The sequence below is a fragment of the Polyodon spathula genome, chromosome 2, assembly GCF_017654505.1.
Source record: "Polyodon spathula isolate WHYD16114869_AA chromosome 2, ASM1765450v1, whole genome shotgun sequence".
In the NCBI taxonomy this organism is placed as follows: Eukaryota; Metazoa; Chordata; class Actinopteri; order Acipenseriformes; family Polyodontidae; genus Polyodon; species Polyodon spathula.
Window position 1 is genome coordinate 71,157,674 of NC_054535.1, and position 260,044 is coordinate 71,417,717.

Here is a 260,044-nt window from a genome sequence, read left to right on the forward strand (position 1 = left end):
AAATGGATATTGAAATCACCTAACATGACAGTTGGGGTAGACAGAAAGGGGAGGGAGGAGAGGAGATAGTCGAGTACATCAAGAAAGTGAGTGAGAGGTCCAGGGAGACGGTACAGTACATTTAGCAGGAGTTGACAGGGAGAGGTTAGTTGGACAAAGGTGTTAACAAAGAGTGAGGAGAAGTCAAGAGGGGACAGAAAAGAGTAAATATTGGGAGAGAGGAGAAGACCAGTCCCACCTCCCTGTCCAGTGAGACGCAGAGTATGGGACAGGACATAGAGAGAGGACAGGGCAGCAGGAGTTACAGTGTTATGAGGCGAGAGGCAGGTTTCAGTGAGAGCAAGGAAATCAATTGACAGAGAGGTGGGAGGCAAAGGCAGAGATGAAATCAGCTTTATTAACAGAATAGTGACAGTTCCAGAGACACCAGAGAGAGCGTGGGAGGGGAGAGAGTGGGAGGGGGGGAGAGCTGGTGCATTGGGTATTCTTTAAGATGTCTGTTTTTATAAGCGTTCCGTAGGAAAGTTCTACCACGTGACATGACTCTGACTGCAAACTGCTGACTGTTTCCTCTCCTACTGGCTTCTCTCCAGAGCTTTGATTTTCACAGATAGCAGTAAAGTGCTTTTGCAAGCCATCATAATGCAGACCCCAGTGGTTTTAGTCATTGCCATCTGTAAGTAGGTTTTTTGTGCACTATGTGGAGTATGCCTTATTACATGTGTTTGAAAATTCTCAAGTCCTTACTTTTCAATAATGTACAGATGTTGGGAAATTTGTGGTCCACACGATTGTAGAAGAAACCACTACTCAGCATAATCTGTACACTATGAATGTCTACTAATTCTGTTCTCTCATAGAAAAACACTGAATTTTATAACCTTGAGGAGGCTTTTCATTAAATAGATTGCAGTCAAGGACGTGTGTGTGTATATAATATATATATACACACACACACACACACACACACACACACACACACACACACACACACATACACTTTACATTGTGTCTTGAATTACTGTGTATTTATAGTAGTTAATAAGTAAATGCATGTGTAATTTCACATATTTACAATGTTATTATGCATAGTTACAATCTACTTACTGCGTAAATGTTTTTGTAATGTGTAAATATATGTACACACTTGTGTCAGAAAAGGGTTAAGGTTAGGATTATATCGCGCAAAAAGATGTACGCATTAAGTAACACTAACACTACTTTGTAAATGCACAGTAATTACAGACAATGTAAAGGTTAAATATGTTACTATATATATATATATATATATATATATATCTATATATATATATATATATATATATTATATATATATATATATATAATGACAAATTCATAGAAATCCTAAAAACAGATTTTCAAAGCTTGGGCCCCTAAGCACAGTTAATCGATTACTGTTAAGTGTTAGTATTTGAACCCTAATTATACTAATTAAACATCCCTGTATTGCACCAGTGATCTGTTTGAAAGGAGACAAAGGAACTTGCATCAGATCAACAAACCCACCTCTTCTGTGTATATTACTGCAAATTGCAAGCTAGTCTGAAAGTCTGCTGTTGAAACAATGCTCCTTGTCTGATGAATGCAGACCACACGGGTGTCATTTGCTATGGCATGGCTTGTTACAGAACATGTACTGGAGCTTTAGAGGCCACACTTTATTTCCATAAAGCTGGGTTTTTATAGAGCTGTCTGTCAGCTTGGCTGAGTAACAACACCCGACTCAGCACGCTCTCTGATGTCTGTCAGTCACTCTGTGTTGCTTGGTTACACTGTCAGTCACTCTGCGTTGCTTGGTTACACTGTCAGTCACTCTGTGTTGCTTGATTATACTGACAGTCAGCTGACCAGCAAGATCACTGCAGATTCACAGACATTTATATATATAGACTATTGTACACTGTCATCTTTGTGCTGTAATTTACAAAACAATATGCCATTGTTTTTTGTATTGTTTTGCTTTTTTAAATAAACAAAATAAAACACAGTTTAATGAACACCATTCATTTAAATGTTACAATTAAAAAATCCCCAAACAAACTTGATAGGCTCTTAACCTTACCAGCTTGTCAGGCTACATTCTGTCACGATTCATCAGCCACGTCCGAACAGCATGGATTTATCTCTGCGGCTCCAGAAATTTCACGCCTGCTGATATCATAGCAGGTGACGAATCCATTAAAGGGTTATAATGTGTTGAAATGTCTGTTGTAAAGTCTGTGGTTGCTCTCCAAAGATTCCGATGACATCCTTCCTACTTGCTTAGTATTGCTGTAGAGTTGAACTGCATTTTCTTTTTCCATGGAAAGTGGTCAGGACAGTCGATACAGAGCCACCAACCACTTCATAGTGTCTCAGCTCCACCAAATAGAGGATGCTATATATATATATACATATATATATATATATATATATATAATATATATATATATATATATATATATATATATATATATGTGTGTGTGTGTGTGTGTGTACACACAGTGCCTATAGAAAGTCTTCATCCCCTTGAACTTTTTTCACATTTTGTTGTGTCAGTGCCTCAGAGTTTCATGCATTTAAATGAGGATTTTTTCCACTTATCTACACACCATACTCCACACTGTTAAGGGGAAAAAAGTTTTTATTGAGAAAAAAATTATATATTAAAAATACAAAACTGAAAGATCATAATTGGATAAGTCTCCATCCCCCTGAGTTAATACTTGGTGGAAGCACCTTTGGCAGCAATTACAGCTGTGAGTCTGTTGGGATAGGTTTCTACCAACTTTGCACACCTAGATTTGGCAATATTTGACCATTCGTCTCTACGAAACTGTTCAAGCTCTGTCAAGTTCCTTGGGGAGCGTTGATACAGCAATCTTCAAGTCATGCTACAAATGTTTGATTGGATTTAGGTCGGGGCTCTGACTGGGCCACTCAAGGACATTTACCTTTTTGTTCCTTAGCCACTCCAGTGTAGCTTTGGCTGTGTGCTTTGGTTCGTTGTCATGCTGAAAGGTGAACTTCCGTCCCAGTTTCAGCTTTCTTGCAGAGGGCAGCAGGTTTTCCTCAAGGACTTCTCTGTCCTTTGCTCCATTCATTTTCCCTTCTATCCTGACAAGTGCCCCAGTCCCTGTCGATGAGAAATATCCCCATAACATGATGCTGCCACCACCATGCTTCACAGTAGGGATGATGTTCTTTGGGTGATGCACTGTGTTGGGTTTGTGCCAAACATAACGCTTAGGCCAAAAAATTTCTATTTTAGTTTCATCAGACCACAAAACTTTTTTGCCACATGGCTACAGAATCTCCTGAGAGTTTTTTTTTTTGCATACTTAAAATGGGATTCAAGGTGGGCTTTCTTGAGTAATGGCTTCCTTTTTGCCACCCTACCATACAGACCAGATTTGTCAAGTGCTTGGGATATTGTTATCACATACACATTTTGACCAGTCTTGGCCGTAAAAGCCTGTAGCGCTTGCAAAGTTGCCATTGGCCTCTTGGTAGCCTCTCTGATCAGTCTCCTTCTTGCCCAGTCATCCAGTTTGGAGGGAAGGCCTGATATAGGCAGGGTCTTGGTGGTGCCATACACCTTCCACTTCTTAATAATTGTCTTGACTGTGCTCCAAGGGATATTCAAGGGCTTTGATTTTTTTTATACCCATCCCCTGATCTGTGCCTTTCAACAACTTTGTCCCAGAGTTCTTTTGAAAGCGCTTTGGTGCTCATGGTTAAGTCTTTGCTTTGAAATGCACTACCCAGCAACCTACAACTGCTGAATTTATCCTGAAATCATGTGAATCACTACAATTTAACACAGGTGGAGGACACTTGGTGTGTGATTTTGAAGGTGATTGGTTACACCTGAGCTAATTTATAGCATTGCTATTACAAGGGGGGTGGACACTTATCCAGCCAAGCTATTTCAGTTTTTATTTGTAATTAATTTTCTGCAAATTTCTAGAATATTTTTTGAAAACCCTGGAGGAGAGATCTTCGATGCTCTCCCATCTATCTGTTTCCTCAGAAGCAAAATAACCAGGAAAGAACCCTCACCTCCACTGGAACCCAGTCCGTGATTCTTATTTCAAATTCAAATGTGACTTCAACGGGAAAAACTGTCTGTCTGTATGTGTGAGTGTGTGTGTGTGTGTGTCTGTGCGTGTGCGTCAGCTGCCCTTCATCCTCCAATAGACACGGCTTTACAACATTATAACCTGGTTAAAAAAAAAAAAAAAACTGTGCGTGTGTGTGTGTCATCTGCTCCTCATCCTCCAATAGACACAGCTTTTCAACATTATAAACTGCTAAAAAAAAAAAAAAACTCTTGTGTGTGTCAGCTACCCAAGTGATTAATAAAGCCAGGCTTTCTCTCAACAAGCACAGATTACAAGTGATTAATAATACCAGATGGTTCAACACGTTAGAACTATATATTACAATATATTGCATGTAGAAATGGAGACAAATAATATGAATTGTTTAATTCTCCAATTGACCATTTGCCCAAGCAAATTAAGATAATCACTCACATGGTTGCCAAGCCAATTTATATAACTAGATTAGATATTATCTAATAATATTCACTAAAGATTAGTGCATATCCAGACTCTTAACATCATTCACATGCAGTTCTGCATTGAGTGATCTCTGCATATCCAGACTCTTAACATCATTCATATGCAGTTCTGCATTGAGTGATCTCTGCATATCCAGACTCTTAACATCACTCACATGCAGTTCTGCATTGAGTGATCTCTGCATATCCAGACTCTTAACATCATTCACATGCAGTTCTGCATTGAGTGATCTCTGCATATCCAGACTCTTAACATCATTCACATGCAGTTCTGCATTGAGTGATCTCTGCATATCCAGACTCTTAACATCATTCACATGCAGCTCTATATTTAGTTCACTGCAGCTCATTTAGCTCAATGTGATGTTTATTGTTATTCACATAGACATATTCAAAGCAAAGCAGAGGCCAATATCATAGTGAGAATGAAATCATGATTAAGATCTCGGGACCAAACACAGTGTTTATTAGCTTCTGTGTGGAATAAAAAAAAAGCTTTATTTGCACACACTGGATTCATGCTAATGGTATAATTATTTAGTTAATAACACTGGATTCATGCTAATGGCATAATTCAACCAGTCTTTCCCCATGAGATGAGAGACACTCAAGGCTTGTGTGTGACTCACAGATGTGAACGTGTTAGGTGTACATGTGCAACTATTTAAAAGATCCTCAAGCTTTATAAATAACAACAGCGGGTCTCAAAGTGTGAAAAAGACAGCACAGCTCTGCAGTCCATTGTGTTTCTTATTACTGGTAGAATAAGCAAGTGCCATTGTACACAGCTTTCAAATGAGGAAATCAGCATGTGCCAGCAGTCAGGCACTTGGCTGCGTTATTATTGATTTCACATTTGTGAGATACGTCATAAGCACCAGGATATAAAAAGATGAGAACCACCCGGGAGACAGAACACAAGAAAGACAGAAGCAAGATAAAAAGATGAAGAACCCAAGAGGACCATTGGGGTTAAATGCCCTGGAGCCAAGTGAAGCTGTGGACACATGTGCTAACAGAGCTGTAGCGCTCACATGATGAGCATGTCATGATAACCTTCCTCATGTCTGATTATGAGAACTGAGAAATGTGCTTGAAGCAGCGTGCACTCAAAGTATGAAGTGAGGAACATCATCTGCAGGGTCTCCCAGGTGCTTCTGTGAGGACTCACGTAGGAGGTGATGGTTTAGAGCATGCCTGCTCAAGTGTGAAAGGGGTTTACTGTCACGTATTAATAGCAGAAATAAGGTCATATTTTCCAGATAATATGGTTCGTTAATTGAGGTGCTGTACTGTAATTTAACCCATTAAATAATCAGTCATTGGGAATAAGCTAACACAGAGTACATACACTGCTATAGGGGTGCAGTATAAACTGGTCTGTTCTGCTAGTGTAGGCACTGCTATAGTTTCCTTTAAAAATAATAAACCCAGTTTGTGCTCTGTGTAGGATTTCCTGTAATAAACCCAGTTTGTGCTCTGTGTTGTTTCCTTTAATAAACCCAGCTTGTTCTCTGTGTAGTTTCCTTTAATAAACTCAGTTTGTGCTCTGTGACGGGGTTCCCACCCTTTGTGTGTATTTTATTTATGTGATGTTGTTATTATTATTATTATTATTATTATTATTATTATTAGTATTAGTAGTAGTAGCTAGCACTAGCTCTAACATAAAGCAGTTCACTTGTGCTCAGATATGACCCAGTGTTTCTCAGTAAACATTAGACCCTGCCTTCCTTCCCTGTGTAACAGAGCAGGGGGTTTGGTGTGAAACAGCAACCTCACACACCACGTCTTAACCACTATGCAAAAGAGCCAAGCTAATCTGCATTCAGACTTATACACCTTGTAACCTAATCACACTGCCAGTTGCACCTGTATATACCATGTATCACACACACACTGCCCACACTGCCTGTGATGTATTGGAGGGCGCTTGTTATCTGGTCTTGTCTGTGATGTACTGGAGGGCGCTTGTTATCTGGTCTTGTCTGTGATGTACTGGAGGGCGCTTGTTATCTGGTCTTGTCTGTGATGTACTGGAGGGGACTTGTTATCTGGTCTTGTCTTTGATGTACTGGAGGGCACTTGTTATCTGGTCTTGTCTGTGATGTACTGGATTGCGCTTGTTATCTGGTCTTGTCTGTGATGTACTGGAGGGTGCTTGTTATCTGGTCTTGTCTGTGATGTACTGGATTGCGCTTGTTATCTGGTCTTGTCTGTGATGTACTGGAGGGTGCTTGTTATCTGGTCTTGTCTGTGATGTACTGGAGGGCGCTTGTTATCTGGTCTTGTCTGTGATGTACTGGAGGGCGCTTGTTATCTGGTCTTGTCTGTGATGTACTGGAGGGGGCTTGTTATCTGGTCTTGTCTTTGATGTACTGGAGGGCGCTTGTTATCTGGTCTTGTCTGTGATGTACTGGATTGCGCTTGTTATCTGGTCTTGTCTGTGATGTACTGGAGGGCGCTTGTTATCTGGTCTTGTCTGTGATGTACTGGATTGCGCTTGTTATCTGGTCTTGTCTGTGATGTACTGGAGGGTGATTGTTATCTGGTCTTGTTTGTGATGTACTGGTTTGCGCTTGTTATCTGGTCTTGTCTGTGATGTACTGGAGGGCGCTTGTTATCTGGTCTTGTCTGTGATGTACTGGAGGGCGCTTGTTATCTGGTCTGGTCTGTCCCCTCTGATCGTTCTGATGACATTTTCATTTGATTCAGTTAGCAGTGTATCCAGAACTCCCCATCTCCAGAATGTGATCTTCAGATGACTGCACTTCAGAGCAAACACTGTCTCTCCAAATGCATGGCAGTCTTTAACACTGAAAACTGTATTGCCTACGTAATAATAATCTGTTCAACCGCATCTGGGTTTTCATTTATTATTATCTACCTAAAAGAACCCAATATGCTGTAGCTGTATTATTGATGAAATGCTGACAAGTCTTTTTTTTACCTTCCACAGAGAGCTGCTCTCTGATCAGTGTTACATTGTACTGTCCTGTAAGTGCACGGTCACATTGATTATGAACTGATGATTACTTCACTGGAATCCAATGGGTATTATATGCCTCTGAACCTTCTCACTGCATGGATCAAATAGTGAACTCTAAGTCCAATACAGAGTGATAATGAACCTGAAGTTACGTGCAGTTATTACAGAGATGTGCACTATTACAGAGATGCAGTTATTACAGAGAGAGAGGTGTATTATTACAGAGATGCAGTTATTAGAGATGTGCACTATTACAGAGATGCAGTTATTACAGAGAGAGAGGTGCATTATTACAGAGATGCAGTTATTAGAGAGGTGCATTATTACAGAGATGCAGTTATTATAGAGAGGTGCATTATTACAGAGAGAGGTGAATTATTAAAGAGGTGCAGTTATTACAGAGTGAGGTGCATTATTACAGAGAGATGCATTATTACAGAGATAGGTTCAGTTATTACAGAGAGAGGTGCATTATCAGAGCTGTAGTTATTACAGAGAGATGCATTATTACAAAGGTGTAGCTATTACAGAGTTACAGTAGTTATTACAGAGATGCATTATTACAGAGAGAGAGAGATGCATTATTACAAAGGTGTAGCTATTACAGAGAGAGAGGTGCATTATTACAGAGGTGTAGTTATTGCAGAGAGAGATGTGCATTATTACAAAGGTGTAGTTATTGCAGAGAGAGATGTGCATTATTACAGAGGTGTAGTTATTGCAGAGAGAGATGTGCATTATTACAGAGGTGTAGTTATTGCAGAGAGAGATGTGCATTATTACAGAGGTGTAGTTATTGCAGAGAGAGATGTGCATTATTACAGAGGTGTAGTTATTGCAGTGAGAGATGTGCATTATTACAAAGGTGTAGCTATTACAGAGAGAGAGGTGCATTATTACAGAGGTGTAGTTATTACAGAGAGAGGTGCATTATTACAGAGCTGTAGTTATTACAGAGTTGTAGTTATTACAGAGAGATGCATTATTACAGAGAGAGAGAGAGATGCATTATTACAAAGGTGTAGCTATTACAGAGAGAGAGGTGCATTATTACAGAGGTGTAGTTATTGCAGAGAGAGATGTGCATTATTACAGAGGTGTAGTTATTGCAGAGAGAGATGTGCATTATTACAGAGGTGTAGTTATTGCAGAGAGAGATGTGCATTATTACAGAGGTGTAGTTATTGCAGAGAGAGATGTGCATTATTACAGAGGTGTAGTTATTGCAGAGAGAGATGTGCATTATTAGAGAGGCTAGGTTAGGGTTAGTTATTCATTCTCTTTAGTCTACGCAATAGTTCTGTGTCTGTCTTTACTCATATAATCAAAGTTTTAAATTGACACATTTTTATAAAGCATTTGTGTTAACATTTCTAATCAATTCATTGAATTTTTAAAAATAATGACATGACATTTTTGAGGGAGCTTGCAGATGTGTATTTCACTCAGACATTATCATAAGGATGCGAGTCACATGCTCCACTAGTCTGGAAGCAGCTGCAGTAACTCACTCTGTCTTCTTTATCTGGGAGATTTATGGTAAAGTTGTATGATGTTAACCACAAAAACATGCCAGACATGCCTTTGTTTAGACAAGTACCTGTTAATTTGTCACCAGCAATGTACATGAAGGGTGGACACAGTAATTGTTACTACAGAGCATAAATCCCAGCAGTCAGGGGTAATCAATGCTTAATGCAGAACCCTGACCTGATTGCATTTTATTAACAATAGGGTTCTCAGTGTATTCTTTAATATGATCCATGCAAGAGTAAGATTATATTGCTTAACCCTGTACCAACAATGCTGTCTTGAATCACTCTGAATACGAGAATATACATTTTAACTAGTTGATTTTATGTTCAGTCATAGCTAATATAATCAACATGTCAGCCATGGTTCATAGAAACAGGCACAAATACTGCTAAGAGAACCTCAGACAGTGAAACGCACACAGCAAGCACTGATCAAGCACACACATACAGCAATCACTGATTAAACACACATACACACACACGTAGCAACCATCAATCAAACACATACACGTAGCAACCATCAGTCAAACACACACACACACACAGACAGAGCAATCATCGCTCAAACACACATACGAAGTAACCATCGATCAAACACACAAACCTAGCAATAACTGATGTCAATACATGCCTTCTACTGCCGTGGAGTCACAGCCTCCTTTGAGTTCCAGTAATCTGCCCCTGCTCCATTCTTAGGACTGCAACGCCATTGTCAGTCTGCTTGTAAAGTGTTCTCTTGCAGCTGCTACACCCAGCATTGACAACTTTAACCCTTTACTGTCTGAGGCATGTTCTCAGCCTGCAAACTAGACAGGAGAAGAAAACGTGTGTCAAAATGAGAATCCCATTGCCCACTGCATCGTGTTTATCATGTTGAGCTGGTCTCTTGTTCTTTGATGATGTCTTTGGAGATTATATCCCATTGCCCACTGCATCGTGTTTATCATGTTGAGCTGGTCTCTGGAGTCTGTTGTTCTTTGATGATGTCTTTGGAGATTATATCCCATTGCCCATTGCATCGTGTTTATCATGTTGAGCTGGTCTCTGGAGTCTCTTGTTCTTTGATGATGTCTTTGGAGATTATATCCCATTGCCCATTGCATCGTGTTTATCATGTTGAGCTGGAGTCTGGAGTCTCTTGTTCTTTGATTAAGTCTTTGGAGATTATATCCCATTGCCCATTGCATCGTGTTTATCATGTTGAGCTGGTCTCTTGTTCTTTGATGATGTCTTTGGAGATTATTAAAACAAACGTATCCCCTAAATCACTCATACATGGGCTGATGATAAATTTATGAGCATGATGATGTGTGGTAAGGGACAGGTACTTCACACCTTGTTGTGTTCAGGGGAAGCAGTGAAGACTACACTGGATACATGAGTGTCAACAGGTACCAATAGGGGCAGAGCTTAATTAATAATAGACATATGAGCATGATGACGTGTGGTAAGGAGTTAAAAAAAAAAGTCTGAAATTAAGCCTGCTCTTAACCATTATTACCAATTGAAATAACTTTGCAGCGCAATATTGCATTTTATTTGGGATTTAATAAACCCATGATACTGTGTGAAAATGAAATCCAATACTGCTCTGTATACACTCTTAGCTCCCTCACTGTCAGTGAGCAGCCCATTGGCCCACACTGAGCAGACCATGTGGGTGGTTAAAGCGCAGTGACCACCAGTGTGCTGCAGAAAGACGGAAAGCTGACTAATAGCATTACTGTGACAAAAACAAAAGTATCATACGACAGACTATAAACTGAAGATGGAAATGAGTGCACCCATCAGCTGGAAAGTTTTATTCTGTATGATGTATGTGTGTGGAAACATTTAATTGAACTTTTAAAGCAGAATGTCTCATTTCCTTATTTTGAATAAATTCCCAGAATTGACCACAACACAATTGAATGAAAACACAACCTTCTAGCTTAAACATCACAACACAACTGAATGAAAACACAGCCTTCTAGCTTAAACATCACAACACAACTGAATGAAAACACAACCTTCTAGCTTAAACATCACAACACAACTGAATGAAAACACAGCCTTCTAGCTTAAACACACATCCTGTTCACATCACAATGCTCATTCAGTCTATCCAGTAAGAGTAGCCTAATAAATATACAAAGCAACATCTTCTATACAGTAAAAGGCAACCAATGAAAACACACACAGTACACCGTTTGGTCAAAACTGTTATTAAACTCCATTATATTGTGTTTGCTAACACTCCGGTATCCTGTTTCCAGGAGGGGCCCGGATTAAGCCAAGATGAAATCAGCCCCATAGCCATTATAAAGGAGAGCTATGGCAGCACCATAAACTTCCATTTCACTTGATTTAGTAATACGGCAATTGTTTTATTGAATCTGACAGCACTGACATTCACTGATAAAGACTGAACAATAAATAGCTTTAGAAATGGATTGAGCAGTTGGTGCTGGCAAAATGGTTAGTGTGGTGTTTTTTTACAATGAAATAATATGCATTATTTTATTACAGAAAGTTAATTTCCCCTAACACTCTTTTAAGAAAGTAATTCTCTACAGCTGGAAGTAGAGTACTGGGGCTGGGCACGTTTGTGACCTGTACAGTACGGGCCACATCTACAGACAGAAACCAAACTATCATAAAACTGAAACAAATAAAACTTTTGAAATGATCCTGCCATGTTAACAGTGTCTATAGGCATGCTTCACATTGTCATGTTAGTGTCTATAGGCATGCTTCACATTGTCATGTTAGTGTCTATAGGCATGCTTCACATTGTCATGCTAGTGTCTATAGGCATGCTTCACATTGGCATGTTAGTGTCTATAGGCATGCTTCACATTGCTTCACATTGTCATGCTAGTGTCTATAGGCATGCTTCACATTGTCTATAGGCATGCTTCACATTGTCATGCTAGTGTCTATAGGCATGCTTCACATTGTCATGCTAGTGTCTATAGGCATGCTTCACATTGTCATGCTAGTGTCTATAGGCATGCTTCACATTGTCATGCTAGTGTCTATAGGCATGCTTCACATTGTCATGCTAGTGTCTATAGGCATGCTTCACATTGCCATGTTAGTGTCTATTGCCATGCTAGTGTCTATAGGCATGCTTCACATTGTCATGTTAGTGTCTATAGGCATGCTTCACATTGCCATGTTAGTGTCTATAGGCATGCTTCACATTGCCATGTTAGTGTCTATAGGCATGCTTCACATTGTCATGTTAGTGTCTATAGGCATGCTTCACATTGTCTTGTTACAGTGTCTATAGGCATGCTTCACATTGTCTTGTTACAGTGTCTATAGGCATGCTTCACATTGTCTTGTTAGTGTCTATAGGCATGCTTCACATTGTCTATAGGCATGTTAGTGTCTATAGGCATGCTTCACATTGTCATGTTAGTGTCTATAGGCATGCTTCACATTGTCTATAGGCATGTTAGTGTCTATAGGCATGCTTCACATTGTCTTGTTACAGTGTCTATAGGCATGCTTCACACTGTCTTGTTACAGTGTCTATAGGCATGCTTCACATTGTCATGTTAGTGTCTATAGGCATGCTTCACATTGTCATGCTAGTGTCTATAGGCATGCTTCACATTGTCTTGTTACAGTGTCTATAGGTATGCTTTACATTGCCATTCTGGCACATTTTGTTTGAAATTCTGAAACCAGAACTCAGTATTACCAGACATGTCTTTCTTTTGGCCAATCAGCAGATTTCTGTTGGCTAGTCTTCTTTAAAACAGCTGTTTTGGGTCATATTCCTCCTCTCTGGATCACTATTTGAAACACTAATACAAGCTCTATAAGATTAGTAAAACTCTACTTTTTTTTCCATATGTGAAGCAGACGTGTGAGAAAAGACAATGTGGTCAAGGCACCCACATTATCTGTTCATCTCAAAATGTGTCAAAACATTCCCACTTCCACAATTTCAAGTGAAAACAAACAGAATGAACCTCCATTGTGTAAAAAATCATAGATAAAAAAAGAATTGTATAAATAGCATGAAGCCGTATGACCTTAAAAAAAACATAAATAAAAAAACCCACAGAAAAGTTACTCAACCAGATCCTTCTTGTTTCTATGTAGATATTATCAGTTCTGCATTTCCAATGTACAGGCGTGCTGGCAGCAATGCAGATGAAGACAAGTGGAACAGCAGTGTTTGCACTGGTAGGGTGTGCAGCACAGTGTTTGCACATGTTTTGTGTGCTGTTATAAGCAGTAATGTAGCAGTAGAATTTGCTAACACATAAAGCATTCCCCCTACAAGGATTCTTCAATGGTGCCACTTCCCATCAAAGCAAGGAAACAGGTGCGCTCTCAAGGGCAGTTCCTGTGTGGATGTGTATTCGTTTAATACTGGCCGTCTTTCATGGGTTCAGATAGGAGGGTTTTACTCTTGTTGCTTAAAGGGTCTGCATTCATTCAGACAGTTCTGTGGCAATTTCCCTTTGACTTACTGTTCAGACAAGGGTGCAGACTCTTATAATAGGTCACTGATCTGTTAAGAGACACTAAATTGAATGTGTATGTTCAGGCACCAGAAACTGAAAGATACATGAACAATACACATTTTATTAAAAACCAATCTAAACAATACAATATATGGCACTTCTGGCACGATCACATGTAATCATAAAGCATGTTTTCAGTGTTTGGACATACATTCAGTAACAATTGACAAAGCAATTTGCATGATATTGCTTCTATTTCAAAGTTTCACAATCCACAATCACAAACTCGGATTTAAAGAATGGTCTACAGTGGCTCTCAAAAGTATTCACGCCTTTTCCACATTTTACTGTGTTACAACATGGACTCAAAATGGATTTAATTAGGAGTTTTTGCCATTGATCAACACAAAAAAAGTCCATAATGTCAAAGTAAAAAATAAAATCTACAAATTGTTCTAAATTAATTGTAAATACAAACCAGAAAATAATTGTATAAAATAAAAGTATTCACCCCCTTGAGTCAATATTTGGTAGAGGCACCTTTGGCAGCAATTATAGCCATGAGTCTATCTGGATAAGTCTCTACCAGCTTTGCACATCTGGACACTGCAATTTTTCCCCATTCTTCTTTGCAAAATTACTCAATCTCCGTCAAGTTGGATGGGGACCTTTGGTGAACAGCAATTTTCAACTCTTTCCACATATTTTCAATTGGATTGAGGTCCAGGCTTTGACTGGGACACTCCAGGACATTGACCTTGACTCTAGCTGAGATTTGATGTGAGTTTTTTTCAACAATGCTTTGTTTTTGCCACTCTCCCATAAAGGCCAGTTTTGTGAAATACCCAGGCTGTTGTTGCCGTATGCACAGTGGCTCCCAGCTCAGCCGTGGAAGACTGTAACTCTTTTAGAGTTGCCATAGGCCTCTTGGTGGCCTCCCTGACTAGTGCCCTTGTCGCCTGGATACTCAGTTTTTGAGGACGGCCTGTTCTAGACAGATTCACAGTTGTGCAATAGTCTCTCAATTTCTTAATTATGGACTTTACTGTGCGCCGGGGGATATTCAATGCCTTGAAAATGTTCTTATATCCTATATATGGTGCTTTTGAAGAACCTTATTCCGTATTTGCTTTGAATGTTCCTTCGTCATCATTATGTAGTTTTTGTTAGGAAATGTACTAACCAATTGTGGGACCTCAAAGAGACAGGTGTATTTAACCTGAAATCATGTGAAACACCTTAATTGCACACAGATGGACTCCATTCAACTAATTATGTGACTTCTAAAGACAATTGGTTGCACCAGAGCTTATTTAGGTGTGTCATAGCAATGGGGATAAATACTTATGCAATCAATTATTTTCTGTTTTATATTTGCAATTAATTTAGAACAATTTGTAGATTTTATTTTTCACTTTGACATTATGAATTGTTTTATGTTGATCAGTGACAAAAATATATATATATACATTTTGATTCCATGTTGTAACACAATAAAATGTGGAAAAGTCCAAGGGGGGTGAATACTTTTGAGAGCCACTATATACTGCTGTCCCCAGCAATTCATTTTACCACCTTCTGCAAACAAACTTAATAAAACAAACTTTTCCAAAGCTACCTCCTTATTCAGGATTTTGTTATGAGAGACCAACTAAGTATGCTAGTGCTATATAGTAATCAACAAGACCCAAAACAGAGGGCATTACCAGGCATTATAAGACCGTTTAGGTCAGCGGTTCTCAATCTTTTTTTTTGGAGACCCATTTCTGTACTTTTCTACTGAGGCTACAACCCACCAAGTAAAAATAAATTAATTAATAAATAAAATGTATTCACTTTAAGTAGATTTATATTATGTAAGTGCTACATTAATAAATAATAATATAGCTTCACTCACCTAATGTGCAATCTGCGCCTGTTTGCCCTAGTTTTTTCCAACGAGGTGTTATGGGTGAGATGCTAACTCTGAGGTCATCCCCGACGTGAAGTGTGTTCCTGTATTTGGTTTTTAACGCCGCCATGACAGAAAACCCCCTTTCAACCAAGTATGTTGTAGTAAACGACAGCAAATGCTTAATGGCTTTCTGCGCAATACTTCGATATTCACTTTTAACCAGGATCCAGAATTTCCACAGAGAAACCTCCGTAAATTTCTTCTTCAAATACCCATCACTCGAAAGTTCTATGAGCTCGTTTTCAGTCATTAGGCAGGTCAAGGCTCCCGGTTTCTGTTGAAAAAGGGTGTCGAATCCACTCAATGTTAGAAGTAGGATCGCCAGGGAAATACCGGTCAAACTGAGCTGCAAGAGCACAGACGTGACTCACAACCTCTGTTCGTACCTGACTGAAATCTTGGGCCTCGTTATCATCAAAAGTGTCAGTCATTAGAGGAGACATATCAGTAGGTCCCTCGGAAACCGGCTTCCCCCACTTTCAGCTTTTTTTTTAAAACAATCTGTGATTTTGTCGTTGTGCTCAAAAATTTTACCTCCGTGTCCTTGTAGCGATACATTTAGTTGATTGAGCTGACTGAAGATGTCTGCCAGGTAGCAAGTTTTGTAAGCCACTGTGTCAACAATACACTGCTAAATCTGGCTTTTAATCCATGAAAAATGAATGCACCTCAGAACGGAGTTCATAAAGACGATGCAGCACTTTACCGCTTGATAACCAACGAACTTCGGTGTGCCATAAAAGGTGGACGTGTTCGCTTCCCATTTCCCTGCACAGCACTTCAAAACAACATTTAGAGGGCGTGATTTTATAAAGTTAACAGATTTTGTGGCCATCTTAGCTCTGGGCTTAGTTTTTTTGATGCTAAGGCCTCTTTATGCAGAAAACAATGGTGCCAAGTACAGCCTTTTTGTGCTTGTATCTGCTCCAATTTCCTTTCAAAATAAGCCAAAGGTTTACCTTTGTCGCCCGGGTGGTGAGTTTGCAGATGTCATAATCAAACTGACTGGCTTTCCAAAGTGCCACTCAGAGGGCGTGCAAATAAATAAATAAATAAATAAATAAATAAGCAGATAACTGCTCACTCCGCGTGCCAACAAATACGACTCTGCGTGCCACTCTGGGCACGCGTGCCATAGGTTCGCCATCGCAGGCCTACAGTATCACTTGGATCTAGAATAATTAAAACAATGGAAAGCCCAAGTCAGAGCATATCAACTTCTTGAATACACCATTAACAGTTAGAAATGTTTGTAGTTGAACTCTGTCTAGAACCTTATCTAAGAATGATAGGTTTGGGATTAGCCTGCAGTAATTGAGGGCTTTAGGGTCCAAATTGTGTTTCTTAAGCACAGGCTTTACCACAGCGACCGTAACTGCTGAGGGGACTGTACCAGAGGAAAGTGAACCATTTCTAATGTTTTAAATGTGGGTATTAATAACAACAAGAACATCTTTAATAGTTTTGTAGGAATATGATCAAGAGAGCATGTAGTAGCTCTCATGTGTTTAACTAGCTCTGTCAGTTCCTGTAAGGTAATCAAAGAAAAAGCTCCCATAGTAGCCTTAATAGGTGTAGTTGGTAAAATTGTGCAGGAATCCTCCTTAATAGAAGGTGTCTGTGGAATCTCATTTCTGATGTCTAGTATTTTATTTTTAAAGAAATGTAAGAAGCCATTGCAGCTGTGAGAAGAGCCAATGTCAAAGTAGGACTATTAGGGGAAGGATTAATTAACGTATCTAAGTCATGAAAAAGAAATTTAGGATTATTTTTATTTGTTTCAATTAAATTAGAATAATATGATCATCTAGCCAATGCCAGAGCCTTATTATATTTAACCAGGTGGCCCTTCCATGCGTTGTAATGAACGTGCAGTTCAGATTCCCTCCACCTTTGTTCTATTTTGCGACCCTCTATTTCATCATTAAACCATATTCTTTGTTTGACAGGAATTAAGCATGTTTTATAATCTGTCCAAACTCTACAAAATAAGGTTTTCATTGAGAGGGTGCACAGACCCTTTTTTTTTTTTTTTTTTTTTTAAATGTCTCTGGTTTCCTGTATGACCAATGGTGCAGTTGCAGTCTGCTTTCAGTTTTCTTCTTCTGAGAAATCAGTTTAAAAAAAAAAATGTTAAGGCAATGCAAGTTGCGATACAGCATGGAATTGCTGTGACAAAGTATCTCGGTATATAAAACAGAACATTGCAGTTCACCCTGAAACACACACGCACACACACTGAAGCGCACATAGCCCAGCAACAAGGAAGGGGTAATGAAACTAACACAGCCAGTACTGAATGGTGAGTACCCTGACACACACACACACACACACACACACACACACACACACACACACACACACAGACTCACATACTCACATACCACAGCCTAGCAATTTGAAGCAACAGCAATGGTCAGAATGCAGTTTCCACATCAAACTGCAAATACAATAAACAAACTACAGAAAACAACAACAACGGGAATCTCACAAAATAAACATTCAAACTGCAATAACCTGCACTAAACTGGATATAACCCGATACACTCTTGGATTTGTAGAAATATCCTATAATAAACAGTCAAAAATAATATCTATAAGATATTCAAAGTTAAGATTGTGGGTCACATTAGACTGTCTGTTTATAAACAGCAAACAAAGAAGAACCAAGGTCTCTCTTTTCTTCTTAAAGTCCAGAAAAGAGAACCAAGACTATAGCTGAGGTCTACCAGATCTATAAAAAGACAGAAGCAGGGGCTCAGGAAGAGCTACTGATCACACTGTGCTGAGTAAAGAGACCTGGAAACAAGCTTTACTATGCTAACATTAACCACCAAGGAGAGGCAAAGGGAATTCCATTAGGAATTACTACAAGATTCAGACACGCTCCCACCGTGAGGCAGGAGCATCTACAAACGTACCTACATCAGGTATTTAGGTAATCTGGTGAAACAAAAACCTAAAAACAATATAACATCTTTAGTGGTCAAAACTGGGGTCAGTAATTACAAACGCTTCACTAATTGTAAGCCATCTCCAAAGCTGACCATTCTGTATGATATTGGAATTGTAATTGTTTCCATTTATCTGGCAACACATTGCATATAACGTGAGAGCCACCTTGTGGACAAACATGGTACGTTTTAATAAAGTAGGATTTTGAAAATACACATTTTGCCCTATTTTTAAGGAATGAATAAAAATTCACCAAATGAAAATAAAGAACCAAACTTTCCCCCCACACTTCAGGTAACCTGTAACTCCCCAATTCAGCAACAAGTAAACCCTAACCCAGATATGGACTTGCAGTTTGTTCTGAAATATTCTGAAAATGACTGCAGCAACATTGTTCCACACAGGTTTGATTCCCTGTATCTAAGGTAACAGAATGTTCACATTTATGTAAATCCGCTTCACGGAAATCTCCACAAAATGTTTTAATGTTGAATTCAGACAAAACAGAGGTTATGCTTGTGGGCTGTCAGAACCAAATAAAAAGCATTGACTTACAGGAGTTAGGGTTCATCAAATCTAAAACTGGAAACAAGGAATTCTGGGGTCACTTTAGATCTGAATTTATCATTTTAGTCTCATATTAAAAAAAATATATATATTTAAAGTATCTTTTTAACATTTGAGGAATACAAACAAATGTAGACCCCTTCTCTCTGTACCTGACTGTGAAATACTAATGCATGGCTTTGTTTCATCCAGAATAGATTGTTGTAATGCTCTGTGATGCTCTTTCTGGTGTCTTACCATTATCTTCATGAGACAAGGAACACTTGAATGCCAGTCCTCTAGATATGAATGCACACGTAACTGCCCGTTAGCTATAACAACACTTGTGGGAAGGCTAGTGCTTTTAGTTAAGTTAGACAAAACAAGATGCCTCCGAGTAGATCTTTAGAAAGACAAATACACTGAAGCAATGCAATGGGATGGTAACAGATCCAGTATTAAACTGCCCTAGTGTTATTTATAAATACACTGAAGCAATGCAACGGGATGGTGTGGCAAAGTGGCGAGTGGAGGGGAACAGGTATAGCGGTGATGTGATGTAGGAGTGACAGGCAGACAACAGTTTCCAGTGAAAAGGTGCTTTTATTTATAATCCAGGTCTGGTGACCGTAAAATAATAAATCCCCGGCGATACACAACCATGTGTAAAGTGCGGAGACCAAAGCGCGGACAACCATGTGTAAATACAGTATAATTGTAAATCTCGAAAAACTACTCACTTCTAAATCTTTTGTAGTCATCTTTGTATTACTTTAGTATAAATACATGTTAATTTGGATTCATATGTTGTTTTTTTCTGACTTTATGTGAACGAAAAGACACACATTTGCCCATTTTCCCATTGGAAATAGTGATATTTTATAATATCACTGTCCTGGTCACAAAAGCAAAGTTTGTGAGGAATAATAGCCATTTTCTAAACTTTTGAGGCATAAGCAATTAGGAAATAACACTTACTACCCAGGAACAAAAATTGTGTTACATAGTGCAATCATTGCAAGATCTGTTCTTCGCCACTCTGTTCCCATATGCAATCTGAATAAGAATATCCAAGGGCTCCAGGCACTCGACCCTGTTTTAGCTACGCCCATCTATGACATTTTTGTTCTATGCCTTTTACGATCATTGGTTTGATCCAATAGGAATCCGACTCCCACAAATACAGACGGACTTCCTGTACGGCCTACACAGACTGTCTCCGCCTCACTCTGCAAAGGTAAATGTTGACGTTTTTGGATCACAGCCGGAAAAAAATTAAATGGTACCGGTAACCTGTTAAATATATGTATTTGTATGAAATTGAATATTATTCACAGAGTCTGTGTGCGTAGGATGTTAATAATATAATTAAGCTATGCTCTTGTATATCCCCCGCCCCCACCCCCTGTGATTTTAAAGAAAGAGGCTGACATGGAAGTACAATTCGAATAACCAAAAACAACTACAATTGCACAAACAAACAGAAAATAAAAGAATCCAGTGAACTCCTGTGATCTGTTGCTTTAGCGCTCTTGTTTAGTTTCCACAGCACAAATAATGCTGTAATGACACATCATAATAAAATACTGTATTGCCAAAGGAATTAAAAGGGAGAATACTGCCTAAATCCGCTGGGGGTCAGCCTTATCCTTTCACTTGCGGCAAGTACAGTGATGAAAGTGGCCTGTTACAAAGGCATTTCCTGTCTAGTTTTATCTGTATTCGTGTACTAATGCACTTAGTTGCATCATGTGCTTGTCCTTTATACAAAATAAAATAATTCATGAGCATTATTATTTTTATAAATTAACACTCTAAGTAGGTATCGCCTTGAGCCCTTGATCAAGGTCATCTAGTAATTGGCCCATTCCAATCAGTATTGTTATATTGACAGCAGGGCTATATTGTTTTTATTCATCCTGTTCAATGCAGGGCTGTTGTTCTTATTTGTCCTGTGCAGGACTGTATTGTTCTTATTCGTCCTGTTCAGTGCAGGGCTGTATTGTTCTTATTTGTCCTGTGCAGGACTGTATTGTTCTTAATTGTCCTGTTCAGTGCAGGTCTGGATTGTTCTTATTTGTCCTGTGCAGGACTGTATTGTTCTTAATTGTCATGTTCACCGCATGGCTGGATTGTTCTTATTTGTCATGTGCAGTGCAGGGCTGTGTTGTTCTTATTTGTCCTGTGCAGGACTGTATTGTTCTCAATTGTCCTGTTCAGTACAGGGCTGTATTGTTCTTATTTGTCCTGTGCAGGACTGTATTGTTCTTAATTGTCCTGTTGAGTGCAGGGCTGTATTGCAGTGCAGCAGGATATTTGAAATGCTCTGAGCCAGCTCTTCATTCTGGTCCAAAGAAAGGGAAATGCAGTAAAGGAAAAGTAAGAGCAATTCTGTGAAATCTGTTATGTGTGTGTGTACCCCATATATACTGCTTATCACTAACTATATAGGTTATCACATGGAAAGTTAAATAACACTTAACACAGTGCTGTATTTTTCTTATTTGTCCTGTGCAGTGCTGTATTGTTCTTATTTGTCATGTGCATTGCAGGGCTGTATTGTTCTTATTTCATGTTGTTGTTTTCACAGGTGCAGCAGGATATCTGAACTGCTCTGTGCCAGCTCTTCATTCTGGTTCAAAAAAAGGGAAATGCAGTAAAGGAAAAGTAAAAGCAATTCTATGAAATCTACCATATATATATATATATATATATGAGTACTGTGCCGAAGTTTTAGGCAGGTGTGAAAAAATGCTGTAAAGTAAGACTGCTTTCAAAAATAGACATGTTAATAGATTATATTTATCAATTAACTAAATGCAAAGTGAGTGAACAGAAGAAAAATCTAAATCAAATCCGTATTTGGTGTGACCACCCTTTGCCTTCAAAACAGCATCAGTTCTTCTAGGTACACTTGCACAAAGTCAGGGATTTTGTAGGCATATAGTCAGGTGTATGATTAAACAATTATACCAAACAGGTGCTAATGATCATCAATTCAATATGTAGGTTGAAACACAATCATTAACTGAAACAGTAGGAGGAATAAAACTGGATGAGGAACAGCCAAACTCAGCTAACAAGGGGAGGTTGCTGAAAACAGTTTACTGTCAAAATTCATACACCATGGCAAGACTGAGCACAGCAACAAGACACAAGGTAGTTATACTGCATCAGCAAGGTCTCTCCCAGGCAGAAATTTCAAGGCAGACAAAGGTTTCCAGATGTGCTGTCCAAGCTCTTTTGAAGAAGCACAAAGAAACAGGCAACGTTGAGAACCGTAGACGCAGTGGTCGTCCAACGAAACTTACTGCAGCAGATGAAAAACACATCATGTTTACTTCCTTCGCAATTGGAAGATGTCCAGCAGTGACATCAGCTCAGAATTGGCAGAAAACAGTGGGACTCTGGTACACCCATCTACTGTCCGAAGAAGTCTGGTCAGAATTGGCCTTCATGGAAGACTTGTGGCCAAAAAGCCATACCTCCGATGTGGAAACAAGGCCAAGCGACTCAACTATGCACGAAAACAAAAGAACAGGGGTTCAAAAAAATGGCAGCAGGTGCTCTGGACTGGTGAGTCAAAATTTGAAATATTTGGCTGTAACAGAAGGCAGTTTGTTCGCCGAAGAGCTGGAGAGCGGTACACGAATGAGCGTCTGCAGGCAACAGTGAAGCATGGTGAAGGTTCCTTTTAAGTTTGGGGCTGCATTTCTGCAAATGAAGTTGGGGATTTGGTCAGAATTAATGATCTCAATGCTGAGAAGTACAGGCAGATACTTATCCATTATGCAATACCATCAGGGAGGCATCTGATTGGCCCTAAATTTATTCTGCAGCATGACCATGACCCCAAACATACAGTGAAAGTCATTAAGAACTATCTTCAGCGTAAAGAAGAACAAGGAGTCCTGGAAGTGATGGTATGGCCCCTACAGAGCCCTGATCTCAACATCATCGAGTCTGTCTGGGATTACATGAAGGGAGAGAAGCAACAGAGGCTGCTTAAATCAACAGAAGAACTGGTTAGTTCTCCAAGATGTTTGGGCCAACCTACCTGCCGAGTTCCTTCAAAAACTGTGTGCAAGTGTACCTAGAAGAATTGATGCTGTTTTGAAGGCAAAGGGTGGTCACACCAAATATTGATTTGATGTAGATTTTTCTTCTGTTCACTCACTTTGCATTTTGTTAATTGATAAATATAAACTATTAACATGTCTATTTTTGAAAGCATTCTTACTTTACAGCATATATATAGTAAAAATAGTAAAAGATCCTTTGGAACTCACACCGTTCGTTGCCCCTTTAAAATAGACCCAGGACTCAAAAATTGATTTTTTTTAGCGCTTGCGCGCACTTTTTAATAAACACCAAACAAAAACAGAAAGAAAACACGTAGCTCTCCTTTGGAGCTCTGGCTAAACATCAATAGTTTCCTGACTACCCACAGGACGGCTAAGCCATTTACCTGTCACACCAAAACTTACACAAGTTTCACACAATACCTTTCCCTGGTACGACTGCTCTCACTCACACAGTTGGGCTCTTCTCAGCAGCCTTGAGCAAACTGTCTGCCTCTCAAATACCCTGCACCTGGCTCTAATTTACAATTAGCACCAGGTGCAGGGGATTAACTAAACAGTAAAAACAATTAACAATTCATAAACCCTTAGCCCATTCACCAACAGTGCATTTTCACATGTTTAGCAGGGAGGAATTTTAACCCCCTCCCTGCTATCTTACTATATATATATATATATATATATATATATATATATATATATATATATATATATATACACACACACACACACACACACACACACACACACACACACACACACACACACACACACACACACACACAGTGGCTTGCAAAAGTATTCAGACCCCTGACCAATTCTCTCATATTACCGAATTACAAATGGTACATTGAAATTTTGTTCTGTTTGATATTTTATTTTTAAACACTGAAACTCAGAATCAATTATTGTAAGGTGACATTGGTTTTATGTTGGGAAATATTTTTAAGAAAAATAAAAAACTGAAATATCTTGCTTGCATAAGTATTCAACCCCTGTGCTGTGGAAGCTCCCAGTTTGCACCGATGAAAGAAATTGCCCTAACGAGGACACAATTACCTTACCATTGGCCTCCACCTGTGAACCATTAAAGTTGCTGTCACATTTTCTGGTTAAGGCTGTGAATCTGAAGGAAAATGAAGACCAAAGAGCATTCTACAGAAGTTAGAGATAAAGTAATACAAATGCATAGATTAGGGAAAAGGTACAAAATAATATCCAAGTGTTTGGATATCCCAGTGAGCACAGTTGGATCAATAATCAGGAAGTGGAAGCTGCATCACACCACCCAGGCACTGCCAAGAAAAGGCTGTCCCTCAAAACTCAGTGCTCAAACAAGAAGGAGACTTGTGAGAGAAGCCAAAGAGAGGCCAACAATCACTTTGAAGGAGCTACAGAGTTCAGTGGCTGGGAGTGGAGTAATGGTGCACCAGTCAACCATATCAAGAACTCTGCATAACATTGGCCTGTATGGGAGGGTGGCAAGAAAGAAGCCGTTACTCAAAAAGTACCATCTGAAAGCACGTCTGGAGTTTGCCAGAAAGCATGAGAGTGACCCAGCTGCGATGTGGGAAAAGGTTTTGTGGTCAGATGAGACCAAGATAGAGCTTTTTGGCCAAAACTCAAAGCGCTATGTGTGGTGCAAACCTAACACTGCCCATGCCTCAAGGCACACCATCCCTACAGTGAAGTATGGTGGTGGCAGCATCATGCTGTGGGGATGCTTGTCATCATCAGGGACTGGGCATCTTGTTATAATTGAAGGAAGAATGGATGGAGCAAAATACAGGAAAATACTGCAAGAGAATCTGCTTCAGTCCGCTAAAAAACTGAAGCTTGGGAGGAAATTCACCTTTCAGCAGGACAATGATCCCAAGCACAAGGCCAAAGCAACATTGGAGTGGCTCAAGAACAAAAAGGTGAATGTCCTACAGTGGCCCAGTCAAAGTCCTGATCTCAATCCCATTGAGAATCTGTGGCACTATTTGAAAATTGCAGTCCACAAGCGTCGTCCAACCAACCTGAACAACCTGGAGCAAATCTGCCAAGAAGAATGGGCCAAAATCACTCCGACACTGTGTGCAAAGCTGGTACATACTTACCCCAAAAGACTTAAAGCTGTTATTGCAGCGAAAGGTGGCTCTACCAAATATTAATGTGTGGGGGTTGAATACTTATGCAAGCAAGATATTTCAGTTTTTTATTTTTCTTAAAAAATATTTCCCAACATAAAACCAATGTCACCTTACAATAATTGATTCTGAGTTTAAGTGTTTTAAAATAAAATATCGAACAGAACGAAATTTCAATGTACCATTTGTAATTCAGTAATATGAGAGAATTGGTCAGGGGTCTGAATACTTTTGCAAGGCACTGTATATGTGTGTGTGTGTATGTAGCATATATATTATGTTTATCTATCTATATATGTTATCACACAGAAAGTTAAATAGCACTTAACAACTTTGTTTGTATGCCCTTTTTTGCAGGATGCTGCTCAAATATCATGTCTGCATTCCCATTGCAGCAGGGGCACTACTTTTTGGAGTTCCTTATAGCATTTCACTGTTAGCGCAGTGGCTATATGGCTGGCCCAATAAGCCTGGCTTTAGAAAGTATACAGAAGCATTAAAACCCAGGTACTGTATGTTTTAATATGACGCCAAGATGAGACTTATTACAGCCTGTACCCCCTTCTAAATAAAGCATGTGACTTCAGAGCAGGCTTAGCAAGAACCTTATGTAGCTCATCATTTTAGTAAACAGGCAGTCCTGAAACCAGGACTGGGTACAGCACAAGATCAACACCCTTACTTCGACCGGGTTCTCGCACAACAGGTCACATATTATAGTATAGTGTTGTACAGGCTCACAGTGAAATAGGGAACGTTAACAGATTGGAAGAGAGACAGTTACTGTACTATAAGATTTCAATCTCATATAAAGATTGTTTTTGTCAGCTATACTAAGAAGTCTTTATGTTTCCCAGTTTTGTTTCATTTCATAGGTTCTACTGTGTTTAATTTGAAAACCTTATTCTTTCCTTAGACGTATATACTGTTTAACTGTCGCTGTCCTGGAAATGGTGAAATACCTGCAGTACGGTAAACTGTATATTCAGTGGAAGACCTGGTATATGAATAGTGCCAATTCTAAATATTGTGTAAAGGTATGTGTGAGTGAGGCTGAACAGTTATCTGCTTGATGGTCGCTTCATATTCAGATCAAATCATTCTAGAACGGTCCAGTATCGTTAGAACAAAATGAAGAACATCTGTCATAAGAGGTTTTAAATCATTCTAGATCAGTCTAGTATCGTTAGAATGAAACTGATAACATCTGTGTGACAGGACGGCCGTGAGTGGTGAGGTCAGGCCAGATGCAGGAAGAATAACAAAGGCAAGGTACTGCAGTCCAAAAGACATGCCGTTTAATAAAGCCTAAAATAAATAAAATGTTTAAAACAGAAAACACTGCTCACAGAGCGAAAATAAAGGTTAAACAAAACAAATCTCGCACAATCCTCTGTATTATTTTGAAACTCCTGTCTCGCTCCTCCTCTGAACACCCCACCCAGAGCAGGGAGAACTGCAGGTTTATATACCGTGGCCGGGGGGTTTAAATAGCTCATAATGGGGCTAGTTCACCTCTTCATGCTCCAATAGCCAGTTCTTGTCCGCTGCCAGGCAGAGACTGCACTTCATTGCTCAGGTTCCCCAGGTGCAAATAGTACAATACTGCCAGTAAAAAGAGAGCTCTGCTTTGGAGGGTTTTCATTCCAGTCACGAAATAGTAATTGAATGTTTTTTAACAGGACATACATTTTGGCCGGCATGGTAATAAACTGGATTTGTATTACTGCCCCCATGTGGAAGGCCGTGGTTCTGCATTGTCTCCAGCTGTGATCTTCATATATGGTGGGGCTTGGGGCTCCGGAGAGAGATCTACATATTGCCTCTTGGCAATGCAAATGGCAAAAGAGTTAAACAAGTCTGTCATCTGTCCAGATTATTCCATTTATCCAAAGGTAGGAGTGCAACATTTGGTAAGGATGTATTATTTGAGAATATGGTGAAATTTGATAAAGTAGTCTGATATTACTGTGGCACTTCTAATAATAGATAAGGAGGAAAGCATTCAAATGAGATACAGTAAAACCTAGAGGCTCCCGAGTGCCGCATCTGATAAGCTCTCTGTGTGGAGTGCAGGATGCGCCCTATAGCCTGTAGGTCGCCGGTTTGAGTCCAGGCTATTCCATTGCCGACCGTGGACGGGAGCTCCCAAAGGCGGCGCACAGTTGGCTGAGCGCCGCCCGGGGAGGGAGGGGTGGGCTTAGTGACCCCTATAGACTGGTTGGACGCCTAAAGGCTTGCCTGTAACCTGTCCAGAGCTGCGTTGTCCTCTGACGCTATAGCTCTGGGTTGGCTGCATGGCAGGCCTGCAGAGTGAAAAGAAGTGGTCGGCTGACAGCATGTGTTCGTCTTTGCCGCTCCCGAGTCAGCGCAGGGGTGGTAGCGGTGAGCTGAGCCTAAAATACAATTGGACATTTCAAATTGGAACAAAAATGAGGTAAAATCAATTAGGACTACTAAATTTATTTAAAAAAAAAAAAAAAAAAAAGAAATACAGTCGAACCTGCCCTGTCCAATCCTGTAAGATACGGTTTCCTCTGTTAACAGATGGACCTCTGGCATGTTATTTACACAGGCTGCTACCAACTCAAAGCACATTTTACTATGGATCTAAAACAGTAAATTCAGCTCAGCAGGACAGAATGGATTTAGATCCTTTTTTCGCAAACCTCCAAAGCCAGTTGGTTTGTGTGCTTTCTTGTTGTTATTTCTGTCTTGGATTAACATGCAAAGTGCAACAACAAACCCTGTCGGAGTACTTTGGCATTGACTGAGAGAGCACGATGAATGCTGTTTGGAATTCTATTTTGTAAACTGACAAATACTGTTTTCCACTGCTTTGTTTTGCTGTCATTCCTACTCCTTTGTTCAGTATACGTGTAGTAGCATGCTTTGGTGTTTTAGACATTGTTTTCCTCACATTGTTCATTTATAATGCCCCAATATTAATAAAGTGGCTACAATGTAGTATTACTGCTTCCTCTGAGACAGCTTCTACTGTAGCAGTTTCTTTTTGTTCAGCACATTTCTGTATTCAACAGTATGTTGACTGAAGCCCAAGGGAAGGCCTCATGTCTGCTGTGCCCTTGTGTTACATTTTACTTCTGTCAGATAGATTGAAGTCTGTACATTAAACAAAAAGAATGGAAGCAAGTGGAATTATCACCACAGTGCATTCGAATGACATTGCTGTTTGGAAAGGCACAGGCATGCTGCATTACTTGGCAATCAGATCAATAGATATTTGGCTTCTCTTTCAGGGCAATGTGATGGAAATGGTCCAAGATATTGCTGACTGTATCTTATGGAGCAGAGAAACTGGGCACACATTTAACATTGACAAGGCAAGTTTGTAAAGGCTGTTTTGTTACGTTCCTTACTGGCATGTTCAGGCTTTGTTTGTATAATCAGTGTGCTTCCTATGGAATGTACAGCAGCTAATTCTACTTGTATTACTTATATTAATCATCATTTTAGGAACGAGATATATAAAATTGCAATGTGTCTACATATTAATTGATAGCCTTATCAGAACAAAAGCAATATGTCTCCGTTGTGGACGCCCTGCTGCAGTGTGGATGGTGTTTGTGTCTCCGTTGTGGACGCCCTGCTGCGGTGTAGATGGTGTTTGTGTCTCTGTTGTGGACGCCCTGCTGCAGTGTAGATGGTATTTGTGTTTCACTGGAACGCAATGCTCTGACCCCTTGTTCTTGAGCTGACAGTGTATTCCTGGACACAGCTTACCAGGAGTGACACTCTTAAGTAGATGGAATAGTTCTCATAGTGTTTGAGCTGACAATGTATTCCTGTACACAGCTCACCAGGAGTGACAGATCTGGAGTAGATGGAATAATTCTCATTGTCTTTGAGCTGACAATGTATTCCTGTACACAGCTCACCAGGATTGTACCATTCTTTACCACAATTCTGTGTGTTGTAACTTGTTTATCCATAATGTAATACACTTGCTGTGCTGTTACCATGGTCAGCTATAATAAAGCATTGACCACGTAGGTGGTCGCTCCTGTGGTAATACGTGTATTTCCTCCCATTGTTTGCAGCGAAACATTGTATTAATTGGACACTCGGCCGGCGCTCACCTGTGCGCACTGACTGCACTCTTTCTGGCAGCTGAGAGCGAGGAGATGGGAATTGAGCTCTCCAAACAGAGGGATATTTTAACATCTGTCAAAGGAGTTGTAGGTAGATATGCAAGAGGCTTCAGTTCCATGTGATGATCCCGAGGTGTAAATGAAATAGCAGGATAAGAATGGCTTTGAAACCCAAGGGTTTGATTTATTCACTTTCCTGCCAGTATGGATCTTGAAACAAATGGTGTTAAATTAACCAAATTTCCAAACTTTCAACCAAACTGCTGATTGAATAATACTGGGACAGAACATAATACATTAAATAATATATAAATAATTTGTATTCCCTAGTTAATGTAACTTTCAAAATTATTACCAGCATATCCAGTTATGTAAGTTGCATATCCTGAAGACCCCCTGTTTAGACTGCACTTGTAGATCTCTTGATCTGCCCCTCCTCCTGTGTACTGGACTTCCCTGATCTATGCACCATGTTACTGGATCCTTAGCTAATGCACTGTCCTTGCACTATTGCATTGATAATATGTTGTTAATATAACTTATTGTAATCCTGACTTGCTACATCCTTGTTCATATTGTATTTTAGAGGTTTTATTTGCACTTACTGTAAACTATACTGTATTATGAAGCTTGTATTGTCCTGTAACACTTGGAAATCGGCTTGGATAAAGGTGCCAAATAAATAAATAATGAAGCAATACGGCCCAGTAATTTTAAACCTTGAACACAACAACATTGCTATTTTTTCTTTCTAGCTGTTAAAAACTGCCTGTTTTGTCTCTAAGGGCTGAGTGGAGTTTATCATATCATGAACCATTACCAGTATGAGGCATGGAGAGGAGTGGAATATGTTTCCACAATGCACAAAGCAATGGGAGGAATTGAACACTTTGAGCATTATTCCCCAACCCTATTTGTGGAGACGTTGACAGAAGACAAACTAGCCAAGTAAGAGATTATTATTGCATTTATTATACAGTTCTATACACTGTGGTAGAAATGCTTATACCAGTATAATTCAGCTTGTATTATTAAAAAACAAAAATATATAATTTATTAAAAACGTAAATGAAGCAAACAGGGGTCCTCCGGTTTAGATATGCCAAACAACAATCTCACTGCTTTAATGAATGCTGCGCCTGCCATTTAATGAGTGCTGGCTCTGCCATTTAATGAGTGCTGGTTCTCTGCCATTTAATGAGTGCTGGTTCTCTGCTATTTAATTAGTGCTTGCTCTGCTATTTAATGAGTGCTGTCTCTGCTATTTAAGGAGTGCTGATTCTCTGCTATTTAATGAGTGCTGGCTCTGCTATTTAACAAGTGCTGCCTCACTATTTAATGAGTGCTGGCTATGCTATGTAATGAGTGCTGTCTCTCTGCTATTTAGTGAGTGCTGGCTCTGCTATTCAATGAAAGTCATTTTCCTGGCTGCTGTATGCACCCTTACTAGATGCAAAGGACATCTAGTAAGTTTGTAGCTGATAAAATCTTCATGTTCTTTTGTTTCTGTAGATTGCCTCCCTTCACTTTAATCCATGGAACAAAGGATACCATTGTACCTGTGGAGTCAACCCTCCAGTTTTCAGAGGCCCTGACTGCAGCTGAAGTGAAGGCTTCACTGTTCCTCCTGCCACACGTGGGCCATACAGAAATAGTGACAGATCTCATGTGCTGCAATAGGAGATACTACCACACAATCCTGGGCTGCATAAAACAAGGCATTAGTAGCAAGCATGTAACAGGAACCCATTTGTAACCCTTTTTTTTCCCCGAACGCTGTAGATCTGTATGGTGATTTACTGTCTATTTTTAATGCTTTTTAATTCATATATTAACATGTGTTAGAAATGATAGGCTTTATAACTAATGTACATTTAAATGTATTTGATGGAATGTATTGTTGTAACAAAAAATTGTTTTTTTGAATGCACTGGAGTGACATTTTACTCTGAGCAGTGTGCATTTGTTTCAGCTCCCACTCTGTTAACTAGCGGGAGTGCTGTGTTCTATGCAGAGCTGTTTGGAAAGATTGCACTGCAGTTGGTTGTGCTGCGTGTGCTCTGAGGGCCGCACGTCCAAGGACAGTCAGTGCGAGGACAGGTAGAGCAAGGACCTTTTCCAACTCTTTTCCAGTGGCTACTAGAGGCCTCACTCCAACTCTTAACATTAGCTGTATATAAGTAATATTATAAAGGTGGTGTTGTTTTAATCAGGTGATCTACTGTTTGTGATTATAACCTGGTGAGTGTGGTCCAATTGAATACAGGTTGATTTGCAATTTGATTGGTTTCCACACAGCGTTTTGTAGTTGTGTGATCCCATTGAAGTGCGTTGAAACTATTGTATTGCTTAAGTATTATCTTTAGCGCAGTTTAATATACTAGGCAGCTAGCCTATTTGTGCACCAGCACGAAGCGGCAGCCAACCGAACAGCCTCTCTACCAAACAGCCGGGAGTCTAGCTGTGGGAGTCCAGCGAAGAGAGACCTGCGAGGAGATGCTGTTGGAGAAAATCTGAACCTAGCAGCGCTCTGGAAGACGCCAACTACTAGACAGGTCTGTACCCTCCCCCCACCGCTCTTGCTCCCACTAATACTGTACATATCTGTCTCACGTGTCCTGCTATGACTGTCTCTCACGTCCCTGTTATTCTGTCCTCTCACTGCCGTCCGTGATCCTCTCTCTGCTGCTGCTCCCCTAACCCTCTAACATCATCTCTCTGCCCCTCCCCTTCTCCCACTCTCTCCCCTCCCACACTCTCTGGTGCCCTCGGGAACTGTCACTTCTGCTAAAAAAGATGATTTCATCTCTGCCTTTGCCTCCCACCTCTCTCTCTCAATTTCCTTGCTCTCACTGAAACATGGCTCTCTCCTGATAACATTGTAACTCCTGCTGCCCTGTCCTCTCTCTGCATCCTGTCCCATACTCCGCGTCTCACTGGATGGGGAGGTGGGACTGCTCTTCTCCTCTCTCCCTCCTTACCCTTTTCTGTCCCCTCTGACCTCTCCTCATTCTCTGTTAACACCTGTGAATTTCACACTGTCCAGCTAACCTCTCCCTGTCAACTCCTGCTAATTGTACTGTACCGTCCCCCTGGACCTCTCACTCACTTTCTCGATGAACTTGACTTTCTCCTCTCCTCGCTCCCCTCTCTGTCTACCCCAACTGTCCTTCCTCTCCTTCACTCCTTCAACTTCTTTTTCTCCATCCTCTCCTACCCACAAAGCTGGCCGTCAGCGGGACCTCGCCTTCTCCAGGGCCTGCTGCAGGCCCTCCACCCTCTCTGTCACCCCTCTGGACCTCTCTGATCACTATTTCATCTCTTTTTCTCTGTCTCTCCCCTTTCTGTACTCCACATATACCCCACTGTCACCTCCTGCCGTAACTGCTCTCTCTCCCCCTCTGTCCTTCTCTCCACCTATCTCTATCACTTCCCTCTTATCGACTCCTCCCAACTCTCTGTAAACTCTGCTACCTCCACCCTCTTCTCCTACCTCACCTCCTCCCTTGACTCCCTCTGTCCCTTCACCTCCCAACTCAACCATCCCCCCCCTCCCCAACCCTGGCTCTCAGCAAGAACCAAACTACCTCTACCGCTCCATCCTCTCCTCCTTCTCTCCTCCCTCCTCCAGGGCCACAAATCCACCACGCGCACCCTAGACCTCTTTCAAGCTGCTGCTCCTGCTCTACTCCCCTTCATCTCTTTACTTCTGAACACCTCTACCATCTCTGGACTCTTTCTCTCTGTCTTCAAACAAGTCTCTATCACCCCCCTCCTCAAAAAAAACTACCCTCGACCCCACCTCCCTCCAGAACTACCGTCTTGTCTCCCTCTTACCCTTCCTCTCTAAAACCCTTGAGCGGGCAATACACTGCCAGCTCTCTGGTTTTCTGTCTAACCACTTTCTACTCGATCCTCTCCAATCTAGTCTCTGCTCTGCTCACTCCACTCAAACTGCACTCATTTCTGTCACTAACTCGCTAAACTCTGCCTGTGCTGCCTCTTTTTCCTGTCCTAATTCTTTCTAATCTCTCTGCTGCTTTTGAAATTGTCGAATACTCTATTCTCTCTCGTTGACCTGGGAATCTCTGGCACTGCTCTGGCCTGGTTTTCCTCCAACCTCTCCGACTGCACCTACCAGGTAACCTGGCGCGGTTCAACCTCCACACCTCATGTCCAAGGATCATTCTTGGGTCTACTGTTCTCTCTCTACACCCGCTCCCTTGGTCCCCTCATCGAATCCTATGGTTTCTCATACCATTTCTATGCTGACGATGCTCAGATCTTTCTCTCCTTCCCCCCTCTGACCCTACCATCCCCTCCTGTATCCCTACCTGTCTGTCTGCAATCTCCTGGATGCACTTGCATCACCTCAAACTTAGTCTCTATAAATCTGACCTCCTTTTCTTCCCCTCCTCTTCTTCCCCCTCCTCTGATCTCTCTATCTCCATTCCTCTGGAATCTACCACGCTCTCTCTCCTCCTCAGCCAAGAACCTTGGAGTAACCCTGGACCCCTGCCTCTCCTACTCCCACCACATCTCCAATCTAGCACACACCTGACGATTCTTCCTGAGCAACATATGAAGAATCTGACCCTTCCTCACCAACTACTCCACGCAACTCCTCGTCCAGAGCCCTGGTACTCTCCCGCCTAGACTACTGCAATTCCCTCCTGGCCGGCCTCCTTGCATCCGCCACCCGTCCATTCCAGCTCATCCAGAACTCCGCTGCTCGCCTGCCTCTCTTCTCCCACGCTACTCCACTGGCTCCCGATCACCGCTCGCATCCAGTTCAAGACTCTTGTACTCACCTACCGATGCCTTGACCAGACTGCACCCAGCTACCTCCAGACCCTCATCTCTCCCTACACCCCACTCTGCCTCTAGAGCCCACTCCTTCTCCATCCTCGCCCCGCAGTGGTGGAACGACCTTCCTATGGATGTCAGGACTGCCCAGTCCCTGACCACCTTCCGGTGTCCCCTCAAGACACACCTCTTCCGACAACACCTGTAAAACTCAACTCTTTCCTTCTGTACAATATAGCACTCTGCCTTTAATGCACTTTAACTTGCACTTATCTGCTCCCTTTTTTACTGTATTTAATCCCTCCCAATCTGTAGTATTTTGTATTTCACTTGCACTCATATCTAACCTTGATGTAACTATCAACACTGTTATCTGCTCTTGAACTGCCCCAATATCGTACTTGTTTGTATTTGCATTTATTAGGACTGAAGTCATTGTATTTTGTATCTTGCAGTTAATTGTACTTTAATTCTTGATATATATTTTTTGTATACAACTGTAAGTCACCCTGGGTAAAAAAAATAAATAATAATAAAATAATAATAATAATAATAATAATAATAATAATAATAATAATAATGGACCGTGTACTGGAGCTATTCTTATACTGAGTGTTTAACACAATTGCACTGTTAGAGTGTAAGTACAAGAGATATGAGTAAAGGATCATGAACTGGAAGTGTAACGAACAGCAGCCATGGAGCTTCATTTTCATTTATATTAATCCTCTTTTATTGTTGATCTAACATGTTTACGTTGTATCTGATTATAATTCATTCTACTGAGCTTTTTCTATCTGTGCTTGTAACACACTATACTGTAAATCTCTATTTTCAGAGAGAAAGCACCAAGTAAATTTGTTTCAGTGTTAAAAAAAAAAAAACTTCTGTTGTATTTAACATATTTTTTCTTGAGAAACAAACACATTTCATCACAAGAATTCCTGCCTTAATGAGTGAAGCTGATCACTGTCTTTGTAACTTCACAGTATTTTCTAGAATTGTGGCAATGTGCCCTGCCCTTGTGTATTTTTGTTTTATATGTTGCATGTTTGTGTTAATGTTGGTGTATTGTAGAGTGCACGGGGTATAAAGGAGGTTATGAGCACAAGTGTTATAAAGTGTAATTTGTGTTTAGGCACAGAAGTGCACAGATTAGTTCATGTACTGGGATTCAAGTGAATAATTAAATGGTAATTGAATCCCAGCACAGTTGTGTACAGGCAGCTCCAAAATTATTGGCACCCTTGATAAAGATGAGCAAAAAAGGCTGTAAAAAATAAACAACACAGGTAATGAGCTATATTGTAATTTTCCAACATGTGGAATATATTGTACTTTATTAATGATTCAAGGGAATCAACCAAAATTACATTTCTCAAATTCTAAATTTATTTCCAAAAAAGTTGTGTCACAATTATTGGAACCCTTGTTTTCAGTACTTTGTGCACTCTCCCCTTGCAAGGATAACAGCACTGAGCCTTTTTCTATAATTTTTTATGAGATTGGCGAACACATTGGAAGGGATCTTAGACCATTCCTTCATACAGAATCTTTCCAGATCCTTGATATCCTTCGGTCTTCCCTTACGGACTGCCCTCTTCAATTCAAACCACAGGTTTTCAATGGGATTCAAGTCCGGAGACTGAGATGGCCATTGCAAAATGTTGATTTTGTTTTCATTTCTTTGTGGATTTTGATGTGTGCTTGGGGTCATTGTCTTGCTGGAAGATCCACTTGCGGCCAAGTTTCAGCCTCCTGGCTAAAATGTCCTGGTACTTGGTAGAGTTCATGCCTTTGACCTTAACAAGGGCCCCAGGACCAGTGGAAGCAAAACAGCCCCATAACATCAAAGATCCACCACCATATTTTACAGTAGGTATGAGGTTCTTTTCTGCATATGCATCCTTCTTTCGATGTCAAACCCATAGCTGGTGTGCATGGCCAAAGAGCTCTATTTTCGTCTCATCTGACCATAGCACCCGGTTCCAATCCAAGCACCAATGCCATTTAACAAACTCCAGGCGCTTACATTTGTTGGTTGCTCTCAATAAAGGCTTTTTCTGGCAACTCTTCCAAATAGGTTATTGGCATGGAGGTGGCATCTAATTGTAGATTTGGAGACTTGGTGACCCCAAGATGCAACCAAGTTCTGTAATTCTTCAACTGTGGCCCTTGGATTTTTCTTTGCCTCCCGAACCATCTTCCTCACTGTGTGTGGGGGCAAGATGCACTTGCGTCCTCTACTATGCAGATTTACCACTGTTCCACTGGTTTTGAACTTCTTAATTATTGCCCTAATAATGGTGGTATTGTATATTTAGGTTTTTAGCTATTTTTTTGTACCCATTGCCTGATTTATGAAGGTTAACAACCATTTGTCTCTTCATTTGTGAGTTCTTTGCTTTTCCCCATGGTGATGGATGACAAATGGATTTTACATGCGTATTACCTAATTTTTATACCCCAGTGAAATAGGAAGCCATGGAAGGCCACAATACAGTTCCTTAAGACTGAGATGTACTTAAACAAGTAGAATGTTAATGCAGATTTAATTTTGTTTGTTTTTATAAGAATCTTTAGGGGTCCCAATAATTTTGACACCTATCTTTTTGAGAAAAAAAATATTATTACCTGTTAAAAATAAACGTTTTCTCTATGCAATTGTATTAGTATAAAAGAATATAGTCTTCCAATATTTTTGAGCATAAAATATAGGTCATTACCTGTGGTGTTTATTTTATACAGACTTTTTTGCTCATTTTTATCAAGGGTGCCAATAATTTTGGAAGTGCCTGTATATAGATGCACAAAGCACTCAGTCTGGGTTGTGTGTTCGGTGAGTGGAGAACGGGTGTGGAGAAGGTGAAATAAAAAGTAAAGTAAATTAAATTAAAGCATACAATAGCTATTTCGTGCCGGAAGGACCAGCACGATACTTGTATGTTTGTTCGGACACACAGTGTTAGTTTGTCTGTTCGTCCGCTGTTTGTTTAGTGTCTGTTTTGTTTGTCTATTTATTTTGGCCTCAAGTGCCGTGTCCTGTTTTTTTTGTTTATATCTATTATTTGTTTCACTCAATAAATGCACTGAGTGCCACAGGGTCTCAGTTTCCAGCCCAGTACAGCTTGTCTCTGTGTACTCCTTTCTGGCCTGATGTCAAAAGCCAGCCATTAAATGAACACCACAATACAGCAGCTCAATCAGCTCTCAAACAGAGCAACACAAATGAAATGAACACAACAAAGCAGCTAGATTAGCTGTCAAACAGAGCAACACAAATGAACACAACACAGCAGCTAGATCAGCCTCCAAACAGCATGATGTTTTACTACATGTTTTGATATGTTTGAATTCCCATTTGAACCAGAAACATTCTTACATATCATTACACACAGTAAAAGTGTCAAGAGCCCCTTTGTTATCCAGCGGATCTGCTGTTTTTTTTTCAGTTTTGGGCATGCCAAATGCTACTCTATCGACTGTATGTTTTGAGAGAAAGAGTAGCAGCTTTATTACATTATTCCAGCACCTGTAGAAGCAGCCACCTCTTCTGCTGCCTTTGAGTTTTTACATTTCAAGATCAAAGCTGAAAGCTGAAATCCAGACCCCTCCGATATGTTGGCTTGTATTCCAGGGGGTTGAATGTGGAAGCTGTTCCCTATCATCTGTTTGCTATTTCCTTCATGAGCCATAGTCTGGACTCCCTACTGTATGTCTAGACTGCATCATGGGATCTGGAATAGCTTGTCAGGCTGTTGGTGCAAAAGCAACTATACTTCAGTTGCCTATCTATGTTAGAAAGCTGATGAAGGTTTTGCATTCAGAATTATTATAATCAGTACATTTCAGATGATCAAATCCCAATGACATTATGGGAAGACAATACACTAAAACCTATTTGGATTGTGTGTACCTCTTTGCTGTAGCTGGCTGAGTTGAGTAATATAGTAAATGTGCGGTTTTAATTTTATATCTGGCTCCATACTAGGTACTCTAACACTTCCTAGGTGTTTTCACACCAGTTGGGTTATCAGGTTCAAAACATGTCACTGGCTACAAAGCACAAGTCACAAAACAAACCACTGCTGTGATGTAGGTTTTGTTCTCTGCAGAGTGGGAGTACACAATTGCACACATCCCAGCAATAGAACAGTTTGTTATTTGGTTGTTCTTTAAGTTGTTCTAAAGATACCAGCATTAAAATCAATTATTTCAGTATTTCCCGTGCTTTAAATGGTAGAACCTCCCACCTTTAACACTATTACAATCCTATAGTGTTCGACTGTATTGAATATTCTAAGTGTTGCTATTCTTGTATTTAGTATCTTGAAGACCCTCGTTTTGATAAGTACAAACCTAGAACTGCACAAATTTGCCTGCTGAGGGAAAGTGGAAGATCTGACAGCTGTCCAATCATTCGTGAGCAGAGGCGTGGTGTTAATATGCTGGGTAAGCACTGAATTTCACCGACATTACTGAGAAAAATAATGCATTTCCGTATGCAGAATTTAATTTTCTATCTCTATTTTTTATTTCACCAGACAAGGGAAATACCGTAGTATATTTAGGTACGAATCCACTTTCTCTGAATAAATGTACTGGAGATGAGCGATCTTTAAAACAGAGTAGTGTTGACAAATTTGTCAAATTGAAATAAAGCGAGACTCTATCTATCCTCGTTTATTTTAGTTTATTCATGATTATCTGTGTAAACATGCTATTTAAAAATATTTGCATTGCGCATTTTATATAAATTATTTAACGAATAACCGCAGCACGCACAATTACTGCCTGAGACTTGGCTTTATCAGTGAGCCAAGAATAACTCCCCCGATACCTCCCGGCTCAAGAAGAAAAGATATATCTATCTATCTATCTATCTATCTATCTATCTATCTATATATATATATATATATATATATATATATATATATATATATAGATACATACATATACATACATACATACATACACACACACACACACACACACACACACACACACACACACACACACACACACACACACACACACACTCTCTCTATGTCGCGAGAAGGCAGTGTTTAAGATAAGAACCTATGCAATAGTCAGCGTGCCCGTGCCAAAATTACTTTGAGGACCATTGTTGTAGAGGAACAGTCTATACTGAGATATACGCCGCTCGCTGTTGCGAGTTTAAGTGCTGGTTAAATGAGTCACAGATATGTGAATGCATGTGTGCTTGCCTTGCCATTGTGATGGATATCTGCTTGTGATGTAACAGCGGGTCTGATATACGAGTGTAAACTACATGCAGTTGAATAAGATCCAAAAGGTAGATTGTTTATCACACAGCTATCTAAACCCCTACAGGGTTTACCAGGTCTCACACAAATCTGTTTTATCCATTTAAGCTGCTTTACTGTTTCCTTGTAAACATTTACAGCTTCTGATCAGCACCAGACCTGCCTATTAAAGTAGCGCTGACAGGAGAAACTTCTCAGGCAGTTGTTTGTGAGAGACTTGGGTCCCTGATCAGGCTAAGTATGCTGTTGTATTACTCCAGCTGGAGTTCAAGGTGCCAGATGAAGACAAAGGATTGGAACAATGTGTTTCTCAGTATTGAAATGCACCGACCCAATTGAACCCCTGAAAACAGGATGAGTGCAGTGAAATGGGATTGGAAAAAATACATCATTGGTAATGCACAATGTGGCTTAGTTCACAGTAAGATACAAAAACACACCTCATCTTCAATGGAGTGCCTTGCAGATAGGTGTTGTGAATTAAAGTTAAAATAGTCCTTTAAAACAGCAGTAACCTCTCTCGCTGCTTACTAGTACAGTAGCATGTTCAAGGGAGTCATCTGTTCAGGATAAAAAAAAACATCTGACAAGGATGTGGTGCTTTGATCAACAGCTAACAGTGGAGCAGCTTCAGTAATAAAAGCATGATGTATTGTTACATCACTTTAGCTTTACCTTGCTGTAGGGAAATATAATACAAATATATTTTGCGACATGTGTGCATTTTTATCAGTCTTGCAGAAACCCATCTTGCTGTTCTCCTGCTTGTGTTTCAGGTTTGGTAATAATGGAGTTTCGCTCTTGCCAGTGAAAAAGTTCCTAGCTGTGCACATGGAAAAAGAAGAAACAAGGTGTTTTAATGAGGGGAGTATGCACACGGTCACAAGCTATGTGGCTACAACCCACCACAAGGTCATTCTGGTCTTTGGCCAGTCAATGCACTTCTATAATTGTGTTGTAGGGTAACTGATGCTACCTAAGTTGTCATCCATGTGTATAGATATCCAAGATACACAGTACTACTAATGACAACATAGCTTAAGTATACTTCCCATCTAGTAACTAACCACTACCTTCAAAACATCCTTAGCCTGGACAATATTCTGAAATGTGTTTCTGTTTCTACAATGCTTGCAGATATAGCACCCCTCAAAACTGACTACTGCAGGGAAACTACCCCTCATACCTGCAGATGCAGCACCTCCTCAAAACTGACTACTGCAGGGAAACTACCCCATACCTGCAGATACAACAACACCTCAAAACTGACGACTGCAGGGAAACCACCCTCCATACCTGCAAATACAGCACCTCCTCAAAACTGACTAGTGCAGGGAAACCACAGTTCATACCTGCAGATACAGCAACTCCTCAAAACTGACTAGTGCAGGGAAACCACTCTCCATACCTGCAGATACAGCGCCTCCTCAAAACTGACTACTGCAGATACAGCACCTCCTCAAAACTGACTGCTGCAGAGAAACCATTTCCCATACCTGCAGATGCAGCACCTCCTCAAAACTGACTACTGCAGGGAAACCATTCACCATACCTGCAGATACAGCACCTCCTCAAAACTGAATACTGCAGTGAAACCATTCACCATACCTGCAGATACAGCACCTCCTCAAAACTGTCTACTGCAGGGAAACCACCCCCACACCTGCAGATATAGCACCTGCTCCCTCTCCCACATTGAGTCCATCACCTTCAAAAAGAACCTTTCAGCTTGGGGCTCCAGCAGTGGCAGAGAAAGGAAAATGATTTTCCAGAACAAGCTTCCAGGATGACGGTGTTAAATATGAGTTTTTCTTTAAATGTCCTTCTTCCTTAGCTTTCATAACATGTGTATCCATCCCTGATTACTTACAGTTGAAATTAACTTTTCACACATGTATTGTAATTAGAACGCACATCACAACTTATTTCCTAAATGACATTTTAAACTTAACGCACAGTGACACCCTGTGTGTGAATTCTGCAGTCAGCAAGGCTTGCAGCTCAACTATTAGTTCACATGATATAGTGTGAGCAGAAAGACCAAGTCCAGTCTCTCGTTCATCAGAGGCCTCTATACATGCTGTCTCCATTCTCTTGTATGCAATTCATAATACAGCAGCTACAAATGTGTTTGCTGCGGGAGGACTTTCTGTCTTGCCGGACATTTCTTGTTTTTATATTTTGGGAGCAAAGTCATTTGTAGAACTTAAAGCAAACACATCATCTTACTACAAATCAAACTGCTGTTTGAGCAGCGCACAGTATGGATGATTAAAGATGCTACCAATCAAACTGCTGTTTGAGCAGCATGCAGTATGGATGATTAAAGATGCTACCAATCAAACTGCTGTTTCAGCCGCTCACAGTATCAATTAACAATTACAGAAAACATGAGTACAAATATCTGTAAGAGTAAAATCAAATACAAGATATAGTAAATAGTTATAGGTAGGAAAAGTAGCTGAATACAGCAAGGTATGGAGCTGTTCAATGCAAGTACAAGCTGATGCAAGTACTGGTACAACTGGGTGACATAATAGTTCAGCATGGTCAAGAGTTGTAGTGTTTACAGATGCTGTCTAAACAGGTGTGTCAGGTTGAGGAGGCGCTGGAACGTGGTCAGGGACTGAGCATTCCTGATATCCTTGGACATTCCACCGGCACTGTTCAGTATCCGGTTCTTTGTTTACTCTTCATCTTGACTGATAGTCTTCATCTTGTTTTTTACACTATTGAACATAAGAACATACGAAAGTTTACAAATGAGAGGAGGCCATTCAGCCTATCTTGCTCATTTGATTGTTAGTAGCTTACTGATCCCAGAATCTCATCAAGCAGTTTCTTGAAGGATCCCAGGGTGTCAGCTTCAACAACATTACTGGGGAGTTGATTCCAGACCCTCACGATTCTCTATGTAAAAAAGTGCCTCCTATTTTCTGTTCTGAATGCCCCTTTACCTAATCTCCATTTGTAACCCCATGTCCTGTTTTTTTCAGGCCGAAAAAGTCCCTTGGGTCGACATTTTAATACCTTTTAGAATTATGAATGCTTGAATCAGATCACAGCGTAGTCTTCTTTGTTCAAAACTGAATAGATTCAATTCTTTAAGCCTGTCTACATATGACATGCCTTTTAAACCCAGAACAATGACGTCGCTCTTCTTTGCACTCTTTTCGAGCAGCAATATCCTTTTTGTAGCAAGGTGGCCAGAACTGAACACAATATTCTAGATAAGGTCTTACTAATGCTTTGTAAAGTTTTAACATTACTTCCCTTTATTTAAATTGAACACGTTTCACTATATATATATAGTTGGCCTTTTCTATAGCTTCCCCACATTGTCTAGATGATGGCATTTCTGACTCACCATAAACTCCTAGGTCTTTTTCATAGATTCCTTCTTCAATTTCAGTATCTCCCATATATTTATAGTGCACATTTGTATTGCCTGCGTGCAGTACCTTACACTTTTCTCTATTAAATGTCATTTGCCATGTGTCTGCCCAGTTCTGAATCTTGTCTAGATCATTTTGAATGACCTTTGCTGCTGCAACAGTGTTTGCCACTCCTCCTACTTTTGTGTCGTCTGCAAATTTAACAAGTTTGCTTACTATACCAGAATCTAAGTCATTAATGTAGATTAGGAATAGCAGAGGACCTAATACTGATCCCTGTGGTACACCGCTGGTTACCACACTCCATTCTGAGGTTTTTCCTCTAATCAGTACTTTCTGTTTTCTACATGTTAACCACTCCATAATCCATGTGCATGCATTCCCCTGAGTCCTTACTGCGTTCAGTTTGAGAATTAATCTTTTATGCAGGACTTTGTCAAAAGCTTTCTGGAAATCTAAATAAACCATGGTATGTGCTTTGCAGTTATCCATTGTCGATGCTGCATCCTCAAAAAAGTCAAGCAGGTTAGTTACACAAGCATCTTTCTGCTTGGATGCATTGTTTTCTGTTTTTGTGTATAATACTCGCCTGTACCTGGTTGGAAATACTGCTTTTAACGTGGGATGTCTCGAGTTTTTGTCCGTCTCTATGCTGTAGATGTCAGTGTTCTCCCACTGTCTATATGTGCGATTTCTATTCCCTGAACTGCAATCAATGCATCTGGAACGAAGGGGGCTGTGTTTTGTTACCCAGAATGCAGCGAAGCAGTGTTGGAGCAAGCTGTGTTGTTGGGATATTCAGGATTAAAGATGGCCACCGGCAGAAGGAGAAGGGACACTAGCCACTCCAGCATTGCAGCGTTATTCCTCATTGATGGATAAAATGAAAACAGAAAGCCGTCATTAACAAACCTTCATTCTCCCTAACCCTGATCCCTGTGGATTAAAAAAAAAAAAACAACAAATCAAAACCAAACCACCGACTACCTGGTGAGTTGATAATACGTAAATATTTTCACTGGTATCACGGTAGGAAAGGGGCACTGCCATTACATTATGCCAACATCCTTTACCAAAATATGGCAGTTTTTTTTTTTTCTCATTCCTGCACGAGAACGATCTTGTTATTGTTATTCTGGTTGTGTCAATCATAGGTTAAAATCCTCTTTGATGTGGAACTGCCAGTTTGACCGTGTTCCTTGCTGCCAGATCTGTTGTGTGTTTTTGTTGTTCTTGTTGTTTTTTTTTGTTTGTTTTACCTCTTTCTGGGGGGTTTACATGCCGCTGTTGTCAAGAGAGGTAAAAACGTCGATGCTGTTTGAAGCTATTGCAACGATTCTTGTTTTCGATCATGGCTAGTTCTTTCCCGACGTCCTTTATGTTGTACATGTATTGTCTGACTGACTGTACACATACTGCACAGAGGCGCCGGAATTAGATGTGTGAATATTATTATACAGTCATCTGCGACTGTCTGTATTTTATCAGGGTGGAAATTGTATCAGTATGAAACAGTGTGTATCCAATGAACAATATTGATAAGTCGAATTGCTGTGAAATGTTTGTGCCATCGTCTGTTAATGCTGGGCTCTGATCGCCAAGGCGGTTTTGTCTGTGCTGCGTACTACAGTGGGACTGCTGCTGTTATAGTTTGTGAGACAGCCTTTCCACTAGCACTGCACAATGTTAGTTAGACTAGTCATTTTGAGTTAATGCCTTACCAGTGTACGTTGATGAATGCGTATTTGTAGTATTTTGGTATAGAGCATTTTCGCGACTGGTGGTATGAGCAATATTAGAACACTGATTTTGAAGAACGGCACTTCATTTAATGTAAAATACATTTAAACAACGAGTAGAACATTGGCCGCTTTTTGAAGATTTACGTAACGCTAATCTGGTGCCTCGAGTTCATTGTAATAGTAATCATCAGTATGTAACTATACTGCAACGCGGATAAAGCAAGCCGGTTTAATACTGTACTAAATATGCTGTCTGACAGTGCATGCGAATGTATCAGTTATTACAGGCGAATTGTTCGATCTGTGCATGCGCAAAATGTATTTTCGATAAAAGGCCTTTACTTATTATTATTATTATTATTATTATTATTATTATTATTATTATTATTATTATTATGATGCTGCATTTTACATTTATTGAAATCAATATGCTGACTGAGGAGGTTGTTGTCCTTGTGGTTTCTCTAGGTATACTATACTGCCTCCACTAACTCGAATGTATTTATTGATTTGACTTCTGAATTTCAGTCATCAGGCAGATTCTTAAACTACAGTACATAATAATGAAAAAATACGTCAAAAACCAATTTCAGTAATTTACAGACTTCATTACAATTCAGCTGCAGAGTTTGGGAAAACAAAAATATAAAAGTTTTAAACCACAAACCTATGTTAATAAACCAGCCCTTGATTGCCAGTATTTTTGACTTTCATTTCAAAACCATTCTGTTTCATTTGAACCGCCTGTCAACTACAAAAAGAATGCATGCCTGTTATTTTGTTCAGGCTTGACACAATAAACAGTAGCAGCCCTCTTTGTACATGTAATTGTTGACTAAAGGAATGTGTTTGCATTGTAATGCCTGTTAGAAAGAAAGCATTTGTAAATGTTGCATTGCAGGCTGCTCACAGCCCACCCATTTGGATATAGTTCTAGCTACAAACAATCTACAAACTAGAAACAATCTTTTATTGTGGGATTCCACTATACAATAGTCTGTTGCGTATCCGTCACATAACCGGCATGATCATCCTCTTCAGCAACATTATTATTTATTATTATTGAACCGAGAAGATTAGTTCAGATATTGTAGATCTCACGAAAGTTCTCGTACACTGTGTTGTAGGTGCACACAGCAAGCAACTCTCACAGCACACTAGTGCTGCATGAAACGATTATTAATGTAATCGATTAATCTATCGATTATTGCTTCTATTACTTGATTATTCCGATAAATACCAACACATCACTTAGTAGCTGGCAAGTTGAACCATTTTTACAGATTTTTATGTACCAAGTGTAATAAAGGTCTCGAGATGATTGCACTTCCTTTGCTTTTCTATTTCAGCTACAAACTATTTCTAAAGTATCTAAAATAAAATATTAAATAAGGAATACTCTGCGTAGTATCCTTCTAATAACAACTGCCAAGGTCAAATGATGACAGCTAACTAATGCATTGAGACCATTAAAACATACCACAAAACTTTATAATTTATTTATTTAAGTTGACCACTTAATAAGACAAAAAGCAACTATGTGTTAATTATTGATTTTTTTTTTATAACTGTTTTTCTAACAATGGAATGGCATAAAAAAAAGTTATTTTCTTTACTTGTAGAACAAAAACAAATCTAACTTTTCTAGTACATTTCACAGTGGGGTATACTTTAAGCAAACCTGTTTTGTTTTTAAGTCTTAATAGCCCTTTTAATAATTATTTGTTGAGGAAACTAAAGAAATTATATTTGGTATCTTCAAGTCATTCACATGGCAATACAAAGTAAAATTTTTGCTAGTCCACAGTATTTGAGTGCAAGAACACCAGCATGTCAGCATGTTCTGGGGTTAGGCTTGCCCTCTTCCTTGAGTCTATAGAGCCTGCTACTGAAAACAAACGCTCAGAGGGAGTTGATGTTGCTTGTATTGCAAGATAAGCTCTTGCCAATTTTGACAGGTAAGGGAGACTTTCCCGATTTGCCTTCCAGCATGTTAAAGGGTCAGTGTCTATGCTGCTAGACTTTTCTGAAAGATATTGCATCACTTCTTTCTGCACACATGACATTTGCTCTCCATCAGAATCGTCACTGCTGCTGCCTTCAAAAGAAAACATTTTGCCTATCATTGTCTGCGTAATGGATTGTGGACTCCCCTGTTGACCACTCTGACCACTCTTCCTGGGGGTGGCTGAGCTGGCAGCCTCTTTTCGGCCCTGCTTGAAGCAGACGTTGTTGAATCTGTATTAATTAAGGTTGTGAGTCCAACTTTCATGCAACACATCATCTGGGTTCAGAAATTTTAGCTTCTGAAATCATGGGTCAAGAGTTCCTGCCACAACAATGGCATTAGTTTCAATGGAAGGGTTGTCCAGAAACTTCCAGTGATTTATTTATCTGTTTAAGGGTAACTGTCTTGAAATTCCTCATGGATGGTGAATCATCAGCATCAGGCTGTATGTCCTTTATCAAAGCATGAATGAGCAAAGGTACAGTTGACAGTGGCACAACCTTCACCCCACAGAGGAAGGTGGTTGCAGCCTCAAAAGCCTCTATTAGCTGTAATTTCTTCAAGTACATAAAACTGGTGTGACTGCAGGCCCGGGTAACGCTGACGTTTTGCAATCATCGATGAATCAGAAAGCGCAGCAGTCACTGGCCATTTTTGCTCTAGCAGTTGTGTGACCATGTGTTGGTTTCTGTTTCATCTCGTGGAAACGTCTTGTTTCTGGGAATGTTTTGGCACAGCCATCTGCTGTTGCTTGTTTTTTAGAGCACTGCTGCCTCACTTATGTGAAAATGTTCCACCAAACATCTTGCTGCTCCCACAGCTTGGTCAATAGTTGTAAATTTCAGATCATTGTTCACTACTAATTGGATTGTGTGCCCTGCACAGCTAATATTTGCCCAGCTGAACTTGTCATTCATTTTTCTGGCAGCAGCTGCCATGTTGGCACCATTGTCACAAACGAATGCACAAATACAAGATGCTTCTAATTTCAAATTTGTTAAGCTATTCTTCAGTTCAGATCACAGTGGTTTCACCTGTGTGTCTTTCTGCAAGAGGTTTTGTGGTAAGATTTATGGTTTTTAATTGCCGGTCATTAGTAATGAAATGTGCTGTCACTGACATGTATACATCAATTGCTAGGCTGGTCCAGATGTCAGAGGTTAACGCAGTCTTTTCAGCTCCGTTTTAATATTTTCCATAGTGTCAATCATTTGGGTAAAAAATGTTCTCGAAGGCAGCTGATATCTAGGCTCCAAAAGCTGAGGAAATTTTCAGAATCCTTCTCCCTCCACTATAGATGTTGGACGGAGGTCTTTCATGATCATATTCACAATGCTGTTGTTCACTGCTTTGGCACCTTCAACACTGCAAGAAGGCTTGCAGGAAATAAAGATATCAAGTCTCCGATCTTTTGTTTTGTAGAAGAGCTACCATATAAACAAAGAGAGAAATGTACAGTTTATAAAATATCAAAACGATACCATTCAACAGTGAATGCTAAACACTAAATAATAATTTAGAAATACACAAAATATCGTCCTTACATTATTATAATTATTATTCAACGTAGGGGTTTTGTTGCAGAAACACAAATCGGTAAAGTTGCGAGTCACCATAGTTATATAAATATTTCAAAGTAGCAAGGCATGTAACACACGTGGGGAGCCTGATAAGTAAGAAGTGTATTTTATATTTTCGTAATATTAGGCCTTTAACTGACACAATGTTAGCTGAACTGACACAACTTAATGTATTAATTACATAATTGGCCTTCCTTTCATCTGGTCATTTTACTTTCTTATATTTAGTGATGCAGATTCAAAGTCCGATTTAAAAAAAAATAAATAAATAAATAAATAAATAAATAAATAAAAATAAGTGACCAGATGAACATAAATCATAAATTAAAATGTTTTATTTTCGTAAGAAAGTATTATGTACGTTTTGGCTTCTGTTTCATTATTAATGCGAAGGGGTGCTTTATTTTTAGATATTCAAGCAGAACGGTCATGCTGTTATGATAAATCATTGACTGTTTGCATAAAGGGCAAGTCACCATGCCAGTGTTTCCATCTGGAGGAAGAAAAACATCCCATGTCTTTGAATTTTTGCTTCACTGCTTTTGGATGAAACTGACCTGGTCCACTGGAACAGCTGGATGTAGACCTGGAGTCTCAGTCTTTGTTTTTTGCGTTCAAGGGTGAAGACCTAATGTCTGCCATTTCAATATTTATCTGTGTGGATGGCCTATTCAGATTGGATGTGGCACAAAATGCTGTCACAGGAAGGAAGAGATTTTGATCCCAGTGTAAAAAGCTGGAGAAAGTGTGCACATGAAATAAAACAAAGAAAAAGACGTGGGGAGTCTCTGCATTCATCTTCTAGATCTTTTAGTTCTGGGCATGTCTAGACACTTCAGTAATCCACTTCTCCACATTTACTGTCGCTTAAAAAACAACAAACTGCCTGTGTGTGTTAGGGGGAGGGGTTTATATCACTGCTTGCTTCTGAGTACTCACTGTTTGTTAAATATTCTCCCCCTGCTGTGTGAACCAGGCTTAACCTTTTGTGCTCCTATGTCTGACCAGGTCTGACATTACAATTTTCCCTTTCCGGTCCGATGTCAGACCCTATCAAACATCATCAAAAAAAACGTCAAGCACAGGTAGTCATTTTTTCTCTGGAAAAAGCAGAGAAAACCTTTCAATAGCTGAGTGAGACTGATAGGAGCCGAGAGAAGATGAAAAAAAAGGGGGCGGATCTGAGCAATACACACAGCCCCTTTACTACAGAGATAACATGGACATAAACAAAGAAGATAGCTGCTTCCACATCCAGCGCTCAAAGAATATCTCTGACATTTGCAGAGCCTTTTGAGATGTTAGTGATAAAACAAGAACTTGGATCGCATTATTGAGGAGTTTGGTGATAAGACGAATGATCAGGAGATGATTTATCAGTATCCACGACTATAAAGAGGTATGTGATAAATACAGGGAACAAGGGGTAGGGCTTGGCTGGAGATGCAGTACTGAGTGTCCCGTTGATATGCAGGGCCTTTTAAACCAGTTTTACTGTAAAAAAAAAAAAAAAAAAAAAAAAAAAAAAAAAAACTTTTAAACAGCGTGTGTGAAAATAAATTGGACCCGACATGCCTGACAGGCAGTGAATAAATGGACCGCTGAGGGTTAAGCACCCTCTATCTGGGGGAGGGGGTCTCTGAATCGATGATAATAGCATTGACGGCAAAATTTCCGAGTATGAAGATGAACACTTTGAAAGATCTGACCTCTCAAACATGGCCCCTGTTCAGTGCTCGTTTTCATGTGTCACAGGCACCCCCATTACAGGCCCATAACTTAAAAAATATGGAGAATTAAGATTTTGGCATTCTTCCTTCAACACTTCCAGTTACATCCATATATGACGTGGTGAGGTGTCAAGCCTAAACAAAGCAGATAAACCTGAAACTCGCAAAAAACGGTTGACCAAAAATCTATTTTGAAATGAGCCTGTGAAGAGTGTGCTGCTTGGGCTGTATGTGTGACACGTTCCCCTGCCCATTAGTCACGTACAGTTGTGTAGTCGCATGTCAGGAGTTTTCTATCGCTGTAATTCAGGAAGTGGAATGTGGAAAGTTGAAGTTGAGAAATGAAGAAGTTTCAGTGAGGATTGTGAAATAAGAGAATGTTTTAGAGATGTTTCACTCCAGACTGTTGAGAGATTGCACACATGCAGCAGTCTGGGCTCTTCTACAGTACAAACCTGTGCTGCTGCTTTGTGGAAGATCAGATGTGACTGCTGTATTGCATCTAATACAGTAAGCAGAGGATCATGACTTGCAGGGATGGACACAGGACCACAGTAATGTTGCATAGCAGTTTCATCTGTGTTAACTCACAGTGTATAACACATAGGACTACCGCGTAATGCTTCATTTAAATTGTTTTCTTTATGTTAAGTTTCCAGGGCATTTTGTTTTTCGCTGTTCTACATTTTTTTAAAGCAACTGTTCGTTTTGCCATTTTTTTTTTTTTTTTTTTTTTCTTTTTTACACAACAGTACTCACAAACGTTTGGTCACCATCATAACTGTTGCATGAAACCAGAGTGTAATAATCCAGCACCTCTGCTCTTAAGCATTTGTATATCAGTTGTCAAGTGTTCTACTGATGTCCCATCACACCTTTCTTCTTAAAGGCGTACAGCCTGTATACATGCATCCCCAATATCTCTCACAAGCAGCTGGGTACATATTTTTTATGCTAGGGGGTTTAGGGAGACAGGAGGGTTAGGGTGGAGTGGAGAGAGGGAGACACGAGAGAATCTCTCTCTCTCTCTCTCTCTCTCTGTATATATATATATATATATATATATATATATATATATATATATATATATATATATATAGTATATGTATAACAAATATCACAAACAGTAAATGACAAATGTAACTAGTACAGTAGTAGTACATCTGCACCATCTAGATTATTTCACAAAAATAATGCAATTAGCATAGGAATGGCTTGATATGGCTTTGGGTAAAATTAAATGCTGCGGGTGCATATAGTGCAACACTGTGCATTAAACCCCAGAAAGATCAACAGCTTAAGAAACAAGTCAAGTTTAACCATACAGAACCCCTCGGGGCCTCCTGATTTCCAACTGGAGATGAGGTTGGATGTCAGTGGCTTGCTACTGTAAACCATTGACCAACTGCCATAACACTTCACTGACCCTGATTAACCATGTTTGTTTTAACCATGTTTATGTCTTTGTGGTGTTATTTGTGACGGCACCATTCCCTCCATTTATAGATCCATTTTCCCTACACTATATAACATTTGTGTTTGTAACTCTTTACCTTCTTGACATTCCTGTTTGTTTACAGTCCTTCAGGCAGAGTTGTAATGACTCGTCATTGTCATCAAATGACTCGACTCATCCCTGCAAGAAAAGACTCGACTTGAGTCCCGGGACAAAAGTCTCCATCTGACTCGGGTCATAGTCTTTATGATAAAATAAATGACACGGTCAGTTTCGTTTTCAATAACCGCAGCTCTTCTTCTGATGTGTACAAACCCTGCCTCTGAGTGAGAGGAACATGTTACAACATAGAGAGAGAGAAGAGCGTCAGCACCATGAAAGCATAGAGAGAGAAGAGCGTCAGCAGCATAGAGACAGAGAGAAGAGTGGCAGCAGCATGGAAGCATAGAGACAGAGGGAAGAGTGTCAGCGACAGAGAGAAGAGCATAAGCAGTATGGAAGCATAGAGACAGAGAAGAGCGTCAGCACCATGGAAGCATCGAGACAGAGAAGAGCGTTAGCAGCATGGAAGCATAGAGACAGAGGGAAGAGCGTCAGCACCATGGAAGCATCGAGACAGAGAAGAGCGTTAGCAGCATGGAAGCATAGAGACAGAGGGAAGAGCGTCAGCAGCACGGAAGCGTAGAGTCAGAGGGAAGAGTGTCAGCCGGCATGGAAGCATAGAGACAGAGGGAAGAGCGTCAGCAGCATGGAAGCATAGAGTCAGAGGGAAGAGCGTCAGCAACATGGAACCATAGAGACGGAGGGAAGAGCATCAGCAGCATGGAAGCATAGAGACAGAGAGAAGAGTGGCAGCAGCATGGAAGCATAGAGACAGGGAAGAGCGTCAGCAGCATGGAAGCATAAAGACGGAGGGAAGAGCATCAGCAGCATGGAAGCATAGAGACAGAGAGAAGAGTGGCAGCAGCATGGAAGCATAGAGACAGGGAAGAGAGTCAGTAGCATGGAAGCATAGAGCAGGGAAGAGCGTCAGCAGCATAGAGACAGAGGGAAGAGTCAGCAGCATGAAAGCATAGAGGCAGAGGGAAGAGCATCAGCAGCATGGAAGCACAGAAACAAAGAAAAAAGCGTCAGCAGCATAGAGACAGAGACAGAGGGAAGATCGTCAGCAGCGTGGAAGCACAGAGACAGAGGGAAGTGTGTCAGCGCCATGGAAGCATGGAGACAGAGAGAAGAGCGTCAGCAGCATAGAGACAGAGAAGAGAGTCAGTAGCATGGAAGGTAAATCTAGAGTACCTGAGCTCGTCGATTTCACAAAAACTATGGAGTAGACAGGAGGACAAAAAAGCAGTCTGCATCTTGCCAGCACTGAAATGCCAAACTAAAATAAACTGTGTCTAAAATAACTTAAGTCATTTGTGGACTTTTTTATTTTATCAAGTATCAATAAGAAATTACTTATTTGATGGGTCAGTCAATAGATTTTTATTTACGTAAGCTTAACTTAAATGCGGTAGAAAAAATAGGGGTTTAGTGTTTGTCTGGTTTAATGTCTATTGATCTAACATTATACTATGTTTAATAAAAAATCATTGTTTTAGAAAACAAAAGAGAACTGGCAAAATAATCCAAATTACCACTTGCAAATACAAACTCATGTACAAGCTTCTGGGGTATTTTGTATTTGTTTATGAACCAGCCAGTCTTTTACGTTATGTGGGTTATTCAAAATACAGTTACACAGATGGTATCTTCCTCCCCTGGTATGATTGACCCCCATGTTTGCAGTGCAGATGGTACCTCCCTCCCCTGGTATGACTGACCCCCATGTTTGCAGTGCAGATGGTACCTCCCTTCCCCGGCCTGACTGACCCCCATGTCTGCCGTGACTGACTCCCCCTGACTGGTGGCGGATGGCTCAGCTGTGCCAGTGCCTCGAGGCCAGCCACCAGTCTGTAGGTGGTAAAATAGCTTATTTGGGGGCTCTGCATGCTCTGCCTACAGGATGTTTGCTTAATTACGGACTGGGGCCGACTCAGCTGACAGGCCTTTGTACTGCACTGTGCAAAGCAGGGTGGGATCTGTTGTTCATAACATTGGACAAAGCTGTATATTCCAGGGAATGCCTGCAGGGCATCGAGAGAACAGCAGGAATGCAATACTGTGCACAAGTCAGAGCATTGTTGCAATGAATATTGTAGGGTCTGCTTTGAAGGGACAGGTATACTGGGATCTGTTCTCCAGTCCATCTAGAAAATGGTACACAGAGCAGCATGCACAGGTTGAAAATATTGGCAAAAAGTTGGTAAATACTTGGAAAAAACTCCGTTAGTTGGTGTCTAAACCTGGAGACCAGGGTTTGGCACTCTGTCATTACTCTCTAAAATAACCACGTTTCTGCCCTATTGCAGCTTTCCAGGGGTTTGCTACAATTGCGCTTGCTCTTGGAAATCTTTACAAACAGTAATACTGAACTCCATGTGCAGTTACTGTTTCCTTTTTCACTGCCCAGGCAAGTGAAGTGGCAAGAATGAATTCAAGCTGTGCTTTGTGTTTCAAAGATGATGCTCTTTGTACTGATTCCACCCTTACAAATTTCCTAGGCTGAATGCACTGGAAATTATCTTGTTGCGCACTTGCACGTTATAATACCTTTACTTATTACTAAAAAGTAGCAATTATATTACTCGTTATATTTCTTTCTCTTGTCTTGTCCAGCGAAACACTTGTTGTTGACTGTTGTTTACTATTTAACTATGTCTGGTAATTCATGTATTAAATGTGTCAAACTGGTTTTTAAAATGTCTGTAGTAAAACAAACAAACAACTGTTAATAGCGTACTGGATATAGCAAATAGTCAATTGCAATTGTTTCAATACATGTGACTGTGTGGAAATCATAAGGAGTGAGAATAAAAAAAAAAAAAAGAAATAGACTTTAGTTTTTTATATGAGAATAGCATGGAAAAACGGACATAATGTAAATAAAACATTGTTAGATAAATGACTTCACCTCATACACACACGTGTTGTGTAGATACTGGCGCCCGGCCAGTCTACAGGGGTTAATGGTGCACAGCGAGCCTGAGGACACCCTGGCTGTCCTCCACCCGGGGTGGCACTCGGCCAATTGTCTGCCACCCCTGTGAGCTCCCATCCACGGTCGGCAGTGGAATAGCCTGGCCTCGAACCGCCGACCTCCAGACTATAGGGCACATCCTGCACTCCACGCGGAGCGCATTTACCAGGCGCGCCTCTCGGGAGCCACTAGTTATTAGTACTTGATTATTAGTTTTAAAATTCTCTTCATGGTAATAGAAATGTGATATAAATAGCTTGGAAAATGTAGCCCACAGTGTTACAGTGTGGACACACTGTAAAGTAGTACAGCACCCAAAACTGTAACCTAATGTCACTGCTGCTTCTGTGAGATATTCATTCCATTTAGTACAGTGTGTGTGCTGTTGTGTAGCATGGATGTTTAGCTGGTACAGTCCCAATGGAATCTGCAGTACAGAAGGTACAGTCTGCAGTATGTTTAGCTGGTACAGTCCCAGTGGAATCTGCAGTACAGAAGGTACAGTCCCAATGGAATCTGCAGTACAGAAGGTACAGTCTGCAGTATGTTTAGCTGGTACAGTCCCAGTGGAATCTAGTACAGAAGGTACAGTCTGCAGTATGTTTAGCTGGTACAGTCCCAATGGAATCTGCAGTACAGAAGGTACAGTCTGCAGTATGTTTAGCTGGTACAGTCCCAGTGGAATCTGCAGTACAGAAGGTACTGATTTCAGTGTCTTTACATGTAAGCAGCCCTGATTTCTCATTCCTATTATTATGAGTCTGCAGTAAGTGCTTTATTGATTTCACTATGCTTTCTGTTCATTTCTTTGTTTTCTTTAATTATTTATATTATATGCTTTCAAGGGCAGTCAGGGTTCTCCCCAGGAATTCTGTACAGCTGGGAGGCAGAACATTATAGCCGGGAGCACTTCTAACGGAAAAATAAACTTGCTTACCTTAAATATATAGTAAGACAAATAATTTGAATAATGTGTTGTCTTTCGTTGACTGTATCTGGTTGTGCTTTTTTATGTTCTACGTTTTCTTTTTCATTACTGTTTTATATGATGGTAAATTACCGTGTTTATTTAGGTACTGTACGATTTGACAGGGCGAAAATAACGTTGGGTTATTGGAGTTCACAAATAAAGTAACATTTTCACTTCCTTTTTAGCTTAATTATGGAGCTTATTGCTTTATTTAAATTGTTTTCTTTTATGTTAAGTTTTCAGGGCATTTTTTTTTAATGCACGTCTATTTTAGTTTTTCGCTGTTCTACATTTTTTGTATGCAACTGTTAATTTTAACACAACAGTAGTCACACACATTTCATCACCATCTTAACTGTTGCATGAAACCGCAGTGTGATAATCCAGCACCTCTGTACTTAAACATTTGTATGTCAGCTGACCAGTGTTCAGCTGATATTCCATCATGGCTTTCTTTTTTAAAGGTGTACAGCCTCTGAACACGAGCCCTCTATCTCTCAGAAGCAGCTGGATATATATTTTTACGATATCACAACAAAAGGAATATGCTTTTTTTTGGTATTTATAGGTATTATGTACTATATCACCCAACAGTACAATAATACAACAAAAAATAGACAATGATAATACCGGAAAGTAATCTTAATATTTTTTAATAAATTAGCTGGCGCAAATATAGTATTACGTGATGGATTGTGCCAATCGCCAGCTTATTTTGACCCACTGCATTGATTGTCACTGTTTTTGCTTTGAAAATAATTGGTTCTTTTTTTTAGCAATTATTTTTAACGTTTTAGTCTCTCGAAGTGCTTAACACAGAAAACCCGCCCCTTCAACTCTCTGATTGGTTAAATGTTGTATCAAGAAGTAACACAGCTGTCATGTGGTTACAAGATTTTTTTTTTTTTTCACCCAACAATGCGCAACTGATCTAGTCTGCTAGAAGTGCAATCAGTCGTTACTGTTAAATGCACAGTACCATCTGCAAGACTGGTGGATTGGGTTTTTTCAGCCGGGCGGCGACAGACACTTTGCCAGGCATCTCTCCCGGCTGAAAAGGCCTGGGGAGAACCCAGGCAATTTTTGGTTTTGTTTTCCTTACTGGCAGTGCGGACTCTGTAGCGTGTTCATTTGAGGCACATTTTTATGTTGCTTTGCAGTGATGACATTTGATGATTTTATTTTGAAAAATGGCCCTTTTGCAGTTCCAAAAAGCTGATCAGTGCTCTGATTTGAAGTAAAGGAGAAAGAGAGTGTGTGTTGCACTGTGAGCACCAGTGTATTGAGCTCATGCTTACCTGTACTGCTGCAGTAAAGCTGATCAGTGCTCAGATTGTGGGAACAGAAAACAAGCCTGACTTGGATACACAACCATTGTTACAAGATAATTTATTTTCCTACTGCTTAACGCTCCTGAGTAAAAGCAGAGAAATATAATTGGCAGATAAATATCACAACAGTCCGGTTTATGAATTATGTTTAGAATCTATTTCTTGGAATATGTGGCTTGAAGGCCCATCTCCTGGAAGGATAACTTTAGTGTTATCTGATTCTGCATGGAGCCATCCTGAAAGTGTGCCTGTAAAGTGTTCACATTGTCACTTTATTCTGGTGTTATTGTAAAGGATTGTTAGCCACTAAATAGTTTGTTGTTTTTCATGTAAATATTTCCAGTGCTGGGGAATTTTCTTCTATATGGAGCTACCCTCAGATACTGTAGCATTGCGAAGACATGGTTTTTTTTGCTTCACAGAGAGTGATTCTGTACAGTACACTGTCCCTGTCCTATACAGAGAGCATTGTCTTTTGTTTTAACCCATTTCATTTCTAAGTGGCTTTGCCTGCTGTACTCTCACTGTTCAAGTGATTGTTTTGTGTTTTCAATATCTGTGTCAGGTTAATCTTTGTGCTGTCAGTGAGGCTGTGGGGTTTTCGCTGTCACTGTTTCTCTGACTTCGTTGCTCAGTATTTCCTAGAGCATCCCATTAGGAGTTAGTTTTAAAGCAGTAAACCTGATGGTAGTCAGTGATTCAAAGCACATTTTTGGGGCCTCTTGTTGATCTGAAAACACACACATAATAAGAAGAAATACGTTTTCACTTAACAAACAAATATAGTAGTAATCTCAGCTGTCAGTGTTTGTCGAAAGACAGTATACCAAATCCAGTGAAATGTTCATATGAAATATGGCACTTCTATACAATAGTGAAGCAGGGCATTCTGCTTACTGTAGATGCATGACTACACTGTCATCCATGGCTTTGCTTTGTTTTGTATTAATATTATCTTAGAACACAGAAATGAGGTAATAAGACCCCATTGGACACCAAGTGCTATTGATTCATTCATACAGTACACTGAAGCATGGGATTAAAAGCTCAGGTGGGGTTCTGCATTAATACTGTGCTGTACCTGACAATCAAACATGGGAAATGAACAGCACAACCTTTGGGACTTGTTGTCATGCTACAAAGAGCTGTTTTTAAAAGGTGGGATCTGCTGCCATTTAAGATGCTGAATAGATTTCAGATTGTGTGTTGTTGTTGTTGTTGTTATTGTAGTCATTAAAGACATGGGTTGTCCTGTTTCAATCCACAGCACAAACAAAGCAAGCTTGTTGCCAGAAAGAAGGGTTGATATCTCCAGAGCTGGTGTTCTGCATTAACTGAAAAAGGAGAACACTATTTTTGCAGTTACAGTACAGATAAGGGCTTTGATAACGTTTTGAAAATGAACTAATGTCTGAACGAATGTCTCCACATGAAAATTCCATATTTGTCCCGGCGCTAGTTTACACTGCGTCAAGGTACTAGAAATGAAACCTTAGGTGGAAAAAAATTGAAGCGCCTCATAAAACAGGACATTTCCGATTCAGTGTTTCGTGCTTTCAAGGTACTACACTGTGCAGTTTGCCTGAGTGCTGCTGTTCTGTTCCTCAGTGCTTGCTTGCTTCTCAAGATGAACATGGTGAAGAGGATCATGGGGCGGCCCCGGCTGGAGGAGTGCAGCCCGCAGGACAACGCGCTGGGCCTCATGCACCTGCGCCGCCTCTTCACAGAGCTCTGCCACCCGCCGCGTCACATGAGCCAGAAGGAGCAGGAGGAGAAGCTGTACATGATGCTGCCTGTCTTCAACAGGGTGAGAGAGGCAACCTGCTACCTGTCTTCTGACACAGGCCGTGTGTGTGCGTGCGCGCGTGTGTCTGCGTGTGCGTGTCTGTGTGTACGTGCGTGTGTGTGTCTGCGTGCGTGTGTGTCTGCATGCCTGCATCTGTTTGTGCTTTACAGCACTGTTTAACAAGTGCACTGTACTAACCGGTCTCCGAGGACAGGGGACTTGAAAAGGACCACTAGAGGCGTAAAGCTGTAGTGTAGCAGTGAGTTATGATAGAATAGAGATTTTCTATTTACTAACTACTAAATGCACAGGGACAGACGGTACTATTGCACTCCCCTATGGGACATGTCTAATTGCCATTCTTTGCCAGCCATACCTGGTAAATAATGATGTACAGTATTCACAAACAGCAATATTTATAGTGAGTGATAGCAAACATACACACAGGATATAACAGGTAAGTAAATATGAAGCAGAGATTGAAAGAAGCAGAAAAACTGTTTAATTGTCTCGACCAGAACAGATGCTGATGTGAAAAATCTGAACGACTGTTTAGCCATTTCTACATGTATTTATAAATTATTTCCTTAAACCTCAGAGGAACCTGTTACAGAGTTAAAACCCATGGCTGCATAAAAGATCTGTGTTACAGAGTTAAACCCCATGGTTACATGAAAAATCTGTGTTACAGTTAAACCCCATGGATACGTGAATGTCAACTCGCCTAGGAGGCAGGGCACAGAAAGCACTGGTTATTTCTACAACTGGTAGTGCCATGCCATGCGTGCCATTGTCAAGACCACTGTCTCTCCTCAGGCGTCTATTCTTTTACTTTGCTTTCTGTTCTACTGCAGCCCACTCTAACACGACGCACACACATGACACAAGATGCGCACCTACACAGAGATGCACACACACTGCAGACACACGTGCACATACTGACACACACACGGCACAGAGACATATACTGACGCACACACAACACAGGCACATGCACACTACACATGCACAGACACACGCACACAGAGACACAGACATGCAAATAGACAAAGGAACACTCATGCTCACTACACACACACCACACCAGACTGCAAATAAAATTGATGTTGCCTAAGCAACCAAATGCTGCTAATATTTGACCTCTGCTATGTGCTTCAGCTAACAAGCTGACATTTTAAAGTATAACCTTAATTAAGATGCAACCAGCACATCTATTCAGTTTAAGGGTTGACATCAGAAAGGGAATAATATTGACAAATATTATTTTTGGATTGCTTAATAGTGAATTAATTCAATTTCTATTAACAGAAACAAAACCATTATTTGGTATTATGCATGTACAGTAGTTATGGGAATCTTAATAAAGTACTGTAGTCAGTAATGGGTCCAAGTGAAACCTAATGGCATTTGCTTTGCAGGATCAGGAAGGACTAAAACTGACTTGTTTTCTCTTTTAATGAAGGTGTTTGGCAATGCGCCCTCAAGTACAATGACAGAGAAGTTCTCTGACCTCCTCCAGTTTACAACACAAGTATCACGATTAATGGTCGCTGAGATCAGAAGGCGGGCACCTAACAAATCAACAGGTACGAGCTTCTGAAACTATATGGGGCGCTGTAGCAGCAAGTCCTTGATGGCGTTATCTAATGAAACCTGCCCTCGCTGGCTGTGCTGGGCTTGTCTCTGTCCCTCTGTAGAGGCTGCCAGTCGGGCCATCGTTCAGTTTCTGGAGGTGAATCAGAGTGAGGAGGCTAGTCGAGGCTGGATGCTGCTCACTACCATCAACCTGCTGGCGTCGTCGGGGCAGGTTTGTGTGGCTAAAACACGCCCGGACACTGGGGGACTGCACCATCCCAGTGCATTACAACATTACAAAATACACTGAACACAGGAGACTGCACCATCCCAGTGCATTACAACATTACAAAATACACTGAACACAGGAGACTGCACCATCCCAGTGCATTACAACATTACAAAATACACTGAACACAGGAGACTGCACCATCCCAGTGCATTACAACATTACAAAATACACTGAACACGGGAGACTGCACCATCCCAGTGCATTACAACATTACAAAATACACTGAACACGGGAGACTGCACCATCCCAGTGCATTACAACATTACAAAATACACTGAACACGGGAGACTGCACCATCCCAGTGCATTACAACATTACAAAATACACTGAACACAGGAGACTGCACCATCCCAGTGCATTACAACATTACAAAATACACTGAACACGGGAGACTGCACCATCCCAGTGCATTACAACATTACAAAATACACTGAACACGGGAGACTGCACCATCCCAGTGCATTACAACATTACAAAATACACTGAACACGGGAGACTGCACCATCCCAGTGCATTACAACATTACAAAATACACTGAACACGTGAGACTGCACCATCCCAGTGCATTACAACATTACAAAATACACTGAACACGGGAGACTGCACCATCCCAGTGCATTACAACATTACAAAATACACTGAACACGGGAGACTGCACCATCCCAGTGCATTACAACATTACAAAATACACTGAACACAGGAGACTGCACCATCCCAGTGCATTACAACATTACAAAATACACTGAACACAGGAGACTGCACCATCCCAGTGCATTACAACATTACAAAATACACTGAACACAGGAGACTGCACCATCCCAGTGCATTACAACATTACAAAATACACTGAACACAGGAGACTGCACCATCCCAGTGCATTACAACATTACAAAATACACTGAACACAGGAGACTGCACCATCCCAGTGCATTACAACATTACAAAATACACTGAACACAGGAGACTGCACCATCCCAGTGCATTACAACATTACAAAATACACTGAACACAGGAGACTGCACCATCCCAGTGCATTACAACATTACAAAATACACTGAACACAGGAGACTGCACCATCCCAGTGCATTACAGCATTACAAAATACACTGAACACGGGAGACTGCACCATCCCAGTGCATTACAGCATTACAAAATACACTGAACACGGGAGACTGCACCATCCCAGTGCATCACAACATTACAAAATACACTGAACACGTGAGACTGCACCATCCCAGTGCATTACAACATTACAAAATACACTGAACATAGGATACTCCAATTCCATCCCAGTCCATTACAACAATACACTGAACACAGGAGACTCCACCATCCCAGTCCATTACAAAATACACTGAACACAGGAGACTCCACCATCCCAGTGCATTACAAAATACACTGAACACAGGAGACTCCACCATCCCAGTCCATTGCAAAATACACTGAACACAGGAGACTCCAATTCCATCCCAGTCCACACACTGTCACTGAATAAAGGATTTACTGTCCTGCCCGAGCTAGATATGACCAGATTGTTTTATTTTATATATACCTAAAAACAGTAAGTACCTAAGACAATAGCCTGGAGCAGTAAAACGATCACAGCTTTCCAAACTGACTTTGTAGGCCAAGTTAAGATGAAATGTATTCAACTGCATAACAGCATTTTATGTTGTCTGTGCCGTATATAAAACCTGCTGGAGTAGTGTGAAAAGCCAGTGGCTTAGAGACGAGAAACCAGTTTACTAGTGATGGGATCTGCCTCTGTGCCTGTCCACCAGCTTCACACTGCAGTGGAGACAGGTGTGACAGGCCTAGTGTTCCCAGCATTCACAGCACAGATGTGCAGGTCAGGAGAGTGCTCTGGAGGGGTCACAGGATCTATACACCAGGTCTCAGAGGGTTGAAAGGATGCTCACAATGCTAGGATCTGTTACACAACTTTGAAACATTCATTCTTTCATAATATGAAAGGCAAAAATTTTTTTTTTTTTTTTTTTAAATTAACAGTACCGTCAATTTAAAGTCTTTCATTGTTGTTTAAAGAAGTGACGTTGTGGTTTTTGCTAAGCGACCTGAACAGAAACCGATGAAGGGTCTGGTGCTGTGTTTCTTTCTCAGAAAGCGGTGGATTGCATGACCACAATGTCGGTGCCGTCCACACTGGTCAAGTGCTTGTACCTGTTCTTTGACCTCCCTCACGTGCCGGAGGTTCCCGGAGCTGCCCAGACTGAGCTGCCCCTTGCGGAACGCAGGGCTCTGCTGCAGAAAGTCTTTGTGCAGGTCAGCGAGCCACAAAAGCAGCCTGCATGATGTCACACAAGAGCAGCTTGTATGATGTCAGCGTATTACACACAAGAGCAGCCTGCATGATGTCAGTGTGTTACACACAAGAGCAGCCTGCATGATGTATGATGTCAATGTATTACACACAAGAGCAGCCTGCATGATGTATGATGTCAATGTATTACACACAAGAGCAGCTTGTATGATGTCAGTGTATTACACACAAGAGCAGCTTGTATGATGTCAGTGTATTACAAACAAGAGCAGCCTGCATGATGTCAGTGTATTACACACAAGAGCAGTCTGCATGATATCAGTGTGTTACACACAAGAGCAGTCTGAACACAGTATGTCACAATTTTGTTTATATGTAAGACAGCTGGTGAAAATAGAGGTAGTGCTGCACTGAAATATTGTGAATGAACAGCTGATAACCGAGTAGCCTCTCTGCTAGCCTGTCAACACCCATTTGTAAATTGTCCCCTTCAGCAGAACTATAGTATATGCATGTATTGGGAAATGGGACTTTACAGATTATTTAAAACAGTTGACCATGACATCTTCCTTGATTTAGTGTCAGCTCTGTTTTTATATTATTATTATTTTTGTAAGAGAGACTTTCTGTAAAGCCTATTTCAGGATTAAATCCCTTTTTAATAATTAAACTTTTTTTTTTTCATTAGATATACAGAAAGCTTTTGGAGACTCAGTGATATTGGTGTTTAGAGTAAGCCTTTTTTAACTTATTTTGGAGAAAATAAGTTAAATAGGGTTACAATTTTCTTGATTTTTAAAATGTTTTTGTTAGTGTAATCTTGGCATAGATTCGTTTTCATGGTCTGAAATAAAAAAAAAAAAAAAAAGATAGTCATTTTACCCTGCCAGCACCAAACCCTTTTACCCTAAGTTAGATTTGTTTGTTCTCCTGTTTCAGATCCTGGTGAAGTTGTGCAGTTTCGTGTCCCCAGCAGAAGAGCTTGCACAGAAAGATGACCTGCAGCTGTTATTCAGTGCAATAACATCATGGTGTCCTCCCCACAACCTGCCTTGGAGGAAGAGCGCAGGGGAAGTGCTGATGACAATATCACGACATGGCCTCAGTGTCAATGTAGTCAAGTACATTCACGGTGCGTGTGCTGGCCCTGATTAGTGTTAGTACTGAAGCTGCATGGCCTCACTGTCAATGTAGTTAAGTACATTCACGGTGAATGTTCTGGCTCTGGTTAATGTTAGTACTGAAGCTGTTTTCTTGGAGTGGTCTTGTTTATTATTTAATAATAAAATATGACCTCTGTAGAGGTCATAAGTTCAGTTGTGACAGATTTAAAGATCAACTGTCTGAAACACCTATGCAATCAAAGTCTTATTTCAGTCCCAATGTATCTCTGTCTCTTTGCTTACAACGTTGCATACACCTGTGCCAGAAGGAGAATGTTATTTCTCACTGCAATGCAAGGTAGATTCATAAATCAAAAGAGATATTGGCTGACATTTGTCTGCTTCCATATAGTGGTTATCTGAGCAGGTGAGAGAGGGTTATTCTCAAACATGCCACACTCCCACAATGCCTTGCAGTAATTCAGTAATTGCCCTACTGGGAATAGTACTGTATGCATGTTCCAATTAATTGGAGACGCATGCAAAGGTTTTCCCCAACCCGGTGGGTAGAAACGGAGCTCGTTTTACTTCCTCTTATTAATGACTTGTTGGAATATCGACCACTAATAATACTGGTTTTGACAGCCTTCAGCTCAGCCCAGACCTGCTGTTTGTGAAAGCTATGAGCAGACATTGCTTCAAGCAGCTCCATACTGTGTCACCGCTGCGAACAGCTGCTATTTTTAATGGGTCTCATTCCACACTTTCAGGGTACAGACTGGCTAGATTAACTCAACACGATTTATAACCCAGCAAATTATTGTAGATTCTCAGCAAAGAGCCAACACTGAGCAGCGTGTTGCATTATTCATTTCATTATTTTCAGTGGATGTTTCCCACAGTTTGAAAAACATTCTTTTTTTTTTTTTTTTTTTTTTTTTTTTTGCTGAAGCTTACCTGCACCCAGCTGTATTTGCATCAGTTCACTTTGATGTGACAGATTTATATGCGGCCGAGAGAAAGGGTTACGAGCATAGGGTAAAAAAACCTGTTCTAAACAAAACCCTTTCCATTTATTCTAAAAGATTTTAAAATAGTATTTACTGTAAATATTGTTAATTTCGATATTGTTAATATAAAGTTTTGTTTGTGTACTTTTATGACATCAAACAATTACAGGGTGTATTACCAGTAATAAACTCTGCCAAAATTATTGACAGTTCCCTTGTTTTATTAAATATCCTACAGGGCTTCAAACAAATAAGAGACACTCTGAGAAGGGCTTATTGTGTATACAGAGAATGCCTGACACTGATTTCCAGTATGTTTAATTGATGCCAGGTCAATATTGAAGTCAGTGGTGATAATACCCCATGTTGACATGTGGAGGGGAGACCCCTTTCCCAGCATGGACTGTACTATCTGATATCTGTATATTATCGTCACCAGACACCTTACCTCACAGCTGCTTTGCATTAAAATGACTAAAGGAGTTTTGGACAGCATTTCATTACATAATTTTGGAATGTATAACACTTAATATACACATTTTATTGAATACCTTAATTTTATAAGAGGGGTTCATCTAGGTATGCTTTAGTTTATTCATTTTATCGATGTATTTATTTTGCAGAGAAAGACTGTTTGGCCACATGCATTCAGAACATGCAGCAGTCAGATGACCTTTCTTCCCTGGAGATTGTGGAAATGTTTGCTGGGCTGTCTTGCTTTCTGAAAGACTCCAGCGTTGTATCACAGACATTGCTGGATGATTTCAGGATCTGTCAGGGATACACTTTCCTTTGTGATCTAATGCTGAGGTAAATCAATTCATATCCTTATCAAAGGAGGCCATCATATTTTGTAAGTCCATTACAAACTAATAATCATTTTGTTTAAAGCAGAGGTTCCCAACCAGACTCAAACCTCGAGTCCGAAGTCCAGAGTCCAGACTCCCAGTCATCAGGGTTTGAGTCCAAGTGTCGAGTCCCGAGTCCTCAGGGTCCCAGTGTCGAGTTCGGGTCGTCAGGGTCCGAGTGTTGAGTCCGGGTCATCAGGGTCCAAGTGTCGAGTCCGGGTCGTCGGGGTCCGGCTCAAAAGGGTCCGGGTCATCAGGGTCCGAGTCACTATCATATGAGTCCGAGTCAGAGTCCGTGTCCTTGAAACAAACTGAAATCAATTTTCATTAAACTAGTGGTAGTAATGGGGGAACAGTTTATCTAATGGACATTGTCTGATATTCCTCAGGAAAAATGCACAAATAATAAAAAAATATATATATATATATATATATATATATATATATATATATATATATATATATATATATATATATATATATATATATTTTTTTTTTTTTTTTCTATAGCTAGATTATTCTACACTGAACAAAAATATAAGTGCAACATACAATAATTTCAAAGATTTTACTGAGTTACAGTCCATATAAGGAAATCAGTCAATTGAAATAAATTCATTAGGCCCTAATCTATGGATTATTCAATTCTCTGGCAACCGCTCTGGTGGACATTCCTCCAGTCAGCATGCCAATTGCACGCTCCCTCAAAACCTGAGACATCTGTGGCATTGTCTTTTATTTCAGCTCATGAAACATGGGACCAACACTTTACATGTTGCGTTTATATTTTTGTTCAGTGTAATTTGCATGCCTTTTTCAGCTCTTCTGTCACTATCTTCTTTTCTTTTGGAATTTGAATTGGAGTTCTGTTTGAATGTACCTGAAGTTTATAGATAAGCTTCAAGGTGAAGTTTGTGGATGTTGTTTTTCATGTTGGTAGAAGCCGTGACCTGGACTGTAGAGTCAGTGTAGTGTTAGAAAATGGTACAGCTTCAGAATGTGGTACATGTACCAAAACTTGACCTGTGTAATAACGGAAAGTGGTACCCTGTCAGATTTTGGTACATGTGCAATCAGTTGTGATCTGATGGGTGTTTTCCTGTTGTCAAAAAGAGGTACATTTACCATTAATGATTTTTTTGCAAACTTAAACTGGCAACAGACAATCAATTTCTCTAAAAGAAAAAAAAGAAAAACAAGACCCATTGTATTGCATATGATAAATATATGCATGCTATTTTCATAATGATGGAAAAATATGATAAATAACATTAAAAACAACATAAAATACTGGAAAATATGATAAATCCAATTAATAAAGATGTAAAAGATCGAAAACAGCATAACATACCAGATTTGAATGGGCACTTCCCTGCTTTCTTAGTGGAAGTTATTTAGACATGCACTGAGTACCACTTTTTAATGCTTACCTGAAAATAACACTACACCGGTAAGAAATTAAAGTTACTTTGACTTCAATTTGGGTAAAATCTGCCAATCTGATTTAAACATTGCCAGAACTGTATATAAACTGTACTCTTAAATAGTGCATTTTGTATTAATGATACAACTTTGATAAATGAAGTGATATGTTTGACGGTAGGCAATTTTCGATTTGAGACTTTAGTGCCTAGTTTTACGCTGAATTTGCCTGGTGAATTCACTGACGTTGCTTGCAAACTGGTGGTGTGTGCTGGGAACGAGTGGAGATAAGCAAAGCGCAGAATATTTAATCACACAGCGACTTTCTGATATGAATTAAGAAGCTCTAAAAGTAGGATTATAACATATGATTATAATTTTTTCATTCATTTTTGTTTTCAGTAAACTCAAAATTATTAAGGTGACCAATGTTCTACAGTGCTTAAAAAACTTAGAACACGGTTTAAAGTAGTAAAGAGAAAGGCTTGTTAAAAGCCAAATAATTACTTCCTTGTTTACCATGCTGACATTATTTATTCCTTATAAAATTTAATTAAAAAAACTTGGTCTGTGATGGTTGCAGTTGGATTTGTGGGCGTGTGTTTAAGCTACAACCTAACCCACTTCCAATTTCTTATTCTTATTATGGTTGGGTGGGTTTTTACAGTTTCCTAGTAACTGTAATAGTACTTGTGTAATATAAAATAAAAAATGACTTGTTAATATAGCCAAGTCATGGAGCCTGAATGTTAGAGTCCAAGTCACACAGGGTCGAATCACGAAAAATGTGTCTTAAGTACAAGTTCCGGACTCGTCCTACAAGTCTGCTCGACTCTGAAGGTCCATTCCAGTCCAGAGATCATATTTAACAACCAGCTCTTAAATGAGATCATTCAACAGGCTGAGCTTCAATTATCCAATGTAGGAGTTGAGTGGAACAAAGTCCTGGACCAGCTGGGAGCCGTGTTGTTGGGATCCACTGCTGTAAAGCTATGTGTATTGTGTGCTGTTTCTCAATTATGTGAATAGGGTACTAGACACACACACACCAGGGCTCAAGAGCTCATCGTAGTAGAACATGGGTAGTAGAACGTTTCTTGCTTTTGATTTCCGAGTGACATTATTATAGGAGACACTCCGTCCTAATTGTTTGTCCTTCATGATTTCAGCCCCCAGAGAATCACAAATAAGGCGTGCAAGCAGAAAATATTTTTTCATAAGTAGAGGCTGATTTTTTTAATAACTTCAACTTCACCAATAACATTGTGTTCCTTATCTGTTTGTAGGTTGGAGCAAGCAAAAGAGGATGATTCCAAAGATGCTCTGAAAGACTTGGTTAATGTGGTCACTTCACTGACAGTGTATGGAGTGACTGAGCTCAAGCCTGCTGGCATCACCACTGGGGTGCCCTTTCTCTTGCCAGGGTTTGCTGTGCCACAGCCCACAGGAAAAGGTTTGTTTTGTTTTGCTTTTGACTAATCCTACTGTTACTCCTGGAAATGGCTGAATTAGTGCAATGTTAAGGACTTGATCATACTGCGACTCCTGCCGTAGGGGATTTATTACTTTCATATCTATCTTTTTAATATTTTAAAATAATATAAAATACTGTGTTACATAAAAATTTAATGAAAGGGGTTATTGCTAATTAAATAATTCCATAAATCTTACTTTTTATGCACTACCATGCTCTGTCTAAGTATCATATGTACAGTTTTGAAGGAAGCTGATATTAATCGGGTGAAATGACCTTGGAAGTGCAAGCATACCTTGAAAACAGAACATGCAAACTGAGATCTTTTTTTAACAGAGTGGTACCGGATGTCAAGAAATCCTTGATTGCTATAATGTACATATCTTCTTAAGCAGTATTTAAGAGGGGGATGAATCAAGGTTTATAAAAAGTCCAGCCTGTACTGTACTTAGTTCTATCTTGTTTGATTTAGGCCACACCGTGCGGAACATCCAAGCCTTCTCTGTGCTTCAGAACGCCTTTCTTAAAGCGAAAACCTGTCGCCTCACCGGAATCATCCTGGATGCAATTTCAAACATTTACATGGCAGACAGCGCCAATTACTTCATCCTGGAGTCCCAGCACACTTTGTCGCAGTTTGCAGAAAAGATGTTGAAGATGTCGGAGGTGCAGACCAAATATTTTGAGCTGTTGGAGTTTGTGGTTTTCAGTTTGAACTACATCCCCTGTAAAGAGTTGTTCAGCGTGAGCATGCTGCTGAAGTCCAGCTCCTCTTACCAGTGCAGTATGGCAGCGACGCAGACCCTACTGAAGTTCAGCCGCCACGACCCCCTCTTCAGAGACGTGTTCAGAGAGGTGGGGCTGATGGAGGTCCTGGTGAACATGCTGCACAAGTACGCTGCGCTGCTGAAGGACCCCACACAGGGGTTGAACGAGCAAGGTGTGTGAGCTAGGAAAGAAAGCATGTACAAATAGGCACAATTGTTTTAAATGTTAGAAAGGCATGATGTATCCACTCAGTTTACTGTGTTGTTTGAAATGTTGGAACCCTCTTGTATTGCAGGAGAGTCTAATAATAGCTTAATGGAGGACCAAAAGCAATTGGCGTGGCTGGTGATGGAGACCTTAACAGTGCTTCTGCAAGGGTCCAACACAAATGCAGGTAAACGGTAAAAACGTAAGAAAGATTACAAACGAGAGGAGGCCATCTTGCTCGTTTGGTTGTTAGTAGCTTAATAATAATAATAGTAATAATAATAATAATAATAATACTTTTATTTTGTAAAGCGCCTTTCATAAATAAATATCGCAAAGCACTTAACAAAAGTGAAAACAGAAAAAATAAATAAAATAAATAAAACATACAAAATATATTAAAACAGTTGGAATTAAAAATGCAATGACAGTTAGTCATAAGAATGCTAATTTAAACAATTGAGTTTTGAGGCGGGATTTAAAAATAGACAGATACTCAGAATCACGGATCTCAGAAGTTAAGTGTTCCCTTTCCACAGCTTAAGAGCATAGGAGGAGAAAGCCATGTCACCCACTGTGCGCATTTTAGTCAGGGGAACAACCATCGGAGACATCGGAGGACTGCAAAGCACGACTAGGAGTGTAGGTGGTAACTAACTCAGAAATGTAAGAGGGAGAAGTACCTCTATTGGCTTTAAAAGTTAGCAGCAGTACTTTGTAGTCAATGCGGTATTTGACCGGTAACCAGTGTAATGATTTCAGTATGGGGGTTATGTGACCACCAGAGCGAGACCTCGTCAGCACCTTAGCTGCAGAATTCTGAACATACTGGAGCTTTTGAAGGGTTTTCTTTGACACCTCAGTAAGTAAGGCATTACAATAGTCAAGCCTGGAGGATACAAACGCATGGACAAGCTTTTCTGCAGCAGACAGTGACAAGACAGGGCTCAGCCGAGCAATGTTCTTTAGATGGAAAAAGGACAACTTGGTAATATTCATAACATGCGGCTCAAAGGTTAAGCTAGGGTCAAAAAGGATCCCCAAGTTTCTCATTTTAGAACAAAACTCCATTATTACCCCGTCAATGGTCATGTTTTGACAACTGGATTTCCACAGTTGATGTGGGGTTCCTAATGGCATCACTTCAGTCTTGTCGCTGTTGAGCTGCAGAAAATTCTGTTTAATCCAGAGCTTAATGTCAGCAAAACAGTTGATGAGCACAGAAACAGCCAAGTCAATATCAGGTGTGGTTTGCAAATAAATCTGAGTATCATCAGCATAAATATGGAAATTTACACCGTGATTTCTAACAGTTTGGCTGATTGGAAGCATATATATATATGCTAAATAAAACTGGACCCAGTATGGAGCCCTGAGGAACCCTGGAAGAAACCAACCCAGTAGTAGATCTGAAACCACCCAAAGAGACAAAATGCTTTTTCTCCAGGAGATACGAGTTAAACCAACCAAGGGCAGTACCAGATATGCCGAGCATGTTCTCCAGCCGGGCAAGAAGGATATTATGGTTCACAGTGTCAAGAGCAGCACTAAGATCCAATAATACCAAGATGGAGAGGGCCCCTGTGTCTGAAGACAACAAATCGTTAACAACCTTGACTAGAGCTGTTTCAGTGCTGTGCAACTGTCGAAAGCCTGACTGTTCATAAAGTTTATTTACCAGAAGATGATTATTTAATTGTTGTGCTACGACACGTTCCAGGACTTTAGATAGGAAAGGGAGGTTTGAAATAGGCCTATAGCTGCCCATATTATCAGTGGGAAGATTATATTTTTTTAATACTGGTTTGATAGCAGCAGTTTTAAATGCAGAGGGTACAATTCCAGAACTCAAGGACTCGTTAATGATTACAGTCACAAACAGACCGAGAGTCTGGAAACAGGAACGAATGAGGAACGTAGGAAATGGGTCTAGCAAGCAGGTAGTCTGCTTCATTGTAAAAACTAATTTGGTAAGTGTGGAGTGCCGGTAAAGACATGTTGATGATAAAGTGAGGCTGGTGGTGCAAGGTCTTGGAATTGGCGTCTAATATTGTCAATCTTGGTAGTAAAAAATTCCAAGAAATTATTGTCAAGACCTTGAGAGGCAGATAATGCAGAGGAGCTACTTGGCTCTAGCATTCTGCTAATTGTAGAAAATAAAAGCCTAGGATTGCCATGGCCACTCCCAATAAGATTGGAGAAATAAGTAGATCTAGCAGAAGTGATAGCATCCCTATGCTCCAACAGTTGTTGTTGCCAGGCCTTTGGATAAACAATTAGCCCAGATTCTCTCCACTTTCGCTCAAGTTTCCAGCAAACAGCCTTCATAGAGCGCAGTTGATCAGTATACCAGGGTGAACAGCGAGTATAGGAGACAGTACGAGTTATTACAGGGGCAAAATTATTGAGAATGATAGATAAATTGCTATTATATAGTTGAACCTTGTCATCCAAGGCCACCCCTAACTCTGGAGTCCCGACAGTAGCCACTAGGGGGATACCAGGGAGTGAAACCGCTATTGTTTCTGACAGCCTAGTCAATAGATCATGGTCAATGATCTCAAGTTGCGAAAAGTCACTAATCGTTTTGGATTTACTGCAGAATGTGGCATTTCTAGATCAAATTTAATGGCCATATGATCTGAGATACCTAAATCTTGGATCAACAGGTCTAACACTGGGGCATTTCTGATGATTACTAAGTCTAAAATATGACCCCAATTATGCATGGAGGCATTTACTAATTCAGAGAGGCAGAAACAGTCCAGGAGTGCTAGGAATTCACTTACCAGAGGAGACTTTAGAGAATCAATACGGATATTAAAGTTTCCCACAATTAAAACCTGCTAAATTTCAGAGATAACTGACAGTAATTCAGCAAATTCAGACAAAAATAAGTTGTTATGTTTGGGGTATCGGCAAATAAAAACCATAACCAGAGGTAGAGACACAGGCATTTTAAGAAACCAAGTACTCAAATAACTAAAAATCAGGAACAGGAAATAAACACAGGTTAAACACAGAGTTTTACACGACTTCCGAACCACCGCCACGTCCCATGGTACGGGGTTTATCAATAAAGCCAAAACCAGAGATGGCAACCTGGTTCAACAGGAGACAGTCATTTTGTTGGTGCCAAGTTTCAGTCAGACAAAGAAAGTCAAGATTATTGTCAGTGATAAACTCACTCAGTAACAACTCTTTGTTGTTTAAAGAACGGGTGTTACATAAAGCCAATTTGAGGGTTCTGCAAGGAAGTGGATTAGCAATATTAGAAAACGTCTTGTTTTTCTATATATGGCGAAGACAGCTCGCGTCAATACCACCACGAGAGGCAGAGACATTTCGCCAATGAAATCATATAGTAAGGACATTTGTAGTTAATGAAAATCGTCGCCCCGATCTACGATGCAGATATCTTGGTCTGCGTAGAAGTCCAAAGTCACGGCAAGTGTTCAGAACAGAGATTGACAGAGAACGCTGGTGGTTGAATTGTTGCAGCTGTAAATCAGAATACTCTGGTCCATCCAGGGTGGGAGACCGCTGTGCAGTCCTCAAGCCGAGTAAACACCTGATCTGAAGTAGACAGGCAGCCCTCTCTCGGGCAGGAGTAGCAGTGGTTCACAGCAGCAGCGGCAGACCGGTACAGAGGAGGGGGAGTCAGCGGCTCAGTCCTCAAGCCGAGTAAGCACCCGGTCAGAAAATCAGGTAGCCCTCTTTCCAGGCGAAGCAGCGGCAGATCTTGTCAAGGACAGCTGCCGCGGATGATGGACAAAGGGAAGCAAGACAGGCAGTCAAGGAATATGAAATAGCTTTCAGGTCGAAAGAGCAGCCTTCACTCAGATTGTTCTCAGATCCGAGGTAAGCGATAAACAGAATTATCTGAAGCAGCCAAACGGAATCTAGATATATAATTAAAAGAGCGCCACAAAACTCAAAAGGCAAATAAAAAGAATTAAAAAAAAAAATGCGTAAAACAAAAGCATTAAGAGAATACGAGTTATAATATAATATAACTATTAATAAAAACACTCGGATAGGCGGCAGCTAAACGTGCCAGTTTCCTCTCCAAAGAGTCTAGTATGTGTTTGTATTGATCCCAGAATATCATCAAGCAGCTTCCTCAAGGATCCCAGGGTTTCAGCTTCAACAACATTATTGGGGAGCTGGTTCCAGACTCCCACAATTCTCTGTGTAAAAAAGTGCTTCCTATTTTTTGTTTGGAATGCCCCTTTTTCTTATATCCATTTGTGACCCTTGTTTCTTTTTTGAGGTTGAAAATGTCTCTTGGGTAGACATTGTCAATACCTTTTATAATTTTGAACGCTTGAATCAGATCACAGCATAATCTTTGTTCAAGACTGGATAGATTCAATTATTTTAGCCTTTCTGCATATGATGTGCCTTTTTTTTAAATTTAGTAGTTGGCAATTCATTTTTACTCCGTTTTCTCCCAATTTGAAATGCCCAGTTGTATTCAGGCTTAGCCCACGGCGACCACTCCTGTGCTGACTCGGGAGAAACGAAGACAAACATAAGCTGACCTCTGAAACATGTGCCGTCAGCCGGCCGCTTCTTTTCGCTCTGCTGGCCCGCCATGCAGCCAACCCAGAGCTACAGTGTCGAAGGACAACGCAGCTCTGGGCAGCTTATAGGCAAGCCCGCAGGCAAGCCCGCAGGCGCCTGGCCAGTCTACAGGGGTCGCTGGTGCGCTGTGAGCTGAGGACACACTGGCCGACCTAATGCTGATCCCTGTGGTACTCCATGTTCTGAGTTTTCTCCTCTAATCAGTATTTTCTGTTTTCAACATGTTAACCCTCCCTAATCCATGTGCATGCATTTCCTTGAATCCCTACTGCGTTCAGTTTGAGAATTAATCTTTTATGCAGGACTTAAAAAATCTAATCCTACTGCTTATGACATGTGCATTTCAAACTGTACATGAGAACAGAGATCTAATCCTACTGCTTCCTCTTCTACTTAATAACAGTAGACAGTACTAATAAAAGAAAACAACTTTCTATTGTAACAGATTGGATTGTGAGTTTTTAAAGCTCTGAAAAGACAGATGGCACCCTAGAGAGCACTGTGCTATACTCGTCAAGTATGTAGGGTTTATTTGAACTGTACATGTCTAGTATATATAGTTTATTTGAACTGTACACATCTAGTATGCAGGGTTTATTTGAAATGTAAACATCTAGTATATAGGGTTTAGTTGAACTGTACATGACAAGTATACAGGGTTTAGTTGAAACTTTTCATTGAAACTTATATAGGAGTGACATTAGTAGATTTATCCAAATATGTTTTTCTCAGACATTTTGGGATTAACAAATACATTAAATCACAGGCTTTCACATAGGAAACAGCTTCACGTGTTGAAGTACACTGTGGAACTGATGAAACAGGCTTTCACATAGGAAACAGTTTCACGTGTTGAGCTTCGGTGAGCAGCGGCTCAACATGGCTATTCTACCGAGGTGATTACTAGAAAAATTGATGGGGACCATTTTTATTGGCCAAAGAGCCTGCTGGAAAATGTTTTTTGAGTTCTCTGTAAATTGGATTCCACATATTTCAGATTATTTTTGAAAGTCAGGATTACGACATACTTTCATTTCCCATCCTGCCTGGGAGGGGGTTTTAAACCACCCACACATCACAGGAACAGAAAGCCCCTTAGAGCTTGGTAGAAAACAGCTGAAGTTCACAGAAATAATCAAGTCAAACAAGGGTAGAAACCAGAGCCTCTTGACAGTGTTCAGCACTCTATATGTACTTCATGTACATCCATGTCTGTGAATAAGAGGAGGCTCTCAACCCCTCTGTGAAACTGGTGACCCCTATTAAAGGGGCAACAATATATTGAGTTTTACACTAAAGTGGAGTTCCTTAGTGAGCATGTACTGCATTCCTCTGCAGCTTATCTCTCTTATCTGAGCCTGGAGCTAGTTTTAATGAGTCCACAGACTTCCCTGCCCCTTTAAATCAGGCTGCCGATTACGTCCCTCAGGTCTTTTTATCAAACAATCAAGAACAGGGAGTGTTTTATGTCAGTGTTTTTGTTTACTAGAAACACCAGAAAAGCTTCACTGTGATAATTAAACAGCATTGTCAGTAAATATGTGAACCCTCATTAAAGTGCAAGGTGAATTTGTGTTTGCTTGTTTTTCAGGTATTTTCCGGGAGTTTGGCGGTGCCAGGTGTGTCCATAACATTGTGAAGTACCCCCAGTGCAGGGAGCATGCTCTGCTGATTATCCAGCAGCTGCTGCTGTCCCCCAGTGGAGATGATGACATGGGCACTCTGCTAGGGTTAATGCACTCGGCACCACCCACAGAACTGCAGCTCAAAACACATATACTCAAGGTAGGTACACTGAGGGTTCCTTCAACAGAGCTCCAGACAGTATGCTAGCTTGTTTAGTCACTGACTGAGCACCTAATCGTGTCTGGTATTGTATTGAAGAAACTTATCCATATCACATGAGAGGTCCCCGCTGGCTCACCTAGTAAAAGCACTGGAGTCCAGGGGGTTCAGGTCTTGTTGGTTCCTGACTCTACCCTTGGCCACACTGTGCTGCATGTAGGAGTCAGCAATGACAAGTAAGTTCAGTATTTTTATTGAATCATCTCATCCTGGAAGTGTCAGAGCCAGAGTCAGGGGAGGTATATGATTGGGTGTTGTGCTTTCTGCAGGTGATATGTGCTCTTGGTATCATCAGCTTGACTCCACTGGATTAGACAGCCATATATTCTATTACTGTCCATTCATATTCCAGCTGTGTACTGACTGCTTCCTCCCACAACTCCTCCAAACAAGTGGCATTGTGGTTGGTATTGGTATCAGAACATCTGACTCCCTTTCACTCCCTGCTGTTTGTTTGAAGCAGGTTCCCTCTCCTCATTAGCTATGACCTCAAACATTTCCGCAGCACTTCCTGTGATAGAGCGTTCACCCTTTCAGAAATATTGGAAATGTTTTTGGTTGCTCTACATGTGTTGCACATTGCACGAGATCTGCATTGCACTATCTGTGGCTATCAGTGCTCGAATGCTGAAACGACCCTGAGCGTTTCCATAGATGATTCATATTATGCTTCTGTTGGGGAAGTGAAGAACTGAAATCAAATCTAAAAGAAGTTTTCCTGGACAGCGGTGTCTGAGTTTCATGGGGAGAGTGCAGTTTTTATATTGTTACAATAAAAACAAGTCTGAAGTTATCTGCTTGATTGCATTGCGGTTGAGAGAGGAGATGGGCACCCTTGTCATCCACAGTTGAGAGGCCAGTGTGCAGCCAAGCAGAATAGAGATTGCACTGCTCATATAGACCTGTCTGTGTCTAGAGCACTTACTGTAACCTAGCTTTGCTTAATAAAAGGGATACAAAGAAAGAGGATTGTTCTGTATTCAAACAGTACATAATAACACGAAGAAAGTTTATTGTAAATGCTCTGCAAAAGTTTTTTCTGTTTTTGTCAGTAGTTCAATTCCTTTCAGTAGCAAAACATCCATACAAATGAAATAGAGTTTTACAGCAGGGATATTGTTGAGATACCTGTCCACTGTTTGTGTTAGGTGGTGTGTTAACTGTGTTACACTTTGGTTAGAGTCCTACCTGTATTCAGAGAAGGTCATACTCAATTGTGATAAAGATACTGATGACATTCTTTATCACAAGTTGAGTGTGTCTGGAATCTGGAGATGCACTGTATTTAGCAACCTGTATGACTGGAAGTATGGCACACTGACAATAATTGAAAATGCAGCTAATCCTACTTCCACATTTGTCCCTTTCACAATGAATTGAACTTGCTAAACAAACATGATGAAACAGGAGGTAGGCGAGGAGTATTTTAGCCAGGATGGTATTTTGTATTACAGCAGCGACAGGCGACTCCTATAATTGTAATTGAATATCTCATTGTAATAATATTAATAATAACATTAATGTGTATTGTGATACCCACAGGCCCTTCTCGCTGTCTTGAGAGAGAGTCACCGCACCAGGACAGTGTTCAGAAAGGTCGGAGGATTTGTTTATGTCACCTCTCTGCTGGTTGCCATGGAGAGGTCCTTGTGTTCTCCCCCTAGAAACGGCTGGGAGACAGTCAGCCAGAAGCAGTTGTTTGAACTGCTGCACACAGTGTTCTGCACACTGACTGCTGCCATGCGCTATGAGCCTGCCAACTCCCACTTCTTCAGCACAGAGATCCAGTACGAGAAGCTGGCGGACGCAGTGAGGCTGCTGGGCTGCTTCTCTGACTCCAAGAAACTCTCCCCGGCAACAGTCTTCCCATCAAACTCTCAACCCTTCCAGAGGCTGCTTGAAGAGGAGCTCCTCCCAGGGGACAGTGTGTCTCCCAGTCTGAGGCACTGCAGCAAGCTCTTCATCTACCTGTACAAGATGGCCACAGATTCCTTTGACAGGTGTGCACCTAGTGCTACGTTGCCAGTTTTTAGGGCCTACCTGGCAGTAGAAAAAGATTGGTGATAGAATACATGTGCTTTCAACCTCAAGGCTTTGTTGTGCCTGCTCATTACAATTGTAATTCTCTTTGTAGGTGGAATTTAATTGGACAGGATTTTTGGATTCCTCTCTAAAAGACACAAGTAAAACACAAAGCGGGCAACTTACAAGCCCCAGTATCAGCTCATTTGCATTTTAATTAAACATATGTGATTTCTGCAAACTGACTGATAAAGACTCAACGCTTCCAGATATTGGCACAGTGTTCTGTGAATATCTAACTCAGTTCGATCGTGGTGTCACGCTAGAATGAGTCTCTTGCTAGTTTTGGTTGGGGTGTCACACTAGAATGAGTCTCTCCTAGTTTTGATCGGGTTGTCACACTAGAATGAGTCTCTCCTGCTAGTTTTGATCAGGGTGTCACAATAGAACAAGTTTCTCCTGCTAGTTTCTTTGCAAAGCTATCTTCTTTCTCAGAGTTGATTTCATGTTGATTTCAGGGTTTTAATAAACCTTCATGCTAAATGTGTTGCTCACTATGGAATTGATCTCTCATCTGATATGGAGCCATATTGAGGTTTTGTGACTTTTGTGTATCAATGATACAATCCTTTTCACATTTCTATTTGACTTTGTTTACAAACCATTTGATTTAACAGAGCCCTGATATTCGTACAGGGGTTTCTCTTCACAAAAGCTCCTGTTTGTAGTTTACATGTGAATTATGGTAAAATAACCTTGGCAAAATGGATGTCTGATTGGGTTTATATTTTTGCACCAAATGGTTCAGGCTCTCATCGCTAATATGAAGTGTGAAGGAGTCAAGCCTCTGGTTGGGAAGGGCTTTCTCTTTCTGACAGCCCTTCACTCTACTTGGAGTCTGCAGAGTCCAGTAGGCATGGCATTGCCTGCCATTTTTGAAAAACAGCCATCCCTTTTTTATGAATGTTTTCTCTGTTTTACTCCAATCTACTTCTGTTAGGCTAGGTTTCATTCCTTTGTAATTTGCTTTTTTTAAATTGTAAACCTTAGCTTTAGTCGTTACTTTTTGCCTCAACTCTGTGTGTCTGTCATGTCTATTGCATGCCCTGCTACGATGTTCTGTCTTTTGTGTATTCTTGCTCTTCTCTGATACTAACGAGCTTCCTGCCTCTTGTTTTCTCTCCTAACTTCCTAATGTTGATTGGCTGTGATCTGCTGTCTTGTGTCTGTAGTCGTGCTGAGCAGGTGCCTCCTTGCCTGACACGCGAGACCTCCCTCCCCTCCCCGTGGGGGACCCCAGCTCTGCCAAGGAAAAGGTACTCCCCCGGGCTCCCAGCTTTCTTTCTGTTCACGCTGAGCCCGTTTCTTTAAGCCTTTTTACTGTGTCATCTCGTTTCTGAATCCTTCTGCTTTCTTATACTTTGTGTTATAAAGTAAGACTGCTTTTGTATGAAATGTCTGTTTAAAATGGCTTTGCTGTGCTTTCCAGTGCTTGCCACGGCTTGCATTGCATTGCTGGATGTGTTTTTTAACACCCAGTCACAGCCCTGCAATGGAAAAGACATTCCAGTAACTGTACATGTTGCGCATGGTTTATCATTCTGGATTTTGCTTTAGGAAGTTTGCATTGCAGGTGTCACCTTCTGTTAGAAGAAAAACTGTCTAGAAAAGGAGTCATTCATATCCATTTTAAAGACTCTTTGCTGTCTTGTTTAAGTTTGTGAGTTCTTCTGGTTTAGTAATAACGTGTTTTGTTCAGTTTAAGACATTAAGAAAGCTGAATGTGTTTCAGTGAAGTAAAATGCATAATGTAGATCTCATGTAGAAACAGCATCCCATCGTTTTGACAGAGTGAAATTCCCAAAGTGTTACTTGAAGTGTGGTGTGTGAAGTACAGCCCTGGTTATGCTCCAGTGTTCCTCTGTGCTCCTGCAGACACGGCTATCACTTAGTGTCGGCCCCGGGGCCCGTCCTTCCTCTGAAGCAAGTCACTGAGCTGAAGCTGCACTCTGGAGATGCTCCCCTGCACTCCCCCGATGCAGTCGTCATCCACCCTGGAGCGGTGCTGGCCATGCTGGACCTCCTGCCCTCTGTCAGCTGTGACACCCACCCTGAGGTATGAGTCGAGTGCACACATCCACCTGAGTTTACTTTAGAATGAGTTTTGCTTTAGAATAAGAACACAACTGATAAAACCCCTATTCTGGAAAGGCTCCTGTCTTCTCAGCCACAGTGGCTGGTCTGAAACCTGGTTTCTCTTGATGAGTAAACTTCATTTATCAACCCAATATTATTGAGTTCTTGCTTGAAGTGGATGTGCTCATTATAAAGTGCATGCTGTCTTTCTCTTGTATATTCTCAGATGTGTTCGTTATAAAGTGCATACTGTCTCTGTCTCTTGTATATTCTCAGCACGCCTTAGACCTCCAGCTGGCGGTGGCTAACATCTTGCAGCTGCTGGTTCACACAGAGAGAAATCAGCAGATGCTGTGTGAGGCAGCCCTTCACTCCAGACTGCTCCAGCGGTGCAGCTCTGCCCTGGCTGACGAGGACCACCCCCTCCACCCCCCACTGCAGAGGATGTTTGAAAGGCTGGCCTCTCAGGCCTTACAGCCCATGGTCCTGAGGTACTGCTCCCCTGCAGGTTACACAGGCTCAGGAACGGCTGAGCCCCACTGAAAGTTAAACAATGTGCTGTATTAAACTATTCATTGATTGCGCACTGTAGAAGCTGCCAGCTTTATGTCTTATAAACTGAGAAATTCTTTGTAAAATACCACAACAGGTTTTTGCACTATAGTACCTACTTTAAGAAATATATATAATAGCACTGTGAAGGCATCTCCAGAGTAACTTTCACATCATCAGCTTCTCAGTGTCAGGCTGGCTTGGCTTTTTAGCTGTAAACCGTGCTTAGAAAGAGAAGCTGCTGCACGATCTATTGAACTCTTCAGTATGTAAAGAACACTATTTGTAAGAGATGTGAGTTTAGATGAGATGCTTGGTTTTAAACAGCTCATTTTATTAATATCAGTGTATTGAGGGTCCTATAGGTGTTGGTTATAAAATCTGCTTTGACATTTTTGGAGACCTTTATTACTGTTTTAAACAATGCAAATGAAATCATCACTACAAATACTGTGGGATTGTCATTCTGGAATCAGTGACCTGTCTGTGTAACTAACAACCCATTACCACAGAGTACAATGAATCTCAATTGTTTTGTGTTAACACAGTGAGTCTTTGTGTTGTGTTTTAACAAGGGAATTTCTCCGCCTGGCAAATCCGTTGAATTGCGGTGCTTGGGACAAGAAGCTATTGAAACAGTACAGAGTCCACAAGCCCAGTTCTGTATGGTTTGAAGCTGAAATGAGAAGTAAGTTGTGTACTCTTGGACTATTTTGTTATCCTGTGTGTACTGGAATGGTTACAAATCTAGCTCTTGCTTCCACATGAACAAAATGCAGTGATAGGCCTGATGTTTGGGTCCAGTGTCTGTTCTGAAGTGTATTTATTAATGACATCCAATTGTAGCTGTTCCTACTGGATACTTTTCTGGAATAGATAAGTAGTTGATCAAACAGTGATGTCACATTCTTCAAAGAGCAACATGGAAATGTGTTGAACCCCCTATTAAAAAGATCCATAGTTCAGTTTAAATGTAAAGATTACTGTCAGTATTTCAATGAATTTTATAAGAAGTTAGTAATTTAAACACATAGTTAGAAGGTGTTTGTGAAGGACTTGCTGTCTGTAGTGCAGCGTGGGGAAGCTTGTCCAGTGACAGTGTTTCTGAAGGACATGTTGACTGTAGAGCAGCGTAGGGAAGCTTGTCCAGTGACAGTGTTTCTGAAGGAGATGCTGTCTGTAGTGCAGCATGGGGAAGCTTGTCCAGTGACAGGCCTTCATGTACCTACACTGCAGCTCTCTCTGGTGTAGCCAAGTCAGCTCCTTGTGCAGATAATACCTCAAGTGAGCATACTGAAGCTGTAAATCCATGAGGTGCCTATAGACCAAACAATATTATGAAATGATAGCCTTGTTTTGAACAATTGTGTGAAAAAAATAGTGATTGTATTTTAAGTATTTACTTACGTATGGAAGCTGGTGTTGGGGGACTGTGCTGTGTTTTTTTTTTTTTTTTTTTTTTTTTTTTACAGTTTATGCTTTATTGTATTCTGTTTAGTACAGACGTCAAGTAACATTTTTTAAACTGTTCCATCAGTGTTAGAAATAAAAACAAACTGGATGTAATAATATTCAGAGGCACATTCTTGAAATATGGGTAAATGAAAACGTTTGAAAGAAAATCTGTATCTATGCACAGAATCCAAAGATGTACCTGCTTGAAAAATAAATCAAACTGCTTCTGTGTAGCAAAGGAAGTTAGCTGGGCCATCGTGCAAGAGATTTCTCTGCTAGAAAGAGTGCAAAGAAGAGCGACCAGAATTATTCCGATCTTAAAAGGCATGTCATATGCAGACAGGCTAAAAGAATTGAATCTGTTCAGTCTTGAACAAAGAAGACTACGTGGCGACCTAATTCAAGCATTCAAAATTCTAAAAGGTATTGACCGTGTCGACCCAAGGGACTTTTTCAGCCTGAAAAAAGAAACAAGGACCAGGGGTCACAAATGGAGATTAGGCAAAGGGGCATTCAGAACAGAAAATAGGAGACACTTTTTTACACAGAGAATTGTGAGGGTCTGGAATCAACTCCCCAGTAATGTTGTTGAAGCTGACACCCTGGGATCCTTCAAGAAGCTGGTTGATGAGATTCTGGGATCAATAAGCTACCACCAAACGAGCAAGATGGGCCGAATGGCCTCCTCTCATTTGTAAACTTTCTTACGTTCTTATATTCTTATGTTCTTATAGTCTGTACGTCGCTGGTTGGAGTCCAGGCTATTCCTTTGCCGACCAAGGACAGGAGCTCCCAGGGGGCGGCGCACAACTGGCTGAGCGCCACCTGGGGGGAAGAGAGGGTTAGGTCGGCCAGAGTGTCCGTGACTCACTGCGCACCGGCGACCCCTGTGGTCTGGCCGGCACCTGCAGGCTTGTCTGTAAACTGCCCAGGGCTACATTGCCTTCAGACGCTGTAGCTCAGGGTGGCTGCATGGGGAGTCTGCAGTGTGTAACAAAACGGACGGCTAACGGCACACAATTCGGAGGACAGGTTGTGTTCGTCTTTGCCCCTACAGATTCAGCGCAAGGGTGATAGCGGTGAGCTGAGCTAAAAAAAATAATTGGACACTAAAATTACAAAAAATGAATTGGCAAGTACTAAATTAAAAAAAAAAAAGAAGGAAGTTAGCTGAGCCATCGTACAAGAGAATCCACTTGTTCAGAACTGCTTGTGTAGGGCAAAGGAAGTTAACTGAGCCATTCTAAAAGAGAAAACAACTTGTTTGGTTCTCAGTCCCTTTATTCATGGTAATATGCATCTGCTTGGCCTCTTGTATATTCTGTTACAGTATGTGCTTTTGCTTGTTGTCTTGAATCACTGTTGTTTCTATTTCTCCAGACAGTATGACCATGTCGATGGAGGGTCCGGACAGCGTGTTCGCTGTGAATGAAGATAATAACCAGTACAGGATAAGCAGGAGTCTGGTGAGGTCAGCAGAAGGAAGCACAGTGCCTCTAACCAGAGTGAAGTGCCTGGTCTCCATGACAACCCCACATGATATCAGGCTTCATGGCTCAGCAGTCACCCCAGCCTTTGTGGAGTTTGACACATCTCTGGAAGGGTTTGGGTGAGCGGCTGTTCTCTGCTTCTGCATGTACACGTGTGAGAAAAGGAGATGCATGTTGTAATACAAGAAGCTTCTGAATGCCGTGCAGAACATTCAAAATAGAGGCACACATGCATAATATTCACAGCATTCATAATAGAGGCATACATGCATAATATTCATAATAGAGGCTGTGGAAGGGGTGTGGGTAATTCACTGACTAGGAGACAGACAGGTGTACTTGAAAACACCACACAGGTGCCCAGTTTTATTTTCAAAGTTCTTGCTTTTTCCGGCAGAGGGCACTGTTGACCGTGGGCTGCCTTTCAACGATGATAGACAGCACCACGGAAATACCACAGCTGGTACGTGAACAGCAAATGCACTCGCAGGTGCTCAAAGAAATAATAAAGAAAACAGAAGGCGAAAAGAACAATGGAAAATAAAACAGTAATAAAACTACAAATAAAAGGTGCTGCACTCGGCAGCGTTATCCCGGTCGCCGCTACCCGCACGACCCGGATCACCGTCCTACTCTGTAGGCTAACTAGCCTTCTCTTTTACAATACGCAGGGGTCTGCCCAAGGGTTCCCCGCTCTCTCTGTCTCACTGTGAAACTCTCTTTGTTTCGCCTGATTCCCAGTTCTGGATCAGAGCTTCCGCAGTCTCGGTGCGTCTAAGTGGGCAGACCTGAGGAAACAACGGAGCGTTAATTTATAGGGCTAACAATCTCCCAAGACGCGCCTCTCAGCCATTCAGAGAGGGGGAAAGTCTACACACCCACTTTCCCACCTCCCCGTGTCACTGCCATGACTTACAGGCGGTTGTTGGACGACTGCCGCCCTCTTCCTGCAGCCCGTGAACACGCCAGCAGGGTCAGCACAGATCTCTCCCTGTTACAGAGGCACACATTCATAATAGAGGCACACATGCATAAAATTCACAATATTTATGTGGTCCAAAGATAATGAACCTCTTATCTTAATTCCAAGATCCAATAGAAATGGAACGTAGGTGGGGCTGGCAGAGTTATGTTGTCAAATAATTTCAATGCAATGAGGAAGGCAGCACAGTCCCGGCAGTTAGGATTCTCCAGATGGGCAAAAGAAGCTTGCGGCCAGGTAAATAGATTCAGAGAAAATTATCACTCAGTATTGGAACAACAGAACCCAGAACCACTCTGAACCATTGAAAACAATGCAAGCTACAGTACTGGAGCAGAACCACTCTGAACCATTGAAAACAATGCAAGTAACAGTACTGGAACAGAGCCACTCTGAAACACTGAAAACAATGCAAGTTACAGTACTGGAACAGAACCACTCTGAAACACTGAAAACAATGCAAGTTACAGTACTGGAACAGAACCACTCTGAAACACTGAAAACAATGCAAGTTACAGTACTGGAACAGAACCACTCTGAAACACTGAAAACAATACAAGTTACATTTGTAGCCTTACTAAATTCCACCCACAACCCGTAAGAGGTATTTGAGACTTTGTATCTGCACACAATAAATACTGTACCATTTACATTTTCTTATATTTATAAAATCCTCATTAGCCAATAAAGTATTGCCTCAAACTGCTTGCATATGAATACTCTGAGAGACCAGTAACATGATTGACAGAGGCATGTCTTTTACTAAGACATTGAGCTCACATCATAAGATGACATACTGCATCTCTGCAGCACAGAGCATGTATGGGGCACAGTGTGCATTCTTATAGTGTATGTTTTGTGTTACGTCTCAGGACCTGCCTTCCTCATTCACAGCCAGTTTCAGTCGTTTGTTCATGCGAGCGGAGGAGACTAAAGGAAGTATAGCTAACAGCTCCACTCTGAGAGTTAGGGCTCCACAGCCCTAACAGGTTATGAGACTGGAAATCAATGGGCCCTTCTTTTACTTCCATTTGTACTGTTACAATATTAGAAAGCGCAAGTGTTGCTGTAAACTTTGGTTTGTGCCTTTTAAATGCTCAAACAGACACATAGACATTTGTTATCGTTTTTATTTTTTGCAGGGCCTTTACAGTATTTTTAGTTTTTAATTGATACAAATCAAATGTTGCCAGTGTGAACGTCTGCTATTGATCTTACAGAATTACTTGAAAGCGTTGCATACAGTAGGCATTTGTGTACCGTTTGTTGAAGGAAACATCAGTTAAACATTTCTTTCTCAATGTTCTGAACAAGCCTCTATTTTGGGATGTCACTGTCTGTAAACACCCTGTGATTGCCTAAAAGATGGAACTATCAGCTCACCACCTCCCCGATGCCAGCTTGCAGCAGCTCATGTGGGGGACAGCGCCCCCTATTGTATTTGGGTTCTGTTACTGCGTCAGTGTGTTCTCTAGGGCTTATTCTGTGTCTGTATCAGAACTCATTACTGTGCATGTGTGGATACACCGCAAGCGACTGCATGCCAGTCTGATAACTCATTTCTTACCTGTTTAATATCTTGCTCTGTGTTCACTGTTGCTCATCCTGCTTAGTTACTTGTTTAACAGGCCTACCTGTTGTTGTTGTTGTTGTTATTATTATTATTATTATTATTATTATTATTAGTAGTAGTAGTAGTAGTAGTAGTAGTAGCAGTAGTCGTAGTAGTTGTTTTTGTCTCACTTCAGAAATTCATTTTGGTTAAAAAAAGCAGAGAACAATCAGAATCACTGGGAACATGCACAGTGAGCAGAGAACAATCAGAATCATTGGGAACACACGCTGAGCAGAGAACAATCAATCATTGGGAACACACGCTGAGCAGAGAACAATTAGAATCATTGGGAACACACACACTGAGCAGAGAACAATCAGAATCATTGGGAACACACGCTGAGCAGAGAACAATCAGAATCATTGGGAACACACGCTGAGCAGAGAACAATCAATCATTGGGAACACACGCTGAGCAGAGAACAATTAGAATCATTGGGAACACACACACTGAGCAGAGAACAATCAGAATCATTGGGAACACACACACTGAGCAGAGAACAATCAGAATCATTGGGAACACACACACTGAGCAGAGAACAATCTGAATCACTGGGAACACGCACAGTGAGCGGAGAACAATCCGAATCATTGGGAACACACACTGAGCAGAGAACAATCAGAATCATTGGGAACACACACACTGAGCAGAGAACAATCAGAATCATTGGGAACACACACACTGAGCAGAGAACAATCAGAATCATTGGGAACACACACACTGAGCAGAGAACAATCAGAGTCATTGGGAACACACACTGAGCAGAGAACAATCAGAATCATTGGGAACACACACACTGAGCAGAGAACAATCAGAGTCATTGGGAACACACGCTGAGCAGAGAACAATCAGAATCATTGGGAACACACACACTGAGCAGAGAACAATCAGAATCATTGGGAACACACACTGAGCAGAGAACAATCAGAATCATTGGGAACACACACACTGAGCAGAGAACAATCAGAATCATTGGGAACACACACACTGAGCAGAGAACAATCAGAATCATTGGGAACACACAGTGAGCAGAGAACAATCAGAATCATTGGGAACACACACACTGAGCAGAGAACAATCAGAATCATTGGGAACACACACTGAGCAGAGAACAATCTGAATCATTGGGAACACACACACTGAGCAGAGAACAATCCGAATCATTGGGAACACACACTGAGCAGAGGAATCATTGGGAACACACACACTGAGCAGAGAACAATCAGAATCATTGGGAACACACACACTGAGCAGAGAACAATCTGAATCATTGGGAACACACACTGAGCAGAGAACAATCAGAATCATTGGGAACACACAGTGAGCAGAGAACAATCAGAATCATTGGGAACACACACTGAGCAGAGAACAATCAGAATCATTGGGAACACACACTGAGCAGAGAACAATCAGAATCATTGGGAACACACAGTGAGCAGAGAACAATCAGAATCATTGGGAACACACACACTGAGCAGAGAACAATCAGAATCATTGGGAACACACACTGAGCAGAGAACAATCAGAATCATTGGGAACACACACACTGAGCAGAGAACAATCAGAATCATTGGGAACACACACTGAGCAGAGAACAATCAGAATCATTGGGAACACACACACTGAGCAGAGAACAATCAGAATCATTGGGACACACACACTGAGCAGAGAACAATCAGAATCATTGGGAACACACACACTGAGCAGAGAACAATCTGAATCATTGGGAACACACACACTGAGCAGAGAACAATCATAATCATTGGGAACACACAGTGAGCAGAGAACAATCAGAATCATTGGGAACACACACACTGAGCAGAGAACAATCAGAATCATTGGGAACACACACTGAGCAGAGAACAATCTGAATCATTGGGAACACACACACTGAGCAGAGAACAATCAGAATCATTGGGAACACACACTGAGCAGAGAACAATCAGAATCATTGGGAACACACACACTGAGCAGAGAACAATCAGAATCATTGGGAACACACACACTGAGCAGAGAACAATCTGAATCATTGGGAACACACACTGAGCAGAGAACAATCAGAATCACTGGGAACACGCACAGTGAGCAGAGAACAATCAGAATCATTAGGAACACACACACTGAGCAGAGAACAATCTGAATCACTGGGAACACACACACTGAGCAGAGAACAATCATAATCATTGGGAACACACAGTGAGCAGAGAACAATCAGAATTATTGGGAACACACACACTGAGCAGAGAACAATCATAATCGTTGGGAACACACACTGAGCAGAGAACAATCTGAATCATTGGGAACTCACAGTGAGCCAATAAACAAGCAAGAAGAGCAATGACGTTCGGTCTTTTACCTGCAGTTATTCTGCCTGCCTCTATATTTCAATTTCTCCTTTTCCCCTCAGCTGCCTCTTCATGCCAAGTTTGGCTCCACATAATGCTCCTTCGAATAATGTCCCTGCATCTGGAGTCAGTGATGGGGCTGTTGTCAGTGGAATAGGAAATGGTATGTTTGATTATGCTGTTGATATTCCATGCACAATGATGCACTCCTTGGGTAGAATGTGCTTGATGTTTTGAATGCTGATGGCTTTTTAAAATTATTGTTCATTTATTGTACCTTACTAATATTATCAAGTATAATGCTGCTGGACGAATAATAAGTAGATTTTCCACACAAATAACTGGTTTTAAATGTTGGTTCTACTGGTTCTATCATGTTACTTAGACTCAGTATCTTCAGATCAGATGGGTAACATAGGGTTAATGTTAAGACCTCTGCATGATGTCATCAGTAGTTTCTGAACTGATGCCAGCCTATGTTCTTAGTAGTGCGACATGAAAGAGTTAATTGAAGGTTTTCAGCTGACAAAATCCTCTTGAAATGTCTAAGTGGAGATTTATATATAGACTGCAGCTTGAGACTGTTTGGCCTCTATTTAGAGGTCACATGGTTGAAAATGTACAATTTCATTTTTATGAATATACTTGATATACTGTAGAGGTGTTTTTGTGTTACATAAAATAGCTCATAACTAGTAGGGGTGTACTTTTGAATGCATTACCAACAAAATTTAAAATAGTAATAGTAAGTATTAATGTTCTGTTTCCTATGCATCCTGTCCTTAAATATTTTTTAAACTTCCTGGCTCTGCTCCCAAACAAGGTAAAAAAATAGAAAAAGTGTACATGTTGATATAACATATTTTATTAAAGAAGCATGAGAATGGTCTCCATGTTGTTGTTTCTTTTTTATTCCTCTGCATTTTGTTCTTCTTTCTTGTGTTTGTAGGTGAAAGGCTGTTCCCACCTCCGTCTGGCCTAACCTACTCCTCATGGTTTTGCATTGAGCGCTTCAGCACCCCTCCTAATCACCACCCTGTGCGGCTCCTCACTGTGGTGCGAAGGGCCTCCTCCTCAGAGCAGCACTATGTGTGCCTGGCCATCGTCCTCTCCGCAAAGGACAGGTCCCTCACCGTGTCCACCAAAGAGGAGCTGCTGCACAGTTATGGCAAGTGCTGACGAATTGTAAAGGACTGGAAGGAACGTTCTTGTCAAATTTGAAACCTTATCTGACAGTATTTCTTCCTTCAATTTACAAGCACGTTAAGCAATTTATATGATTTGTTCTGGCAGTTTTTTCATGCCTCAAAAATGTTGCCTTAGATTTTCAGAATACTATGTGACTGCTAACTGGTTGATGATAGATTTCAAGTTAGTTGCTACTCGACATTGTGCAGTCATTGTGTTACTGTGTCCTCTAACACTCTGATTGAGGTGCTCGGATATCTCCTGTCCTAACACTGATAGACGGTCTCGGGTTTGTCTGATATGTTCTTGTTTTGTTTTCTTCTCTTCTTAGTGGATGACTTCAGCGAGGAATCCTCTTTCTACGAGATCCTCCCCTGCTGTGCTCGTTTCCGCTGTGGTGACCTCATTAGTGAGGCGCAGTGGCATCACCTAGTGTTGGTGATGAGTAAGGGCATGCTGAAGAACAGCACAGCCACACTCTACATTGATGGGCAGCTGGTAAACACTGTCAAGGTATGTCTGAGGAACTGGGGATAGGAGTTTTGAAGGGTTTATATTTATAACTTCTTTAACCTTTTCAGCACTGGGATCACATATACTGTCAATCCCTCCCCCACCCCCAATAAATTAGCTAAATAGTGGCATTCGAATAAAAGCTGCCCCTTGCTGGCTTTAAAACCCCGTTACAAAAGGGATGTGGTAAAGCATTTCATATTTACGAAAATGGGTGTACATGAAGGCATTTATGAGTTGGAGGAAGAAAATCTGCAGAGTAGCGCAATAGAGCAGTCATTGCAGCAAAACTGAAGAGGGTCATCTTCTGTGCACAGGAAACATTTAAAACAAATGAGTTCCCAATTAAAACAAAACGACACTTATTGGATTGTATACGTTCCTCTTTAGTTGTGACTTTTGTATTCCTCTAGAGAAACGCTGATTCAGTCCTGATGGGAAGGACATTCTGTAGCTAGTTATTAGCAGTGTGAATCATGTGCTCTTTGGAGTATCTATTCCATCTGTCTGTTCCTGTCCCTCTGCCAGTGCGTCACACTTACATTTTCACATATACGGGCGATAGATGCAGGACATGTGGATCTGCATTAAAAGACAATTGTATTTACAGTTATGGCTGGGAAGTATGTTACTAACATGTGTTTTCAATGCATTCTCCTGTGTGTGTGTGTCCAGCTCCACTATGTCCACAGCAGCCCTGGTGGCTCTGGCTCCACAAACCCCCCGGTGGTCAGCACGGTGTACTGCTATGTGGGCTCTCCCCCTGCCCAGCGCCAGCTCTCCACACTGGTGTGGCGCCTCGGGCCCACACACTTCCTGGAGGACGTCCTCCCTGCTTCCAGTGTCTCCACCATTTATGAACTCGGACCAAACTACGCTGGCAGCTTCCAAGCAGTTTACCTTCCAGGTAACTTCAACTTCTGTTTCTTCATTTATTTTAACAAAACCGTTTGTAATGGAAACATCTAAAACCTGCATTAGCCTTGGGTTTCATCCCTTCAATACTGCAGACCTCATATTTACTGCAGAGGAATTCTCCTCACATTCATATAGGGGTTGGAATTCTTAAATTACACCGAATAACTGTTTGATTGTACAATTTTGACAAACCTAACCTTTGTAATTTTTAAAGTTAGTCATAAAAATGATTTTCTCTTATGGGGAATTAGTTAAGTAATACATTCCTTGTTTTGAAGGGAACGATTGTTCCCCCTTTTGTAATCATTACATCATGATCGGTGGACTACCACCATGGGCTATAGAAGGCGATCTAGCTCCATTACCTCCCTGTATGTCACAACCACACAATTTCTGTTATTTGTTTCTGTAAAAACTCCTGTTAGTTTCAGGGAGGTTTTATGGAAAGTAACAGACACGCTCACACTCTCAGAAGCAGAAGTGAAACAGTTCTTGGACTCACTGTTAAACAGAAAGATGAGGAAATACAATAATGAAAATTTAAAACCACCGAACACACTCCATTGAAAACTGTAACATACACCACACCGAGCTTTGCTGGTACAGCCCTCCACAGCAAGGCACGAGTCTTCACTAACTGCCCCACTCAACAGCATGGCACAAGTCTTCACTAACTGCCTCACTCCACAGCATAGCATGAGTCTTCACTAGCTGCCTCACTCAACAACTAGCTTAACAAAGTACTTTTTTCCCATTGCTTTGTACTCCATTGCTTTGTGTTCCAGGAGAACAAAAGGCATCCTCCGATGTAGGCTATCAATGGTTGTGAAGGTCCACATAGATCCATGTATCTATCTATATATATATATATATATATATATATATATATATATATATATATATATATATATATATATATACTTAGTGAAAGTTTGATTTGCATGAATACTGTAAACTGTTCAGAGTCTCAATGTTATTTTTAATCAACATGCAATTTCCTGCTGTCATTGATTAAACTATGTAGCGGTTATGATGGTAATGAGGCATGCTTATGTAAGCCGTAGAATGGAACCTTTCCAATTACTGTAGAACAGCACGTGTGTAATAATATGCCCATCCCCAAAGTAAAGCGCACAGCCGCTGCACTGATCCAATGTGGCATGAAGCATCACAGGATGTGTGTTTGGGATAATGCACCTCCTTATGAAAGGGTTTTCCCCCTGTCAGCATGTCCACACACCGTGGATTTCAACACCAGTGCTTCACACCTCTCATTGGGGAGCATGGCTGGTTCTACGAATAGCTAACTGAGTGGAGATTATACAAGTGCTGTATAGTATGAAAGGTGATTTTGACTGGAGAGGTGATTTGACATTTCATTTTGTAGTACAATGAAGTAATGGGTATTGCTGGAAAGTTGACTGTTCAGAATAGTGCATGATCAATTCTAAATCTCACAATCAGGTAGCTGTCCTCTAAAAGGCAACAGGACTTTTATTTTTAGAATCTTGAAACTTGCTGTAAAGAATCCATGATACCATAATAATAATAATAATAATAATAATAATAATAATAATACGTGTAAGATCCTCTGCAGAGCTCATCAGCTGTATATAGTTGAGTTTGTATATTAATTGACAGTAATGCTTCACTAATTCCACAGCAGTTTATTGTATTAATGCTGCATTATTAGTGTGTAATGTGTGTTGAGACCTTGTGACACGTTCCTCTTTGCAGGTAAAGACTCCAAGGCTGAAGCCGCTGGCTCCTGTCCTGTGGCCCTGGTGCCTGAGGAGAAGGTTTCCTTTGGGCTCTCTGCACTCTCTGTGTCTGCGCTCACTGTGGCCAAGATCAGGAAAGTGTACAACAAGCTGGACGGCAAAGCCATCGCTAAACAGGTGAGCACTCATTTGCACTGTAGAGCCACTTGCTTCATTCTTAGGAAATGTTTTGTTTCGATCTGCTTTATTTCACCATTTTTTTCAAATTAAATTGATCTTAGCTTCTTATGCATATGCTTTAGAGAAGTCTTAAATGCAACTGTGAACTGATGCATATTTGATTTCAGTTTTAAAGGCAGTTTGTGAACTGGACCAACACAGCATTCTGAATGATGTTGAATCTACATCAGTTCAATGTACTGTCCATGCCTGGATTAAACCTGCATCATAGGCAAGGATATTACAGTTCCAGGCTTTTCATTCTGCTTACAAACTACCATTGCTGCCGTAATGCATTTTACATACTGGTATCATTTGGACTGAGACTAGTTTCAGTTAGGTGCTTTTTGTATATTTATGTACATTTTAATATATGGTTAGATAGACTGGAGTAACGATTCATAGATCTATCATGTTGATCAAAGCCTTGTTGGTATAATTGAATGTTAAACCTACTAGATCTGTACAGAAATCATTATTGTTTTTATTGTTGTTTTTAATCTAATAATTTTGTAATTAACTTCCCCAGCTGACCGTTTCCTCCCATGAAAATGCTACCCCAGTCAAGCTATTGCACAACTCTGCAGGACATCTAAATGGACCAGCGCGCACTATTGGGGCTGCTGTCATTGGGTACCTAGGTATGTAACCAAGAGTGATTCACTGGGCTGCACTGACAGCTCAGTGCACAGCCTGTATTAATATAAGAGTGACACACTGGGCTGCATTGACAGCTCAATGCACAGCCTGTATTAATATAAGAGTGACACACTGGCTGCACTGACAGCTGCTCAAGGCACTTATGATTTGACATCAGTGTCTGAGCTGTGAGTTCCTATCCCAGCTGTATTGAAAGGTTAGACATTTGCTTTATTTAAGACGGTGCTTTATTTTGTACTTAATTGGTTTCTTCCAAGTAAAAAAGAAAACTTATTGATTTGTCTTCTGGGCAGGCTATGACTCAGATACAAGGATGTTTCCAGCTATGTCAGCAGTACCACAGGCTATATATATATATATATATATATATATATATATATATATATATATATATATATATATATATATATATATTATACAGTAAGCTGATGCAAAGAGATATATTGTAGTAGCACAAAACATTTTTGTTTTATCTTATTAGGAGTGAGAGAATTTGTTCCTAAACCAGTTGCAACGAACCTGCAGTATATCGGGGGAGCTGCAGCCACCCTTGGCCTGGTTGCCATGGCATCAGATGTTGAGGGACTGTATGCTGCAGTAAAAGCTCTGGTGTGTGTAGTGAAGAGCAACTCTCTAGCCAGCAAGGAGATGGAAAGAATCAAAGGCTATCAGGTACCAGCATGCAGGACCCACATGGAAATATGTGACACACGGCTTGCAGGGTATTCAAATGGAAATGTATATTCAGTGGAAATCATATCTGTAAAAAACATTTTTAAGGTACAGTTGTGACATTAGTGATCAGACAGGTATGGATATTCATCTTTGATCTTCCTAGAACATGATAATCTTCATTACCAAAGCCCTTGGCACAATATTGTCTCTGTTTCACTGTGACTTTGATATGTTTACACACTCTTTAGCCCCAGACTGACATAGCAGATCAGGGTAGAATTTAACATTGGAGTGAGCATACGACTGGTGATAAAAAAAAAACATCTCCAGTCAGTGTTTAGATTACTTATCATATATCATTTAGTCATTTATCAGAGGCTTTTATCCAGAATGACTTGCAAAGACCTGGGGGTGAACTGTGCACCACAACTGCTGCTGCAGAGTCACTTACAATAGGACCTCGGTTTTTACATCTCATCCGAAGGACGGAACACAAGGAGGTTAAGTGACTTGCTCAGGGTCCCACCCAGTGAGTCAGTGGCTGATCTAGGATTGAACCGGGAACCTCCTGGTAACAAACCCCTTTCTTTAACCACTTGATCACCAAGCCTCCTGACTGTGTTTGATTTTACCAAGAGTCTTCCCTGAGCCTGCCTGTCCTTCTACACAAACTGGGGGATGTGTGATTTGTACTGAATAGCTTTTGTCCCTGTTGTTTCAGGTCCTCATTTAAATGGTGTTTCTTTGTTTATTTGTACGTGCAATTCCAGTTACTTGCAATGCTGCTGAAGAAGAAACGCTCCCTTCTCAACAGCCATATTCTTCATCTCACCTTCTCCCTGGTGGGTACAGTGGACAGCGGCCATGAAACCTCCATCATTCCCAATTCCACTGCCTTCCAAGACCTGCTTTGTGATTTTGAGGTAAGTTCTGTGTCCTTCAGTCTGCACAGACAGCGTGCTCACTGCTTCTTACCAGTACCATACAGAACTGCAGTATTTACAGAACCGCGCTGCTTGAGATGCATGTAGGCCACAGTCAAGAAAGGCTCCTATTGAGCAGCACAGTGTCCTGTAGCACCTGCCATTCCTTGAGGTCCTGACCAGGGCAGTCTGGCAAGTGAGATCTGCAGGGATCACAATGCAGGATGCTGGGCCAGCAGAGTGAAACTCGCACTGTCAGTTTCTGTGTGATTTATGACCCAAAGAAGCTTCCATTTCCATCTGTGGAAGACTGCTTCGTTGAACTCTTGACTTGTTCATACTCTACTGAATCAGAAGCAGATTTTTAAAGTGTAGTTTTAGTCTGGGTAGCACGATTGCAGCTGAGAGGAATTATGTGAGCCCTTGCCCCACTTGAAATGAACTGTTTGTTCTTGCTGTACTATACTGTAGAGTAACCCCCCCTATTTGATTGTGAGTGTGATGACTGGGATGTGCAACTCTGTGTGTAGTGATGGTGGCTCCCTGTGTTGCCTGTATAACGATTGCGCTCTGCTGCTTGCAGGTCTGGCTTCATGCTCCATATGAACTGCACCTGTCCCTGTTTGAGCACTTCACTGAACTTCTTACAGAATCAAGGTAAAATTCCAGCATTTATTATTCAGGTTATATTATTTAAAAGGGGCAACATGTTTAATATATTGGTAAAAGCTACCAGTAAAGCACACTCTGATATTGTGACACACAGCATGTGATTGAAGAAAGAATGAATAAAAGACACAGATCTGAATTGTATCTGTAGCCTTACAGAGAGCAGACACGTTTGTGTCGTATGAATTCTGTTAATTATGTATACAAATGTATTTATGTTTTTTTTAAAGAAAATACTTTCTTGAGAGCATATTTACTGGGGTCAAAAGGAATGGAAGAAATTCTCCAATTCATTTTTTTTTTGGAGTGTATCTGTGCTTTGAAAGGCTGTGTAATACATGTATTTTACCTTCACAGTGAGGCAGATAAAAATGCCAAGTTACTGAGAGAGTTCCAGCTGATCCCCAAGTTGCTGCTCACGCTAAGAGATACCTCCCTGTCCCAGCCCACCATTGCAGCCATCAGTAATGTGCTCAGTCTTCTGCTCCAGGGCTTCCCGAACAGCAATGATGTACTCAGGTACTCCCAATCACCTCCCATAATGAATGTGCCCCAGGGTACCTAATAACAGCAGTGGTGAGCAATACCCTGTAATATCTCTGATATCCAGCGTTTCAAACACAGCACAGTACTATAATACTATTACTAGTATATGTGAATCAGGCAAGGGCATGTGATAATACATGCTGTACACCTGTTATCCTTATCCTCAATTCTGAGGGCGTCCTTAGAGTGCACTTTATAGATCAGATATAAAGAATCCATTTGGGATCTGGTAGAGACAGCACGTGCTGATCCTCAATCATGCATGATCCCACAGATTCAGGGGTATGAGGAAGGCTTGGATAAACAGCCTCCAGTAAGCCATGAGGTCAGTAAAAAGCTATTGGTGTCATAATAGCTATAACCCTGCTTGATCTGTTTTCGTGCTCCATGTTGTCATGTTGACAGACATGTTTCATGTCTTTTGTGATGCAGATTTATTTTTGTTGTATTCCTACAGCCTCCATGTTTTTGTTTCCCACTACATAACTGCACCAAACTCCTGGGTACTGAAATATCCATTATAGACTTTGACATGGGTTAGGAGTGAATCATTCATGTGATCTGTGAAAGTGTCTTTGCATCACGCTGTGGGTCAAAAGACTATGAAACAGGTTGCACAATTACAACCGTCGATTACAGAACTTTTATCGCAGTCCTTACCTTGGAAATGCTTTAAAACAATGTGATCATTACTTGCGAATTGAATATAAACTATGTTGCTGCTTCTTTGTGAATCTAGAGGTTTGGTCAATTCATTTCCTCAACACTCCCATTAATTACAGAGCTTTTATCACAGTTGTTACCTTAGAAGTGCTTTAACCCTTAGCGGTCCATTTATTCAGCGCCTGTCAGTCGCGTAAGGTCCAATTTATTTTCACATGCGCTGTTTTAAAAGTATTTTTTTCACAGTAAAACAGGTTTAAAAGGCACTGCATTTATTGTTCGCTGTATTTATCACATACCTCTTCATAGTAGTGCATACTGATAAATCCTCTCCTTATCACTCGTTTTATCACCAAACTCATCAACAATGCAATCCAGCTCATTATTTTATTACTATAACATCTGAAAAAGTTCTGTAAATGTGTGTGATATTCTTTGACTGGTGGATGCGTAACCAGCTATCTTGTTGTTTTATGTTCATGTTAGGTCAGTGGTGCACAGCCTCTGTGTATTGCTCAGATCCGCCCTTTTTTTTTCGGGTCCTTTTGGTTTTTTCATTTTTTTCCAGAGAAAAAGACTAGAGACCTGTGCTTGACATTGTTTTGATGATGTCGGACAGGTTCTGACATCGGACCGGAAAGGGAAAATTGTAATATCGGACCTGGTCCAACATAGGACCACAAAGGGTTAAAACAATGTGATCATTACTTGCGAATTGAATATAAACTATGTTCCTGCTTCTTTATGAATCTACAGGTTTGGTCAGTTCATCTCCTCAACACTGCCTACCTTTGCAGTCTGTGAAAAGTTTGTGGTAATGGAGGTTAACAATGATGAAATGATAGATGGAGGTAAGTGCTTGAATTACTGCAGAACTGCAAAGAACTAATCTTAACAGATAGATGGAGGTAAACTCTTCAGTGTTAGTACAGAACTGGACTGAACAATCTTAACACTAACGCTGCAGGCAGAACATGCTTTTCCTATATCACAGATTGTTATTCCTATATCACAGATTGCTCTACTTGCGTTGTGAACTGCATTATCTCATTTATTAAACTCTGTATTCAAGTGATCATCATAACTTATCTAGAAAGCCACTGAGAAGCTTTGGCTAGTGGCATGAGTTTACCGTTTGTATATTCTGAAGCTGTACCTTGCTGTTGATGTGATTTCTAAAAGGAAGTTTTATCATTAACATGAAATATGCTTTATATCATGAATGGGCTGTTTCTCCACAGGAAATGAAGATGATTTTGGGGGGCTTCTTTCTGCTAACCTCATCTTGTTAAGGAACTGTCTGCTGGACATCTTACTGAAACTGCTGTTCACCTCGAAGGAGAAGATCACTGTTAATGCACAGTAAGTGAGACCCGAGGTCTTGGGCTTCACCCATCTGCTATACAGAATTAACTAAACAAACCTTTTGAAATCATTTCACACACACACTCACTGACACACGTTTACGCGCACACACACACACGCTCTCACACGCACACACATGCACGTACACACACAAAGACACAGTCTCACGCTGACACGAGCTCGCATGCATGTACGCACGCACGCATGCACACACACACACACACACACACACACAGGTTTTCATTAACAACGTGAATGCTGTGCAGTAGCACATTTTTGGTAGAAACCAGATTGTTGCATGCACAGCCTCAGCCTCAGCCTCAGTGTTTTACCCGTTGACGTTACTGTTAAAATGCACTTGATCTCACCCTGCTTGCCTTGGCAGTGCATGAAAGAACACAGAAGAAACTGAACAATAAGTCTGTTACTGGTCCATGTTAAAGACTGTATTGTTATAAGATGTGGGACAGAAAAGGGTACCGTAAGCAATATATTCAATGTGAATTAGGTTAATACAAATACATTGGCATGCACTTGACTTGCTGCCTATAACCCTGCATACTCTAGTTCCTAGAGCTCCTTGTAACAGACCAGGAACACACATTGCTAGCCTGTTTGTCCTGTGCAGAGCCTGTGAGGACCTGGTGAAGATCCTGGGTTTTGATTGGCTCCTGATGTTCATGGAGGAGCACCTTCACTCCAGCACAGTCACTGCTGCCATGAGGATCCTCATAGTCCTGCTCAGCAACCAGCCCAATCTCACCCGCTTCAAGGAAGGGCTCACAGGGGGAGGCTGGCTGGACCACACTGACTCTGTGCTTACCAACAAGATCGGCACTGTACTGGGTAGGGATGCACAAACACAATACAAACTTACTGTCGTGGCTTATTCCTGTTACACTCTTTAATTGAGTGGGTTGGAACTTAGCATGCAGTGGCATCTGTAACAGAAGGCCACTTCGTTTCTTAAGAAATTAAGATTGAAAGGTTGATTTGATTGATCTGCAGACAAATGTTGGAGGCATGTCGTATGTATCCACATGGCTAGCTTACAGAGACCATACTCTTCAAAGCAGAGGGAACAGTTTATGCCCTTTTTAAACCTCTGTGCCAACTGTGATGTGAGTTACTGTTCACTGAGGAGTCAAGGTTACTGTTATTGCTTTGCTGTATACTGATGAAAGTCTTGACTTCTCACCACAGAATTCCATTGTACAGTGTATAAAGCAGAACAACACTGAGTTCATTGCTGTATTTTCATCTGCCTTGTGTTGCGTTCTTGGTAAAGTGAATGTCCGTGGTGTTTTACATGTTATTATTTTTGGTTTGTTTTTCAAACCCAGGTTTCAATGTTGGTAGAAGTGCAGGTGGTAGATCCACAGTGCGGGAGATTAACCGTGATGCTTGTCACTTCCCGGGCTTCCCTGTTCTTCAGACCTTCTTACCCAAACATACCAACGTCCCCGAGCTCTACTTCCTGCTGATGGCCCTGTTCCTGCAGCAGCCAGTCACTGAGCTGCCTGGGAACCTACAGGTAACTGTTAGGACAGTCCGGTTTATATCACTCTGCTGCTTTGTCTCTTGTTGTGCATTGCATTGATACACATACAATATATTCTCGTGATCAATAATCCCTTTCTTCAGTCTTTGTTAATACCTGCCTTATCTTTCATCTTTCTTTGTGTTCATCAATACCTGCCTTATCTTTCATCTCTCTCTGTGCATCAGTACCTGCCTTATCTTTCATCTCTCTCTGCATCAATACCTGCCTTATCTTTCATCTCTTTCTGTGTTCATCAATACCTGCCTTATCTTTCATCTCTTTCTGCATCAGTACCTGCCTTATCTTTCATCTCTCTGTGTTCATCAATACCTGCCTTATCTTTCATCTCTCTTTGTTTATTAATACCTGCCTTATCTGTCATCTCTCTCTGTGCATCAATACCTGCCTTATCTTTCATCTATCTCTGTGTGCGTGCATTTTAAGGGTGGTCCTGGATACAATATGTGGTAGAGTGTTAATAAAACTTGGTTTGAAGATTTGAAGTCCATTTCTATTCTCTTTTGCTCAGTAAAAATGATTTTGCTTTCATTGTTCTAAACCTTTAATCTCAGAGAATCAGGCAGTGTCTGTGAATAAGACCCTTGGTGCTGCCTCATTGCAGGGGATATCAGATACTCATATTGGGGCTGATTTATAAAGCATTTCAGCGCCAAGAAATGTATTGCCGTCCTATGCATTTACTGACAAGCTAATGCTTCATAAATATGGCCACTGCTGAGTTACACCAATCAGATTTCATTAATTAGCATTTTATTTGTAGTTTGATCTAGACTCCATCTGGACATTTATTTTTGGAGTTCCTGCTTCCAGTGGACCTGCGGTGGGATCGATTCATAATGTTTGCACTGAGGCTGCCTTCTTACTGCTTGGGATGCTCAGGAGCATGCTCAATCTAGTAAGTGTGCTGATTGCAGGGGTGTGCAGAGTACAGATGGGAAACACTATTTAACAATAGTCAGTCTAGAATCATAGTTAAAAAATATATTTGATAACAAAATATTTTTTACTATCTGCACATGTATAAGTCCACCTAAAATCAAGGCTTGTGATTACTAGACAAGCCCCTTTTTAACAGCGGGAATGTTTATTTAGCATCTCTATCCATTAGATTTAAATGTTCAGTGTTGGCGGCACAGTTCTGTTTGCGATCCTGCTTGTGTGTGTTTTCCAGCCCTGGCAGTCTGAGGAGGAGGGGTCCTGGCTGCGGGAATACCCAGTCACTCTCATGCAGTTCTTCCGGTATCTGTATCACAATGTTCCAGATCTAGCTCCAATGTGGATCAGCCCCGAATTCCTCTGTGCGCTGGCAGCCACAGTCTTTCCTTTCAACATCCGGCCCTATTCAGAGATGGTACACAATTTAACTTGAAATGTCTTTTAAATTATTTGTGTATTGTTAAAAGTACTATCTGCTCATTATCCAGCCTGTTAGTATTAACAGTCATGTTGGTATTTTGGGTGCGTGTGGCAGGGTGGAGGGATGCTTTTATTAACACATCAATGGTGATTCAAACTAAAAGATTGCTCCACTTTTGCTCTGATTATTACTTCGATTTATTTTATTTTTTTGGAGTGCATTTCCTCAGCTTGAAGCTAATTCAAGTCTCGTTATTGATCAGTGATACCTTCATTCTGGGGGTCCCGAGTGGGTCATCCAGTTAAAGCCCCGCCGCTAGGACCGCAGGATGAGTCACACAGCTTGGACAGTGCCAGTTCATGTCCAGGCTGTGAAAAGCAATTCTGGCTTTAGGCTTGTGAAATTGGAGGACGCTCACACACCCTCAGAACGTCTATGCTGTGTGAAGACTCGCTGTGGTGGGGGGAAATAAATATAAATAATAATTGGTCACTCTGAATTGTTATAAAAAAAAAATAAATACTGATAGTACCTTCATTTTGAGAGCACAGTAAAACTCCTGGTTGAAGTAACAAAGCTAATTCAAGTCTAGTTATTGAAAGTTATTGATCAATAATGCCTTCCTTTTGAGAGCACAATAAAACCCCTGGTTGAACTAACAAAGCCAATTAGTTATGCTTCAAATATACACTGACTAGCCATTGAATGAGAGAATGGATTTAATACGACCCTTGGAGACAGGTGTCTACATCCTTCATGACCTACTTTCAACCATAGTTGTGCTTTTCATTGGCAGCTTTCTGCAAATGTTCCCATTCTATGATGTCTTGATGGGCACAATGGTGAGTACAGCAGCTACATTGAGGGGAAAGATGTGCTTCCAGTATCATGCAGCTTCTGAAGGCACAGAAATCTCTAAAGATGTTCTCCCAGTACCATGCAGCTTCTGAATGCACAGAAACCTCTAACGATGTGCTCCCAGTGTCATGCAGCTTCTGAAGGCACTGGAATCTCTAAAGATGTGCTCCCAGTGACATGCAGTTTCTGAAGGCACTGGAATCTCTAAAAATGTGCTTCCAGTGTCATGCAGCTTCTGAAGGCACTGGAATCTCTAAAGATGTGTGCCCAGTATCATGCAGCTTCTGAAGGCAAGCTGTCTGCTTACACATGAGGCTTTCTCAACTCCTGTATAAGTAGGTCAAGTGGATTCAATAATGTGACCACGTGCATGATTAGAGGATTTTCAGTTTGCACGTGCATGCTCTGCTCTTAGACAGATGGAGCTTCCTAAGGGTTAAATTATTTCTTGTTGTTTGTCTCTCCTCAGGTCAGTGATCTAGATGATGAAGTTGGCTCTCCTGCAGAAGAGTTTAAAACCTTCACTGCCGACACTGGCATGAACCGCAGCCAGTCTGAATACTGCAATGTGGGGTTAAAGACCTATCTGACCAACCACCCGGCCAAGAAGTATGTGTTTGACTTCATGAGGGTCCTCATCATGGACAACCTCTGCCTGACACCAGCCAGCAAGCAGACTCCCATCATTGACCTTCTGCTGGAGGTGAGGAGCTATTTCAGCCTTCTACATTTTTTTTTTCTGGATCATAGCCTTTTAAGGATCCCCGTTTTCTTCTGCAACTCGTGGGAATAAACTCCTTTGGAAATGACTGAGCTGTTTCAGAGGCTTTGTTGAATTTGAACAATTTATTTGAAAGAAAACAGAATGCTTTTTACTTATCTTGACACCTAGAAAGGAATGTGTGAACACGGGGATGTGAAGTATAATGTGTGTCACACTTTTTACAGAGATTTACACATCTTTAGAGAGCCACTGGTCCAGTTGTGGTTTAACTTGTGGTGGAGGCTCTTTGGAAGTTTTTGATAGTATCAGGATCGAGATGTCTGTATTGAGTGTCTGACTCTGAATGTCTGTTTCACTTCTATTTTGGCATATATGTGTGTGTATATGTATGTGTGTGTGTGTGTGTGTGTGTGTGTGTGTGTGTGTGTATATATATATATATATATATATATATACACACACACATACACACACACACACACACAACATATACACAATACACACACACACACACACACACATTATATATATTATATATATCTATTATATGATATATAATTATATATATACTCGCGAAGGACTTCCTTTAGCAATAGCAAGTTTATCAGAATCCTAGGATATATTTAAACAGTGGTGGGTATGTATGTATGTATTATTTTTGGATTGTTATTTTTAATAAATTTGTTATTTTTTGGAAGGCTTCACCAGAAAGGTCAACTAGAACCCAACAGAAAGAGTTTCAGACTTCCATCGTGGACAGTGTAATGGAGCACCTGCTTGCTGCTGAGGTCCTTCTGGGTAAGAATTCAGTGTGATCTCTGGTGCACTCAAAGGATATACTGCAATATATTAAGAATTCACTGTGATCTCTGGTGCACTCACAGGATATACTCAATATATTAAGGATTCAGTGTGATCCCTGGCATAGTGCACTTGCAGGATGTACTCAATATATTCGTGTTCTCTTCTTGTTTAACCATAGCCAGGAAAGTAATCATTGACTCCAGCTGCATGGTACAGTTTTTTTTTTTTTTTTTTAATCCGTTCAGATACAGTAAATTGTTCCGACCATACAGATTCATCTTGTGACTCTACACATACAGTAAATTGTCCCGACTACACGGATTATCAGTCCAGTGTGCTTATTTCAATTAAAAATATGTTTTCAAATACTTTTGTCATATTTTACAGTCCCTCCTATTGTTTTGAGGGGCTATTTTGACGCACAAAGTGTTCAGCCCACTACGAACTGCAGTGTACTGCATTGTAAATATGGCACGGTGATACGAAAGCGTTGATTTCCACAATTTTCGCCTATAGCTACACACAAAACAAAGTCGTTTGCATGCAGGGACCAGTGTTCCAAAAGTGGGACTGTCCTGTCCAAAACGGGACATCTGGTCACCTTGATCTTTCCCATCCGCTTTCAGGGGAAGATGCCTCCCTGCCCATCACGAGTGGAGGAAGTTACCAGGTCCTGGTGAACAATGTGTTTTATTTCACTCAGCGAGTCGTGGACAAGCTCTGGCAGGGAATGTTCAACAGGGAGTCCAAGATGGTCGTGGACTTCATCATTCAGCTCATTGGACAGGTACAAAGCTTCTTCTGCTGGGTTTGAGGGAATGCATTCAGCTCATTGGACAGCTGGGAAGCATCTTGCCGACCAGCTGGATTTAAGAAATGCTTTTGCATTCGTTGATGACAGCATGCTCATGGCTGGATTTAAGAAAGATTTTTGCATTGGTTGATGACATCATGCTCATGGCTGTATTTAAGAAGTGCTTTTGCATTCATCTGACCCGAATGCAGCCAGTGAAGCTAGTCCTGTTCCTTTGTAATTTTATTTTCTTACAGTAATAGTTAATTACTGTAAATAAACTGCAGTTCCTACAGCATGAATATTTTATTATGTTTTCTTTTTTAAGAGAGCATTTAATGTACAATTTTGGGATAAATTATTTAAAGTTAATATTAGAAGATTCACAGATAATAGTCTTTACAAAGTTCTACAGACACCTCTTTACACTCTCCCTGTGACACATTTAAGAAAAGGCTAATTTCACAAAATCTGGCACATTAACCACATACCTGTCCATTTACAAACTGGACTTTGAGTTTAGAAGTTGACTTAAATGGGAATGCTATTCTGAAATGCTGCAGTTTTTTTCATGTTGGGGGGTGAGATGCTGTATTCAGGACACACTACAATATTATTGGCTTCCCAGTGTCCAATCGTGCTTTGAGGACGGGGCATATCTTTCAATGCCCGGTCTGACTGTGGAAAGTAATCAGCAACAACAGTCCCCAGAAATACCTGGAGAATTTGTGCTGCCCTGTCCTTCTGTCTCAGTCATTGGGAAAAGCAAATGCAGTGTACTCCAATAACCTGACTCCACGTGAAAGCATGCTGAGTAAGAATACGCTGACTCCACGTGAAAGCATGGTGAGAATATCCTGACTCCACGTGAAAGCATGCCGAGTATATCCTGACTCCACGTGAAAGCATGCCGAGTAAGAGTATCCTGAGTCCATGTGAAAGCATGCTGAGTAAGAATACCCTGACTCCTCGTGAAAGCATGATGAGAATATCCTGACTCCATGTGAAAGCATGCAGAGTAAGAATATCCTGACTCCACGTGAAAGCATGCCGAGTAAGAATACCCTGACTCCACGTGAAAGCATGCCGAGTAAGAATACCCTGACTCCACGTGAAAGCATGCCGAGTAAGAATATCCTGACTCCATGTGACAGCATGCAGAGTAAGAATACCCTGACTCCTCATGAAAGCATGCCGAGTAAGAATATCCTGACTCCACGTGAAAGCATGCCGAGTAAGAATATCCTGACTCCTCGTGAAAGCATGCCAAGGAAGAATATCCTGACTCCACGTGAAAGCATGCCGAGTAAGAATATCCTGACTCCACGTGACAGCATGCTGAGTAAGAATATCCTGACTCCTCGTGAAAGCATGATGAGAATATCCTGACTCCACGTGACAGCATGCAGAGTAAGAATATCCTGACTCCTCGTGAAAGCATGATGAGAATATCCTGAGTCCACGTGAAAGCATGCAGAGTAAGAATATCCTGACTCCACATGAAAGTATGCTGAGTAAGAACATCCTGACTCCTCGTGAAAGCATGATGAGAATACCCTGACTCCACATGAAAGTATCCTGAGTAAGAACATCCTGACTCCTCGTGAAAGCATGATGAGAATACCCTGACTCCACGTGAAAGCATGCCGAGTAAGAATATCCTGACTCCACTAACATGCCAGACTCCAACAGGATTGCAGATAATAGCCTGCAATCATTTTTGATGTATTATTTTACATGGCCCTGTTGCAGATGGGGAAAAAAAAATGTCTATAATGTTTCTAGCAGAATAATCCCATTTGATAATTTAGTACAAGGTATATTTCTTATGTTCATCTCATACATTCAGCACCTGCCTATGGGCGTTTGTTTCTGTATCTCCATGCAGACAGTAGCCATAACTACCATTTCCTCAGTTACTGCAATAAATACTGTAGTTGACCAAAGATTTCTTAAAGTAGGTGCCATTTGTGCACGAATGTTTAGGCATCAGATGAGCAGCTTGTTAAAGGAACAGCAGTTGGAAGCAGCTCAGGAGCGTGTTGTTTCATCATTCTATACAGAATGCAGGAGAACCACCGAAGCTCACCCTGCCACCCCGTCTTCACTGTATTCAGAACCAAAGCTCACCCTGCCACCCCGTCTTCACTGTATTCAGAACCAAAGCTCACCCTGCCACCCCGTCTTCACTGTATTCAGAACCAAAGCTCACCCTGCCACCCCGTCTTCACTGTATTCAGAACCAAAGCTCACCCTGCCACCCCGTCTTCACTGTATTCAGAACCAAAGCTCACCCTGCCACCCCGTCTTCACTGTATTCAGAACCAAAGCTCACCCTGCCACCCCGTCTTCACTGTATTCAGAACCAAAACTCACCCTGCCACCCCGTCTTCACTGTATTCAGAACCAAAGCTCACCCTGCCACCCCGTCTTCACTGTATTCAGAACCAAAGCTCACCCTGCCACCCCGTCTTCACTGTATTCAGAACCAAAACTCACCCTGCCACCCCGTCTTCACTGTATTCAGAACCAAAGCTCACCCTGCCACCCCGTCTTCACTGTATTCAGAACCAAAGCTCACCCTGCCACCCCGTCTTCACTGTATTCAGAACCAAAGCTCACCCTGCCACCCCGTCTTCACTGTATTCAGAACCAAAGCTCACCCTGCCACCCCGTCTTCACTGTATTCAGAACCAAAGCTCACCCTGCCACCCCGTCTTCACTGTATTCAGAACCAAAGCTCACCCTGCCACCCCGTCTTCACTGTATTCAGAACCAAAGCTCACCCTGCCACCCCGTCTTCGCTGTATTCAGGTGAAATTGACCTTTATGCTTTAAAAAAAAAAACAACTTTTTATGCCATTGAGAAACGTCTTATATTCAACATGCAACAAGACCATGGTTAGCAACACTCTAATTGAAATAACGTTTGGTCACAGCGGAACAACTATACCTTGTGAAGATGAAGTTCCTACACACATTTAAAAATGGTCTCAAATAAACCGTAGAAAACGCAGCATGCAAAAGTCTATTACACAGACTTTTGTAGCATAAATTTATAAGTAAAAATAATATGCACAGAACTAAACATTAGATAGTTGAACAGAACTAACTTGCACATATCAGTCTGATCTCCCCCTCCTGCTTTAGTCACTGGAGGCAAGGCAGACAAGCTCCACTTCGTCCTGCCGTGGAGACTTCAGCCGTCAGTCAGGGGAGTGTGCACAATATTCATTAAGTGCTTTCCTCTTGCGCCCCATTTTCAAGTCAAGCTAGTAACTGTCACTATATACCTATAGCAAAAGCTACCTACATCTTAACCCCTAATTTCAAAGTAGGCGCGTTGAATGACAGGTGCTGTAGCTGGCAAATGAAAGTGCGCAGTCGGTGTAGGTCTTGATGATTGTCAGTCATTTAAATGAATGAGAGCATTCTAGCACTGCTTCAGTCAATGAGATCTGTCAGAACAGGGTGAAATGACTGACAGGGAAACTAGAGTAGCCTGCTGGTTGACAGCGACCCCTAGTCATTCACACTGGAATGGAGATGGGACAGAAATAAACAAAATGTCTTTGCAGTAAATATTGTATGCATTTTGGTAGAAAAATAGTGAAAAACAGAAAATGCAGAGAAACTTATAGGTTATATACAAGTCCTTTAAAAATCTGGGGTTCAGCAGTTACAAAACTTAATGTCAGAAAACATCAGAATTCCACAAAGCAGCAGTAATAGTTGGCAATGATTTCGTATCTGCGATGCAACTAACTCGAACACCTGAACATCAGGAGTTGGATTCCGCTTATAGAGAAAGTGGGGAAAAAAACAGGCAGAAGCTATTTTTTTTTTTTTTTTTTTTTTGGAATAACTCCAAAGTATTGCTTATTGTAGTTGTACTCTTAGTATGTTTACTTAAATTTACTAGCAAATGCATTCCAAACTACTCTGAAAGGAAGATTTCCTTAAAGTATGTTATAAATTTGTTGAGGTGAGGTGGGATCACAGGGAACCTTTTGTGTATCTTGAAGAATTTAGTGAACCAGTCCACTACAAGGCTAGATCCGCCCCCGTTAATCACTAATTGAGTGATTGTGTTCCCAGTTAAATAAAACCAAAATCCTACAAGTTATATTGGATTTTTTTGTATATGTTTTGTGCGACGGGGAGTAGATTTTTAAGAAGGACAGGTAGATTTTTCTAGCATTTTGTCCCTTGGACAACTTTTTTTTTTTTTTTTTTAAATTGCACACCTCTGATCAGTGGCTGATGGATGCAAGAGAAACCTGTCCTATATGTACCAGCCTTTGGCTAACATGCTGGATGGAGCTTAGACAGGATGTATGATATAAAATCACAGAGTGGTTTTTCCCTTCTAAAGTCTAAGAGAAGATCTCAAGGCCTGTCGCTGGACTCCATCTACCACGGCCTGAACAGGACCATCCTCTATCAACTCTCCAGACCCCACAAAACTGTCCCGCAGCAGGTGGCTCTCCTGGACTCGCTCCGGGTCCTCACCGTCAACAGGAACCTCCTTCTGGGCCCCGGGAACCACGATCCGGAGTTCCTTGGCTGTCTGGCACATTGTTTCATCAGCCTCCATGCAGGGAGGTGAGGATTGCTGGGCTGGTTCAGCTGTTTCAGGAGGGGTCAGACTTATATAGTGGAGGAATAGTTAGTTGTTGGGCTGCCTGGCACACTGCTTCATCAGCCTCCACACAGGGAAGTGAGGATCGCTGGGCTGTTTCAGCTGTTTCAGGACGGTCAGGTTTATACAGTTAAGGAATAGTTATTAGGGAAACCTCATTGGAAATGTTAAGGATATATTTTGAATATTTAGACACCAGCCATTGAACAGGTAATATGATGGCAGCATAAACAATAGTAGTTGTTAGTAATAAGTGTGTCTGAAGTATACTGAAGGGAATACCAGTGTGAGTAGTATCTATAGCCTGCACATGCAAATGTGTGTAGAATTCACTACAATCCCTACAAATGTAGCTTGCACCATTTCTAACCTTGGGAAATTCTGTTCTGAGCAGCCTTCACTTTAAACGCCGAAAACATTTTTCTACATGGTGTGGTATCTGATGGTTTGACCATTTAAGATGTATAGTGTAGGCTCCCAAGTAGCGCATGTGGCAAAGGTGCTCCGTTTGGAGCGCAAGATGCGCCCTATAGCCTGGAGGTCGCCGGTTCGAGTCCAGGCTATTCCACTGCCATCCATGGACGAGAGATCTCAAGGGGCGGCACACAATTAGCCGAGCGTTGTTCCGGGTAGGGAGGGCTTAGGTCAGCCAGGGTGTCCTCGGCTCACTGCACACCAGTGCTCCAAGGAAGTTGTCCAATGAACTGTGTTCATTTTCATTGAACTCGCTCTATGTTTGCCTTTACTAGCAGTGCGGATGGATTTGGCTTGGAGGCAGAAGCTAGAATGACAACGTGGCACATCATGATGCCCTCTGACATTGAACCAGATGTCCTTCACAGTCAAGATGTTAGTGAAGGTAAATATCTTCTCAGTTAAGTAATGAATCCAAGTGTAACTTTAATATTTGATGATGATACCATGATTTCAAAGAAGTTGTACATTGAGTAGTGCAAGTTCATGTATGCTTGTAAAAAATATATATATTTAATGTAATTTTGTTTTTTTAACAAAAGAGAATATCAATGTTCTTTTTAAAATGTGACCCTAACGGGCTTTGTTTCCAGTCATCAGAAGTGAAGAGATTTGTATTCTAGTCAGTTGATCTATAAGTTCTTATTGGTTTCTAGGACCGATGATCTCAGGAAATGTTGCTTTATGTATTTCAAAGATGTAGTGCTGTTTGTTTAAACGGCTGATGTTTTCTCTTTTGTTTGTTCTTCACTAGGACGGCAGCTTCTGCTGAAAGCAGTGAACAGAGTGTGGACGGAGCTCATTCTCAGTAAGAAGCAGGCACTGGAGGATATATTTAAAGTGCCTCTGCCTACAAACGATCGCGGGCACATTGACATTGCCACGGCCCGAGCACACATTGAGGAGGCTGCTCTGAAGAGCTGGCAGAACTACCTGGGTGAGGCAACACACCACACTGCCTCCTGTAGGCCAACATAGCTGCTTCAACAGCTGATACATTTACTGTAGCAGGCCTGACTGCTGTCTTTCATTACAAAATAATACATGTGTCCTTTATGGCCTGTCAGCAATCTGAGTCATACAATCCTTGAGAAAGTTTCCTGTAATTACTTTACATAATACAGACATTGGAATGAAGAATTGCTTCAATGATTAGAACTTGGGTGCTCGGCTCGGCTGACATTTAGGTAGGTATCTAAACTAGTTTAATTCTGGCAAGGGGATTTGAACCTAACATTTCAGTCTAACGTATAGTGCATTGGAATGCTAGTGATGTTTCCTTGCTTTGAAATGCTTGAGCTGTAGTCCCTGCTGAGGGTGCCATGTATTTGACTGTGCTCTTTACCTGCACAGCCCATGAGAAGAAGTGCATTAGCAGAGGCGAGGCTATCGCTCCAGTCACACAGTCCAAGCTGTCCAGAGTCAGCAGTGGCTTTGGTCTTTCCAAACTCACTGGATCCAGGCGCAACAGGAAGGAGAGTGCAATAAACAAGAATAACCTCTCTGCACAGGTATGGGCTGCTGTGCATTATATATCGTACTCCCCACAGCCACACTTCCCCCTGTCTGGCTTTAGGTACACTACAGTGTAAAACCATGTCGCTTACTCCAAGTATAAAGTGTATTGCGCATATCAGTAATAAAAAGCAGTTTAGTTATCGCCCAGTGGCAACTCATAACCCTGACAACAGGCATGTAGTAAAGACTTTGGCACATGTGTATGTCACACAACTGAGAAACATTTATCTTGAGAACCACTTGTGCAACCACAACTTCTTGAGTATATGGGAGTGTAGGATTAATGTGGGACTTCATGTATGTATGTTATATTCTTACATGTATTTAAAGAACCTCTTGGATAAGGGATATATGGAAGATCCTGCCCATTCATGTGTAAGTAATTGTGTCACAAGTACATACCATGAATGCAGGTCATGGTCTCTCTTCATGATAGTAATAACTATTTAAACTTGATCTAATGTAGATTTAAGAATTGAGCACCGGGACGTTAAAAGCAGTCCAATACTAACCCTTCTAGGGTGTGTTGTATTTCCTGCTCATTGCTGTAATTGACTTTCTGTTTAACTGGAACACACCTGCAGATTTGTAGTGAATCTTCTATGTCTAAAATCCCAATGATATTTGACCCCAGGAGACGTTTCAGTGGATGTTCACCCATATTGCTGTTGTGCGGGATTTGGTGGCCATGCAGTATAAAGAATATCAGGAGGTATGCTACATAATCTACTGTATTATATCTATATCAACTTATTCAATCCAGTCTAGAGCTTGAATACTTTCTTAGATTAACCTGCACTGTATTACATTTATATCAGCTGCATCAATCCCGTCTACAGCTTACGCTGTATGACAGCTGTATACTCCATGCTTCAATGGTTTCTAATGAGTGAATATTACTATCATAATAATAATAATATGTGTCCTGCTCTTTCCCCACTCAGCGACAGCAGAATGCTCTGAAGTACGTCTCTGAGGAGTGGGCTCAGATTGAGTACGAGCTCCTAAGGGAGAGGGGCCTGTGGGGGCCGCCCATCGGGTCCCACCTGGACAAGTTTCTGCTGGAGATGACTGAAGGGCCTTGCCGCATGAGGAAGAAGATGGTTCGCAATGACATGTTTTACGTCCACTACCCCTGCGTTCCAGACAGCGATCAGGAAACCAGCAATCTGGTAAGCATCAATAGGACTTATTCTAAACTTGGCCCTTACTGTATTGTTAGGTTGCTGTATTTTATGTCCAGTTACTGTATTGAAGTCCATCCCTGGTGAATGAGTCAGCACTGCAGGGTTGTGCACATCGGGTGTATCTCTGTGTAAGGGTTCAAGACTCATCTTACTAAAGACACTGAACAGACTTCTTTCATTCGCGTATGCCACCTGTGTTTTCTAATATCCTGTCCAGTTTATCACAAGAGGTGATCAGCCTGAAATGCCTCTGTATGCCGATTGCACTGTGGTTCATCAACAGGTAAAAGTGCTGCTTGACCAGACCAGAGGCAGTGATTTATCAAGCTGCATGGTGGCTTTAAAATAATACATGGTGCGGCTGGTGATTGATTTTGGCATGTGTCACACTTTAGAGTTTATATGAATCTAGAGGACCACTTCTCCAGTTGTGATGTATGGGTTAGGGTAGACTTTATAAGAATCTAGAGGACCACTTCTCCAGCTGTGATATATGGATTAGGGTTACAGTTTATATGAATCTAGGGGACCACTTATCCAGTTTTGTTGTATGGGTTAGAGTTTATATGACTCTAGAGAACCGCTTCTCCAGTTTGTTGTATGGGTTAGGGTTAGAGTTTATATAAATATAGAGAACCACTTCTCCAGTTGTGATTGATGGCTAACTTACATTTTTACATGGGCATATAGGGGATGTAAGTCATGGTAATTAACTTTAACATTATACTCTCTGAATTTACATTTCAGCTGTGTTGGGGGATCCTGTCACTGATTTAACTTGTTTGTTCATTTATATGGCTGCCTAGTCGGAGTTTGTCATGTATTTCCTCACCTGGAGGACAGTCTCTAGTGATTTGTAGTTGCAGTGACTGGTGTTGCTGTCCCCTGTGTAGGTCTCATAGTCAGGAAGACCAGCCCTTGGGTTCTTGGAGCGCTGCACTGCAGTGATGGGCAGCTCCTTTCTGTGCACTGCAATGGTCTGTTACTCTCACTAGAAATTACTTGTTGTGTTGGCATGAATACCTGAGGGTAGAGAGTGGAGACATGTAATGGGCATGGAGCAGTAAATGAGATTCCATTAGCCAAGTCAAATAAACTGCCCTGTGGGAGATGTATAAGGAAGCAACAAAATTACTGTTATAAGAAAGAGTTCTAATGCAAATACATATTATCAGCACAATTGCTTACTAATGACCTGTATGGATTGTGGGCCTCTCAGAAGTATTATCAGCTGTTTGTTGCAATTTGGAAATGCCTGTGTGTTACTGTCCTGCTTCCTTAGTACAGTATCATGATATCAGTGCTACTTTGTTTCAGTGGAAAAGTAAAAAAGATGCAAAAACATCTCATCTTCTCATCTTGTATCCTCAGAAACCGACCCGCTACCGAAGAGCAGTAAGTTACGACAGTAAAGAGTACTTCATGCGGCTGCTCTCTGGAAACCCTGGCATGTATCAGCACTCCATGGAGCAGACTTCAGTGAGGGAGACCACTCAGCAAGAGCACGAGCATGGGGAGGATACCATTGCCAAGGTCAAAGGTAACTGCTGACAGATCAGCTTGTCTAGTCAAATAGCAGGCAGGTTCCTAACCTGCAGGAGTCTTTATCATCTTCAGAACAGCTTATCTAGTCAAAGAACAGGCGGATTCCTAACCTGCAGGAATCTGTCACCGCTTTCCATTTAAAATCGTGAACCATTCTGAACCATTGTCTTAGGCCACTGTTAAGGATGTGACATTAATTTAAAATGATCTGCCATTTCCTGAACCCGTCCAGTAGCAAACAATACCTGTAAGATTGTAACACATTGTCAGGGTTCGAGATGGGCTCGAATGCTTGTTAATTTGGTCTGGGACAGGTACATTGCACACATTAACATGCCCCCGTTGGCACATCTGTTTTTACTGCATTTTTTATTTTTTTTGTGCCCAAGGATGTGGGAAGTAGGAGTGCTGGTTGTGCGACTGCACCCCGAGTTAACCTTAGTTTATGTATGACCGTGGCAGATCTGCACTGCCTCAAGTAGGATGGCCCTGCGATGGTAGTGTTTATTGTTTCAACCTATCAGCATCAAGTATTGCCCTTTGAGGGCGTTTACTGTCCAGTCGTCTTGTAGCAGCTGGTTATGCTGTCTGATTTACATATCATGAAAAATATTCTCTATAGCATCCAGCACTCCATTTAATACAACCCAGAGTAGAGAATATTTGAATTGTGAACACGTCAACAGCTGTCAATAAACCAGCCATATTATAACATTGCCATGCTCCTTTTCACTTTGACGCACCAAGCCTTGTGCCATTTATGTTATTTTAATTTCATTTAACCAAAGTTGTGGAAAGTAATCTGTATTTTCAGTGCTGCTTTCTTCTCTGTCATGTACTATTTATTAAGTACTTTGTAAGCCTTTTTTATAACTTACTGTTGTATTACAAGTGTTTTAATCAACACACACATGTGAAAAGTGAACGAATCAATGTTAATGTGTAGCTGAAACATGGTTTAGTTTTGTATTTTTATAACTTCTTCAATGGTCACAATTAATGTAATGCCTCAGGGCTTGTGGTTCTGTGTTTGAGCTGTTTCTCTGTCTCAGGGCTTGTGGATTGTGGTTCTGTGTTTGATGTGCTGTCACTCTGCCTCAGGGATTGTGGTTCTGTGTTTGATGTGCTGTCCCTCTATCTCAGGGCTTGTGAAGCCCCCTCTGAGACGTTCCCGCTCCACTGCTGAGGGGCCGGACGAGGACAGCCAGGACCAGATGCAGGAGCAGCTCCTGGAGGCCGGCGCAATGGATGAAGAGGAGAAGACCAACAACAGCACCCTGCTACGGCTGCTGGAGGAGGGGGAGAAGGTAATGCACAGCGCCAGGGACTCAAACATGTTGGTATGGAGCAAGAAACAGAACCTGTTTGAAGTCTAGAATTCCACAGAATGTATCTGAAGCAACATCAGGTCCCTCTCACTGCCATTCATGCTCTCTCTATATGAGATCTTTCTCACTGTCATTCATGCTCTGTATCAGATCCTTCTCACAGTCATTCATGCTGTCTTTATCAGATCCTTCTCACAGTCATTCATGCCCTCTGTTTTCCCCGATGGAACCAAACCCATTTTTTTTGTTTATATAGGAAATTCCAAGTCAGTGTTCTTTCTTATCCTGTGCAATGAAATGTACATAACACCCCAAAAAACATGTCTGAAATACAGGCTTTTTGTATCCCTGGAACAGACAGCGAGAGAACATGTATTTTCTTGGGAGTCAATACTGGCACCCTATTCACTTGTGTGCTGACCTTATGGAATGTCATGAGTTCACATCCCAGTGAAAAGGCCTCTCTGTGTGCGTGCGTGCTTGCGTGCATGCTTGTGTGTGCACCTGCATGTGTTTTACAGAGTAGTTTGAAATATGCCTGGTAGTGCCCTTTGACAAGAAGCACCATGCGTTAAAATTAGAGAACAAAGAAGTTTTATTAGGAGAGAGCTGAAAACCACAGCTTACAGTGTATGTGGAATTGTAATATATATTTTTTAAAAAAAGCAAATGTTTGTGCATTTAGATTCAGCATATGTACAGATGTGCGCGAGTTCAAGGGCTTGACACCAGCGAGGGCCTCCTGTTGTTTGGAAAAGAGCATTTCTATGTGATTGACGGCTTCACAATGACAGTCACCAGAGAAATCAGGGACATTGAGACGCTGCCACCAGAGTAAGTGCATTTCACTTCCATACTGAAATGGTTTCAAACAGATTAGTATCAAACAATCCTTCTGTCAGCTGTACTGCTCCACAGATGAAACAGGAAATGTTGAAGTTGATGTCTTTTATTGAGCAACGTACACAATATACAAGATCTCAAGACCACTGTTAATTCATACAGTTCTGCATACAGGCAGTGTTTGTAGAAATGGGCTCTCTATATTTTCTTTATACATTGCATTCATTATTATGTTCAGTATTTAAAATGTTGGCTGTAAGGCATCAGTTACAAAGTTGCCCTAGATCTTGTTGCGTCATAGTAACTAGAATAACCACTGTGCTGTGTGTGCTTTTGTTCTTGTTTTTATAAGCATGCATGAAGCTATTATTCCCAGAGGGGCCAGGCAAGGTCAAAGCCAGCTCAAGAGAACCTGCAGTATTTTTGCTTATGAAGACATCAAAGAAGTGCACAAACGAAGGTACCTCCTGCAGGTAAGATGAGTGATGCAGTGGAAGGGAACTCCTTATGTTACATTTCTAGCTCCCGCTCCTGCAATGTGTGTAATTGATGGTCATGCTCTCCTCATATATGTATTGTGTTGCATTTGGAGGAAGAGCAGACTTCGTGCTGTATATAGTTGAGCTGTTCGTTTGGCTTTGTGTTGCATTGTCCATCATACACTCTGCTGTTGATACTGATATTCTTTTCCTTTTCTTTTTCTCAGCCCATTGCAGTCGAAGTATTTTCCGGTGATGGTCGAAATTACCTTTTGGCATTCCAGAAAGGGATTAGAAATAAAGTGTACCAGAGGTAACTGTTAAGCTTATGTTTTTGATATTTTTTCAGTTTTTTTCACCCAGCTCTTTGAATAATTCCTTGTTTTGTTTCTTTTCTCCCAGGTTTCTGGCTGTTGTGCCTTCACTGGCTGACAGTTCAGAGTCGGTTTCTGGTCAGCGCCCGAACACCAGTGTGGAGCAGGGGTATGTATTCCTAGTATAAAAGAGTAACACTGGGAAGCCTTTATATAACCACTTCTGTTTCTTAAACTTTTTTTCTTTGTTAAAGTTATTGCCATGATCTAGACATCACTGGCAGTCATCCTGTAGTTCAAGGCTACAATATCTTCCCCCCCACCCCCTTCTCTTTCATTACATTTCTTATAAACATGGTGTTGCCTGGTGCAATGCGAGTTCAGAAGTGTGAGCTCATCTGCATGGGAAGTCTAATTCACTCACACAGCCGCTGTTCCCATGAGTCCAATAGTCTAATTCACACACACAGCCGCTGATTTGTTTTAACCAGGGTAATTAAATATTTTTAAAACATATTTTAATGTATCTTCATGCAGACTATCTGAATACATGCAGATTATCTGAATACATGCTGGCTTGCTGACTATCTGAATACATGCAGACTTGCGAACTATCTCAATACATGCAGATTATCTGAATACATGCAGACTAGATACAGATAGTTACCTGAACCCTAACACTGCAGCGACTCTTATTGCAGTGATGTCACTGTTTAATAGATAGTTAACTGGACCCTAACACTGAAGCTACTCTTATTGAAGTGATGATCACTGTTTAATAGATAGTTACCTGAACCCTGACACTGCAGCGACTCTTATTGCAGTGATGAGCACTGTTTAATAGTTACCTGAACCCTGACACTGAAGCGACTCTTATATCCAGTAGGGAAATAGCTGGCAGAGCTGACTCGAATGCAGTTTTCTGGATTATGAAGCATTCCTAAAGTTTATATTCCTGTCAAGTAAAATGTGAATCATTTCAATGTATATACTTTGTTATCCTTAGCTCTGGTCTGTTGAGTACATTGGTTGGAGAGAGGTCTGTGACACAGAGATGGGAGGTAAGTTCATGGTTTTACTTCAGGCTCTTAAGATTTGATGTATTTTATATCACAAAAGATGCAGGGACAGACTGGATGAATTAGTATCCCCAGCACTGGGAGAGACCTTTTCCTTTGTCTCCTACAGAGAGGAGAGATCAGCAATTTCCAGTACCTGATGCATCTGAATACATTGGCTGGCAGGTCCTACAATGATCTCATGCAGTACCCAGTCTTCCCATGGATCCTTGCGGACTATGATTCAGAGGTAATAAAAGAAACGGCTGCATTATTCATTGGGAGATTCTGGACAAGACATTTAAGGGACCATTTGAGTTTAACCAATGTATAGTTCTGAGGGATGCGTTGTTCAAAACACAGAAGGTGAATTGTATATTAATGTTGACTCCAGTTTCAGTCTTCTTTCTACTGAATTCTGATTGTATATTAATCTTGACTCCAGTTTCACGCTTCTTTCTACTGAATTCTGATAGTATGTTAATGTTGATTCCAGTTTCACCCTTTCTACTGAATTCTTATTGTATATTAATGTTGACTCCAGTATCACCCTTCTTTCTACTGAATTCAGAACCTTCGTTGTAGTGGAATGTGATCTTTAGGCCTAGCTGAGCTTTAGAAAATGCCTCTGCTGAAGATGAAGCGTGAAGTGTGTGCATGCTAGCTTCAGGCACTGTTTTTAATCCTGCAAAATGCAGACTGTGTAAAGAACTCTTTTCAAAACATCTTCTAGGAACTTGATCTCACCAATCCCAATACGTTCCGAAACCTAGCTAAGCCAATGGGAGCACAGACTGATGACAGGCTGGCCCAGTATAAGAAGAGATTCAAAGACTGGGAGGACCCTACTGGTACTGATTGTATTTCATAACCCTTTGCTACATTGCTATGGTGTTGAAGTGTTCATTCAAATGAATGTCCATTAAAACTCACAGATAATGCGATTTCGAGCATTCCAGTGGTGCTGGCAGCAGATTAAACTGTAAGACATATTCTTTATATTGAAAAACAAGGCAATCGTCTAACTAACTCAAAAATGCACACTTGGAATAGCACTGTGAAAATGAATAATACTGTACTCCTAAAGCCTGCGATATTTTGTTGTAATACAATGTAATAAGTGTCATAGGATCTAATTTGATTTGTAGAGAAGACAAAAAAACATTAAAGCCAGAAGAATGCAGGTTTTTAATGTGATGCATTGTGTTTCCATGCTGTTAAATAGTCATTGAGGCTGCTTTATTGATGTATTTTACACATGTAATTCCCAGGTGAAACTCCAGCCTATCATTATGGGACACACTACTCCTCTGCCATGATTGTGGCTTCCTATCTGCTTAGAATGGAGCCTTTCACCCAGATCTTCTTAAGACTGCAGGTCATTGTCTGGAATTGTTGGATCTGCTTTTAATGTCATTGCTAATCTGTGTTTGGGATGAAACTTGAGTGTTGGTAGATATGAGTGTGTATTTCTTAATGATCATTACATTCAAGCCATGTGTGCTTTTATTTATTTTTTACTTGTATAGTTAATGAAGGCATTCAACTGTACTGTTCAGTGCTAATACACTAGATTAACGCATTATAAAAGCAGGTACAGAAAGTGGAGTTCTTTCTAGTTCAATAAGGAAGCTTGTCTAATTGCCTTCCTGTAGTCTATAAAATGCCCATTTTTCATGACTGGTGGGGAGGAGGGAGAATATGAAGCTTCTTGTGCTTCACATGCCAGGCAGCTCTGCTTTCATATATGCTGTGGGTCTAGAATGTTTGCCAGACAGTTTTTTTTTTTTTTTTTTTTTTTTTGGTTAAATATATATAAAAGAAGTTTAGTTTCTTAACATTTCAGCACAACTTGGTCAACATTGAATTAAACCCCAGCATCAGTTCATTTCTTACAGGAATTTTTGGAGCATAACGATCACCGTTATTGCAAGTTTTAGGATATGTTTTGGTGTGACATGGTGTCTTGTGTTCAATGTGTGCTGGGGTCATAGTATTCTAAATATACCACGGCATTGAACAAAAGGGTCAGGTTGTTCAAGAGGGGCAGACTGTATAAGAGGGGCAGGTACCTTTGAGTTATTGCTTAGGTATCCTTGCTGTTGACTTCCTGTAAAGATTCAAGTACAAATATTGTGAAAAACAAGTGATTTTTACTACACTAACAAAAATCATCAAATGAAAATACCCATTTGTAGTTTGAAAGTACCACATAAATACAAAAAGAACCCAAACTCAGCATCCTTGTTTTTGCAGGGTGGGCACTTTGACCTTGCTGACAGAATGTTTCACAGTGTGCGAGAGGCCTGGTATTCTGCAGCAAAACACAACATGGCCGATGTCAAGGAACTCCTCCCCGAATTCTTCTACCTTCCCGAGTTCCTCCTCAACTCCAACAACTTTGACCTAGGTGAGAGCAAAGCTCTACGAGGGTTATGAACAGCTCTTTCTTGTGAAAGAGCTAGCTACATCAACAAGGTACAATAAAAAAATCACTGTTCAAAAGTAGGAATTGGACTGTATTTGTATGGTGACTGATGTTCTCTCTATCTGTGTTTAATGGTAATAGGTGCTAAACAGAATGGCACCAAGCTGGGGGATGTGATACTGCCCCCATGGGCTAAAGGGGACCCAAGAGAGTTCATCCGTGTGCATCGAGAGGTAATGAAGGGCTTTCTCCAGCACAATTACTGGATTACTGTTTGGGTTATGATGGTTTTTCAAATACAAGTGCAATAGCAATTTTATTATCTTTTATTGACCGATTTGAAGCTCCCTGAACAAGTACGGTAAGTGGTTCCGAAATGTAGTAGTGTATTAGTCTCCTGCAGTATGGTGGAAACATTAGAAAGGATGAGGGCTCTGCAGCTATGGTTTAGGAGTGGGATTGTAGGCAGGACCTGTTAAATGTTAGTACTGTACCTGTAAAATGTTTTTTTCTTATAGAAATCGTGTCAAATCAATGTTCATTTGAAGGTGTAACTCACGTGTGATGGACACTGTATAAAGATTGTGTGCAAATGTGTAATGTGTGATCTCCAATTCCAGGCACTGGAGTGTGACTATGTCAGTGCACACCTGCATGAATGGATAGACCTGATCTTCGGTTACAAACAGCAGGGCCCTCCGGCAGTGGAGTCTGTGAATGTCTTTCATCACCTCTTCTACGAGGGCCAGGTGGACATCTACAACATCAATGATCCGCTCAAAGAGACGGCTACAATAGGATTCATTAATAACTTTGGGCAGATACCCAAGCAGGTAGCCTTTTTGACAGCTGCTTGCACCAATTCCTAATTTCACCACTGACATTATTCCCTATCCAGTGCTCTTTATAGAGGGCAGTGCCTGGCTCCTGTGCTCTCGATACAGTGCAGTGCCTGGCTCAGGTGCTCTCGATGCAGGGCAGTGCCTGGCTCAGGTGCTCTCGATGCAGGGCAGTGCCTGGCTCCGGTGCTCTCGATGCAGGGCAGTGCCTGGCTCCGGTGCTCTCGATGCAGGGCAGTGCCTGGCTCCGGTGCTCTCGATGCAGGGCAGTGCCTGGCTCCGGTGCTCTCGATGCAGGGCAGTGCCTGGCTCCGGTGCTCTCGATGCAGGGCAGTGCCTGGCTCCGGTGCTCTCGATGCAGGGCAGTGCCTGGCTCAGGTGCTCTCGATGCAGGGCAGTGCCTGGCTCCGGTGCTCTCGATGCAGGGCAGTGCCTGGCTCCGGTGCTCTCGATGCAGGGCAGTGCCTGGCTCCGGTGCTCTCGATGCAGGGCAGTGCCTGGCTCGATTGCACCTGTGGAGAGCATGTCAGCCTGCTGGTATCTGTTTGAGTTGTAGTTTTCTAGAGGGAGAGATTAAAGCTTGTCTTGTTTGGTTCCAGTTGTTTAAGAAGCCTCATCCACCCAAGCGAGTTCGGAGCAGGTCCAATGGAGATGTCCCAGGGATACCGGCATCTGTGGGTTCTGCTGGGGACAAGATCTTCTTCCATCACTTAGACAACCTGAGGCCTTCACTGGCCCCTGTGAAAGGTGAGGCGCCCCTGAAGATATTATTATATAATATATTATATATATTTTACAAGCCACTGTCTTTTTTGTGTTCAGATGATATTATCCAAAGCTGTCAACAAAGAATGAGTAATTTTATATTATTATTATTATTATTATTATTATTATTATTATTATTCTTGAAGTGTCTAAGAGGTTTTCCCAAAGTGAAAGTTGGTATCTGTAGGGTGTTCCTAGCCAGTTCCGTAATAAAGTTCTTCAGCATACATTTAGTTTAATTTAACATGTAAACTGACACACTGCCTCAGATAAAGCATTCACTCAGGTTTGGAAGTATGTGTCCCATCTCTTTCTGAAGCGTTTTGGGTTCTCTTGTTCCTAGAACTCAAGGAGCCAGTGGGACAGATCGTGTGCACAGACAAAGGCATCATGGCCGTGGAACAGAACAAGCTTCTCACTCCGCCAGCCTGGAACAAGACCTTCGCTTGGGGCTACGCAGACCTCAGCTGCAGGCTGGCACATTACGAGTCTGACAAGGTTGGGATGAGTCAGTCCAGCACCGTTCTGTTGCCTGTTACACTGGCTTGGAATAGCTGCTCCACTGCTTTTTAAAGCTGGGTTTGCTGTGGTCTATGTGGGCATGTGTAGAATTCACAAGCCTCTGAAGGCTTGCAGACATTGGATTCTTAGCAAGCAGATTGTCACTTACTCAGCTCCCTTTGTTGTGCTTCTGTGTTGAGTGTACTCGTTTAATAATGTTCCCTTTAATACAATACTTTCCTTTATTGCCATAAAATAAGTAAGAGCTGTTTCGAGATGAGAGAACGATGGTGATGCATTGAGCTTCTGTTGGAATTTAGTGTGAAGATATTTGTAGGATGGCGGGCATTAAATAAAACTGATGTCACATTAAATATCATCTCTTCTTCAATATACAGCATTTCAAATCTCCTGTTTAGGCATGCTTTTATCTAATTCTATATCCAGGAAGCATTTCTCCTGTGATGCTCAGCTATAAGAGGGGTATATTCTGCCCTCTGCTGGACACCCCTGCTATACAGATGGAATAGCAATTAATACAGTCCGCACTCGGATATCCATTGGTTAATACAGGTATGTGTGGTCAGCGCGTTTGGAACCTTAACACAATTCTTAATTCAGTTAGGGATATATATATATATATATATATATATATTATATAGATATATATATATATATTATATATATATATATGGGGATTAACTTAATTTTTAACACATGGACAAATTAATGCACTTACCCGCCACACATGATTTCCAACTCCGTCACTATTTGTCTGATACAAAGCCCATCTCTTCAATGTTAAAATTTAACCGTTACAGTCCGCATTTTTATTTGATTTATTTTCTGGCATGGCAAATCAGTTTTTATTGTGCACTGCAGTTACGCAGCGTTTCCTTCAAAAACAAAGCAAAGCTTTAGTTGTTTTTGTGCATTTTCAAGTGAACTGTGACATTAGGGCCTTGTCGAGCATTATATTCTGCAATTTTGAACACTGACCACGGATACTGTTTTAATTCAGGAAACCTGGTGTTTATTTTTTCTTGTTTTTTTTTTTAATCTTTTGTTAAATTGCATTACCTTTTACGTTGTACGCAGTTCTGTGCATGGGTAACATTTTGATTTCATTTTGTTGTTGGGTCGTTAACAGGGAATTTTACATACTGCTACAATACATACCGGATTTAAAAGTATGTACTATATTACAGTCCATGTGTAGTCTCTTTTGGCAAGTGACATTTTCAGAATCATATCGTTCAAAAAATACATTAAATTACAACTTCTGTTGAAAATATATTACTGTACCAACAAAAACTACAGTTCATCTAAATGGAAGCATGCTTATTTTAAAACAGTCCTTTCAGCTAAGTATTTTTGACATTGTATCTGTGTTCCGTGAAAAAAACGGACAAGTTTTTATCTTTTACTGCTGCGTTCTTCCCCCAAGTCGTGCGCAAACAAATTTCAATGAAAGAATCAACTTCTGTTTGTACAATTCCTCAAACCAAAGTCATATTTTTTTATTACAAAATGTGTCTGTGTGTGTGTGTGTGCAGGGCAGGGGGTTGTTTGGGTGGTAGGGGGCAGGTTACAACGTGCTCACCTACATACATGTCAACTCAGGTGAAATAATCAGATATGCATCACACTCGTTTAACTGTCCCTGAAGTCAAAGTTTTATAAGGTTGGATATGTGAGTGTTGACTGTAGTGTACAGAATTGTCAGGAATGTGCTTTGATTTGATCTTTCTTAATACGTTAATCTCCCTTTAAGGCAGGCCGATTTACGATTGAGATAAATCACTGACAACGCATATCAAAGACAAAATAATGTAATCAATACAGTACAAGTGCCTGATGAAGTTCTATTGAATTGATTTCCTCTTGCAGGCTGTTACCGTGTACGAGTGCCTGTCTGAATGGGGTCAGATCCTCTGCGCCATTTGTCCAAACCCAAAGCTGGTCATTACAGGAGGAACAAGCACTGCAATCTGTGTGTGGGAGATGGGAACTTCAAAAGAGAGGGCAAAAACACTCACACTGAAACAGGTGAACTGGTTCAACATTGACTGTCTTCTCTCATTACATTAGAGTTGTGAGCACTGGTGTTTGAACAAGAGAAAATCTGTATTTACTGCAAAATCTCCTCCTAGTGTTCTTGAGCATTGTAGTCTGAATGTGTCATGCTGTATTTGCTCAAGTGTCCAGTCTCTGTTATCTCAGTTTGCAAGATCAACTTAAGCTTGGGAAATGTGGTCAGCGTTCCTGCAGTGGGCTGTACTTTACCCCTGAATTCCCAGTAATTCTACTCGGTGAACAGGTGCGAATCGCACAGCCCAGGGCTGAAAAGAAATTGAATGTTGTGCAGAGATTTGTGAGATTTTTCCTTCAAATTGGAAACAGATCTAAAATATCTTGCATTTTGTGACTGTAAGAAGCTACATTTATTTAAAGAATTATTTGGTAGTTGGAAGCATATATGTCTGAGTGTGTATCCTGGGTTAATGCTGTGATTGTGTACCCTGTGTTAATGCTGTGTCTCAGTGTGTACCCTGGGTTAATGCTGTGTCAAAGTGTTTATCCTGGGTTAATGCTGTGTCAAAGTGTTTACCCTGTGTTAATGCTGTCTCAGTGTGTACCCTGGGTTCATGCTATCTCAGTGTGTACCCTGGGTTCATGCTGTGTCTCAGTGTCTACCCTGGGTTCATGCTGTCTCAGTGTGTACACTGGGTTCATGCTGTCTCAGTGTCTACCCTGGGTTAGTGCTGTCTCAGTGTGTACCCTGGGTTATTGCTGTGAGTGTACCCTCGGTTAATGGTGTAATGTTTTTCATCAGGCACTGTTGGGCCACACAGATGCTGTGACATGTCTTACAGCCTCCTCAGCCTATCACATCATTGTTAGTGGATCTCGGGACCGGACCTGTATCATCTGGGACCTGAACAAGCTGTTGTTCGTCACCCAGTTGCGAGGCCACAGGGCGCCGGTCTCAGCGCTCTGCATCAATGAGCTGACGGTATGTGCTTCACTCTAGTGGCATCTCATGTATGGAATGCAGCCAGAGTTTATAGTTATTGGGCTGTGGGGGAATGAGATGACTGCTGTATCGTTTACCCTCTACAGAGAGAATCAGTAAGCCAGTGCAATGCAATTTTGCCAGGACAATGCAAGGGCAAAATTACAATGAAACCAAATGTTTCATAGAAGTAGAAGATGTCTTTGTCAAAGTGCACATTGAATAAAAACCAGTGTTTTCACTGTAGGTACATCATATACATAATAAAAGTCATTTTTAAAAAACACTGTTTTTCTTGGACCTGCTTCTATATTTGTGGCCCATATTCACAAAGCAGCTTGAAACTGTTCTAAATCTGTTATTGCCTTCTTTAACACAAGTTTGAAATAGTTTCCCAAATGTGTAAAACTTTGTATTCTTTAAACATTATTTAAATAAGTAAGGCGTTAAAGCATGGTGCCTTGATCCCTGACACTGAAAGCTGTTTATAGGGGTGTTTGGTTTGTGTTCTCCAGGGTGATATTGTGTTTATGGGGTTGTTTGGCTTGTGTTGTTCTCCAGGGTGATATTGTCTCTTGTGCTGGCACCTACATCCATGTGTGGAGCATCAATGGAAGCCCCATTGTGAGCGTTAACACCTTCACAGGAAGAAGCCAGCAGATCCTGTGCTGCTGCGTATCCGAGATGAATGAATGGGACACCCAGAATGTGATAGTAACAGGACATTCTGACGGAGTGGTCCGGGTAAGTGCTGCTTCGGATTCTCTTTGTGTTTCATTTGCAACACATCATCTCACAGCATGGCTTCTGAGAGCAGGTCTGTACAGAAGCTCACGTCAGTCTGTGGGGTCTGTTTTGCATGTTTATTAGCATTCATTCATTACGTGAAAAATAACCCCCCTATTTACAGTTGTGCATTTTAAAACATGTTCTCAGTGAGGGCTTTGCTAATCAACACCATTATCTAATTCATTGTGTTCTTCGTTGTGTGGACTGCATTAGTGATGTTCTGTTGGGAGGTAGCCCTGAGGAAGGCTGCATGAGAGGCATGTTTATTTCGCACTGAGCCCTGGTGCACATTGAAGCTTCTATAATGGGAGCCCCTGTTCTGCAATGCTAATCTGTTGGTTGTTTCTCCAGTTCTGGAGGATGGAGTTTTTGCAGGTTCCAGAGACCCCTGCTCCAGGGCCAGTGGAGGTTCCAGATATACCTGACTGCTGTGCAGATGACAAGATAGGTAACAGCTTACTGCTACAAGATTATATACAATTCAGCATCTACTCCCCATATTAGTATAATAATGTAAACAGTGTAATGTAATAATGTATTATTATTTCCAGTATGTCATGGAGGTTATTAAAGCTATACAGAACACAATGCCTTTTGTATGATAAACTCAGTTTGTCCTTTCTTGTGCAGTAGGTATTATCTTGTGTAGTTCTGTTTTAACTTGAGACTGTGATGGTGGAGATTGTATATGTTGCAGTTCTGTCAGCGCAGCATGTTCCAACACGCACAGTATTTTACTAGATGTACTTTCACAAGGTGTTCAGACTCTGAGCAGGTTGAAGAATTCTGTATTTCCCAGAACTATTGTAACAGTGTCAAGACAGCACAAGAAAGTGAAGCATTCCCCATAAACAAGCCCTCACTTTAACAGCATTCTGGGGTTCTACTAAACAAGCCATTCATTTAACAGTCTTCTGGGGTTCTGTCTTGTGCAGAGGGAAGGGAAGCGCAGGATGAGGAGAGCAGCGACTCTGATGCTGACGACCAGAGCATCAGTCAGGAGGCCAAACCCCAACCTTGCCAGAGCCAGCCTGGCAGTGCCATCCAGAGGCCCGAAGGGGGCAAGGAGGTCCCCTCCTGGTCTGCAGACAACGATTCGGACAACTCTCGCCGCTGGTCAGACCACCTCAGCTTGGATGAGAAAGATGGCTTTGTCTTTGTGAATTACTGTGAGGGTCAAACCAGGATCCCAGTGCAACCCCAGCCACCTCTCCTTCCCCAGCCCCAGCTCCCTCCCCCTCAGCCTCTACAGCACAGGCCTGGACCTTACAACACACTGAGACCAGGTAAATACAGCCTTGCTTACTCCAGCTGCATTGTGTATTCAGTCCCTTTAGTACAGTGCTATAAAGCATGACCGTCTGAAATACTTGCAACCCTTTCAATTGCTTTTTTGGTCTTTTACATTGCCATTGTGTGTATTCTGATTCATTTACAGTATGTATGTGTGTGTGTATGAATTTATCTGTGTATCAGGAGTAACTACCACGAATATGAAAAAGAGTAATACTATATATATATATATATGCACACACACACACACACACACACACACACACCCCTGATTTTTTTTTATATATCTATAAATAAATAAATAAAAATAATAATCGGGTGTGCAATTTTCGAAATAAACTTCTTGTCCAAGGGACAAAATGCTACAAAAATCTACTTGTCCTTCTTAAAATTCTACCTGCCCCAGAGCTCCCGGTCATACAAAACACACACAAAAAATAGAATTTAACTTGATACCAAATCACGTTTTTATTAAATTATACCAAATCACCAGATGCTTAGAGTGAAAATGTGTATTATATGTTCCCTTCATTGTAAATCAAAGATGATTTGGTATAATTGAATAAAAACACTATTAAAATAAAATGGCCATGGTTATAGCAGCAGTATTGTGTAAATATTTAGTCTGATATTTAAGTGCAATGCTTCTGGGCCATCAGGGCTTGTTTTCAAAAGATATTGACACCAGGGGCATAGCTAGGAATGGAAATTTGGGTGGAGCCCCAAAGGGTGGACTGGCATGTACCAAAGGTCTGACGTCCCAGGAAATAGTTTCCATTACAAACGTGATTTAACAGAGGTCGCTAGCCTTAAATGTGCATTTTTAAAAAAGCATACCATCTCAAAATCTGCATTTTCAACCCTAACACCTATTGCATCAATATAGTTATAGTTTCTATGTAACTATTTCAGATTAACAAAGTTAACATGCAAAACTCTACAAAATGTAAATAATGGTAAATAGACAAAGACTATCGTACCAGAAAACAATTTATTTTGAAAATCCCCCATTACAATGTTAAAATCAGTGTTGTAGAACATAAGAACGTAAGAAAGTTTACAAACGAGAGGAGGCCATTGTGCCCATCTTGCTCGTTTGGTTGTTGTAGCTTATTGATCCAGGAGTCTCATCAAGCAGCTTCTTGAAGGATTCCAGGCCCAGGGTGTCAGCTTCAGCTTCAACAACATTACTGGGGAGTTGGTTCCAGACCCTCACAATTCTCTGTGTATAAAAGTGCCTCCTATTTTCTGTCCTGAATGCCCCTTTATCTAATCTCCATTTGTGACCCCTGGATCTTGTTTCATTTTTCAGGTCGAAAAAAAGTCCCTTGGGTCGACATTGTCAATACCGTTTAGGATTCTGAATACTTGAATCAGATCGTTGTGTAGTCTTCTTTGTTCAAGACTGAATAGATTAAATTCTTTTAGCCTGTTTGCATATGACATGCCTTTTAAACCTGGAATAATTTTGGTCACTCTTCTTTGCACTTTTTCTAGAACAGCAATATCTTTTTTTGTAGCGAGGTGACTAAACACAGTATTCTAGATGAGGTCTTACTAATGCATTGTAAAGTTTTAACATTACTTCCCTTGACTTAAATTCAGCACTTTTCACTATATATCCGCTCATCTTGTTGGCCTTTTTATACTTCCCCACATTGTCTAAATGAAGACATTTTTTGAGTCAACTCTTGGTTTATTCATTACATTTTAAAGTAAAATATTACTGCCCATTTTCTCTTTTTCATAGATTTCTTCTTCAATTTCAGTATCTCCCATATGATATTTATTATGCGCATTTTTATTGCCTGCGTGCAGTGCCTTACACGTAAGCAATAAGGCAACTTGGTAACGTGGAGAACTGCTGAGCCAGTGTTAAACAATGCAGGGCACACCAGAAAACGTACCATCGTACCTGGACACATTTAAAAGGTATGGCAGGAACTGTTGAGATGAAATAATAAATGTTCAGCATCAGATCACACAGCTGCGAAGGGGGTGGGTCCAGTGGCGGCAGGCAGACCGAACAACGGACAGCGGGAGCAACGGCAACAAAACCTCTTTTAACCCCAAAGTCTCTTTTAAGAGGGACCCTAATATTTTGTGAAAAGCTGAAAGAATTTATTTGAAATACATTTGCTTTTTTTTCCACTACTTAATCATTGGTGTCCGGTTCAGATTCATTTAATATCTCATTTACACTTCGGTTTCCCAAAAGTTCAACATTTACATAAATCTCGTCTGTCATGTGTGTTGCGATAAATTCCAATATGTCTGCTGTTTTTGTTTTTAAATTCTGGTGTATGGATATCTGCCAGTGATTTGCCTGTTTTTGAAAAAGGTGCCGACCCATGGTGATATGCTGTAATCTCAACACCCCCATGTGACCTGCTTTGACCAATCAGGATAGAGTATTTCAAATACCCATTTTATAATTTTCTCTATTAAATGTCATCTGCCATGTGTCTGCCCAGTTCTGAATGCTGTCTAGATCATTGTGAATTACCTTTGCTGCTGCAACAGTGTTTGCCACTCCTATTTTTGTGTCATCTGCAAATTTAACAAGTTTGCTTACTGTACCAGAATCCAAGTCATTAATGTAGATTAGGAATTGCATAGGACCTAGTACTGATCCCTGTGGTACTCCACTGGTTACCTCACTCTATTTTGAGGTCTCTCCTCTAATCAATACTTTCTACTTTCTGCATGCATTTCTAACATAATTGTATAACAGATTATTTTGCTCTGTGTCTGAATTTGGCGGTCTATAGCATGCCCCTATTAATCCCTTTTAATTTGTGTCCATTATTGTGACCCATATTGATTCTGCGTTGTTTTTTCTTCAAGGTTTAACACCTGGGCTTCAAGACTATTTTTGATGTCTTTTGTCCTGCCTCTCTTTCCTATACAGTTTATACCCACTAATATTATATTCGTCTCCATCACTCTCGTAATTATTTGTTAGTGCAGTAACTTCAAGTTCTAACATTTCGTTTTTGAGACTTTTAGCATTTGGAGAAATACATATACAAGTTGTTGCCCTTGTTTTGATGTGGTCTCCCTTCTGTTTTTTTTTTTTGTTGATTTCTCCCCCCTTTCTAGTTTAAGTGCTTCTGAACCTCCTTGAGGATTCTTTCTCCAAGTAGATTGTTTCCCTTTTTGTTTAAGTGCTGTCCATCGTGTCAGTATAGATAGTTCTTGCTGTAGAATGTGGTCCAATGTTTAAGGAAGGTGAAGCCTTCCTGTGTGTTTTCAGCCATGCATTTAGATTACTTATTTCCAGCTGTCTGTATGCTCCTTTGCAAGGTGCTGGCAGTATCCCAGAAAATACCACAGTGTTGGTTTTGTCATTTAATTTCCTTCCTAGATCTCTGAATTTGTTTTGCATGGATTTTGGTCTGTGGACGACTACTACCGGGTCATCTCCTGTTTGTTCTAGGAGCCTGTCCTCAGTTTCTCAGTGAAATACATGACAAAGGCTTCTGGAAGGCAGCACACTGTTGTAGTAAGTTGGTCCAGACTGCGCACTGAACTTGGAGTCTCAATATGGAGTCCCTAACAATCATGACCTCCCTTTTTCGCTGTCTGGTCACCACTGTTGTTCCTTTCGTTCTCTTGATGTTGGTTTTGATCATCTAAATTTTGAAGTATCTCAAATTTGTTTCATGTTTTGGTTTCTGGTGGTTGAACCCAGCTATTTTGACCCTCTTCTATTTCTCTGGTGACTTTCAGTCTGTTAGGGGTGCAGATTTCCAAGAATTGTGGGTGTGCCAGCTCCTCAGACTCCTGTTACTGTCTCATTTTCTGCAGCTCCATCTCTAGCATACTTACTAGTTTAAGCAAGTCTTGGATCGTGCGGCACTTTACTCACACTTGGTTTAGCTCTGCTGGGTTTTCTTGGATTTCCCATGTCATGCAGGTGTCAAAGACTACTGGCTTGAATTCAATATTATTATTTTTTTTGTAAATTTTTAAGTTTAGTTTCTGCAGCTGTCAATCTGCTTTCAAACTGCTTCTAACTGCTCTGCGCTTTTAAACGCTTTTAAATGATGTCGCTCCCACGCTGTCAATATCAGAAGTACAGTATTTACAGTTCACAGCTACTACATGTGGAACACTGGCTGGAGAAGTAGTTTTGGGTCTCCCGTCCTTCACAGCACACAAAAATAATACGTTTCTTATCAATAATTACCCCATTGTACGAGCTATCATTCACTTACTGTACGATTTGCTCTAACAACTTCTGCAATCGCGGCATGAATGTTTTCAGTGCCCTCGTGGGGTGTATAATAATAAGTACCTGTTTGAAGAGCAGAACAGTTATTTCCTTTTTGCAGCTTTATCATCATTGGACATTTACAGTCTGGGACTTCGTCTTTTTAATGTCATCTGACTGTTTTAAGCCTTTCCTCAACAGACTTTTACATCCGCTTCTGTACAGGTGCCATTGTGACAGCTTCCCGGTGGTCCTCCTGCTCTACATGTCGTTTTAATGCACTATTCTGATACGTTTTTCCCCAAATCACTTGCATGTTTTGCCATACATGACAATTAGTGCGCTTACATGAGAATAAGAATTCCGATATTTTTCAGAAAACTAAGTTTTCAGAAAACTCATTCCGATATCAAAAGTCATGTATACACAGTTTTCGGAAAATGAATCAGAATATTCCGAAAGTCCGTTTTCAAATTTCCGGCAAATTAAATTCTAACAAACAACGAAATGTATATCATGTAAACACACTTTTTGTAAAACTGATTCCGACAGCGTACTGCACATGTGCAAACTTTGACCTTCATCCCTGCATGTGGTTTTAGAAAACAGAAAATAATAATAATCTGTATTCAGTCTGCATGTCCATTTGTCTAGTTAGGGATAAAGTAATACATTTGTTAAAGTCTGTATGTATTTGTTAATAGCCCATACTGAAGCAGCAAATGTTTTCCAGCTTTAAATGTCCGGTCTTCAAATCGTACTTACGTTACAGTACTTTGCATGTGAAAATATCCTGCGTTTTCCGAAAACTTCAATCCATGTATACAGTTGAATTCTAATAATGTAAACACAGAAAAGTGTCATTTTAAGAAAATCAGTTTTCCAAAAAACATTGTCATGTAAACGTACTGAATGACATTTTCACTAGAACCTTCTCAGTGTTTAGTTTTAGTTAATGCGTTGAGTTGGCGTGTAGCACAATTGCTTTCTCATTTGCCTCTACTGTCAATTTAATTTTCACGAAAAACCAGTTTTTTTTGTGTGGCACTATTATTTGCATCAGCGGGATCGGATTTTCCAAATTTTGGTCCAACAAAATCAAATATGGATTCTTTTATTTATTTATTTATTTATTTTTGTATTTGCTCATGATCTCTGTTTAACCGCATACAGTAATGCAGGGCATGAAGGTAAGAGTGATTTCTGAGTGATTCACACGCCAACTGTTCCAAAATAAAATATAGGTCCCTTTTCCATCATAAAAATCAACTGTTATAAAAAATCAGATTTCAAAAACAAACTTTCATAATGAAAAAATACATTAGGTAATTTGGCAAAAAATAATTTGGCAAAAAATAAACTCTGTATTTTTTTTAGTTTTTTTACTAAACTGTCACACACCACTAATACATGGATTAGACGAGAGGCTTAGGTACAGCCTTAGTGATACAACAGCACTATTAGTGATGTCAACCAAACTGTCTGAATATTTACCCATGGCTGGAGTTTAATAATGATAGTGGTCAAATGAGTAGTTTGGTCTGCAGTGTAGGTAGCTAACCGTTGTTTCAAGACCTGTGCAAACAACGTGGCTTTGAAAAGAAAATAGAAACTTCGTCAGGCAATGGAGAGTGCGCTGCATCACAGTGATGACCGAACAGCTGGATGTACATAATGTTAGATGTTTACATTTGAGAGACTGTCCTGTTCTCTCGCTCCAGCTGCTGGCGTTCTTGCCTCGGTTTTATTTACACCAGCTTTTGAATCTGGTGTCACTGGGTTTACCCTGTTATGGCCATCCAAATGAATAACAGAGAGTAGCGCTTATAGGTCTATTTTTTAGCATAAACATTCTAACCCCTTTCGTGAAGCACGTTTTACTAGTTAAATAGCAGAACTATGTAAGGTAGTGAGAATCTGTTGCACAAAAAATACATGAAAATATAAATCGATGCGCTTCTGAAGATTGTGTTTTGTTCACTAATATGTTATCTCTCCTACTCGTTTAATAACGCAGGGAGCTGCTACTTGAACTGTGTCACAGCTTTTTTTTTTTTTTTTTTTTTTGGTGTAAGTATTTGAGCAAAACTAATAATGATCTATCTATTGTGTGTACATTTTTTGCGTTGTTGGTTTAGGGGGGAATAACACTGAATTACAAAACAGCAACGGTCAATGAAATTGTTATTATTTTAATTGAATTATTCCGGCTTTAAAAGGCATGTCATATACAGACAGGCTAAAATAATTGAATCTATTAAGTCTTGAACAATGAGGACTATGCGGCGACCTGATTCAAGCATTCAGCGTTCTAAAAGGTATTGACAATGTCGAACCAAGGGACTTTTTTGTCCTGAAAAAAGAAACAAGGAGTCACAAATGGAGATTAGACAAAGGGGCATTCAGAACAGAAAATAGGAGGCACTTTTTTACAGAGAATTGTGAGGGTTTGGAACCAACTCCCCAATAATGTTGTTGAAGCGGACACCCTGGAATCCTTCAAGAAGCTGCTTGATGAGATTCTGGGACCAATCAGCTACTAACAACCAAACGAGCAAGATGGGCCGAATAGCCTCCTCTCGTTTGTAAACTTTCTTATGTTCTTAAATGTCTATATAAGTTAGCAATTTATATACACTGAATAAATGAATGGGGTTAGAATGTGTATTGCACAGTTGCATTTTAAAGTATTTCAATTTTAAGCCAGTTCTGTCACAATTCAAATTCATTTAGTCTAATCTCATGCTTTCTCCAGTACAATTGTAAATTTACATTATTATTATTATTGTTGGAGACGACTTGTTGTGTACCCGTTGCTTACCTGAACATTAGGTAAATCCTAGAACACATCGCTGCTGACTTCCTCCTTTCTTTTTAAACATTTTGGAGTTGGCACGGGGTTCACAGACCAAAAATCAGTGACACTGGCAGTGAATACGTGTGATTGAAAAATCCTGGGAGCGCAACTCAGTCTAACATAAGAGTCCCTCCCTCTGTTTGCCCGTCATTAACCAGTGATACAGCACGTCTTTATCGTGCTGGGAGATGCACAGTAAAAAGAATAACAGAACGGAATTTTTTTTAATTTTAATTTGGGAGGCATTGCAGCAAGCAGCTTGGGCACTAAGGCCATTGCCACCAGTGCTGTCGGTTATTTTGGGCCCTGGTGATGTGTTTGTAACGTGATCTCCAGTACTCCACTCTAGGGACCTGCGCAATGCTATATGGTACACAAGACCTCCAGCTAGTTAGTTTGTTTGTAAAGATGCAGGGAGCAGTGCAACAAGTTGTACACGTTGACTTGCATAAAATAAATTGGTAATATAAACAACATTATTGGCTATAGATGAAAAATGGATCTGTGGTCTTTTACATCTGTGTTTTAGAAACACACTGCTGTTTTTTTGTTTTTTTTGCGTTTTTATAAAATGTCCTGCGCCAATAACGCAGAATTCTGCTTAAACACAACCTCTGATTATAAACCAATTAAAACTCTGAATACATCCCATATCTCCCATGTAAATCCATTTAAAATGTTTGAAGTAGACAAAAAAATAAATGTACTTGCATATATTAGCAGTGAACGAACGTCACCAAACCATCAAGGACACAGTTATATTACATTTTAGGCAATTGTTAAATACAATGAAAGTCAGTCAGTTACTTACCATTGCCTAGTTTGTATCCTCGTCTCTGTTCCACCTACAGGATAAAGCGTCAGGGCTTGCAATTATAGTCATACTCCTGAAAATCGCACATCTCTCTTTCAAACGATAGGCGAGACAGCAATTTATAAACTAAACTCTTAAGTATGTGCATATTTGGTTTACCATGTTGAGCGCTGTACTACTACTAACTTGCTTAAAAAAGTGCACATTTAAAATATTTGTAATATGAAAACGTCTGGGACTTAACAGATCCGCGCAAACTACCTTGTGACCTGTCAGTCAAACGCATCTAGTCATGATTCATTGTGTGGGAGGAAGATCCCACCCAAATATTGCATCACAATGACTACGTTGCTTTGATTGGCTAAAGCCTGTGGCAGATAAAAAAAAAATTGCCTCTGGCCTAAACTTGAGCACCAGCCTTCGAAGCTCATAGTTTACATTTCTTTTTTTATAAATGTACTTAAACTTGACATTCACACAGACGCAGATTTGGCTGGGCCTGTGTGCTAACTGGGTGGGCAGTGGCTATGCCCCTGATCGGCACAGACATTATATACAAACCAATGGAATACCGTGTGTGCGTACACGCATATATATTTTTAATAGAGAGAGAATACGTGCATGTCTGCTTCCAGTCATATGACTGAACGCGGTGAATTCATTGGTTGCTGACTTTGAAACTTGCGAGTGGGTATAACACACTAGCCAATGCAAGGGAATCGCATCGCAAAATATTAAACATGTTTAAACTTTGAGCCGACTGAAATTGATCGGCCGATCCTGTAAAATCTCATCGCAAAGCATAACACACTGTCCGATACGATTAAAAAAATCACGTCACTATTGATCACATCGGGCAGTGTGTCTAGGGCTTTACTGATTTAATCATAATTTTTGCTTCATGATATCAAATAAAGAAAACGTAATTCAGTCCAAACAAACTGAGCCTGTCTAACTTTTGTGCATGGCACATGGCAAAACAAAAATAAGAATTCAACTAAAAAGATTCTAAAGAAAAAATAATTTTGAGTGCATGTTTATATTCAGGGTAACTAGGGTATCTTTCATAATAGATTATCAGCTGTTTTCAGATTATCAGCTGTTTAGAAAGGTATAATAGGATATTTGTCTAGATACACAAACCGAAAGTCACGTTATGCTAAACAGGTAGAATGGCCATTGGATAAAGATAAATAATTTTGTTTTGTGGGCCTTTCAGTGGCGTTGCCCCGTCGGTCTCACAGCAGCATGAGTTGTGAGAGACTGAGGGTGCTCAGCAGAGTCGAGTCAGAATTCAAGGAAGGTAGCAGTTTAGTAAGAGTGCCATGCTGTGGAGTCATTTCAAAGTTTTATTAAAAATAAGGAAGCCAATCTATAGCTTTACAAACCCACTGCCAACCACCCTTTTAAAAAATAAAAAAAAAATTGCTAAAGTGTTGCATCTAAAACAGTTTAAAGGCTTTTGTAATTTTTATTATTTAATATTTTGGCAGTCAAACTTTACTGTAGACAAAAGCAATGTAATAGTATTGTTGCATTAGTTTAAATACGTATGTTACTGTGTGTGACTGAGGGTTTGTGAATTAAAAGGATATATGTATTTGTGTGCTCTTTATTTTTCCTTTGAGGTTTAGACTTCCGCAGTTTAGAGTTTTCAGGACCTTGCGTGACTCCCTAGAAATCCCCAGGAGTTTTTCTCGCAACAGAACGTTGTTACAGAGGAAGAAAAAAAGTATTTGTCTGACGGGCAAAGTATAACGATATAACTTGTTGTTCCAGGCGTAGGGCGATATGAATTGCACACCCCTATATATATATATATAAACGCTAACCTGTCTATTAAATAATGTTTCTTGTGCAGGGTACAGATGGGAGCGCCAGCTGGTCTTCAGAAGCAAGCTGACGATGCACACTGCATTCGATCGCAAAGACAATGCCCACCCAGCTGAGATCACATCTCTTGCAATCTCCAAGTATGCCTTTTTTAATTTAACCATTATTGTCCTTCCCAAGATTATGTTTTATTTAGTAGCCAGTAGCATGAAAGAAGGCCTGTAAAATGCCCATTGCTGAAGAAGCCCTGTTTGATATTGTGTTTGAAATGAAATGTCCATTGTTGAAGAAACCCTGTGTCTGTGTTTGAGATACAATGTCCATTGCTGAAGGAGCCCTGTTTGATACTGTGTTTGTGACTCACAGGGATCACAGCAAGGTCCTGGTGGGGGACGGCCGGGGCAGGGTGTTCTGCTGGTCAGTGAGTGACCAGCCTGGCCGCTCTGCTGCAGACCACTGGGTGAAGGATGAGGGAGGAGACAGCTGCTCCGGCTGCACACTGCGCTTCTCCCTTACTGAGAGGCGCCATCACTGCAGGAACTGTGGACAGCTCTTCTGTCAGAAGTAAGTGTGCTTTCTGAGGGAGGCTAAACACGATATTAATAATAGCGATTTTAGATGGTGGTCCATTTTGATGCAAGCATCTTAAAAAATACGGACAATTTATTGAAAGGCTTTGTGAGTACACTTTCATAACTAGTGCAGCATGTACTTTTGTAGTAACAAAGCCCACCATGGAAGCAGTAGCATGTGCTACATTTGCAGATAGTTACCTGTAAAGCTTTATGGAAGGCCTTAGAGAAAGTTCAAAATGAATGCAATTGAATAGAAGCACATGGAAAATAGTTATGTATGAGAAAATGTGTGTGGAGGACAATTTTATTTAACCTCGAATAAGAGACGTTGACAAAGACTGCTAACAGGTTTGTCTATTTTTAAACATGTTTACTTCTATTGAGTATCTAGTGATTGAGGATCATCCTTAACTTTCTTTCACAGATAGATAGTGAACAGGGAACAGTTTCACAAAACAAGTCCTGCACTTAAGTCTGCAAGCTAGCTGTATAATACTTTTGTAGAAATGGGGTTTCTTTTCTCTGAATTGAAATTCCTCTTTTACCCCTTTCACACTGGCATGCTCTACTCGGGTCAGACCCAGGGTCATGTTGATTAGAGCAAATGCAACTATGCTGCAATCTGGCTCATCATGTTTCTCAATCAACAGAAATATGGCTTAACAGAATAAACAGAAATGTTCCTTGTGGATGTGAAACCTTCATGCAGGCGTGGCTGTTTGTTACTTTGTCAGCTTCCGAATACCCATCATGTATTTTGTCTCGTTTGACCCAAGTCAAAGCGTGTCAACCCATCCTGAGGTAGGTCACTGCAGACCCAGGTAAACCAGTGGTTTCACATTACGCAGGACCCAGGTAGTGACCCAGGTAGCCGGAACCCGGGTTGGGATCCCGATAAGAGCGGCAGTATGAAAGGGGCTTTACAATGAAGTGGCTTGTGAAATACAAGAGCCTCTCTTTGTTGTGTGCAGTGCTAACTGAGCTGCCCCGCCTCATCTCGTTCCAGGTGCAGTAGATTCCAGTCTGAGATTAAGCGTCTAAAAATCTCCTCCCCAGTCAGAGTGTGTCAGAACTGTTACTACAACCTGCAGCACGAGCGAGGGCCGGACGAGTGCTCCAGGAACTAGAGCTGCTGAGAAAGAGGAGGGCTCCAGGAACTAGAGCTCAGAGAGAGGAGGGCTCCAGGAACTAGAGCTCAGAGAGAGGAGGGCTCCAGGAACTAGAGCTCAGAGAGAGGAGGGCTCCAGGAACTAGAGCTCTAAGAGAGGAGAGCTCCAGGAACTAGAGCTCTGAGAGAGGAGAGCTCCAGGAACTAGAGCTCTGAGAGAGGAGAGCTGCAAGAACTGGAGCTCTGAGAGAGGAGAGCTCCAGGACCTGGAGCTCAGAGAGAGGAGAGCTCCAGGAACTAGAGCTCAGAGAGAGGAGAGCTCCAGGAACTAGAGCTCAGAGAGCAGGGCTCCAGGAACTAGAGCTCAGAGAGCAGGGCTCCAGGAACTAGAGCTGAGAGAGAGGAGGGCTCCAGCAACTAGAGCTGAGTATTGTCAGCCAACCCCACCCCTCGAGGCACCTGAAGGAGGAGGAGGGAGGAGGACAGTGAGATTGTGGACCTTCACATACATTTGTTTGTACTGTGTATAAAGCACTGATTTAGAAAAGGGATCACTGATTGTATTAAAATGTGTTATGTCTGTATGTGGCAGGTTTGGGTCCAATAGGATTGGATGGTTTTAAACAATAACACTCTTTTCTTCTTCCCCTTATTGTCTGCTTTTTTTTTTCTTTTTTTTTTCTTGACATCAGTTCTACCTAAATATCTTAAAAGAAACACTGGCTGTTTAGATTTTAGATATACACTATATTTGGCGTCCTTGAAAAATAAAATGAATTTGTTTGTATTGTAAATAAACACAATGGCCTTTTTAACTTGAAAAATTTATTAAAAATGTTGCCTGTTACTAGGAATTATGTCAAACCGCTATTTGCTTTAAAAAAAACAAAACAAAAACAACAAAAAAAAAAAAAACGAACATGTCAGCTGATGCCGCTATATATTTAATGTGGGCAGAAAAAAACACCACAATGAATGTTTACATGTTAATTCCATTCTGAGCGGATTTTATGTGGATTAAATGTAATTAATTCTTACCTGTTGTTTACTATATTGATTTTGTTAAACTATTGCCCACAGTATCCTGGCGTCTGCTTCCAATGATGACGGTTCTAAACTACTGTCTACACATTGAACAATTAGACTTTCAATTATATGAAACACCAAGTAATAGCATTGCAACATATCACAGATCCCTTCAGAATTAAAAACATCAGTACATATACAGGATGATAATGTCATTTTCAGGATAGTTCTGATCCAGTTTGTTTGTTTTAAACAATGTAACATTACATGAGCTTTGGCAAACATATCATTCCAACTTATCATTCAACTGATCCTGCTTGGTACTTAGCCTTAACCCTTTGCTGCCTAATCAGAAGTCCTGTATTTGGACTTGCACGTGAACATGTTGTGTTTTATTGCTTGTTGTTTGGTAACCTTAAATCAGAATTTAAAACCCAATATATTAATAGAAAGGTCTGAAGTAGCTGTTTCCAATGATATATTTTGTTAACTAGTGGAATACAAAAAAATAGATATGTAAGCCACGTCCCTCATAAAAAAACGAAAAACTATTAATATATATTTTTTTAATAACTGATAATATCGACCACTTTCCAAGTTAGATAGAAAAAATTATCTGGATATTATATTTGCGAAATTTTATTTCTTAATAGTATTTCTTACATTTACTAAAGTTCACGAAAAGCACATTCTTTTTATTTTCAGCATACACAAATAGTAAAAACAAGTTGCTGTGTGACATCACATAACGCAAGGCGCGTCACCGGTCAAAAATGCACAAAATTTGAATGGTCCGATGGCAAAGGGTTAAGATGCTTTGCATATTGCAGCAGTTCAAGGAAAGATATCTCTCAAGAAATGGTAGCATTGAGACTTAAAAGAAGGTACAAAGCCTTCCGTAGGTACCCAGCATTCCTTGATACCATTGTGACTCACTGATTTCCGTAGGTACCCAGCGTTCCCTGATACCATTGAGACTCAGACTTCCGTAGGAACACGGCGTTCCCTGATAGCATTGAGATTCACTGACTTCTGTAGGCACACAGCGTTCCCTGATAGCATTGAGGTTCACTGACTTCTGTAGGTACACAGCGTTCCCTGATAGCACTGAGATTCACTGACTTCCGTAGGTACCCAGCATTCCCTAATAGCACTGTGGAAACCCAAATTGGGAAAAGACAAACTTCTTAAGATGCAGAAAATCTACCTGGCATGCAGGCTATTGTGTACACTGATGTCTCCTCTCCACCTCTTTGCCTGGCGTGCAATCTATTGTGTACACTGTTGTCTCCTCTCCACCTCTTTGCCTGGCATGCAATCTATTGTGTTCACTGATGTCTCCTCCGCCTCTGCCTGGCATGCAATCTATTGTGTTCACTGATGTCTCCTCTCTGCCTGTTTGAAGGGTAGCTTCTTGTTTAGGAACGCATTCTGTTTGCTAGCAATGGAACTGGCGTGTTGATAACGTGGTGGTGTTGGTGACTACACTAGAATGTAAGACTTGTCATTTTTGATGTGCTGTCCGTCTGTAGATAAGCTGTGGCTGTCTTCCCATTACTGGTCTCATCAAATCCACTGTCTTCACTTGTTAAATATCAAGACTGTTTAGAACCGTTCTTTTTTTTTTTTAATTGGTTCCAAATTTGTGCAGATAGCCAGGGTCCCTTGTCAGTCTACTCTGGAGTCTTTTGTTCATAAGTAGTTTGATGTTCTTCTTGCACTGTGATATCACTAGCCTGCTAAGATAGAAGGTTGCTTTGTTTTTGGTACTGTGGGCAACAATAGTTCTGTGTAATCTTTAACAGGAAGAAAGCAGCCTTGATTAGGTCACTTTCTATGTCATACATATATAAAGTTTATTCATAACCATTTTATTACATACATAAAGCATATTCATAACCATTTTATTACATATAACATGTAACGAGTAGAATTGTTTCTGTGTCCAGTTACACTATTAGCTGTTAAATACAGAATGATCTCCCCTTCTGCCATGTAGTGTGTCCTCGTTCTTATTATTTATTCAGTACTGTATGTTTTTATATGTCATGTGCAATCATAATGCCAGGCTGTCGCGGATGATAGGACCCGCTACTGTTTCACAGCTCTCCAGAAAATACACTGCAAAACAGTTTTGAACAAGTTGTTTTGCACCTTCTTGTTGTGTATAAATTGCTTGGAACCATAATTTTATCAGATGCATTTATTCATGCTCTTATAATTTTTAAATGACATGTTTCTTCACAGTAAATTAACTGTATAAAGTATTTATGCAATTATACTGTTTTTTAAGTATTTGTTAATGTCAGCAAGTTTTGTTACTTGTTGCATGATTATTAACACTGCTGACTTTCTGTGTCAGTGCAATGTATATTTTAGTTGTTTTTTTTTTTTTATTTTGATTCGTGAGGCATTCATTATTAACTTGTAGCCCTAAAAGATCATTATATGTACAGTAATTAAACAAATACTGGAAAACTGAAGAGTGGAATTTTGTACTATATATGGGGAAAAAATGTTTCCTTTTTTTGGTGGTCTTGTGCTTACTACAGTACTAATGTGCAATCTGTGATGGCTAAATGTGTCATTGTAGACTGATCTTCAGTACAATAACAAGTAGAATAACCCCTAAAAAACAGTACAGTATGTAACTAGAATGCAATAGTCTTGGTACTAAACTTTTTAAAAAATATTTAAATTAAAATCCTGCTATTTACCACCAAGAGTATCATTGTTTGTGTTGTTTTGTTACATTGTGTGTATTTAACAATGGCGTGTGGAAGCAGCACTTGCTTGTTGTGTGTCATCTTTAGCGAACTGACTGCCATTTTAACTGCAGCAGGAAATGCAGGATCCTGGTGACTGATTAGAGCTAGGCTGGTCAAAGAGACTGTTTACCAACTATTGAGATTGGGGTCTGGAAACTTACTGATATCCACTCTTTTATTTTAGCAGTAGACAAACAATTTGGATGCACAGGAAGTCAGAAACTTAGTGTCAGACAGAAAGAATCTTTTTAAGGTCTCAGGAACCTAAAGATGGAACTGACATCACAGGCAGTTTTAGTTCAGGGGATTAGGTTCCCTTTCATGTACGAAATGTAACCATTGCCAAATGGGTATTTACCTCTTAAAGACCTGAAACGTGAATAAGATATATCAAAGCTGCTCGACGAGTCTGTGATGCAGTCACGGCCCGCCCCCAAGGTCATAAAAACACCATGGTCACAGACATCATTTTTCCTTTCAAGAACTGACCTGACTGGAGGAGCCTATCAGATAAGTGCTAGTTGCTTATGACTATACTTTTCACTAATTGTTGTGTTTTACATAATGTATGTGATAATTTTGTAAAAATGAGTTACGTGTATATTGTGCATTACAGCCTGTTGTTTGTTGGTTGTGCCCCGCTTGAACCTGGCAGGTTGAGTCACCCCTTCCCAAGGATCTAGCAACGCAAGTCTGCTGACTTTGTGCTCTCAGGCTGGAGTAACTCCGGCTGGAGTTATTTTATTCTCGTTTTGGCGCATTTGTGCCCAATCTCAAGCACAGGTAAACGTACACACGGAACTTGTCACCGGCCACCTTCAATGGTTGGGCCTTACAGTGAATCATGTGAAGAGCCAGCTCATGTCTTCCCGAACAGCCTCCTATCTAGGAGTGTGCTTGGACTCCAGGTCAATGCTGTTCACTGTCAGACAGCAGAGTGCAGAGAATAGCCGCTTGTTTAGAGCTCGTTAGCTCAACAGAGCGATCACAGTATGAAGTTCCAGAAGCTTCTGGGCTTGATGGCGACAGCTTCCCAGATTCTTCCTTTGGGTCTCCTGCGCATGTACACACTGCAGGCCTGGTTCAACAACTGGGTTTTTCAGCTAGCGTTGAACCGCGACCGCTTATTGACAGTGTCTCGCCACGGTCTAAAGGCATGCTCTTGGTGGAAACAGCCTGCCCATTTACGCTTCGGCATAGCACTGGGTAGTGTCACCAGAAGGGAGGTCATCAACACGGACTCATCCAGCCTGGGCTGGGGGGCTCTGTGGGATGGCAAGAGGGAATGTGGAACCCCCCTTTGGCAGCGTCTCCACATGAATGTTTTTGGCGCTACAGGCTGTTTACCTAGCCTTGCAGCATTTTTTGCAGAAGGCTCGAGGGAAGCATGTGCTTGTCCGTACAGACAACACAACAGTGGTGGCTTACATCAACCACCAGGGCGGCCTCAGGTTGCCCAGTCTCCATTGCGTGGCCCGCAAGCTTTTGCTCTGGGCACATGAGAACCTCTTCTCCCTGTGGGCAGTAGATCTGTCCGGGGTGATAAACTGGGAGGCGGACTTCCTTTGAAGGAGGGTCCCAGCGCCTCAGAGTAGAGACTAACCCTGAGGTGGTGACCCTCATTTGGGAGAGGTTCGGGAGAGCAGAGATGTATCTCTGCCTCCCATGAATCAACCCACTGTCCCCTCTGGCTCTCCATGATAGGAAATGGTGACCCGCTGGCGATAGATGGCTTGGCACACAAGTGGTCAAGGCAATTGTTATGTGCCTTTCCACAGGCAGGCATGACCCCTGTAACCCCCTTATTGGCCCAGGAGACTGAGCGGCCATCCGTGGATACTGCCAAGCGCCGGGACCTGCTCAGTCAGACATGGTGGACGTTATGGCACACCGACTCATCGAGCCTGTAGCTCTGGGTCTGGATCCTGAGCGGCTGCATTTGAGCCGCCTGGGTCTGTCTAATAGGGTTATTGACTCCTTGCAAAATGCCAGAGCAAGATCCACACATTCCCAGTATGGGTACAAGTGCAGCATCTTTCAGATGTTGTGTCTGCTTCATGGGTTCGACCCCACGACTTGTCCCATGGTAGTGATGCTGCAGTGTTTGCAGGACCCGTTTGATTAGGGGAAATCCCCCTTTACATTAAAGGTATATCTGGCAGCCATTCAGCTTGCCATGTCTAAATTGAGCTCAGCTTCCTGGGGGGGGGCAATTTTTGAAAGGGGTTTGAAGGTTTTGGCTGCCTATGAAGGACATTGTTAAACATGGTGCTCAATGCACTCTTGAATCCCAATTCGTTCAGCGAAAGCCTGCTTCATTTTTATAGAGGCAGGACAAAAGTCATGCTCCATACCAATCCTACATTTTGCCAAAGACAATCTTGGCATTCTATGTCAAACGGTCTGTGGAATCTGAGGCTTCCTTCCACCTTTCCAGTCTGACAGGGAGCTGCAGATCCATATGCTCTGCCCAGTACATGCCTTGGCATGCTACGTTGACAGAATGAAGAGTTGGAGGCAGTCCAAACAATGTTTTTGGGTGCTCTTGTACAAAGTCCCATGGTCAAGCCGATGGATAGCAGACACAGTCAGGACTGCCTCTGAGCCAACTTGCCCCCTCCAGAAAGCTCATTGCCCAGTCATCCAGGGGCATGGAAACTTTGATGTCTTTATTTCAGGGTGCATCTGTCACGAACATCTGTAATGCAACAGTGTGGGTTACTCCTCATACCTTTACTAGGTTCTATGGACATAGGTCGTGGATCCTTAAAACCCTGGTTTTGGAACTAGAGTGTTAAGGGTGGCTTCTCAGTCGACCTTTACAAATAGATATATTTGTCTCCCTAAATTAATTAATTAATTAATTTATTTATTTTTTTAACTTAGAGTGACCAATTATTTTTATTTTATTTAGTTTTTTCCCCAAAATTTGATATGTCTAATTATGTTTTTTCTCCTTAATGCAGTGGCATTGATTCTGAACTCAGCCTCCCTCCTCAGACAAGCCCTCAGTATTGATTGTGAACTCTGCCTCCCTCCTCAGACAAGCCCTCAGCATTGATTCTGAACTCTGCCTCCCTCCTCAGACAAGGCCTCAGCATTGATTCTGAACTCTGCCTCCCTCCTCAGACAAGGTCTCGGCATTGATTTTGAACTCTGCCTCCCTCCTCAGACAAGGTCTCGGCATTGATTCGGAACTCAGCCTCCCTCCTCAGACAAGCGGCACAAACCAAGTTTTTGGGTATCCAACAGAAAACAAATCAGAGATCTATAATAGACGACAGGGGTGACCATCCAAAAGCACACCCTGTCGGCACTGACAATTTCAATAGATTAGATTCTAACTGAAAGCTGAAAGCACAACATTCAAATTCAATTTGATTTTTTTTTTCTTTTTTTAAATATTATTTATTATTATTTTAAAAGCTTCTAAATAACACGTTTTGGCCACAGTTAGTGAGTAATGGTAAATTGCCCACATATTGACAGATTCCAAGTTATTAGTAGTCATTTGCCACCTAAGCGCTAAACCTATTTTTTTTTTTTTTTTTTTTAACTAACAAAGCAGTATATAATTTAATATATTAATGTAACATTATTTAGCAGGTTTCATTTGACTTTATGAAGCAAAATGTGATAATTTTATAGGGTGATGTAAAACTTTTGGCCATAGCTGTAAGTTTCCTATCAAGTACGAAATGTAACCATTACATCGTGGGTACTCACCCTAAACAGCCTGTGACCTGAACAGATATAACAGACTGTGTCAAGGAAATTCATGGTTAAATTAATTTTAATATAAGCATTTCCCAGATATTTAGTTGTTAACCAGATCTACAACAAAGCTTGATGATTAGATCAAGGCACAGGCCACAAACTGTTAAATCTTTGAAGCTTGCCTTCCAAAATGCTGTCTGATTGTCTGGCCTCCAAAGGGGTCATAAAACCTACCAAAGGAAGCTATAATGACAGTGCCATTGTACCATTATTGTGTTAAAGGTTAATTAAAATGCTTTAAGAATCATTTTTAATTACATAACTTGTAGACACAAGTTTAATGGTCATTTTAAGTAAGTTTCCCAATAAACCTGAAGGGTTTATTGCGTTTTAAATTAATATTATAAACTAAGAACTATTTTTGAATATTATCTTTTGATTGTATTACATGTTTTATATGCTTGTAATTGTAATTTTGTATAGACAATGAAACTGAAATTTTTATGCTTCTCTAATGAATGTAACTAAAGTTACATTGAATAAGAGGTTTAACTGATAAATATAAAATCCTTTGATAACAAAATAGGTGGATACATTGCATTTCTAACACACCCTTTTTGTGTGACACACATCTTTCTATCAGATACTGTGAACCAATGGAAGGACCACAACAACTTGTTTAAATTACAAGGGAACATCTATGCATCGTGTTATTTAAACTCAAAACAAGGATTTTCATACTCTCTGGGTTCGCACTCTCTGGATTTGCTTTCGCTCGCTCTTTCTCTCTTCAATACCATCGCTCTCAACTCATCAAACTCTGTAGTTCTTCAACAAAGACGAAATGATGTAGTCTTCAAAGTTGTCCAGGAGAAGATAGGCTCCCTCCAGAACGACGAACGCTTTTGCCTACAGACTACATGGAGATACTGCACTGCACTGCGCTGCTGCACAGCTAACTTCCACAGAGAGGACGACCGTGTTAAGAAGACTTTGTTTTAAACATCCAACCAACAGAATAAGTATCAAACTTATATTGTGTGTTTACAAGTAATTGAACTGACATAGCCATGCTTGTTCCCTGAAGGTATAAATGAACTGCACACACAGATCTCCATATCATTTTATATAAAAAACTGCAGACAAAGATCTCAATATAATTTTATGTAAATGAACTCCACACTCAGAGGCCACCCTCCCTCTTGTGCAACAGGAAGTACCTGGAGTAAAACCCTTCTAATAGATGAAGAGGGTGTACCTTGCAAATAGCCCCCTTTTGTAGCAGGGCGGTCACAACCGTCTTGCGGGTCTGTGACTAATGTTGGGGTCACACCCCAAAAGGGAGGGGGGACCGTCTGAATTGCAGAGAATATCCGGTCTGTACAATATTAAGCGCACAGGTGTCCGAGGTGCATTGACGCCAATACTCCAGGTTACTCCCTGAAAAGGGAGCAAATTGCTAGGGCTGCGGCTGAGCCTGAGGCTTCTGCCGTGGCGCTTGGCTATGAAACGTATTCAAGTTGCCCCTTTGCCCTGCCTAGGTTCGGTTGTGAAAACCCCCCCTGGCTGTAGCTGGGGCAGGCTGTGCCAGTCTCTGAGGCTGCTGGTCTGCGAACTGCAGAGCGCCACTTGGGAAGTAGGCGCACCGGCTCTTCCTTGCACCATGAGAGCATTGCAGCATCTCATCCACTGCAGGGCCAAAAGTATGTCCCAGTGTAATGTGGTCTTCTTGTGTCCTCCCCATCAGCCACTCATGCTTGAGACAGCTCAGCAGCCCTTTCAAATGACTAGGATTAACCTTGACCCCCCTTTCAAATATAAAGACATTTCGGAAACATTCTTGAAACAATCACATTGACAGTATAACCAGGAAAGTGCTGTGCAGAAATAATAAAGCTGCTGCTGAATTTCACGAATCCAATTCTATCGGTTTCAATTTCCTCTCCATTCGGTTTTCACAATTATTCCATTTAGTTGACAAATTAAACACAACAGTATTCTTTATCGTGTGCAAAAATAAAGACATTTCTGATACATTCTTCAAATACATTAAAAAGAAAATATTGACAGTATAACTAATAAATAAGTATAATAACCAGTTGGCGATGCTGAAAATATCAGCAAATATGCCGTGCAGTCTGAAGGGTCTACCTCGCCCTAAAGAGATTTCTTAATGTGTTCATCACATTTCCGGGACATACAAGGGGAAACGCCATCAAAGAGAGCTTCTATGCAGCCACAGGTAATTTACTAGGTTATATGCAATTTAATGAATAGGTAATCCCATTGTTATCGTTTATTAAAGTAGGCTACATTATTATGCAGAGTTCCCCAACATCATTGGTGCTGTGGACTGCAGTCAGATCCCCATCAAGGCACCTTCAGGACCAAATGAGGCGGATTTTGTGAACAGGAAATCCTTTCACAGCATTAATGTACAAGTACTTATAACGTTATCACCCACGTGAAATTAAAAGCTGCAATTCAGCAACTGATGCAAATAATCCAACATTTTAATGACAATTATACAATGCCAGTGCTAGACAGTAGGTGTCAGACTTTAGATAATACCATACATCATCCATGACTTGACATCAGTTATTCTCAGATGATCTGTGACAGATCTTGCTACATCGTTGTTGCATGTGCGATGCTCCACAAATTAAAAAAAAAAAAAAGCATTTATCTTATCTGCAATTTTTTTCCATGCTTCCTCTCTGGACTTGGCAGCAGCAGCAGTGTTGCATTTAGTTGTGATAATGCTTTTATGTTCCTTGAAACTTTCCATTATAAGCTCTTGCTCAGTCAGGCTGAAAATAAGTTGCTCTCATCTTTCATGAAGATCATGGTTTCAGTGCTCTGCGATTCTCCCTTTGAGGTAGCATGAGCACACGCAATTACCCAGATTTCTTAAGTCGGAATCGAGTTAACAAGACACATCGAGGAACGGAGATAGCCCGACTTCAATTATAGGGTTAATCGAATCTGGCTAACCTCTGATTAGCCTGAGTTAGTTAAACCAGCTACGAGGAACAGGGCCCTAGTGGGGAGTTTCAGCTACACAAATGCCTGAAGAGGAGGATGGTGCTCCAATGCCTATTCCACTCTGTGCGCCTCTAGACAACCTCAGCGTTGTTTAATAGGTATTCATGGCTTTTGAGAACTACCAGCATACTCAGCTGTTGTGATATAGTCAAATGATTATAAAATTATTGAATAATTGTAATATGTACGTGACTAATATCAACTTTATAAAAGCAATTGATCCTAAAACAAAAGCCAGAGTAATCTAAGGACGAGCTATTTGAAAATGCAGATGAGGATCTTTTCCTATGAATGTGATTTAATTACAGGAAACTACAAGTTTAAACAATATGGTAATATTAATTAGGGTAATTTAAATTTAAACATGAAAATAGGTCTAATTATTACAGGTCAGAGAGGGGAGTCTGTATATTTATGAAGTTAATGGCATTCAAATTAGCAGGAGGTTAATAAAAACAAAACAGATGTGCTTGGATAGCAGCATATCAAACCCAGCTTTCTTATTCAAATTCTACTTAGTTAATAAGGGACGGAAGTACCACAGCTGCACTGAACACATACAGTGGCTCTCAAAAGTATTCACCCCCCCCCACCCCTTGGACTTTTCCACATTTTATTGTGTTACAACATTGAATCAAAATGGATTTAATTAGGAGTTTTTGCCACTGATCAACACAAAAAAGTCCATAATTTTAAAGTGAAAAATAAAATCTATAAATTGTTCTAAACTAATTGCAAATAAAAAAACATAAAATAATTGATTGCATAAGTATTCACCCCCTTGCATCAGTATTTGGTAGAGGCACCTTTGGCAGCAATTACAGCCATGAGTCTATCTGGGTAAGTCTCTACCAGCTTTGCACATCTGGACACTGCAATTTTTGCCCATTCTTCTTTGCAAAATTGCTCAAGATCCGTCAAGTTAGATGGGGACCTTTGGTGAACAGAAATTTTCAACTTTTTCCACATATTCTCAATTGGATTGAGGTCCGAGCTTTGACTGGGCCACTCCAAGACATTGAACTTTTTGTTTTTAAGCCACTCCAGTGTGGCTTTGGCTGTATGTTTGAGGTCATTGCCCTGCTGGAAGATGAATCTTCCAAGTCCCAGGTCTCTTGCAGACTTCAGCATGTTTTCCTCCAGGATTTCTCTATACTTTGCTGCATCCATTTTGCCCTTTATCTTCACGAGCTTTCCAGGTCCTGACGCAGAGTAGCATCCCCATAGCATTATGCTGCCACCACCATGCTTCACGGTAGGGATGGTGCTCTCAGGATGATGTGCGGTGTTAGGCTTGTGCCAAACAATGCTTAGTTGAAGCCAAAAAGCTCTACTTTGGTCTGAGACCATAGAATCTTCTTCCTCTTGGTCTCAGAGTTTCTCACATGTCTTCTGGCAAACTCTAGCCGAGATTTGATGTGAGTTTTTTTCAACAATGGCTTTTTTTCTGCCACTCTCCCATAAAGGCCAGTTTTGTGAAGCACTGGGGCTATTGTTGCCCAGCTCAGCCGTGGAAGACTAACTCCTTTAGAGTTGCCTTTGGCCTCTTGGTGGCTTCCCTGACTAGCTTCACGCCCGGATACTCTGTTTCCTATGTAGGCAGATCTGAGGGAACAACAGAGTGTTATTTATAGGTTTAGCAAACCTCCAAGGCCCGCCTCTCAGCCAATCAGGTAGAGGGAAATCCAATACACCCTCTTCCCCACCTCTCCGTGTCATTGCCATGACTGACCGGCGGATTTTACAAGGCGGCTGCCCTCTTCCTGCAGCACCATGCATACATCAGACAGTCAGCACAGACCTCCCGTTACATATCCTCCCCCTCAGAATGGCACCACCAGTCCATTTGAAAATCCTACACCCCCATGCCTCACCGAGAGAAAAAAAATGCGTTTTGATGCAACTTTCCTGCTTGGTGGACTACCCTGAAACTTCTTGGACTCTCTCTACTGCCAGCCCTCATTCTTAGCGACCCAGCTCTCCCGTTTAGTTTTACAGGGTTTAAATTTGTGACAGTACCATTTTGGGTAGCAAAATGGGACGATCTCTCCAATTTATCTTTCTTAGCCAATAGGGAGGATGGGGCTGTCAGAGCAGCTAACCAATCCTTGAACTGCTAAAAGTTATCATCCAAAAACTACTGGTACTGGCAAATGAGAACCTGTACCTGTACCTGTACTCTCGTCACCTGCTGGCCAATTTTTATATTTATACTAACCTTGGGATAAGAGTGTACATCCCCATGAATACATTTAATATGCACCCGTCCCAATATTTGCTTATGCCCCGGTGAGATTAGGCTCTTCTGTATTCGAGACTGACCACACCCTAAATCCATGAGAGCCTGGGTTTTTATACCATCCACTGGTACAAAAACCTGTCTGCTGAAGTGACTGAGGTAATTGAACACATTTACCTGGTCGGCTGAGGTCACAATCCAACAATGGGCAATCCTGAGCAATGTGGCCCACCTCCCTGCATGTCCACCTTGGTGGACTAGTTTTTCGCCCTGGCTCTTCAGCAAGAGGTAGAAATACCGAAGCCATCAAAGAGGCTCGACGATAAGGTGACCGCACGAGACCCCGGTCCGACACAGCAGCAACTCGTGAGTAACCCCACCCTGCCCCGGTTCCCGGGCTGGGAGACACCGCCGACACCACCATTCAAAAAACGTGTCTACCCCTTCCCCCTAGTCCCTTCGCCTTCTCTGGGGCCAGTAGAGGGGGTGATAGGGGAGTCCAGGCAATCTAGCTGGCGCTGGTTCTGCTGCATGGTACGGCTCTGCCAATTCAACCGCCCGCTCCAGAGTGGCAGGTGCCTGCCGCTATACCTGTAGCTGAGATCCTGGGGCCCAAGCACTCCAGAAATCGCTCAATCACGATCATTTCCACCAGCCTGGCATGCGGGTTCAGCCAACCCGTGGCGTAATCCTTCAGCCAATGGGCGAAGGTTCTCCGGTGTGGCCCCCACGTGATTAATGGCTGCTTTCAACGTGGGGTAATCCATCATACGCTTGGGAGACAGCGTCCTCGCTGCTGCTTGTGCCTGCCCTGTCAGCTGTGGCAAGAGGTAGCTAGCCCATTGTGCCTGAGCCCAACCTGCAGAAGTCGCCATTGCTTCAAAAACCTCCAGACAGGCTTCGGGTCGATCCTCTGCTGTCATCTTGGTCGGCCTCTACAACCTGGGATCTGGACCCGCTTACCTAGCAGTCCCCAGCACAGCAGCAGTTAGGGTTTGGCGTAGGAGATCCATCATGGCTGAAAACTGGTTGGCATCCATTTCTGCTCCTTTTTGGTGCACTGCACCGCTGACACCACATGTGGAAGGGTGAGGAATTCACTGACACAGGAGAGAGAAGTTTGCAGTGCTAATACCTCTCGGGTGCACTGTTTATTTATGTCCACAAGGTGGCACTGTTGTCCTGTTATTACTGGTAATGGTATAAGGCTTCACAGAGTACCTTGGATACACACGCAGGTGCACGAAACAATAATCAAAACAGAAGGCACAAAGAAAGAGAAAATAAAACACTTAACAAAAACTACAAAATAAAAGGTGCAGCACCCCGACCGTTGCTATCTGCACAGCCCAAGACTCCGTCCTACAATCCGCAGTTCCCTCAACTGCCTTGCTTAAAACTATATGTTCGGGGGTCCGCCCAAGGTTTACCCGCTACTGATATATATATATTATATATATACTGCTATATACTATATATATAATAACGTGAATATATATACATATTATAGATACTATATATGCCCTACAGTACGAGATCCATGCCTAGGTGGCTGCACTGCTCTCCATCGGGACGCAAAGCTTCTGCTGACTCGCTTACATCCTATGTGGGAAGATCTGAGGGTACAACAGAGCATTACTTATAGGTTCAGCAACCCCCAAGGTCCGCCTCTCAGCCAGTCAGAAAGAGGGAAATCCGAAACTCCCTTTTCCCCTATTCTCATTATGTTTAAGAACTGTTCTAATGGTATAAATATTTATTTAATTTAATAATGAATGTGTAGTAACATTCCAGTGTTAAATGTCAAGAGTCTTGAATGTCAGTGTGTATTGTTCTGTGTGTCAGAACGATTTATGAATATTATTATCCTTTAGGATGTCCCTCCAAGATGTGAGAACTTATATGGAATATTACTGTTCACTACTTGACTCAAATTAATATCGAGTTCTTAGGTTCAATCAATCATTAATGAGGATCAGCAGATTCAAAAAATTAATTTAGTGCAGTAATTCGTTTATTAACTAGGATCTATATCTAAATACCTTTAAATAACAATGGGCGACATGTATCAAGATCGACCGACGCAGCGTTAAATTGGTGGGGTGTAAAGCAGCGCTCTGCCGGTGCACAAATTTTACCCCATCCCGAATGTGTTAACTGGCCCAATGTAAGCTGCAACATTTAAATGGGAAAATTACATAGCGCTGGTATTCTGAAATCATCTAAACGGGCTCCCAGTAGCACAGACTAACAGGCTAATCTAAAAAATAGCTCTCCTCTAAATAGGCTACCTCAATTGAACAGTAGGTAAGTAATTTGGAGAGGCAATGACCCGTGTTAACGAAGTGTCTTAACTTTGTTATTATACAACGGGTAAAACAAAATATACATAATGAAAATGATATAATGAACCAAATTTATTATATGATGAATACAAACAATTGTACATAATGAAATAGCCAGCATCGAGCTATAATTTCACCCTCAGGGAGATCAGAAAGGGTAATGCAGACCCTAAATTCTCTCCCTCCTCCTCAGCACTCTCCCTCTGTTCCTGGGCTGTTCAGGAAGGTTAGGAATCTGCACTGTCTGTTGTAAGAAATGCCCTTGAAAATTCACAATATCACGGATTTCACAAATTTCCTCATTCTGTACGATGACATTTCTACATACTACTAATGTACAGTGTGTATAAACAAGTTTGTCATTTCAGGTTTTGCAGTTAACATTTCTCCCATGTTTAATAACTGTAGCGCCACCCAATGGATATACTGGACTACGCCATCCCCTTTAGTATATAGGAGAGGGGAACTCCTAAGAATAAAATTTAAGAACAAAATCCCCACACAACAACCTTTCAAATAAATGAAAGTACAAGGGTCGGTACAGTTTGAAACAGAATTTATTAATAAAATGGGAACAATCCCCAGTTGAATCAAACACACGTTGAAAACAATTACAAAGCACTCTATTCAAATAGGGAGTATTTAATGGTAGCAAAAGCAATCATGTTAAGTATAAAGGTTCAAAAAGGAAGTATTTAATGGTAGTGAATTCAGTAGTATTTAAGTTGTAGAGATTGTTAAAGGCAGCTAACCCCCAAAAACCAAGAGAGCGATAATCGCATAATGAAGGAACATACTGCTTTTAAAAGGTAAGCGTAACCAATTAATCAACACGTTTGGGATCTTGAAATCTATCACACCTGTTAACTGTGCAGATCAATTGTGCTTAAGTATAGTAAAATCAGTAGCACCTGCTACACCTCTATTTTGGGTTAAGAGGAGGCAAAATAGGCTATGGGAATAATCATTTTAATTGATGTGTCAACATAAGTTTTAAAGGTTTACAATTTTTTGAACTTTTTAAAAAAAAACTTTAAAAAAAAATTTGGTCTGCTTGTGTGTGTGTGTGTGTGTATATATATATATATATAATATATATATATATAAATATATTATATATAGATATATATATATATATATATTATCGTTTGTGTCACGTGAGAGCATTTTAAACATCTTGTTTCCAGCAAAAGATGGTTACAATTTTAAATATTGTTTCAATAGTGAATCGAGTTGCAGTGTACAGTTTAGGCTAAATGTTAAAATGTTCAGCCTTGGTTTTTGGATGATGTTCACATCAGCAGAATGTAAACAGAAAATGTTGGTTTTGTGACATTCTGTGAAATGTTATTATTATTATTATTAGTAGTAGTATTATTATTAATTTTTTTTTTTAAATTGTCATTCGTGAATTTCTTTTAAAGATATAACTGCTGCCATAATGCTCTTTAAGACTTTTTTCTTTGTGCCCAAATATGACCAATTTATTTATGGAACCTTTTAAGTTGCTGATCTGCCACTTCTTACCTATGAAAGCTAATGGGGTGGAGATGGGGAAGGTGTTGGGATGCAAATGAACCAAACACTAGAGAGGTGAGCTACATAGATATTTATATACTATTGATGGGTTTCAATTAGATGATGTACTGTGCAGGGGCTGTTCCTCCTCCAGAACTTTAGTTATAAACTTCACATCATATATACCAACTGGACTACCAATTTGAGTGAGTTTTATAGCATATAAGTGTCTGTATTTTCTTGGACTCAATGTGAGTGGCACTCTTGGGGGGAGTTACTGATAAAGATACCTTCCTTACTGGGGCACTATTCTGATGTAATCTCTTGTAATAATATTAGCAGGACATAGGTGTCAAATGCATGAATAAATGTAAGTTTATTGACTGAAGGATACCATGGTTCTAATGGAAAAAGGTATAAATTGTATTTTGAGGACTGAAAGGGTACCAAGCAATATTGGGCAAAGAAAGTTCAAGGATTGGTTTCAACAGATGTATTGTGGCAACACGGTAGTTGTTAAATGTGTATACCAACATAAATATGTATACCAACACAAACATAAGGCATTGGCTTAATTTTCACAAAATTATCAATCAATCTTTATTTTATATAGCACCTTTCACAGTGGACCACCACCACAAAGCGCTTTACAAGATGCAGTAACACCAAAATCCATAATACTTTAAATACAGAGAAGTGCATAGTACATTGTCACAAAAACGGCTGCAGTGGATAACGTCAGAAAGCATGGAAAGCAAGAAAGAACAAGTGGGTCTTGAGATTTGATTAAAGTGAGCGATGGTGGCAGTGTCACGCACCAAAGCTGGGAGAGAGTTGCAAAGAGTCGGAGCCATGAAGCTAAATGAGCGTTCTCCAAGTGTAGTGCACTTTTGCTTGGGGATAACAAGCAGGCCAGAGTCGGAGGACTTCAACTTGCAGGCAGGGACATAGCGGGTCAGCAAGTTGAGGAGATACTTGGGACCTGTGTGATGAAGGGCATTGTAGGTGAGCAGAAGAGTTTTGAAAGCAATCCTGAACTTTACAGGCAGCCAGTGCAGCTGGGCAAGACAGGGGCATGATGTGTTCACGTTTTTTGCATCTAGTAAGCATTCTGGCAGTGGCATTCTGAACTAGCAGCAGTCGGTTTATGGTGCATGACGGGAGACCGCCATAGAGAGAGTTTTAGTAGTCCAGTCGAGAGGAGACAAATGCATGACAAAGTATCTCCGTATCCAGGAGAGAAAGGCAGAGATCACAACATGTTTCTGAAAGCAGTCAAGAGGAATGCCATGATCGATGGTGTCAAAAGCGGCTGTTAGGTCAGGGAGGAAAAGTTGAGGGATCACCAGCATCAGCATGAAGCAGGAGATCATTCACAATCCGGAGCAGAGCAATTTCAGTAATGTGATGCGGCCAGAGGCCAGACTGTAGGGATTCAAGCAGATGCTTTATCAACTGACTGGCTACAGCCATTTTGAGAGTTTTGCAGCGAAAAGTGAGATTGGAGATGGGATGGAAATGAGATAAGTCAGCTGGGTCTAGGGATGATTTTTTGAGTACAGGGGTAACTTGGGCAAGCTTGAGGGCAGCAGGAACCGAGCCAGAGTCCAGGCACAGGTTGATAGTGTGTATAATTGAAAGAGCAAGATTAGAAGCATGGAGTGCCCTTGCCCTGGCTATGTCCTGTTGTAGCGGTGCCCTTGCCCTGGCTATGCTGTTGCGGTGGTGCCATTGCCCTGGCTATGCCCTGTTGTAGTAGTGCCATTGCCCTGGCTATGCCCTGTTGTAGCGGTGCCCTTGCCCTGCTGTAGCGGTGCCATTGCCCTGGCTATGCCCTGTAGCGATGCCTTTGCCCTGGTTATGCCCTGTTGTAGTAGTGCCCTTGCCCTGGCTATGCCCTCTTGTAGTGGTGCCCTTGCCCTGTCTATGCCCTGCTGTAGCGGTGCCTTTGCCCTGGCTATGCCCTGTTGTAGCGGTGCTCTTGCCCTGGCTATGCCGTGTTATAGCGGTGCCCTTGCCCTGGCTATGCCCTGTTGTAAGTGTCTCTCCCTATCACAGTGCGCTGCCTGGACAGTGACAGCGAGATGTGGATACTGCTTCTGGGGAGACACGTGCAGTGAGACTAGCAACCTGAATAGCAATGTCTCAATACCACCTGTGCACTGGGACCATGCAGTAGTGCTTTTAAATATGCCAAAAGCTGTACCCTGCTGCGTTTTAAGGTGTACAGGTTTTGCAAGTAAAGGTTGATTGCACTGTTTGTGAATATGATGCACTTGTGCGATTGTTGTTGCTAACATACATCAAAATATCTTGAAAGAAAAAAAAAAACACAAGATGCAAAGTGTGTCCAAGGTTTGGTTTTGATTTAAAGGAAGATTAACTAATGTTTTAAAATCAACTTCCTAACATCTTATTCGCCATACTTGTTCTGCAGTATATGATGTAATAGATTTTTAAAACCATGGTTAGTATTAAAGGGGGCTCAGTGATTATTATTTGTAGTTTTAAAGAGGTAAGAGAATGGATGAGATTATTTTAAATTGAAGTTTTAAAATTAATCTATTACATCTGTTCAAGAAACACACATTCTTCAGAAACCTGTATTTCATGATGAAGACAGAATAATTGAGAATTCCCAAGCTCTTGATGGCTATAAAATTAACAACACAGTCTTTGATTCAGTCCACCGGGACTTTATTGATCTGTGATCCTCCCTGTCTGAAATAATGTGTACTGGAATAAGAGGAGTGTATTGCTGCATGGATCACAGAACTAGGATAATGATGAGAATGCATTTTATTAAGAACATTTATATTACACTGCATCTCACATAAAACCATCTCTTTACAGCAGGAAAGGCACATTAAAACAATGCATGATTCAGACATGATATGGAGTAGACCAGTGGGAGGGGAAACAGAAACAGGGCTTGGTTTATTCCACCATACACTGCAAAGCCATTTTCATTGTGCTCGGTACCTGAAACATTTCCAGATACAGGGTTCTGTTTCTTAGTGTTGTTTAGTTTGTCTGTATAGGTATACCTGATAACTGGACACATCTATTAGACTTATCCCTGGACCTGAATAAACCCCTTTGCTGTTGGCAAACATGTGGTCACCTCTGTTGCGACAGTCACATGACATTACATTTAAGGGTTTGCTTTAAAATGTCAAGAGGTGTTTATTCAGTCAAAAAAATTCAGCGCTGCTTCAGACTGCCAGTATTTCCCTGTTGTATGGTGCTAGTAAATAAAACTTGCATCACTGAATTAAGAAAAAAAAAGTAAATGTCTTCATTTAAAACACATATTTTTTCCTTAGAACTGGAAACTAAGGTTTGTTTTTATTTTTGTATTTAAAGGAATGTAAATTTTGCATATAAAAACTTCTCCTTAAAAAAAAAATGCTTACAAACAGAGGAATGATAGATGCCCCTAGTTAGTGAACTCAGCAAACACTCTAATTTTCAGCTGATTTATGTAGCGCTTCATGTCTTAAAGCATTAGGAGCTCATCTGTACATTTGTTTGCACTAACTGTGCAACTGAACTCAATTACCATTAGCCCCAATAACAAGGCAGAACTGGCTATCCCTGCTAGAGACAGGCCCAGGACTGAATAACAGGAAGGCTGGCTGGCTGGCTGGCTGGCTGGCAGGCAGGGGTGTCCAGGTGATGACTGAGGTACACTCTCTCACTTTCTTGTATTTTTCATGTGCAATAGATTCACAAAATGAAAACCTATTGTAAGGATGTGCAGGTAAGTCCAGAGACCTGGCCTGCACATGCGCTCCTGTCAGACTGGGCTCTACACATCGTAGTAGTCTATATGGGCTCCCGACTTGAACTCGTCTCTCAGTAGTTGCTGCATCAGTTTGGTGGCAGACTGGGAGCAGGAGAGCAGCTGGCCGCTGGTGTGCATGCTGTTGATGGTCTGCCGCAGCTCCAGGTCTCCAGAGAATGAGCGAGCCTCCAACTGCATGTCTGTATCGAGAGGACCTGCAAGGAGGACAAAACGCTATCACTGATACACTTTGATAAACAGCACAGCACACACTGTGATTAATACACTGTGATAAACAGCACAACCTTCACGGTCACATACAGCACAACTTGCACTGACAATGATAAACTACAATATACAACACAGCTATCATCCACTTCTACTACCAGACACATTTCATAGGACTACAAGCCATACATTTTCCCTAGCATATACAGCACTATTTATTTAATTGAGTTTGTTCTGCTGTGGCAGATACATACCTGGTGCATAATTCAACACCCTCACGTCAGGCTCTTCCTCTGCCAGCACTCTGAAGAGCATCTCCCGAGCAGCCTTGCCCGCGCAGTACAGAGACCAGGACTTGAAAGGCTGCAAGGCACACAGAGAGCTCACATTGACCATGGTGCGCCTCAGCCCGTCTTGCTTTGGAAATGCCTTCAGCACGGAGGCAGTGAGGCACAGCATTGAGCTCACGTTGAAGGAAAGGTAGGCATCCACCTCTGCAAGGCACGTGAAATCCGCCGTGAAATGGGAGACATCTCCGAGAGCGGCTGGAGAAATAAAGACGGGATGGGGTGAGGCAGTGAGATGGGTTCAAAGTTGCCATTACTGGACCAGTGACAAAAAAATGTATGCAATTTGTTCATCTGGGTAAGCTAAACAGTCCGTTGTTTAGCTAATGTTATGACATGGAATGAAACTGGTTACTTTTTGTCTACATTATTTTTATTATTTGTTTTCTGTGAGTCACTGCCAAGCCAGTGGTACCAGCCGATGCCTTTCTTGCAGGTAGTACTGTAAAGAAAAAAAATACCCCACACACAGAACCGAACCGAACTGACTCACCTGCATTGTTGATGAGAAGGACGTGGTCGATGGCTTGCGGTTTGATTTCAGACACCACTCTCACGACCTCCTGCAGCCCGTCTTTTCTCCCGAGGTCCGCCTCCACGCATCTAATTTCTAAACCATCTTTGGCTGGGATAGTGCCGGAGATTTCAGACTGCAACTCCTGTAGCTTATCCCCCGATCTGGCGACCAGCACCATCACAGAGCCAGGCCGCAGGAGGGGGCTGGCAAGCTGGGCTAAGCTCCTGCCAAAGCCTTTGGATGCTCCGGTGATGATGCACAGGGCCTTGCCGAGATCCGCGTATCCCGTCCTGCCAGCGTTGGTCTGCATCTCTGACTGGTGTTTTCCTGCGAATTGAATGTGTGATGCTTCTAGCTTGATTTTAAATAGCAGATACAAACTATATTTAGCAGAGATGTTCAGAATCAATCTGCAATGGTAGCGCCTAAGAACAGGAAACAAATGCAACCAAGCACAGTTCTATGGCAAGCCTTTTTAACATTAAATCCCAAATTGCTGATATCAGTAATGTATTGCTGATAACAGCAATTCTATTTTTGATATAAATAATTCTCAATGTTATTTTTTGATATCAAAAATAGAATTGTTGATATTGGAAACACAATTGTGGATATCAAAAAAACAATTGTTGATATCAAAAATAGCACTTCTTATTTTGATGTCAACAATTCTATTTCCGATATCTAAAATGCATGCTAATGAACATCCGGTCTCAATTTTGGACTTCAAAAAAGTGTACTAAAAAGACGGAGGCTTCCGCTCGACACAATTGTAAGCACATTATCCTGGGTATGCCAAGATGTCTGATAGTGTTGATAATGTTTCTGCTGCAGTAAGGTGCGTTTTTCATCTATAGAACGGGCCAGAACGGACATGTCTAACAATAACGAAGCATCAGAGTTAGTGACTTTAACAAAAAGGTATTTTCAAAGATCTAGAAAAATAGACTTAACAATTTACTGTATGGTCATAACACTTTGTACAACCTATATATTAAAAAACAAAACAAAAAGTTCTGCATTCAGAATGCTTTAGCTGAACATTACTACTTCTGTCTTAATTATCTGAAACTACATACGCCTTGCGAGTTCCAGTCCTGGACGTGCATTTTCTATGAATTGCTCGTAAAACATTGGCCATGTCACGAAAATTCTCAGACATTTTGCCAAACACAGGCAGACATACAGACCGGGTGTAATTCATCACCTAATTAGTACGCATTTCTGATATCTAGAATTCAAACCGGATGCTTATTAGTATGCATTTTTGATATCAAGACTTGAAACCAGAAGCTCATTATTATACATTTTGCATATCAAGAATTGCATTTCTGATACCAAGAATAGCGTTTTTGATATTGAGAATGGCGTTTTGATATTAAGAATGGCGTTTTTGATATCAACAGGTATATTTTTGATATCAAAAATGCCATTCGTGAATTCGTGATATCAGCAATTGAGGTTAAATATTAAAATGGCTTGACATACTGTTCAGACTAAGGAACATTCGTGAACAGTCTAGGCTGTCTCCGAAGTGACGTGGCGTTTCTGATTTCACAATGCACCTTGCAAATCGAGAGGGGTATTGGTGCAGAAGGGGGTGTGTGTTGGGGGGGTCGCTATTGAAATGAATGTTCTGCGGGAGCGGGGTGTTTTAATTGCACATTGCACATTAAGTTCATTGCACATTCAAATGTTATATTATGTTGCACAATCGAGTAATCATTATAGTGCTGCAAATGTAAACTTACTCATTTTAATTTATATATATATATATATATATATATATATAATATATATATATATATATATATATATATATATATATATATGTGTGTGTGTGTGTGTGTGTGTGTGTGTGTGTGTGTGTGTGTGTTTACGTTTAATTTGAAAAGTGCGATTTAATAACAAACCTCTCCCATTAACGATGGATTATGGCACAGTATTCAACAAAGCAATTTAAACCATACGTTTTTAAGGTACTTGATCAGTAATTAACGTTATTAAATATTCACTTACACACATCCCATAATAACAAAAATCAGATTAATTAACACTCACCTTTCCAAATTTCTTTCAACAGTCTTCAAGTCCACTGCTTACACTGGAGAAATAATGACAGCCCTCGTTTTTGTCGTCGCTACAGCAGGGCCTCAACTTCTTATTTTTTATTTCTTTCTTTCCCCCTCAAAGTACGCATGCCCAGAGTTTGCTCCTGTGAGAAGTACCCCTGAGTGTCGATGTAGCCTGCGTACGGTGCCTCTTGTGTCTCCTCTGTGATTGGTCCGGGTGAATGGCTGAGGACCAATGGACTATGTGTAAACTCTGGCACTCGATTTTCATAAGGGGTGGGGCTCCGTTCTTAAAGGTTTAAGTTTATTGTTGGGTGAACATTCCAGGATGTGTCCTTAACCGGAGAAAGACTGACTGTTCATTCACGCTCATTAATCACAGCTAAAGTCAGCACTAGGGGGTCATGTGTCAGATTTAAAATGATTGTGCAGTGCTAAGATTGCATGGAGTGTGGTTTAATTATAGTATCATCATGCCTTTAACACTGCACTTAAGATTTCAAGACTCAAAAAAAAAAAAAAAGAAAGAAAAAAAAGAAAAAGAAAATAGGATTTCATGACTGTCAGACCCTTATAAACGATACTGCATTGTAGCAAAACGCGTAGCAATGTGTTCAGGAGCAGAGTAAAGTAACAATAAGCAAGGTAAAGCACCGAATAAGCTCGTGGAAAGCCAGGAACTACAGACCACTCTGGGTTAAATTCAGTAGGGGCTCTGTTGCGTTGGCCGTATTTCTGTATGTGACAGTACACTCAGGACTGGACTAGAATGGTGGCTTCTAGAGAACGCTTGGTAGATTTATACAACACCTTTTCAATCTACTTGTTTAAATCACACAAACTTGTAACTATATTGTAGGGTTGGATCTTTCTTGGTCCTACATTAGTATTACAAAAAGCCATCATAAAATACAACAGAAAGGGGACGTGATGCAAATTTTACAGCAACTGTCAATCGTTGCGATGTTTATTAAGTTTAAATCAAAATAATGGGTCACTGCGCCTTTAACCAAAACCCGTCACGTGTCGAGAGCGTTTGAAGTCGGTTTACGTGTCTTTTCGTTCGGTGAGGTCACGTGTCGGGAGAGTTCCAAGATGGATCCTGTGTTGTATGGTGTGGCGGCTGTAATTTTAGCAGTTTTGATTTTCTTCATCACCAAAGTGCGAGGGCAGGCAGAGCAAGGTGAGGGTACTGATGTACCGTGATTTCATTTTAGGATGTGGTACTGTAATGGGAACCCAAGTATTGTGAATTCGATTCTGGATCGCACTTACAAACCGCTTAAAAACACCGACTGTGTCTTCATCTCAGCTGTTTTACATTCGCTTTTTACATCATGAACGGGTTGTTCAAGTACAGTCGTGTATTGCAAATTAGTTCTGCACACGTAAGGCATACTTAAAAACCGTGGACCGTATTCAAATGGTGTTCACCAGGCGTTTAACTTACTTACAAGTGGAAAAGTTACATGGGCGCAAACTGCAGTTGCGCGCGTTTGGAAGGGCTTTCAACAAAACCTCAACAATTATTCGAAACCACATATAAACACCTTTTTAGCTGAACGCGGCTTGTAAACGTGAGAGGCAGTTATCAAATCCAGTGAGGTTGCCTACATTTTATAACAAACTGAAGCAGATAAACATGCTTTATGAATAAGCGGCTAAATATAACCGCAGGACTTAAGCGATGTTTAATCATTTTGTACACACATCTGAGAAATTAACATGCTTTATATGGCTCATGTTTGACATCCCTTCAGAATTGACATACTGTACTATGGAAACTGGACTCCATGTACAGCGCCGTTTACTTACTGAAATACTATAGAAACTGCTATAGAAATACTAAAAAAAACAAAACATTAATGCTAGTCTTCGGGTGCCGGGTGTTCAGTGTGTTTCTGTAAGGGATCAGTGGGTAGGCGCTGTATATGTGAAGCTACAGTAGAATTAATATAACCAGGGGTTTATTTGTGCTGTACCATTTTCTTTTGACAGCCGAGAATAACAATATATTTTAGGATGCAACAAATGTGAGTAAGAAAATTACTAGGTCCCCCCCCCAACAACTCAAACGGTGAAACACCAGAGCACTAACACGTGTCGCTCCTGTTGATCAGGTTAGTTCAGCCCTGAAGATTGTCAAAACATGGCTAGGCAAAGTCGACATGCAGCTGCCAACACCAGAAATAAGACACAAAACCCAAAAGCAAGAACCTGAAGCATGTGTGGAAGCTACTGCAACTCAAGATCAATATATTAGGTCTAGAAACAAACATGCACTTCCACTACCTTAATGATGTGTTCCGGTACCTTTTTACAGATGAGCCCTGACTAACACATTGAGTAATTGTTTTTTTGTGTGGGGTTATGGAAATGATTCTGTTTGATTGGAGTCCATTTGATCCCAATGCAGTAGTTTTTGTAGTTGTAAAATGAAGACAGTAAGCAACTGGGTTTAGTTGGTACTGTCAGAAAAGTGTTCTTTTGTGCTGTTTTTGAAAAAAAATGTGCAAATTAAAAAGCAAACACAGGCTTTTCAAACAAAAGAAATGCGGGTCATTGAATCTTCTTTACAGACATGTGGTAATAGTACTGGTGGCGCTTTTTGTAAGGTTAATAATTGTAATTATTCTTTTATGCCAATATGTCATTTTCTTGTTGATATCAGAATTTAATCACATATACATAACAAATGCTGATACCAAGAATTCCAAAAACATTTTTGAAAACTTATTATTTGAAACAACCATATACATTTGTATGTTATTTTAAGTGTTAAAAAAAAAAAAAAGTAATGTATGATAGGAAGATAGCTACTTTTCTGTAGCTATCGGTAAGATTATTGTAATAATAGAGATCCTCCAGTGGTGGAAATGTGTGGTGATGTCTCTCTGACTCTCACTCACGCAGCAGACAGGCAGCAGCAGCGGGATGTTTCAGCCGCTGTGGCAGGCAGAGCTCGCCCCCTCGTGGTGGAGGAGCGTGGTGCAGGGATGCCACGCAGACGCAGAAACCTTGGGAGCAGGGTGATGGCCCAGCGGAGAGCTCAGAGAGCGGAAGAGCAAGAGGACGAGGGTAAGAGGAACCTGTGTGTGTGTACACTGTTTGAGCTGTGTGTTCAGGAGTGGTCCAGCAGAGAAGCAAGAGGACAGTGAGAGGAAGAGGTACTCCTTCTCTCTGTCTCTCTATATACGTTGCTCTGTGGGTGTGTGTCTGTACACTAGTCTGTGCCTTTCTGTCTGTTTACAGTGGGTATGTACACTGTGCTGTGCCTGTGGCTCTCCACAGTGTGTTGATAAACTGGGCTGTACTTCATCCATGTATCTGTGCAGTGCGGGACAGTTACATGGTGGCTCAGCCTGAAGTCACACCCTTCCTCACTCCCCCTCACCCAGCTCGTTAAGGGTTTCAACAAGTAAAAGTTGAATATAACCAGGCTGAATCCACTTACCAATCTCCTCTCTCTTCTCCTCTCTCCATAGAGGAACACGAGGTGGACGAAGAAGAGGAGCAGTTTACAGAGTATCAGACTGCAGCAAAGATTGGAGCGAAGAAACAGCGCAAACTGGAGGAAAAGCAGGCCAGGAAGGCGCAGAGAGAGGTAGAGGGGAAAGGAGGAGAAGGAGAGAAACTAGTGCAAACTGGAGGAGGTGCATGCTGAGAGGAAAGAGAGAGAGAGACCAGAGAGTTGTAAAGAAGGGACTGATCTGTAGAGAGGGGACGTCTGTTAGGAGGGGTCTGGGTGGTTAGGGGCTGGCTAGGTGGTTGGGGTCTGGCTAAGTGGATGGGCGGTGGGTGATTAGAAGCTGGCTGGTTAGGGGCTGGCAAGGTGGTTTGCGTCAAGGTGGTTGGGGTCTGGCTGGTTGGCGTCTGAGTGGTGAGGGTCTGGCTAGGTGGTGTCGGTCTGGGTGGCTGGAGGTTGGGTCATTAGAAGCTGGCTGGTTGGGGAATGGGTGGTTAGGGGCTGGCTAGGTGGTTTGGGTCTGTGTGGTTGGGGTCTGGCTGAGTGGATGGGGGCTGGGTGGTTAGAAGCTGGCTGTTTAGTGTCTGGGTGGTTAGGGGTTGTCAAGGTGGTTTGGGTCTAGGTGGTTGGGGTCTGAGTGATGAGGGTCTGGTAGGTGGTCTGGGTGGTTGGAGGTTGGGTGGTTATAAGCTGGCTAGTTGGGGTCTGGATGGTTTGGGTCTGGTGGTTGGGGTCTGGATTGTTGGAGGTTGGGTGGTTAAAAGCTGGCTGGTTGGGGTCTGGATGGTTAGTGGCTGGTTGTATGGCTTAGGTCTGGGTGGTTGGGGGCTAGGCCGTTAGAAGCTGGCTGGTTGGGGTCTGGCTGCCTGGTTGGGGGGCTGCTTTAGTTGGCTGGTTTGTTGCAGGCAGAGCAGGAGGAGCGGGAGGAGCGGAAACGAGCTGATCAGCAGAGAGATGAAGAAAGAAGGAGAGAGGAGGAGAAAAACCGACTGGAAGAGCAGCACAGGGTAAGAACGACACTGCGTGTGTATGTGTGTGTTAATATATATTATATATTGTGTTTGCTGTGTGTGCCTGTGTTAGTGGGTGTTGTGTCCCCATTGTGCTTGCTGTGAGTGCCTGTGTTAATGCGTGTTGTGTCCCCATTGTGCTTGCTGTGTGTGCCTGTGTTAATGCGTAGTGTATCCTCATTGTGCTTGCTGTGTGTGACTGTTAATGCATGGTATATCCTCATTGTGCTTGCTGTGTGTATCCTCATTGTGCTTACTGTGTGTGTCTGTGTTAATGTGTGGTGTTTCGTCATTGTGCTTGCTGTGTGTGTCTTTGTCTGTGTTAATGCTTGTTTTATCCCCATCATGCTCGCTGTGTGTTGGCAGGAGGTAGAAGAGCGCAGAGCAAAGGAGGAGGCAGAGCGTCAGGAGCAGGAGGAGTATTTGAGATTGAAGGAGCAGTTCAGTGTGGAGGAAGAAGGGCTGCAGGAGGACATGACTGAGGAGGAGGTGAGGAGCTGTGGGTCTGTTAATCTGTGGAAACAGAAAAAGTAGTATGACCACAATAAAATAGAGATCTAAGAAAAAATAGTGTCATTATATCTTATTTACTACACTTGGTTGTCTTGCCAAAAGTAAATATTCATAAAGGTACTGTTTTTTTTAGTATTTTTTTTTTTTTTCAGAAATATATTGTGAACTGATCTCTGGTAATAATTTGACTGCCCACAGTTTCTTTATTTATTTTTCCTTAATTAAAACTAAAAGTTAAAAAATACTTTGCCCCCCTCTATTTTAACCGAAGAGGAGTTTGTGTAGCACAGGCCAGCAGCTTGGATACTCTCCATAGCTTCTGTTTGTAATGCAGTGAGTGTGTGGAGGATGATGTGATCAGAGGAACTGACCCTGTTTGTCTGTCTGTCTCTCTTTGTGTTTCTTTTTCAATTCCAGTCTCACAATCTTCTGCAGGAATTCATCAATCACATCAAGGTGAGTAACCTGAAAATACCATTCTGTACTGAGCACAGCTACTGGATAACACTGCCTCCCTCTTAGTCCTTCAGTTCTAACTACTAGATCATTGCCTCCCTCCCAGTCCCTCGGCTCCCTCTATACAGTAATAGTGTGTGTGTGTGTCCTGCTTTACAGAAGCAGTGTCTGTCAGTGTGCATTCCCCTCTTTGTGTGTGTGTGTGTTTGTCAGTGCTGAGCCCCCTGTACAGTAGCAGTATTTTATGTGTGCCCCCCTGATATACAGTTATACAGTAACAGTGTCTTTGCCCCCAGGCTGCAAAGGTAGTTTTGCTGGAGGACCTGGCCTCTCATTTTGGGCTGCGAACACAGGTGAGTTTCTACAGTCACAAATGTACACTTTAATAACGCAAAATAATTTTAAAACCCTGAAGAAATCACCCAGTCCCTTTATGTTTACATCTATACAAAATTAAAACTTACAGTGATATGAAAAATATAATTCACTCATTGATCTATCTGCAACAGGTGAGGGTTTTTTTTTTTTCTCTCTCCAGTGTGTCTATCTATGTGCATGTCTGTCTTAACCTGTCTGTCTGGTTAGAATGAGTAAGGTAGGAGTCACACTGCACACAGTCCACAGAGACACCTCGTACTAATCAGGGGCTGTGTTTGTGGAGGAGAGGACAGGTTCATTGGCTCCAGAGTCATATTTGTGTGTGTTCTGTTGTCTCTCCTCAGGATGCCATCAACAGACTCCAGGATCTGATTGCTGATGGGACTCTGACAGGTAATCAGACTGCACTGATGCCCACAGCTACTGGCAAGATCACAACTGTGTGCCCTGCACCAACTTCAGACTTAAAACACATTGAGTGCAGTGGGCCCCTGTACAGCGGTGATTTTCTGGGTATCGTACAAGAAAATCAAACCCTTTCATGTCAGTCATTTTATAAAGCTGCTAGCGCCACAGTGTCATAACCTACTATCCCAGAAACCGTAGAGTTAGTGACTACATATTCGTAGCTTTGCATAAAACTTGCACAACAAACTTATACTCCAACACACCAAGAAGACAGTGTTATTGTTTGGTGCACAGCTGTATTTCGTTGTCTCAATTCAGTTTCATTTCCTGTGCTGTCCAGTAAAAATATACATTTTCACTGCTGCGTTGTTTTTACCAGTTACTCCCATCTCAATGTGGCCTGTCTGAAATGCTGCTTGTTACCCACGTGGGGGCGACCTATTCACATCAGGGAGAAGAATGCAGTCAATACAGACAGACAATAGCATAATCACACTTGGATAACTGGGCAAATTAAAACCGCGTTGCCATGCATACAGCAGTCTGGTCATTTTATTGGATCTAATTACTTGACATGTTTTGACCAGTAAAATGTTGTGCTTTGTCAGAGGTTTCTGCAGCATTGAGTAAACCCCTGAACACTGGGCTCTAGAACACAGCCCTGATTCCTGGTGAATCTGCAATCTGAAGGGGTCTGTTATATATGGTTGGAAACAAAAAGTCGGCACTATGTGTCAAATTTGTAGGTTTGTCCAATCTTTCCAGTGTTACTACATTAACTGAATACTTATCTATGAAAAAATATAAGATTCATGGGGATATCTAGAGTCCTGTTAACTTTGATGTTAGCTAAGTGTTAATATGGAGAGAAAGCTTTCTTGTATCATAACGTATACACACACTGAATGTACAGTATGCACTATATGAACCATGCTGGGTCTGTGTTGCAGGAGTGATTGATGACCGAGGGAAGTTTATCTTCATCACTCCGGAGGAGCTGTCTGCCGTTGCTCAGTTTATCAAACAGCGTGGCCGAGTCTCCATCACTGAGCTAGCCCAGGCCAGCAACTCGCTCATCAACCTGACACCTGAGACTAGCGCCGCCCCACAGGTCAAAGCCTGAACTGCAGCTTGGCACATCTTCTGTACAGCTGCTTCAAGTCCCTGTCAACATGCAGAGCTCTGGTCACAGCCTCCCCAGCAACACCACTGTTAACAGATGATCACTATTTTCAGTGTTATAGTGATTCCCCTGTTTGATATCAACACAATTCCAGTTTGTGAATTTTTCTCATTTCCCAGGTAACAAATTCTTACCTGTTGATTTAAAATAAAAATAAAAAATGATATATAATATCATTATATAATGATATATAAATGTAATAATAAACTTGGAATATTTAATTTATTTGAACATAAATGTTTTTGCTTTTTTTTTTTTAATGAAGCCTTTTAATTTTTTTAAATTTTATAATACTTCGTAATATATTTCCATATTCGTAGTTTAGTGTTAAGTGTATGCACCCTTCTAAAATTGGCACTGTGTTTTTTCCATAGTTCTATGCGTTTACCATGATTTTCCATGTTTTTAAATGCTCTACCATACCTTGCTGGGTTTTGCTATGCTTATCTAGGCTTTATTACACTTTGCTGTTTACTCTTGTAAGTTTGCTGTGGCAGATTTTTATAATTGTTAAGCTATGTAAGATTAGATAAGATATCTACTATATGCACTCAATTGATGTATTTATTTAGTGCTAGACTAAGCGCTGTACAGTGAGATAGGAAAGAGGTGTAATGATCAGATTCAACCCTGATACAAGTCTTGCCCATGCTGTGCTATCCACTCATTCCAGTGTTGGTAGGGTTAGGGCTATCCCAACATCCCGGTCTAGGTTTCACCAGGTGACCAGGAGAACAGGCTCATTCCAGGGGTGCTGCAAAGGAGGTTCAGCGTTACACTGAAAGAAACTAAATAAAACTATCAATATTATTAGATCAATCACAGTACTGCATTTCTCTGGTAAATACAATAAAGAAATCAGGCTTTCGAAAATCAACATTTTTTTTCACGTCACATTCCGTTTAAGTTCAGGAACCTTCACGTTTTCATTACATTTTTAATTGTATTCAAACATAAAATGTAATGTATGCTGATAAACTTAATTCAAACGGCCGTTTACGAAGATATTTATCATCAACTACCTCAAAATGGGACGGGGAGGGGTATGAAATTGTAATGTCTTACGCAAAACATCTGCTCCTTATGGCTATTAAAAGTCATCAGGACTGCAGAATACACTTCGTGTGTGTTTTTTTGCAGTAAAGAACAATGTTGGTACGGTACACTGAATCTTGGTACTTCCTGCAATTTAATTTATCCAGAAACGCGCGCATATCACAAATTAAATACCAAAAATATTGTAGCGGAGTGGAGGCAGCGCCGCAGGAGCAAGGACGTGTGCCCTTGGATGGTGGTGTGTGTTTGTTTCCATTGTGTTATATTTGTGAGGGGTTGGTGTGTTTTCTGCGCTCATTTACATAAATATGTATTACTTTGATTGTTACTATTTTATGTCAGATTGTCCCAAACCAAGTCCACCTGAGCTCTAAGACAAGAGCTGGTCGGGGTTCTGTGTACCATGAATAAAAATGCCTAATCATTTTTTACACGCTGATTCCTCATGCTTTCATCCACCGCGTAATCAACTACACTGTATACAAAATAATAATAATAAAAAAAAAAACCGTCAAGTTGCAACTTTTAAAAAAGAATACACCAATGTATCTGCCTTTTATTTAATATCTTACTCCACAGTAACTTCTCGTAGATCTGAATAAACAAGTAGGCTACTTTAGTAAAGTAATAAGACTGGAGTCAGGCATTAAGAAAGCTTTTAGTAACAAGAGACTTTAAGAGCGGTCTTTATTGATTTGGGAAAGCGTATGATATGTATTTCAAATGCGTAACATGGGGATACAAGGAAATATGTTTTGGTAGACACGAGATTAATACGGTCAGTAATTGATTGGGTGTCATGTGATTACATGCATATCGTAGAAGGGTTCGAGAAATAGCAGTTTAAAATAAATTGACGAATGACAACTGTCAATTATACCACCATGACAGTTAATGGAGCCGAATATATAATTCATATGAAGAGAAAGGAGTGGGAGTCAACAACTGAGAAGAGCTTGTAGAAGGGTATTAAGCGAAAAAAAAAAAAAACGATATATATATATATATATATATATATATATATATATATATATATACACACACACACACACACACACACACACCACTGTAGTGGTCTCAGAAATGAGGGACGCGAGACAGGAATTCAGGGGCTGAACTCAAATTGTATTAAAGTACGCAGATTTTGCTAACAGGCAACCGGATACCTCGTCTCTATTTCTATTTGACTGCAATCCTTTGCAGCCACGCCGTCTACTCCAGTTTCTCTATTTGTATTTTTCAGCACTGTTCTGCTCGTCAGTAGGTTGGACCACAGAGAGAACACCTCCCCTGCTTCTCATTATGAAGAGCCAAATTCTCCTCTCCTCTCTAGCGCTCCTCCAATCCCTGCTGCTCTCTTATCCCATGATCCTTTTTGGGAGGGTGCTGCTGCCGTAACCCCGGCAAGGAATTGGCTCTCCAGTTCTGCAGCCGCTATAATATATACACATGTATACGGATAGATCAAAGAACATTCATAGTGGAAGAGTGTTAACAGCTTTTTATATGACAATATTCAGGGTTGTCTGATCGATTATCGGTGTTTATTGCAGAAATGATTGACATACTATTAGCTATGGAATGGATAAATGATGTCAGACCTGACAGAGTAATAATATTCTCTTCTATTATGGCAATTGAACCAGAGGTATCTAAAACTAGACAGGATATAGTATGGGAAATCAGACATTGTATAACGAGTTGTTTTATAAAGGAATAAGTGTGAGTTTTTTTTTTTTTTATTCCAGAACATATCGGAATAAGAGGAAATGAAAGAGCAGATTTAATGGCAAAAATGCAACACAACAGGATCCAACAGACATGAACATTTCATTGGGTAGGACAGAGGTAGACAGTATTGTCAAGAGGAAGGTTTCGATAAAATGGCAAGAACAGTGGAATAGTGGTGAAAAAGGGAGGCATTGTTTTAACATTTGCCCATTGATCGATAAGAAGGTACACAAGAGAGGAAATAATCTGGAGTAGAATTAGAATAGGACATTGCACCATTAATAAATTCCTTAATATTATAGGCAAGCATAACAGTGGATATTGTGACCAATGCAAGACAACAGAATCCAAACTATATTCCTCAGAGAAGAAAGATGATGGGGAAATTGAGACAGGAAGGAATGACAAGTACTAGACTTTTTAAAACATTACCACAGAACATATAGCACAAAACACAATAATTAAGCACATAATGGATGCAGGTTGATACATCTCCACAGAATTAAAACAAATATTTGTGTTGTTTTGTGACCAGTACAGTAGTTGGTAGCAGTCACATCACCGATTCGAGCAGCCGCCCTTTCATTAAAGAAGATCAAAAAAAACTTCCGGTAGCAACAGGAAGTACGACTGTCCTAACGGTAAATAAACCCGGAGTGACAGGTTTGCATCGCGGGTTAAGGGTTACTGTGCTGTGTTTAGAATGGGCGCTGATTTGGGAATATTCTGCTCCAAAATCCAATTCTAATCTGGACTGGAATCTAGTTTTGGACGCTGCACCCTGGTCGTGTTCCCTGATTTAGTGAATCGGTCCACAAGAGATCGGCTCGGTTCGGTTCGGTGAGTCTCACTCAACCGCTTCTTCTTCTTCTTCTTCTTCTTCTTCTTCTTCTTCTTCTTCTTTGATTATGTTTCAACACTCAGATACTACAACACGACTGTTGTTTACGTGCATAACGGGACAGCTGCAGTCAGTAAATTAATTTGCAGTGTCACGTCAGTTATGTTTTTAAAATATATGTATTGGCAAGATACATTTATGTTAGTATAATTTCATAATTTGATCTATTTCTTTGTTGTGTTTATGATTGTATTCGTTTCATATCAGTCTTTCAGAATATATAAAATATGAACAAGAAGGAAATCATTTTCAAAATAAGATTTATTTTCTGTCAATTAGACTGCGGTCAAGCTATCAGAATTTTTGTAAAGCTTTCACAGCCAGTTTTGAAATACTGCGGTCAAGCTATCGGCTAAGTTTTGAAAGCTGTCGCACAGTTTTGAAATGTCAGTCAAGCAATCAGACACCTCGCAATCACGCTTAACTTGTATAGATAGATTTCCTGTTTCAAGCAGTGAAATTCTTCACTCAGAGATTTAGAATTGCACTGGAATACAACGAGCGCTGTGAAAACTGCAGTTTACTTTTCCTTTTAAACAGCTGAAGAATAGCTTTTGCCCGAAATGTCCTGAAAATAAGATTTTTTAATCTTTTTAACTTTTTCTGTACATTTTTAAAAAACCTTTTCTTTCACACACACACACACATTTTTGGTCAAATACATTTTAATAGTAAGCAGCAAAAATGTCTTCTCAATAATTTTAACAACATAGAATTATCATTTGACTGTGTTGCAATAAACTATTAGTGAGATTTTTTTTCATACTTATTAAATATTACGTTTCATTCTTTTTGAGAATGTATAAAAGTGTATTTCATCGCCCGTTGTATTCCATTGCGGTTCTAAATATCTCGGAGTGAAGAATTTCACTGCTTGAGCGTCTGATTGCGAGGTAAGTGTCAGATAGCTTGAGCGGCATTTAAAAACTGGCTGATAGCTTTCAAAACCGGCTGATAGCTAGAGCGCAAGTTCAGTTAGCACACATAAACACAAAACTGCCGAGCGGATTATGGGTTTAATAAATGCAATTTGTAACGTACACATTTGTGTAGTTACTATTTCTTATACATTTAAATTAATTTATGTTTTGAATTTGACTTCATTGTTTTATTTTGTATTTTTTAAAAATATTTTTACTTGACATATTTTAATCCTAAAAGCATGTGGTCGATACAGAGATACGTTCTGATATGAAAAGTGGACAAAACTAAGCTTTTTTTAAATATGTAATTTAATTAAATAAAATGTTGTAAACACGTAAGACGTGTTGTTTTTAGAAATTAAACCCAGGGTTCGAAATTTGCAAGGCTTGAGAAGAGGCAGGCACCGTCCGAATTGAGTGTCTGAATCTGGAGAAGGAGGTTGGTCTGTGTATTATTTACATTAGGTTCTGCCAAGGAGTGTTATTCTGGCATGTGCCTTTCATAATGTAATGAACTGGTAAAACAGCTGATGCAACGGAGGGAGGTCTCATGCTCCTCATTGAAGCCTTGTTAAAAGGCCTGCTCGCCAGAAGCCAGCCCAGCATCAGTTTCAGATTACTGTTTTATCACCTGAAAGCAGATAGGTCACTTAGTTCACACATTAGATACTGATTTATTATTTATATTTTTGTGTGTGTGTATTTTGTGCATTCCACTTTCCTGACAGGACCGACTTGCGAATGAGAAATTGGATATGAACAGATCATAAGTGGAACACACTAAATTTAATCTAGCACGAAAGGGATGGCAATAAAACCCCCATCGTATAGCAATAAGATATGCATTTGTTACCTATATATACACTGTGGCTAACCAGGCTTGTGTTAAAACCTGGAATGGATGAAACTGCTATGCAAGAGGAGTCTTATTTCCAGCCCTGCATGGATGATGTTTGGGCTTAAAGCTGTAGTATCACTTGCAAAAATGCTTTCACAAACCGTCTGGGGAAATTATTTTAGACAGACAGCAGCATCAAAATGAATAGAATAGATTAAGCTAATATTTCCAGAACGTTTGTAAAATGAGTCTTTTGAATTAATGATTTTTATACACTTTATAGATTGATTTATTGGGGGTAGGTGGGGTGAAGGTTTGAGAAAAAAAAAGTATTCAAATTATAATAATTTCTGAACAGTTAATAGTGATGACTTTGTGATATCTGAAAACTGAATGTTAGTGTGACAGGAAGAATAACGCACCACTGCAAGTATGATGCAGTGAGGCTTGCGCCGTTTTATTTTCAGATAACACAACAAAAATAAATAAAATATTTAAACAAAACAAACACTGCTCACAGAGCACAGACAATAAAAGGTTTAAACAAAAATAATCATGAACACTATAACAACGCTTAAGGTCCAGCTGGGCAGTAGCCTTCACGGATCCTTTAAGTTTCTTTTTGAATTTCTTTCTCCTCTCGCTCTCCTGTTCTCCACTTCTGAACACACCCACGAAGTGCAGAGAACTGCAGGTATTTATACATCCATCTCCCGATTGGCAACAAATTAATCACTTAATTAATTTGGGAGATGGCCACCTTCTGCATGAGGTTTAATCATTCCTGGCAGAGGACAAGTTACTCCCTCATCTCTGCCAGAACACGTTTCAAAATGAAGGCGGGGGGAGACCCCGTTCTAAAAATAACTGAACAGGGCTGCTCGCCCTGTTACAGTTAGCCATACATCAGTGGGAAGTGAAAAATAAATTGACCAATTGACCAATATAATAAATAAATAAACCAACACAAAATAACACAGGGGTGGAGGGGGAAGACCTCGTTCTAAAAATAACTGAACAGGGCTTCCAAATAGCATTATTTTGATTTGTAACTGCTTCTATGTAAGAAGGTATGACAGCACGCTTTAACCCCAGATCACAGTGAGTGTGTTCCTGTTCTTCTTCCTCTTGTTGCAGATCATGGCTCTCAGTCTGTCTCAGGCTGCCGTGTCACAGTGCTTCTCCCTGGTCTCTCTCTGCACCTCTATCGCCGACCCCAACTGGGTCGAAGTCTCCAACATAACCAGCGGGCACGAGGCTGGCTCACAGATCTTTGGAGTGGCTTACACCCTGCACCTGTCCCGAAATGTCTCTGACAGAGGTATACACTGCACCCCAGCTTGGCCCCTTCCCCCCGAGTGTGTGTGTGTGTGAGAGCGAGTTGACAGGCTGTCTTTCTGTTTCAGACCCGCTGGGGGCACTGCAGAAGACTGGGGTTCACCTCCTCATCCTCCTGGCCGCTCTCTGCTACTCTGGAATCCTCCTCTCCAGCGGGGCTTTTCTCTTCGACTTCCTGGGGGGCAACAAGAAGTGGCCGGGGATGGTCTGCATGCTGCACGTCACCACAGGTACTGTGAGACACACACACACTGACACACACACTGAGACACATACACACTGAAACACATACACACACACACTGAGACACACACACACACTGAGACACACACACACACACACACACACTGAGACACACACACACACACACACACTGAAACACACACACACACTGAGGCATATACACACACATTGAGATACATACACACACACTGAGACACACACACACACACACACACTGAGACACACACACACAGACACACACACACACATACACAATGAAACACACACAGACACACACACACTGACACACACAGAGACACACACACTGAGACACATACACACTGAAACACACACATTGAAACACACATACACTCACTGAGACACATACACACTGAAATACACTGAGACACACAAACTGAGACACATACACACTGAAACACACTGAGACATGGGTACACGGGACTTGGCTGTATGCTGCATGTCACCACAAATACTGTGATGCCCTGAGGCACATGCACACACATTGAAACACACACACACACACACACACACACACTGAGCTGCACGGTGCTTGTCACCACAGGTACTGTAATACATTGAGATACTGACACACCAACAAGACACTGAGACACACACTACTATTCAGTGGGCGGTGTCTCTCAGTTTACACTGTACCACAAGGGATGCTTGTTCTGCCTGGTTGCAGAGGTGACTAGTTGGAGAAGTGAAGCTAATCACTGGACATGTGAGGAGGACAGCACTGCACTAATCTGATTGCATAGCATCCTGTCACAAGTCTACATCTAATAAAAGCTAGGCCAGTTTAACACAATTTGATTTTATTGGATTAGAGTTTGTGACCCAAGAAAAAGGCACCCTTACACACAGAGACAGCAAGTACTGTATCTTTATGAGGACCTGTCATTCAAACTGTACCACTCCACAAAACAAAAATGTGGACCATTAAACAAACATTGTACACTAACACTCACACACACACACACACACTCACACCCACACACTGCGAGGTTGACCCTGTCTCTATGTGTTCCAGCTGTGCTGTGCGTGTGTGTGGTGTTCCTGAGTGGAGCCGTGTTCAGAGTGATCTCCAACAACCTGGAGCAGAAGGACAATCTGCGCATCGTGTTTGGGGAGAGTTTCTACATAGCTGTGCTCTCCCTGCTCTTCTCCTTCCTGGGGTCTTACTGGAGCCTTAGCCAGCTGTACCAGCAGCGCAAGCAGAGGGGGGGCTACCTGGTCATCGAGGATCCCAGCTAGGACAGCGACACCACTGCCCTGCTTCGGGATGGAGGCGAGGTTGACTTCTCAGACTGGGACAACTGACTGAAGCAGTGCCTCCACTGTCTGATGTGTGGCAGAGCTCCAGTTGGCTGGCTCTTCATGTGAGGAGTTACACTACCTCTTTCAAACCACTGTCGCATTAATCTGCACAAGACTGTCTGATGTGTCGCAGAGTTCCAGTGGACTGGCTCTCTGTGTGAGGAGTTACACTGCCTCTTTCAAACCACTGTCACAATAATCTGCACAAGAGTGTAGGATGTGGAGGATAGGGACAGGAGGCTTTGCCTTGTTCTGAACAGACCGCTTCTTCTAGAAGGTATTTGGTCGTCAGCATACAAAAAGTGATGTTTTGTATAGCCCTTATAGAGTAAGCAGCGGGGTTCCGAAACGTATAGCGTTACACGTCCCCACGTGATGTTACAACTGTTTAAATAACGCACATGTCATTTCTTTTCATTGTTAACACCTTTTTGCACTTATAACTTTAAAGTTGGTTTCAAAGCCCCTTTCAAAATGCTTGCTTAGTTCACTGATAGTGTAAGGATTATTACCCACATTGTCAAACAGGTAACAACACAATAACAATCCATGATGTGGTCGGAACAGAAAAGCCAGAGCACTTGTTATATATTTTTTTTCCCTGCAGTGATTTAGAGGACAGATCTCAAAACTCCAGTGTACTGGAGCGGACATTTTGAAAAGAGCTTAAAAGTGTAAAAAGTTGGCAGGGTGTTACCAATGAAAAGAAGTGACAGGTACATTATTTAATCTGTTGTAGCAGCACGTGGGGACGAGGAACGCTGTATTTTTCGGAACCCCACTATTTGCTCTTTAAGCTGGCCTCTCACTTCTCTGCCTAACTGCAGTTATCTGTCCAGAACCAAGCTGCTCTATGGGAGGCTGTTGGGCAGGGACAGTGTGGGATAATGCTTTGCTGCCCCTGTCTGACCTGTCCTCACCTCTTGTGAGCCGTATGGATGTATGCTGGACCATCCCGCTATCCACTGGAACAGCTCAGAACACTGGACAGTGGAAACCTAGCCTGAGAAGCGTCACACTCATTACAAATGCAGAAACAAAGTTCAGAAGAGTTTCGAGATGAGAGTCTCGGTCGCTCCACTTTGATTCTAATTCAGTTTTTGAAGGTTAGGTGAAATGCCTTGTCCCAGACAGAACAAATTGAATGCAGGGCAATGTCCTGTGCCATTTGTGGTGTTAAATGGAGTCACAGGGCAGCTTTCTTAATAAATGCTTTGAATGAATGCTCGATATATGTCTTGACATTCCCAGCAGTGTAGTGTTCCTGTTCGGAGCAGATTGCTGAGCGGTCCCTTTTTGGACCCCTCGTCAGAGTTGCTTTTTTTGGTTGGAAATGGTCGGAGGCATCACTGAAGGGTTCTGGTCTGGATTACTCTAGGAACTGGAACCAGATCAACCCTCTTTTACCAAGAACTGCTGAATCAGCTTGAAAAGCACTTTTGATGCAGAGTGAACTGTATGGAAACCGAGTGAGTGTAGAGGGGCTGCTCAGAATTTTGGGAGAGATTCCACTACAGCTACAAACCCTCCAGTTCTTCACTTCCACTGATCTATGCTCTAATGCAGCTGTATTTTTCATTGTCTTTTCACTGGGCAGATTCTCTTTGTGTTTTTGACTTTTTACCCTGTATTACCAGTATAAAATGTGGGAACTACTAGTCAAATTGTTTCTTTACTAGTTTTATACAATAACATTTCCAAATAATGTATTCTTAAATTTGCACCTGCTTTAAATTTGTCTCTCAATCTGGACCCTCCTCTGTGTGGCAGGACTGGTGGAGCTGCAGCAGTCACAGGATCCCCTTCTTCCACCAGTCCTACCAGTCGGTACAGAAAGCACTGCCCGCTGGGTCAATCACATGAAAGGGCACTTTCCATCCTTTCTGTAAGGTTTTCATATCATCGAGGAAACTGTTCCATAGACTTGTAACCTTTAGAATGTGGCGTTACAGCCCAGACCTCTGCAAGGTCTCATTGTGAACCGCTTCAGGTGCCCACTTCATGATTTCAGTGATATGGAACATTCACTTTGACCTGCAACTTAAAATGGCTGCCATATTGTGGTCATGTGACTGGTTTCAAAACCATTTTGACTTCATGCTTATTTCAGACACCTCTAAAGTGGTGGCTTCATATTAACGGGGCATACAAATCAGCATTCTGTGTTAGTGACATTGACCTCTGGTCTCATATAGCTGGTTTCTTGGTTATAGAGGCAGTACACTTTGATTTATAATCTTAATATTTGGTACTCGGGTGCTTTCTGTGATTCAAGTCCCATAACCGGTGTTGTCCAGCAGAAAAGAACCATTCCACTGCCTTATTATTTGAACCACTGTCCATATCCATCACATCCATTTTCCTTCATGTTTAGAAGCTGTTCGATCACATATGCCACTCCCCTAACGTTGTGCTCCCATGATGCCTTGTTTTTGTTCTAGTTTTATCATCCTCCGACATGGTACAGAGGACAAACAGCGGGACTACACATGTACTCCTAGTTTTCAAGGTTTCCAAAGAATTACAGAGCATTCTTTATTATAGTTGCTTCTTGTGTTGGTGTTCCTTTTTTATCTGACCCCCAGAACTGTGGCAGTTCATCTGTCATTGCCCATGCTCCGTCTTACAGGCCTGGGTGGGAAGGAGAGTTTCAATTCTCTGAAAGCACAGAGCGCTGTTATTGTTCCTAGAAGTGACCACTCTTATTACACTGTTCAAACATCTCTGGTGCCTTCCTTTGAAATCATTCTAATGTAATAATGATATTGTTAAAGTAAAAATGTTTTGAAAGTGAGCTGCGTTTGTTGTTTGTGTTCAGCGTTGAGACAGTATTCAATAAATATTCAATAAACCTCGCAGACATAGAAGGACATGCACCGAACACGCCACTACATAAACCTGTGTCAGCATTTGGTAATCTTTTCAGTTTTAGCAATTTCACTCTTAAAAGAAATGACAATGCATTTTAATGGACTCACAAATCTCATTTGGAGAATCACGCCTTGATATCTGATTATAGTGCTTCTTGGGAAAGGTAGATTAAATAACAATAGAATAGAAGAGTAACACACCGCTGTTTTGGTTATAGACCCTGTTAGAGGAATGCTAACAATGTTTTACCAGTCCTTGTTGCTGCTGCCTCCTTGTACCTAATTACTGTTGTAGTTTAAACTCACTCCAGTAAATATTAGTCAATTAATAATGTTAATAAAGCTAATAAGAGGCAATAAAAATCATTGATTGGGATTGCTTTGATTAACAGCCCTGCTGAAACTTCTAATGCATATTTCCAATGTCTCTGTACTTTGACGTGCAGTTTTCAAATGGCCTCCTCTATATATAGGATACATACCATCAGCAGAGCAGCTTGAGCAGTATCTCCCTTGATTCTCACTGGAGCCAGGGACTGCAGAGAGCACAGTCAGCTGACCTCTACGTGGGCTCTGATTCGATGAAAACCGTTGCTACAGTAACCTTGAACATATTGTTGATGTCACCAGTGAATATATGAATGGAGAGAGTGAGAGGGCTAAAGGCTGTGTGTGTGTGTCTTGCTGTAATCTCACTGCTTGCTAGAAAGATAGAGGGGGGTGTTTACATGGCTGTGTAAAAAAAAGAGATAGAGGTAAAATGACTGGATCAGGTATTTGTCTCAGTCTTTGCATTTTCTTTTGATTTGTGTCACATTCCACCCCACCCCCCTCCCACACACACACATAGAGAAACACATTATAACTTGCAGACAGAAAGCACACTGACACATTCAGCTCTAACCACCAGACTACTCTGCCTCCCAGTCTCTCAGCTCAAATCACTAGATCACACTACCTGCCTCCCAGTCACTCCTATCAAACCACTAGACCACACTGTCTGGCTCCCAGTCTCTCAGCTCTAATCACCAGAGCACTGCCTCCCAGTCCCTCCACTCACACCGTTAGACCACACTGGCTGCCTCCCAATCTCTCAGCTCTAACTACTAGACCAAACTGGCTGCCTCCCAGTCCCCCAACTCTAACCAGTAGACCATGCTGCCTCACAGCTCCTCAGCTCTAACAGCTACACCACACTGCCTGCCTCCCAGTCCCTCAACTCTAACCAGTAGACTGTCCTCTCTCCCAGTCCCTCAGCTCTAACCACTAGACCACACTTCCTCTCTCCCAGTCCCTCAGCTCTAACCACTGGACCACACTTCCTCTCTCCCAGTCCCTCAGCTCTAACCACAGCACTGTAAGAGTTAACAGCGAGTGTTGTGAGCACTGTCATCTCCGTAGCAGCAGCATCAGGGCTGCCGCGCTGTGCTGGGGATTCAGGGCTGTGTGTGCGTCAGATTCCCCACAGGGCTGGGTGAGCAGGAACACAGCTTGACACACTGGCACTTCCCAAGGGGAGAGGAGGAGAGGAGGATCGGTGAGTACACGACAGTTATATCACTCTGTTTGGTACTTACAAGGAGGGAGGTACAGTAAGAGTGATGACGAGATGGGGAGAGGGAGAGATATGGAGAGATTTAGGGATTAGCACTTCTTAGCAATGTGAAGCACAATATTTTTTTCTTTCTCTCCTTCAGCTGACATTCAGCCATTGCTTCTTTTTCTGCTGCTCTGTACAGTGTGCATGTATGTGAGCGAGAGGGAGGGAAGGAGGCTGCTTCACTGCAAGTGCTTGTCTATAACTGGAAGGACCCTCAGCAATCTCACACTGAAAGGAAAGCTTGAACACCTCCAGTGCAAATAAGCCTGTAACATAATCAATACCTTGCCTTTCAAAGAGGCATTGAGAATGAATAGGAAATCATGTAATCCTAGGGGTGTAACAATACATTCATCTCACGACACATGTAATTGTCCTGATTGGCTACTTACACGATGGAAAATAAATTTATGAGAGTATGTATCCACCAACTATAAAACACACTGAGAGCAGCACAGTGTCTCTGTCTACACTTGGAGTGAGAGAGCAGCATAGTGTTCCTGTCTGCACAGGGAGTGAGGGAGCAAGGGAGCAGCACAGTATTCCTGTCTGCACTGAGAGTGAGGGAGCAGCAGTGTCCCTGTCTGCACTGGGAGTGAGGGAGTGAGGGAGCAGGTGTCCCTGTCTACACTGAGAGTGAAGGAGTGAGGGAGCAGCACAGTGTCCCTGTCTGCACTAGGAGTGAGGAAGTGAGGGAGCAGCACAGTGTCCCTGTCTGCACTGAGAGAGAGGGAGTGAGGGAGCAGCACAGTGTCCCTGTCTGCACTGGGAGTGAGGGAGTGAGGGAGCAGCACAGTGTCCCTGTCTGCACTGGGAGTGAGAGAGCAGCACAGTGTCCCTGTCTGCACTGGGAGTGAGAGAGCAGCACAGTGTCCCTGTCTGCACTGGGAGTGAAGGAGCAGCACAGTGTCCCTGTCTGCACTGGAAGTGAGGGAGTGAGGGGGCAGCACAGTGTCCCTGTCTGCACTGGGAGTGAGGGAGCAGCACAGTGTCTCTGTCTGGAGTGAGGAAGTGAGGGAGCAGCACAGTGTCTCTGTCTGCACTAGGAGTGAGGAAGTGAGGGAGCAGCACAGTGTCCCTGTCTGCACTGGGAGTGAGAGAGCAGCACAGTGTCCCTGTCTGCACTGGGAGTGAGAGAGCAGCACAGTGTCCCTGTCTGCACTGGGAGTGAGGGAGCAGCACAGTGTCTCTGTCTGCACTGGGAGTGAGGGAGTGAGGGAGCAGCACAGTGTCCCTGTCTGCACTGGGAGTGAGGGAGCAGCACAGTGTCTCTGTCTGCACTAGGAGTGAGGAAGTGAGGGAGCAGCACAGTGTCCCTGTCTGCACTGAGAGAGAGGGAGTGAGGGAGCAGCACAGTGTCCCTGTCTGCACTGGGAGTGAGAGAGTGAGGGAGCAGCACAGTGTCCCTGTCTGCACTGGAAGTGAGAGAGCAGCACAGTGTCCCTGTCTGCACTGGGAGTGAGGGAGCAGCACAGTGTCCCTGTCTGCACTGGAAGTGAGGGAGTGAGGGGGCAGCACAGTGTCCCTGTCTGCACTGGGAGTGAGGGAGCAGCACAGTGTCCCTGTCTGCACTGGGAGTGAGGGAGTGAGGGAACAGCATAGTGTCCATGTCTGCACTGGGAGTGAGGGAGCAGCACAGTGTCCCTGTCTGCACTGGGAGTGAGGGAGCAGCACAGTGTCCCTGTCTGCACTGGGAGTGAGGGAGTGAGGGGGCAGCACAGTGTCCCTGTCTGCACTGGGAGTGAGGGAGCAGCACAGTGTCCCTGTCTGCACTGGGAGTGAGGGAGTGAGGGAGCAGCACAGTGTCCATGTCTGCACTGGGAGTGAGGGAGCAGCACAGTGTCCCTGTCTACACTGGGAGTGAGGGAGCAGCAGTGTCCCTACCTGCATTGGGAGTGAGGGAGTGTTTGTTATATGTATACAACAAGTTGTTTGCTTGGGTGTTGTGCTATGTGTGTATATGTGTTTAAGTATGCTATTCTAATCTCATCTCTCTGTAGTTCTTTCACAACATTTTCTTAAGGGTGATTATGCTTTCATCAGGCTGATACAGAGCTGTGTGTTCCATGCCTTCTTCTTGTGAAGACAAACCCTGTTTGAGTTGACAACCACAGTGGAAAATATAGCAGAATTGTGACAAGCTCCATTTATCTGCCATTCTCAGTCGGTTTATATAGTCGGTTTATATTCTGTATAGATGGAGGGAGGGGGTTGTATGGTTTATATTCTGTAGAGGTGGAGGGAGGGGTTGTGTGGTTTATATTCTGTAGAGATGGAGGGAGGAGGTTGTATTATTTATATTCTTTATAGATGGAGGGGAGTTGGATAGTTTATATTCTGTATAGATGGAGGGAGGGGGTTGTATGGTTTATATTCTGTATAGATGGAGGGAGGGGGTTGTATGGTCTATATTCTGTATAGATGGAGGGAGGGGGTTGTATGGTCTATATTCTGTATAGATGGAGGGAGGGGGTTGTATGGTTTATATTCTCTATGTTTTCTATAGTGTATTCCAGCATTCCAGAGCACAGCAAGAGTGCTGGCTCAGAAAATCCTTGTTGAACCATTTCCTAAGTGCAGTCTGAACTGCATAAACATAGGATCTGATGGTCATTGAAAATGAAAATCTATTACAGCTGACCTGCCTGGAAATCATACAAAGCCATGGTTAATAAGTCTTCCTGTATTGTGATCTTCCATCATACTGGAAAAGTTCTAGAAGGTGTTCTAGTGCCTGGAAGGTGGGAAGAATATGTATTTTGCTCTGTTCTACAATGTGAAAGGAATGTGTCTATAAATGTTCTACAGAGAGCTTTCTCTGTAGGCATGTAAGAGACCTTGAAGTGCAATGTCTGTAGGCTTGTTCAAGAGTTTTGAGACAAAGTGCCTTCTGTTTTAGAATATGGAAGGCATGTATCTGTAGACCTGTTCTAGAATATGGAAGGAATTTGTAGTTAGTTCTGTTCTAGAATAAGGAAGGAATGCATATTTAGTCCTGTTTAAGAATTATGATTGTGTTTAAAGGACGCTGCTTGTGGTTGCGTGCGAGGGGAGGAGATGGGAGGGGCGGGGCGGAGGTGGGCGTGTGTCACAGCTGATCGCTCGCTAGTGAAGATGTCATGGTGTTGTGTGATGATTATGCGCGCTCGCTCGGTCACATAGGTGAATGAGACGGGGTGTATTTACAATATTCTGCTGGTAAGCATTAACGCCAAAATCAAATAACAAGACACCCAACCGGATCCCTGAAATTAATTCTAGAAGCCGTGTTGCCCCGGACAGGACTGATAAATCCTGGGCTGGAGACTGGGGAGAGTGGTCTCAGCTGCGGCAGACACGCACACACACAGAGCACCGCTTGTGCCTCTGCAAACAGTAAGTGCTGCTGTGGGGATGCTGCGGGCTAAATGATTAATTATGATGGTTAGCATCGCGATTGTTCTTTATTATAAAACAGTATTGTGCAGAGGACTCGGGTGCAATGTGCATGCACGATTCTTAACGATCAAAAATGTCTTAGTAAAACGACTACTCATGATAATGCTGTCTGTTAAAATAGCACGGACGTGGTGTAGATTTTAAAAGCAGTATTCGTAATTTGCAAAACAACATATGGAATATGATGATTGTGTCATCTCTTCATATTTTAAATTAAGAGATACATGTTTGCTTATATGACTGTATGCTTACACAATGAAGCCACATACGTCAGTATCAGAAACGATGCGTTTAGTATAACGCTGTATATTATACATAAATAATAGTATGTAGTTCAATTAGGATTAGGGTTATATTATTATTATTATTATTATTATTATTATTATTATTATTAAATCATGACTTTAACCTTAAACCCTCTGGATGTGATGTGACGGTTATTCTGTGCATATTATATTTTGTGGGGTGAAAAGGCTTGGCCTCTTACACTACACTAGGCTAGGCTCATACTAAACCTGTGTTTGGAAAATATTAGACATCACCCAGGCAGTACTGCAAACAAACAGGCAAACAACCCGTCTGCAGTTTCTGGTAGGGAAGGAGAATTGTGTGCAGTACCTGGTTCAGAGCTCCTGAGAGCTCATTGTTTGTGTGCCTCTCCCCCTCTGTGCAGCTGTCAGGTTTAGCAGAAGGTGAAACCCAGTGCAGATCTGGTAACGATGATGTCATGGTGTTTGTGTGCACATGTACAGTCATGCTGCAAGCTACTGGTTGAGCTGGTGGGGTAGGTGTGCACCGATGCAAGACCTGAAGAGAATGACTTTAAATTCAAGAGCAGATGCAGTATATCGGAATATCACAGTATTCAAAATATCCACAATAAATTACCAATAACAGCTGTTTCACTGGAATTCATCTGTGTTACCACTGAAGTATATGTGAGGAGAAGGCAGAGAGTCCCTTGTTCTCCAGCCTACCATGCTGTGGGATTTACTTTCAGCAGGGTGTGGTTATTTTGTTTTCAGTGTATTCGTACAGGAGGAATCCACTGAGCTGTAATCAAGTTAAAGCAGTCAGTACAGGGACCCAGGCTACATTTAAAAACCTTCCTTCTCGTTTTTTAGTATGGGAACGTCATCCAGAATGAAATCTGCAATGGCATATAGCACTCTCTTTAGGTCTGATCACAGATCGCTCTTACATTCCTTTGATAAAAAGTGATAAAAGCATATGATTTGGGAATTGGTTCAAACACAGAGTGGTTGCAGTGCCCACTACACATCTTTGCTGCAGCATAGATAAGCTGTGTTTCATTCAACACCTTTTTAAGTTCTACTGAAATAATATATTTCCATTTTTCATAAAAGAACTATGTATTTTTGAAAATAAGGCAAATATTGTTTTGAAAACTGTCCAAATTGCTTTCTTGAGGGCTAAGAATGAAAAATGCGCCAAAACAAGTCAGTGTTTGACATGGAAATTACCAAAATAAAAGGGCAGCTGGGTGGTTAATGCTGGGTTCAGAGGCAAACCTCCCTGTGCCTAGCTGTGTATCGATGCAGCTCAGTCTCTTGGGATACTTGTTTGAAGTCACAACAAGTAGGGTTAAAATGTATAGTTAAAAAGTGGGGATAAAACATACTACCATATTCAGAAACAGTGGTAGAGACTCTGAACCACTGCATTGTGTAATGAACCACTGCCTAATGCATAGCCAATCCCTTTAAGAGTTGATATTTGACAGGAGGCTAATTTTCATATCTCCACCCAAGTAACGGTTAGAGTACAAGGCTTAATATCAGGCTGTGGGAGTCAGTGAAAAGGACAGTAGTGAGCGGTCCAATACAGTGTCAAACTGCGGAGTACGTATTACAGTATCACACTGCAGAGTACGTGTTACTTACTTTTTGTTTGCTCTCTGACTGTCATATTTGAAGAGTTGTATTGAGAAATTTGGATCGCTCTGACTTTGTGCGAAGTTGCATTGAGATCGTCTTGTGCTTTGTGATCACCACCTACAAATAAAAGGGGACTTTAATTGAACTTGCAAGTCTCATGGATTTATTATGAAACAGTTAACAGTAAATATTTCTTCACAACTGGCTGAAGTGAGAGCTGGCCTAAAAAGGGAGTGCTACATCATTCTGCTAATCTGCTTCATGCTACAGAGTGAAAGAGTTAAGTACCAACCTTGTGGCTCACGAGTGTCAAAAGAAATAACCTTATCTACCTGTGAGAAAACTTGTCGAAATAGCTTTTTCCAGTCCATTTATAATGGTCTCTTTTTGTCTGGATATTTGCGGCTGTGATCAGTGACAGCTGCCGGTGAAAATACTTCTTGGCTCATTTCTGTTGGAGTTCAAGAAGGGAGGAATGAGAATATGGAACGTTGGAACACAATACCAAAAACCACCCAGAGCCTGTAAACATAATTTCTCAGTCATCTCAATTGTAATGAGTATTTCAGCATTGCAGTGAGAATGTGGCTGAGGATCTGGGATATATTCATTCTGTCTCTCCAGCTTGCTCAGGCTCTCTCCCTGCCTCGCTCTGCCTCTCTCTCTCACAGCCAGTGTCTGGATGTGTGAAGTGAGAGTTCCAGAGCCTCTAATTGCCTCTCAATCCGATTTCTTGCCGGGATGTTTCTGCAGAGTGATAACGAGATAGAGGAGAAGGTTCACAGGTACCTTTCAGAACCCTCTAGAAATCTGTTGGCTATTTTGAGACTAAGAGAAACACTTTTTTTTTGGAATACAAGGGAGGTTAACAATGGGAAGGAGTTAGTTTTAGTTTGAGTGTCTAAGATTTATAGAGGCAGAGTTTTTATGGGCATCCTTTTGCATGAAGTGCAATCCTGTGAAACGACTGCTTATAAGAATATAAGAACTGTCATGCTTTGCACTGGATATGCCTGAGTTAAAGGAAGTACAGAAATGCCCTGTTACAGTGAGTACAAGAGGGTGGGGCAGCCTGGTTCTGACAGAACAAAACAACAAGAATTATCAGAAACCAGGCACCTGACTGTACTTTCACTGGGATGTGGGGTGGCACTTGGGGAACCAGCAAACTGAGAAGACAGAGTTTAAAAGTATCATTTAAGATCAGTGGATAGGAGTGTAAGGCACATTAAGAGTGATTTAACATATTGACATGTAAATTAATGAATAAGGGCTCATTGTACAAGCATGAACCTGGAAACTTGTAGTCCTTTCCTCTCACAGCTTTGCATGGCATATCCCCCCCTCTCTTCCTCCCTCTGTGCTCTCTGCTCTGTGACAGTGAGTGAAACTGAGAACTCTGTGAACAATGCTTCCTCTTTCTTCTGCAATGGCTCTCTCCCTCTCTCTCTGTCCCTCTCTCCTCCTGCCTGCTATGTCACAGTGAGTGATACTGAACTCTGTAAACAATGCTTCCTCTTTCACCTGCGATGGCTCTTCTCTGCCAGTTGGACTGCAGCCCCGAGATCAGTGTCCCAGTCTCTGTGCAAACGCCACGCCTTCCTTCCCCTAAATACAAGTAATTGTGCCAAGTGCACCCTTTCTGTTTTTCTGTTCATCTTTTCTTTCCAGCCCTTCTTTTCACTTTACCACAACACCACAGGTTTGGTGGAGGTACTCTCCCCATTACCTTCCAAGTAAATGTACTGCTGCAGTAGGGAGCATGGAACACAGGAAGTGAACTTTATAGCATTATGTCAAGGTAAATGGGCAAGTGAGAATGCTGTGAAGCCAAGATTATTATTACCCCTTTAACATTTCAAAATGGAAAATGGATAAAGTTACTGAATTTACTGTTTACTGTAAAGCACCTTGAGATGTTCCCTTTAATGTAGTGAGACTAAGTCCTGCAGTTATTTTTATAAGGTGATCTGGATGCATGATCCTATAGAATGGGAAAATATGCAAGGAGGGCGTGCAGACTTGCCAGTGCAGTAATGCTACAGTGCAACTCGTCTATTTGTGTGCATGTTGTAGTGTGTGCATGTTATATGGAAGTTGCACCAGTCCTACTGTTACCTGAAATGAAAATGGATCATGCTATTGCCTGAGATTGATTTCAGAGGTGCTCTCCCAGTTATGTGATCAAAGTACATGGTGTGGAAAATAACAGGAGGAGTCCCCCTTAGCACGATGTTTCTTACAAGATTTCCTTTGACTCTGGGTCATAGTGTATAAAGTGCAGTAGTTGAGTGAAAGTGAACAGACATAGCAGATCTATAGTGTTGATCATATCTTTTTTTTTTTTTTTTTTTTACATGTGATTGTGTGGCAGTATTGTGTAATGCTTTGCTGTCCTTGTGCATATAATCAAGCTCAGTATGGCCATTAACATGAGTGCATATTTGAATTGGCTCTTCTCAATAAGCATGGTTGTGCAAGAGTAAACATTTCATTCCACTGTGCTGTTAAAAGTGAATTTGACACAGATGATTTACTTTGTCTTAGTCTAAAAGTCCTGAATTTCTGTCTCCTTTGAAAATTTTGCTAGCCCCCTGTGCTGGGCTCATTCCATTACACTCTTCTGTCTGTCATTGTAACCAGAGATGGGTCCAGACGCTTTTATGCAGCTCGCTGTTATTGTGAGAGCAGTGTGTACAAGCCCCCCGGGACAACCTCAGACACACAAGAGAAGCAGGATCCCCATGTCCTTCATTAGAAGTTCTCTGAGCAACTTTCATTTTTACAAATTTAAATGGAGTGTAGGGAACAAAGCCCCTTGGGCGCGGCGCCTCTACAGTATAACCCTTTCAGAAGCACAATACACGTTGAATGTGTTGCTTGCTTCAGAACCTGCTTTTCTGGAACTAGCTTGAAGGCAATGCAGTGAAAAGTGAAAGCCACACTAGCAGCTGGTGTATTGGGACTCCATAGCCTGCCTCGCTAGTTCCGCTTGTCTCGCTGTCGAGCTGTTTTTGTGTTAATCGCAGAGCCCTTGTGTGCATATCCTCTAATAAAGCTGGTTGTATCAAAAGTGATTACAGAGATTCCCAGTCAGTCACATCAAGGCACTTAAGAGTCTGTTAATCATTAAACTGTTCCCTGGTATGAACCAGCACAATGGCTTTGCCTGGCCTGGCTTGGCTGCTGCACTGCTTATTGAACTTGAAGAGCAGCGTCCTCCCAGCCAGTGCATGTGGGGCTGGTTTAGGAGAGGATCTCTGGGGTTGAGCAGGGAGAGAAGGGTGTAGAGATTGACCTAGAAATGAGTCGGTCCCATGTTAAGTGAAATCGCAGGGCCCTGTTCAATGCAGCTTGCCTGATAAAGCGAATTGCACGCTCTCCAGGACCACCACCACCACTTTGCTGTTGGTGCCTGGCAAAACTTCAAAATGTTCAGGGAATGTTTCATGTTATATTTCTTCCTGGGAGGAAGTGGTGAAGAGAAGCTTAAATCTAAAAAAAAAAAAAAAAAAGAGTTGGAGTGTTTTTTCTGTATGCAAGTCTGACTCCCAGATGCCATTGCAACTACTCCACATGCTTGATCTCTTGTTCTCAGAAACAACAAGAAGACTACATTTGTATTGCACCTTTCATGTCTACTGCCTCATTATGAGAGCAAAAACACATTGTTGCGTAATGTTAATTGACCTGCTGAACCAGCCCTGAGATATAATAATACAATGAACCTGAGCAGCTGTACTGTACAAAATCAGTGATACACATTGTACAGCGACATAGCCATTGAATACTTGTAGAAAAAAACAGGTCTGAACTCATTGCTTTTTTAGACAATGACTCTTCCTGAGGGCTTTTTTTAAAAAATACATATTCCTCCAGAATTCTTTTCTTTTAATTAATTTTGTTTAAAAGAACTCAAACTCCGATGTTGGTTTGCATTTGAGTACCAATCACAAATTTTCCTAAAACTGTTTTCAGTAGACTTAGGTGTGACTTTAGGAAGTTGCCTGGAAGCACAGAGTGTTAAATATGTGTCACATTCAAACAAATACAAAAAAAAAAAAAAAAAAAAAAAAAATCATAATGCTTGTGTTTTTCACATAGGAAAATCTGAGACTAACAAAATTATAGCAATATATGTTAGATAGGGGTTACTGGAGTTATTTTGTTAGTACAAACAAAAGCCACATTTATAAAAAGCCCTGCCTCCTTTATATTTCAACAGAAACTGGCATCAACATGATAGGGTCCAGGTTAATGAGTAAAAACAAAGATACTGATAGAACCAGTAAACCTGTGATATTGTTTCTGTACCAAAACTGCATTGGGCTCAAGAAGATTGTATTGGTCTCACAATTGGCTTGGTTTTATTATTTTTTGTACAAATTTTGCGCTTTTTCATAAAACTTGTGCAACACACCAAAACTAATAGTAGCTACAATGCAGCATTAAAATAACAAATTCAATCTGGGATGTCATTAAAACTGTAGTCCAAGTGCCATTGCTATACAGTGTTTAATATGCTTGTGCTTTAGATTAAAATGTTAAGTGCAGAGCATCTATTCCTACTCTTGTTAGTTCTAAAGAACAGGTTTATTAAGCACAGCAACAACATGGTTCAGGTATCTTTACTGGATGAGAGCAGTGTGATGTGTGTTTGGAAAAGGAAATAAAAGAACAATTATTTTCCGGTAATTTCACAGCAGGAAAACTAGTGAGGTATCCTATAAATCTGTGCAGTTCTGGGTTTTGTAGGGAAGCATGTATCCTTTCCACCCAGCTACCATCTCTCTAATTAAAATCCCTGTATTCTTCCCTTAATCGAATAATTGAGAGTTACACACTGTCTCAAGGATAATATTTACACATTGCTCACTGTGCTGGGCTCAACCCCCTAATTATGGTTCTCAGAGTGTGATCCATTGAGAGGAGCCTCCATGCAGCCCACACACCTCACACATGCACACACTGCTTCTGTGACACAGCAAGGCTCCTTCTTTCTCTTTAGTTTCTCTCAGGAACAATTTTTACTCCAGTCATGACTAGCTAATGTTATCATGTATGCTGGTGAATAGGGGAGGTGGAGGGATCTGCTGTTCCCTTAACAGCCCCCCTCTGCTCTGTGTTGGTGAATTGGGGGGGTGATTTGTTTAGTCTCTAAACACGCCCCTTCTTCAGATACATTTACATATTTTCTTTAGATTAGTTAAAAAGGACACTGCGTCTTGAGATGTCAGCGTGTTATCATTTTCTGGTGTTTAAACACTGCTGTCAAGACCTGTTTTAATCTCTTATTGCAACAGTTAATAAAAAAGTGTGTCTAGACCTCCACTTTTAACCCTTCGATGGAAACTGTTCTTCCAGTCCTTGAGCTCTAATCACTAGACCACACAGCCTCCCTCCCTGCCCTTCAGCTCTGAACACTAGACCACATTGACCTAATTTGCACTTAGCACTCCTACCCTATGTACAGTTTGACACATTACTCCCTCCCTGCACATACTTGTAGACCCCTCTTGGAAAAGCCTTTGTATGTCTTTTACTGCATGGTACAGTGATCCTCTTGCTGGCCTGTGAAGGGTTAATAAAGGCTGGGTCAGATGGAGAACAGCAAGCCAATCGGATTAGCAAGCAGGGATTAGTTACTGTACTCTAGGCAGTCGTATCTGCAGGTGAATCGTGTAACAGAGGGGGAGCAGAAAGAGAGAGAGACAGCCTGGACTTTGGAACAGAACTTGCAGGGGAAAGTACAAGAGAGGGTGATCTGTTTAACTTTGTGAACAGAAAGAGAGCAAGGAGAGGGAAGACTTATAAACAGCAATACCTGAACAGGCGTGGTCTTTGTCTTTGTGACAGGCAATTTGAAAACCTTCGCAGACTGATCTGATCACAGATACTGCACATTACCTGAGGCTGAAGCAAGAAAGAAACCAAAAATACAAACAGGTGAAACAGAGCACTGGTACAGCAAACAAAAACAACAACACGCATGCAGGACAACACCAAAGCCTAGAGTTTCTGTGAGGTTAACTTGAGAGCTACACAACGTTTCTGAACCTCAGAAGTGACGCGGAGAGTGGAAGTGCAGTGTGCGCTTATCTGCTGCTGTATCTATGTAGCTTGAGAAGAATGACTACCCTGGAGAAGGATTATGAGACACTCACGAATGTTCTGAGCACACCTGAGGGACAGACGGGCGGACGGCCACAGGACACAGAGAAAGACTAACACTAACTTGCTTATTATGTATTAGTTTCAATTTTCACACTCCCAGATAGTCACCCTTGGTTTCACACCGGCCCAGGGGGCAGCGCTGCATTTTGTAAACATCCTCAGTACAGAGACTGTATGTCCATACGTCTTTAAATATACTTGGATTGCCAGCTTGTTTCAAGAACAGAAAGACACTGATGGGAGTCTGTTTCATTGACAGTGAGAGAAGAAGAAGTGCTCAGCAGATCTCTCAGTCTCTTCCTCCTTTAGGTGATTTTGTTTGTGTGGAGTCTCAGAGCTACGAGTGATGAAGACTTGAAGCCAGCGCCTGCCTGTCTCACCTGCACAGGTAACCCCCCTCCAGCTCTCCAGCTGACTGCCTCTCTCTTCACGCCCCACTCACTCCTGCTGTATTGTTTCTCTGCTTGCTGCTGTTTCTTAGTGTTTGTGCTGCATCCTTTTGTTTAATGAACTCGCTTTTTGTCGCTGTGTATTGGCTTAAATATAAAAAAAAATTATGTGCATTGGCTCAAAAAAATATTTTTAAAAATATATACAACATTAAAATGTAGTATTTTATTTTTTTTAAACTTTTGGAGAAAAGAGAACGCTATAACACGAGGAATGAACCCCTAGATACGAATATTAGACTTCAGCTGTATCATTGTGCTTGTATATTGGTAATATCGACACTATCATATTGCATTAGTCTGCCTTCCCAGTAATTGTGAAGAGTAACCCTCTTAGGCAAAGATAGTGGGCAAGCAGCTGCTGTAGCTGAGCAATTCTGTCACCTCACTAGACAAGAGCAAGCGGGCAGTCACTATTATACAGTATAGCACTGATCTTGATTGAGAGTGGGTTCACTGATGCAGGATTTTGTCAGTAGTTGTTGTGAGAAGATACTTCCCTAGGCAGTAGGGAGGGGCCTGTCAAACCCCTCCTACACTTTTGTTTAAAGCCAGTTTGGTGTTCAGTATAGAGCAGCCTCTCTTGTCATGAAAGAGGGAAGCAGGGGCCTGTGTGAAGCAGGCCATCACTCTGCATCTATTCTCAGCAGCAGGGCTTGTACAGCTGTCGCTCGTTTCTGTGTTTTAAAGAAGTCTCGGATACGTCAATTCCTGAAGCAGGAAGGTACTGAAGCACTTATTACAATGTGCATCCGGCAGGGTAGTGAATCAGTCATGATAGGGGCAGACACATTTACAAATATATGTAGTGCATGTTGCAGATGTTTCTAATAGTACTGTTGCTATATATTACTGATCATTTTGTTTTATTTCTTTACATCTTCATGGCTACCAATGACCAGAAATGCTTTAAACAAAGCGTTGCTCCACAATGTGCCTCCCTCTTTACATATGCTTTAAATAAACATATTTAACAAAAAACCAACAAACAAATTCAGACATTGACTTGAATACCTGCTTACAAGTTATTTACATGAGTTATTTACATGAGTGTGGATGGTGTAATAACACACAGGAGCATTTGTTCTTGTTCTTGGGTATTTGTTAATCGTGACACGTGCATTTTGCAGTTTATTTTCTTTAATAATTGAATTGTAGTACATGCATGAAGGGTAATGACAGCACTGGAAATCTGAGAATGGACTGTTTAGACTAGTGCTCATTATTATTAAGGTACAGGGTAATGACTGTGCTGGAGAGCAAAATAATGAAACCGGCACTATAGTAATGGTTAATTCTTGAGTATGCTGTCTATACAGTAGCTGTCAGGTTCATCTCATTGAGAGAACAATACATCCATGTATCTGCTAACTCTGTAATGTTGATCTCCAACACCCAGTCCAACAGGATCTCTGCTTCTTCACATCATTTTACTGTATGCAAATCACTGACGTCACTCTGCTCAAAGAGCAGTGAACTGAGATCATCTTATAGTTGAGCTGAGGGACTGGGAGGGATTGTGGTCTAGTGGTTAAAGCTGATGGACTGGGGTGCAGTGTGGTGAAGTTGTTAGAGCTGAGGGACTGAGAGGGAGGCAGTTTGGTGTAGTGTTTAGAGCTGAGAGACTAGGAGGGAGACAGTGTGGTATAATGGTTAGAGCTGAGTGATTAGGAGAGAGTCAGTGTGGTGTAGTGTTTAGAGCTGAGGGACTAGGAGGGAGGCAGTGTGGTGTAGTGGTTAGAGCTGAGTGACAGAGGGAGGCAGTGCGGTGTAGTTATTAAGAACTGAGGGACTGGAAGGCAGTGTGGTCTAGTCACAAATAAAGGATATATCTTGGGAAATGTTCACCTTAAATTCATGAGATACATTTATGTTGATTACATGTTCTTTTTTTCATATTTATAATAAATAATTATAAATGATAGAAATAGAGTGGTGATTAACATACCATTGTGATATGTATTCATTAATTCAAAATTGCTGTGGACTGTGATGGAGAGGGCATAGAAGGGGATTTGACAATAACAATGCCTTTTGTCTCTTTTTTTCCCTGCAGTGTCTCCGCCCAGTGCCTGGCCTTTGACCCCCAGTTGTTGCCATGGCGAAGCTGGGCGCCCTGTCGGCACTGAGTGACTTCCAGAGCCAGGAGCGCTTCCTGCCGCAGTGCAGCATGGGTAGTGTTGGCAGCGGAGTGGCAGGCCAGCAAGAGTTTGCCATGAAAAGTGTGGGCACTAGGACCCAGCAGAGCAGCGGGGGTGTGCGCAGTAATGGCTTCTCGACGCGGGAGTTCCAGCGGCGCTACTCTGGGGAGGAGAGGACCTACAGCTCAGAGAAGATGCTGGTCTCCAATTCGCTTTACATCAACAGCGAGCAGCGACGCAGTGGAGAGCGAAGGGTTAAAGTGGATCTATGTGGAAATGTTACCACCAACAACGAGAGGAACAGCAGCACCGGCAACCTGCCCCCCGTACAGTACCGGGATCTCCCCAACACCGACCACAGCCAGCAACCGCCAACCATTTCAGCGAACACCACCGTCAACAGCAAACTGGAGCACCCACCCAAGATACTGCCCGTCTCCGGGAAACTGGAGCAGGTAGAGCACTGTCCATTCTGTCTGTCTGCCACATTCAACTTTCCCTTCAAAAGCTGTTACATCAACTCTTTGAGTGGCTGTTCATTGCCTTCTTTCTTTCTTATGCATGCTTATCATTGTGCTGTAGAAAGATCTTAGATTTGTAGGTGTTTTTTCATGTTCAGATCAGATTTAAGTTTGTGCATTACTGTTGTAGTTGAACATTCTATAACATGATTTTACGACTGGACCCTTGCTTTCACTATGCCTTCGCTGTAGATTAATTCTACAGTTGAGCACGCTCATCACAGTAAACCTTGTTTATAGTGTTGCAGCACAGCACAGCTTGTTCATTTATTTGTATAATTTGTTTGTTGTTTTCAGACTAACGAGACACTCGTCAGGCCCTCTGCCTTCAAGCCGGTGGTGCCCAAGAGTTTCCATTCCATGCAGAACCTTGTGTGCCCTCCACAGAGCAATGGGTCCAGTGGAGAGGGCCGCAAAGGGCCAGTGGGCAGTAACAGCACTGGCACAGGCGGGCACATAGAGAGCCCAGGCATGGGGGGAGGGAGGGAGAGGCCTGTGGTGGGCAGGGCAGGGATGGGGCTGTCGGACTCTGGCAGGAACTCCCTGACCAGTCTGCCCACTTATTCAGGCTCCGGCAGTGGGAACACCCAGCCACACCACCTGGGTCTGCTCAGTGCCTCCACAAGCCATATCAACCGGCTGGGCACCACAGGAGGCTACGAGAAAGGAGGGGGCATCAGTGGCTACAACAACGGCCTCTCCACCTCGGACAGCGGCCGCTCCTCCTCGGGGAAGAGCAGCTCCTCCTTCAACAAGCTCAGCCACCTGAACGAGGCACTGCCCTTCAAGCACTCCCCCTCCAGCGACGACATCATCCAGGACCTTGAGGATCGCCTGTGGGAGAAGGAGCAGGAGGTCTGTCTGGATCCAACTCCTTACCTATACTGTAATACCAGCACAGTGCATCTCCCTGTACTGTAATACCAGTGCATTGTGCAGCCCCTGTACTGTAATACCAGTGCATTGTGCAGCCCCTGTACTGTAATACCAGTGCACTGTGCAGCCCCTGTACTGTAATACCAGCGCAGTGTGCAGCCCCTGTACTGTAATACCAGCGCAGTGCATCTCCCTGTACTGTAATACCAGTGCATTGTGCAGCCCCTGTACTGTAATACCAGTGCATTGTGCAGCCCCTGTACTGTAATACCAGTGCACTAGCCCCTGTACTGTAATACCAGTGCACTGTTCATCTCCCTGTGCTGTAATACCAGTGCATTGTGCAGCCCCTGTAATGTAATACCAGTGCACTGTGCAGCCCCTGTACTGTAATACCAGTGCAGTGCAGCCCCTGTACTGTAATACCAGCGCAGTGTGCAGCCCCTGTACTATAATACCAGTGCACTGTGCAGCCCCTGTACTGTAATACCAGTGCATTGTGCAGCCCCTGTACTGTAATACCAGCGCAGTGTGCAGCCCCTGTACTATAATACCAGTGCACTGTGCAGCCCCTGTGCTGTAATACCAGTGCATTGTGCAGCCCCTGTAATGTAATACCAGTGCACTGTGCAGCCCCTGTACTGTAATACCAGTGCAGTGCAGCCCCTGTACAGTAATACAAGCACTGTGCAGCTCCTGTACTGTAATACCAGCACAGTGTGCAGCCCCTGTACTCTAATACCAGCGCAGTGTGCAGCCCCTGTACTGTAATACCAGTGCACTGTGCAGCCCCTGTAATGTAATACCAGTGCACTGTGCAGCCCCTGTACTGTAATACCAGTGCAGTGCAGCCCCTGTACAGTAATACAAGTGCACTGTGCAGCCCCTGTACAGTAATACAAGCACTGTGCAGCCCCTGTACTGTAATACCAGTGCACTGTGCAGCCCCTGTACTGTAATACCAGTGCATTGTGCAGCCCCTGTACTGTAATACCAGTGCATTGTGCAGTTTATTCCCCTGTACTGTAATAGCAGTGCACTGTGCATTTCCCTGTACTATAATACCAGTGCATTGTGCAGCCCCTGTACTGTAATACCAGTGCACTGTGCAGCACCTGTATTGTAATACCAGTGCAGTGCAGCCCCTGTACTATAATACAAGCACAGTGCAGCCCCTGTACTGTAATACCGGTGCACTGTGCAGTGCCTGTACTGTAATACCAGTGCAGTGTGCATCTCCCTGTGCTGTAATACCAGTGCACTGTGCAGCCCCTGTACTGTAATACCAGCGCAGTGTACAACCCCTGTACTGTAATACCAGTGCATTGTGCAGCCCCTGTACTGTAATACCAGTGCACTGTGCAGCCCCTGTGCTGTAATACCAGTGCATTGTGCAGCCCCTGTACTGTAATACCAGCGCAGTGCATTTCCCTGTACTATAATACCAGTGCATTGTGCAGCCCCTGTAATGTAATACCAGTGCACTGTGCAGCCCCTGTACTGTAATACCAGTGCATTGTGCAGCCCCTGTACTGTAATACCAGTGCAGTGCAGCCCCTGTACTGTAATACCAGTGCACTGTGCAGCCCCTGTACTGTAATACCAGCGCAGTGTGCAGCCCCTGTACTGTAATACCAGTGCATTGTGCAGCCCCTGTACTGTAATACCAGTGCATTGTGCAGCCCCTGTACTGTAATACCAGTGCACTGTGCAGCCCCTGTACTGTAATACCAGTGCACTGTGCATCTCCCTGTGCTGTAATACCAGTGCATTGTGCAGCCCCTGTAATGTAATACCAGTGCACTGTGCAGCCCCTGTACTGTAATACCAGTGCAGTGCAGCCCCTGTACAGTAATACAAGCACTGTGCAGCTCCTGTACTGTAATACCAGCACAGTGTGCAGCCCCTGTACTGTAATACCAGCGCAGTGTGCAGCCCCTGTACTGTAATACCAGTGCACTGTGCAGCCCCTGTACTGTAATAGCAGTGCACTGTGCATTTCCCTGTACTATAATACCAGTGCATTGTGCAGCCCCTGTAATGTAATACCAGTGCACTATGCAGCCCCTGTACTGTAATACCAGTGCACTGTGCAGCACCTGTATTGTAATACCAGTGCAGTGCAGCCCCTGTACTATAATACAAGCACAGTGCAGCCCCTGTATTGTAATACCGGTGCACTGTGCAGTGCCTGTACTGTAATACCAGTGCACTGTGCATCTCCCTGTGCTGTAATACCAGTGCACTGTGCAGCCCCTGTACTGTAATACCAGTGCATTGTGCAGCCCCTGTACTGTAATACCAGCGCAGTGTGCAGCCCCTGTACTGTAATACCAGTGCATTGTGCAGCCCCTGTACTGTAATACCAGTGCACTGTGCAGCCCCTGTGCTGTAATACCAGTGCATTGTGCAGCCCCTGTAATGTAATACCAGTGCACTGTGCAGCCCCTGTACTGTAATACCAGTGCATTGTGCAGCCCCTGTACTGTAATACAAGCACAGTGCCGCCCCTGTACTGTAATAACGGTGCACTGTGCAGCTTCTGTACTGTAATACCAGCGCAGTGTGCAGCCCCTGTACTGTAATACCAGCGCAGTGTGCAGCCCCTGTACTGTAATACCAGTGCACTGTGCATCTCCCTGTGCTGTAATACCAGTGCATTGTGCATCCCCTGTAATGTACTACCAGTGCACTGTGCAGCCCCTGTACTGTAATACCAGTGCACTGTGCAACCCCTGTACTGTAATACCAGTGCATTGTGCAGCCCCTGTACTGTAATACCGTTGCATTGTGCAGTTTATTCCCCTGTACTGTAATAGCAGTGCACTGTGCATTTCCCTGTACTATAATACCAGTGCATTGTGCAGCCCCTGTAATGTAATACCAGTGCACTGTGCAGCCCCTGTACTGTAATACCAGTGCATTGTGCAGCTCCCTGTACTGTAATACCACTCACTGTGCAGCCCAGCCCCCTGTCACTGTGCATGGCTGAATTTCAGGTGCTGCACATGCGTCGTAACCTGGACCAGAGCGAGGCTGCGATTGTGCAGGTGTTTGAGGAGAAGCAGCGGATCTGGGAGCGCGAGATGGAGGAGCTACGACAGAACTACGCTAACAAGCTGCAGCAGGTGTCGCGCAAGACCCAACGCGCCCAGCAGGCAGTGCAGCTGCAGAGCGCCAGGCTACAGCAGGACAAGCGCCGCCTGCAGGATGAACTTGCAACGCTGCTGGCACAGAGAGAGGCGCTTGAGAGGAAGTGCCTAGACTACAAGAAAGAGCAGGCAGATATGCTGCCCCAGCTGGAAGAGACCAAGTGGGAGGTGAGGAAGGGGGGACTGGGGTGAACCACGTAGAGGAATGGCTGTGGGGGGCAGGTGTAAACCACTAAGAGAATGGACTGCAAAAAAGAGTAGGTTGATTTTAAAGATGGTTCACAACCTGCTACTCCTTGCTGAATAGAGGAGTCATTAGTGGATGGCATGTGAGCATTTTGATTGGCTCATCTGCCCAGACAAGTTATTATTGCTTTGTACGTGCCCAGTGATTATCTTGGTGAGGTAAAGTTGGCGAGTGATGAACCAAGATGCCTGGTGGGGGAGGAGTTATGAGGAACAACTAAGAGTACTGATTTCTAACATTAATGATATCACAGTCATATACAGCTGAATTTTCAAGTGTGCTGTTAGTGGAAATTGAGATGTGAGAAAGGGGAATCAAAGAGGCCGTACAGAATGGGGATTGTCTCAATTTCAATCTTACAGGCAGGGGAGATTCTGCCCCACAGTGATATAATGTCCCCACCCTGTAACCCCCCTCCCTTGTAGGTGCAGTTAGAGCATCCTTGGAAAGGAGCAGCTGCTAACACTGTCAAATGAAATGTTTAATGCAGGCATGTGTTGCTCTTTGTGAGTGTGTTTAAACTGAGCATGGTCGTAGTTAATCCCATTTTGCATGTTTTATAGTTCTTTTACATCGTGTGACTGGAAACATTGGATTTGATCTTTCTTTTTATAAAACACGGACAAAAAGTTTTATTTCTTTTTAAGCAGCTATTCATTTTCCTGGCATAGAACTCCAGTCATTTAAAGAGCAGCTAGACAACCAATCAACTTTTCTGTTTTCTGATTGCAGATATACTGTACCAATGTGAAAATGATACACACTTTCAAATGTCTGTCTCGTATTTTCTCTTTCTCCTTCTTTATTTCTGTCTGTCTTTCCCTCACACACTCTCCCACTCTCTCTGGCTCTCTCTCTTACTCTGCCTCATGCTCTCTCTCTCCATCTCTTACCCTCTCTCTCTCTTTCCATCTCTCTATCTCTCTCCATTTTCAGTTTCTAATCAGCTTTATTATTCAGGTATTACATTTCATAAAATGTGCATGTTGTTATACTTTTCTCCTCTCTGACACTCTCCCTCTCTCTCAGGTGTGTCAAAAGGCTGGAGAGATCTCTCTTCTCAAGCAGCAGCTCCGAGACTCCCAGGCAGAGGTGACTCAGAAGCTGGGCGAGATGGTGTCTCTGCGTGCGCAGCAGAAGGAGTTGAAGGCTCAGCTGCGTGAGTGCGAGGCGACCATTCTGGGTCTAAAGGACTCTTACAGCAGCAAGAGCCTTGCTTTGGAGCGGTGTGAGGGGGAGCTGCAGAGAACACTGGCTGAGGTAATGTGACCAGCTCGCTCTGGAGCAGTGTGAGGGGGAGCTGCAAAAAACACTGGCTGAGGTAATGTCACCAGCACCTGAAGTCTAAACAACAGGCTCATGGTTAAACTGGCCTTCAGTTTACCTAAAGTTGGTTTGAGTGTGCAGTGGATTAGTAAAACGTCCAGTAATGACGACCATCCCTAATTACTCACATTGCGAAATACAAATGAATATATGTAAGATCAAGTTGGAAACCTAATTGAGGTACAGAATGAATAATGATGATGATGCACACATATGCCTCTTTGTGAGCTGTGTCCTGCTGTCCTGTTGCAGGTGTCCCTGCTGCGAGACAAGCTGGGAATGTTTGAGGCGGAGGTTCTGGGGCTGAAGCAGGCTCTTGCGGCACTGGGAGGGGGCGGTAGAGCTCCTCACACCCCCCCGGCTCTGCCTCGTCAGTGCCAGTCTGACCAGCTGCTGCAGAGCTGCCAGAGCGACGAGGTGAAGGCACAGAGGCAGGCAGAGGCAGAGGCTGACGTGCTCCGGAGGCAACTAGACCGGCTGCAGGCAGAGCTGAGACTGGAGAGGCAGCAGCGGGAGAGGCAGGCCATCAGCTTTGCAGAGGAGAGGCACACGTGGCAGGGAGAGAAGGACAAGGTGCTCAAGTACCAGGCCCAGCTGCAGCTCAACTACGTGGAGATGTACCAGAAGAACCAGGCTCTGGAGCAGCATGTGGACGAGCTCGGCCCCAAACTGCCCCCGTCTGCCAACGCCCCAAACCCTGCCCTTAACCCTGCTCCTAACCCTGCCCCTATACCTAACCCTAATCCTGCCCCTGCTCCTTCACACACCCCTGGAGTGGACAAGAGGCTAAAGACTCCACCCTGGGGTGGCCCATCCCGCCTTGAGAGGATCGAGTCAACCGAAATATAACTGACTGACACACCGACTGACACTAACACATACACACGCATGCACACACACACACGCACACACTGATTGACACACACACACGCACACACAAACTGACACAAACACAACTGACACGCACACATTGACTGACACTCACACTGACATACGCACACACACACTGACTGACACTGACATATCGATTACATTGACACACACCTACTAACACTTACCATGCAGGCTAAACCACTCCTACACACACACACACACACACACACACACACACACACACACAACCTGCAGGCTATCCCACTCCTTCACACACACACACACACACACACACACACACACACACACACACACACACACACACACACACCAAAACCACTCCTAAACACACACACACACACACACACACACACACACACACACACACACACACACATACCATGTCCCTTCCCACTCCTTAACACACACACACACACACACACACACACCCTGAAGCACTTCTGTCTAGGACTGAACAGCTCCTGCGGACTGGATCTTCGCACAGCCAAGCATGTGTGTCCAGCAGACTGGCAGCATTGCTGGTGGTGAGATCTAACTGTCGGATGTCAGCATATTGTCAACACAGTCGCTTGCCAGAAAATCTAATCCAGTCAAATTGCCAACATTACTGGTACTAAACAAGTTTGTCTTTTTACATTGACAGTGCATAAGGTGTACTGAATTAAAGAACTTTCTGGAATCTCTAAGGAAGTCAGACTTTCCAGGCTGCCAACACCCTGCTGATACTTCACAGTAAGATAATAAAATCGGCTATAGCTAATAGCGGGTATACTGCTGCCAGAAATACTGCATTCTTTCTGAACTAAACACCCAGGACAGCCCTGTTTTCACAGGCCAGTCGTAGTTGTTACTGCAGTCCCAGTGCAGTGGTTAGACAGTGGTCTCTCTCCAGTCCTCTGTACTTGTCACTGCAGTCCCAGTGCAGTGGTTACACAGTGGTCTCTCTCCAGCCCTCTGCACTTGTGTCCTGTGGTTGTCCAAACAACTGTGTCTCAGGACCTCTCGTCTGGGTCCCACATTCTTAAGAATAATATTATAATAAAAACCCACATATTTATGTAGCCCTTTCTAAAGAGTAACTAACCAATGAGCTGCTCATGCCCACTTCCTTTCACCCTGCTGGCTGCCTGTCAGAGGGAAAGAGATGTCTGTTCTGTTGCAGATTTGTCCTTCTGTATCCTGGCTGGAAGGGAGTGGAAGCTCCGGTCAACTCCAACTTTCCAACCAGGGCTCATAACTGCTGGTTTAAGAAAAAAAAAAAGAAGTCATTTAAAAGTCCCTTTGCTGTTGAAAGTCAAGCAATTGTTTTTGACACTTACCCATGCTTTATTCCAGCAGAGTAAATCAGGAGAGAGAACATGGGGTGGGGCTGACCTGGTCAGGGGCAGAGTCGGGCCAATCTGTCTCAATGAAGATGCAGTTGTGGGAGGGGACAGTGGGAGTGCTGGGTTGTGTACCTGTTCATCAGGGCTGTCCTGGTCTGGCTGCACAGTTATTGTATCATTTGGATCTGAAGAGTGTGAGGCAGCAGCGTGTGTGTGTGTGCCTGGCTGTGTCATCAGTTCCTTCACTTCCTTCTGTGCAGCCTGGATCCTGCTGCTGAAGACTTTACGACTGTTATTATTTCTAAATCCAACGGAAATCCACCTTTGCATTTTCTCCTGTGAGGGAACTGGACTTGGTCACAGCTGCAGAGTAGTCGCGCTCTCGTTCTGGAATAGCGCAGACAGAATGAAGGCAGTTATATACATTCGCTGTTGTGAAACGACGCCTCACTGGCTTGCTGGAGTTCCGAGCATGTCCAGTGTTTTGTTCCCAGTGTCTGTGACTGACAGCGCAGGACAGTTTAGACCATTCTTCACAATTTCTTTATATTAACTGAACTTTTTCACCACAGGACATAGAAGAAATGAATGAAGAAATAAAAAACACTGATCAAAAAAAGACAGCGGTGAAGCAGTGACCAGTTGCCCCCCCCCCCACTTTTATAGTAGTCGTTGTAACTCCAGACGTTGTCTACAAGGGCTGTCTTACCTGCACCAGGAAACAAGGCAGGCTTAAAACTGAGGTTTGTGGTTGAAAAGGAAACCTGGACTGTTGATGATCTTGAGAACTTGAGTAGAACACCACTGCCATGACCTGCTAATAACTCAGAGGAGTGAGGGCAGTGGGACTGGAACCGTTTTTAAAGTGTGGGAGCTGAAAGCCATTAAACAAACCACTGTATATGATGGAAGCTGCTGCACCCACTTCAACCCTTAATGAGGGCCGCACACATTTCTAATAAATAAAACCTATGTGAAGGTTCTCCTGTGTGAAGGGTTAGTGGTGTTGCAGGATTTGGGGACTTTACTTATTAAAGGCAATGGTAGGAGGACTGTTGCCCCAGTCACAGCCATTGAGATACAGGAAGCTGATTGGACTACACACAGGAGCGAGAGGCACAGGGAATGCTTGTTCATAAAGACTTTACTGAGATGCTGTCTCCTGTATTTGAAGTGCTTAAAACTGTAGAAAACTACTTTCTCATCTTTGTGTTCAGATATGCTGCTATGTGGAAACAGAGAGAAGTTTACTTGGATGTAAATATAATGATTATTTATGTGTATATATACAGTATATAATGGTATACAAAGATATTGCGTGTGAATAATTTATGAGAATTAATAACTGAATTAACAGACATTTCAGCTTTTATTTTTTAAGAAAATATATCTTTACTTTTGATCTATTACATGGTACTGAAATAAATCATATTGCAAAATGTGTGTTTTAAGAAAGCAAAATGCTACCTGTGTTTTTTATAATTATTATTTTTCATGTTTAGAGCTGTGATTACTAAAAAGTTTCAGAATTCAGAGCATTCCCGCTGGCTCTCTGAGTTCCAACCATGCTGTTTTATAAGGCACCTCACTGACTCCATGTTTTAGGATTCCTTGAAAAGACACACACACCCTGCTGGGGTATATCTCTGTCTATCTCTCACATACACAAATATTATACTGAGGTAGATGGAAGAGAGCCAAGCTGTTCCTAACCTCTCTCTCTCGCTTACACACACACACACACACACACACACACACACACATATACCATGCAGGCTATCCCACTCCTTCACACACACACACACACACACACACACACACACACACACCATGCAGGCTAAACCAGTCCTTCAGATACACACACACACACACACACACACACACACACACACCATGCAGGCTATCCCACTCCTTCACACACACACACACCATGCAGGCTAAACCACTCCTTCACACACACACACACCATGCTATCCCACTCCTTCACACGCTCACACGCCAGACTGGGGTAAATGGAAAAGGGACAATCTATCTCAAACGCAGTTCCTCTATCACACACACATATACACTACGTAGGTTATCTCAACCCCCTCACACACACACTAACTGTCACAGCATGCCGGTATATTTCCGCTCCAGGTGAATCTGACTGAGGGGAGTGCAGTGTGATGTCTTGATGTAGATGGTATAACCTCTGTTACATTTCCTTCTTGTTTATTTTGATTTCTTGCTTAATTTTCTCTGTATTTATTTTATGAACTGTGTCTTTGTTTTAATACCAGCTTTTCATAACACAATAAAGGATGCCTGGGAGTTAATGAAAGACTATGTGTATTTTTAAAACAAAACTGACTGTCTTTAAATCTGTGTTTGTAGAGATCGACGGCTATTCTGGATCTCTGAATATGGGGTGCCTATGTAAATCACAGTCTCACTTACAAGTTTTATATTGGTATTGATGATTGAAGCTTTGAGGATCATCACAGTGTAACAATGCCTACTCTGGTTTGATGTGAATCCTGGGCTGAGGGCAGTATAGAGACTCCAGACATGGATTGCAGGTACGAGCACAGAACACCATCATTTTAGTAGCCAAATGCTTCAGACTATACAGCGCCTCGTTCCACAGTTTTATTCTATAACATACATATCCGAGTGAGGTACTATAGCTTGCTGTATCTGAGGCATGCCAACACAGCTCTCTGCCCTCCGCTTAATCCAGTAGGTGGCACTAAAGAACTATATGCATTACTTAAAATACAGTAACAATTGTTACAGAAATAATTGGTCTAAGTTTGGCTATATTTCTCAAATGGAAAAACGATACTTTAGTAACTTCCCTAAGTCTTACGAGTCTCAAATAATAGATCAGGATCAAAGATGACCCCCAAACTCTTCATTTCTAGTTTAAATTTTGATGAGAGACTGCAAGGGTCGAGTTCATGTAATTCCACATTTACTTTTAGTGGGTTCTGTGAGCTCACTAGCATAACCTCTGTTTTGTCTGAACTCAACATTAGAAAATTCTGTGACATCCAATGTTTGTTGTCTGTAAGGCAAGTAGCTAATAACACTCAGGCAGAAGAAATTCCTGGCTTTAGGGACAAATATAGCTGGGTATCATCAGCATAGCAACAAAAGTTCACTCTGTAGCATTTATAATGAAAACAAAACGGGACCTAGAATGGAGCCCTGTGGAACATCACAGACAACTTCCGATTATGCTGACTTTAGCTCCTCAATAGAGACAAACTAAAACTGAAAGATAAGATTTGAACAAGGATAGGACAAGGCCAGACAGTCCCATTGTGCTTTCAAGACGATTCAGTGGGATGGGATCGTCTACAGTATCAAAGGCAGCACTTAGATCTAGAAGAATTAAAACTGATGGAAAGCCTGAGTCAGAGCTTATCATTAGATCATTTACAACTCTGACAAGGGCAGTCTCTGTGCTATGTGCAGCAGAAAACCAGACTGAAATTTCTCGAATATACCATTAAGAGTTAGAAATTCCTGTAATTGAAATAACTCTCTCCATAAGATTATCTAAGAAAGGTAGGTTGGAGATTGGCCTATAGTTATTAAGGACTTTAGGGTCCAAATTGTGTTTCTTAAGCATAGGCTTTACCACAGCGACCGTAACTGCTGAGGGAACTGTACCGGAGGAGAGTGAAACATTCATAATGTTTGATTGCTGTTTTGATTTGCGCTACAGTATCTATGATCCCAGTTAAGGTGTTGTTGTAGATATTAACCAGCTCATCTACTGATGAGGACTCAAAGAGTGGTAATGAGCTCAAGACAGAAGGTTTAACAGCAGTTGAAAATGTAATTACCCAGGATTTAAATGTACGATCCACAGTCTTTGTAGATACTGGCAGATTCACTTAAAAAAAGAATGACAAGATGATCAGAAATAATAAGATCTAGGGTTATGATGTTCTTAACAGCTAAACCGCGAGAAATTACCAGATCTAAAGTTTGACCATGATTATGTGTAGAACCTTTGACGTGCAAAATATAATCTAACGAATCTAGTAGCAGAATCAAAATCATTGTCAACATGAAGGTTAAAATCACCCAGTAAAAGAATCCTATCCCATTTGACTGTCACTATAGATAGCAGATCGATAAATAATTGCAATATGAATAGGTAGTGGACTGTTAAATGTCAAGGTTAAAACTTCAAAAGATGACTAACCTTCAACAATTTCCTGTTTGATTCTAAGTTCACTACAGAAAACAATAGCAACCCCAAAACCGCCCAGTAGAGCGAGCTTTCTGGAAAAAGAATATTTAGGTGGAGAAGCCTCAATCAGGGAACATGGTCATTCGGTCTAATCCAAGTTTCAGTTAAAGAGACAATATCAATGCTGTAATCCTGAAAACTGAATAAAATTGCTAATCAACAGAGCCTTATTAGACAGAGACCGGACATTAAATAAACCTAGGTGTAAATTGGTCCAATCAAGAGCATGTGATTGAGCAGGGGTAATAGGAATTTGACGAAGGTTACTGTAGCACACACCTCTGTGTTTACTTAGCAAGTAGCGGGAATGGCAGGATACTTTAACCTGAATTTTACCTGCCTGTTTAGATTCCCTCCCTCCCCAGTTCCTAGTTTAAATACCTTGCTGGGTGATGTTGGATGTTATCAGCCAGCCTGCTTACCCCTGACCTATTTAGGTGAAGTAAATGCATATCAATACTACTGTCACATAATTCCCAGTTATTTCATTTATGCTAAACTTTATTTTCATTGATAAAACAATGTTAACTAAGTAGAAACGGCACAAAAAATTGAGGAGATATTTTTTAGTTGAAGCATGCCCCCTCGTGGCTAAAACTAGTCAGTACTTTTTTTAGTTTTAGGATGTTTTATTCATCTACAGTGCGTCCTGCCCCCCTAGTGGCAACATGTCCAAACGACCAAAGAGATTTTTTATTTTTTGTAAAATGCGTTGACAGAAATGTCCTAGTTCACTTGCTGTAGCAGAACCATTGACCTTTCCAGAGCACACGAGTCTGATGTTTTGCCGTAACCGGGATCGCTTCAGATAGAAATCAGGTCCTGTTGGTACCGAGGTCGGACCGGAACCACAGGATAGGTAGGTAGGTAGGTAGATAGATAGATAGATAGATAGATAGGTAGCTATTTATCTCCAATACCAGAAATAATGAGGCCTGTCAGTGCATGGCAGGCTTTTGCTTAAAACACATGCGTAAGATTGGCTAGTACTAGTAATCTTAGGAGTTTACATATGATGTTAATGTATTACAGCGATTTATCAAATCCAGTATCAACAGTTATATTTATTTTGTGTTATTTTTCAAGTTTAACTTTAGCCAATATAAACTCTCAGTTACTGTGCTTCCCCCGATGAGCATTGAGCGGCCTCTATTTGATTCCTTGTCTAATATTCTTATGTTCTACTCTATGAATACTTGAGTTGAATAGAAAACAGGGCACTGATGTAATAAGGCCCTGCCTGTGAAAGAATGAAAAAGCAAAGAGAAAGGAAGGTCACAGTAAAGCCGTTTTCTAACGGTACTGTTCAGACAGGCATCTTGTAATTGTGTTTGGTGAAGTGACTCACCCCTGCCTGATTGTATTGGGTTTTATGTCCTGTATGCCTGTGCTGTATTGTCTGCCCAGTATAAGGACACAGCTGCCTAATCCTCGTGAAGCCTAGTTTACAGCTGCCCGACACATGTATAAGATTCAGCTATTTGGGTCCATCCTTGTAAAATTAAATAAAAAACTCCCAACATATACTTGCACAATATTTTGATTCTAAATGGAATTTCAAACCCCAGGCAGTAGCCTGGCTAGCGTAGTGTAGTGTAGTGTAGTGTAGTGTAGTGTAGTGTAGTGTAGTGTAGTGTAGATATTATTTAACCCTTCATCAGCAGCAAGGGGTGCAGTGCCCTCTATTATGTTACAATGAGCATATCCCAGAACTCTCTTGAAGATCGCGGGAGAGCCTTACATGTGATTAAACGCTAAGCGATTACCTTTATTTTAATACCAAGGTCGTCCTTGTCTGACATAAACGGGACTAATCATTCTTCAAAGTGTACATGGTACATTTTTGGGGTGAAAATGCAAGTACTGTGTGTTCTGTTGGTGATGATTAGACCTTTGCCATTGTGATGTACTTCTGTGAGTGGCTTAGAGTTATTATGTTATTGGAGGATTATAGGTCACTGAACAATTAGAAACATAAACGTTTTTAAAAAGCTACTATGAAAAACATTACCATTTTATTTATTGTAAATGTTCAAATTTAAAAAAAATCAACAAAATCCAAAATCGATGCAATGGACAAGAAGAGCACAGTGTTCCAGTATTCTGGCAGCACATTGTTTGAACTTGTGTGTATCCAAAGGGAGGGCAAAACTCCACAGTTCATTTCTGATAATTATTTGAATGTGAAAGGGTGCTTAAAGTTCAGCTTTTACTAGCTTTCCCACTTTTTTTCCCCCTGGAATTTCAACTTTATAATGTCTTTTATTTAAGCTACTTCTATAGAATGTTCTTTGTGGCAGACTTCAATGACAACCCATGGGGGAATCACCTCTCAGGTAAATTATTGGAGAATTTTCTAATACTCTAAAGATTCTAAAGGGGTTCTAACGTGACTCTGAATTGATATTACACAGTAGCCTACTTTTGAAGTAGACACGTGGCCTTTTCAAAACAAACTCAATGAAATGGATTTTTCAACAAGACTGTGTGCATATGAGCATAGTGTAGATATTTAATAACTGAGTTGCAAGAATATGATTAGGACATGGAGTATGAAAACAAAACAAAAAAAACCCAACAGATTCCTTATATTCCTTCCTCTTGGGTTTTAAGACACAAATCTCTTCAGCTATAGCACTTGCATGCTCAGCGGCTGGATGCTATGCTGTGCTGTGTGTGTGTGTCTTATGGGTATTTTCTGTGTAGAAGGTTAAAGCAGCAGTGGCTCTGTTTGTAAGGAGAGAGGTGGAGGGGATGTGTCCTGCTTCTGACTGTGGCTCTGCTTCTTTCTGCAGCAGTGTTGTGAAGGATGGCGTCGGGGTTGCTGTGCCAGAGGCTCCCTTTGCGGGGGATGCGCAGGTTTGCGGCAGTGTCCTGGAGAGCAAGAGGTGAAGAAACAACGGGCGGCCCCATCCAGATGATCAGTAACCATAGCAATGAGGACCAGGAGGAGGGACAGAATCCTGATGCTGTGCTGCCCAACCTTCCGGGGTACACGGTGCCTTACAACCCCTCCGCATACTGCCGAACACACCGGAGCCAGGTAGTAACAACGCGTAGACCCAGTGCTGCAGATGAGGATGAGCCCCCTGAAGTCAAGCCTCTGGCCTTGGGCTCAAAGCAGCAGCAGCTACAGCAGCAGCAGACGAGAAACACCTACACTGTGTCCTGCTCTCGACGGCTGTCCAATGCAAAGAACACGCTCCTGGACCTGGCTTTTGGGAAGGCTGGTGAGAATAAGCAGGGAGCGGCCGGGGTCAAGGCAGGCGGCTTCAGTGGCACAGAGGACAGAGAGGCACTGTATGACAGCAAAGAGGATCCCAGGGCTTTCCAGAAACTGAGGGAGGAGTACAGAGCTCTCTGTCACAGCCTCTCAGAGCTGCCCAAACCCATTTCTACAGAGGAGGGCTTCCTGGTCCTGCATAAAGTGAACGTGCTGAAAGGGACTCTCAGTCCTCAGTCAATCAGTGAGTTTTTTGAGAAGCTGGGCCAGCTTCCCACAGAGCAGCAGGTGCTGGTGAAGTCAGACACTCGGTTTGCCATGTTGTGCCGATATGCTGTGGAGAATCTGCGTCTGTTCACCTCCCCTCAGCTGATAAACATCCTGAGAGCCTTTGTAAGGTTGGGGATTCCCCCCACACACAGCATGCTGAATGTGTTCAATTCAGAGCTTTGCAGACGGGTCTGGGATCTAGACTCCACTCAGGTTCTGCTGGTGGGGGACCTGTGGCGATGTTTGGGTCGGGCTGTGCCACAGTACTTGGATCTTGCCTACAACAGACTAGGACTGCGGTGCAGAGAGCTGACTCTGCCACAGCTTGTACAACTGGTTTACCTCATAGGGGAGGGCAGGAGAGCCCCACAGGAGCTAATGCAGAACCTGGAGGTCCTGATTCTGAGGTTCTTGGATCAGACGACTCCTGAGGAGCTAGGAGCACTGTGCCTGGGCTTCTTCAAATCCAAAAGTGCGCTCTCTGAGCAGGCCATGCGCAGGATTGGGGACAGAGCCGAGGCCATGCTGGAGGACATGAGCAACTATGCTGTGGTGAACGTGCTCAAGATGCTCCGATACAGCCATGTGGATCATGTGGGATTCCTGAGGAGACTGGGAGAGGTGGTCCCAGGGAGAGCCCCCTCGATGGGAGCTCAGGGACTCATGCACATTGCCTTGGCCTGCTCCTCCTTGCACTATCTCGACGAGAGGATCTTTGAAGCCATAGCTGCAGAGGTGCCTGTTAAAGTTGCTCACTGCCGTAGCAAAGACACTGCCAAGTTGCTCTGGGCCTTTTCCTCCCTGAGCTACCAGCCCAGCAATGCGGAATCCTTTTTCTCCAGCCTCACGCAGCAACTGCGTGTGAAAGGTGCAGAGTTTGAAAGGTACCCTGAACACCTTCTGACTGGGCTTCTCGCACTAGCTTTTGCTGGCCGCTTCCCGCATGACCTCATAAATCTCGCCCTCAGTCCTGGCTTTGTGAAACTAGCTGCCGAGTCCACCCAGCTAGAACTGAAGAAGGACCTCTTCACCCTGGATGGCACAGTGGAGCTGGAGCTCCCTGGATATGCTGGCCCCCGTCTTCCAGAGGAAATCTGCACAGAGGTGACAGAGATGCTCTGGGGATTTGCCAGCCAGGACGTGTGCCAGAAAGCAGAAGTGCGAGAGGCTGAGACCCTGCTGCAGTCCATGCTGGGGGGCCCTCAGTACGTGAAGAACCATATGATCCTGCCACACATGAGGTCCAGTGACCTGGAGATCCACCTGGACTCCGCAGGGAGAGCCCTGCCCTTCAACACACAGTCAGTTGCAGCCATGGACCCGGGTACACAGCGGGAGCAGCGCATCAGGAAGTGGGAGATGAAGCACGCAGGAGTGCCCCTCACAGACGATCTAGTGTCTCAGCTCCTGAATGCGAAGAGCAGTAGAAGCACCCCTGAGCCTGCAGCTGATGAGAGCGGTGGCGGCGGCCCCAGGACTTTGGATAGCGCGAGTCCGACAGCAGGAGAGATCAGGAAGGAGTTCTTCAGTGGTGTTGTCCTGACTGAGGGTCTCCTGGATGCCATGACAGGGTCTTCCAGCTCCATACCCCACCTCTCCCCCCCAGCAGAGCCCCTCTCTCCCCTCCCCGGAGTGCGCAGACTGGCGGTCCAGGTCTCGAACCGGAACCAGTTCTGCTACGGGTCCCGTCACCTCCTGGGGCTTCATGCCATGAAGAGACGGCAGCTGAGCCGGGCTGGCTACACAGTGCTGGAGCTGCCCTTCTGGGAGTGGTTCCCTCTGCTCAGACGCACACGCTCTGAGAAACTCGCCTATCTCCATTGCAAGCTCTATGGGGCCCTTGACTAAACAGGCACAAAAAACACCTGCCTTCCAGTGTCAGGGAATAAGCCATTCCAGGGTTTACTCTGATACAAATTCAAATGGCTGTGCTGTAGACATGCCACTGATCGCCTCTGATTTCATATACAGTGTAGAAGCTTCATGTCTTTATTTCAAAATGATGACCATATAAAGGGGGTATTGTAGCCAATGCATATTCTGAGCAAAGTCTAAGAATAAAGAACATGATATGTACCACAGACGTGTTCAAAGTTTTAAATGCTAAATCTCTAAGCTCTACAGTATCAGTTCGTTTTCTTGGCCTGTGAATTCTCTGCCTCACTACGTGCACTGCCAGGTTCGCAGGCACGATGCATTTCAAGCTGTGGTTGGTTACATTTGAACACCTCAAACATGCCAGTCTTTCACAGTCCTGAACTGGTTGTAGGTTTTGGTAAATTTGATGCCATTCTCAAACAAAGTCTTCACCGAAATGAGTTCTGCATAGAACCCTTATTATACAGCTATGGCCAAAAGTTTTGCAGCACCCTATAGAAATACTGTTAACTCATTTTACTTCATAAAGGCAAATAAAACCTGCTGAATAATGTTACGTTAATATATTAAATTACCTACCACTTAGTAGATTTCCATATACTTAACGAAAAACTGACAAAAACTGAAACATTAAATACTGTACAACTATTATGGTTTACTGTAGATGATATCATTTTGTGGTTTTCATTTATTACATGATGTTAAATAAAAGTTCTAAATTATGTTTTTTTTTTTCTTTATGTCTCAATGCTAAAATTCTACGTGGTGCAAAACTTAGCAGCGATTGAGAGGAAAGCACTGTGAAGCTCGGCTGTGTTTAACTGTGTCCCTAGTGAAGCCAGGAATGCACCACATCACTCTAGAGTTATAGGCTGGCCCGAAATACCCCTACACCAGTGCAGCAGACAATCAATCACATTGCCATGCTTGTTGAGGTTGATATGTAAACAAATTAAAAATAAATAATAATAATAACATGTTTACAAAAATACAGATGCTTAAAAATAATTTCTTTTGGTAAGTGTAGGGAGCGTTGCAGTCAGAGAGGACAAGTTGTCTGTGCACCAGGATAAACACTTGTCTATTCTAGCTAGGTTAGCTCTTGCTATATGATAGTTAAAGAGTGCTTTAAAAAAAAAAAGAGATTGGAATAATAAACACTCTAAAAACACCTGAAAAGGGTTTCATGACATGAAAATGTGATTTTATTCATTAAAATGGTCTTTAAATTTTTGTGGGGAGTGCCCCATATTTCTACAATTTTCACTGTCAGTATGAACTGGTCATTGGTCACACGGATGACTGAAACAGCATATGATGTGAAAAAGAAAATGAGACAAAGTTATTCAAACAAGTTATTATGATAACTGACATTTCTCACCTGTAAAGCCTGTCTTTAATATCCAAACGCACCAGATAAACATTCAAGATAAATGTCCAAGCAAAAGTTCACAGAATCTCTTAAAATAATGTTTCCGATTGATGAAAGATCTTTGAAGATTTTATCTTAATTTGCGATTATTAAAATGTGAATACCTTGACTCCCTCGGGTGCTGGAACAAGTGAATACCTACTGTTGAGTGAATAATGTTTGGATAATGTGTTTGGGTTTATTGTTTCCATCCCCCTTACAAAAATTCAACAGGAATTCATTTGTGTCCCTGGTTCTAGAGACCTTGTAGATGATTATTTGGATTTTCGTTTGAGTGATTTTTTTGGAATGTGGTGGAATTTGTACCACAGCGTCCTTGAGATGTGTGTGCTCATTGCAGAGTGACATCAACTTCTAAAAACAACGGATGTTTTTCTGTGTTCTGTTCTCTGTACATATGTTTATGTTTGCTCAGCTAAGTTATGTTTAAGTAATGATGCACAGGTCCAGAGCTTTATTAGCAGAAACACTCCTAAATAGTGCTACATTTTGAAAAACAAACCAAAAAAAACCTAATACATTAATTGACAAACATTCTGAGTAGAAGTCAAGTTTAATTTCTATGATCAAACAGTTCAATTAAAGGGGAAGTGAAAATAACAAGGCTCTCTAAATGCTCTGTATACATAGCAAATGTGTCTCATTGTACCAGTTTTGTTAAAAAGTCAAGCGTTTGGCCAGTATTTCAATTTTTTGTCAGCATTATGTTGGAATGCAAAGTGTTCTGGTGCAAAACAAAATGAAAAACAGTAACAAAATGTATTTTTGTGTGCCTAAGCCTTTAAACCAACAAAGGGCGGCCATAACAAAACAATGGCTACATAGTAAAGGAACGGGACATGCGCTCAACAGAATACTATGTGTGACTATAGAGCGAGTCAACGAAAGGACGTCACACAAAGCGCGGCCGAAGAGAGCTCCAATACATTCAATGTTCATTTGTTTTAATTGTTTTTATACGGTATACTGCTCAAGGAGAGGCTGAAAATGCGTCAAAAGCTTTAGTTAACATGTTTTCTATTGAAATGGTTATATATTCATTTGCATTACAGTTCCCCTTTAAAGAGCAGCTTGGAAAGTTTAAAGCCCCCTTGTGGCCTCAAGTTGTATATGTCTTCCACACAGTGTATATTGCTGAGCCAGAGATTTCAATGCACTTCCAGTCATGCAGTCTCAGCAGAATCAGTGTCAAGATTTACAAAAGGGGCAGTCCACGGTAATGCTGAATGCTGAGTGCATTAGCACTTTTTCAAATTAGTTTAAAATCCGCAATCAACACATTTTTATAGATTTATTGTTTTAGAATGTACACATACAAAATATTAGAATGTTGATAAGCATTATAAACAAAGCGATTTCTGTAACTATTGCAGTAATAAGGTGTCGCGGAGGGGACATTAATTTAGTTTATACTTTCACTATTTTAAAATAAACCATCAAATGAACTAAAAGGACAATACATACTAATAACATGTTTTTTAAAAATAAACTTATTTTTTTACAAGCTGTTTTTTTCTTTTACTGAAAAGGCTGTTATAATAATGAATGTCCCATCCGACACGTTTAGCATATTAAATGTTGCTTTAACAAAAGTTTCAGATGTACTAGAAGTATGAAGTTCCATTTCCTCTTATAGTGCTATAATATATGTTTACCTGTTAAGAAATGTATTGACTTTCTCTATTTTATAAAATAAAATTTACTGTAATACATTTGTGACGGAGAGGATATATTCCGAAACGGAAGGGACACCACAGACTGCAGCAAGTGTACTTCTGTGCGCCCGTGATCAACGATCATTTAAAATAAATTGTTCGTAAATATACTTTGCCTTCCCATCTAAAAAAAATGAATGTTGACATTTTAAAACATGTTTCGGTGGGGTAACGTGACATATTTTACATACAGACCGGTGTGTGCAATGCATTAATATCCGTAGTACCTTTTCGTATTAGCAATCCAACAAGCCCCTTTTTTCTTCTATTAATCTCATTTTAAATGATCCTTAATACATTTAAAGTAAGCACGCATAGCACTCCCAAGGGCATGCATCCATCCTGCTTCTCTCACTCTTGAGCACTCTTCTTGACTGTCCACAGTTTCTCTGAAGTGGGTATAGGGGGCGGGGTTAAGCACAGGGCAGGGGGCAGCTTCAGTTCCAGAAATTAAAATTGGGAAATTTAAATTTTGTGCACTGAGGCCACCTCATGTGTTAACCATGACAAGCAGAGATCATGAAATATGCCTGTGCAAATACCATGAAAATGTACAACTGCTCATTGAAGATGTTGGAAAAGTCATAACTTCACTGCCCAAATCAGCCAAAGAAAGTCTTACTGTCTGCAGCATGGAATCTACTTCATGTGTTGACAAAACTGTAGAACAGATGCAGCAGTGGATCGTCTATATAATTTAAGTGTCGATAAGGCTGTATCTTTTTACCAGTGGCAGTCAGTAGAGGATAGAAGGGTAAAGAAGATACTGGTGGATGCCACTGCAGAAGAGTCCAAAGATGACCTGATAGGACAGCTTGAGCCTTTTGCACGACATGTTTTTAACACGAGAAGACAACATAAGATACCTAAAGGAAGTTCTGAAACCGGAAGAAATAATTCTGCAGGAAAACTTCTGAAAACTTCCAACTGAGCCATCAGAGAGAGATCATGTCTGCACATTGGTCAAATGAAACTGTAACCATATTTACTGCAGTAATTTACTAGAGAAATGATAGTGAACTATTGCACAAGTCATTTGCAGTTGTTTCGAATGAATTGTCCCATGACAAATACAGTGTGTTTGCCTTTAACAAGGCAATTATTAATATATATATATATATATATATATATATATATATATATATATATATATATATATATATATATGGATGTGATGGGACAGGTTCTCAATTAAAAAATCGGTACAATCTGAGTAATATACCAGCATTCTGTGTGGAGAGCCATCTTGCAGAACCGTGCGGTTATCCAGAACGCAGAAGATTTTGCAAAGGTTACACAGGCTGAGTGCAAGAAGATCCATGTCCTCTATTATTCCAGACTTCAGATAAGCAGCAATGGAAATGCTGAAAATGACATGGCAGAGAGTAAAGGCGATCCCACATACTCACTCTGCACTTTGTTCAAAAAGCAAATAGCACTACTATCTCAGTAGCAAGAGATCTGTACTGACCACCAGCTCCATGAGCTCCAAAGTAATGCTAATGCCAGTAGCATAACTGTGCCTCCAAGTGAGCCTGGACCTCTGCAGGGCAGTGTAAGCAGGCTCCTCTGCAGGACAGTGTAAGCAGGCTCCTCTGCAGGGCAGTGTAAGCAGGCTCCTCTGCAGGGCAGTATAACCAGGCTCCTCTGCAGGGCAGTGTAAGCAGGCTCCTCTGCAGGACAGTGTAAGCAGGCTCCTCTGCAGGGCAGTATAACCAGGCTCCTCTGCAGGGCAGTGTAAGCAGGCTCCTCTGCCGGGCAGTGTAAGCAGGCTCCTTTGTAGGGCAGTGTACAGGCTCCTCTGCAGGGCAGTGTAAGCAGGCTCCTCTGCAGGGTAGTGTAAGCAGGCTCCTCTGCAGGGCAATGCACAGGCTCCTCTGCATGGTTTTCCATTGTAGATGTTAGTTGAGTGTCTTTAGCTACAGTCCCGAATGTAACCTTAAGTTAATCCACAATTAGATGTAATTGAGGTCTATGAAACTGGCCCAATTTATTTTATTTATTTATTTATTTATTTATTTATTTTTAGGCCTTTCCTGAACTAAATACTGTTTTTGAGGCCTGATCCAAAGTGCCAGTGCTTGTCAGGCTAATCATTCTAACTGTTGCTACACAAGGGAGGTGAGTAAACTCCAATTCAGTCATTTCCCCCAACGCAAACACTTCCAACACAATTGCACTGTATGGACTGAATTAGATTTGGTGTCTCATTCAGACTGCCTTAAGTGAATTACATCTCCGAAGAAAAAACAGTTCTATTCTGTAAAATAAAAAAAAATAAAAAAATGACAATGAGCAGAGTAATGGTTATTGCTGCCAATTTATTTCTTTGAGGTTGTTTATATCTTTTATATCACAGACAATTAGCCTCCATTTCCAAGGACAGAGATTTATTAGCGTGACATTAGAGGGGATCAAGACTGAATGCGTTAGATGGATTAATGAGAAGAGGGTGTTTTTTGATGTTTTATTGAGGAACTATTAACAGGGATCCCAGATTAAGGAGTTTATAGGATTAACACAAATCTAATCTGGTTACCTGTGCTCTATCCCAGGTGTGTACAGATGCTATGAAGTGTCCAACCTGATCTCTGAGGACCCCACCCTGCGGAGACGAGGATTCAGTGCAGAGTACTTCTGTCCTCCTGTCCACATCATACTGTCCTTCCCCTTCAGGTCAGAGATCAGGAGAGTGGATGTCGCCATGATGACGGGGGGGGGAGACAGGGGACAGACATGTCGAGGACTGGAGATCTTCACTTCATCCACCTCCTGCAAGCCAGCGTCTGACAGCGCAGAGTCAGGTTCGAGGAATGCCCAGCCTTCTCCGATAAATATATTTTTATATTGCTGGGAAAAGCTGTCCTGAAGGAGCACTGCCAAGCCTCCTTCAGCCACTGAGAATACAGACACAGGCGGTGATCCTCCAGTACTGGACTCTGGGACTGTGGAGCAAGGGCCCTGCCTCCCTGTCAAATGTGACACACCTGAGGATCTGTCTGTCTGACATGGGGGGCTCCTGCCCTGTGGGTCTCAGAAAGCTGGAGGTTTGGTGGCAGCCCCCGAGATCCTACTCCCAAGATGCGATAGACAGAGTCTTGAAGGTTCATCTGGAGAGTCAGAGAACTGTACCAGCCTTGCTGTCTGTTCCACTTCCTCCGACAGTGGTCCTGCCTTTGGAAGCCAATGGAACGTCTGATATTCCTGAGAAATTTCTAGACCCCATCACCCAAGAAGTGATGACTCTGCCCCTGCTGCTGCCTTCTGGGAAAGTAGTGGACCAGAGCACCATGGAGGAGTATGAGCGGAGGGAGGCAGGCTGGGGATGCCCCCCAAACGACCCCTTTACAGGGGTACCCTTCAGCCGACATTCCAAGCTCCTGCCTCACCCCAGCCTGAAAACCAGGATTGACTGGTTTCTGCTGCAGCTTGGAGAATGGGCAATGGCAGTAGGTGTGCTGGGCAGAGCCAGCCTGTCAGAGCTTCCACGCCCATCGAGATAATACTGGTATTGGCCGCAGCCCCCTCAGAGAAGAGGAAGGATGAGCCTGTGGAAGAGAGTGGACTCCCTGCCACCAAGGACTTCAGAAACCCCAGAGCCTCTGAGCACCCTGAGCACAAGGTTTCCCCTCGAGACTCCACATGCCTCCCTGTCTGTGCTGTCCCACTGGGCCAAACAGCCTCTTCTAGATATCCAGTGATTGATAAAACATCCCGCAACCCAAGGCACTTCACTACCTCCAATAAACTAAAGAGATTGGCTGCATCAAGAGACTCGGAGAGCCACTCTGAGACTTCCTCAGGAAACTGTGAGGACACTCTGTCCTCTGGAGCTGCAAAGAACCTGCAACTCCCAGTGCCTACACACACCCTGAGACCTAGCCTGCCTCTAAAGATTGTGCCCTGGGTGCCTCTCAGGACCTGGGGATCCCCTATCTGGCAGCAACAGACCCCAACAGCAGACTGTCCAAAAGGCTGAGAACAGAAAGAGTTTCCAGCTTCTCACAGACTCCTCCCAGCTCAGGTGAATACTCTATCATACTCTTGTATGTGCACCTTCCTTAAAAAGCATATTTTTATATGTAAAGGCAAGTTTTATATACAGTATATCATCACATACTATAATAATTTAGAGGTTGGAATTGTCATCATAGGATCACACCTTCTGTTGAGTGTAATTCAGGAATTTGCATCTGCATAGCAACGCAGGGTAATTTGGAGCAGTGTGATTATCCCACACTCTCGTTGGAATTGAATGAACGCAAGATACAAAGATTTCTAAATGAGATCTGGTAAATGTATTCACTGTGCAGCGTTGAATATAAAAAATACTTGTTGGTAAATAAATAGAGGGTTTTCTGGCATCCTGACTGGCCACCTGCAGATTTCCACGTCATATCGGAGCCTCAACAGTGAAGCATTCTATACCGCGACGCATAAATAAAAGCTGAAAATATCAGGTCCACATTTAACTACAAGAGCCAAGTGAAAAAGACTCATTAGTGGTTGATAATGAAACGAATTCACACATCTCAATGTATGGAGGAGTTTGCATCCCCATCTTTTCGTGCGTGTTCTCTACCTGCGCTTCAGTGATTGCATAAAAGTACCGGCTGCATAATAGCTGTTAATATAGCATGATTTCCACATGGTAATGGGTTTAGTAATCTCAGTTAAAATTAATTATGTAACAGTATATTGTGCTGTGGTTCACAGAATTGCACCATTTCTAATTTACTGCTGCTGCTCGTGTTCACAAACACTGTCCACTGCCATCTTCCAGCTTCCCTGCGCCCACCTGCTGTACCGACCCTGCCTGTCCCAGAGACACGCACACCAGTCAGTCCACTGTCCTTCCTGCGGAGACACTGTACCCGTGTCTGTTTCTAAGAAACAAGAGACACATAGAGGTGTCGGTCCATCTTATAAAGACATGGCCTCAACCGAGGATGCCACTTACGAGTGTGGAGGGGAGCTGTGTCAATGTTGTGCAAGTTGGTGTTTCAGCCATGAGAGGAGATGTTCTGTGTTCAGCTGCATTATAAAGCAATGTCTTGGAAATAAATGAAAAAAAAATGAAATTCTTACAACTTGTTTATGTTTATATTGAAGAGTGTGGAGAAAAAAAAAAAACATACATTGAAAGGTTGGGTACCTCTGTCGAATAACAAAGGACTGTATAGAAAATTGTTTGTGCTGCTGGCCTTGGCATTAGCAGAAGCAGCAGCAGCATTCAAGGCCACTGAGCAATTAAAAGTTCCATCTTACTTTATCTAGAAGCACTTTGAAACATGCACCATGGAAGATGAGCGCAGTGGCACTGAACATCAATTGCTCATCTCATGGACACATTGTACAGAGGTCCTTATTTGTCAAAGCAAGCAATAAACAGCTTGGAATGTTAATTAAAGGACTTTGCAGTGCACAAAAGTTGTTTGTTGCTAGTTTTGTAACATAACTGCATCTTGGAGTAAACTGCTTTGATAAATAGGGATCCTTGTGCCTAATGAATCATGAGGAATAGGCAATAAGTAAATATCACTGTTTAAGGTGTTTTGAGACAGTAGTAATGGCAAAACCGTAAATAATAATGGAGGTAAGTAATACAGCGGTGTGAATTACTTAATTTATAATCCTTTGTTGCCCCGCAAATAATAATACTGTTTTTATTGTACACCCACACAAAACACAAAACACATACACAAGTGTGTGAATTAGTGCTAGTGGTGCAAATACAGTTTTATTTGTGATAGAGGTGCAGTGCTGTTCTGGGTTTGTGCTGGCCTCTGGTGACAGCTCCGGATTATTCAACAACAGTACAGGTCCTTCCGGATTACTTAATACCAACCAAAGTGAAGGAACAGGTTACGTTTATCTGTTCCCTTTTATGCTGTCACACATGACCCCTTGGTAAATGAGTGCAACTGCCTCCTCAGTCTGCGGCTGCCATGTCGTTTCCCTTCCGGGTCAATGCGTTCTTGCAACGGAGTCTCACCGACTTCCCGACCCTGGGAAAGAACTGTCAGACCAGCTTAGCGCCCTCACAGGTCGGGAGGGAGATTTACAACCAAAAATCATTGTATTTCTGTCACACCCCTCCACGAAGACATCGAAAAAGACTTTTTGTCAGAACAATTGTCATTGAATTTATGATTGTTTTAACATTTCTAAATTCACCGTTGACTGTTTAATAGTTATCAATGGTAGCTCTGCGGTCTCATCCAGCAGTCTTTTTTGCAATCCTCACATTAGACTTGGGGAGGGGGGGTGGGGGGTCTCCATTAACACTTGGATTCCTAAAACACATTTAGGACATTTAAAGGTAAGGAATTGTATTTCCTATGGGGTAGTTAATATGTTGCTGTAGCACCCAAGCATATCCTTAATTAACTGGTAAGTCAGTAACTGTTCCCTCGCCCTCGTCTTCTTTCCTTGTACTGTCCGAAGTTAATGAGTGAAATTGGGGTGAGAGATGCCTGTGCACACCCAGACTGCCTTATTACCATCTCACATTTACTGGGAACACTGACTCCTCACAAGTGCACACTCATGAAAACACACCAGCAGGGATCTCTGTAACTGAGCTGCTACTTGTGGTTTCTGTACCCTGTCTTGAACAGAAGCTATTAAAGCTGGGGTCACACAAAGGATTCAGCGATGTTGCAAAATAACCAATTGTTTAAAATGTTGATATTATATCTGCTCTGTTAATTAGAGACTTCATATCAATGCATGTTCAATCAAATAACCAACCAACCAAATAAGGACACCCACCATGAATAGATGATTTGACCCATCACCAGTAACAATGAAAACAGCCTGCACTTTACTACAGCAGACACTAAGCTGTGAAACTCCCAACCCCACGTCATTTTCTGTTGATATACGTAAGTACTTATTTTTCTGCTAACTGAGGAGTAATTTGATGCACCTCTGGTACTAGCCTCTGGAGGTGTGATGCTTTGTTCACCTCATTGCAGTTCAGCAAAATCCCTAGTTAGGATTCCCAGTAGTCCTGCCAGATACTTCCCAGACCCGTACCCCCACCATTCTGTTAGATTTGTACTAATGTGAAAATTTGTTCTTATTTTCCTTAATAATTATTCCATTTGATTGGTGTATGGTTTTTTTTTTTTTTTTCCCCAAATTGATATGTAACACATAGTACAACTAAAAGTATGGTAAACAGTAATTCAACATTCATCAAATTCTATTCTACCAAGACATACCAGATTACAGTTATCACATTATTCTGAGATAATTAAGATTAAATAACATTATATTAACCATAGTCTACCATTGTAGCACCGATATACAGTGGCTCTCAAAAGTATTCACCCCCCCTTGGACTCTCTCACATTTTATTGTGTTACAACATGAAACCAAAATGGATTTAATTAGGAGAGTCTGCCACTAATCAACACAAAAAAAAGTCCATAATGTCAAAGTGAAAAATAAAATCTACAAATTGTTCTAAATTAATTACAAATATAAAACAGAAAATAATTGATTGCATAAGTATTAACCCCCTTTACTATGACACACCTAAATAAGCTCTGGTGCAACCAATTGTCTTTAGAAGTCACATAATTAGTTGAATGGAGTCCACCTGTGTGCAATTAAGGTGTTTCACATGATTTCAGGTTAAATACACCTGTCTCTGGGAGGTCCCACAGTTGGTTAGTACATTTCCTAACAAAAACTACATAATGAAGACGAAGGAACATTCAAAGCAAATCTGGAATAAGGTTCTTCAAAAACAGCAATCAGGGGTAGGATATAAGAACATTTCCAAGGCATTGAATATCCCCCAGAGCACAGTAAAGTCCATTATTAAGAAATGGAGAGAATATGGCACAACTGTGAATCTGTCTAGAACAGGTCGTCCTCAAAAACTATCCTGATGAGAAGGGCGGCCACCAAGAGGCCTATGGCAGCTCTAAAGGAGTTAGAGTCTTCTACGGCTGAGCTTGGAGACACTGCATACGGCAACAACAGCCTGGGTACTTCACAAAACTGGCCTTTATGGGAGAGTGGCAAAAAGAAAGCATTGTTGAAAAAAAACTCACATCAAATCTCAGCTAGAGTTAGAGTTTGCCAGAGTGGCTTAAAAACAAAAAGGTCAATATCCTGGAGTGGCCCAGTCAAAGCCCGGACCTCAATCCAATTGAAAATATGTGGAAAGAGTTCACCAAAGGTCCCCATCCAGCTTGACGGAGCTTGAGCAATTTTGCAAAGAAGAATGGGCAAAAATTGCAGTGTCCAGATGTGCAAAGCTGGTAGAGATTTATCCAAATAGACTCATGGCTGTAATTTCTGCCAAATGTGCCTCTACCAAATATTGACTCAAGGGGGTGAATATTTATGCAATCAATTATTTTCTGTTTTGTATTTGTAATTTATTTATTATTAATTTATAGATTAATATTATTCATTATAGACTTTTTTTGTGTTGATCAGTGGAAAAATCTCCTAATTAAATCAATTTTGATTCAATGTTGTAACACAATAAAATGTGGAAAAGTCCAAGGGGGGTGAATACTTTTATATATGGGTCAGAATAACAGACAAAAATTCAAAGGGCATGAGATCCTCTCAATAGTACTCAAAGAAATGAAAGAAGTTATTTACAAAACGCTAACCAAGATCATGTAACAGTCTCTTGACACAGGGGTTATACCGACAGAATGGAAAATTGCAAACGTAATACCAATCCACAGAAAGGAAAACAAAACTGAACCAGGTAACTACAGAACAATAAGCCTGACTTCTATTATATGCAAACTTATGGAAACTATAATAAGATACAAAATGGAAAATTACCTATATGGTAATAGTATCCTGGGAGACAGTCAACATGGCTTTAGGAAAGGGAGATTGTGTCTGACTAACCTGCTTGATTTTTTTTGAGGAAGCAACATCGATATTTTCAAAGCATAAGACATTGTTTATTTAGATTTCCAGAAAGCTTTTGACAAAGTCTCAAATAAAAGATTAATTCTCAAACTGAACGAAGTAGGGATTCAAGGAAACACATGTACATGGATTAGGGAGTGGTTAACATGTAGAAAACAGAAAGTATTGATTAGAAGATAAATCTCAGAATGGAGTGTGGTAACCAATGGAGTAATCAGTATTAGGTCCTCTGCTATTCCTAATCTACATTAATGATTTAGATTCTGGTATAGTAAGCAAACTTGTTAAATTCGCAGATGACACAATGATAGGAGTGGCAAACACTGTTGCAGCAGCAAAGGTCATTCAAAATGATCTAGACAAGATTCAGAACTGGGCAGAAACATGGCAAATGACATTTAATAGAGAAAAGTGTAAGGCACTGTACGCAGGAAATAAAAATGTGCGTTATAAATATCATATAGGAGATACTGAAACTGGAGAAGGAATCTATGAAAAAGACCTAGGAGTTTTTGTTGACTCAGAAACGTCTTCATCTAGACAATGTGGGGAAGCTATAAAAAAGGCCAACAAGATGCTTGGATACATTGTGAAAAGTGTTGAATTTAAATCAAGGGAAGTAATGTTAAAACTGTACAATGCATTAGTAAGACCTCATCTTGAATATTGTGTTCAGTTCTGGTCACCTCGCTACAAAAAGATATTGCTGCTCTAGAAAGAGTGCAAAAAGAGCGACCAGAATTATTCCGGGTTTAAAAGGCATGTCATTTGCAGACAGAATAAAATAACTGAATCTATTCAGTCTTGAACGCGACGACCTAATTCAAGCATTCAAAATTCTAAAAGGTATTGACAATGTCAACCCAAGGGACTTTTTCGACCTGAAAAAAGAAACAAGGACCAGGGGTCACAAATGGAGATTAGACAAAGGGGCATCCAGAACAGAAAATAGGAGGCACTTTTTTACACAGAGAATTGTGAGGGTCTAGAATCAACTCCCCAGTAATATTGTTGAAGCTGACACCCTGGGATCCTTCAAAAAACTGCTTGATGAGATTCTGGGATTAATAAGCCACTAACAACCAAACGAGCAAGATGGGCTGAGTGGCTTCCACTCGTTTGTAAACGTTCTTATTTTCTTTTTATATATATATATATATATATATATATATATATATATATATATATATATATATATATATATATAAATTGCGACAACTTAAACATATTAGTTTATAAATTGATAGCCTAATACAGCGCGAAAGTAATATTTCCCATGTCTGATCTCTATCTTTGGTGTATGCAGGCTCTTGTCTGAGCCTAATGTGATACTGCTGGGTGTAGGTGTTGTTTGGTGTGGATGCTGTTTGGGTGTGGATGCTGTTTGGGTGTGGATGCTGTTTGGTGTGGATGCTGTTTAGTTGTGTATGGTGTTTGGGTGTAGGTGTTGTTTGGGTGTGGTTACTTTCAGGGACTCACATTCCTGTTCTTTTCCACAGTTTTTTCTGGCTTGTGTGACCTAATTCTTTCCCCCCAAATGTGAACACAGTCGCAACACAGGACCCCACCCAAACTGGTTATACAAAGCAGAGATTTTACAAAGTAAGAATTGTAACAATGTGTTTTCAAGCAGATACACACAATTTATACAAAGTAAATATACAGAAAATTTTTCCAACACTTAAAACACACATACAGATTATATACAGTCACAGATTAGGGTTAGAAATGTAACCCTAAATGAAGCTTGTTCCAGTAGTTTAATAGACTGCTGCTTTGACTTGGTGGGTTAAAAGAGGCAATTGACTGCAGGAAACATGTTTTACTTACTGATTTCTGTAAAGCCTCCCTCGGCTCTGCTCTGGGTTCAGCAGGGCCTGGCACTGTCTTGCCCTTGTGTCGTTACATTCGTTAATGCTCCTTTAGTGCACCTCGAGCTAATTGGCTTAATGTACTCTTAATAGAAGTTTACAATGCAGGCTGCTTCGGAACACACTCTCTTCACTAAACAATCTCAAGAGTCGATTGATGATTAGAATATTAATGCTTGTTTAACCAGCTTTCAGACTTTTAGATATGCTTTTCGTTTATCTTAATGTCAGGTATCCATAAGCATTTAAAAGTAACACTGGGTAATGAAAGTTTCTTATTCAGCACATTAGTCTCCTGATATCTTGTTTAATAAGGTATGTTCCCATAGTAACTGATTTCATGCAGTTCTAAAAATTCATTGGAGATAGCAGAGGATAAATGAAGCCAAGCTGAATAGAGCAGGCTGTGAAGCGGACCAGCGATGGTGTTAAAAGAATGAGTGAGTGGTGGAGCTCCGTAAAGCAGCCATTCATAAGGAAGAGTCTTGGATTATACAACTGTGTTGTAACCATTCCTGCTGTTGTTCAATGAAAGCATCTGATGTCTTGCTCTTCACGTGTGGGGTTTTATAAGAACATAAGAAAGGTTACAAATGAGAGGAGGCTATTTGGCCCATCTTGCTCGTTTGGTTGTTAGTAGCTTATTGATCCCAACAGTTTCCTGAAAGATCCCAGGGTGTCAGCAACATTACTGGGGAGTTGTTTCTAGACTCCCACAATTCTCTGTGTAAAAAAAATGGCTCCTATTTTCTGTTCTGAATGCCCTTTTATCTAATCTCCATTTGTGACCCCTGGTCCTTGTTTCATTTTTTCATGTCGAAAAAGTCCCCTTGGTCGACATTGTCAATACCTTTTAGAATTTTGAATGCTTGAATCAGATTGCCGCATAGTCTTCTTTGTTCAAGACTGAACAAATTAAATTATTTTAGCCTGTCTGCATATGACATGTGTTTTAAACCAGGAATAATTCTGGTCGCTCTTCTTTGCACTCTTTCTAGAGCAGCAATATTCTTTTTGTAGTGAGATGACCAGATTTGAACACCATATTTAGATGAGGTCTTACTAATGCATTGTAAAGTTTTAGCATTACTTCCCTTGATTTAAATTCAACACTTTTCACTATATATTTTGTTGGCCTTTTTTATAGCTTCCCCACATTGTCTAGACAAAGACATTTCTGAGTCAACATAAACTCCTAGATCATTTCCATAGATTCCTTCTTCAATTTCAGTATCTCCTATATGGTATTTATAATGGACATTTTTATTGCCTGTGTGCAGTACATGTAGATTAGGAAGAACAGAGGACCTTATACTGATCTATGTTGTACTCCCCTGGTTACCTCACTCCATTTTGAGGTTTCTCCTCTAATCAATACTTTCTGTTTTCTATATGTTAACCACTCCCTAATCCATGTGCATGCATTTCCCTGAATATCTACTGCATTCAGTTTGAGAATTAATTTTATGTAGGACTTTGTCAAAAACTTTCTGGAAATCTAAATAACCCATGTCATATGCTTTGCAATTATCCACTGTCGATGTTACATCCTCAAAAAAATCAAGCAGGTTAGTTAGACTCTTTCCATGTGGGGCATGTTGTCCCTATCCTCCTTTGTAAAAACTTGTGAAAAGTAATAATTTAATATATATGCTATTTTTTTCTCTTCATCTATGATGTTGCCATTTGTATCTCTAGACATTTTACTTCCACTTTGAATGTTCTTTTGCTGTTATAATATTGGAAAAACTTTTTGGAATTGGTTTTAGCCCCCTTGGCACTGTTCATTTCTATCTCTCTCTTGGCCTTTTTAACTTCCTTTTTGACTTGCACTTTCAGTATCAAGTACTCTTTCTGTGTACTTTGCCCTTGATCCCTTTTAAACATTCTGTAAAGTGCCTTTTTTCTCTGAATATATATATATTAGATTTAGATTTTTATTTGTCTACTTTTGGGATGTATTTGTTTTGTGCCTCTTGTATTACATTTTTGAAAAATAGCCTTTTTCTGTGGATGTTTTCTCTATTTTACTCCACTCTACTTTTACTACTTCTGTGTTAGTCTCTGTTTTATTCCTTCATAGTTTGCCTTTTTAAAATTGTTAACCTTAGCTTTAGTCATTGCTTTTGGGTTTTAAAAAGCACTTCAAATGAGACCATGTTGTGATCTGAGTTTGCCAGTGGTTCTCTGACCTCTGTTTTAGTTATTCTGTCTTTGTTATTTGAAAAGACTAAATCAAGGCATGCCCCCCCCTGTAATTGGTGCCTTGACAAATTGCATTAGGAAGCAGTCATTTGTCATTTCTACCATTTCAATTTCTACTGTCTTTCTCCCCACCGGGTTTTACCATTTCATATGGGGAAAGTTAAAATCCCCCATTAGTTTGGCTTCCCTTTTGCTACACACATTTCTAATGTCATGTATAACAGATTATTTTGCTGAGTATCTGAATTTGGCAGCCAATAACATGCCCCTATTATTATACCTGTATAAGGGGTGTGGATAATTCACTGAATAGGAGACAGACAGGTGTACTTGAAAACACCACACAGGTGCCCAGTTTTATTTTCAAACAGTTCTTGCTTTTTTCCGGCAGAGGGCACTGTTGACCGTGGGCTGCCCATCAACGATGATAGACAGCACCACGGAAATACCACAGCTGGTACGTGAACAGCAAGTGCACTCGCAGGTGCTCAAAGAAATAATAATGAAAACAGAAGGCGAAAAGAACAAGGGAAAATAAAACAGTAATAAAACTACAAATAAAAGGTGCTGCACTCGGCAGCGTTATCCCGGTCGCCGCTACCCGCACGACCCGGATCACCGTCCTATTCTATCGGCTATCTAGCCTGCTCTTTTACAATACGCCGGGGTCTGCCCAAAGATTACCCGCTCTCTCTCTCTGTCTCGCTGTGAATCTTTATTTTTCTCCCGGCTGATTCCCGGTCCCGAATCAAAGCTTCTGCACTCTTAGCGCGTCTAAGTGGGCAGACCTGAGGAAACAACAAAGCGTTATTTTATAGGACCAACAATCACCCAAGACCCGCTTCTCAGCCATTCAGAGAGGGGGAAAGTCCACACACCCACTTTCCCACCTCCCCGTGTCACTGCCATGACTCACAGGCGGTTGTTGAGCGACTGCCGCCCTCTTCCTGCAGCCCGTGAACACGCCAGCAGAGTCAGCACAGATCTCTCCCTGTTACATGGGCTTCAAGATTGTTTCTTATGTATAGCGCTATTGATTCTGTGTTGATTCTGTCCTGCCTGTCTTTCCTATACAGTTAATATTATATTTGTCTCCATCACTCTTGGATAACCCAGTTTCTGTAACACCTATCACATTGTAATTACTTGTCAGTGCAGTAGCTTCAAGTTCTAATATTTTGTTTTTGAGACTAGCATTTAGATAAATACATTTAATGGCTATCTTACCTGAGTTGTTGCCCTTGTTTTGGCTTAGTCTCCCTTTTTTTTGTTGATTTCTCCCCCTTTCCTTTCTAGTTTAAATCCTTCTGAACCTCCTTGAGGATCCTTTTCTCCAAGTAGATTGGTTCCCTTTTTGTTTAAGTGCAGTCAGGCCTGCATATATAGATAGTGGTTGTTGTAGAATGTGCTCCAATGTTCAAGGAAGGTGATGCCTTCATGTGTGCACCACAATTTCAGCCATGCGTTCAGATTATTTATTTTCAGCTGTCTGTATGCTCCTTTGCAAGTTGCCGGCAGTATCCCAGAAAATACCAGTTTTAGTCTTGTCTTTTAATTTTCTTCCTAGATCTCTGAAATTTTTATGCAGAAATCTTGATCTGTCTCTTCCAATGTTGTTTGTACCAATGTGGACGACTACTACCGGGTCGTCTCCTGTTCGTTCTGGGAGCCTGTCCTTGTTCTCAGTGATGTGCATGACAGAGGCTCCTGGAAGGCAGCACACTGTTGTAGTAAGGGGGTACAAACTGCAAATTGAACTTGCTGTGTTTCTCAATAAGGAGTCCCCAACAATCATGACCTCCCTTTTTTTTTTTTTTTTTTTTTGCTGCCTGGGCAGCACCTTTTATGGGGTCCTGGATGTTGTTCCTTTTGTTCTCTTGATGCTGATTTTGATCATCTAAAGTTTGAAGTGGGTCAAACATCAAACCCTGGCTTCCAGCATGTGTTTTATTTGAGGTTGTGACTGTGTGCATTCCAGATAACAAATATATATGTGAACATAATTTATGTCTTTTAATATCGTTTAATCAAAGAAACTACAACATGATATTGTAAACCATTATTGTAGTGCGGTATTTCATGTTAGATTTTGAAATGTCACATTTTTACATTTGTCAGTTTTTTATTAAGAATATGGAAAACTACAAAGGGGTATGAAATTCAAATATTCATTTAAACTAACATTATTCAGCAGGTTTCATTTGACTTTTTGAAGCAAAATTAATAAATCTACAGGGTGATGAAAACTTTTTGCCATAGTGGCATAAATAGGTCAAAATTACAGATTTTCAGAAATGTCACAACATCACTGGAGTTCAAAAAAAAAATACATATTCATCAGTGGTTTATATCGTTCATAAATATTCAATCCAATTAGTTTTCTGAAGCAGTAAATACATGAAAAATATGACAGAACATGTTTCAAAATTGTTTTGGAAAGTGCTGATTTGTATTTCAAATGCTGCTTTAGTTCCGGGCTGTGAAGTGTCTCTCTTGTGACTTGTATGAATACATGTTAAATATTTAGATATTGCTGCCAACCAAATGTGTATTTGTTTCAGCAAATGTATAGTGAAGCGCAGGTCAACAAGTAACTTGGTGAGAGCAAACCTGTATTAAAGTAACAAAGTAACAAATTGTTGTCTGTAATTTATTCTCAGATTTGTATAAACTGTATACAGTGTTTTCATTTTTTACCCATGTTGCCTCAGCTCTGCTATCCACATACCGATCAGGAAGATTGAAGAATAACAAACATCCTATGCTCCTGCTTTCATGCCAATATCATCACTGAATCTAGATAGCAAATGTTGCCAAGCTACTCACCCTGCCTGGCCTTATCTGGCCACTGACCAGTAGGAGGTGCTGTGATGAGCCGGTTTACCTCTCTATGGAGAGGCCAATGCAACATTCCCTGTGTAATCTCAGGCAAGATATTTAACTCTATGTGAACAGAATTGGAACCTGCGAGCTCCCGGTCGCAGGACTCACCTTGCACTCCTCGCCCTTCGTCAGGTCAGTCATGGGGGGCCCACTTTTTATTATTGATTTTTGGAAAAATATGAGTTGGGACAGTATCAGAAACATGACGCTACACATGCTGTTTTTTTTTTTGTTTTTTTTTTGTGTGGCACATATTGCTTCAGTTCTTATCTATTCGAGCAGGGTCTGTTCCACTTGTTTGGATTAACAAGAGTCGACTTGATTGGAAATGTCACGCCCACTTATCTCCCTCTCTCTGCATCTTCTTCATGGCTTCTCTACCTCCTTTCATCTCAGCACTCATCCTGTTCACTTGCATTTCTCCTTTTTATTTCACAACCCCCTTTATCTCTATTAATCTCTTCTTTACTAATCTATTTCAGTTTCTTTCTGATTAGTATTCTTGTAGAGCGCCCAGATATCTAGCCTGCGAGAGGTCAGGAAATGAGACATGAATGGGCAGAGAGTAATTGCTTAAATAACTTAAGTGACTTGAAAGATGGAAAATATTGATTATAGATTAATTTGTGCTCCTGACCTTGAGCCAGGCAGAGAAAAGTGGAATTTAGGTGGGAAGTAATTTTCGGGAGGGAGAGATTTTGAGTCTCAATGCTTAGTTCACAGGCACCTGCCTCCTTCCTTGTTAGACTTTGTAAAATTAGAAATATTTACTTGCAACTAAAAAAAAAAAAGGTAAAAAATAATTTATTTTTAAATAATAATACAAAAAATGTAAGTTGATGGAACCCATTCAAGCAATGTGTCATTATTTAGTTACTATAGTGGTTTTTCTCTTTAAAAAAAAAAAAAAAAAAAACTAAACTGAGCCTTTCAGCTACTCTAAAGGGTCCCAACTCTAAATTTTACATTAGGGTGCATAGATACTAGTTACTTGGGTAGAAGTGTCAGAATGGATACCACAATAAAATATGATGGCTCTGTTCATTGACGTTATTAATCCAGGAAAAAAACAAACAAACATTGAGATTACAAATGTAATTAAAGAAAGAATGTGTTCATCTAAACACACAAAGCCCTTGGATGAGGGGTCTCCTCTGCAATCATTCCTCGTGGCTTGGTCGGCAGTGCTTCTTTGGGGCGCCCGTGGGGTCTGGAATTCTCTCCTGCATGCCTACATGTTTACATCTGCAGCTCAGTAGCACCTCTTCTTGAATCTGGCCTGTTCTTCCTGATGAGCAGAATAACAATTCGCCTTTAAAGTAGAGTTAATGTGTCACAGTGTGTTCATTTTTTTAAATGTGATGCAGATTTAGTGTCCATGTCCACTTGAGTGACCGGACTTGTTGTATTTTTTAATGTGAGTTAGTTTTGAACCACGACCTCCAGTGGTGAAGAGCTTGAAAGGCTGGTGAGTACAGGGTCAGTACCTGGATCAGTACAGGAACAGTACCTGGATCAGTACAGAGTCAGAACCTGGATCAGTACAGGGTCAGTACCTGGATCAGTACAGGGGTCAATACCTGGATCAGTACCTGGATAAGTACCTTGATCAGTACAGGGTTAGTACCTTGTTTGGGTTTCATTCAGACACCTGTCAATTAAAACATGATAAAGGTAATTGCTCTGAGTATCTATAAACAACAGTATAAAGTATTTCTTTAAACTAAGAGAGATGTTGCCACTCTACAGCATGCTTCTCTATTCCTGATAAACATGCACTTTAAATAAGTTTCATGGCATTTGCCTACTAAACAGATCTAATCCAATCAAGGCTGTTGACGCATTTATTAGATAGTTTATTCTGAACTGCATATTCATTTCACGTCTGCTGGGTGAGACCCCTGCCTTCTGTGTACCACGATTTTAATTCTGAACAACCAACAGTGATTCTGAAAACTTGTGTTTGTGCTTGCGTGGACTGACTTAAAATTATGTCTTTTCTATAAAAGAATATTAGGTTGAATGCCCACAGTCATTTTTAACCCTTCCTTGTGCTTGCATCCAGCTGAAAGGAAATTAGATGAACAATTCATGTTCTATAACAATTATTGAGTGTACACCAGGTGTGTTAATTGACCATCAGAAAGTAAGAAATGAGGGTGAAAATATGGTTCAAAATACTTTTTAAAAACAATACTGATGAAATCACTCAATTGTCTCAATCATAGTCATTTGGTTTAAGACAAAGTTTTAAATAACATGTACTGAATTAATTTGTCATTCACTCACCTAGAAATTGGAAATTCTCCATTATTCTCCCAGCCTTCTTAAACAATAGCATGCAGAAAATGAATCAAAGTGAAGTTATCTATACAAAAATATATATATCCATTCCAACACACTAGCAAAATTATTCACATGCATCCATTCTGATGTGTCAGTATTTATATAAAACGTGTATCACCTGCCTTAATACTGTCAATATCCCAGGGCAACTGAGGCGGTGCTGTTTGGAGTTAGTTAGTCAAGGTGTAATCACTGTATGGCCCATTTCCCACTGACAACTGACTACAATACCTTTAGAGGAAAACTGACTTCAGACATCTGCAGTGTAGACACCTTTCCAGATTAGCGCATATAGGTTCAATAGCATTCAGAGCTGGCAGGATATGGGAGACTATCTTTAAACTAATAGCCAAAAAACGTGTCGAGTGTGTGTATATCCTTAGAAAAGTTTATCACAGTAAATGTGCACGGTAAGTTGTCCTATCATTTTAATATGCATTTACCATAGTTTCCCATGGATTGCTATGTTTTAATACGCTCATAAGCTAGCCTGCTGCCAAATACTCAGGAGCGGCAATAATACAGGAAGGTCAGGGCAGGGAAGCGATACGGTTACCAAAAAAAAAAATGTTTACAACCTATGCTTTACCAGGCCATGTTATGCTAATCTCCAAGAAAATAATTCGAATAAGCTTTACAATGTTTACCTATGCTTTACCAGGCCAATGTTAAATAATTCGAATAACAAACATACTTGGTGCTTAGTATCAATCCCTGGGTAGGGTTCTACCTGCTCCAGAAGAGACTCAGGAGCGCAAATATGAGACAAACAGGAACAGGGCAGGGAAGCGATCGTTTCTGGACGCCAGCGCCAGACAGGTAAACACCAATGCGCAATCTGGTTGCCAGTTTGGACAGGGGCGCGTTCAGAGCACCTTTTCTCTTCAGACTCCTTAAGAATGAAACTTGAATTTCAAATACAAATGTACTGCATGAGTAGAACTGTGTTCAGAGCCAGAGCTTGCTGTTAGAACTTCATAGTATCGGTAATGGACTTGACTGAGGTATTACATTTTTTATTTAATCCCTGTCTTAAAGGACACATGATCATTGATTAGGTTTTGCTTCAGTGAAACTAAAAAGAAAAGCACCTGAGAAACAAGTTAGGTGCGGAAATTAAATTAACATTGTGAGTTTATTTCTAATTTTATTCATGTTTAATTGATTTTTGAACACCTGACAATGTTAAACATGCCTAATTGTAAAAATGTGATTTAAAAAACGAAAACATAAAGCAGACCCCTTTATCAGGTTTGTTCGATTAAAACTTAGAGAAAAAGTGATGATCAGCACCTTGGACAGCGTAACTTCATAAAAGTCACAAACTATTTTTTATAGCTGATGCAAACTACCATTGGGACAATGTTAAAGGGGTTGTACATACATATATAGATCTGACACACCCTTTGAAGAAATGTTTGATGTTTGAAAATATAACTAAGACATTGTCTACATTGTGTTCTCTATTCACTTTTTTTGCGCTGAAGGGTTTTTATTTATTATTGCCAAATTTGTTCTGCACAAATGAGAGTGTCAATTCTATTATTGTATTGGGAAGGAGATCGTCACTTCAGAAGCTATGCTGGATCAAGTAAAGCTGTCTTTTTTTTTATTATCGGTGTCCTTCAGGCTTTGAATGAAGTTGCCTTGTGCTGAGCTGTTTTGTTCATGATTAATACACATAACACAAACTTCGGAAGTAATTGTTTTGTGTGGCATTAGACAGTACGTAACTGAGCAATGACTCAGTTTAAATGTACAAGAACACAAAGGTTGAGGGGGGGGGGGGGGGGGGGGGGTAAATAAGAAACAACTATGGTGACGTTGAGAAAAGAATACATAAAGCGTTGTATAAATAGGTAGGCAAGACATGAAGCAACACAGTCGTCAGTATCTAAACAGCTCAAAGGAACCGAGTGCAAAGACAAAAGATTTTGGACCTGTCGCCATGCCCGAGTCTGCCTTACCCCTGTGCCTCCTGGGTCTTCTCGCTTTGTCCTCCGCCTGTTATATCCAGAACTGCCCGAGGGGAGGGAAGCGATCGTTTCTGGACGCCGGCGCCAGACAGGTAAATACCAATGCGCAACCGGGTGCCAGTTTGGATATAGGCGCGTTCAGTGCGCCTTTTCTCTTCAGATTCATGGAGTGGATCTTAAATTTCAAATACAAATGCACTGTTTTCAGAGGCAAAGTTTGCCGTGTTATAACTAGATAATATCTGTAATGGATTTGAGTGGGGCATTGCATTTTGTATTTCACCAAGAAACGAGTATTCTACAGTGGTCCCTTAAATCACATGTCATCATAGACTAGGTTCTGCGTCAGTGAAATAAAGAAAAACAAAGTATGTGAGAAACAAGTGAGGTGCAGAAATTAAATTAACATTGCGAGTTTATTTCTATTTTATGTTTAATTGATTTTAGAAAAACGTGTTTTTTAGAACACCTGACGTAAAAATACAATGTTTAAGAAAACATCACGTTAAATAGTATTTCAAAAACGATAATAATAATAATAATAATAATAATAATTTATGATTATTATTATAATATTATTTATTATTATTTATTCGTCCGAAGAGACAGTCCAAGCAAGCTAATTTTGCATGTTTTTTCACTACTAGTCGCTGAACCTGAAGCGCCTTGGACAAAAGTCTTTTTTTTTTTTTTTTTCTTCAAATCGACACTACTTTTTTTAGTGGATTTGTGAGATTTCTTTTTTAAAGTCACAAAACGCTACGCTTGAAGGGACATAGCTGTAGTAAAACTGACCAGCTAAAATTACAATGTTTATTATTATTATTATTATTATTATTATTATTATTATTATTATTATTATTATTATTATTATTTTGTAAGGTTTGGATAGAAGTGAAATATATGACATTTTAAAGCACATACACACATTCTTGGTTTGTCTGGGTAACGCGAACCCTGTTTATTAAGCATCTGTGTGGCTTCCCGCTGATCTCCTTGGATACCTTCTTGCGCTTGTAAGAAATCACTAAGCGAGTGGGGGAACTGGAAAGTATCACATTTAAGCCAGTGACTGATATGAATGTGTGATGATAGTATCTTGTTTTCAGCTTGTATGTAATTATAATATATGTTACTTATTCTAAGGACGAACTTAAGGTTAAACTATTTTTAACATTGGTTGGAAACCAAGGAAATAACATCTTGTATCATGGCAAACTATGCCAAATACATAGTCTAACTGTAGTAAAAGCATGTAAAAACTGCAGAAACACCGTGATAAACTTGGAAAGGCTCATACTAAGTAGTTTTTAACATACTTCCATTTTATGGATATGGGGCCATCACAAAGTATGTATCCCGTGCTAATATTAAATCTGGTTTTATTGAAAAAGTTAAAAAACACAGTGCTTTTCCTCAGCCCCAATTTTAATCAATAAATATCTTGACATATATCGGAGTCTGAATTCCTAAACGTAAACTTTAATGTTTAGATTTTGTGTTTTTATTACGATTTTGCGATTTGATTATGATTTACGAGGTTGTCACAACCTCAAATTGTGACGGGTAATCTTCCCATGAGGTTTAGTCATGAGACACTATAGGTCCCTGCCTAACGCCACAGCTGTCTCAAGAAGGGGACTTGTTCCGCCCAAAAATGTTTCTAGTTGTTTAGTAGCCTCTTGTTTTTTTTTTATTGCTGAAAGAGCTTTGTGCCACCTCCAAATCCTTCCTTCCCTCATGCTAAAACTTCTACCGAGTCAAGTGCAATACAAATGTTCCGAGCAACTATGCAATTCACTGGAATATAAATCGTCTACACATAATAATTCTGGAACTTTCAAATGCTGATAAAACAGCAATACAATTGTGGATAATAAATTATAATTCTGAACTGTTCTTATACTTACATACATGAAATTAATACGTAATTACACAGACATACATATAACCCAATGGCTCGTTCTAATACTTTAGTAGAAAAACAACCTGTTTAGTATTTCCTTTTATTTTAAAATTTTACACACATCAGGAAAACTTTGTTAAGTTGGCACAGCCAGTTTGTTTTCCAAGAGGGACCTGGGAAAAAAAAGTTAAAAAAATTAAATACACATGAATGAGTTAAATCTTAAACACCACCTTAGCTGATGATATTTATGTTTTTTTTTTTTTTTTACTTTCACTTCCACCTGTACCCAGTACTATTTCACAGAGTAATTGTAAACTATCCCCTCTGTCCTCTGTGTGTTCTTGTAAACTCTCCTCTCTGTATTCTGTGTGTTATTGTAAACTGTCCCCTCTCTGTGTGTTCTTGTAAACTCCCCCTCTCTCCTCTGTGTGTTATTGTAAACTCTCCCTTTTCTGTATGTTCTTGTAAACTCTCCCCTCTCTCCTCTGTGTGTTATTGTAAACTCTCTCTCTCTCCTCAGTGCATGGCGTGTGGTCCTGGGAACAGGGGGCGCTGCTTTGGCCCCCGTATTTGCTGCGGGGAGGAGCTGGGATGTTACATTGGTACCCCAGAGACGGAGAGCTGTCTGGAGGAGAATTCCCTGCCGTCTCCGTGTGAGGCTGGAGGGAGAGTGTGTGGCGCCGAGGAGGGGGGCCGCTGCGCTGCACTCGGTATCTGCTGTGATGAAGGTGAGTCTCATGGATTTTGGAGCACAATGTTCCATTCAAGGATAGATCCAGCCTAAGGTTTACTTTTAAACTGATCTTTCAATTAGTTATTAGGATTTAAACATCTTATATATAAATGATACCCTAATAGTATTTGCAGTCATCTTATTTTTTTGAGTGGACTGCAGAAACGAGGTTTAGATGTGTGTAGGTTGTATTTTTAGACAGGTGTGGCATTTAGGCATTTATAGATGTCTATGGATTTTAATGTGTTCATGAGTAGCTGAGACCTTTTTTACATTACCGCATTTTATTTTCAATGCAATTACACATCTAAAATTAAAAAAATAAAGATCTGTCTTGATAATATCTATGTCCTGTTCTTTTGTTAATTTAGGATACATCAAACATATAAAAAAAGTGTCCTCTGAAAAAACTGCTACAGAAATATTCCCATCAGTGTATTGAAAAAGCTTTTCCTGGGGTTTGTGGGGAAGGTTAAAAAACTGAGAACTCATTATGTGTGGCTGTAGCCAAACGCCATTGTCTTTTACCAGTCATCATCACTAAAAGCCATCAACATTTACAAAGCCCTAACTTCCAATAATAATTGTGTCATTGTCGCTCTAGAGAGCTGCATGCTGGACTCCAGTTGCCTGGACGAGGACAGTAATAAGAGACGCACCTCTACAGAAAAGAACATGCCGCTGATGGGCAGTACTGCTAGTGACTTCCTGCTGTGGCTCATGCACATGGCTAACAGGCAGCCACAACAGCCAGGCAGGAGCCAACAGTTTTAGTGCCACAGAGCCTCAGAGCCTCAAACCAGTTTAGACTGACTGATCAGAGGGATTGCTGGATGGTATGGATGTTTTCCATTGTAAAAAAAAAGTAATTACAAATAAAATATATAGTCTATTCTGGCATTTCTTGAGAAGTGTATTGCAGTTTTTATTGAAATCTAACATGTAAAAAGACTGAACGTGTGCACAGTGTAAATATGTAGCAAATAAAGTGTTTTTCTTGCACTACTTATGGAGCTGTGTTGAAGTTATTACTCTGGGGAGCTGTCACTCATCTCCAGGGTTTCCTCTGGACTGTGCAGTTCAATGTCTAAAGGCAGTGCTGGCCTATGCAATGTAATTCCTGAAGGCCATGCTGGACTGTGCAGTTCAATGACTGAAGGCGGTGCTATACAATGACTGTAAAACAAAGAAGCCCCAGTCTCTATGTGGGCCAGGAATCCTAACAGTTTACATAGCAAATAAAAACAGTCTCAAGGTTTAGATAAACAGGCCTGAACCAGACTACCTTCACTGGACAGGAACACAACATTTAACTGAAAATACATTCATCACAGCAAAATGTTCTTGAGCATCAAGGCAAATACACACACATCAGTGCAGCAATAGTATTGTAGAAATACTTATTGTCAACATGTTTATCAAATAACTTTTCTTAGTTTCTTTTATTACAGATAAGCATTTGAAAATAACTTTGGGAACATAAACCAGCCACAGATCTTTTAAAAACACTTCAGTTTTAATAAAAAAAAAAAAAAAAAAAAAACAAGTCTGTCTGTTTTATCAACTTTTACCAGAGTGTACTCTTACAGGCTTGTTCTGATGATCCCTGTGTCGTGTTTTCAGCTATCATTAGCATTTTCTCTTAGTAATAGTGTGTTCACAAGGGTGTAAATTTGACGCAATGGAGCTAGAGTCTAGCACCAGGGTACCTCATATTGCACCAGCAACATTCAATTCTGCTGCCAGCAGACATGTTCATTGTTTGTTTTTTATTCCTTAGCAACCATGTATTATGATAGTTTCTCATTGGCTCCCTATTACTCACATTACCCGCCCACTCATTCACATACACAGAGAGCAGGTTTGTGTCGCATGGGAAGTTGTGACTGGGGGCTTGATTAGAGTAAGTTTGAACATTTAGCACCAGTATGCTCTCCAGCACTAAAATTTCAAAACAGTTTAGCAATAGTTTTCAAAATGATTTGCACCTCTGGTTCATCAGGTTTGCATGGCATTGAGTTCACTGAAAAGAATCCTGAATTCCAGGCTTTTTGCAACTCCAGGCTGTGTGGTTTAAGTTTTCTAATTTTGGTGAACATACAAACCTAAAGAATAAGACTGGTGTGGTAGAAAGTATGTGTCTGTGTGTATATTGCATTTATTATAAAATGCAAGCAGAAAAAGAGCTGACAACTGTCTGTATCTACTAGCTCCCTGCATGGTGTATATGTGTATAGCTATACTAAAATACTGATACTGGAGATTCAATACCTAATTTCCAGGCAATCATGGATTTTATGAAAAGGAAGGCATTGCATAGCCCACTCTGCAGCAGCTTTAATAGATTGTTATTTATTTTTTTAGCAGATGCCCTTATCCAGGGTGACTTACAGTTGTTACAAAATATCACATTGCAAAATATCACATACATTACAGATATAATCAGTTACTCATGTTATGATATGTCAGTCATCATTTACAATCCAATATCTAGTAATATATATATATATATATATATATATATAATATATACCTACGTCGGTAACCGTTGGAAACTACCGGTAAATTATAATTAATATGGACCACAATTTTATATCTTTATTAGACCTACGACGGTCCCGTTTTGGACCTCAAACCTGGATGTGATATGTTGATGGCCATTTAATCTTATTTGAAAAAAAAATCTGTTTAAAATATAGAAATAATCTGGATGCTGCCAGGGCAAAATTCAGTTTGGACCTACACTATACATATTATAGTCACTAGCATTTAATTTGTAATAATTATATATACGGCTTGCGAAAGTATTGACCCCCCCTTGGCATTTTTTCTATTTTGTTGCCTTACAACCTGGAATTAAAATTGATTTTTTGGGGGTTTGTATCATTTGATTTACCCAACATGCGTACCACTTTGAAGATGCAAAATATTTTTTATTGTGAAACAAACAAGAAATAAGACAGAAAAACAGAAAACTTGAGCGTGCATAACTATTCACCCCCCCCAAAGTCAATGCTTTGTAGAGCCACCTTTTGCAGCAATTGTAGCTCCTTCAGGGTTATCTTTGGTCTCTTTGTTGCCTCTCTGATTAATGCCCTCCTTGCCTGGTCCGTGAGTTTTGGTGGGCGGCCCTCTCTTGCCAGGTTTATTGTGGTGCCATATTCTTTCCATTTTTTTAATAATGGCTTTAATGGTGCTCTGTGGGATGTTCAAAGTTTCAGATGTTTTTTTATAACCAAACCCTGATCTGTACTTCTCCACAACTTTGTCCCTGACCTGCTTGGAGAGCTCCTTGGTCTTCATGGTGCCACTTGCTTGGTGGTGCCCCTTGCTTAGTGGTGTTGCAGACTCTGGGGCCTTTCAGAACAGGTGTGTATATACTGAGATCATGTGAAAGATCATGTAACACTTAGATTGCACAAAGGTGGACTTTATTTAACTAATTATGTGACTTCTGAAGGTAATTGGTTGCACCAAATCTTATTTAGAGGCTTAATAGCAAAGGGGGTGAATACATATGCACGCACCACTTTTCCGTTATTTATTTTTTTGAATTTTTTGAAACAAGTTATTTTTTTCATTTCACTTCACCAATTTGGACTATTTTGTGTATGTCCATTACATGAAATCCAAATAAAAATTTTAATTCCACGTTGTAAGGCAACAAAATAGGAAAAATGCCAAGGGGGGTCAATACTTTCGCAAGCCACTGTATATATATATATATATATATATATATATATATATATATATATATATATATGTGGTATGTGTGTGTGTGTGTGTGTGTGTGTGTGTGATTTTGATATCTTTGGTATCATGCTGGGTAGGGTATGTAGCATATAAACTAAAATTCAACAATGGCAGGGAAATGAAAAGGATAACTTCCAGTAAACTGGTTTAGTTTAATCATCAACCTGAAAGTTTGTACACAAGCAGGGTTGTTTGCCCTGGAGAGGCCAGGGACAGATAAAGTTCATACAAGCACCAAATTACATCCAGCCACACTGCCTATGGAAAGGATGAATACAGACAGAGGCAGAGCAATGGACAGACTTTGGCTTTGTTTCCTTCTCACAGCCCTGCATGGGCTGCATCTCGCAGGGGTACATGCTGCTGGACCCAAAAAGAACATTAAAAAGGAGAATCCCATCGACAAAATTCCCATTCAGAAGAACTTCAACCTAGACCAGGCAAGTCTAATAATATCTGAATTCAGGCCCACTGTCTTGCACTTTCAACTTTGTTTGTAGGGGGTACTGAAATCATGGGGAGTAATGGCAACACATTAGAGTCAAATCTTTGATTTTGTGATGTTTAGAGGACTGTATCTCTTAAAACTGAACAGCTAGAAGCTCGAAACCTGTGCCAGTTAATAGCCTTGGACCTTTACTCTATTTGTACTATTGTTTGTTTATAGTTATAATATATATATATTATATATATATATATATATATATATATATATATATATATATATTATTTTTTTTTTACTTCTACAGTTCACAACAGTTTTGTCATTTATACTTAGCATTTCTGATGCAGGAATAGAGTGGTGTGAGATATTTACAGAAGATCACAAAGCTCATAAAAATGCTGCAGTTTGATTGGTTAACCATTGTGTAATGATTCCTCAACCCTGCTACCTTCACCAAACTTTGGACTAAGGAGGTAATTCCTACATTCATGTGAACCTTCCATCAATAGCAATGTGTGCTATGGATTCCTCCCCTCCTCCACCTCATTGGAACTACCTCCTTGTCAAGTAAAAAAGCTTGCTTTTACAGGGTTTGCAATTGTCATTAGATCTGTACCCAGCCACAGATTTCAGAATTACCCTCAATTCGGTGTATTATTGAAATGATCAGGTGCAAGGATTTTAATGTTAAATGAGTTGTGGCTCCTGTTAGACCTACAGGCTCACAGGTGAGACTTGTTCATTCTGTGATAAGAAGTGCAGTCAGTTGATTAAGAGCAGATTTACCTGGGCCTAATTTTTCTAACTCCTGTGTCTGGTTATTTTAATAAGATACCTAAACATGGGGAGTTCCCAAAACCCAGGACGGTGCGGAGGGCTTCAGCAAGTTACAAGACCTATTTTTGGCAAATGCTTTTCTTCTCCAAAAAATTGTATTGTTTTGTGTACTAGTCCATATTGAATATTCTGTGAAGGCTTCTTGTACATTGAGATTGTCCAATGGGAGTCACTGGTTGTCTTGACAAAGACATTCTAAAATATCTGATGGACTTGCCAGATACAGGTAGTGTCCTGAGCTACAGTTACAGGGCCCAAGTATGCTTTTACTTGGATTACTGAATAAGCCTTCCAGCACACGATCCTGTTGACAGAGGTGCTGTGACTGCCAAACCGATCTGCCCCACAGTGTACCTGAAAACAGTTAGCCCTTCCTTCATTCCCTCTTCTCTTCAGCTCACAGGGAAGTGGTTCCTCATTGGCGTGGCTTCCAAGTGTGAATATTTGAAAGAAAATAACTTACGGGTTGAAGGAACCAGCGTGGTGCTGAGCCGCTCTTCCACCCAGAAGATTGCCCTAGATGTGAGCACACTGAGGAAACTGTGAGTACCTCGAGAGGGGAAAGGGGGGACATTAACATGACCAGCCAAGAAAGCACATTTGGGATAATGCAGGTTGAAGGAGTCCTGGCTGTAGCTGAGTGTACAAGCTGATTCAGCTCCCTTTTTTGTTCTGTTCAGGGACCTGCAGTGCTGGGACATTCGACAGGAGTACCGCTCAACAAAGACCAATGGCAGACTCCTCCTAAAAGGTTTGTGCCAATCATTCCAGGGCTTTAATGACACCCCGAGACAGTTTTAATGTCAGCCCTTCATTGCACAAGTCTCTCGTATACCACATCTAAACATCAGCTCTTAAACTACAGTGGAAGTGGAATAAGCTTGTAGAAACAGCAGCTACCGTTGAATTTCACTTTAAATTGTAGCTGACAAATGAGCTATAATTTAAATTATAGCAGCGCATCTGCCCAGGAGTCTAAAAGTTTGATAATTAGTCACAGTAAGTGCAGAGAAGTTTGTTAAATCTTGTCCTTTGTGTTCAGGCCGTGGCTCTGGAAATGATGTTGATATTGTTGTTGGTGAAACGGACTACCAGAGTTATGCTATCCTGTACTATGAACATCGCCACAAGATTACTGTCAAGCTCTATGGTGGGTATACTTTCCATATTAACACTTTCCTATAGAAGTCAGAATAAATACAAGCTGCTGCTTTCACAGGCCCTTATAAACAATAGACCAAGATTAACAGTAGTCAAGGTCTGTGAAACCTGGCAAATATCTTTAGACATCACGACTTGTAGTTACTTGATATACTCTTCTTTAATAAGCATTAGCACTCCATCTGATCTTAGTGCTTCTTAATACCTCAAATAGATAAGGAGTATAGTGTGTTGTTGAGACTCTAAAGGCCAGTGATTACAGTAAATGACAATGCCAATGAAAATAGCCTTATAGCCGCACCATTACAGGCTAATAACCACCCTGTGCTGCTTCTTCCCTAGGAAGATCCTCTGACATCCCTGACAACATTATTGAGAAATTTGAAGAGGCCGTCCTTAAACAAAACATTGGAGAGGACTTTATCTACTACTTTCCCAAATATGGTGAGAAGAGGACCTTTGTAACTGGGTACTCTCGGGGTGATCTTGTGGTTCCCCACAATTGAATGGTGTTCAGAAAAGGGACTACATTACAATAATAAACTCCTCTTTACCAGTCTATAGTCAACATGAAATGGATTGCAGATCAGAACTTCATTTTGTCTCTTCACCACTCAACTGTTACGGGCCCTTCTGTTGTAACTTTCGATAACAACACCATCTCCTTGCATTTGTAGGGTTCTGTGAGTCTGCAGATGAGTTTCATATTCTCCGTAAGTAGTTTTGTCTACTAGTGCAAAGCATAGTAAATGTAGAGTGAAGAGTGTAAGCATTGATATGGGAAATCATTATGGGAAATCACTGCAAAAGGCATAGTTAAGCGTTACGTCTGACTAGGTAAACTATAGAGCGAGAGTATGAAATTAAATGTGATTTACCTAGACATACTGAAGGAAATTAGTATTTGACAAATAGTTTGACTTGAAGTCTTGAAGCCTATTTTGTGCAGAATTGTGTCTAAGGATTTTACAGCCCTGGTCTGCCATTACCACACTGCTTGTTGCTGAAGACACAAAGAACTGATAGTATGCATTGCGACAGGTTGGAATAATAAAGACTGTCTTTCTAACCGATTGTTTGAATTTGTACCAATTTAACGGTGGTAAAGATGCCTCAATGGCTCATTGGTGTCTTGGTAATTCTTTACCTGATGTTCCTGTTACTATGCATGGCCATTTCTTATTGTGTGATATGCTGTTCTGTATGTGCTGTGGATGAAGCTCACGATATTGATTGCTCAAATAATTTACAGTAGTGTCAGGGATTGGTATGCAGCGGACATTCTTGCTTTGAAAAGTCAAAATTAATCAAATTATTGTGTCTTTTCCAGGTGCATGATGCAAGAATCAAAAGTATCTACCATCATTCCAAGTCATGACCTACAACACATTGCTGAATAAAGCTGTTCTTGTTGCTGCTTAGTCTTGGCTCATTTCTTCATTTTGTGCACGGTAGTCCCAGTGAAGAACGGCATCAATACATCTTTAAACTGGTCAGAGATCAAAACAAACTGGATTTAAGCAGTAACTAGAATATTCATCAAGAGTCTGATTATTCAAGAAAGGAGGGAGATTCTTTCAGTTCACTTTATGAATCCTAGTGTAGCAGGGAGAGATCTGTGCTGACTCTGCTGGCGTGTTTACAGTACTGCAGGAAGAGGATGGCAGTCTTCCAACAACCGCCTGTGAGTCATGGCAGTGACACAGGGAGGTGGGAAGGTAGGTTTGTGGACTTTCCCCCTTTCAGAATGGCTGAGAGGCGAGTCTTGGCAGATTGCTAGCCCTATAAAAAAATGCTCTGCTGTTTCCTCAGGTCTGCACACTTAGACGCGCCGAGAGTGCAGAAGCTCTGATTCAGGACCGGGAATCACCTGGGAGAAAAGAAAGAGTTTCACAGCAAGACAGAGAGAGCGGGGAACCCTTGGGCAGACCCCAGCGTATTGTAAAAGAGCAGGTTAGTTAGCCGACAGAGTAGGACGGTGATCTGGGTCGTGCGGGTAGCGGCGAATACCAGCTGTGGTATTTCCATGGTGCTGTCTATCATCGTTGATAGGTAGCCCACGGTCAACAGTGCCCTCTGCCGGAAAAAGTAAGAACTGGTCTAAAATAAAACTGGGCACCTGTGTGGTGTTTTCAATTACACCTGTCTGTCTCCTAGTCAGTGAATTACCCACACCCCTTCCACACCTAGTTATAGCTATTATGCAACAAGTCCTCTAGGGGATATACCTACTTTAAAACTTTTTTTTATTTTAGAATATCCAATTATTTTTTTACTGCTGCAATTCCCCACCCAGCTCGAGAGAACTACAGGTGTGTAGGCCAGAGTGGATGTCAGCGAGCTACCAGCCTCCGGTTGAAACAGGCCGGCATCTGGCTGGCAGGGTCCGCTGTAGCACGATGAGGAGAAGCAGTCCCTGCCCCTTTGCCTCCCTAACCGCAGGAGTGCCCCAACTGGAATCCCCAGAGAAGACAGCAACTTCCCCCAGCCAAGATGCGAACCAGCACTCCCCTGACTGTATGACACCTTGCACACCTCAGACCCCTGCCTATTTTATTTTTGATTGAAGCCCCCAAATCTCCACCTAATACATGCATTGTAGGAGGAAAACATGTTTCCAAAGTGAAACTTAAAACCCATGTACATAAGAAGTCATATTTGATAGCTGTTAACTTCTCACCACATGCATATCATTCATGTGGTGAGAAGGCTGTGTGGTCCAGTGGCTAAAGAAACTGTTCAAATCCCAGCTAAGCCACTGACTCATTGTGTGACCCTGAGCAAGTCACTTAACCTCCTTGTACTCCGTCTTTTTGGTGAGATGTTGTTGTAAGTGACGCTGCAGCTGATGCACAGTTCACACACCCTAGTCTCGTATCTTGTAAAACACTTTGTGATGGTTGTCCACTATGAAAGGCGCTATATAAAAATAAAAATATATCATTATTATACGCTGTTTCCAAAGTTAAAGTTTCCACACTAATTGTGAAATTAGCATCCATCCTTCGACAGGTTGCACAAAACAATTCTTGAGGTATCAAGCAGAAAAAAGTCAGGGATTCATAACAGACGACACACATTCATGGGAAATTACAGCAAATAGTGCAAAGGAAAACATCATTTTTATAAATTATAATCTAAATCAGAAATACAAACAAAACACAGACTATGTCAATTTGACATTTTAAAATATTCTTTATTATTATTTTACTCAACTTACCCCACTATCAAGCTTCTAAATAAATCTGAATGATAAAATGATGGCCACAGTTGGTGTGTTGGTGGCTATTTTAAATGGTACATTGCCTACATATTATTGACAGATTCTACGTTTTGTAAGTAGTCATTTGCCACCTGCACACTAAACAATCTGCATTTGTTTTTTTTTTAATTAAAATTAACAAACTCCCTTAAATAACCCATTTCCATAAAACATATATTTACTGGGACAGCTAGCAATAACCCAAATTGTATTTATTTATTTATTTTTAATTGCTAGAAATACAGTATAAAACAAAAAAAAAGTTTCCTTTAATATGCCGTAAATGTTAAGTTTAAATGTTACAATATTTCAAGCAGTAGTCAAATCAGATTTACAACATTCAAATGCAATAAACAGGTTACAGTGTGTCATCTCACAATTTCCAAAACAGTCAGGTCACTTTCCTTAATGCAACAATAATTGCACCAATAAAGGCAGATCCGGTCTCAAAGATCATGTCACACATTTGTAATAAATATAAATTATGTTATGTTAATTACATGTTTCCAACTTACTAACTAGTTTTAAAATATATATTTATATATATTAAAATATATATTATATATATATATATATATATATATATAGATATATATATATATATATAGATATATATATATATTTAAATAGTTGGAGTGTTAAAAAAACCCACCAAAATTACTTTTGGGGCAACAATTTAGTACATTTAATACTTGATTGTTATTGCAAACTACCTTGTAAGGTGTACTAAGCTAAAAGTGTCCCTACATTTTATTTAAAAAAAACAGTTTCTATAAACTGTTTGATTGCATTTGTGTGCTATATAGTCCTTGCCACATATTGTTAGCAGAAGGGTTTGACAGTTACCTTGCCGACAGCAAGGTCATCTTAAAGTAGTGAGAGAGGGGATTTAAAACTAGGCTACTCCCACCCTAAGGTTCTATATTTGGCAAGGAATATTTTAAGGGACATGTATTTCATTAGTTCTTCAAAAGCAAATAAATAAATAAATTTTAAAAAAATAAAACAGTACAGTTGTGCTTCTTCAATTAAAACAACTCATATTGTCATCATTTTCTATAATTTAAGAGCTGCCACAAAAATAAAAAAGGCATCTTCAGATTGATTGTGCTAGTATGAAAAGGATGTTTTAAATGAGTCACAATAAAATATAAATAATGTGATCACCCAGGGTATGACAAGCAGCTGGTGACGAAATATATATGACTGATTTAACAAAAAAGGGTTAGGGCATAGCAATGTCAAAATACATTGCACAGAAAAGTTCAAAATACACTGTACAGAACAGTTCAAAATACACTGCACAGAACAGTTCAAAATACACTGCACAGAACAGTTCAAAATACACTGCACAGAACAGTTCAAAATACACTGCACAGAACAGTTCAAAATACATTGCACAGAACAGTTCAAAATACATTGCACAGAACAGTTTTTGTGTGACACAAACTACTCTACACCCTAAAACAATTGCCATATCCACTGAGGAGTATTAAACATTAACCCCCCAAACTTAACAAGCTATGGTATAAATACAAATGATGACAATTAAACAATGCCTGCATACCTTGCTATATCACTAAGAGTCATCCGCAAAATACATTACTCCTGTCCAGCACAACAGCACCCAAAGCACAATGGGCTAGGTTCTCAAATCTATTTACTCCAAAATCATCATTAGCACAATCTTTTTCTGAAAGGAAAAAAAAAAAAAAAACACCAAAATGTAACTCTAAAATGAACAAGAAACAACGTATGACTATTAACAAGTTCATAAGTAAAAAGTCTTAGTTGTTTCTATCTGGTTTGGTAACTTTATTAGGGGTGTTTCTCCTTTCCGTAAAAATGTGGTAATGCCAATTTGGAGTAAACAGCTTTGAGAATTTAGCTCAATATATGTAATTCTTAGAGACACTATTCTAGCACCTAAATCATAACTACTGTGCATGTGTGTACTTAACCCAGAAGACCAGGCTGTGTGTGTGTGTGTGTGTGTGTGTGTGTGTGTAGACCCTAAATTTCAGTTAGAAGTAATGTGGAGGCTTTTATTTTCTTTGGACGAGACATGAATGATATGCTGAAGCAATGGTAATTACAAATCAGAAATTGTCTACCAATATGAAACTACAATACTGCAAATGTCTTGGTTAAACATAGATATTTACTAATTTCTACTAAGGAGTGTACCTAGATAAACCCCTAAAAATCCACACTTGGTGGAACTGAAATAGTCATTGTTCTAGCAAGCAATCTGTTGTTGTAAGCAGGTTTGACTGTAGGACTATGGACATAAACTTTATCTGATTTGAAAGAGTTTTGCATTGTACAGGTATTCTCTACTGCCACAAAATGAGTGATTATCAATATATTTCATCTTCATTTACTTGCAAAAATGCAGATTGTGCAGACAATGCAAACTTAACTCTCTGACCAAGAAAACAGTACAGGGAAAACTGCTGGCGAGTTTGACATACTGTTTTTGTATAACATTCTCAGACATAGCTATAGTTTAATTTTTATTTTTGATGAGATGCTTTAAAATTATTTTTTTTTAAAAAAAGAACATTCAGGACAGACCAAACCTAACCAATATCCATGATAGTTGTTACTATGATAGTCAGCACATATTTAAAACAAATCCCATTGTTTGCTCATTCTGGAAGTAACACTCCGCATGTACTTATTTTACACAGTGTCTGGTTAAAGCAGTAACACACTTGATTGCAAAATTATTGCATTTTAAATATTTGGTTTCTTTTCCCATTTCCTATTAGATTGTAAACACACAGGTCACAGTGCACTCTCAGTAAACTGCAATTAAATCTACAGCGAGATGCTTTACTGCAGTAACTAACTGGATCACTAGTATTGTACATCCTCCTTTTGTGTCAAAGTTTAAGTTTTATACATGCTACATACACAGCAAAAACAATACCATTCACCTTTGTCCTAAATGCTGCTGCAAATTTTATATATAATATATTATATATATATATATATATATATTATATATATATTAGATATATATATATATAATTAGGCCGAGTCATACATACATATAGGTATATTATTTCTATATATTTATTTTATATACTTGGGCCTGCACTATGCATTGTATAGATCTATTGCTATGATGCTGCTGGAGAAGAACTCAGCTCCTTAACTACAACATTTGGAGTAGACCCCCAGTATGTTCTACAGTATATTTCACCCTTAATGTGTGATGGACAAATAAAGATACAGTACCAAACATTACGGTTAATGCAAACTGTCTGATGCATCTTCACTTAGTAATATTCACAGGAAAAAACTAAATGTTTCAAATCTGACTTCCTATTATAACTGAATAAGTTTTGTTCAGTTCAACGCAAAGAGTAGAAGGGTCCATGTACTTTACCTCCATATTCAAACGAACTTTACCTTCTATAGGAAAGACTGATACTTTGTTCATAAATTTGATTCAGCAGAATATCTGAACATGAACAAAGCATTTTACACACTCAGCAATGTTATTTTCACATTGCTTTTAAAGTCTCAATCACAGGCACCAGTGTAGTCTCCCATTGCTTACTCTTTCAAGCAATCCTCATGACGGCTGCCCATTTTAACTCTTGATGTCAAAGTACTAGTGTTTCACAGTAATGTTAGAGAATAAGCAGTCTTTTTAAAATCCTAATCTGCAATGGTATGAAGCTACAGCAGGACGGTCTTAGTCTGCAGGTCCTTTTCTATTGTGGTGATGCCGTAGCGTTAGGTTTGTCTTACAGTCTTACGGCCCCCTGATTGCAGGCGGGATCATTCCTGTTTCTGTTAGGTGGGATTTCAATGTGTTGAAGATGCTTAGTTGCTGTTCTGGCTGCAGAACCAGAACCTGCTGTAACACTTTACTAGGGTTGGGTCCCCTAAAAAAATAAAATAAATAAATGAGCATATCTACAGTACTAATCAGCTAAACGCCTCTATCACAAGAAGAATTGCTACATCTGTAACTGATACACAAACATAACTATTGCAAACTAAAGTCTCAGGGGCTCTGAGCACTGCACCTGGAAACAATTATATTTAGAATCTGGTTGCAACATAGTCCTGCACTGGAATAGCCCTCTTACAACTAGAGTACAAGCTGTCATATTAAACTTACTCACTGAATTCTAGTTTCTGCATTATGAAGAAAGAAGCGAAGATACCTCCTTTATTGTTATCCAGGAGAAAATGGATTTAGTTTTCCTAATGTACTGTGGCTCTCAAAAGTATTTCACCCCCCTTGGACTTTTCCACATTTTATTGTGTTACGACATGGAATTAAAATAGATTTAATTAGTAGTTTTTGCCACTGATCAACACAAAAATGTCCATAATGTCAAAGTGAAAAATAAAATCTACAAATTGTTCTAAATTAATTACAAATATAAAATAGAAAATAATTGATTGCATAAGTATTCACCTTCTTTGCTATGACACACTTAAATAATCTCTGGTGCAACCAATTGTCTTTAGAAGTCACATAATTAGTTGAATGGAGTCCACCTGTGTGCAATTAAGATGTTTCACATGATTTCAGGTTAAATACACCTGTCTCTGGGAAGTCCCACAGTTGGTTAGTACATATCCTAACAAAAACTACATCATGAAGACGAAGGAACATTCAAAGCAAATCCGGAATAAGGTTCTTCAAAAGCACCAATCAGGGGTAGGGTATAATAAAATTTCCAAGGCATTGAATATGCCCTGGAGCACAGTAAAGTCCATTATTAAGAAATGGAGAGAATATGGCACAACTGTGACTCTGTCTAGAACAGGTCGTCCTCAAAAACTATCTGTGAGAGAAGGGCAGGGAGTCAGGGAGGCCACCAAGAGGCCTATGGCAACTCTAAAGGAGTTACAGTCTTCCACGGCTGAGCTGGGAGACACTGTGCATACAGCAACAATAGCCTGAGTGCTTCAAAAAATTGGCCTTTATGGGAGAGGGGCAAAAAGAAAGCCATTGTTCAAAAAAAACTTACATCAAATCTCAGCTAGAGTTTGCCAGAAGGCATGTGGTGGACTCTGAGACCAAGTGGAAGAAGATTCTATGGTCTGATGAGACCAAAATAAAGCCTTTTGGCTTCAATGCTAAGCGCTATGTTTGGCAAAAGCTTAACACCGCACATCATCCTGAGAATACCATCCCTACCGTGAAGCATGGCGGTGGCAGCATCATGCTATGGGGATGCTTCTCTGTGTCAGGACCTGGAAAGCTCGTAAAGATAGAGGGCAAAATGGATGCAGCAAAGTACAGAGAAATCCTGGAGGAAAACATGCTGTCTGCAAGAGACCTGGCACTGGAGAAGATTAATCTTCCAGCAGGACAATAACCCAAAACATATAGCCAAAGCCACACTGGATTGGCTTAAAAACAAAAAGGTCAATGTCCTGGAGTGGCCCAGTCAAAGCCTGGACCTCAATCCAATTGAATATGTGGAAAGAGTTGAAAATTGCTGTTCACCAAAGTCCCCATCCAACTTGACAGAGCTTGAGCAATTTTGCAAAGAAGAATGGGCAAAAATTGCAGTATGCAGATGTGCAAAGCTGGTAGAGACTTGCCCAAATAGACTCATGGCTGTAATTGCTGCCAAAGGTGCCTCTACAAAATATTGACTCAAGGGGGTGAATACTTAAGCAATCAATATATTTTCTGTTTTGTATTTGTAATTAATTTAGAACAATTTGTAGATTTTATTTTTCACTTTGACATTATGGACTTTTTTTGTGATGAAACAAAAACTCCTAATTAAATCCATTTTGATTCCATGTTGTAACACAATAAAATGTGGAAAAGTCCAAGGGGAGTGAATACTTTTGAGAGCCACTGTATTACTGCATTATTAAAGTATTATTAAAGGTATGCATTTTTTTACCTGATGAAGCTGGTGAGGTAAACATGGACAAATGTAGCCACTAAGTACTGGCAGTCAAACCGATCCATGATCCCACCATGACCAGGAATTGTGTCTGCAAAATCCTATTGAAAAAAAAAAAAGGATGTAAAGCAGATTGACTGAACTAAAAGTTATTCTGTACCCTTTCCATCCTGGGTTTTTGTAAATTGCTGTTATACAGTCTTGCACCAGCAGATGGTGTTCAAACTGATATTCCTACTATGCTGTGTTAAAGCAACCTAATTTTAGTAGATGTAGACTCTGTCAGAGCAGTCACGCTGTTGTTTGCCAGGTTACTACTGCTTTTTGGGAGCCCTGGTCTGCAACATTTCTGGAAGACATGCACAGATATGGGCAAAGGTTTTGCGTCACCCTATAGAATTAACTAATTTGCTATATAAAGTCAAATGAAACCTGCTGAATAATGTTACGATAAAATATTGAATTACATACCGCTTTACAGTTTTCCATATTCTTAAAGAAAAACTGACAAATTGTCAAAAACTAAATCCAACATGAAACACTGTACTACTATTATGGCTTCCGGTATACTTTTGCGATATCATTTTGTTGCGTCTTTGATTACATGTTGAATTAAATAATCTACAAAATCATAATGATGTTCATATAGTTAATTTTTTTGTTTCTTTATTATCGCTCAATTCTACAATTCGAGGTGATGCAAAACCTTTGGCCATATCTGTACCATGCATTTTGGAGAAGAAAGTAGTTTGGTTATTGTTTCCAGAAAATGTATATACTGCAGTTTCAGGCAGATACAAAATGAAATACATATATTAACACACTCACCTGCTGCCTCTACAGGCAAATAGTTCAACTACTGAATCTTGTTTTAAGTAAAAAATTGAATGTTAAATCAAATAATTGTACTATTTTCTTAGTAGCAGTAGTATTAACCTGTATGAACTTGGTCCCACATAATCTATATATATATATTTGGAGAAGTGCACCACCCTGAAAAGAAAACAGAGTAGCACTTCTAAAACAGTATTCATTATATTTCACCTTCTTGAGTGTAAGCAAGTATTAAACATGTGACTGTTACGCAAACAGTACTTGGATACAGTATAAAGGAACTATAAATGCTATGAATCTACCTCCTGCCAATTTTTTAATTGTGTACAGTTATCATACTTACTTGTATGATAGCATTAATGTGTGTATAAAATCAGTACAGATGAAGAGATGTTATTTAAGGTTTCTGCCTCACAGGCCCACTGCTTTACCACTACTGTGTTTAGCGAAAGCTCTGGATAACATATTTGTCTGGTTTCACCAACTGTAATTAGCACCAACTTTGGACTACCTTGTAAGGTTATGCAGTCCAAGATCAGAGCTAAATCAGGATACTTTAACAAGCCAAGAAGCACAAATAATAAAATGCTTTCCTTACTTTGATTTTGAAAGCTCTTTTAAATCCACTAGCAAAGAATCCTCCAAATGGCCCTATAAGTGACGCAAAACTAGAAAGCGCAATGCTGTGGATCTGGAATGGATAGAGCTTCACTGTTTTCTGTAAAAATAAAAAGCATCGTAAAACATAAACAAACTCACACTTATGTCAACCTCAACTGACAAACTTAGCACTTTAAATACTTCTTATTTATTAATTTAATGTTCTTACCCATCTAAGCACAGTTTGTAACACTGAAGGAAGTGTGTAGTCCTGCAACACGAATAGATCTGACGGTTCACAATCGATTAGAAAACTGTTTGATTCACTGTATTCCACAGGACACACAAAGTAATTGTACTGTGCCAACAGATAAGCAAACTGAAAAGAAAAAAAATAATCTATATAAATATATATATATACACACACACACAAATGCAGCCTGGTGATGCCAGCTTCTCCTCCCTGTCAATTACAGCATGTCACAGCTCAATTGGTCACAACCTACTCAGAAACCAAAATGTGTCACACCTGTTGTAAGTAACAGATTGTATGGTCATCCATGAAGAAACCTAGCAAGACATGCACTCTTAAAGGTGAGTGATTTAAAATTGTATTTTATGAGACCATGAAAAATAAACTTTGAAAAGGCGCAAGCCTACATATAAGGATTGAAAAGCCTTGACAGGTTAATAAAGACGTCAGTGTCCTTAAACCAGACAAGACCGGTTGTGTTATGAGTTATCAGACACTTCAATGCCCCATTTAAAAACTGTTCTTTCAGTTCAGGAAACTGATTATAAAGATAATAACAATGGACACAGACTGTGAAAAATGTATCTATATATCTATCTATATCTACATCTCTCTCTCTCTCTCTCTCTCTCTCTCTCTCTCTCTCTCTCTCTCTCTCATATATATATAGTGGCTTGCGAAAGTATTCACCCCCTTGGCATTTTTCCTATTATGTTGCCTTACAACCTGGAATTAAAATGGATTTTTTGGGGGTTTGTATCATTTGATTTACACAACATGCCTACCACTTTGAAGATGCAAAATATTTTTTATTGTGAAACAAACAAGAAATAAGACAAAAAATCAGAAAACTTGAGCGTGCATAACTATTCACCCCCCCAAAGTCAATACTTTGTAGAGCCACCTTTTGCAGCAATTACAGCTGCAAGTCTCTTGGGGTATGTATCTATAAGCTTGGCACATCTAGCCACTGGGATTTTTCCCATTCTTCAAGGCAAAACTGCTCCAGCTCCTTCAAGTTGGATGGGTTCCGCTGGTGTACAGCAATCTTTAAGTCATACCACACATTCTCAATTGGATTGGGGTCTGGGCTTTGACTAGGCCATTCCAAGACATTTAAATGTTTCCCCTTAAACCACTCGAGTGTTGCTTTAGCAGTATGCTTAGGGTCATTGTCCTGCTGGAAGGTGAACCTCCGTCCCAGTCTCAAATCTCTGGAAGACTGAAACAGGTTTCCCTCAAGAATTTCCCTGTATTTAGCGCCATCCATCATTCCTTCAATTCTGACCAGTTACCCAGTCCCTGCCGTTGAAAAACATCCCCACAGCATGATGCTGCCGCCACCATGCTTCACTGTGGGGATGGTGTTCTCGGGGTGATGAGAGGTGTTGGGTTTGCGCCAGACACAGCGTTTTCCTTGATGGCCAAAAAGCTCAATTTTAGTCTCATCTGACCAGAGTACCTTCTTCCATGTGTTCTACCTTCTTCCTTTTGGCAAACACCAAACGTGTTTGCTTATTCTTTTCTTTAAGCAATGGCTTTTTTCTGGCCACTCTTCCGTAAAGCCCAGCTCTGTGGAGTGTATGGCTTAAAGTGGTCCTATGGACAGATACTCCAATCTCCGCTGTGGAGCTTTGCAGCTCCTTCAAGGTTATCTTTGGTCTCTTTGTTGCCTCTCTGATTAATGCCCTCCTTGCCTGGTCCGTGAGTTTTGGTGGGCGGCCCTCTCTTGCCAGGTTTGTTGTGGTGCCATATTCTTTCCATTTTTTAATAATGGCTTTAATGGTGCTCCATGGGATGTTCAAAGTTTTGGATATTTTTTTATAACCCAACCCTGATCTGTACTTCTCCACAACTTTGTCCCTGACCTGTTTGGAGAGCTCCTTGGTCTTCATGGTGCCGCTTGCTTGGTGGTGCCCCTTGCTTAGTGGTGTTGCAGACTCTGGGGCCTTTCAGAACAAGTGTATATATACTGAGATCATGTGACAGAT

The 260,044-nt window shown here is 41.1% G+C and overlaps 10 protein-coding genes and 1 pseudogene across 25 annotated transcripts in view; 9 read left to right on the plus strand and 2 right to left on the minus strand.

The window, feature by feature from the left end:
* Positions 1-20,201: 20,201 nt before the first annotated feature.
* si:dkey-193c22.1 (uncharacterized protein LOC567837 homolog) lies at positions 20,202-34,138 on the plus strand. 4 transcript variants are annotated; one of them, XM_041228072.1, is made up of 11 exons: positions 21,280-21,409; positions 21,621-21,697; positions 25,602-25,751; positions 26,161-26,281; positions 26,927-27,139; positions 28,505-28,588; positions 29,306-29,447; positions 30,142-30,304; positions 30,869-31,456; positions 31,806-31,911; positions 33,844-34,138. In XM_041228072.1, exons 3-9 carry the CDS (start codon positions 25,603-25,605, stop codon positions 31,110-31,112), a joined length of 1,116 nt encoding a protein of 371 aa, XP_041084006.1. In that variant the 5' UTR covers positions 21,280-21,409; positions 21,621-21,697; position 25,602; the 3' UTR covers positions 31,113-31,456; positions 31,806-31,911; positions 33,844-34,138. The 4 variants fall into 4 exon arrangements, with proteins under 4 accessions (XP_041083987.1, XP_041083995.1, XP_041084006.1 ...); XM_041228053.1 differs by lacking the exon at positions 21,280-21,409 and adding an exon at positions 20,202-20,267 and having other exon boundaries at positions 30,869-31,911; XM_041228061.1 differs by lacking the exon at positions 21,280-21,409 and adding an exon at positions 20,263-20,312 and having other exon boundaries at positions 30,869-31,911.
* A 9,484-nt stretch (positions 34,139-43,622) lies between these two features.
* LOC121299887 (WD repeat and FYVE domain-containing protein 3) lies at positions 43,623-142,565 on the plus strand. 2 transcript variants are annotated; one of them, XM_041228085.1, is made up of 65 exons: positions 43,623-43,835; positions 58,350-58,548; positions 59,990-60,113; positions 60,225-60,334; positions 62,516-62,677; positions 63,615-63,807; positions 65,412-65,598; positions 68,345-68,511; positions 69,005-69,472; positions 69,596-69,694; positions 75,686-75,879; positions 77,482-77,939; positions 79,194-79,277; positions 79,897-80,077; positions 80,374-80,588; positions 81,225-81,337; positions 83,485-83,713; positions 88,599-88,699; positions 89,486-89,704; positions 90,056-90,237; positions 90,913-91,144; positions 92,893-93,053; positions 93,625-93,736; positions 94,237-94,427; positions 95,201-95,353; positions 95,937-96,010; positions 96,380-96,541; positions 97,988-98,082; positions 98,473-98,593; positions 99,225-99,442; positions 99,940-100,130; positions 100,921-101,055; positions 101,332-101,511; positions 102,845-103,078; positions 103,798-103,897; positions 104,530-104,690; positions 109,072-109,301; positions 110,088-110,197; positions 110,567-110,749; positions 111,166-111,323; positions 111,965-112,042; positions 112,275-112,502; positions 113,889-114,057; positions 115,206-115,369; positions 116,076-116,224; positions 116,586-116,706; positions 116,940-117,025; positions 117,115-117,195; positions 118,033-118,087; positions 118,215-118,334; positions 118,818-118,935; positions 119,356-119,462; positions 120,341-120,494; positions 120,654-120,745; positions 121,133-121,345; positions 121,951-122,098; positions 122,460-122,614; positions 124,508-124,666; positions 125,454-125,633; positions 126,195-126,377; positions 126,774-126,870; positions 127,358-127,708; positions 137,464-137,575; positions 137,802-137,999; positions 139,017-142,565. In XM_041228085.1, the coding sequence occupies exons 2-65, from the start codon at positions 58,369-58,371 to the stop codon at positions 139,135-139,137; spliced, it is 10,506 nt and encodes a 3,501-aa protein (XP_041084019.1). In that variant the 5' UTR covers positions 43,623-43,835; positions 58,350-58,368; the 3' UTR covers positions 139,138-142,565. The 2 variants fall into 2 exon arrangements, with proteins under 2 accessions (XP_041084019.1, XP_041084029.1); XM_041228095.1 differs by lacking the exon at positions 79,194-79,277.
* Positions 142,566-158,560: 15,995 nt separating this feature from the next.
* On the minus strand, positions 158,561-162,929 carry LOC121299895 (sepiapterin reductase-like). The gene is made up of 4 exons (XM_041228109.1): positions 162,717-162,929; positions 160,632-160,982; positions 160,046-160,336; positions 158,561-159,778 (listed from the first exon to the last, which is right to left on the minus strand). The coding sequence occupies exons 2-4, from the start codon at positions 160,963-160,965 to the stop codon at positions 159,588-159,590; spliced, it is 816 nt and encodes a 271-aa protein (XP_041084043.1). The 5' UTR covers positions 160,966-160,982; positions 162,717-162,929; the 3' UTR covers positions 158,561-159,587.
* An 859-nt stretch (positions 162,930-163,788) lies between these two features.
* On the plus strand, positions 163,789-170,283 carry LOC121299899 (DDRGK domain-containing protein 1-like). Of its 3 annotated transcripts, none has more exons than XM_041228132.1 (9): positions 163,789-163,910; positions 165,644-165,805; positions 166,213-166,331; positions 167,099-167,200; positions 167,570-167,692; positions 168,134-168,172; positions 168,469-168,525; positions 168,895-168,943; positions 169,909-170,283. In XM_041228132.1, exons 1-9 carry the CDS (start codon positions 163,823-163,825, stop codon positions 170,079-170,081), a joined length of 912 nt encoding a protein of 303 aa, XP_041084066.1. In that variant the 5' UTR covers positions 163,789-163,822; the 3' UTR covers positions 170,082-170,283. The 3 variants fall into 3 exon arrangements, with proteins under 3 accessions (XP_041084066.1, XP_041084073.1, XP_041084056.1); XM_041228122.1 differs by having other exon boundaries at positions 163,790-163,910; positions 165,641-165,805; positions 169,909-170,282; XM_041228139.1 differs by lacking the exon at positions 168,469-168,525 and having other exon boundaries at positions 165,641-165,805.
* A 2,457-nt stretch (positions 170,284-172,740) lies between these two features.
* On the plus strand, positions 172,741-179,054 carry LOC121299916 (transmembrane protein 127-like). Of its 2 annotated transcripts, XM_041228161.1 has the most exons (5): positions 172,741-173,768; positions 175,108-175,191; positions 176,728-176,911; positions 176,997-177,158; positions 178,205-179,054. In XM_041228161.1, the coding sequence occupies exons 3-5, from the start codon at positions 176,731-176,733 to the stop codon at positions 178,426-178,428; spliced, it is 567 nt and encodes a 188-aa protein (XP_041084095.1). In that variant the 5' UTR covers positions 172,741-173,768; positions 175,108-175,191; positions 176,728-176,730; the 3' UTR covers positions 178,429-179,054. The 2 variants fall into 2 exon arrangements, with proteins under 2 accessions (XP_041084095.1, XP_041084087.1); XM_041228153.1 differs by lacking the exon at positions 175,108-175,191 and having other exon boundaries at positions 172,745-173,768.
* Positions 179,055-186,092: 7,038 nt separating this feature from the next.
* LOC121299929 (leucine zipper putative tumor suppressor 3-like) lies at positions 186,093-204,118 on the plus strand. 4 transcript variants are annotated; one of them, XM_041228201.1, is made up of 7 exons: positions 186,093-186,159; positions 194,154-194,859; positions 196,977-197,516; positions 197,880-198,437; positions 201,458-201,778; positions 202,887-203,117; positions 203,436-204,118. In XM_041228201.1, the coding sequence occupies exons 3-7, from the start codon at positions 197,019-197,021 to the stop codon at positions 204,030-204,032; spliced, it is 2,205 nt and encodes a 734-aa protein (XP_041084135.1). In that variant the 5' UTR covers positions 186,093-186,159; positions 194,154-194,859; positions 196,977-197,018; the 3' UTR covers positions 204,033-204,118. The 4 variants fall into 4 exon arrangements, with proteins under 4 accessions (XP_041084135.1, XP_041084108.1, XP_041084117.1 ...); XM_041228174.1 differs by having other exon boundaries at positions 186,095-186,336; XM_041228183.1 differs by lacking the exon at positions 194,154-194,859 and having other exon boundaries at positions 186,095-186,336.
* A 6,265-nt stretch (positions 204,119-210,383) lies between these two features.
* Positions 210,384-215,220, plus strand: LOC121299945 (FAST kinase domain-containing protein 5, mitochondrial-like). 6 transcript variants are annotated; one of them, XM_041228223.1, is made up of 3 exons: positions 210,384-210,514; positions 211,923-211,987; positions 212,447-215,220. In XM_041228223.1, the coding sequence occupies exon 3, from the start codon at positions 212,461-212,463 to the stop codon at positions 214,990-214,992; it is 2,532 nt and encodes an 843-aa protein (XP_041084157.1). In that variant the 5' UTR covers positions 210,384-210,514; positions 211,923-211,987; positions 212,447-212,460; the 3' UTR covers positions 214,993-215,220. The 6 variants fall into 6 exon arrangements, with proteins under 6 accessions (XP_041084157.1, XP_041084184.1, XP_041084150.1 ...); XM_041228250.1 differs by having other exon boundaries at positions 212,450-215,220; XM_041228216.1 differs by having other exon boundaries at positions 210,384-210,510.
* Positions 215,221-219,544: 4,324 nt separating this feature from the next.
* Positions 219,545-223,198, plus strand: LOC121326917 (annotated as a pseudogene).
* A 15,062-nt stretch (positions 223,199-238,260) lies between these two features.
* LOC121328256 (vasotocin-neurophysin VT-like) lies at positions 238,261-241,976 on the plus strand. The gene is made up of 3 exons (XM_041272838.1): positions 238,261-238,458; positions 240,796-241,003; positions 241,613-241,976. The coding sequence occupies exons 1-3, from the start codon at positions 238,261-238,263 to the stop codon at positions 241,780-241,782; spliced, it is 576 nt and encodes a 191-aa protein (XP_041128772.1). The 3' UTR covers positions 241,783-241,976.
* A 2,999-nt stretch (positions 241,977-244,975) lies between these two features.
* Positions 244,976-248,625, plus strand: c8g (complement component 8, gamma polypeptide). The gene is made up of 7 exons (XM_041228269.1): positions 244,976-245,201; positions 246,440-246,585; positions 246,724-246,794; positions 247,086-247,193; positions 247,547-247,648; positions 247,882-247,917; positions 248,535-248,625. Exons 1-7 carry the CDS (start codon positions 245,022-245,024, stop codon positions 248,540-248,542), a joined length of 651 nt encoding a protein of 216 aa, XP_041084203.1. The 5' UTR covers positions 244,976-245,021; the 3' UTR covers positions 248,543-248,625.
* Positions 248,626-253,512: 4,887 nt separating this feature from the next.
* The window catches only part of LOC121299979 (phosphatidate cytidylyltransferase 1-like), a 32,883-nt gene continuing 26,351 nt past the window's right edge, over positions 253,513-260,044 (minus strand). Inside the window, exons 10-13 of the mRNA XM_041228284.1 lie at positions 258,030-258,179; positions 257,799-257,918; positions 256,364-256,467; positions 253,513-254,368 (exon numbers count right to left, since the gene is read on the minus strand). Of these exons, the coding sequence (XP_041084218.1) occupies positions 254,236-254,368; positions 256,364-256,467; positions 257,799-257,918; positions 258,030-258,179 (507 nt within the window). The 3' untranslated portion in view covers positions 253,513-254,235. The remainder of the gene's footprint in view (positions 254,369-256,363; positions 256,468-257,798; positions 257,919-258,029; positions 258,180-260,044) is intronic.

Coding starts and splice junctions, on each gene's coding strand:
- LOC121299945 (XM_041228223.1), top strand. CDS start 212,461: ATGGCGTCGGGGTTGCTGTGCCAGAGGCTCCCTTTGCGGGGGATGCGC.
- si:dkey-193c22.1 (XM_041228053.1), top strand. CDS start 25,603: ATGCTGCTCAAATATCATGTCTGCATTCCCATTGCAGCAGGGGCACTA. Junction 27,140..28,504: donor ATTATTCCATTTATCCAAAG/GTAGGAGTGCAA, acceptor CTTCTCTTTCAG/GGCAATGTGATGGAAATGGT. Junction 29,448..30,141: donor ATCTGTCAAAGGAGTTGTAG/GTAGATATGCAA, acceptor TTTGTCTCTAAG/GGCTGAGTGGAGTTTATCAT.
- LOC121299916 (XM_041228161.1), top strand. CDS start 176,731: ATGGCTCTCAGTCTGTCTCAGGCTGCCGTGTCACAGTGCTTCTCCCTG. Junction 176,912..176,996: donor CCGAAATGTCTCTGACAGAG/GTATACACTGCA, acceptor TTTCTGTTTCAG/ACCCGCTGGGGGCACTGCAG. Junction 177,159..178,204: donor CATGCTGCACGTCACCACAG/GTACTGTGAGAC, acceptor TATGTGTTCCAG/CTGTGCTGTGCGTGTGTGTG.
- LOC121299895 (XM_041228109.1), bottom strand. CDS start 160,965: ATGCAGACCAACGCTGGCAGGACGGGATACGCGGATCTCGGCAAGGCC. Junction 160,337..160,631: donor CCTTCTCATCAACAATGCAG/GTGAGTCAGTTC, acceptor TTATTTCTCCAG/CCGCTCTCGGAGATGTCTCC. Junction 159,779..160,045: donor GGTGTTGAATTATGCACCAG/GTATGTATCTGC, acceptor TCCTCCTTGCAG/GTCCTCTCGATACAGACATG.
- LOC121328256 (XM_041272838.1), top strand. CDS start 238,261: ATGAAGCAACACAGTCGTCAGTATCTAAACAGCTCAAAGGAACCGAGT. Junction 238,459..240,795: donor TGGACGCCGGCGCCAGACAG/GTAAATACCAAT, acceptor CTCTCTCCTCAG/TGCATGGCGTGTGGTCCTGG. Junction 241,004..241,612: donor CGGTATCTGCTGTGATGAAG/GTGAGTCTCATG, acceptor TTGTCGCTCTAG/AGAGCTGCATGCTGGACTCC.
- LOC121299929 (XM_041228201.1), top strand. CDS start 197,019: ATGGCGAAGCTGGGCGCCCTGTCGGCACTGAGTGACTTCCAGAGCCAG. Junction 198,438..201,457: donor TGTGGGAGAAGGAGCAGGAG/GTCTGTCTGGAT, acceptor GCTGAATTTCAG/GTGCTGCACATGCGTCGTAA. Junction 203,118..203,435: donor TGCAGAGAACACTGGCTGAG/GTAATGTGACCA, acceptor GTCCTGTTGCAG/GTGTCCCTGCTGCGAGACAA.
- LOC121299899 (XM_041228122.1), top strand. CDS start 163,823: ATGGATCCTGTGTTGTATGGTGTGGCGGCTGTAATTTTAGCAGTTTTG. Junction 167,693..168,133: donor AGGACATGACTGAGGAGGAG/GTGAGGAGCTGT, acceptor TTTCAATTCCAG/TCTCACAATCTTCTGCAGGA. Junction 168,173..168,468: donor AATTCATCAATCACATCAAG/GTGAGTAACCTG, acceptor CTTTGCCCCCAG/GCTGCAAAGGTAGTTTTGCT.
- c8g (XM_041228269.1), top strand. CDS start 245,022: ATGGAAAGGATGAATACAGACAGAGGCAGAGCAATGGACAGACTTTGG. Junction 246,795..247,085: donor TGGCAGACTCCTCCTAAAAG/GTTTGTGCCAAT, acceptor CTTTGTGTTCAG/GCCGTGGCTCTGGAAATGAT. Junction 247,649..247,881: donor CTACTACTTTCCCAAATATG/GTGAGAAGAGGA, acceptor TTGCATTTGTAG/GGTTCTGTGAGTCTGCAGAT.
- LOC121299887 (XM_041228085.1), top strand. CDS start 58,369: ATGAACATGGTGAAGAGGATCATGGGGCGGCCCCGGCTGGAGGAGTGC. Junction 79,278..79,896: donor CCAGCTCTGCCAAGGAAAAG/GTACTCCCCCGG, acceptor GTGCTCCTGCAG/ACACGGCTATCACTTAGTGT. Junction 80,589..81,224: donor TTACAGCCCATGGTCCTGAG/GTACTGCTCCCC, acceptor TGTTTTAACAAG/GGAATTTCTCCGCCTGGCAA.